At 41.5% G+C, this 219,179-nt stretch overlaps 1 protein-coding gene and 6 pseudogenes across 3 annotated transcripts; 2 read left to right on the top strand and 5 right to left on the bottom strand.

Annotated features, from left to right (window-relative positions):
* Window positions 1-21,661: 21,661 nt before the first annotated feature.
* LOC715943 (complement component 1 Q subcomponent-binding protein, mitochondrial pseudogene) lies at window positions 21,662-22,750 on the bottom strand (annotated as a pseudogene).
* A 5,025-nt stretch (window positions 22,751-27,775) lies between these two features.
* LOC144338017 (uncharacterized) lies at window positions 27,776-172,977 on the bottom strand. Of its 3 annotated transcripts, XM_077986032.1 has the most exons (4): window positions 172,748-172,977; window positions 91,265-91,385; window positions 70,498-70,599; window positions 52,571-54,990 (listed from the first exon to the last, which is right to left on the bottom strand). In XM_077986032.1, exons 1-4 carry the CDS (start codon window positions 172,852-172,854, stop codon window positions 54,970-54,972), a joined length of 351 nt encoding a protein of 116 aa, XP_077842158.1. In that variant the 5' UTR covers window positions 172,855-172,977; the 3' UTR covers window positions 52,571-54,969. The 3 variants fall into 3 exon arrangements, 1 of the variants encoding a protein (XP_077842158.1); XR_013411730.1 differs by lacking the exons at window positions 52,571-54,990; window positions 91,265-91,385 and adding an exon at window positions 27,776-30,017; XR_013411729.1 differs by lacking the exon at window positions 91,265-91,385.
* MACMULV1R-PS1055 (vomeronasal 1 receptor macMulV1R-ps1055 pseudogene) lies at window positions 56,008-56,257 on the top strand (annotated as a pseudogene).
* LOC100428864 (N-lysine methyltransferase KMT5A pseudogene) lies at window positions 77,716-78,655 on the top strand (annotated as a pseudogene).
* MACMULV1R-PS1054 (vomeronasal 1 receptor macMulV1R-ps1054 pseudogene) lies at window positions 175,008-175,902 on the bottom strand (annotated as a pseudogene).
* MACMULV1R-PS1053 (vomeronasal 1 receptor macMulV1R-ps1053 pseudogene) lies at window positions 195,747-196,680 on the bottom strand (annotated as a pseudogene).
* MACMULV1R-PS1052 (vomeronasal 1 receptor macMulV1R-ps1052 pseudogene) lies at window positions 200,815-201,751 on the bottom strand (annotated as a pseudogene).

Below are 219,179 nucleotides of genomic sequence, written 5' to 3'. Positions count from 1 at the left end.
CCCAGGCTGGAGTACAGTGACATGATCTCAGCTCACTGTAACCTCCACCTCCAGCGGTTCAAGCGATTCTCCTACCTCAAATTCCCAAGTAGCTAGGACTACAGGTGCACGCCACCACGCTTGGCGAATTTTTGTAATTTTAGTAGAGGCAGGGTTTCACCATATTGGTCAGGTTGGTCTTGAACTCCTGACCTCAGGTGACCCACCCACCTCGGCCTCCCAAAGTGCTGGGATTACAGGCGTCAGCCACCATGCCCAGCCAGTGTGTTCATTCTTAAAACAGCCTTTGGATTTTAAGCTAAAATATTTACCAAGCTCCAGTCTATAGTAAGTGTCCGCTAAATGAGCAAATAGGACCATGTAAAATTAATGTCTTTTTTTTTAAGTGGAAAGTAAACATTTCTTAAAGTGTAAACTGACTCATTACTATTTGTTTGTATTTTGTATTAATTTTGTTTTTTTTAAAAAAAAAAAAAAAAAAGATTAGGCCGGGCGCGGTGGCTGAAGCCTGTAATCCCAGCACTTTGGGAGGCCGAGACGGGCGGATCACGAGGTCAGGAGATCGAGACCATCCTGGCTAACACGGTGAAACCCCGTCTCTACTAAAAAAAATACAAAATCTAGGCAGGCGCCTGTAGTCCCAGCTACTCCGGAGGCTGAGGCAGCTTAAACCCGGGAGGCGGAGCTTGCAGTGAGCTGAGATCCGGCCACTGCACTCCAGCCTGGGCGACAGAGCGAGTCTCCGTCTCAAAAAAAAGAAAAAAAAAGATTAGACCATCCTAGGCAGAAAACTGTAAACAAAATTACTGGTATGTGAAAGCACAGAGTTTGGAATTAAATCCAGGAAACCAAGGGGCACAGAGCTGAAGACCCAAGGATTCCCCTTTCATTACATGAAGTGCATCTCCATTCATGGCAGGTAAAACTCTGTCTGAAACAAAGATCTGAGGGGTCCTTAGGTGAGTAGCAGTGGAAGCTGCTGCCATTGTTGTCTAGAGGGAAAGGAACCTTTCCTCCTTTTACCTGGACCAATGAGAGAATCGGGAGTGCTGAGCTGTAGAGGAAAAGCCCGTTTGGAAATCCTCGTGCTCTTCCAGATCGCTGGTGAGAACCACCACACTCCACCTTTACATTTAGTTTTAAACTTTTTTTCCACAACAGTAGGAAGTTACCGTAAAGACAAATATCCTATAGATGAGATCATCGGATTTCTAAGGTTTTTCTTCAAAACAATATGAGGGGAAAAAGAAGATGAATCTGGATGAAGCAAAATTATGTTACAGCTGGGTGAAGGGTGCACAGAGATTCATTATAGGTACTATTCTGTCTACTGTTGTACCCTTGGAAACTTTCCATAGTGATTTTAAAATGCAAATATAAATGCTGGGTTGATGTAAATATTTATTTACTAACAATACTTAGAAGGTAAGTTTTACTTATGCTGTAGTTATTCCATCTTACTCTCCTACCCATTGCTGCAACTTTTTTTCTCACCAGGTTCCCCTGCAGTCTGCGTACAGGCTACAGTCTTTTTCTTCTTATTGTTTTTTTAGTTATGCCAATCTCAGCGTTTCTCTATCACCCCAGGACTTTTGCATATGCTATTTTTCCATTCATGCTTTCTATTCCTTACTCACTTATTCCTAAACCCAACAACCACTGACTACTTCAGTAGTACACAAATCTATATTGTTAGGTACTAGACTGATTCTCATTCTGTTCAGTTCCCATTCAGGTCAAGTGGCTCACTCCCTGTTCTCCTGTGATTAAAATAAAGGCACATGCCTTTCTCAGCTTTGGAAGCATCATATGTAGATTGCCACACCCTCTCACTTGCTACTCTAGCCCTTCTCTTCATTTTTTACATATTGCAGAAACTAGTCAAATGAGATTTGGATTAATCTTGAGGGAGGTGAGGGACCATGATAAACTGGAGATTGCCTGTTACCTGTTGGAGAGAAAAATAACTCCAAAATTGTAGACATAATGTGGACCAAACAAAACAGGCTTAGGGACAACACTGAGCCTGTGGGCAGTCCATAAATATGGATAGAAGCATGAGTGATTATAGAGTAAAAAACAAAAAGGAATCTGTTTTTGTTGAACTCTCAGTAACTGATACCTTTATTTTAAATGTGGCTTATTAGCAACATGGACTCTCAGTAACTGATACGTTTATTTGAAATGTGGCTTATTAGCGACAGCCCAAGATATTATTTAAAATGTGAATACTAATACCCTGCTTTAAGGTGTGATCCCAGGGATATCTAAGAAGAACAAACTATTAATGGAAACAAATGATCTGTATCTTTCAGTTCAGTTTCTCATATGAGAAACTGTAATTTAATAAAATGTTCAGGCTATTCATGTCTTTCAAAACATATTATTGTTACAAATTTATTTTGCCTGATTTTTAACATTTTTTATTTCTTCTTCTAATTTATCATATTAACCAATTAAAAGAGAAAACACGAGTCCCGCTTAGTGTAAAGTAACTTCAAGCCCATGCTGTTTAATTATGTAAGGCACTCATAATGAAAAAGAATAATTCAGCTAAGCGAATAACAACTTTCTTTTTCATTACCTATCTTAAGAAATCTGGTCTTCTATAATCACTCCTTCAGCCTAAGAATCTATTCCAAGCTAGACCTGTCAGTAGCAAAATGCATTAATGTGAATGCTTTAGAGCTGGAAAGTTGAGTGCTTGCCTCCTTTGTGTAATCAGCAACAGAACACAGCAACGCGGCATTCTGTGAATTTAAATCTGTCTATGGGAAGAAACTATGGAATATTTTTATGAGGATGAAATCGTTTATGTGGAATGTTTCCTAACAAATTAAGATTACGTCAAAAGTGATAGAACTAAGGCTGGGTGCGGTGGCTCATGCCTGTAATCCCAGCACTTTGGGAGGTCGAGGTGGGCGGATCACCTAAGGTCAGGAGTTTGAGACCAGACTAGCCAACATGGTGAAACCTCATCTCTACTAAAATACAAAAATTAGCCATGGTGGAGGCATGCACCTGTAATTCCAGCTACTCGGGAGGCCGAGGTAGGAGAATCACTTGAACCAGGGAGACGGAGGTTGCAGTGAGCCCAGATAGCACCAGTGCACTCCAGCCTGGGCAACAGAGTGAGACTCCGTCTCAAAAAAAAAAAAAAAAAAAAAAAAAGATAGAGCCAGTATGAAGGCAAATGTGGGATTTTGTGGGGACTTTGCACATAGCAATCATTCTCAAAGGAGTGAACTTTTTTATGCTAATTTTACAACTAATATTGAAGTTTGAATTTTGGCCAGAAGTAGAAAATAACATATTTCTAACATTGAGCATACTCATAGTTAACTCTGAAAAAGGTCTCAGTCTTAATTAGGAGTATGAATCAGAAGTTAAGAATAGGGCCACATGGAACATATAATGGTAATGGAGAACTATTCCAGGTAAAAGGTAGTAATTAGTTTGAAAAAACCGTGTAACGTGAACACAGTCAAATGAAGGCATGGCGAACTGTGACTTCTCTAAGTCAATCCAGTCAATTCCCCAATATTTCACTGAACTAGAAGTTCAGGGATAGGATAGTCAAAAGAACCTACAGCATGCATTTGGGAAGATTCTCATTAAGAGACATGTCCCAAGTCTGGATAGTTGTTTGCCTTCATTTGAGGCTTGAATGTGAGAAATATTAATAGGTAAACCATACTAATGTTTTGATAGCTACAATCTTGGTGTTCTTCCTGATGATTCAAACTGCAAGCTAACTCATGCCTGCAATCACGTAACATTTTCTGAAATGATATACCTCCTAAACTCAAAGCTATATGGTAGTAGCATTGCAGGTAGTTGATTGTACATTATATCTATTTTTACATATGTGAAAAATAGGTTGAATGAAATAATTTGAGAGAAGAAAGGAGGTACTTAGTAGATAAATAAGTTGACCTCTTAAGAAGAAAAGTTTAAAAGCCGGTCAAGTTATTTTGGAAATACTCAGATTGTTTAAATATACATCCATGAGCTTAAAAAATTCTCATAGTAAGAATTTGCAATTGAGAAAATTATTTTTCTCAAGTTTCTACCTAATACTTAGGTCTTATCAAAAAACAGTTTAGCATATGTATGCCAAGGTTGACATAGTAAACAATTCTTTTATTTTGTTTTGGAATGATGCCATGTGTTATAATGAGATAGGACTGTTTGGAAAAATTGTAAGGTTGCTGACCACTCTTGTAGTCACATCATCCAGTGCTGTGAGTTTAAATTTTTATTATAAAAACTGTGAGGTCATGTTTAGGGTACGGGCTCTTAAAATATTGAATCTGTATCAAAAGAAATGCAGAGATGTATCTAATCTCCCCCTTTCTCCCAGGATAGGTCTCGTCAGCTTTTAACTCTGTAAATGCTCCATTTTAAGTGATCCCCACCACAAGCCAGAGCAGGTATTGGGACAGTGGGGACATGGGGACATAATGAAGGATACATAGTCAGAGTTTGATTATCTGTCATACCTCAAGGCTTCCGGCATTAAGTCACCACACGGCCTTTTGGTCTTTTCTGGTTACTGTTTATCCCTCTGGACTGGTTTGTGGTCCCCAAGAAAGGCAAGATCTCAGATCTGTGTGTGGCTCTGTCCAAACACACGGGTATCTCGCCAGAGAGGGTGAGACTGCAGATGGAGGTTGGATGTGATTCAGGGGAAAGTAGGTGGAAGGGCCTGGGGAGGCCTTGCAGACTGACTAGCTCCCTCTCTGTTTTTCATTCCCAGATGATCATAGCTGAGGTCTTCAGTCATCGCTTCTATAAGCTCTACCAGCTGGATAAGCCTCTGAGCAGCATCTTGGACTGTGATGATATTTTCCTGTGAGTGAGGGGATGGAGGGGAGATGGAGTCCCTCAGGAACTTGGTCCACTTTCTTTTATATGGGCCTGCCTTAACCATCTTCTCTCTTCACTCCTCTGCCTTGTTCACTGGGCACCTACGCTGCACAGAGCTTTAGCCACGTGCCTTAGAAGGGGAGGGGGCTTGAAGTTTTCAATGGGGTGGAGCCACAGACCCTTGTACAGGGTGTCTCTGGGTGTTTTCTTCCTCATCACAGGAGGGAGGCTGCTGTTTCTTACTTCTCATTCAGCACTTATGAGGCCTCTCCTAGGTACCAGATTCTGAGCTGAGCTCCATCCTTTATTGTGGGCCTCAAAAACAAAAAATGATTTTTGAAATATGGAACGCTTAAGACACTTTCTAAACATAGGGGCATTCAGGAAAATGTTTAAATCTTTGGATAACTAAAAACTAAAATAGAAAGTGCTCTGTGAATAGGAAAGTTCTTTGTAAACCAAGCGTTGGTGTCCAAAAAGAAAATGTTTTTAAATCCCTTTGTCACTAAAAGTGAACCTCCTCAGCGCACTGATAACACCAAAGACTTTATGAAATAGCACATAAACAGAGTGCTGTGCAAATTATCCAACAGATTGTAAAGCATAAGACATTTAGTAACTCTTCAGCTCTGTTAAAAAGTAACTTCAGACTGCGGGGGATGAGTGGGTGGAGCAACCGGGCAGTCAGGGAGTCTCAGGGAAGGTGGGGGTTGCTGATCAAATGTTCCTGCTGTCCACCCCCCACAGCTATGATGCGTCAGGTCAGATTGAGGCCATCAAGGGATCAACAGGGGACATCGTGGTTCCTGTCTACCTGTGGGAGCGCACCCCTGCCCATGACTGCGACAACTCCTACTACGACCTGATGCTTTTCTGGCACCTTCTTCTAGGGTCGGTGCCCTGGGACCAGCTCTCTTCGGAGGGCCTGTATAACATTCTGATGTATCAGCTTTCATAAGTGTCCTCTTCCCAGGGGCAGGGCCCGGTGGGGTCTGAACTCAGACTTGGGTGTTTAGCTGCTTATTCGACACCTCCCCTGCAACGTGCAAAAGACAGTTCAAACTTAACGTGGCCATGGAATGACTTGTAGGGATTTTTCTTTCTCTAGACCTCTGACCTTGCTACTGTCTCTCTTGAGTGCTGGTGATACAGAGGTGAACAAGACACTCAAAACATAGACAACTTCATCCTGTCTTTCGTTGTCTGCTGGGAGAGTCTTGGTTATTTGTCTTTTTGCTGACAATTTTTCATTGTGCCTAAAATCTAGAGTGTTTTGCACGTTCGCCCTGAACTCCTCCAGCAGGAACAGAGCCAAGAGATCCAGGTCCAGCCTGGCCTTGGGACCTGAACACCTGCTGAGAGCTCCAGGGCCTGAGGTTCCTAACTTCGAAGTCTATGCTTTGACCCACTCGACGTGTCGTGTGTCCCCACCTTCTGACTCCACATTTCTTCACCATTCCTCACAGTCAGCCTCTACATCAGTCTTCACAGCTGGCTTCGGCTCACCCAACCTAGGGCCGTGTAAAGCATGACTATGTTGGGTACATGATGAAGGAGGCTTCTCTGCAGCTGTAGGAGTGCATTCAGCTCTTCACCACTGTGGAGACCCTGGAGAAAGAAAACCCCTGAGAAGGGGCCAGAGCGGGGCCTGTGAGGGCTTTGTTGGGTTGTACCACTATATTTACCTTTCTAAATATACTTCCCTCCAGTCTCCTCCACACTGAAACCCTTCCTGCCACCCTGGCCACCAATACCCTGAGCAGACTCCTACCTCAGTGCCTCGGCTTGGGTTGTGTCTTCTCCAGGAATGTTCTTTCCCCAGTGATCTGCTGGACTTCACTCCTTATTATGCTCAGGTCTTCGACCAAACATGACCTCATCAGACAGCCCTCCTCTGACTACCCTGTTAAAAATCAACCTTCCCGGCCAGGCGCGTTGGCTCATGCCTGTAATCCCAGCACTTTGGGAGGCCGAGGTGGGTGGATCACCTGAGGTCAGGAGTTCAAGACCAGCCTGGCCAACATGGCAAAACCCCGTCGTTTCTACTAAAAATACAAAAATTTACCTGGGTGTGATGGCAGGCACCTGTAATCTCAGCTACTCGGGAGGCTGAGGCAGGAGAATCATTTGAACCTGGGAGGCAGAGGTTGCAGGGAGCTGAGATCATGCCACTGCTCTCCAGCCTGGGCGACAGAGCAAGATTCTGTCTAAAAAAAACAAACAAAAAACCCCACCCTTCCCCACTGTCCCCTCTCCACCCCCTCTCTGTGCTCTTTTCTTCCTAGTCAAGCATTACTTTCTTTCTAGCTCAGGAATGCCACATGATGTGATGTCTTCTATCCCCTTTTGTGTTATTTGTCATCTTTATTAGAGTTAACTCTTTGAGGGTGAAGACTTCAGTTCACTGTGTGTTGCTTCTCCCTGTTTATAATAGTGTTGGGTATTTAGTAGATGCTCAGTAGACACTTGCAGAATAAACAAAAAGAGAGAACCAAGACCATATGGCCAGTCTCAGAAATAAGAGCAGCATCTCTGTGGAGCAGAAATGGAACAGAAATACAAAACAGTACCAAAGGGTTAAATGCCTTGTGAATGAATAAATGATGAAAATATGAAGGGATAGAGGTGGGCTCTAAAATAAGACTAGCATCTCATGGATCAGAAATCAAACAAAAATACAAAACATGGTATGAAAGCATATACAAAAGATAATTAGTAAGCAATTGATGAGTGAGTGAAAGGCTTTTAACAGGAACAGAGTAAATACTAGAATACCATATGGGCTAATAGTAAGGGCAGTGTCTCTGTGGCCTTGAAATGGTACATGAGAGTCAGGCAATACAAACAGCACACAGTAGGTGCTCGGAAAAAGTATGTCTGCTGACTTGGGCTCTGTCTGTAGGCACTGCCCCTCCTGCAAGCAGCACCAGCTGGCCACCAAGAAGCTGGACCTGTGGATGCTGCCTGTGTTCTCGTTATCCACCTGAAATGCTTTCCCTACACCAAGTTCTCCCGAGAGAAGATGGACACCCTCGTGGAGTTTTCTATCCGGTCAAGGGCCAAGGGGAGGATGGCTGGGTGAAGGCAGGGAAAGGAGGGGGTGTACCAGGATTAACCCTCTCCCCACCCACAGGGACCTGGACTTCTCTGAGTTTGTCATCAAACCACAGAATGACTTGAATCCAGAGCTGTACAGGGAGGGTGAGGATAACTGTGCCTCCCTTTCAGACACAACATTTGACTGCAACAAGGACAGTGGCCAGTGGCACTACTTTTATGACAACAGCATCTCACTTGTGCATGAGAATCAGATCAAGGTCCATCAGATCCATCCTCCCTCCTCCCCTTCTTCCCTTTTGACACTGCCGCCCCACCTCGCACCCACCCACACAATCCACACTGACTCCTGTCATCTCCCTGCGGTCCAAGGCAGCCTTTCTTCCCTTCTATCAACACCAGGACATGATGTGAAGCCTACTGTGCCAGCCCAACTCATCTGGCACCCCAGTCTCCCCTGCCTGCAGCTTTCTTCCCAGCTCTTGAGTTCATGGATGTTAATTGAGAGCCCTAGGTCCTGCCACAGAAAAGGAAGCCCTCTCTGCAGTCATTTCTTCTTGGGTCCACCCCTCTTCTCTTATTTATGTTAGGTGCCCCCGCCAGGCATTGCAGGCTTAGTCGTGAGTACTGTTCTCCTCCGTGCTGCATTGCTGTCTCCCAGAGAAGAACAGGTCCTGTCTCCCACCCGCAGTGTGCTCCCCGCCTGTATTTGCCCTTCCAGTAGTAACCCTCTTTCCTAGTCTTTATTTATGTTTTTGCCCTTCCCTCTTCTCTACCCCGTGTTCTGCATGGAGGGTTCACCTGAACAGAGCGTATTTTCTTATTGAGGCTCTGTACCTTCTGCTGTGTGTGTGTTATATAAAGCACCAGTCTGCCCCTCACTCAGCAGCGTGGTCTTCTTCTCCATGTACTTAAGTGAGCACCAGTTTTGTGCCTGTGCTCTGTGTGCTTATTGAACGCCAGCTGTGTGATGGGTGCAGCTCTGAGTGCTTAGTGAACACCAGCAGTGGGCCAGGTGCTGCTGTTCTAAGTGCTTTTAAAAACACCCTCTGTGTGCCAGGCGCTATTCCAAGCACCAACGGTGTACCCGGTTTTTTTCCAAAGCATTTTACAAAGATTGATACATAATCCTCACAACAATCTCATGCACACATTGTCGCCTCCAGTTTTGGACGGGGATACTGAGCGACAGAGGTCATGGAATGGCTCAGGTTCTGTCAGGAGGTCAGTATATGCCATGCGCTACACTGAAGTCCGTTCCTGGAGGTGGTGTTTGACTTGTCTGGACCCAGGACTGCTAACCACTCTTCGGACATGAGCTGCACCACAGCTAATGTGAAAATAGAGCACATGGAACAGATGCATCCATGTAGGCAAATGTGTGATTTGGGGACATAAAAAGGCTGCTCTCAGGCCAGGTGCCACCTGTTACCTCAACAATTTGGGAGGTCAAGGCGGGAGGATCACTTGGGCCCAGGAGATTGAGGTTGCAGTGAGCTATGATCATGCCACTGCACTCCAGCCTAGGCCACAGAGCAAGACCCCAGCTCAAAGAAAAAAAAAAAGGATGCTAGTCTCCAGACCACCTCACAGACCCCCAGTAGTAAGTATCCTTTGAAAAGATTTTATCCCCCTGCGACCTCCTGTGGAGATGATACATGCACTTGGCAGACAGGACAAATGTGCTGTGTCTGTGTGGCCCCTGCAGTCAACCCCCTCTCCCGTCATGACCCCAGCTCCCCCACCAGGCAGCGTCCCTCCAGTCTCACCCCAAACAAGATGGAACACCTACCACAGGAATCTGGACATAAAGGAGCCATGCAACCCTTCACACTGATGGTGGGGGGAATCCTAATTGGTGGCAGCTGAAGGACCACAGCCTCAACACTTCCCCCAGCCTGCTTCCTATGCACTGGGTCTGGCCAGACTCACTGTGAGGGTCACTCGACCCCGGCATCACCACCCACAAATCTCCCAGTCACTCTGCTGGCTTAGGCAGGAATCAAGGCAGTTGCTGTGAGGAGCCCAGCTTAAACTGACAAGCAAAAGTAAGAATGGAAATACTACTTTCAGGTATGACTGGATCCAGGCACTCAGAAGCTATCATTAAAGACTCATGAAGAGACATAAAACAGAAGCATTATCATTACCCCATTTTGCAGATGAGGAAGCAGGCATAAAGAGCTAAGAATGGGCTGTAAGTACAGGAATGCCTCCTTTCTGATAATCAGTCCCAGACCAAGCCCACCTAAAGTAAATTCATTTAAAATTACTTCCCTACCTAACCAAAGATGTCTTGAATCAAGACATGTGTGAGACTCAGGAGAAATAAGAGACAACAGACACAGTTACACAGACTCCTCATTTTAGAAAGATCAGACACCAGTGTGAGACAAGCTTACTATGGTCATGGAGGTAAAAATAATTAAAAGTGAACAAGAAATTTAAAGCTTTTAAAAATGAGGCTGGACTCAGTGGCTCACACGTGTAATTTGGAGACAGAGACAGGCAGATCACTTGAGGTCAGGAGTTCGAGACCAACTGGCCAACATGGTGAAACCCATCACTATTAAACATACAAAAATTAGCCAGTGTGGTGGCAGATGCCTGTAATCCCAGCTACTTGGGAGACTGAGGCAGGAGAAGGAAATGAATCTGGGAGGTGGAGAGTGCAGTGAGCTGAGATTGTGTCACTGCACTCCAGCCTGGGCAGCAACAGTGAGTTTCTGTCTCAAAAAAATAATAATAAATAAAAATTAAAATTAAAAAAACAGAAAAAGAAAAAAGAAAATGAGTTGAAAAAGAACCAACTGTATAGGGACCAGCCCTACAGGGCCTGTGGGTTTTTTTCTCCTTGTGTGTGGAGACAAGAGATCATAGAAATAAAGACACAAGGCAAAGAGATAGAAGAAAAGACAGCTGGGCCCTGGGGGACCACTACCACCAAGACATGGAGACCAGTAGTGGCCGCAAATGCCTGGCTGCACTGTTATTGATTGGATACAAGGCAAGGGGGCAGGGTAAGGAGTGTGAGTCATCTCCAATGATAGGTAAGGTCACACGACTCATGTGTCCACTGGACAGGGGGCCCTTCCCTATTTGGTAGCCAAGGCGGAAAGAGAGAGGGACAGCTTACATCATTATTTCTTCTATGCATTTCAAAGACTTTAGTACTTTCACTAATTCTGCCATTGCTATCTAGAAGGTGGAGCCAGTTGTACAGGGTGGAACATGAAAGCAGACCAGGAACGTGCCTGCTGAAGCACGGCATCACAGGGAGGCGTTTAGGCCTCTGGATGGCTGCGGGTGCACCAGGCCTTCCACAACAGGTGGTGGAGCAGAGTCTTCTCTAACTCCCCCGGGGAAAGGGAGACTCCCTTTCCCGGTCTGCTAAGTAACAGGTGCCTTCCCAGGCACTGGCGCTACCACTAGACCAAGGTCTGCTAAGTAACGGGTGCTTTCCCAGGCACTGGCATTACTGCTAGCGCAAGGAGCCCTCTAGTGGCCCTGTCCGGGCATGACAGAGGGCTCACACTGGCCTTCCGGTCACTTCTCATCATGTCCCTTCAGCTCCTATCTCTGTATGGCCTGGTTTTTCCTAGGTTATAATTATAGAACAGAGATTATTGTAATATTGGAAAAAAGAGTAATGCTACAAACTAATGATTAATAATATTCATATATAATCATACCTATATTCTATTTCTAGTATAACTATTCTTATTCTATATATTTTCTTTATTATACTGGAACAGCTTGTGCCCTCGGTCTCTTGCCTCAGCACCTGGGTGACTTGCCGCCCACACAAGTGGTAGTGATGATAGACCTGAAATAGACAACAACATTTAAGAAGTCAGTGGTTGAGTTTAACAACACATTAGACATAGCTGAAGAGGGAATCTGTGAATTGAAATACAGGTTGAAGTGTATTAAGGTGTGTGATATGGGTTGAATATTTGTTCTCTCCAAATCTCATGTTGACATCTTTGGAGGCTGAGGTGAGTGAATTTCTTGAGCCCAGGAGTTTTGAGACCAACTTAGGCATCATGGCAAAACCCCATCTTTATGGAAAAAAAATAGAAAAATTAGCTGGGTGTGGTGGCACATGCCTGTGGTCTCAGCTACTCTAGAGGCTGAGGTGGGAGCCCAGAAGGTCAAGGCTGCAGTGAGCCATTATCATGCCACTGCCTGAGCAAACAAAGCAAGAACATGCCTGAAAACAAAAATCTCATGTTGAAATGTGACCTCTAATGTTGGAGGTGTTTGGGTCTTGGGTGTGGATCCTTCATGAATGGCTTGGTGCCCTCCCTCGAGTAATGAGTGGTAATGAGTTTACAGGAGAGCTAGTTGTTTAAAACAACCTGGCACCTCCTCTTTCTCTCTTGTTTCCTCTCTCCCCATGTGACCTGCTGGTTCCCCTTCACCTCTGGCTATGATTGGAAGGCACTATGCTTCCTGTATGGCCTGCAGAACTGTTAGCCAAAATAAACCTTTGTTCTTTATAAATTACCCAGCCTTAGGTATTCCTTTATAGCAATACAGAACAGACAAACACACTAAGCATCTTTTTTTTTTTTTTTTTTTTTTGAGGCAGGGTCTGGCTTGGTCACCCAGGCTGGAGTACAGTGGTGCTATCATGGCTCATTGCAGCCTTGACCTCCCAAGGCTCAAGCAATCCTCCCACCTCGGCCTCCTGAGTAGCTAAGACTACAGGTACATGCCACAACAGTCAGCTAATTTTTTGTACTTTTTTAGAGGTAGGGTTTCACCATTTTGCCCAGGCTGGTCTTGATCTCCTGGACTCAAGTGATGCTCCCACCTTGGCCTCCCATAGTGCTAGGATTACAGGTGTGAGCCACAGCATCTAGTCACACTATGCATCCTCTAAAATATTTTACATTAGACTAATATTTTGGTTTTTTCATTTCTCTTTTCTTTCTTTTTTCTCTTTCTTTCCTCTTTCTCTTTCTTTCTTTTTCTTTCTTTCTTTCTTTCCTTCCTTCCTTCTTTGCTTCCTTCTTTCCTTCCTTCTTTTTCTTTTTTTTGAAACAGAGTCTCACTCTGTCCCCCAGCTGGAGTGTTGTGGCACAATCTCGGCTCACTGCAACCTCTGCCTCCTGGGTTCAAGCGATTCTCCTGCCTCAGCCTCCCAAATAGCTGAGATTACAGGTGCCCACCACTATGTCCAGCTAATTTTTTGTATTTTTAGTAGAGATGGGGTTTCTCCATGTTGGCCAGGCTGGTCTCAAACTCCTGACCTCATTATTCACCTGCCTTGGCCTCCCAAAGTGCTGGGATTACAGGTGTGAGCCACTGTGCCCAGCTCTTTTTTTAATTTGAGACAGTCTTGCTTTATTGCTCAGGCTGGAGTGTAGTGGCACGATCTCGACTCACTGCAACCTCTGCCTCCTGGGTTCAAGTGATTCTCCCAGCTCAGCCTTCCAAGTAGCTGGGATTACAGGTGTGTGCTACCACACCTGGCTAATTTTTGTATTTTTAATAGAGATGGGACTTCACCATGTTGGCCCGACTGGTGTCAAACTCCTGGCCTTAAGTGATCACCCACCTCAACCTCCCAAAGTGCTGGGATTATACACGTGGGACACTGTGCCTGGCCTAGACCAATATTTTGATAAATTAATAGTTTGATATCAAACTAAATAACAGAAAATGTATAAGTTTCAGACAAATGGGGAAAGGAGAATGAAGAATTCTAATCCAGAAGAAGGTGAGAATAAAGGAACACAGAACAGATGGACAAATAGAAAGCATGTACACAGGTCAGGTGTGGTGGCTCATGTCTGTAATCCTAGCACTATGGGAGGCTGAGGTGGGTGGATCAGTAGAGGTCAGGAGTTTGAGACCAGGCTGACCAACATGGAGAAACTTTGTCTCAACCAAAAATACAAAAAATTAGCCTGGCGTGGTGGCAGGCACCTGTAATCCCAGCTACTCGGGAGGCTGAGGCAGGAGAATTGCTTGAACCTGGGAGGCAGAGGTTGCAGTGAGCCAAGGTCATGCCATTGCACTCCAGCCTGGGCAACAAGAGTGAAACTCTGTCTTAAAAAACAAAACAAAACAAAACAAAAAAAGAGAAAGAAAGCAGGTACACAGCAATTTGTGAATAAAATCTCTGCTCCCTGCAGTTCAAGGGAGGGGACTGGAAACTAGGTGGCTGCTTTGAGGCAGACCAAGACTGCCACTGTGCCAGGCAGACAGTGGGGGAAGATCAAGCAAAAGTGCCACAATACACCCAGTTTGAAGATGACTTTTTCTTGACTGGGCAATCAGTTCCTATAAACTTTTAACCAGTGTATTAGTCTGTTCTCACACTGATGTAGAGAAATACCTGAGTCTGGGTAATTCATAAAGGAAAGAGATTTAATTAGCTCATAGTTTTGCAGGCTGTACAGAAAGCGTGGCTGGGAAGGCCTTAGGAAACCTACAATCATGGAGGAAAGTGAAGAGGAAGCAGGCACATCTTACATGGCACGTCTTACATTTCCACACACTTCTAAACAACCAGGTCTCATGAGAACTCACTATCAGGAGAACAGCAAGGAAGAAATCTGCCCCCATGATCCAACGACCTTCTACCAGGCCCCTCCTCCAACATCGGGGATTACAATTCGACATAAGAGTTGAGCGAGGACCCAAGTCTAAATCATATCAACTGTTTTCCAGAGCTCTGGCACAGTTTTATTAATTTTTAGAGATAGGGTCCTGCTCTGTTTCCCAGGCTGGAGTCCAGTGGTGCAATCATGGCTCACCGCAGCCTTGACTTCCTGGGCTCAAGTGATCCTTCCACCTCAGCTTCCCAAGTAGCTGGAACTACAGGCATGCATTACCATGCCCAGCTAATTTTTTTGAAGTTTTTGTAGAGATGGTGTTTCGCCATGTTGCCAGGGCTGGTCTCAGACTTCTGGGCTCAAGTGATTCTCTCACCTCAGCCTCCCAATGTGCTGGTATCACAGGCATGAGCCACCGCTCCCAGCCAACTGTTGGTTTTATTTTACTGATTGCTTTAGTGTTTATAGTATTTACCTTTAAGTTATCATAGTCTGCCTTCAAGTGATATATACCACTTTGCATATAGTATAAGACCTTTAGTGTGTTTCCATTGATCCTTGCTCAGCCTTTATGCTATTGTATCATGCATTTTACTTTTTCATGTGTTACAAACTCGAAAATACATTGCGGTTTTTATTCAAATAGCTATCTTTTTTTTTTTTTTTTTTTTTTTTCTGAGAGAGGGTCTCAGTCTGTCACCCAGGCTGGAGTGTTGTGGTGTGATTGTGGCTCACTGAGCCTTGACCTCTCTATGCTCAGGTGATGCCCCCACCTCAGCCTACTGAGTAGCTGGGACTACAGATGCATGGCACCATGCTTGGCTAATTTTTGTGTTTTAGGGGGAGATGGGGTTTTGCCATGTTGCCCAGGCTGGTCTCAACCTTCTGGGCTCAAGTGATCTGACTGCCTCAGCCTCCCAAAGTGCTGAAATTATAGGCATGAACCGCTTCACCTGGCCTGAGCAGTCAATTAGCTTTTAAAGAGACTTAAATAATAAGAAAAATAATAATATGTATTTACTCATGCAGTTATCATTTCCAGCGCTTTTCATTCCTGATTCTATCTGGTATCATTTTCTTTCTGTCTGAAAGACGTCCTTGAACATATCTTGTAGTACAGATCTACTGGTGATTCTTTCTGTTTTTGTATGTCTGAAAATGTCTTTCTTTCATCTTTTTTATTTGTTTGTTTTTAAGAGATAGAGTCTCTCTCTGTCACCCAGACTGGAGTTCAATGGCACAATCATAGCTCACTACAGCCTTGAACTCCTGGGTTCAAACAATCCTTTCACCTCAGCCTCCCAAAGCACTAGGATTATAGGTGTGAGCCACCATGGCCAGACTCACCTTATTTTTTGAAAGATATTGTCATGGGTATAGAATTGTAGGTTGACAGTTTTTTATTTCTTTTTAATACTTTGAAGATATTGCTTCCCAGTCTTCTTGTTTGCATTGTTTCAGGCGAGAAATATGATGTCATCCTTCTCTTTGTTCTGTGTACATAGCATGTTCCATTTTTCCCACCGTCCGCTTTTAAAATTTTATCTTTAGCACTGGTTTTGAGCAATTTGATTATGGTATGCCTTGGTGTAATTTTCTTCATGTGCTTGGGGTCCTTTGAGCCTTCTGGCTCTGTAGGTTTCTGGTGTTCATCAAACATGGAAAAATTTTGGCGGGTATTTCTTCACACGTGCTTTTTTTTTTTTCTGACTCTCTCCTCTGTTTTCCTTCATGGATACAAATTATTCACAAATTAGGCTGCTTGAAGTCCCATGTTTCATTGATGCCGTTTTCATTTTTGTGGAGTTTTTTTTCTCCTTGTGCTTTGTTTTCAATTGTTTCTATTGCTATGTCTTCAAGTTGACTAATATTTTCTTCTGCAATGTCTAATGTGCTATTAATTCCATTCAATGTATTTTTTATATCCTCAAAGTCTCTAACTTTTTTAACATATGGCATACTCTGAACTGTTTCTCATCAGAACACTTCTGACATCAAATGCGTGGGTTTTTTCCACATCAACAACCAGTTCTCCAACTCTCCAGACACCAACTGGGCATCCAACAGTTCAATTCAATTTGGACACTAACTATCTGGCATTGGTGTCAGACCCCACAAGTTAAGGACTTGGTCACACAAAACTGCCTCCACTTGAGACACCAATTGAAAACCCCAGACCTCCCATACTTCTGACTGATAGGCTATCAATCAGGGGTTCCCACAACCCCTTCCTTGGGTTTCATAATTTGTTAGAATGGTTCACAAAACTCTGGAAGACACTTTATTTAGCATTACTGGTTTATGATAAAGGATACAACTCAGGGATAGCTAAATGGAAGAGATGTATAGGACTAGATATGGAAGGGGCACCCTCCTAGCACGCTGATGTGTTTACCAGCCCAGAAGCCCTCCAAACCCTTCATTCAGGGGTTTCTATAGATTTTCATTATGTAGGCATGATTGATTAAGTCATTGACTGGAAATTGATGATTACCTCAATCTCCAAACCCTCTCCCCTTTCCAGAGGCCCAGGGTGGGGCTAGCAAACAGCCCTCATCTGAAGATATCTAGCGGCCCACTGAGCATCATCTCATTAGCGTAAACTCAGGGATGGTTGAAAGAGGCATATTATGAATAACAGGATGATCCTCTGACCTTGTCATTCAGGAAATTACAAGAGTTTTGTGCCAGGAACCAGGAACAAAGACCAAATATATACTTCTTCTATCACAATATCACACATAAAGTTATAATGACAGTGTTAATATCGTTCATTGCTAATTCTAACATCCTTGTCAGTTTTGATTGATTGATTATTCTCCTTATTATGGGTCCTTTTTCCCTGCAAAGGCATTTCTGATAACCTTGGATTGGATCTCAGACATTGTGCATTTTACTTTATTGGTTGGTGGATATTTTTGTATTCCTATAGGTAACCTGGAGCTTTTGTTCTGGGATGCATTTGTTTCTCTATTTCTTGGCTATTGTGAATAGTGCTGTAATAAACGTGGGAGTGCAGATATTGCTTCAACATATTGATTTTATATCATTTAGATACATACCCAGTAGTGGGATTGCTGGATCATATGGTGGTTTTATTGTTAACTTTTTTAGGAACCTCCATATACGTTCTTCCATATGTAGCCTCCATAATGGCTACTCTAGTTTACATTCCCACCAACAGCCTGCAAGGGTTCCCTTTTCAAAACATCTTCACCAACACTTGTTATCTTTTGCCTTTCCAATAATAGCCATTCCATCAGGTGTGAGGTGATATCTCATTGCGGTTTTGATTTGTATTTCGCTGATGATTAGTGATGTTGAGCATTTTTCTCATAGACATATTGGCCATTCATATGTCTTCTTCTGAGCAAAGTCTATTCGGTTCTTTGCTCCCCACCTTTTGAGATAAGGTTTCACTCTGTCACCCAGGCTGGAATGCCAGTGACATGATTACATCATGGCTCACTGAAGTCTTGACCCCCTGGGCTCAAGTGGCCCTTCCACAGCAGCCTCCCAAGTAGCTGGGACTACAGGCATGAACCACTATGCCTAGCTAATTTTTTGTATTGTTTTGTAGAGACAGGATTTCACCATGTTGCCCAGACTGGTCTAGAACTCCTGGGTTCAAGCAATTCTCCTGCCTCTACCTTCCAAAGTGTTTGGATTACAGGCAAGAACCACCATGGCCCCATTTTTGAATTGGATTTGCTATTGAGTCAAGTTCCCTACATATTTGGAATATTAACTCCTCAGAGATGCATGGATTGCAAATATTTTCTCCCAATCTGTAGGTTGTCTCTTCATTCTGTGAATTATTTCCATTGCTGTGCAGAAGCTTTTTAGTTTCATGTCATCCCATTTTATTTTTGCTTTCATTGCTTCTGCCTTTGAGATCCTATCCAAAAATCCAGTGTCCAGAACAGTGTCATGAAGCTTATTCCCTATGTTTTCTTCTAGTAGTTTCATAGTTTCAGGACATTCATGTAAGCCTTTAATCTATTTTGAGTTGACTTTTGTGTCTGATGTGAGATAAAGGTCTGATTTCATTCTTCTTTATGTGAATATCCAGTTTCCCCAAGACCATTTTTTTTGAAGCAACTGTCCTTTCCCTGTTGTGTGTTTTTGGCACCTATGTAGAAAATCAGTTGGCCGTAAATACATGGATGCATTTGTTGGCTGTCTATTCTGTTGCATTTGCCTATGTGTCTGTTTTTATGCCAGTACCATGCTTTTTGGGTTACTATAGATTTATGATAAATTTTGAAGTGGTTTAGTGTGATACCTCCAGCTTTCCTCTTTTTGCTCAAGATTTCTTGGATTTTAGGAGTCTCTTTTTTATTACCTTGTTCCTTAGATCCAGGGACAGACTGGATATTCTGGATCTTTTGTGATTCCATATAAATTTTAGGATCGTTTTTTCTATTTCTGTAAATAATGTAATTTTTTTTTTTTTTTTTTTTTTTTTTTTTGAGGACAGAGTCTTGCTCTGTCGCCCAGGGTAGAGTTCAGTGGCACCATCTCAGCTCACTGCAACCTGCGCCTCACGGGTCCCAGCAATTCTCCTGCCTCAGCCTCTCAAGTAGCTGGGATTACAGGCACGTGCCACCACGCCCAGCTAATTTATTTTTGTATTTTTAGTAGAGACAGGGTTTCACCGTGTTAACCAGGATGATCTCCATCTCCTGACCTCATGATCAACCCGCCTCGGTCTCCCAAAATGCTGGGATTACAGGCATAAGCCACCACCCTCGGCCATATTTTTTTCTTTTTAAAGACAGAGTCTCACTCTGTTGCACAGGTTGGAGCGTGGTGGCACTATCTCGCCTCATTGCAATCTCTGCCTCCTGGGTCGAAGTGATTCTTGTGCCTCAGCCTCTGACAAGCTGGGACTACAGATGTGCACCACAACACCCAGATAACTTTTGTATTTTTAGTAGAGATGGGGTTTAACCATGATGGCCAGGCTGGTCTCAAACTCCTGGCCTCAAGTGATCCACTCACCTCAACCTCCCAAAATGCTGGGATTACAGGCATGAGCCACCTGGCCTCCTTGGTATTTTTTGTTTTTTGAGACACAGTCTAACTCTGTTGCCCAGTTTGGAGTGCAGTGTCATGATCACAGCTCACTGCAGCCTCAATCTCCCTGGCTCAAGTGATCTTCCTGTAAGTGCCTCTCAAGTAGCTGGGACCACAGTTGTGAACCACCACACCTAACTATTTTTTTTATTTTTTCATAGACATAACGTCTTACTATATTGCCCCGGCTGGTCTTGAACTCTTGGATCAAGAGATCATTCCTCCACGGCCTCCCAAAGTGCTGGGATTACAGGCCTGAGCCACTGCACCCAGCCATCACTGGTATTTTGATAGGGATTACACTGAACCTGTAGATTGCTTTGGTTGTATGACACATTTTATTTTCTTAGAAACAGTTTGATCCTTTCAGGTCTTGTTTTCATGATTTGTTGAGTTCTGTATCCAATGACCTGTGAATTATGAGCATTTCTAATTTAGCTGGTGAGATCAGCCACTGTTACCCCCCCTGTGTGAGTGAGTGCTCAGCACCATTTCCTACAATCCTTTCAGATGGCTCTTGCCCCAGCCTCAAGTGGTGTCTTCATACACATGCAGTGATTGATACTCTGCTGAAGACGCTGGGAGGACCCTCTGCCAGTCTCTAGGGTTCTCTGTCAGCAGCGCTCTCATCTCTGATTCTCTGTCTTATGAACTCTAGCTGTGCTGGTCTCTGTGGACTCTCAGCTCTGTCTCCTCAACTTGGGGAGTCTGCCAGACTCTGCCTGGGTTCCCCTCCCTGAGCCGTGGTCTGGAAAATAGGTTAAGGCATGGAACCTGGAAATTCCTAGGACTTCTTATAGTAGGTAGTCAGGCAGACATGAGCAATAGGTAGTCAGGCAGACATGGGAGAGGCTCCCCACCCCCAGGAATGCCAGGTGACCATCAAGTGATGGTCAGGCCATTGTTACATTGTAACAGTTGGGCCAGGTGTGGTGGCTCACTCCTGTAATCCCAGCACTCTGGGAGGCCGAGACAGGCAGATCACCTCAGGTCAGGAGTTCGAGACCAGCCTGGCCAACATGGCGAAACCCCATCCCAAAATATTACAACCCAATATTTTGTAAATATACAAAAATTAGCTGGTTGGGCACACCTATAATCTCAGCTACTCAGGAGGCTGAGGCAGGAGAATCTCTTCAACCTGGGAGACGGAGGTTGCAGTGAGCCGAAATCGTGCCACTGCCCTCCAGCCTGAGTGACAGAGCAAGACTCTGTCTCAAAACAAAAACAAATAAAATAAAATAAAAATAAAGTAACAATTAATGGGTCTCAGTGGGCCCATGGGAAAGGCAGTCTCTTGATAGATAGAAACACGTGAAGGCAGTGATCAGCAGCTTCCCGATAAGATCTCAGGAGTTGGGCAAATGGGCAAAGTATGCACGCAGAGTAACGGAAAATGGCAGAATCAGGGGAGAAGCGATGCAATCCCCCAGAAGCATGCCAATGTATAAAAGCCCAAGTGAAAGGGTGAATGGTGCATTTGATCTCTCAAGTTGCCCAGCTGGCTTTCTTCCCAGTGTACTTTACTTCCTTTCACTCCTAATCTCAAACTTGTCTCAGTTTCTTTCTCTGCCTTATGCCTGTCCGTCAAATTCTTTATTCTGAGGAGGCAAGAATTGAGGTTGCTACAGACCTGGACGGAGTTGCCACTGCTAACAGGCTCACCTCATTTGTATCCACTGCCCTTCATTTTCTGATGTTCACTGTTTTGGAAACTGTCATTGCATGTATTTTTGTCCGGCTCTATTGTTTCAAGCAGGAGGTAAGTCTTGTCCTTGTTGCTGCACCTTGGCCGCAAGCCGAAGTGCTTTCTCCAAACTTATACACATGTACTTTACTCTTCTTTTTCTCATTTCTTGAGATAGAAGCTTAGTTGGCTCAGTAATTATTCAAACTTTTGCCTTAACTTTTTTTGGGGAGGAGATAAACCAATTTTATTTTCTATTATGTTATACAAAAATCTAGAAATAATGGATTTTTACAGAAAAACAAATGATAACAAATGACAGGGCAAAAGAAATTATTTAAATTTGCTATTTTTTCCCCATGATGTTAGGATAATCATTTCAAAGTACATGTATCTGGCTTCAGAGTAGGATTGGTTCACTGGCTAACACCTGCCATAATACTACAGCTTTCAGTGTTTGTCTACTTTCCTGGTTCTTGACAAAACTTTTGAGGTCTTCAAGAAAAGTAATGTACTCCTGTTGCTCCAGGGCTGTGCTGAGCTCCACCAACTCATCTGAAAAGTGTTGTCCATCCCTTGGTCCACAAGGAAATCCACTAGATGGTCGTATAAGGCTCAGTCCAGGGAATCTGTGTTGAGTGTATTATTAACGTCCTTCCATTCAGACTCGCCAGTGGACTGAAAGCTAACTTCTCTGATAGAGAAAATGTCACTCTCAGCCTTCTCTTCTTGTCCAACCTCAGCCTCTGGATAGTGACAGTCCAGCACAAGGGCCTTCTTGCCATCATTCTCTATAACTTCAACCACAAAATTGGGAGTGGATGTCAATTGAGGCTCCTGTTCTTCAACCTTCTGCCCTTGCGAGAGTTCCTTTTCACCATCAAATGTTGGAGGAATGCTGTGTTAATGTTGCAAGTGTCAGTAATCTTTTCCCCGGCAACTTTCCACACTAATTTAGCTTCTGTCCCATTCAATTCCAGCTCCCAACCTCCAAACATCTTAGGGAGGGTCTTATGCTTCTGGATTTCCCTTTCCTTCTTAATTTCATCACTTAGGAAATCAACAAAGGCTTTTTCTCCTTTTGTGCGCAGACATGCTGCGGCCACGCTACAGCCACAGCCTCCAGACCGCAGGAGATGGGACCGCCCTGCACACCCTGCGCACACTCTGAGCAGCCAGGAGTGCCAGGCCCGTGGCCCACGCGCCGCTGCAGGAACTGCGGGAAAGGCGAGTTGGGCGCCGCAGCGCAGAGGCCCGCCGCGGCTGAGCTCAGCATGCTTGCCACGCAGCGCACCAGAGGCGTCGTCACGGAGAGGGCTGCAAACGCGTGCGGAGGCAAACGGCGATCCAGGGCTAAGCTGCCTTGATAAGTTTCTAATCCCAGGAGCGACAGGAACACGGATTGTAAAAAATCCACATACATACATTTATTACTTTTAACACTGTTGGATTTGTATAATTCTTTAAATCCAAAAAAAAGATAATCCATCATGTGAAATCCTTATGATTTTTTGTTGTTGTTGTTGTTTGTTTGCGTGTGTGCCAACATAAACCTCATCATTTAAAAAGTTTCCTTAACTGGGCCGGGCGCAGTGGCTCACGCCTGTAATCCCAGCACTTTGGGAAGCTGAGGCGGGTGGATCATAGGGCAGGAGATCGAGATAATCCTGGCGAACACGGTGAAACCCCGTCTCTAGTAAAACTACAAAAAATTAGCCGAGCATGGTGGCGGGCGCCTGTAGTCCCAGCTACTTGGGAGACTGAGGCGGGAGAATGGCGTGAACCCGGGAGGCGGAGCTTGCAGTGAGCCGAGATCGGGCCACTGCACTCCAGCCTGGGCGACAGAGCGAGACTCCATCTCAAAAAAAAAAAAAAAAAAAAAGTTTCCTTAACTGGACAAAAATGAATGCCACCATGCGTATTTATATGTTTTAAAACTTTTTGTTGTTGCACCTTTTAAAAATTGCTCATTCTTTCAGTGTAATAAGGTGATAGGGGAGAGAGATACAGAAATTATAAAGAGAGGAAAGCAGATGAAAACAAGAAGGGGGAATAGAAAAGCAAGGAAAATGAGTAGCACGTGGGTGACCTTTACAGAAATGGCGTGTAACCCCTCACTATTTCTGGATCTTCAATTAAAGTTTCCATAGGATGCAATGCATGGCTGGTCATGGTCCACATGCATTCACCAGCCACTCCACTGATCTGATCACTGCCTGTGTTAGTTACTCTATAAAATGGTAAAAACAATATGTAACAACACCATAGAAGAAAACTTAAGTGTAAATATAGCTTTTTGGTATTGTTAAAAATGAACAATGTTTGAAACCAGGGTTTCAAGGGACCATCCAGTTTTTCTCCCATTGCCATAGAAAATCTACATCCTAACTTCTCAACAGCTCTGAAATCTTGCTTCTTTTTACCCTAGAACCTGACAACATTTTGGTCTTGGTTTTCTATAGCACTAATCTGGCTGAGGTTATTTTCTGCTTCTCTCTTTCCCAGGCAGTAGGCTTCTCTGTGCCCAGCTGGTAATGGGGCAGAGGTAGAGAGGATTGTTCTCTTTCCAAAAGGAAATTGTTCTGAAGCCAGCAAATTTTGTGTTATTTTGGTAACACTACTGCCTTTCCTGCCCCTCTCTCCAGCTTTAATCTCATTTTTCCCCTTCCTTTCCCTTCCTTTCCTTCCCCTCCCCTCCCCTCCCCTCCCCTCCCCTCCCCTTCCCTTCCCTTGACTTTGACTCTTCTTTTCTGGTAACAGGGTCTCACTCTGTGGTCCAGATTGGAGTGCAGTGGCGTGAGCATGGTTCACTGCAGCTTCAATCTCCCAGGATCAGGTGACCTGAGTAGCTGGGACTACAGGCATCCACCACCATGCCTGGCTAATTTTTGTATTTTTTGTAGAGACAGGGTCTAACCATGTTGCCCAGGCTGGTCTGGAACTCTTGGGCTTAAGCCATCCTCCAACCTTGGTCTCCCAAAGGGCTGAGATTACAAGCCTAAGTCACCAAAATACTTTAATAATTATTAAAAACTGTGCACTGCTCTAATCTCATAAAAGCAATAATGTATATGGGACTTCCCAAATTACAAAGGGCTTTCAGGTAGATTCTCATTTGTCCTCTGTGATAACGCTCTGGGAAGTGGTATTGATCACTCTCATGTCACAGATGATAGAGCAGCTGCTCAGGAGGCTGGACATATTGCCCAGGTTCTTGTAGGAAGTAGGGGTACCTTTAGCTAGATCTTCTCTCCAGAGCCACACCCTTTCTTCTAACATATGCCTAAAAGCAATTTTATCTGTTTACAGAGAAGAAAACTACATTTCACTTTTCAGTTCTAATGAATATGATTATATTCATATTCATAAGCTTTAAAAAAGAGAAAAGGAAATGTGAGCCAGGCCTGGTGGCTCATGTCTAGAATCCCAGGACTTTGGGTGGGGCAGGTGGATTGCTTGAGCCCAGGAGATCAGCCTGGGCAACATAGTGAGAGTTCATCTCTACCAAAATAAAAAAAAAATTAGCTAGGCATGATGGCATGCATCTGTGGTCCCAGCTACTTGGGAGGCTGAGCCAGGAGGATTGCTTGAGCCCAGTAGGTTCTAGGCTGCCATAAGCTAAGATGGTGCCACCACACTCCATTCTGGGTGACTAAGACCCTGTCTCAAAAAATAAAAATAAATTAAAAGTGAAGAAAGGAAATGTATTGCTATCATTCAAGGCAGCGAATTATGTGGGTAGGGTAAACTCTAGAAATCAGTTAGTTATTCTAGATCAGCAGTCCCCAAACTTTTTGGCACCAGGGACCAGTTTTATGAAAGATAATTTTTCCATGGACGGGGACTGGGGAGGATGGTTTCAGGATGATCCAAGCATATTACATTTATTGTATGCTTTATTTTCACTATTATTAATACATTGTAATAAGTAATGAAATAATTATACAACTCAACATAAAGTAAAATCAGTGACAGCCCTGAACTTGTTTTCCTACATCTAGACCGTCCTATCTAGGGGTGATGGGAGACAGTGACGGATCATCAGGCATTAGATTCTCATAAGAAGAACCTGCACAGTTCACAATAGATTTGGTGCTCTTATGAAAATCTAATGCCACCACCGATCTGACAGGAGGCAGAGCCCAGGTGGTAATGCTCGCTTACCCAATGCTAACCTCCTGCTATGTTGCCTGCTTCCTAACAGGCAACAAGTACTGGTCTGCAGACCAGGGGTGGGGACCCCTGCTCTGGATTGTCTCATTCCTTTGCTTTACCTCTTGGTACCCTGCCATGGTGGGATTAATGACATTTTAGTTTGTGAAGGGTTTTCTATCACAGGATGGGCAAGGCAGCAGATATTGCAAATTTGCTGGGATTGCTACTTTATTGGTGGTTCTGGCACGAGGTTTGAAAGCAACCAGTTTAACAAAGCTAACTGACTTCCTCTATGATTTTTTCCAAATTTCAGCTATTTGCGGTAGTTGTCTTTTCTTTTCTTTTTTTTTTTTTTTTTTTTTTTTTTTTTGAGATAGAGTTTTGTTCTTTCACCCAGGCTAGAGTGGCACGATCTCAGCTCACTGCAACCTCCACCCCTCGAGTTCAAGCAATTCTCCTGCCTCAGTCTCCCGAGTAGCTGGGGTTACAGACGCCCACCACCATGCCTGGCTAATTTTTGTATTTTTAGTAGAGACAGGGTCTTGCTATGTTGGCCAGGCTGGTCTCAAACTCCTGACTTTGTGATCCACCCGCCTTGGCCTCCCAAAGTGCTACGATTACAGCCATGAGCCACCATTCCTGGCCAGTCTTCATCCAGAATCAAAAAACTGAAGGTTGTTATTCTGTTGCTGGAGAAAAGAAGGGACATCACCTGCATTGACTGGTACAGTGTACTTCTTCCATTACTCTGTTTCTATCTTCCACAACCGCCAAAGCCAAGGGCTGCCATCCCGTTTTTACAGGACATAGAAACACCAAAAGCCTACGATTGTGCTGTTGTGGAAATAGCCAGCTTTTAGGTGAATCACTTTATTGACAAGAAAAGAAACTAAAAAAGATTATTTTGTGCATTTGAAAAATGAAGAGTTTGTAATAATCATATTCCAAAGCTATATCTCTTCTAATGTTAAAACTCAGCAGAAAGCTGCAACAGAAACTTGGAGATAATAGGCTAGGGAACTGCTCAGTAGCATCAGATCCCAGCAAGTAGGCTACCCTGATGGGATTTACTTTATTAAATAGATAATAAAGAAATGTATTCAGTGCATGTGTTACTTGGCATTGACTACATCTGAAGCCCTAATTGCAGCAAAGGGATCTGAGCATGCGAGAAGAGTGCTCTGAATCCACAGCTATTGTGTTCTCCAGAGAGCTTTTTTCTTTTTTTCTTTTGAGACTCTCTTGCTCTGTTACCCAGGCACGATCATAGCTCACTGCAGCCTTGACCTGCTGGGCTCAAGCGGTTTTCCCACCTCAGTCTCCCGAGTACCTAGGACTACAGGCATGTGCCACCAAACCTGGCTAATTTTTTATTTTTGTAGAGACGAGACCTCCCTCTGTTGCCCAGGCTAGTCTCGAACTCCTGGGCTCACGAAATCCTCCTACCTCTGTCTCCCAAAGTGCTGGGATTACAGGGATGAGCCACCACGCCCAGCTAATGTTTGCATTTTTTGTAGAGATGGGGGTCTTGCTATGTTGCCCAGGCTGTTCTCAAACTCCTGGTCTCAAGTGATCCTCCTGCTTCAGCCTCCCAAAGTGCTGGGATTACAGGGATGAGCCACCACGCCCAGCTAATGTTTGCATTTTTTGTAGAGATGGGGGTCTTGCTATGTTGCCCAGGCTGTTCTCAAACTCCTGGTCTCAAGTGATCCTCCTGCTTCAGCCTCCCAAAGTGCTGGGATTACAGGGATGAGCCACCACGCCCAGCTAATGTTTGCATTTTTTGTAGAGATGGGGGTCTTGCTATGTTGCCCAGGCTGTTCTCAAACTCCTGGTCTCAAGTGATCCTCCTGCCTCAGCCTCCCAAAGTGCTGGGATTACAGGGATGAGCCACTGCACCATGCTCCAGAGAGCTTTTTGAGGAAAGAAGAGACACATCTTTTATTTCTTATTGGAATGCTGTGATGTTTCTCATTTTTCACTCTTCTAACGTTCCTTCTGCTCTCCACCCCCACGTTTCCTCCAACAGTCTATTGTTGTAGGATTTGTGCAAAGTATGTCTGGTTGTTTTTTTTTTTTTAAGTTAGAATTTTATGAGTATTCTCAAGAAATTAGGAGTTACATGTGTATTTTGGAAGCACAATTTGAAAAACTACAGCTGTCACTTAATAATTTCACTGCAAGTATAGCTTCAAAAAGTAATACTTGCACTCTTAAAGCATTTAGATGAACACATTAGAGATAAAAGAACAATTCACATCCCAGAGCTCTGTAATGTCCTAAAAATGGTGCTTTATGTGTGATAGACATCATTCTCAAATGTCACAGAATCCTTCCTTGGTCTGACGATTGCATTTCCCAGGTGTCTTTTTTTTTTTTTTTTTTTTTTTTTTTTGAGACGGAGTTTCGCTCTTGCGTCTCAGGCTGGAGTGTAATGGTGCGATCTTGGCTCACTGGACCTCTGCCTCCTGGGTTCAAGCAATTCTCCTGCCTCAGCCTACCGAGTAGCTGGGATTACAGGCATGCGCCACCACACCCGGCTAATTTTTATATTTTTAGTAGAGACAGGGTTTCACCATATTGGCCGGGCTGGTCTTGAACTCCTGACCTCAGGTGATCCCCCCACCTCGGACTTCCAAAGTGCTGGGATTACAGGCATGACCCACTGCACCCTGTGGCCCGGGGTCTTTTTCATAACATCTTACCCTCAGGAAAAGAGGCTCACTTGGGTTCTGGTCAGAACCCTCCTCCTAGCCTCCATTCTGGCCTTGACCTCATTCTCTACAGCTATAAAAGTAATGAGTTGAATAATACTCTGAACAGAGAGTTCCTGCAGCTCTGAGTTTTCATGGTTCCAAGAGCACAAATGAAATAAGAGCATCACCTAAATGTTATAGGAACGTGACACTTGACTGTTGTCTAGCCTGTGTGTGTGCATGCATGTTTTAGCATTCTGGGAAGATGAGAATTACCGTGAATGTACTTCCAAGCAATGACAAACAATAAAACTGGGTGCAATATAGTTGACCATCTCTACGGCAACCTCTGTTTACCTGTGTATGCATGTTTTACTAATTTGGTACACCCCACTTTAAAATATAAATGATCTTATGTTGATAATCATGCATTTGTGGCCATCAGTTATTTGTGACTATGACAACTCTGCTATTGTTTTTGCTCTGGAATCTTAAAAAAAAAGCTGTGGAGGAGTCTGGGGGAGAAGACACCAGGAGAGAGATGCCTCATTTTAATCTTTTCTGGAACAAACAGGTAATAACTTCTGGAAAAGATGACTTCAGTATCTACTTCCTCCCACCACCCCCATGAGCTCTTCATGGTGATGTAGAAATACCTGAGTTAGCCCTGTCCTTTAAGAACTGACATTAGGCTGGCACTTCTGTTCTGTCACCCAGGTGGGAGCACAGGGGCACAATCACAGCTCACTGCAGCCTCCATCTCCCAGGCTTAAAGGATCCTCCCACCTCAGCCTCCTGAGTTCCATCTCCCAGGCTTAAAGGATCCTCCCACCTCCGCCTCCTGAGTAGCTGGGACTACAAGCATGCACCACCTTCCCTGGGCAATTTTAGAACATTCTGTAGAGACAGAGTCTCACTACTTTGCCCAGGCTGGTCTTGAACTCTTGGGCTCAGTTTTCCCACTTTCACCTCCCAAAACGGTAGGATTGCAGGCATGAGCCACTGCACCCGACCACCTTCTGTATTTGAATGAGTCTGGGGGAATCTTTTTGGTGAGAGGCTCTGTTGTCTTATACTTATTTGGGGCAACTCTTTGAGGGCCTCGATTGCTAATGTCTCATCATGGTAATTTAAGAACTGCTATGAAGCATCTTCAACAGCAGTTTAATCATCATTAAACCAGATGACCATGCAAACTCTGACATGGCAAATCTGAGGCGTCCTGAGGTCACAACTAGGACAGTGATTTTTAGTCTATGGCTGGGTGCCATGACTCATGACTGTAATCCTGACGATTTGGGAGACCAAGGTGGGTGGATCGCTTGAGGCTGGGAGTTCAAGAACAGCCTTGCTATGTTAGCAAGACTCCATCTCTACAAATAATGGTTTTAAAAATTAGCCATGTGTGGTGACACTTGCCTGTGGTCCCAGCTACTCAGGAGGCTGAGGTGGGAGAATTAGTGCTTGAGCCCAGGAGGTTAAGACTGCAGGAGACAAAGTTGCGCCACTGCACTCCAGCCTGGGTGACAGAGCAGGACTCTGTCTCTTAAAAAAACAGATTCAGCCACAACATCTGCAAGGCACTAGCATTTGAGAAGTCGCTTCTCTCCATGGTCTCGTATTGGTTTTCATCCCGGTATTAGAAATGCATCAGTACTCCCTTGGGAAGTAGCAAGCGTCACTGGCAACTACCCCCATGTGCTGTGAAAATGCACATTTTAAGAAAGAGCCAGACAGGGCCCGAGTCACTCCGTGGCCCATGGGCTGTGATAAAGGTGTCATGGTGGCCACAGGAAGCACGATTGTTTTCTCCTTGTTCATTGCAGAGGACTGGAGGTTGAAGGCGTGACTTATGCTGTTGTCCCAGAAGCTGGCGCTTTCTCAGGGGTTCTTTTCTTGTGATACCTGAACAACCACGCAGAAAATGCAAATTGGTTACTCTCCAAAACTATTGTGACAAAACAATGCTTTGGGCTTGAATGCTCTATCACGGTTTTCATGTCATCAAGAAACCCTAGGCCAAGCTCGTGCAACCTTCAGCCGGCAGGCCACATGTGACCCAGGACAGCTTTAAGTGCAGCCCAACACAAATGTGTAAACTTTCTTAAAACATTATGAGATTGTTTGCATTTTTTAAGCTCATCAGCTATCATTAGTGTTAGTGTATTTCATGTGTGGCCCAAGACAATTCTTCCAATGTGGCCCAGGGAAGCCAAACCATCCCTACCTAGGCTTTTCCATTTTAGCCCTTCCACATTTCCCAGAGCAGGACAGTCTGTCACATCAGTCTCAATGGCCAGCAGGACTTTTCCTCACAGACTGAGAGCTGTGATCGCTAAAGTGTTCAAAAGTGATGTTAACATACTCAAGACTCTTTCTTAGGGCTTGAGGGTTACAGCAAGCATCTCTGCCATCTGTCTGCCTGCTTTCCTGCTGTTTCTGTTACTCCTGAAATTCTGACATCATATCCCATGGTCAAAGCAACTGACTTCTGTGGTTACTAGAAGTTTCTTTTTTTTCTTTTCTTTTCTTTCTTTTCTTTTTTCTTCTTTTTTTTTTCTTTTTTTTTTTTTTTCTGGTAAGGCGAGGTTTCATCATGTTGCCCAGGCTTGTCTCAAACTCCTGAACTCCCAAAATCCACCCACCTTGGCCTCCCAAAGTTCTAGGGCTACCAGTGTGGGCCACTGAGCTTGGGCCACTACTAGAACTTTCTTCCTGCTTTTCCCACTCTGCATTTCGTGCTGCTATCGATGAAACTCAGCTTCTTATTTCTAGGCACTCTCAGAGTAAGAATCCATAGGAGGCTTTTATCTTCAGAGCATATAACCCCATTTTTCCTCTGTTTCTGACATATTTTTCTGTGCCATTGTTACTGTGGTTATACCCAGAGATGTAGCATTACGTTTGCATTTGTAAAAATTCCTACTTTTCCCCACAAAGGGATTTCACCATGGTTGGCTATTTTAACAGACAACGTGTAGTACGTACCATACATTTGTTTTCTGAGTCCTTGAAAATAATTTTCTGCTATATTGTTCTTCCCAGCTACAGTTTTTGGAAGTACAGCAGAACAACTTGCTACTCTTTTGAAGGTCATAATAATAAAACAAAACACACCGTTTTCTATCATCACCCAAAAAACTTTCATGCATGCAACAAAGATTGTGACATGGTCAGGGAATAGTTTGTAATACGGAAAGGATGGCTTTGTTTCTTGGCAAAAAGCTGGAACATGAACACCTACAGCACAACAGGATTGTGACCCTCCTTCCCTCCCTCCCTCCTTCCCTTCCTCCCTTCCTTCCCTCCTTCCCTCCTTCCTCTCTCTTTCTCTTTCTGTCTTCTCCCCTCCGCCCCCAGGCTGGAGTGCAGTGGCACGGTCTCAGCTCACTGCAACCTCTGCTCCCGGGTTCAAACAGTTCTCCTGCCTCAGCCTTCAGAGTAGCTGAGACTGAAGGTGTGTGTCACCACAACCAGCTAATTTTTGTGTTTTTAACATAGACAGGGTTTCACCATATTGGCCAGGCAGGTCTTAAACTCCTGACCTCAGGTGATCCACCCATCTAGGTCTCCCAAAGTGCTGGGATTATAGGCGTGAGCCATTGCGCCCTGCCTTGACAGGCTTTCTTAATGTGAAACAGTTTAAATTACTTTCAACTTTAGTGTTAAATGGATTTTTTTGGCTTTCAAATTCTTTGAAAAGTTAATAATCCAAGTGTGGCATGAGTGGTATTATTTTAGCAGTTAGATGAATGAGCTACCGGATCCCAGTATTTCCCACTTTACCAAATAAAAGGGCATCCTGTGGAATTCTGCTAAACCAAGACAGGCCTTTCTATTGAGCAATAGTGACAAAGGTGTCTAAATATGTGAAATAGTGGCATTTAAAATTTTTTTTCTTTTTTTTTCTTTTAATTTATTTATTATTATTATACTTTAAGTTGTAGAGTACATGTGCATAACGTGCAAGTTTGTTACATATGTATACTTGTGCCATGTTGGTGTGCTGCACCCATCAACTCATCATTTACATCAGGTATAACTCCCAATGCAATCCCTCCCCCCTCCCCCCTCCCCATGATAGGCCCCGGTGTGTGATGTTCCCCTTCCTGAGCCCAAGTGTTCTCATTGTTCAGTTCCCACCTATGAGTGAGAACATGCGGTGTTTGGTTTTCTGTTCTTGTGATAGTTTGCTAAGAATGATGGTTTCCAGCTGCATCCATGTCCCTACAAAGGACCCAAACTCATCCTTTTTTATGGCTGCATAGTATTCCATGGTGTATATGTGCCACATTTTCTTAATCCAATCTGTCACTGATGGACATTTGGGTTGATTCCAAGTCTTTGCTATTGTGAATAGTGCTGCAATAAACATACGTGTGCATGTGTCTTTATAGCAGCATAATTTATAATCCTTTGGGTATATACCCAGTAATGGGATGGCTGGGTCATATGGTACATCTAGTTCTAGATCCTTGAGGAATCGCCATACTGTTTTCCACAATGGTTGAACTAGTTTACAATCCCACCAACAGTGTAAAAGTGTTCCTATTTCTCCACATCCTCTCCAGCACCTGTTGTTTCCTGACTTTTTAATGATCGCCATTCTAACTGGTGTGAGATGGTATCTCATTGTGGTTTTGATTTGCATTTCTCTGATGGCCACTGATGATGAGCATTTTTTCATGTGTCTGTTGGCTGTATGAATGTCTTCTTTTGAGAAATGTCTGTTCATATCCTTTGCCCACTTTTTGATGGGGTTGTTTGTTTTTTTCTTGTAAATTTGTTTGAGTTCTTTGTAGGTTCTGGATATTAGCCCTTTGTCAGATGAGTAGATTGCAAAAATTTTCTCCCATTCTGTAGGTTGCCTGTTCACTCTGATGGTAGTTTCTTTTGCAGTGCAGAAGCTCTTTAGTTTAATGAGATCCTATTTGTCAATTTTGGCTTTTGCTGCCATTGCTTTTGGTGTTTTAGACATGAAGTCTTTGCCCATGCCTATGTCCTGAATGATACTACCTAGGTTTTCCTCTAGGATTTTTATGGTATTAGGTCTAACATTTAAGTCTCTAATCCATCTTGAATTAATTTTTGTATAAGGAGTAAGGAAAGGATCCAGTTTCAGCTTTCTACTTATGGCTAGCCAATTTTCCCAGCACCATTTATTAAATAGGGAATCCTTTCCCCATTTCTTGTTTCTCTCAGGTTTGTCAAAGATCAGATGGCTGTAGATGTGTCGTATTATTTCTGAGGACTCTGTTCTGTTCCATTGGTCTATATCTCTGTTTTGGTACCAGTACCATGCTGTTTTGGTTACTGTAGCCTTGTAGTATAGTTTGAAGTCAGGTAGCGTGATGCTTCCAGCTTTGTTCTTTTGACTTAGGATTGTCTTGGAGATGCAGGCTCTTTTTTGGTTCCATATGAACTTTAAAGCAGTTTTTTCCAATTCTGTGAAGAAACCCATTGGTAGCTTGATGGGGATGGCATTGAATCTATAAATTACCTTGGGCAGTATGGCCATTTTCACGATATTGATTCTTCCTATCCATGAGCATGGTATGTTCTTCCATTTGTTTGTGTCCTCTTTTATTTCACTGAGCAGTGGTTTGTAGTTCTCCTTGAAGAGGTCCTTTACATCCCTTGTCAGTTGGATTCCTAGGTATTTTATTCTCCTTGAAGCAATTGTGAATGGAAGTTCATTCCTGATTTGGCTCTCTGTTTGTCTGTTACTGGTGTATAAGAATGCTTGTGATTTTTGCACATTAATTTTGTATCCTGAGACTTTGCTGAAGTTGCTTATCAGCTTAAGGAGATTTTGGGCTGAGACAATGGGGTTTTCTAAATATACAATCATGTCATCTGCAAACAGGGACAATTTGACTTCTTCTTTTCCTAACTGAATACCCTTGATTTCTTTCTCTTGCCTTATTGCCCTAGCCAGAACTTCCAACACTATGTTGAATAGGAGTGGTGAGAGAGGGCATCCCTGTCTTGTGCCAGTTTTCAAAGGGAATTTTTCCAGTTTTTGCCCATTCAGTATGATATTGGCTGTGGGTTTGTCATAAATAGCTCTTATTATTTTGAGGTACGTTCCATCAATACCGAATTTATTGAGCGTTTTTAGCATGAAGGGCTGTTGAATTTTGTCAAAAGCCTTTTCTGCATCTATTGAGATAATCATGTGGTTCTTGTCTTTGGTTCTGTTTATATGTTGGATTATGTTTATTGATTTGCGTATGTTGAACCAGCCTTGCATCCCAGGGATGAAGCCCACTTGATCATGGTGGATAAGCTTTTTGATGTGTTGCTGAATCCGGTTTGCCAGTATTTTATTGAGGATTTTTGCATCGATGTTCATCAGGGATATTGGTCTAAAATTCTCTTTTTTTGTTGTGTCTCTGCCAGGCTTTGGTATCAGGATGATGTTGGCCTCATAAAATGAGTTAGGGAGGATTCCCTCTTTTTCTATTCATTGGAATAGTTTCAGAAGGAATGGTACCAACTCCTCCTTGTACCTCTGGTAGAATTCAGCTGTGAATCCATCTGGTCCTGGACTTTTTTTGGTTGGTAGGCTATTAATTATTGCCTCAATTTCAGAGCCTGCTATTGGTCTATTCAGGGATTCAACTTCTTCCTGGTTTAGTCTTGGAAGAGTGTAAGTGTCCAGGAAATTATCCATTTCTTCTAGATTTTCAAGTTTATTTGCGTAGAGGTGTTTATAGTATTCTCTGATGGTAGTTTGTATTTCTGTGGGGTCAGTGGTGATATCCCCTTTATCATTTTTAATTGCGTCGATTTGATTCTTCTCTCTTTTCTTCTTTATTAGTCTTGCTAGTGGTCTGTCAATTTTGTTAATCTTTTCAAAAAACCAACTCCTGGATTCATTGATTTTTTGGAGGGTTTTTTGTGTCTTTATCTCCTTCAGTTCTGCTCTTATCTTAGTTATTTCTTGCCTTCTGCTAGCTTTCGAATGAGTTTGCTCTTGCTTCTCTAGTTCTTTTAATTGCGATGTTAGAGTGTCAATTTTAGATCTTTCCTGCTTTCTCCTGTGGGCATTTAGTGCTATAAATTTCCCTCTACACACTGCTTTAAATGTGTCCCAGAGATTCTGGTATGTTGTATCTTTGTTCTCATTGGTTTCAAAGAACATCTTTATTTCTGCCTTCATTTCGTTATGTACCCAGTAGTCATTCAGGAGCAGGTTGTTCAGTTTCCACGTAGTTGAGCGGTTTTGATTGAGTTTCTTAGTCCTGAGTTCTAGTTTGATTGCACTGTGGTCTGAGAGACAGTTTGTTATAATTTCTGTTCTTGTACATTTGCTGAGGAGTGCTTTATTTCCAATTACGTGGTCAATTTTGGAGTAAGTACGATGTGGTGCTGAGAAGAATGTATATTCTGTTGATTTGGGGTGGAGAGTTCTATAGATGTCTATTAGGTCTGCTTGCTGCAGAGATGAGTTCAATTCCTGGATATCCTTGTTAACTTTCTGTCTCGTTGATCTGTCTAATGTTGACAGTGGAGTGCTGAAGTCTCCCATTATTATTGTATGGGAGTCTAAGTCTCTTTGTAAGTCTCTAAGGACTTGCTTTATGAATCTGGGTGCTCCTGTATTGGGTGCATATATATTTAGGATAGTTAGCTCTTCCTGTTGAATTGATCCCTTTACCATTATGTAATGGCCTTCTTTGTCTCTTTTGATCTTTGATGGTTTAAAGTCTGTTTTATCAGAGACTAGTATTGCAACCCCCGCTTTTTTTTGTTCTCCATTTGCTTGGTAAATCTTCCTCCATCCCTTTATTTTGAGCCTATGTATGTCTCTGCGTGTGAGATGGGTCTCCTGAATACAGCAGACTGATGGGTCTTGACTCTTTATCCAGTTTGCCAATCTGTGTCTTTTAATTGGAGCATTTAGTCCATTTACATTTAAGGTTAAGATTGTTATGTGTGAACTTGATCCTGCCATTATGATATTAACTGGTTATTTTGCTCGTTAGTTGATGCAGTTTCTTCCTAGCATCGATGGTCTTTACATTTTGGCATGTTTTTGCAATGGCTGGTACCGGTCGTTCCTTTCCATATTTAGTGCTTCCTTCAGGGTCTCTTGTAAGGCAGGCCTAGTGGTGACAAAATCTCTCAGCATTTGCTTATCTGTAAAGGATTTTATTTCTCCTTCACTTATGAAACTTAGTTTGGCTGGATATGAAATTCTGGGTTGAAAATTATTTTCTTTAAGAATGTTGAATATTGGCCCCCACTCTCTTCTGGCTTGTAGAGTTTCTGCCGAGAGATCTGCTGTTAGTCTGATGGGCTTCCCTTTGTGGGTAACCCGACCTTTCTCTCTGGCTGCCCTTCAGATTTTTTCCTTCATTTCAACTTTGGTGAATCTGGCAATTATGTGTCTTGGAGTTGCTCTTCTCGAGGAGTATCTTTGTGGCGTTCTCTGTATTTCCTGGATTTGAATGTTGGCCTGCCCTACTAGGTTGGGGAAGTTCTCCTGGATGATATCCTGAAGAGTGTTTTCCAACTTGGTTCCATTTTCCCCCTCACTTTCAGGCACCCCAATCAGACGCAGATTTGGTCTTTTTACATAATCCCATACTTCTTGCAGGCTTTGTTCATTTCTTTTTCTTCTTTTTTCTTTTGGTTTCTCTTCTCGCTTCATTTCATTCATTTGATCCTCAATCGCTGATACTCTTTCTTCCAGTTGATCGAGTCGGTTACTGAAGCTTGTGCATTTGTCACGTATTTCTCGTGTCATGGTTTTCATCTCTTTCATTTCGTGTATGACCTTCTCTGCATTAATTACTCTAGCCATCAATTCTTCCACTTTTTTTTCAAGATTTTTAGTTTCTTTGCGCTGGGTATGTAATTCCTCCTTTAGCTCTGAGAAATTTGATGGACTGAAGCCTTCTTCTCTCATCTCGTCAAAGTCATTCTCCATCCAGCTTTGATCCGTTGCTGGCGATGAGCTGCGCTCCTTTGCCGGGGGAGATGCGCTCTTATTTTTTGAATTTCCAGCTTTTCTGCCCTGCTTTTTCCCCATCTTTGTGGTTTTATCTGCCTCTGGTCTTTGATGATGGTGATGTACTGACGGGGTTTTGGTGTAGGTGTCCTTCCTGTTTGATAGTTTTCCTTCTAACAGTCAGGACCCTCAGCTGTAGGTCTGTTGGAGATTGCTTGAGGTCCACTCCAGACCCTGTTTGTTGGGTATCAGCAGCAGAGGCTGCAGAAGATAGAATATTTCTGAACAGCGAGTGTACCTGTCTGATTCTTGCTTTGGAAGCTTCCTCTCAGGGGTGTACTCCACCCTGTGAGGTGTGGGGTGTCAGACTGCCCCTAGTGGGGGATGTCTCCCAGTTAGGCTACTCAGGGGTCAGGGACCCACTTGAGCAGGGAGTCTGTCCCTTCTCAGATCTCAACCTCCGTGTTGGGAGATCCACTGCTCTCTTCAAAGCTGTCAGACAGAGTCGTTTGCGTCTGCAGAGGTTTCTGTTCCGTTTGTTATTGTTTACTGTGCCCTGTCCCCAGAGGTGGAGTCTACAGAGACAGGCATGTTTCCTTGAGCTGCTGTGAGCTCCACCCAGGTCGAGCTTCCCAGCAGCTTTGTTTACCTACTTAAGCCTCAGCAATGGCGGGCGCCCCTCCCCCAGCCTCTCTGCTGCCTTGCCGGTAGATCACAGACTGCTGTGCTAGCAAAGAGGGAGGCTCCGTGGGTGTGGGACCCTCCCGGCCAGGTGTGGGATATGATCTCCTGGTGTGCCTGTTTGCTTAAAGCGCAGTATTGGGGTGGGAGTTACCAGATTTTCCAGGTGTTGTGTGTCTCAGTTCCCCTGGCTAGGAAAAGGGATTCCCTTCCCCCTTGCACTTCCCAGGTGAGGCAATGCCTCGCCCTGCTTCAGCTCTGGCTGGTCGGGCTGCAGCAGCTGACCAGCACCGATCGTCCGGCACTCCCCAGTGAGATGAACCCAGTACCTCAGTTGAAAATGCAGAAATCACCGGTCTTCTGTGTCGCTCGCGCTGGGAGTTGGAGACTGGAGCTGTTCCTATTCGGCCATCTTCCTCCGCCCCTCCTAAAATTTTTAATAATATTATACTAGAAACATGGTCCCTCTACATTGCCCAGCCTGGTCTTGAACTCCTGGCCTCAAGTGATCCTTCAGCCTTGGCCTCTCAAAACGCTGGGATTATAAGTGTAAGCCACCATGACTGATGGTGGCATTTTTGTCTTCTTCAAGGAAAACATTAAAAGATGAGTTGGATAACTTTGTGAAAATTTTTGTTTCTTAATGACTATTTTGAAAGTATTTTAGAGAGAGATTGAATGACTTTCTGTGAAATGCCAAGACCGGCTACTCTGAGAGATGTTGAGAGAGAGGCCACTAAGGAAAGTCAGGAAAGTAGACGGACACCTGCGGGATTACAACCCTCATCTTCCGGGCGTTAATCAAATCTGCAGTGAATATGATTTACATTATTAGTGTGTGAGTGCAGTTGCAACATTTTTATAAATGTTTAGGCTGGACTTCTGAACATTTAGATTTCATTACGTAGTACAGTATATTAAAATGATTTGGCCAGGCCTAGAGGCTCACACCTATAATTTCAGCACTTTTCGAGGCCGAGGCTGGTGGATTGCTTGAGCCTAGGAGTTTGAGACCAGCCTGGGCAACATGGTGAAACCCCATCTCTACTAAAAATATAAAAATTAGTCAAGTGTGGTGGTCCATGCCTGTAGTTCCAGCTACTCAGGAGGCTAAGCTGGCAGAATCACTTGAGCCAAGGAGGTTGAGTCTACAGTGAGCCAAGATTGTGCCCCTTCACTGCAGCCATTGAAAAGAGCTAGACCTCATTTTAATATTTCCTTATAAATTGCATTTTTAGGATCAATTCTGCATATTACAATTGCTCCAAACATTTTCTTGGGGAAAATGGTGTGAGGTGTGTTATATGGCTTCTCTACTTCCATGTATAGACCTATATTGCTAAGTGTATATTTTCTGAAAGTCTGTGGTTCCTAGAAATCTTGTGTTAGGAAAGCATTTGTGCTCCATTACTTCTTTATTTTTGCTTATGGAATTAGGATTTTCTCACCACAAGTAACAGAATATTTGACCTGCAGTGTCCAAGATAATAGAAGTTTGTTTTTTTCAACATCAAGAAGTCCAGTGTTGTTTTAACAGCTCAACAATGTCGAGCTTCTGGGCCAATTTTGTAAGGATTTTCTTAGCTTATACCTGGTGCCTGAGAGCTTTGGTACTGGATTCCCAATGACAATGTCCAATGCAGCAACAGTGGAGTGAAGATTTATCCAGAAGAAGAGTTTATCCCAAAAATGCCCTGGCAGACACTTTCCTGTGTGTCTCATTGGCCGTGATTGGGTCACATGCCCATGCCCTAACAGTTACTGGTTGGCTTGCAAAGTGAGTCTCTGTTGCTTAAAACTTCTGTAATAGAAAGACAGCTGCACCAGTAAGGAAGAAAGGAGAGGAAAGGGCTTCATAAGAAACCCACTCTCCCATCTCATACTCTTATTAGACCACGTTATTTTTGGGATTAGGAGAGTGATTATGCACTATTGCATAATCAATGGTTCAAATGCAGATTTCTGTCCATCAAAGAGCATCTTTTTACTCTCACAGAGATAAGAAATGCTGCATATAAGTGATGTACTGAGAGAAAAATGAGAAAAAGCATGTGTCATTTATAAAATGAACACCAGCATGCTAGAAAGCATTTCTAGGAAAGTAGTGGTATAACTTTGTGCCTATGCTTCTGAGAGAGTATGTTCCGTGTTGAGTAAACTCACGTTTGCTTTTCTCCTTTCCTTCCTGTTTACCGGCCCCATACCGTTCTGTCTAGCAGTGGCCTCTGAATAGCTCTGGTAGGACACACTCTCACTTGAGTTGTAGACACGGCCCTTCCTAAAGAGGCTTTCCCCCACTGAGTCCACTGCATACACCCATTACCTTCTGGTAGCATCTGTGGGTGGCAGGGGCACTGGACATTAGTTGAAGCATGTCTCATGTCATTTCCCACAGAGAGATATCCATTTGTGTAGAATAAAACTATTTCACCAATCCTTTCAGAGAAAGGGGTTCTGGGCTGGGAGAGACAGGAAGTCTCTGGGGGCTGCAGTCCTTCTCCTCATTCATGACATCACAGGGAATAAGATTATGCCTGTTATGTTTCCTCCAGAGATGAAGTCTGGTGAGTCTTCGTCAACTAGTCTCTGGATCAGTCTTCAAAATGTTGGAAAACTTCTTTCTTGCTATTAGACTCTACCTTTCTTGCCTCCTATAGCCATAGCTAGTTTCCCAATGAGCAAGTTTGTGCTGAATTATAAATCATTTAGAATAGAAAAATATAGAGTAGTGGAAGATTTTTTTTAAAACGCAAGCTCCACTTAATCACCTTGCAGGCTCAGGTGGCTTGTGCCCCTGCCTGAGGCACCTGGTGGGACAGCACTCACCACTGGGGCTTCTCTCCTGGTATCTCATCTTGCAAGGTTGAATTTCCCAACAGGTGTGCTATGCATTCCTCCTGAGCCAGCTGTTTTTATGTCAAATTTATTTATGGTACTGCCGTTTGTCATGATAATTATGTAGTATAATGAAATATTCTAAAAACGAATGAAATATTTTAAAGGAGTTAGTGTGACTATAGAACAATAGCAAAAAATGAAAATCACTGCCAAATTAGCTGTAAGCAAGACGACTGTAAATAGTATGGGTTTTTGTTTTGTTTTGTTTTGGAGTAGAAGGATCATGCACAAAGATAGCTTTCATGGGTCTTAAGTTCTTGCCTCATTCTATAGTAACCAAAACCTCGAAGTTTTAGATGATCATTAAGAGTTGTTTTTTGCCAAATCTAATAAAAAAGAGACATTATTACAGTGATTTCCACCTAACTGGATGTTATATATACTTGGCCCCTCCAAGCAGTGACATTTGCTTTTCACATCAATAATCAATAATCCAAGTTCAAATCATATTTTCTATGTGACAGCAGTAGGCTGTCATGGGTGAAATGAAACTTGTCAGTTTCAGACACAAGAACAAGTGCTGATTTGTAACACTGACACTGTCAGAATTAAGACTGTCATTTCTGGGAATGAGAATGAAAATAAATATATAATTAAATCTATCAAATATGTGTTGGTTATTAAACTTGTGTGATCAGTTAGAGATACGTTATTTTGGGGACGCTAGTGTGTAACAGCAATGAGAGGTGGCTGATCCTTCACTAGAGTTCTCATTCCTCAAAAGAGCTTCCACAGTGACTGGGACTTAGGCTATAAACAGCTGGCTTTTACCAAGCTTTGTGGTCTAAAGGAGGAATGATTTAGAGTCCTCATAACTTTATTTTTTTCAAGCCATCCCTAACTTATCTACTTGATATATATGAGACAATATAAAAATTTAAAAAACTATAGAAATAACTGTAATTTTAAATAGGTATATTTAATTTATATATTTTAAAATATATGCAACTTTGCAAAATCTGAATTTAGAGGGTTTTCAATTTTTTCTTTACTTTTTTTTTTTTTTTTTTTTGAGATGGAGTCTTGCTCTGTCGCCCAGACTGGAGTGCAATGGTGTGAACTCAGTTCACTGTAACCTCCGCCTGTTGAGTTCAAATGATTCTCCTGCCTCAACCTCCTGCATATCTGGGATTACAGGCATGCACCACCATGCCTGGCTAACTTTTGCATTTTTAGCAGAGATGGGGTTTCACCATGTTGGTCAGATTGGTCTCAAACTCCTGACCTCGTGATCCACCCACCTCAGCCTCCCAAAGTGCTGGGATTACAGGTGTGAGCCACCGCTGTCGGCCAGGGTTTTCAATTAATAAAGTATACGTATGGAGGAGTGAAGCATGACATTGATGACTGAGTCTTTACTGAGTGCTGTTTTCTGATTGAAAACATTTATGTCTTTTATTGGGTTTTAATATAATTTGAGTGTTATTAATAGTCCAAGGATGCTGTGGGGAAAAGAAAGATCAGACTGTTACTGTGTCTATATAGAAAGAAGTAGACATAAGAGACTCCATTTTGTTCTGTATTTGAGATGCTGTTAACCTGTAACCCTGCCCCCAACCCTGTCCTTGCAAGAGACATGTGCTGTGGTGACTCAAGGTTTAATGGATTTGGGGCTGTGCAGAATGTGCTTTGTTAAACAAGTGGCTGAAGGCAGCATGCTTGTTAAAAGTCATCACCATTCTCTTAATCTCAAGTACCCAGGGACACATACACTGCGGAAGGTCGCAGGGACCTCTGCCTAGGAGAGCTAGGTATTGTCCAAGGTTACTCCCCATGTGATAGTCTGAAATATGGCCTCGTGGGAAAGGAAAGACTTGATCGTCCCCCAACCTGACACCCGTGAAGGGTCTGTGCTGAGGAGGATTAGTATAAGAGGAAAGAAGGCCTCTGGGCAGTTGAGATAGATAAAGGCATCTGTCCCCTGCCGGTCCCTGGGCAATGGAACGTCTCCGTGTAAAACCCGATTGTATGTTCTATTTACTGAGATAGGAGAAAACCGCCTTAGGGTTGAAGGTGGGATACCCTAGCTGCAATGCTGCTCTTTATGCACTAAAAAGGTTTATGGAGATGTTTACATACGCATATCAAGGCACAGCACTTTTCCTTAAACTTATTCATGTCACAGAGATCTTTATTCATATGTTTCTGCTGACCTTCTCCCTATGATGATCCTATTGTCCTGCCACTTCCCCTTTTCCGAGATGGTAAAGATAATGATCAATAAATACTGAGGGAACTCAGAGACCGGTGCTGGCGCGGGTCCTCTGTATGCTGAGCGCCAGTCCCCTGGGCCCATTTTTTCTTTCTCGATACTTTGTCTCTGTGTCTCATTTCTTTTCTCAAGTCTCATGTTCCACCTAACGAGAAACGCCCACAGGTGTGCAGGGGCAGGCCACCCCTTCAGATGCTAATTATACTTTCAAGCAGTCACAAAAGGATAGGGGACCTTCAATCTTCAGTGGTTCATTTATTCATCATTAAGTATGTACTGAGTGCCAGCTATGCGCATGCTCTCTCCTAGGTTCCGGGAATACAGTAGTGAGCAAAACAAAGTCTTGCCCTCAGGGCTTTTATATTCCGGTGTGTTTGGCAAGGAGACAGGAACAAACAAGTCAACGTACATGTGATGCTAGTAAATGCTCTGAAGTAAAATAGAGCGGATGAAGAGGACAATGAGTGCCAGGGTAGGAGTGGCCATTCTAGTATTCTATATATGGTGGCCAGCAAAGACCTCATTAATACCATGACATTGGAGGAGAGACCTGGAAAAACTGAGAGGCCAGCTATGCAGATAAGTTGAGGAAGAGTAATCCAGAAAGGGAAGTCAGAACCTGCACAGGCCCTGAGGCATTATGTGCTCAGCAAATTCAAGGTACCCCATGAAGGGCTACAACTTCAGCGTTGTGAATGAAGGGGAGACGGAAGACAGAGGTGAAGTGTGTGGGGTTGGGGACTAGATCTTGTATTGTCTTATGAATGAATGTAAGGATTTGGGCTTTTACTCAAAGTGAAATGGAATCATTTGAGGTGTTTGGAACCAAGGAGTGATATGATCTGTCTTATGTCTTTAAAGGATTATGCTGGCTGTGTTGAGAATACACTCTAGGCAACAGGGACAAGGGGAAAATCTTATAGAAAGACCAGCAAGAAAGCTACTGCTCTAATAAAGGCAGAGAAAGATGGTGATACATGGCTGTTGTATGCACATATCTTGAATGTGGAACTCATGGGATATTGTGATGGGTAAGTTGTAGGATGAAAAGAGCCAAGGTTGACTTCAAGGATTTTGGTCTGAGGAAGAAAAGGACAAACCTGTTTGCTGGAGAGAAATACGGTGGGTGAAGAGTGCTTGCAAGATCAAAGTGGGGGAGACCAGAAGTCTGAGAAGCTGTTAGCTATTCGGAAAGAGATGTTACATAGTCAGTGGGATATAGGAGTTTCACATACAGAGGAGATGTTAGGATTGGGGATGGTATAACTAATATTTGAAGCCATGAGAAAGGAATAATGGGGAGGGACCTCTTTAGAAAAAAATCACATTTATGTGTTAGAAATGACGCAGTCTTCTGAGTCTTTGATGCCCTTTCTATGTAAAGCCAACACTGAGAATTTACCACTTCAAACCGTTCTAGTAGAGTGATGGTAGTGTGCTCTTAACTGTCTGCTGTCAGGAACTCAATCCATTCAAGGCAAGCATCACATGTACTTAGAATAACTAGCAGTATACAATCTGTAATAATGGAACAGAATTGAGGAAAGGGGCCTGAGTAGAGAGTGAAGAGTCATTAGCCCCTGTTCCCACCAGCTAAGCTTGATTTAGTCCAAATGCACAGTCAGTTCTTTGATGAATTTTCCTGTTTATATTTTTTTGTTTGTTCTTTTTGGCATGTCAAAATTTGCCTCAATTAAAGCATGGTAACACTTGTAAATAAAGGTATACTCATATTCCTAATTCAACTTGAAATGTGTTTATTCTTTTTTAACCTTGCTTAGCATTTAAGATTATTTCTTAAAAATAAGAAAATGTGATATTAAGCTACATATGCCATGCACAAAGCGCCTGGCTAGATGGTATTCAACAAAATGTGCATATAGGTTAAAAACTGAGAAAACATCTAGCAAGATATTCCAAAATCTGACAACTTATACAGTGTGTGATAAGAACACAATTTAGTATTAGTGATTTTAATATTATGGATGGTGATATGGTTGGCTCTGTGTCCCCACCCAAATCTCATCTTGAATTCTATTCCCTACCATCCCCACAATCCCCACATGCCAAGGGAGAGACATGTGGAGGTAATTGAACCATGCGGGCGGTTTCCCTCATGCTGTTCTTGTGATAGTGAGTTACTTCTCACGAGATCTGATGGTTTTATAAAAGGCTGTCCCCACTTCATTCAGCATTTCTCCTTTCTGCTGCCTTGTAAAGAAGGTGCCTTGATTCCCCTTCATCTTCTGCCATGACCATAAGTTTCCTGAGGCCTTCCCAACCATGCTGAACTGTGAGTCAATTAAACCTCTTTATAAATTACCCAGTCTCTGACAGTTCTTTATAGCAGTATGAAAATGAACTAATAAAGACGGATTTTAAAATCTGTGTAATAAGTGGACATTTTGATTTTCTCTAATAGTCAATTACATGCAAGTAGATTTGTAAGAGTTTTATGTTTTTTTCTTGGTACTCCAAGATTAAAATTAAGTTCCAGGTTCAGCTTTATGTTGCAGAAGAATATATAACGCAAGGGAAATACTCAAAGACTTATGGTATCGACACAAATATGCCATTGCCCAAAATGTGCTTGTGTAGACTAAAGGTTGCATTGTAAACTGAAAGTTACAGTATTCCTGTTGAATCGCTGAGCAAGGCAGGGTGCTAGAGGGAAACCAGAAAAAAAAACCTGGGTTTTAAAAGTTGTCCTTCCATTGACAAACTCTATGACCCTGGACATCTTACACCTTAAAAGCTGGACATAAAGAAAATCTCAAACATCATGCACAGGGCTGGGTACATAATGGGTTCTATTAAAAAAAAAATAGCTGTTATTGCCGGGCCAGGTGTCTCACGCCTGTAATCCCAGTAACTTGGGAGGCTGAGGCGGGTGGATCACCTAGGCGTTCAAGACAGGCCTGACCAACATGGCGAAACCTTGTCTCTAATAAAAATACAAAAATTAGCCAGGTGTGGTGATGCATGCCTGTAATCTCAGCTACTTAGGAGGTTGAGGCAGGAGAATTGGTTGAATCTGGGAGGCGAAGGTTGTAGTGAGCCAAGATTGTACCATTGCACTCCAGCCTGGGCAATGGAGTGAGACTCCGTCTCACAAAAAAAATAAAATAAAATAAAAAGAAAAGAAAAGAAAAACTGTTATTACAGTTGTTCATTTAAATTGAAAGCACCAGGTAACAGAAACTGCCGAATTGACTCACACATGGTAACAACATGAGACAATAAATAGAAATGTCATGTTCTAAGAGGGGTGTCACATAAAGACAGATTTTAAATATGATGCATACTGGTCACATTATGTCTTGGGTGCACAGACATGAACCATGTAACTTCTATAAATGATCAACCATTTTTTACACCATTTCCCCATAGCATTTGTTATAGCCATATGTTTCTAAGTAAAGTCAGTTTGTCTTAGATCTAAAGAAACTTGTTCTAGGGAAAGTCATTAAAATCTTTTCTAAAATCAAAACAAACTTCCAAAATAATTTTCCATGCTCTGAAACTAAAGGCCAAGTAAATCATACAACAACTTTTCAGTAGCTCCAAACTCTCCGTAGTTACTGCACTGTGTTAAGGCCATCTTTTCCCTCACAATGGTAGGTATTCAGGTATTAAAATCTGAATCTGAGTTGCTTCCTCAGTGCAGAAGGCAGTGCATCAGTGTCATAAAATCTTAATTTGAAAATGTCTTTGTCATACCACAATATCATTTAACATCGCAACAACTATTATTTCAGAAAGGCAATTTGCAGGACACATTTGAAATATATTACTCTAGAGAAAAGAGGAAAATAATTCAGGGGATGGCAAAGTAAAAGTAAAATCATTTCTTTAATACATGGTGAGAAGAGTCATATATACACATACAGGCTTCTAATATATGATGGAGACGTGTCTAATTTAATCTGGGAGCACAGTAAAGTGGCAGGTTCTGTTCTTAGGAGACACCTCCTGCCTGTAGCTGGAATACATCAGTCCATCTGTCCTCCATCTCCAACCATGCAGGTATGCCTGGTTCTTTGATTGACTGCACAACAGATAAGAATTTGATCTGCCTCATCAACAATTCCTGCTGTTTACAGCAGGTGTCAGTGCTTTATGAAGTGACACATGCTTCTTTCAAACAAAACAAACGATAATTTGTTTTGAAGTAATTCCAAACTTATGGAATAGTTACAAGGATAGTTACAAAATGTACAAAGGACCTTTATTAGATTCACCAACATTATACATTTTGCCATATTTACTCTTCCAATCTGCGTGTGTGTCCCTCTTCCTCTCTCTGTCTCACTCTTTCTCTCTCTCACGCTCTCTCTATTCCTTTCTGTCTCCCTCTCTCTGTCTCTCTCAAACCAATACTTTAATGTTATTTTTTCAGAAGAAAATCAATATCTTACGATAACTGTACTACAACTTTCGAATTCACAAAATTTGATTTAATGCCTTAATCACATGGCAGCCTACCACATTTGAAATGTTGCCAGAGGTTCCAACATGCTGAATTTCTCTTCATGCTGCATTCCTCTCTATGCTATATTTTTCTTGATGCTACATTTCTTTTTATGCTGCATTCCTCTCTATGCTATATTTTTCTTGGTGCTACATTTCTTTTTATGCTATATCTCTATGTTATATTTTTCTTTATGCTATATTTCTCTCTATGCTATGTTTCTCTTTATGTGATATTTCTCTCTATGCCATATTTATTTTTCTCCTGGCAAAGGATCCATCCCAGGCTCACACATGACATTGGGTGGTTCTGTCACCCTGGTCTTCTTTGATCTGGGATGTTATTTATTTCTTCTTTATCTTTCGCAGCATGAATATTTGTGAAGAGTGCAGCTATCACATGTGCCTCTTGCACTGAAGTTGCACCCGAGGACAATGTCAGCCCACAACCTTAAATTCCTATGATTCATTCCTTCCTGGGAATTTCATTGCCATAACAAAGGCTGGACTCTCCACTTCCACTTCACAAAAGAAAAGCCGTGTTGACTCTTAAGAAGCACAAAAAGTGGCAGGAGACAGCTGCTGAGATGGTTCAAAAATGCATGTCTGGCCCTTGAATTTGGAGATAGTTATGGAGAGAATGATGCATAATTGTGGAGGTTAAAAATTTTTTTTGCATCAGCCTTACCCAAGCCTATGCATCAGAGCAATGGGCACAAGCATGCATGCCCCAAATTAAGCCAGAGAGGAATTAAGCCAGTCCGTGGGAAGAGGCAGAGGAAGGAAGGCAGGGCTGGATCAGTGAGGGAGGATGGATGTACCTGGTGGTTATCCATGGAAGACATCCCCTCCAGCCTCAGAGGAAGTGCTAATGCCAGGTCGAAAGCACTGTTTAGGAGTGCTGGCCCGGCACAGAGGCTCTGCCTGCTATCCCAGTACTTTGGGAGGCCGAGGAGGGCGGATGACCTGTGGTCGGGAGCTCGAGACTAGCCTGGCCAACATTGTGAAGCCCTGTCTCTACTAAAAACGTAAAAATTAGCCAGGCATGGTGACGGGCGCCTGTAATCCCAGTTACTCAGGAGGCTGAGATAAGAGAATCACTTGAACCCGGGAGGCGGAGGTTACAGTGAGCCGAGATCGCACCACTGCGCTCCTGCCTGGGCAACAGAGCGAGACTCCGTCTAAAAAAAGAAAAAAAAAAGAAGGTACATCTTTGGCGGGAACTAAGAATGTTACTCAGTTTTAGTGGTTCCCTAACTGCTACCTTGGGCCATTCTACTGAGGATCAGGGAAACAAACTCATGCATCATGAACGGTCCTTTCCCTTGGAATGCCAAGGACGAAACCGCCAAATTTTTATTTGCATTTCAAAAGGAAATGATTATTATCTTAATAGGTGCAATGTTTCCTTATTTTCAAACAAGGTTCTTAATGATGAATTAAAATAGATTTTATGGTAATTTCTTATTACAAAGCAATACATGCACAGAAAAAGTTGGAAAGTGCAAATAAAAATATGGACTATAGTTTAACAGCTATATTTTAATATGTTTACTATAGTCTATTTCTACAACTCAAAAAAATTACAGTTAACATCTCAGCATATCACCTTTCTTTTTCTATGTACATGTGAATGTAATTTTATTCAAATATCACAAAATACTATATCACTGTTTTTGTTCGCTTTTTTCATTTTACATATTCTGAAATTCTTTTCTACATTAATAAGCATTCTTCAGAACACTTTTTCCGGCTGAAGAGTTTTCTATTTTGTAACTCTGCCACAATTAACTTAATCTGTCTTTTTTTGTTGGGAATTTAGGATATTTCTGGTTTTTGTTAATGGTACAACAGAAATTGCAATAAATAAAATATAACTAGTGTTTTCTAAATCCCTGTAATTATTTTTATGGTACTTTCGACAATAGAATTTATAAGTCAAGAGTTAAAGGAAAACATTTAGAAGATCATAATATTTATATCTAACTTGACCTATGTATATAAAAACATTTTAAACAATGGAGTTATTCTTCTTGTAGGCCAACATCATTTTAGTAGACATCTTTGTTTTGTTGTGTTTTTGTATTTTTCTTAACTTTTCTTAAAATAACCTAACTTTTGTCTCATGATGCCAGCAACTTCCGTGTGTCTTGCAAAGCCAAATAAAATTCTTTCAAAGGCAATGTCCTCGTCTGTACTGTCTCAATAACTCCCTGTGATTTCTACAAATGCAGAAGGCTGACTCTTTCCATATCTTCTGCTGATGACCACACAGCCTCCCCCATTTCTTCCACTTCCCCACTTCCAGTAAGTAAATGTCCCCTTTGTGATTTGCTGTCTTTCCCCTTCCTCTGAGACCAGAAGGTACACAGATAATTGAAGCTCAGCTTCAACCTCAATTTGGCTAATCACAGTGTTTTTCTCAATTAGGATAGGTCCTTGCTCAGAATGTTTCAATTGCAGCTGCTGAGATAACACAGTTATGGGCCTGAAGGGAAATGAACTGGCAGCATTTCTTTCTTAGAACTGTGTCTCAGGGACCACAATCCACATGCACAGAATCACTCCAAGACTCAGCTGCTGAGTGTCTGTTTCTCCTTCACTACTAGTGAGTGCTCAAGACTCAGGTGAATAGTGGGAAGAGGTAGGATTTTCTTCATTGTGTCTGTGATTCTCTCATAATTTTATTTTTACTTCTTACTGAATTAGTAAGAATTTCCAGGTAAAATATAAATGTTATTAATATTATGAACACACAAATTTACATACTCATGTAATGAAATTTGTGATTTTATAGTATCATATTTGAATTGAAACTTTACTAGACTATTTTTGATTACAATAAACTAGCATGACAAAGTATTTTATGTACTTATGAAGAATTCTTTCAACACACAACAAGTGGAACTAATTTAGAATAATTTAATCATATATCTTTTTTAAAGTTTAGAGATACTTCAATATATTTTAATATGTTAGCACTATTTAAATAATGATGTCATAACATAAAATATTTTCAACATTTCACAATACCAATAATTTAGCAGATGACTATAAAAAACATTATGTCTTATTGGATTACAGTAATTGCTACTAGAAGGATTTTTTTCTTGATAACACAAACTATCTGGCACCATCATTTTTTTGTTATATATTTAAACTCAATAGTGTGAGTGACCAACTTACATGAATAGAGCCTGGTACTATCCAGTACAATTTCAAATATTTCTTTAAATTTAGTTTGATATTTAGATTTTCTAAATGATCTAAAACATATAAGATGTGTGTATTCACTTGTGTAAGATTGTTTCGTTAGGAGAGAATAATAATTTGGGAAGTGAATAATTTAGCATTCTCTTACTAGAAAATCTTCTGAATTTAGTGTCTCTTTTTATTCTTCTGAAAAGTTTAAATTGCAGTTAACCCTATTAGACATATAGTCACAAAAAGTGACAAGTAATTTTTAACTCAATTGTTGAAATTCACAAGTTAACTTTTCTGTATTGAATACGGTTAATGTCTTTTAGTGTCTATGTATCTTTAAAATGAAAGACAGAGAGAATGAAACCAAGACACTGTTGCAAACAGAAGAAACAAAAGGACAATGACGGAAATTGTCCATTTTTTACTCACAAGGGCATGAAAGCCTTAAGAAATTTGATCAGTAGCAAACTTTTCTATATCTGTACCATAAGAGAATTTTAAGTTTTTCTTAAATGTGTTCGTGTTAGAAGCCCTGTGCTCATGTAGAAGAGGGAAGATGTCTGAAAAGATGAGTCTTAATCGATCCTAATTGTTCCTGATCAGGGTACCTGAGCAGAAAGGCATGCCCTCCATTTCCTTCTTAATACAATATTTGACACAGTTAATATGAGTATAATTTTTCTGTTACTCTGATACACAGGGATATGATGGTAAAATACCTTGAAAGCATTTAGGAAAAAAAGTCCTATATTTTGCTCAAAATTTTAGAGTTTGGTAATCAGAAACAAATGCACTGGCACACATAATTTTACGATTTCCAAAAAGTTAAAGTTCAGAATTAGTGATCATGCCCTGCCAGAGTGGTTTTTTTGGTCTGTTTGTTTCCTACCTCTGCAGTGACACTTTCTTTTCCCATGTTTTTTTTCTCAGATGAGGTGAAAATAAAATGTCTTGAGATCGTGAATATCTGCATTTAGTGAGCACTGTGCTACCGTCTGCACTCTTGCTAAGTTAAATTGCAATAGAATAGTAGATGCATTCCAGTTTCATTTCTCAGTGGTATCTGGAACTTGCCAAAATTATTCTTTTGTTATTTGTACATTACACAAATGATTTTTATAAAATTGTTTTAGCCGGAAAAGGTGACTCCCTTTTCTGATGTTGCCAGCTGTGTTTGTCAGTTTACCAACTATTGCCAGTGAATAAAAAGTCCTACTGCCCTACCAACTAGGTCATGTGCAATTCTCATAATTTCTTCATTCTTTATAACCATAGTTGATGGCTAGTAATATGTTCTAGGACACTGTTCATAGAACATGGTGAAATTGATGAGAATATGACGTTTTTGATTATTAAACTAGTAAAAATAAAACAAGGTGTTATTTATTTTCTGATATGGATTTTTATGCATAAATGTATGTCAGGAAGAATGTAAAAAAAACTATTAAAACATATAAAAAATACAATTCTAAATAGTAAATATTATTATAATGATGAAAAAATCAATTTAATAAAACTTTATCTTGTCCAAAATAGCATATTCTGTAATGCAAAATAGTGATAGGTTTGTGAATAACTTCTTTCTCTCATGACAATCTTTTTTTCTGATGTCTGATCAAGCCCATTGACTTTATAATCAACCTTTGATTACTGGTCCATTGAAAGGATGGATGTTTTCCCTAACATCCATGATTGTGCATATCCTTTGGGGCTTACAGTATTAAGAATATCCTGAGATGAAAGTGAGAATAATGAAGATGAACTTTATCTGTATTATCTGTCTTCTGAGAGTGCTCAGGGGCTTCACCCTCAACCCAAAGGCAAGCTGGTTGCCAGATCTCATAGTGAGTGCTGAGATTTGCGTTTGGATTTCTGAGTGTGTACTGTATCAAACAGGACCCAATTCTTACACTCAGATCAACCTATATGACCTCATAGATCGTTTTCTTCTATTTAATTTCTCTCAGTGGTATCCCATGTTTTCAGGTCTCATGATTATTTTATGTTGGAATTGCCAGACTCAGCAAATAAAAATACAGAGCATACAGTTAGGTTTAATATTCAGAAAGAAAACCAATAACTTTTTAATATAACTATAAAATATTTGAACATTTGCATGTAGCATTTCTATGCATAACTATTATTATATATCACATATATATATACTCACTATTTTTACCTATGTGAAATTCATATTTAATACTCTTGTACTTTACCTGTTGATCTCAATCCACAAGAACCATGGCCCTCCTCAGTGTCCAGGCTCAGCACCAATGACCTAGAGTCCCATTGGGTAGAAGGTCACATAATAGTGTGAGTCATTTACAGAGTAGGGGCATGAATGAAAAATGGTGAGATGGATGTCTTTGGGGTAAAAAGAGAACATATTAAAATTATTAGTTATGTTACTTTTTCTATTACATTTATTCTCTCTCTTTGTTAGATAACCTACAATACCTGAAGAATAATAATAAAAAGATTCTGGTACATAGTTATTAAATAATTCCATGTATGTTAGTGATTCATACCCAAATTTTGCTTAACTTGTACTGGATTGTGAACCTTATAATGTGAAGATCATTAAGACTTTCTGTCGATATTCTTCTGGTGTTTCTCCTGAGTGCAATATGGCAACAGATTCCAACTGAGCTGAGGGTACAAATGTATATTGTTGAGAACTATCAATTGGTTGGATCTGTAAGTCGAAATAAATATGTCCCTTTAATAGATTAAGTGCTTGGATAAAAAGTAAAAATTATTTGCTGCAGTTTTTTTTTTTTATAAACTCATATGCACCAAGTGGTCTTAGAGCAATGTCTACCTCAGCCATTATTTTCTGAGTATGAGCCAAAAACACAAACTATCACATAATTTGCATTGCCTTACATATTTACACTTAAGGACTAGTGTAGTTTTAAGTGACTTTGAAAACAATTGAACACTTTTACATCTCAGAAGAAAAATAGAGTGCCTATGGATTTTGTTTTAGTATTAAACAGCTGAATTGTTCTACGCCAGTATTGAATTGATTTAATAAAATCATAATGCCAGCATCCAGAGCAAATAACACGAGAACAATTTTTAAATTATTCAGTAAAGTTTCAGAAAATTACTTTGATAGAGATCTTTCAATTAACATATGAAGAAAATTGCCTTTATTATTGAAGAGCAACGTGTTTTTGAAGGCATGGGAGGGTATTCCTGTATTAAGTGAAGGCTCAAGTAAAAGATCTTCACATAAGCATTTTAATGTGAAATTATGGATGCCATAAACTTTAGAAATGTTTTGTTCATTCTCTTGAAAATTGGAAGCAGGGTTTTTGTAATTCCTTTCTGAGATGATGAGGGTTTAGATAAGGAGTACCATGTTAAAACTAAGCTTCAAGAGAACCAGGACCATTTTGAAAAGACACAGTTAGTACAGCAATGTTCACATCCTAAACCCCAGATCCTGTGAATAACTTAGCTAATAAGACAAAGGAAAATTAAGTACAGATGGTGTCAAGGTTAATAAGCATCTGACTTCATGATAGATTATCTTCATCATTAGCAGAAGCCCTATGCAATTAGAAGGGTATTTAAATATGAAAGAGGGAGGCAATAAGAAAAGCATTAGAGTGATGGGATATTGGATCGATTCAATGCAACATTTTTCAAAAAAATTTTTGGTGATTCTTTTTCCATTAGCATAAAGTTTACGTCAGTTCAGTGGTAAAAGCATCCATGATTTATTTTATATGCATGTTATTATGGCTGGTTAAAATTAAACAAAAAATACAGAAAGTAAAGAAATGCTTTTTGAGGAGTGAGCCACAGGTACTATATGAGTATAGATAATGTGCACCGTACATAGGTGTGATTGTGGATGTGTTGATATTTGATATATATGTGAGTTATTTGTTGTAAAATATAATACTCAGGCTGCATTTAAAAATTTTATATGAGATAGTCAGGGTTAATCAAGATAAACGGGTAAAATTAAAATGATAAGGTTAGTAATAATTTTGACTATACAATAACTCACATTGATGATAAGAGGTCTATTTTTTTTTCCCCAGATATATAAAATATAATTCCTCTTCATCATTAAGATGACCATGTTCCAGTTAAGGTACTACTAACAATTGCCCTTCTTTTTCAAGCTGGTGTTGGACTCACAGCCAACAACTTCCTCCTATTCTTCCAAATCTTCTCCCTCCTTCAGGATCAGAGGCCTAAGCCCACTGACCTCATCACCTGTCACCTGGCCCTTGTCCACTTAGTATTGCTCCTCATTGTGATCTTCTTGGCATCTCCAGACCTGTTTGAGTCACTGTATTTTCAGAGTGACTACAGTGACTTCAAGTGGAAGGCGTTCTTCTACATGCACAGGGTGATGGGGAGCCTCTCCATCTGCACCACCTGCCTCCTGAGCATGCGCCATGCCGTCGCCGTCAGCCCTGGCACCTCCTCATCTGCAAACAGTGAACAGAAGTTCACAGGTTACATCTTTCACTCCTTCTTCTTCCTATGGGTTCTCAGTTTGTCTCTCAGTAGTAACCTGCTCCCCTCCACTGTGGCTTCTTTTTTTTTTTTTTTTTTTTTTGAGACGGAGTCTCGCTCTGTCACCCAGGCTGGAGTGCAGTGGCCGGATCTCAGCTCACTGCAAGCTCCGCCTCCCGGGTTCCCGCCATTCTCCTGCCTCAGCCTCCCGAGTAGCTGGGACTACAGGCGCCCGCCACCTCGCTCGGCTAGTTTTTTGTATTTTTTTTTTTTTTTTTTTTTTTTTTTGAGACGGAGTCTCGCTCTGTCGCCCAGCCCAGGCTGGAGTGCAGTGGCGCGATCTCGGCTCACTGCAAGCTCCGCCTCCCGGGTTCACGCCATTCTCCTGCCTCAGCCTCCCGAGTAGCTGGGACTACAGGCGCCCACAACCGCGCCCGGCTAATTTTTGGTAATTTTTAGTAGAGACGGGGTTTCACCGTGGTCTCGATCTCCTGACCTTGTGATCCGCCCGCCTCGGCCTCCCAAAGTGCTGGGATTACAGGCGTAGAGACGGGGTTTCACCATGTTAGCCAGGATGGTCTCGATCTCCTGACCTCGTGATCTGCCCGTCTCGGCCTCCCAAAGTGCTGGGATTACAGGCGTGAGCCACCACGCCCGGCCCACTGTGGCTTCTTCTAATGGGACCAAGACCGATGTGCTAAGTATGGGTAAATACAGCTCACTTTCTTCCATAAGCTACATTATCAGGAGCCTGTCGTTCATGCTGCCACTGCTTACGAATGTCTTCTTTGTAGCAATCGTGCTGCTCTCAAGTGCATACATGGTAGTTCTCTTGTCCAGGCATCAGAGACGATCCCAGTACCTTCATAGAACCAACCTCTCTCCAAGAACCTCCCCAGAGAAAGGGGCCACCCAGACCTTCCTGGTGCTGGTGAGTTGCTTTGTGGTCACGTAGTGGGTGGACCTGATTATCTCATCCTCCTCATCTCTATTATTGGCTTATGACTCAGTCATTGTGAGTGTCCAGAGGCTTGCGGGCAGTTTCTATTCCACTGTCAGCCCTTTCGCACTTATTAGTTCTGATAAAAGGACAATCAAAATTTTGCATAATGTGCAATATAAATATAAATTTTAAATAAATTAATTATAAAAATAGTCTGAAAAATAGATTATTTTGACATTAGTTAAATTATCCAAGAAGTAGATGATTTGATATATAATTTAATGACACTTTTAATCTATCTAAATTCTTTTGAAACTTATGCTGCCAAAGACTTAGTGGTTTCTTGAATTCAATGTCCACCCCTACAGTCTCCTGTGTCTACAGGTTCTTTATCTTTAATTTTGATTCCCTAATTTTTCTATAAAATAACTTTTCTATCTTCTTGAAGTGTACACTCAAGAAGCTCCTGTTGGTAAATACAATCTCTCTCCCTTTCTCTCTCTCTCTTTTTTACTTTTTAAGATAATTTGGTTTACCCTTAGTTATTAAAAATATGCTAGCTATGTATCCAATTATAGGTTGAACAGTAACTTTTTTTCAGAACTCTTAATATTTATTTCTCAGTTTTCTGGGTCTGCACAGGCTGTGGAGATTTTACTCTCACCTTGTAGGTTCTCTCTCCTTCTCATGGCTTTTAATTGTCTTCATTCTATTTGGTGTTATGCAGTTTGCCTGTTATTTTGTTAAATATCCTTATTTATTGCTCTCTTTTAGACACAGCACACTTCTGAATTTATGAGTTTATATCTGGTTTTTAATTTTCAAAATTTGAAAGTAATTATTTTATTAGTGTGATTTATTATTTGTATGGACTTAAGTAAAATAATTTTGCTTTGTTCCTTCTCATTCTGTTACTTATATATGTATTATTACATTCAGATTGCTACTATTTTGTTTCACTTACTGTATTTGGCTACATTCGTTCTTTTCAATAGTCCAATTCACTAATCCAGTTCATTAATCCTCTCGTCATCAACTCAGTCTAAATTTAATATTTAACTCATACATTGTATATTAATATATATTGAAATTATTCCATTTCTGTTTGACTCTTTTACAAATTTGCTTGTTTAGTTTATAATTTTCTGATTATTTTGTTATCCCCTTTTCCCCATTTGCTTACAAATTTAAACATATTTCCAATATGCCTAGGTTTTGTGATGCCTAATTTCTTCTGACCCCTTTACCTGATGGCTTATTTTTTTCCGTCCTTTACAGTTTTTAATTTGCTTCTCACACAAATAAAGATCTCACATTAAAACAAAATATTGTGGCTTGGCTTGTAATTTTTGTTAAAAGCAGTAGTATATGTTGTATGAAACAGTATAAATAGTTTTTAGGTTATTGATGAGCAGTTTTCCCTCAGATAGGCCTTAGTGTAGGCGTTTGTGGTCATGTAGATGAGAGGTAGGTTGAGATTGAAATTTGTTATGGCAGCAACAACCTTCTGAGCACCAGGGAATTGAAATCCTTTTCAGGATACTTTGCCAATATCTCCCAGGTTTGCTATGCCTTCCCTTGGTGCCTTTTATGAGAGATGGTCTCGTACACAGCTGTATTTTACTCTGATTTTTACTGCTTTTTTTTTTTTTTCTTTCTTTCTTTTGAGATGGAGTCTTGCTCTTGTTATCCAGGCTGGAGTGCAATGGCACAATCTCGGCTCACTGCAACCTCCACCTCCCAGGTTCAAGCGATTCTCCTGCCTCAGCCTCCTGAGTAGCTGGGATTACAGGCACCCACCACCACGCCCGGCTAATTTTTGTATTTTTAGTAGAGATGGAGTTTCACCATGTTGGCCAGGCTGGTCTTGAACTCCTGACCTCAGGTGATTCACCTGCCTCGGCCTACCAAAGTGCTGGGATTACAGGTGTGAATCACTGTGCCCGGCCAACTCCATGTTTTTTAACTTGGTGGCAGGAGGTGAAGGAGTGAGGATATCTCTGATGTTCTGAGGAAGCCTCAGACAGCACTGTCAACTGGGGTGTGTGGTGACTGACATTTAAAGATGTTCCCGCCACTCCTGTAGATGCAATGCAGGGACAAGGGCGCATTACTGTCTCTCCTCTCCTAGTAGAGAGGCTCCTAGTCCATGTTTTTAGATCCCAGTGGAAGTAGGTCTGCAACAGTGCCCTGTAAATTAACAGTTTAGTTTACTTGTTGTTTTTGTTGTTTTGAGACAGGGTCTCACTTTGTCGCCCAGGCTGGAGTGCAGTGGTGCAATCTCCGCTTACTGCAGTCTCGACCTTCTGGGCTCAAGCGATCCTGACGCCTCAGCCCCCCGAGTAGCTGCAACTACAGACATGTGCCACCATGCCCAGTTAGTTTTTGTACTTTTTGTAGAGACAACGTTTCACCATATTGCTGGTCTTGAACTCCTGGGCTCAATTAATCTGCCTGCCTCAGCCTCTCAGAGTGCTAGAATTATAGGCATAAGCCCTGCTCCTGGCTAGGCTTTATGGGAGATGCATCTGTGCAGACGTGGATGTTGGCCTTGTTTCTCCACCATCAGCTGCTGTGAGTTTTTTCACGGTTCCCTCTGGCTCATGTTTAGATGCTCTTACTCTGCACATTGGGCCTTGTATTCTATAGGAGAGACAGGAAAGCTATGTCTCCAGAATTGTAGCAGTGGGTGGGATAGTGGTCCCTCCCCATCAGCACTGTTGGGGAAGCATTCTCAGGATTCTACCCCATCCTCCCTGACAGGCCTTGTAGGGTTGCTAGAAACACTCTTAACAAAGGTGTAAACCTTATGTCTGTAGACTCCAGGGTTTCACCTTCTCCTTCACCCACCTACACACAGCCACCAGGTACTACTTCAAAAGTTTTGGTTTAATTTTACCAGTGTACATGGTCTTTCGGGTGAACATAAAAGCCTGGGGCCTCCATTACCTGCAGGCTTCTCCATCCCCTGTTGTTGGGTTTGTTGTCTTCCCTGTGACTTCAGGTCTCTAAATGGTTCAGAACAAACCATTCATTCATTTGCAGTTTTTCTAGCTTTTTTGTTTGTGTAATGTAGGAGCAAGTCTTTGTCAGGTGTCTACATCTACAAACAACTCAGAAGTGGATATTTTTAAATACATTTCTTTTCTGTCATACTTTTAGTACTTCTCTAAAATTACCTATACTAATTATTCTTCAGTATTTTTTATATTTCTGTGTCTTTATCTTTCTATTTATTTATTTATTTATTTATTTATTGAGATGGAGTCTCACTCTGTTGCCCAGATTGGAGTGCGGTGGCACGATCTTGGCCCATTGCAACCTCTGCCTCCCAGGTTCAAGCGACTTTCCTGCCTTAGCCTTCCCAATAGCTGGGATTACAGGCATGCGCTACCATGTCTGGTTAATTTTTGTATTTTTTTTAGTAGAGATAGGGTTTTACCGTGTTGGCCAGGCTAGTCTCAAACTTCTGAACTCAGGTAATCCACCTGCCTCCTCCTCCCAAAGTGCTGAGATTACAGGTGTGAGCCACCGTGCCTGACCTAGTTAGAAGCAATCTTATTTGTTTATTTTTAGTTTTGTTCCCTGGAATTTTGAGGTTAAATTCAAAATCTCATTGCTCAGATCAATGTCATGGGACTTCTACCCTATTTTTTTTTTTTTTTTTGTAGCAGTTTCAGAGTGTCAGTCTTACATTTAAGTTTTTAATAAATTATGAGTTAATTTTTATATATGGTGTAAAATGAAGGTGTTATTTTATTGTTCTTTGTGTGAATATCTAGTTTTCCCAACACTATTTATTGGAAAGACTATCATTCTTTATTGTGTATTTTTGTTACCCTTATCTAAAATCAATTAGCTGTAAATACATGAATTTCTGAGCTTTTTATTTTGCTCCATTAACCTATGTGTCTGTTTTTATGCCCATACCATACTGTTTTGGTTACTATAGCTTTGTACCATGTTTTGTTGTCAAGTAATGTAATGTTTGCACATTTTTCTTTTTTAGCTGATATTGCCCTGACTCTTCAAGGCCTTTTTTGCCTCATATAAATTATAGAATTTTTATCTTACGTCTGTAAAGGATGTCACTGATATCTTGATAAGAATTGTATTAAATCTGCAGATTATCTTGTGTAATATAGATATTAAAACAATATTGATTCTAGAAATTCATGAATAAGGGACATCTTTCCATTTGTTTTTATTTAATTTTTGACCTCAAATTTTAAAACTTTTTTTAGCTTTTAACATACAGATTTTACCTTTTTGATTCAATTTATTTCTGAGTATACTTTTTATATGTATTATAGATGGAATTATTTTCTTGTTTTCTTTTTCAAATACTTTTACATAGTTTCTTGTTAGTGTGTAAAAACCCTATTGACTTTTGTATGTTGATTTTATCTCTCACAAGTTTACTACATTTCTACATTAGATCTAGCAGTTTTTTTAGTGGAATTTTAAAGGTTTCATATATAAAATTATGTGATCTGCAAACAGTGACAAGTTAAATTCCTTTCCAATCTGTATGCCTTTGATTTTGTTCTCTAATTTCTCTGGCTTAGATATAGAGTATTGTATTGAATAAGATTGATGAAAGTGAGTATTCTCGTTGTGTTCCAGGTCTTATAGAAAAAGCTTGCAACTTTGTGTCATTTAATATATTATTAGCTGTTTATTTGTGATACATGGCCTTTAATTGGTTTAGGTGAATTTATTCGATGCCTAATTTGTTGAGAGTTTTTATCATGAAGGGATGTTACTTTGAAACAAATTTATTCAAATATTTAAATGGTTATACTTGGTCCTGTGGTGTTTCTTTCTGATCAGAAGCTGAGACGTGCATCCATACCTACATACAGGAGGGCATAAGGGAATCATATCTCACATTCTGTCAAAATGACCTGCTTATGAAGTCTACTGTCAGTGTCTGACTCCATAAAATAAACTGAGGCCCAGGAACTGTCATCTGCTTTCTTCATTGAATTATGCCAAGTGTCTGAAAAAGTGCTTAATATATACGTGATGAATACATTAGCCCTAACTCCCACCTCTTTAGATATATCTGACTGTACTTTTCTCAGCACCATGGATATCCATTCTCTCTGGGTCAAGGACAAAGTCCAGCTAAAATGAAGCTCAACTGTCCTTTACAAATGTAAGAACAGGTATGTCTTCTACATGGTTTTCCAATTATAGAAGGACATGAGTCACTGAGACATGAGAAAAAGCTTCTTGGGTGAAAGAACAGAAAAAAATATATAAATATGAACAACCAGAGCATGCCCAGCAGCCTTTCCACCAAGCCAGGCACTAGGGATCCACTTTTCATGTTTTATGTCGTTCATTCTTCACAAAAACTGTATGAGGTTCGTGGTACAATTCTCTTCAGTGATGGAAACTGAGGCTAATAGAGATGCATTGTTATTCTGAAACACAGTAGCTGGCAGAGTCACCACTGTGCCTTGGAGAAAACAGAAGCTTGCCTACTGAACATCTGGTCTGGGAACTGTGGAGTGGTGGTGAAGTCCTGGTATAAGTTCAGGAAAATGGTAAAGAAGAAGATAGTTTGACCCCTGAAGGCTGCGGCCAGGGACTGCATCAGCTTCTCCCTTGTCCCTGGCTGGGAGGTTGGCTTCATTCAAATCTCTAGGTTCAGGATAGACTCATATTTGTACGTGGGCGTGTGTGTGTGGGTGGGGGAAAGAAGGAACACACAGTCAGTGACGAGACCATGAAACACCAGAGGACTGGAATGTGTGGCTCAGATCAGGAGGTCCCCATCCTTTAGAGACCTGTGCATGGGGAGGACATACATGTTCATGGTGAAGAATATTTTAGGCTTCCAATGTCAAATTTGATGTGGAGGTAAAGAATGATTAATCCATTAATAACTTCAAGGCATCTTCATCATACTGTATCAACTGTAGAACAACAGCACTCACCTGTTGTGTTAATCTTTATGAAGAGCACTATCCCAGAGAGTTCCCAAAAATCATTCTCAATGTAGAAATGAGAAAACACAGGGTTTGTGATGTCAAATGGCTGCTCCAAAACACAGGTCAGAATGAGAATCTTCCAGGGTGAGAGTTGCATGACATTTCCTCTAAGCTACCTGGGGCTCAGTCTGTTCATGACATAGAGGGGAAGGGCATGGGGAAGCTGCATTTTCTCTGTTTTAAAGACAGGGCACAGGGCAAGAAACCCTAGCACAACCCTTTTGACTTAAAGCAACATGACTGCGTTTTCTAACCTTAAAGGGAGAGAAACAGCTGCAGCAACCCCACACCTGGCAAAAGTGTCCATGCTGGGAAACTCCAGGGTGGGAGAAAGCCTGTTAGAGGGCCAAGGATCTGAGGAGATAACTCAGTGAACAGAAAACCCAAATAAGCATAAAACAACTGAAAGGTAACTCAAACATACCAGTTGGAAAAGTGGAAATAGAAACATAATTTTCTTTCTTTCTTTTTTTTTTTTTTTTTTTTTTTACTATACTTTAAGTTCTAGGGCACATGTGCACAACGTGCAGGTTTGTTACATATATATACATGTGCCATGTTGGTTTGCTGCACCCATTAACTCATCATTTACATTAGGTATATCTCCTAATGCTATCCCTACGCCCTCCCCATAATAGGACCTGGTATGTGATCATCCCATTCCTGTGTCCAAGTGATCTCATTGTTCAATTCCCACCTATGAGTGATAACATGCGATATTTGGTTTTCTGTTCTTGCGATAGTTTGCTGAGAATGATGGCTTCCAGCTGCATCCATGTCCCTACAAAGGACATGAACTCATCCTTTTTCATGGCTGCATAGTATTCCATGGTGTATATGTGCCCCATTTACTTAATCCAGTCTGTCACTGATGGACATTTGGGTTGATTCCAAGTCTTTGCTATTGTGAATAGTGCCGCAATAAGCATACGTGTGCATGTGTCTTTATAGCAGCATGATTTATAATCCTTTGGGTATACCCCCAGTAATGGGATGGCTGGGTCAAATGGTATTTCTAGTTCTAGATCCTTGAGGAATCGCCACACTGTTTTCCACAATGGTTGAACTAGTTTACAGTCCCACCAACAGTGTAAAAGTGTTCCTATTTCTCCACATCCTCCCCAGCACCTGTTGTTTCCTGATTTTTTAATGATTGCCATTCTAACTGGTGTGAGATGGTATCTCATTATGGTTTTGATTTGCATTTTTCTGATGGTGAGTGATGATGAGCATTTTTTCATGTGTCTGTTGGCTGTATGAATGTCTTCTTTTGAGAAATGTCTGCTCATATCCTTTGCTCACTTTTTGATGGGGTTGTTCATTTTTTTCTTGTAAATTTGATTGAGCTCTTTACAGGTTCAGAGCTTTGTCAGATAAGTAGATTGCAAAAATTTTCTCCCATTCTGTTGCCTGTTCACCCTAATGGTAGTTTCTTTTGCTCTGCAGAAGCTCTTTAGCTTAATTAGATCCCATTTGTCAATTTTGGCTTTTGTTGCCGTTGCTTTTGGTGTTTTAGACATGAAGTCCTTGCCCATGCCTATGTTCTGAAAGGTATTACCTAGATTTTTTTCTAGGGTTTTTATGATTTTAGGTCTAACATTTAAGTCTCTAATCCATCTTGAATTAATTTTCGTATAAGGAGTAAGGAAAGGATCCAGTTTCAGCTTTCTACTTATGGCTAGCCAATTTTCCCAGCACCATTTATTAAATAGGGAATCCTTTCCCCATTTCTTGTTTCTCTCAGGTTTGTCAGAGATCAGATGGCTGTAGATGTGTCGTATTATTTCTGAGGGCGCTGTTTTGTTCCATTGGTCTATATCTCTGTTTTGGTAGCAGTACCATGCTGTTTTGGTTACTGTAGCCTCGTAGTATAGTTTGAAGTCAGGTAGCGTGATGCCTCCAGCTTTGTTCTTTTGGCTTAGGATTGTCTTGGCAATGCGGGGTCTTTTTTGGTTCCATATGAACTTTAAAGCAGTTTTCTCCAATTCTGTGAAGAAAGTCATTGGTAGCTTAATGGGGATGGCATTGAATCTATAAATTACCTTGGACAGTATGGTCATTTTCACAATATTGATTCTTCCTATCCATGAGCATGGTATGTTCTTCTATTTGTTTGTGTCCTCTTTTATTTCACTGAGCAGTGGTTTGCAGTTCTACTTGAAGAGGTCCTTTACATCCCTTGTAAGCTGGATTCCTAGGTATTTTATTCTCTTTGAAGCTACTGTGAATGGGAGTTCATTCATAATTTGACTCTCTGTTTGTCTGTTACTGGTGTATAAGAATGCTTGTAATTTTTGCACATTGATTTTGTATCCTATGACTTTGCTGAAGTTGCTTATCAGCTTAGGGAAATTTTGGGCTCAGACAATGGGGTTTTCTAAATATACAATCATGTCATCTGCAAACAGGGACAGTTTAACTTCTTCTTTTCCTAACTGAATACCCTCTATTTCTTTCTCTTGCCCAATTGCCCTAGCCAGAACTTCCAACACTATGTTGAATAGGAGTGGTGAGAGAGGGCATCCCTGTCTTGTGCCAGTTTTCAAAGGGAATGCTTCCAGTTTTTGCCCATTCAGTATGATATTGGCTGTGGGTTTGTCATAAATAGCTCTTATTATTTTGAGATATGTTCCGTCAATACCAAATTTATTGAGAGTTTTTAGCATGAAGGGCTGTTGAATTTTGTTGAAGGTCTTTTCTGCATCTATTGAGATAATCATGTGGTTCTTGTCTTTGGTTCTGTTTACATGCTGGATTACGTTTATTGATTTGCATATGTTGAACCAGCCTTGCATCCTAGGGATGAAGCCCACTTGATCATGGTGGATAAGCTTTTTGATGTGCTGCTGGATTCAGTTTGCCAGTATTTTATTGAGGATTTTTGCATCGATGTTCATCAGGGAAATTCGTCTAAAATTCTCTTTTTTTGTTGTGTCTCTGTCAGGCTTTGGTATCAGGATGATGTTGGTCTCGTAAAATGAGTTAGGGAGGATTCCCTCTTTTTCTATTCATTGGAATAGTTTCAGAAGGAATGGTACCAACTCCACCTGTTCCTCTGGTAGAATTTGGCTGTGATACCGTGGAGAGTTCTGTAGTGTCTATTAGTTCTGCTTGGTGCAGAGTTGAGTTCAATTCCTGGATATCCTTGTTAATTTTCTGTCTCGTTGATCTGTCTAATGTTGACAGTGGGGTGTTAAAGTCTCCCATTATTATTGTATGGGAGTCTAAGTCTCTTTGTAAGTCTCTAAGGGCTTGCTTTGTGAATCTGGATGCTCCTGAATTGGGTGCATATATATTTAGGATAGTTAGCTCTTCCTGATGAATTGATCCCTTTACCATTATGTAATGGCCTTCTTTGTCTCTTTTGATCTTTGATGGTTTAAATTCTGTTTTATCAGGGACTAGGATTGCAACTCCTGCTTTTGTTTTCCATTTGCTTTGTAGATCTCCCTCCATCCCTTTATTTTGAGCCTATGTGTGTCTCTGCATGTGAGATGGGGCTCCTGAATACAGCAAACTGATGGGTCTTGACTCTTTATCCAATTTGCCAGTCTGTGTTTTTTAATTGGAGCATTTAGTCCATTTACATTTAAGGTTAATATTGTTATGTGTGAACTTCATCCTGTCATTGTGATATTAGCTGGTTATTTTGCTCGTTAGTTGATGCAGTTTCTTCCTAGCATCGATGGACTTTACATTTTGACATGTTTTTGCAATGGCTGGTACCTGTTGTTCCTTTCCATGTTTAGTGCTTCCTTCAGGATCTCTTGTAGGGCAGGCCTGGTGGTGACAAAATCTCTCAGCATTTGCTTGTCTGTAAAGGATTTTATTTCTCCTTCACTTATGAAACTTAGTTTGGCTGGATATGAAATTCTGGGTTGAAAATTCTTTTCTTTAAGAATGTTGAATATTGGCCTCCACTCTCTTCTGGCTTGGAGAGTTTCTGCTGAGAGATCTGCTGTTAGTCTGATGGGCTCCCCTTTGTGTGTAACCCAACCTTTCTCTCTGGTTGCCCTTAACATTTTTTCCTTCATTTCAACTTTGGTGAATCTGACAATTATGTGTCTTAGAGTTGCTCTCCTTGAGGAGTATCTTTGTGGCGTTCTCTGTATTTCCTGAATTTGGATGTTGGCCTGCCTTACTAGGTTGGGGAAGTTCTCCTGGATGATATCCTGCAGTGTTTTCCAACTTGGTTCCATTTTCCCCGTCACTTTCAGGCAAACCAAACAGACCTAGATTTGGTCTTTTCACATAATCCCATACTTCTTGGAGGCTTTGTTCTTTTTCCTCTTTTTTCTCTAGGCTTCTCTTCTCGCTCCATTTCATTCATTTGATCTTCAATCGCTGATACTCTTTCTTCCAGTTGATTGAGTCAGTTACTGAAGCTTGTGCATTTGTCACATATTTCTCGTGTTATGGTGTTCATCTCTATCAGTTCTTTTTAGGTGTTCTCTGCATTGATTATTCTAGGTATCCATTCATCCATTCTTTTTTCAGGGTTTTTAGTTTCTTTGTCCTGGTTCCGTCGTTCCTCCTTTAGCTCTGAGAAGTTTGATCAACTGAAACCTTCTTCTCTCAACTCATCAAAGTCATTTTCCGTCCAGCTTTGTTCTGTTGCTGGTGATGAGCTGCGTTCCTTTGGAAGAGGAGATGTGCTCTGATTTTTTGAATTTCCAGCTTTTCTGCACTGCTTTTTTCCCATCTTTGTGGTTTTATCTGCCTTTGGTCTTTGATGATGGTGACGTACTGATGGGGTTTTGGTGTGGGTGTCCTTTCTGTTTGTTGGTTTTCCTTCTAACAGTCAGGACCCTCAGCTGTAGGTCTGTTGGAGTTTGCTTGAGGTCCACTCCAGACGCTGTTTGCCTGGGTATCAGCAGCGGAGGCTGCAGAAGATAGAATATTGCTGAACAGAGAGTGTTGCTGTCTGATTCTTGCTCTGGAAGCTTCATCTCAGGGGTGTACCCCACCGTGTGAGGTGTGAGGTGTCAGTCTGCACCTAGTGGGGGATGTCTCCCAGTTAGGCTACTCAGGGGTCAGGGACCCACTTGAGCAGGCAGTCTGTCCATTATCAGATCTCAACCTCCATGCTGGGAGATCCACTGCTCTCTTCAAAGCTATCAGACAGGGGCATTTACCTCTGCCGAGGTTTCTGCAGCTTTTTGTTTAGCTATGGCCTGTCCCCAGAGGAGCAGTCTACAGAGGCAGGCCGGCCTCCTTGACCTGCAGTGGGCTCCACCCAATTCAAGCTTCCCGGTGGCTTTGTTTACCCACTTAAGCCTCAGCAATGGGGGGCGCCCCTCCCCCAGCCTTGCTGTCACCTTGCAGTTAGATCTCAGACTGCTGTGCTAGCAATGAGGGAGGCTCCGTGGGCGTGGGACCCTCCGGGCCAGGTGTGGGATATAATCTCTTGGTGTGCCGTTTGCTAAGACCCTTGGTAAAGTGCAGAATTAGGGTGAGGGTTACCCGATTTTCCAGATGTTGTGTGTCTCAGTTTCCCTTGGCTAGGAAAAGGGGTTTCCTTCCCACTTGTGCTTCCCAGGTGAGGCAATACCTCGCCCTGCTTCAGCTCTCGCTGGTTGGGCTGCACCAGCTGACCAGCACCGATTGTCCGGCACTCCCCAGTGAGATGAACCCAGTACCTCAGTTGAAAATGCAGAAATCACCCATCTTCTGTGTCACTCACGCTGGGAGCTGGAGGCTGGAGTTGTTCCTATTCAGCCATCTTGGGCGCGCCCCCTGAAACATAATTTTCTTTGCTACCTTGATACCAGTTTGTCAAATAATTCAAAGAGGGTTAACATCCAGGGAAGTCTGGATCCAAAATGGCAGATACATTCAGAAACTCTTGTTGGTAGTGTACCTGTCACAGCCCTTCTGGAACACAATCTGGCTTTAGCTATTCAACTTTACATATGCCTGTTCTTAAACTGAGTCATTTCTTTCTTGAGAGACTGTCATCTACCAGGGATTAGTACATGTCATGAGCTAAATTGTGTTCCCCTTCCCAAAATTTATGTGTTCATGTTTTAGTACCTGGTGACTCAGAATGTGACTATATTTGAACATATAGTCTCTGCAAAGGTAATTAAGGTTAAGTGAATTCATTGGGATACATCCTGATTCAGCATAACTGGGGCCCTCATTGGAAGAGGCAGTCAGGGCACAGAAAAGCACAAGAGAAGATCTTGTGGACACAGAGATAGAAGATGATCATATGCAAGCCAAGGAGGGACCTCAGAGAAAACATCCAGCCACCATTTTCAGATTGGATTTCTAGCCTCCAGAACTGTGAGAAACTCAATTTTTGTTGTTAGAGACTTTAGCCTGTGTTATTACAGAAGCCATAGCAAAGTGTCATAGCCAATTAGGACACACGTAAGATGTTTCCTGAAGCATGAGTGAAATGGAAATAGAATTTATTATGTCAGGATCCATCAGCATTAAAAGGCTTAATTACTGAGTAAAAGGCTCCCCCTTATGAAATATCATGAAGACATGTGAGGGCACAGCTCCTACCCTGACAGGGCTATAGCGATGAGTTCTGTGAGATGACTAATGACCCTTTCTGTGTAACCCCCACTATTTGGATAAAACCCTTCTCTAGTAAGAGTGTACATTTTTAAATCTTAGAAAAGTTCTGGCAGGGAGGACATTGAAGCTGCCTGTTGCAGGAGGTATCTGGGGTGGGTAGTTAAAGCAATAAACATAGTAGCAACCTGCAAAGACACTCGTGGCCTAGTGTAAAGTAAAAACAGCACAAAAGTGTTTTCTCTGATATTTCTACAAGTATATGACTGGTGACTGTGCACCTAAGTTGCTATTATGGACTAATGGACGCCAGATTCCTTTGGGAAGGGATTTTGGGACACTTAATTGAGGAAATTCTAAAACGTTTTCCAGGGAGTCCTCATATTTGGGTCTGGATCTTGGGCCTTCCTTAGTCTTTTGGGTCTCTTTGGAGACCCCACTGTGCCCACTTCCATCCCAGACCAACCCTGCCCATGGTTGTTGACATGGTGTATCTGCTCTTTGTCCAATGAGACAAAGTAGCTGAACTCATCAAACAGCTCCTCATGGAGCTCTGCAAAGAGAATGCCTGCAAGCCTGGCCAAGAGGTGTCAATGGCATGCCTGGGTTTCACCACACGGGACACCCCCATTAAAAATTCTGCCCCTTAGATCAGGCACAAAGCAACATTCACCTTGACCTCCTCCCAGGGAGAAATTCAGATGACAGCTTGAAGTTTTTGAATAAACATCTGAACAGATAAAGGTAGTCCCCAGCACTTAACTTTCTATCCTACCAGCCATAACCTGGGGTATAAATTTGGCAGATGTGTTAGCTTCTCAACAGCTGAAAACCTGCTCCTGTCAGAAAAGGACCCATTATCTCTTTCTTTCCCATAAGACATGGTGATAAGGAGAGGTGTAGCGTTGCCCAGATGATATCAAAGGTGAGGCCTGGCCTGGATGGGCCTGCCCCACGTGGCCTTCTATTACCTATGGGTGCCCCCTTCCACAAGAGGCAGGGATGAGAAATGAGCCAATGTCTACATCATAAGGAAATGCTCTCAGTTTAAGCCTTCCTGAGGTGAGAGCCTCAGAAATCCAAGATACAGCAGGAAAACATCTTGCTGTCTTCAGAATCTTCTAACTAAACACAGGGCTATCTCTAAAATGAGGGTCCCAGTTTACCAGAGTTCTAAATTCGCTTGGCGTTTGTAACTAAGGAAGTGAGGTCACTTCAAGATTCCATCACCTGGGCTCCTTCCTTTAACAAGACCGACCCACAGGCCCTGCTGGGCTCCTGACTGCTCACCCTCCTTTCCCATGTAAACTCCTCCCTTGTCCACAATCATGAGAACACAGCCCCTAGCCCCTTTCTCAGCTTCCTGAGAAGTGCTGGATATGGTCTAGGACCCAGGCTTGAAACAGATATAGGTCAGAACATCTTGTCTTACTATTTCTGTGACCTTAGACAAGTCAGTGTGTGTTTCAGGACCTTCTCTGTCACCCAACATGCACAATGGCAACAATGCTAGAATCTTCTTCCTGGGAAACTCATCAGGTGTATATGAGGTAAAACTTATAAAACCCAAGGTATGGCATCATAAGTAGATAATGTGCAAACTTAAAGATGCAAAAATTACCATAAGGGGTGGGAGGTGGCATGATATATAATTGAAACAGGCCTGGGGTCCAGCAGTGTGATCTTGGGAGAGTAATTTTCTCTCTGTGCCTTATTTTTAATTTTGTGCCATGAGATGTCAAAATTAAATGAAATTCAAATATTGTCATTTTCTTACATTAAGCCTTCCAGTGTTTTCTCATTATATTTAGAATCAGACCCATGTGCCTCACCTTGATACATAAAGTGAGCAGCTGCATAACCTCTTCCAGCATGAAGAGGTTAGTGACTCACTTCTGACCAACAGAATATAACAAATATGGTAGGGTAACACCTCAAACTTCAGGTTGCCATAGCAAAGAACCATAGATAGTATGGCTGATAAGCAGTGAAATTTTATTTCTTACAGTTGCAGAGTCTGGAAGTTGAATATCAGGATGCCAGTATGGTCGGCCTTTGGTGAGAACTCTTCCGAATTGCCGACTGCAAACTTCAGGTTGTATCCTTACCTGGTGGAGAACAAGAGAAATCTCGCTGAGATTTCTTTTATAAAGCCAGTAAACTTATTCATGAGGACTTCATCCTCAGGACCTAATTATCTTCTACCTCCTAATATCATTACATTAAGGGTTACAACTTCGAGATATAAATTTGGGAGAAAATAGACCATCAGTCTATCATGACTTCCAGGATTATATACGAAAACAGTGTAATTTCCCTTCTACTCAGTCTTGTGTTTGCTCCCTCAATCTCTGTTCCTGTCTCTGTCTCTCTCTGGGTCTCTCTGTTGTATTCTTCACATTGCAGAAGCAAGCTCCAATGTTGATGTTATGAGTTGCTCTGTGTATGGGTCCACGTGGCAGAGAACTGAAGGAGTGACAAGGCCAATAGACCAAGAAAAACTCAGGCTCTCAGTCTACACTGAATTCTGCCAACAGCCACAATAGCTTGAAAACAAATTATCCCTCACTTCAGCTTCAACCTCATGAAAGAACCTGAGTCAGAGACACCCAACCAAGCTACGCCCCTATTCTGGTTCCAACACATTGTGAGATATTAATTACTGGTTGTTTAAAGGTGCTATGTTTTGGGGCACTGTTTTCAGAGAAGACCAGATTACTACCCTCATCTTTCAACCCCCAGGATCCTTCCTCCCTCTGTTTCTCTTTCCCCAAGGCTCCCTCCAGTGAAACTGGCCTTTTGCTATACAAAATGCTTAATTTTGGTATATGGAAGAAAACAGTCAGTTGTTTAGCCCAGATAGTTGAGACAAATGTCCAAAGATACAGAAAAATTAAATCCATTTTATTTGTTTACCTTTATTCATGGTGATCATGATTTCTTCCTGTCCAGGCCCAGTACTGATTCCCTCAAATGCCTCATTGAAGAAATACAAAAGTGATAATCCAGAAAATCTAGTTTTTTCCAGCATGTAATCATCATGTTTAAAGTAAGGAGCATGAATCAGTGAGAATGGGTTCTATATCTGCTTGAGGTGAGACAAGAAAATGCTAAAATTATTATATTATTTTATCAAATTTTTTGAACTATCTGGTTTTGATGTTTAGCTTGTCATGTATGCAGTATATTAATAAGATTAAATAGACATTCCGTTAATAAATGATTGAACATTTTTTTAGTTCCTGCCAAAACACTTTTTTTACTAATACTCTTTACTAATAAAGTTTTTCATACTTTGTGTACATGTGTCTTTTTCATATAATGACTTATTTTCTTTTGGGTAGGTACCCATAGGGGGATTGCTGGATCAAATGGTAGTTCTATTTTTAGCTCTTTAAGAAATTTTCATACCATTTTTCATAGTGGTTGTACCAGTTTACATTCCCACCAGTAGTGTAAAAGTGTTCTCTTTTCATCACATCCATGCCAACATTTATTTTTATTTATTTTTAATTTTTAATTATGGCCATTCTTGCAGGACTAAAGTGATATCTCATTGTGGTTTTAATTTGCATTTCCCGGATAATTAGTAATGCTTAGCTGTTTTTTTATATGTTTGTTGTATATCTTCTTTTGAGAATTGTCTATTCATCCACTTTTTGATGAGATTATTTGTTTTTTTTTCTTGTTAATTTTTGGGGGTTTCTTATAGATTCTGAATATTAGTTCTTTGTCAGATGTAGAGTTTGCAAATATTTTTTGTTTGTTGTCTGTTGACTGCTGGTTTTTTGTTTTGTTTTGTTTTGTTTTGTTTTTGGCTATTCAGAAGGTTTTTAGTTTAATTAGGTTCCATTTACTTATTTTTGTTTTTGTTGTATTTGCTTTTGGGGTCTCAGTCATAAATTATTTGCCTAAACCAATTTCCAAAAGAGCTTTTCTGATGTTATACTCTAGAATTTTTATGATTTCTGGTCTTAGATTTAAGTCTTTGATCCATCTTGAGTTGATTTTTGTATATGGTAGTGGATGAGGGTGCAGTATGGGGCAGTTTGCATCATTGATGACAGGTTGTGGACCTCTAAGGCCAGACCAGCTACAGAAAGTTTTACCTCCTCTGTTTTCTGAAGTTTAGCAATTGCCAGAGCATATAGAACTTGAATGGAAGTCCTCCAATGATACTGGGTCCCCAGGGCTTTGGACATTCATCCCTGACTGAGAAACAGAGAGCCACTTCTTTGTCACTTCAACAACAGCAGGAGCATGGCTATTTCCAAACACTTGCTACAACTCTCCTCTCAACACAATCTATACCCCTTAGCTGCTGGGTACTTGGTATTGCGTGGTTAGTCAGTGACATCCCAGCCCTGAGCCCTAGAGGCCCCAACACATACCCTGAAATGACTGAAGCACTGAGACCCCATCTCCTGACACCCCAAACCAAGAGAAAAAGGCTCTTTATGTCCTAGGCTTCTACCAGCTACCCCAAGGCCACATGATTCACAAGTGCACTTCATGGTTCAAACCACCAGCTCCTGCCCCACCTATGGCAGAGTGGACCTGTTTTTCTCCACACTTGCAGGGCAGTTACTGACCACTGAGAAAGAACAGTCAAAACTTTTGTCTGTACTGTGAAATCTAAGTCTACCCACTAGACCCAAGGAACCATGTACATGTAAAGGGTCAAGCCTTTCTGTTTGCTCATCAGAACTGCTACCAAAAAAAAAAAAAAAAAAAAAAAAAAAAACAAACAAAAAAAAACCAGTGTGGTCCTGTTGGCATTCCATCAGGTAATGCACGTTCTTGCAGAGCCTGGTGTTAACCCTTCAGAGACAAACTGTTCCTGGGTAGAGGTTTCCTACATAGTAGAGCAGCTCCCTCACTCTGATACATTTATTGAAATCATTGTCATGAGCGTTCGTCCCACAGCACACAAGGGTGCTCCTAAGGTTCATACTTTTTTTTTGCGGAGGGGACAGAGTTTCGCTCTTGTTGCCCAGACTGGAGTGCAATGGTGTGATCTCGGCTCACTGCAACCTCCACCTCCCCAGTTCAAGCGATTCTCCTGCCTCAGCCTCCTGAGTAGCTGAGATTACAGGCACACACCACCTTGCCTGGCTAATTTTTTCATTTTTAGTAGAAATGGGGTTTCACCATGTTGGCCAGGCTGGTCTCAAACTCCTGAGCTCAGGTGATCCACCCTCCTGGGCCTCCCAAAGTGCTGAGATTACAGGCATAAGCCACTGCACCCTTCCAAAGTTCATCCTTTCTTTCTTTCTCCACCCTGTGGGGAGCAGTGTTCATCGCTGTCCTGCTGTGAACCCTGCAGTATTGATGCGATAGCTGGTCTTTTGAGCAGTTTTTACCTGTGCCAGTAGAGTGGGCTGGAGGCCCCACCTACCCTGTGGGCTTTTGGAGGTGGCCAATGCACCCCAAGGCTAAGGGACAGGGGTCATCCTGCCTCTACTCCACTTTCCTGGGGCTTGCTTACTAGCTGGGATGGATTTTGGAAGTGGTTGGAGCTGCCTCTCCACCCCTGTTTCAGGGGTTGCCACAGGCCAGGTAATAGTGAGTATGAGTGGGGCTGGAAGGCTTCCACTGTCCATGCTTAGATCCCTCCCATATGATGGAGGAGAGAGGGTCAGACCTGAGCCTCCCTAGAGATGCTCTTCTTTGCCCAGTCCAGGTCAACCAACATGAGGTGTGGTGGGCTACCACTGGCAGGCAGCGGATGTGGCCACTCCAGAAAGTTATCAAATGGATTATATGAGTGCCATGGCTACTATGTGTTCTCAGAAAGTCAACCAGATTTTAGGTCTAGGGGTAGAGGGGAGAGAGGGCCCACACCGGTAGGTGGGCAGCCATAAGGCCATATGTGAAATTCATCCTTAAGGTGGAATGTGGAGGGGTCCAGAGGTTTATGCCGAAAGTAACATGCCATAAAAGTTATTAAAGTAAATTGCAGGACATTATCAATTATAAATATATAAACTAAACATCAACAATTACAATTACTGTTGTTATTCATCATTACTATAGTTATCACCACTATTAGAAGCAGTAGTTGTTGTTGCTGCTGCTGTTGTAGGAATGGTAATAAAAACACTAGTAAAGCTCTGCCACATCCTCGCTGGCTTGCTAGTTTGCTAGTCTGGCACAGACTTAGGACCTTTAAGGAGGGAGGAAGGGAAGGAAAGCAAGGAAGTAAAGAAACAAAACTGAATCCTGAATAGTTTTCCCTCCAATTCCAGCGTCTTGTTTTTTAAGTCAACTTCTTGTTTAAAATGAAAACAAAGAATCAAGTTTTTCTAGCGTCCGTGTGTGTGTTTGACGGAAGACAACAGAAGAGAGGCTTAGGTTCATGAAAAATGCTTAATCCTTCCCAAAGCCCGTGCCTGCTTAAGAGCCCCTTACAGGGAGCCTCACAGGAAATTTTGTGAAGCCGAAGCTTTCAGGCTCCACTGTGGCCAAGGAAAGGTTTGAATCAAGACTGAGGACAATGACCCTGTGTATTTGAAGGTGGCAGGTAGGACGGTGCTGGACTGCAGCAGAAAGGAAGGAGGCACAAATCACTTACTGAGTGAGTGGAAGCCTACATCGAATGGCAGGGTTTGTTCATGAGACAGACCAGATTCCAGTTTTATGGGCAGCAATCGGTAAAACAGACACACCTGCACAGACAGAAATGGGGGACAAAGATAGAATATATGTGTTCCAGCAGCAGAAAAGGTGTCTACTAAGAACACACATGCTACTTTACCTTATAACTCTGTTCCCACAGACCAAGCAGACATTCTCATGTGAAAATCACCATATGGTTCCATCACAACTTGACTGGTAGAGACTGGTAGAGTATCCTTCTCCCTTCTCTCTATCCTTTACTTTCTCCTTCCCCATTTCTCTTTCTTTCTTTCGTTCTTCTAATTTTTTTTTTCAGAGGAGTCTGGCTCTGTTGCCCAGGCTGGAGTACAGTGGCACCATCTTGCTTCACTGCAACCTCCACCTCCTGGGTTCAAGCGATTCTCCTGCCGCAGCCTCTAGAGTAGCTGGGATTACAGGTGTGCACCACCACACCCGGCTGATTTTTGTACTTTTAGTAGAGACAGTGATTCGCCATGTTGGCCAGGTTGGTCTCAAACTCCTGACCTCAGGTGATCCGCCCACCTTGGCCTCCCAAAGTGCTGGGGTTGCAGGCGTGAGCCACCACACTGGGCCCCCATTTCTTTAGTGTACAGAAAGTATCTGGTGTAGGTGTGCAAGCATGCTGCAGTTTCTGTGTGCTTGCTTGTTTTTACTAAATGACCAGTGGCATGGGTTGATTGACATCCAGTGGAGATAGAGTGGGGAAGATACTGTTTCTGTGAAAAGAGTCCCTTTCTTCAGTGGCTCCTCACTCAGCTCTTACGCTCATCTACTAGTAATTACTTTGCCCTCACTGATGTTGGAAACAAGTGCTTGGTGCCACAAAGAAAATCAGTACTTGGACAGAAAACTTCTTAGCAGGACACATTTACTTCTGCAGAAGTGTGCTGCCTGCTTCCTGCCCATCGCAAGAGCACATCTAGCAGGTTAGGGTAGGGGTTTTTATCCCTAAGGCAATTCTTGTTTCTGTGTCCTTTCCCCATTCGCTGGAGTCTGACCGCACAGTCTAAGCTAACCTATTGGCTACTGTTTGAAATTGAATATGGCTAATTAGGCGGGAAGGGAGAAGCTGTACTTTGCTAAGTCGGGAAGTGTTTACAGAAGAAGTACAAGGCATGTCTGGGCACGGGAAAGGTTGTTCACAGAGTAAAAGATTTGCTAGTTACAGATTAAGCAGAGAAACAAGTGCTCCTTACAGATTAAACAGGAAGGGCTGTGTACAGATTAAGCAGAGAAGCAAGTGATCTTTACAGATTAAGCAGGAAGGGCTATGTACAGAGCAAGAAAGACTAAGGAAGCTTTGAAGAGGAATTTATTGGTCTTAACCAAAACAAGCACAAAGAAACAAAAGAACAAAAATCTGCAACAATGTAAAAACCTTTGCAAATACATTTTTAGACTGGACGATTTTAATGCTTTTTATTGTTATAAATTCAAAGAGATTTTGTAACTAATCTTTCTGTACATGTGTTCCATACATCACAGTCTGTCTCCAGGTAGGGATAGGTGTTCCTAAAAAGAAGGAGGAGGAGGAGGAGAAAAGGAAGGAAGGAAAAAGAAAAAAAAATGAAAGAAGAAAGGAAAAGAAAGAGAAAGAAAGAAAAGCAGAAAGGAAAGGAAAGGAAGGAAGGAAAGAAAGAAAGAAAGAAGAAAGAAAGAAAAGAAAAGAAAAGAAAGAAAGAAAGAAAGAAAGAAAGAAAGAAAGAAAGAAAGAAAGAAAGAAAGAAAGAAAGAAAGAAAGAAAAGAGAGAGAGAAAGAAAGAAAGATGGGGAGGGGAAAAGGAGTGAAGAAGGGAAGGGATGTAAGGAAGTAAAGAAAAAAACTGAATCCTGAATAGTTTTCCCTCCACTTCCTGCGACTTGTTTTTTAAGTCAACTTCTTGTTTAAAATGAAAACAAAGTATCAAGTTTTTCTAGACTCTATGCGTGTCCATCTGACGGAAGACAACAGAAGAGAGGCTTAGGTTCATGAAAAATGTTTAATCCTTGTAGAAGCCGGCGCCTGCTTAGGAGCTCCCTACAGGGAGCCTCACAGGAAATTTTCAAGTCTTACTTAGCCCAGAAGGTGCGTGGGAGGTGAGGGGTTTCTGTCCTGTACTCCCATAGACGTCTCTTTATGGTAAGATTTCTATTTCTTTAGTATATACCCAGTAACAGGATTGCTGAGTCTAGCGGTACTTGTGTTTTAAGTTATTTGTGAAATCGCCACGTTGCTTTCCACAGTAGCTGAACTGAGCCCCCTCCCCGGGCCAGGCGCCGGATGGTGGGCAATGGCACTGGAGAGTGGGCGGGGCCGCAGAGGACAGGGCTCTGCGTCTCCCTCCCTGTGTCCTGTGCTCAGGGCCACCCCGGACTGCGGTGGCGCGGATGCCCGGCCCTGCCTCTCCGGCCATGGGGGAGGGGGAGCTGCGGGGGGGCTAGTGACGGCGGCGGCATCAGCGGTGACAGCGCCGGTGGCGGCTCGTGCAGGGTGCGAGGTGTTGCCGAGGGCCAGGCGGGGCTACGGGCAGAAAGAAGCCCAAGCTCCACGCGGTGGAGACGGCGGTGGCAGCGACGGCGAGGGCTGGAGATGGTGGAGTGGAGGGACCCGAGGAGCCCTGCACGGACGGGGAGAATGTATTCACCCGGCGATCAAAGATCTATTCCTACATGAGCCCCAACAGATGCTCTGGAATACGTTCCCCGCTTCCGGAAGAGAACTCAGTTACACATCACGGAGTCAAATGCCAAGGAAACCGTTAGCCATAATCTCCAAGAAACGAGAAGAGAAAGGAAATGCAATACGGAGCACCAGGAAGTCTCAGGAACAGAAGACCAAACATGCCAGGAGAAGTCCCCTGGCACCTTTTCCAAACCAATAATCTGAAGCAGCAGAACCTCCCAAAACTGTAACCTCGTCTTGTGATTCCACCAATGCAGCCATCACCAAGCAAGCTCCGAAGAAGCCCTTCAAGGGCACACAGCACCCCCCGCCGCCCCCTCTGGAAAAAACATCAAGGAAAAACGCAACAGACTGGCAAACTCTCAGGTTTCTACCCTGTCCGAAGCAGCTCCAGGAAGAGCAAAGGTGAGCTGCAGTCCGAAGAAAGGAAAATACCAGATGATTTGATTGAAGATGGGAAGAAAGAAGGAATGAAGAATGACCTCATTGATGGCAAAGGCAGGGATGCCATCGCCATCAAGCATTTCTCCCAGAGTGCCTTTGTGGTGAAATAACCGCGGGGCCTCATCAAGATCGCGACGCCAAGATGCAGGAGGCTGTGTACGCACAGGACCCTCCGGAAGCTGCTACCTCTACTGTTTTCAGTATCTGAGCAAAACCTGCTGGATGCAACTAGAGACACAAATCGCTTAGGAAGACTGATCAATCACAGCAAATGTGGGAATTGCTAAACCAAACTGCAGGACATCGACGGCTACCTCACGGCCATCCTCAACACCTCCGGAGATAGTGAGGCCTGGGAGGTGCTCCTGTATTACTGTGGGGACCGCAGCAAGGCTCCCTGGAAGCCGACGGGTGCCTGAAGCATTAACCCGGGCCGGGCGCCCTCCCTGCCCCACCTTCCCTTCTTCAAAGGACAAAGTACCCTCAAAGGGAATCCATGTTTTTTTACACACTTAATCTTAGCAGATTACTTCAGATGCTTTTAAAAAGTATATTAAGCTGCCTTTTCACTGTAATATTTAAATATATGTTACGGGTTTCCAGGGTGGACTTGAAGAGATGACCTTATATTACCAAAACTTTTCTCTTCTAGTTGTTTTTGGATTTGTTTTGCATGAAGTCAAATGTTTGTGCTTCCCGGCATGCAGTCAAAGACACAGCACAGGTTTTAGAAGAAAGTCAAACATGAACATGAACTCCTCCAGTGGAAGAACCAGGACTGTCCCCCCACACCCCAATGTCCAGGGACAGGGTGTGAGGAAGACGCTGCCTCTCAATTGCCTGGACCTGATGTTTCCAGGCCCATGTTCTTCTAACGTCTGGACAGGCACTCATTGAAGCCTTTGAATATGTTTTTAAAAGGTTTCACAGTAAGCCAAGCTTCCCCTCTGGCTTTCTCAAAAGGTTACTGAGCCTGTGACCCTGAGCACAGGCTGGGCATAGATTTACTCTTCCAAGCTGCCACTTTTCTGAACATCTTGAAGCATCAGGGTGCGTAATGAAACTAGTCGTGGTCAGGGAGACTGTTGCTTACCTTCCCTGCTGCGACAGGGTTTCCTGAAACTGGGTTAATTCTTTATAGAAATGCAAACAGTAAGTTTATTTTAATAAAATAAAAAACAGAAAACAGCTTATAGATGTTTTCAAGTGAGTGAAGTGGCTGTGGGTTTTGAGAGCTTTCTTTTTTACTATAGATTTTTATATATGGTATAAAGAAGGGATCCAGTTTCAATCTTATGTATATGACTAGGCAGTTTTCCCAGTTCCATTACTGAATTGGGAGCTTTCTCCTGAATTACTTACTTTTGTTGAATTTGTCAAAGATCAGATTGTTGTAGGTTTGTGGCTTTATTTCCGGGCTCTCTATTCTGGTCCGTTGGTCTATGGATCTGTTTTTGTATCTGTACCATACTCTTTTGGTTACCATAGCTTTGTAGTATAGTTGGAAGTTGGGTAACATGATGCTTCTATCTTTGTTCTTTTTGCTTGGAATTGCCTTGGCTATTTGGGCTCTGTTTTGATTCCATACAAGTTGTAAAATAGCATTTCTTCTAACTCTGTGAAGAATATCATTGGTAGTTTGATAGGAATAGCTTTAAATCTATAAATTGCTTTGGGCAGTATGGCCATTTAAAATATTGATACTTTCTGTTTATGATGATAGAATTTTTTTCGTTTGTTTTTGTCATATCTGATTTCTTTGAGCAATGTTTTGTAATTCTCATTTTAGAGACCTTTCACCACGTCGGTATACTGTATTTTTCAGTATTTTTTTTTTTGTGGCTATTGTGAATAAGACTGCAATCTTGATTTGGCTCACAGCTTGGATTTTGTTTGTGTGTAAGAATGCTACTGATTTTTGCACATTGATTTTGTATCCTGAAACTTTGCTGAAGTTGTTTATCTTAGGAGCTTTGAGGCAGAGACTATGGGGTTTTCTAGGTATAGAATCATATTGCCTCCAAACAGAGATAGTTTGATTGCCTCTATTTCCATTTGGATGCCTTTTATTTTCATCTCTTTCATGATTTTTCTGGTTAGGATTTTCAGTACTCATTCAGTATGTTGAATAGGAATGGTTAGAGTGAGCACTCTTTTTTTCTGGTTCTCAAGTAAAATGCTTCCAGCTTTTGTCCATTCAGTAGGATGTTGTCTGTAATTTTGTCATTGATGGCTCTTATTAAGTTATGTTTCTTCAATGCCTAGTTTGTTGAGGATTTTTAATGTGAAGGAATGTTGAATTTTATGAAAAACTTTTACTTGTGGCTGGATCATATCTGACAGTCAAAATTTCAACCGTCAGCTGCATTCATGAGAGATTCAGGACCTCAGCAGTGAGCATTGTCCATCTGTGAGGGTGACCAACTTAACTTTTGACTGGATGTACATACGAGTCACAATTTAAATTGTATGCCAAGCCTTGTTTTGACATATTCTGTACCACCTGAGGGAATTATACCATATACTAGAGTTTCGTAGTCCTCTGAGACTTCTGTGCAGGCAGGAAACCCAGGACATTACCCATTGCCCCAAGCCTAGCTATGGTCAATATCGTCTTTTGGCTTGGTCTGGGTACCATAGTCAACACTGTGCTTGTGACATGGATCCAGAAATTAGTCAACATCCAGTCTATTGCCAGATCCACATATGACAGTCACAATTCCAACTGTGGACTGCTCTCATGTGTGAAGGTGATAATCCTAATTGTTGGCTGTATGTGCCTATGAGAGTCACACTCTCGCTTGTCTGCTGGGCCCTGCTGTCACTCTTTATACAACCCAAGGGCTTTATAAAATACATGTGAGTGCTATAATCTTCTGTGACCTTTTTTAAATTAGGAGACCAAGGACCTTACTTGTTGCAGTAAGTCTGCCTATGAAAGTAAAAATTTATCCTATTGGCTAACTCCATGTAAGAAAGTCATTATTATGACTGTCACATGGGCCTAGGTATAGGTCACAATCCCACCTGTGGGCAGGACCAGGGAGGAAAGTCACAACACCTGAATACTGGGCCAGGGAAATGTCAATATTTCTCTGTGAACAGGGCTCATGCAGGAAAGTCACATCACCTTTGTTCTAGGGTCAGTAATATGTCACAATTAGGAAAGAAGGAAGGAAAGAAGGAAGGAAGGGAGGGAGGAAGGGAGGGAGGGAGGGAGGAAGGAAGGAAGGAAAGGAAAAAGAGCAATTTCTAAGATGTTTATCGGGAATATACATTAAAACATATAAGCTACAGATGGGCTACATATTGTTCTTTGTATTAGAGATTCCAGGAACCTGAAGATAATGCATGAGACAGCTAGTCAGGAACAAAATATCTTTAAATTAGGAATGGGCAAGGGTCATGGCTGAAGCCTCATATTCATGCTCTCAGGGCCCGATAAGCTTTGCAGACCTCACAGAGCTCAGACTGCTCTGAGCTTTTCTTCTTTTCTTACCCTTGTGCTCAGAACACAGGAACACTTAACCAGAAGCAAGTTCAAACAAGAAACTTGCTGAACTACAAGGAAAATAGTCTGGCAGTGCCCTCCAAGAAGCTGACCATCACCCTTCTTCCCCACCTTGACCTCAGTTTCCCATACCACATACCATAGAACACAAGACCAGCAAAACCACTCAACAAACTGTGGAGACAGAAGCCACAGAGGGCCCTGGAACCACTGCAGGACCCCTTGGACCACCCTAGGATTCACTCACAGCTGTTCTCAGCGTTCAGGGGCTGTTTATTCCCATCTTCACACAACACCAAAGAATTTTAAACAGTGACAGGGTAGACTAGCTGAAACCTGGAGCTTGGGACAGCTCAGCACTGTAGTCCCTGACACACATCTGCCCACCTGCCACCCAAATGAAGACGCTATTGTCAAGAAATCAGAGTCGCTGCAATGGTGGCCCATCAACCTACAGTGCAATAGCAAGTAGCTAATGAGGACCCAGCTCAGACCCCTTTCATTACCAAGTGATCAGTTTAAACTTCACAGGATAAAATAAGATATTTTTATTAGCAATTAATATGGGTTAATAGAAAACAAACACAGAAATAACTAACTACATTTTTCAGAATAGCCCATCCTAATTGTTTCATATCCCTTCTACTATAATTCAAATAGGCTTTATCCTACAATTTTGCAGTGGATGTTACGATAAAATCATATTTGTTAAATATGTGAAGATAAGCTCATCATGGGGTTCTTCACTCAGTGTGATAACTCAGAGAACACAAAGTTGCAGAGAAAAAAAGCAGATGTTTTTGAAAGAATTATGAGGGACACATTTTTATGGATTGAAATGTATATTCTTACATCAGGAAAGTGTGCATCTTATTTTGGACTTTGGTTCATAGTAGGTGCTACTGTACATCTGCTGATGCTGCTGAACTGGTTCTCCACCCTGTGGGTGCAGTGGCCATAACCTGAGGTTACCACGCTCTCCGTGACTAGGCTCCACTGCTCATGGTATAGCAGTGAGAAGATGTCAGGTGAGAGAACTGGACCACAGGCCCTGCCCTGCAGCCCCCAGGTTCCACCCCCCACCTCCAGGCACACCTTGTTGCCCTGATGTGGTGCAGTCTGAGGAAGTCTTGTAGCTCTTCCTCCCAGAGATGGAAGAAGTGGGGTTGCTGATCGCCAGGCAGCAAAAAGCAAATGGACTGGATGGCTGGCATGGCAGGCAACTTCCTGTCCATTAATTGGGCTGAGTCCAGTAGGGGCACTTCTAGCAAAGCTGCACAGGAAGCCCATGGCAGAGATGGGGAGCAGAGGCCCATCTGACCCAACGCCCTTCCAAGGCTGCCCCTGCCTACCATCCAGCCTCAGTTTACCCTACTATGTAGGGAGAATGTTGGCCTTTCAAGTATCTCTGGACCTGACAAGGCTCCCAGGAGCCTCAACACAAAGTCCCCCAATCCTAACCCTCAGAGCTGGGTTATCTTCTCTCCTCCACCTCTTCTTCCTCCAAATGACTGCTCCTGCTGAGGCCCAGGGTGCTCCAGGTGGGCCTGGAAGCCTTCAGGGCAAAAGGGCATTGTAGGGAGAGGCCCCACCTACTCAGGGAGGCACCCTGTGGCAGGCCCACCAAGTGAGAGACCCAGAACTCATCAGGCAGCCCAGCTGCATGAATGAGCCAGGAGAGGCCTTGAAAGCAGTTACCCAGGAGACACTCCCAGACACCCGCAGAACCAGGAGCCTCAGAGGCAGCCAGGTGGCATCAGTCCACACTGGAATTCGAGTCCCTGCACCACCTTCTGCAGAGCTCCAGGCCCTGGCAGGCACCGGGTAAGGATAGTACCTGAAGCCCTACCTCCTCCTCTTCCTGAAATCCAGGGCTGCCTCCACCTCCACCCTCACAGCCCAACTATTTTCCCCCCTAGGAATTAAGGTGGGACCCACCTTCCTGTTTTGTCTCATGGGGAGGCTGGAGTGCCATGCCCCAGGATGGAGGCATTAGGGCCCCAGGACAGGGGAGAGGTAGCCTCCTCTCAACAATGACCTCATGCCATCCACACTCAGAGATATGCCCACCTTTAAGAGGGGGCTGCCAAGGCACAGGTGCATATAATGTGGACAGACACTAGGAAGCGGCACCTTCCAGAGCTCTGATCTGCCCTCTCAGGACTCCCAGGCTGGAGGTTGGAGGTCCTTGGGGTGAGGGAGAGAGCCCAGCAGGCTCTGGCAGGGGTGTTTCTCAGGACTGGAAGACCACAGTGACTCAATGCCACCCACTGCCAGACACTGCCTTCTGACAGGGGCCCTCCAGTGACCCGCACAGCCTGAGTCCACCAGGACAGAAACACCTAACACCTGCCCGGGATGGCCGCATGGGCAGGGGCAAGCAGGAACCCAGGGCAATGGCACCAGGGCGTGTGGTGGGGTCAGGAGCTGAGCAGGCAGCTGAACTGGACAAATGTTTATCCTAACCCAGATCTATCTGATCCTCTCCTGGGATCGGCTTCTCCTGGGATCTGCCACCCTGGGTTTCCCCCCAGATCTGTCCCTTTGGCTGGTTCCTCTCACCTCCTTGCCTGCTGCACCCCAGAGGGCTCAGGCCATACACCATCTGTCCTCAAGGTGTAACTATCCCCACGCATCTGTCCCACAAGGACCCTCAACAGCACTTGCTTCTCTCTTAGCATTTCCAGTATCAGAACTCCACATTCCAGCTGTCTGCACCATGGCTAGGCAACGTCCACCTGCGACTGTTCCAAGCCAAAATGGCTGGGCATGGTTCCTCTGAGCGCTCTCTCACACCCACAGCCCATTTGCTGAGAAGTGCTGCAGCACCCTTCGTACAGCCCCCACAGCCACCCTCCCCTCCTGCTGGGCTGTGATAATTGCCTCCTGCTTCCCTTAACCATTCACTCTAGCCACCCCATAGCAGCCACCTGAGCTCCCACGCCTGACTGTACTCACTCTGTGGTGGCCCACCTCACCCGGAACCAACACCAAAGTCCCCACAGGCCAGCACTGGCCTCTTCACCACTCTTGGAAGCTTCGGAGCCCTGTGCCTCAGTCTCTTCATCTGCAGCATGGGAGTCCCCTGCCACCCACCCCCAGCCTGCCTTCCAGAGCCCAGGGCCAGGTATCAGAGCCATCCCAGTAGCCCGGGCCCTCCTTCACCCTGAGGAGACCCCTACCCTTGGTGTGACCCCAGGAAGGTTGTCCCCCAGTCCTCAGTCTCTTATTGGCCTGTTGGGAGCAGGGCTTGGTGGGTGGAAGGCAGGCTCTACCCCAGCCAGCCTGTGTGCCTGAAATGTAGCCTCACTGTGGTCTCTTATCTTCCTCATCTCAGGGGATGGTGCATCTGCAATGCAGGAGACGGTGTGAGTGGCTGGTGGCCTCATGACAGCCCATGTCCAGGCGCCTGCTGCTTCTCAGTTAGGGGACAGAGTCTTTCTCTCCTAGGGCTCAGTCTCTGACCTGCCCCAGGAGGATTCCAGGTGCCCCTCACTCAGGCAGTACCTCCTGTGAGTACCCTCCTTTCTACCAATTATTAGAGAAACTCTGGGGTGGGGGTGCTACAGCCACACCTCTTGAGACCCCCTGGCCACTCCTCGGAGTGCTGGGCCAGGCAGCCACTCCCTCCACAAGCAGATGCTGGCAGCACCCTAGGACCACCCCTCCCAGCTGATCTCCATTCAGGTGGTCGGTGGCCAGCCCCTTCCTCCTCTCAGCCAGAATCTTCTTTTCCCACTCGCTCTGCCTCTTTCCACTTTTTCTGTCTGAAGAAGTGGCAAGTTGGAGGAATTAACTAGAATGACCCATATCCCTCCCCAGACTCCCTGTCGGGCGTGGGGTGGAGCGAGGCCTGCAGAAAGCCTAGCTTCTTACGCTCTTGTTGCTGTAACACCTTGCACTGTCAACTACCTGGATTCCCTGGGGAATCTCAGGCAAGGGCACGGAGAGTCCCAGCAGCCCCGCCCTTCTTTGCCTAAACAGTCCATTCTACCTCTCCCCAGTCTCACTCTCCTCACCCAGCCCAATCTCTACACTCCTACCCTCCAGCAAAGTGCCTTCCCCTCCCAAGGGCTTTTCCAAAACTATGGGGAGGAAGAAGGTTTGAGGTTTTGTTGCCCACCTGGGCCTGATAAGCCAGGAAACCATGAGAGAGAGCCCCAGAAAGAAAGACCAAGACTACAAAAGAGACACAGAGAGAAGGCAGAGAACACAAAGGCAAAGAGAGACACAGAACAAAAAAGAAGATAATTCAGACACTTTTGATTGGTGGCCTGGTTACCTAGGACTTGAGTGTGGTAGTTAGGGCTGGGACTATTTTGATAGCTGGGTGATGCCAAAGGCTTGGTTAGTACAGTAACCATAGGGGCAGAGGCAGGGACACTAGTCTCGCTCTAAGCCAGCAATTTTGGATATCTAAGAAAATGTTTTGTTGCTTTCACTAAATAGAGAAAATGAATTTTACATAAACCCTTCTACCTTGAGAATGGAGGATCTAGGAGGAGTGGGGGACAAAAATCAGGATCGAGATGAGTTCCCAGGGACAAATAACCTCACAGCTGTGTAGCACATAGACATGATCCATCTTAGCTCATTTGAGCTTCTTAAAGCAGCAGGGAAGGCAATATTCATCCCAGATGAGGAAACTGAGTCTCAGAGATTGCATAAAGCCACACATCTCTGTGTGGCAAAGCTGGATTTTTAACCAGAGCTCTGACTCTAAACACAGAGACCTTCCAGCTCCACCAGTCCCCTGGGCACCTCCTCAGCACTGCTGGAGGCAGGGATGAGGTGCTGCGGGGATGACCAGATGCTCCAGGCTCTGCCTGCAGCCCCTTATCCAAGCAGGCACCGCCTGCAGCCCTCTACCCCAGCAGGCCCCTCCTAGTGAAACAGAGGCTGAGTACCAGCTTAGGGTTTGGGCATGGGGAGGTCTCAGTCTTAGAACAACAACATCTGGGAATATCTTTCTGGAATCTAACAAAAGTCTGCCTGCTGCAGTGGACACCTAATTCCTCACAATTATACCGGGACTTCCTGGGGATCCCTGCTGCTCCCCTTCCTCCTGAATGTATTCTCCAAAATGCATCATGTTTGACAAAGCCTTCTTTTTAGGGTGTCCTACTCAACTTTCCTCCTGTTCTCCTCCTTTCACTGAACCCTGTCTTTCTGATTTTCAGAAAGGAGAAAGACAGTAAATTAATGACAGGGACAGGAATTCCTGATTCTTGGCTGAAGCTGGTGGTCTTTATGGATGAGTTCACCTTTCACCCCACTGGGCAATGAGCTTCCTGAGTGTACTTACAGCACAAGGCTGGCACACAGGAGTCTATTGAATGAATGAAAAGTGAGCAAATGAATCAGATCCAGATTCTTGAGTGTTAGTTTCCATCATCCCCTCCAGCTCGGAGCTACCGGAGAGGGCCTGTTACTGTGATGTCTTCAATAGCTGCACAAGAAGAAAGCTGCACAGGAAAAGAGCTGGTTTCCGGAAGTCCCCTGAACCGGGAAGAAGCCTGTGGGTATGCAAAGTGCCATCTGCTGGTAGGTTTAGCATGATCAGAAGGAAGTGCTCCTTGTCCCCCACCTCCACAACACCCACCGTCTCTGGGTGGGCTTCACATGAATGTCAACCAGCCGCACTGCCTGCCTCTTTTTGGCTTTCTGAAGCTGCCATGCCCAGGCTGGTGGAGTTTCATTTCTTTTTTTCTTTTTTTTTTTTTTTTTGAGACAGAGTCTCGCTCTGTCGCCCAGGCTGGAGTGCAGTGGCGCAATCTCGGCTCACTGCAAGCTCCGCCTCCCAGGTTCGCACCATTCTCCTGCCTCAGCCTCCCTAGTAGGTGGGACTACAGGCGCCCGCCACCACGCCCGGCTAATTTTTTTTTGTATTTTTAGTAGAGACGGGGTTTCACCATGTTAGCCAGGATGGTCTGGATCTCCTGACCTCATGATCTGCCCGCCTCAGCCTTCCAAAGTGCTGGGATGACAGGCGTGAGCCACCGCACCTGGCCGAGTTTCATTTCTTGACTACCACAAATTTCCTTCCCGTTTTTCCCACTTGCTACATGGTCTCTCTATGTCCCATGAAGCCTAGACTGGGCAAGGGATGAGGGCTGGAGAGTCTCTTAAAATACCAGGTTTGTAGGGGCAGGAGATGGGAGCCTGAGGGGCTCTGTGGGCCTGGGCTTGAGGGTCACTCCCAGCTAGGCAGTTCTGCTGCTCCTTCTTCCACTCATTCCAGATGCACAGCTGCTCGGCCAGCTGGGCCTGCCATTTCGCCTATGGAGAAGAGGCAAAGCCCACCCAGGTGTGCATGGGGAGTAGGTGGCATCGCAGGTGCCGGACCCTGACAGAGCCACAAGAGAACTCATAGGGAATTTTCCTTCCCAGAGTCTTAGGACAGTGGCACTCTTCCTCCAAGTCCTTCCGCTTTCAGCAGGAGACAGCCCCACAGCAGGTGGGCCTCACAGAGAGTGCCCTGGCTAGATAAGGACTGCCCACTGCAGGGCACTTGCAGATAATCCACATCCAACCTTACTCATGGCGAGACTGCCTGCGATGATTTGGGAAATGTCAGGCAGTCTCCGCCTAGCTCTGCCACTGTCCCTTCCGCTTCCCCACCCTGCCCTGCCATCTGCTTTGTGCTCTGTGCTCAGATAGGTGGCTAGGTCATTCACGTCAGAGGAGCGCAGCTGTGGAAAGGCAAGCTTGGTAAAGAGAAAAGGAATCACAGCAACCTTCATGCTCAGCAGAAGAATAATATAAGATTTTGCAGGTCACATTCAAGTTCACCTCATTGGTTGGGGAGGAGGACGCAAGGACAAGAGTGGACAACAGGCATGTGACCAGTCATTCCATTGCCAGGTCCTGAGTTAGGCCCTGTGGTGGCCTGGAAACTGATGAGACTGAGCTCCTGCTGTCAAGGAGCATCCCGTCTGGTGGGGAGAAAAGGCAGAGACCCAAGAAGACCCAGCCAGGGCTGCAGGAGCAGCTCAGAGTACTGCAGGGGCTCCTGAAGGAGAGCCCACCTTGAGCAGGGTTTGGGGCTCCAGGGAAGGCTGCTTGGAGGAGGTGGTGCCAAACAAAAGGGATAGAGAACAGACTGGGACCTGAGGCAGCATTAGATGGGGAGACATAATGCCTACAATCTTGTCTTTAGGAGAACTGAGCTCCCTCTCCTACTTCCTGTTCTCAAAGTGAGCTTCCATTAGCTTCAGCAGGTCACTCAGGTCCTTCTTCATGTGCTTCTGGTGGATGTCCTCTGGGTGGATAGCTGGGGCTCAAAGTCTGCTACCCTGATGAGCCCAGGGGAAAGATGGGTGGGTTAGATACCCACCATCTCAGTGCAAAAGGCCTCTGGAAGGGTTGGCCCTGGCCAAGTATATAAGTCCATTCTCATAATACTTAAAGAAAATATCTGAGACTGGGTAATTTATAAAGAAAAGAGGTTTAATTGGCTCATGGTTCTGCAGGCTATACAGAAACCTTAGCAATTTCTGCTTCTGGGGGAGGCCTCAGAAAGCTCTGATCATGGTGCAAGATGAACAGGAAACAGCAATTTACATGGCCGGAGAAGGAGGAAAACAGAAAGGGGAGGTGCTGCACACTTTTAGACAACCAGATCTATCTCATGAGAACTCACTCACTATATGGTACCAAGTTGAGGGGGTGGGGATTGCTAAACTATTCATGAAAATGCCACCCCATAATTCAATTACGTCCTACTGAGCCCCACCTCCAACACTGGGAATCACAATGCTACATGAGACTTGGTGGGGACACAGATCCAAACCAGATCACAAACGAAAGGGCAACTGCAGCCTGAAACCAGGACCATGCTCGAGAGCTGGCACCAAGCCTGGCCTGCGCTAAATATCATCCCACCTGCAACCTGCCCTAACTTGAGGTCACAAAGTCTCTCACTGTTTGGGAGCCCTTGGGATTAACCCCATCTCAGGCCTGCTGTGCCCACTCACATCAAATTTACTCTCAAATGGGGATCTTGGGTGGCACCAAGTTGGCCAGGAATGGCGTCTTGGAGAGAGGAATAATCAGTGATCATCAACCCCACTCTGCACTGAGAAACTGTAGGTGTAGGGAACAGGCATGGCCCTGCTCCTTCCTGCAGCATTTTCCACCGCTACCTTAACCAGCCACAACCATGATATTGACACTGACATCAACAACAGCAGTCCTCCGCCTTACTCAGCACCTGGGAGCATGCAAAGCTCTTTCACACATGTCATTTCATTTTGTGCCCATCTTATCCTTCATATGCCCATGAAGTAGGTACCATCAGTGGGATTTAGGAAAACTGATGCTCATAGAGGTAGACTGACTTGCTTAAAGACACACAATGAGGAAACAAACAAGCTGTGACAAGATGACACACTTGTCGATCCAATTCCTGCTGGTTGGGCCTGCAGAATCTCCCGATGAACCCAAGAGTCCTGCAGTTTGGTCCTGGTCCTAACACATACGTAGTATGTGACACCAGGCCCAGGGAGGTCACCGGCCCCTGGTTTCCACATCTGCCATCGGGTGCGTGGAGGTGAAATGAGACACTGTAGGGTATAAGCAGCCAGGATATGAATAGTCACAAATATACAGTTTTTTTCTGGAGCCACTCTCTGCCATGTGTGTGCAGGCCTGGAGTAGTTGGAGAGTTCGATTTAATGGGATGGAGGGTCAGGCAATGCAGCAGAGGGAGAATGTGGCAAGGAAGATAAAGGATATTGGCAAGGGAGCAACAATAGAAATGGAACAGGGAACATGGGGAGTGTAGGGTTAAACATAGTGAAAATGAGGTAGAATGAACAGAGTGTAGGTCCTTGTAAAGTTGAAGAAGTATTGTTACATAATACTAGTTATTGAAATGAAGTGACTGAACTGGGAGGCCTGGGCTGCACTGGGCTGCACTGGGCTGGTTTCCGAAGTCCCCACAGACACGGGAAGAAGCCTGTGGGAATGCGCGGCACCATCTGCTGGTAGGTTTAGCATCATCAGAAGGGAAGTGCTCCCTGTTCCCATGTCCACCAAACCCAGTGCCTCTGGGTGGGCTTCACAGGTGTGGCAACCAGCCACCCTGCCCTGCCCCGTTTTGGTTCTCTGAAGCTGTCATGCCTAGGCTAGCGGAGTTTCACTCCTTGACCCCCCAAATTTGCTTCCCTTTTATCCCAGGTCCCAGCTCAACCATAGAGGGTGTTCTGACCATCCTGTGAGATAAGAGTGTCTGTCCAGGGCTGTGAGTCATCCAACCCCTTCCTCTGGATGAATATAGCTCCATCTGCGCTGGGATGCACAAGTAATAATGAAATATAGGGTGGAATTCAGCCTCTCCTTTCCCCGTCAGGAAGAGGCTCCTGTTTAGTGCACAACTTGGACAGCTGTGTATGGTGGTTTGTGCCCAGCACACTCCCAGCCCATGCCCAGTGCTCCACACTGCACTCCTGTTTCACCATCATCCTCCGTCACTGAGCCTCGGCTCCAGGCTTTACCACAGGTGCATCCCACTCACCTGGGCTTGGGCTTGGGCTCCTCCACTGGGCCATTTAGAAGAGAGAGAAGAACACAGCCACTTCCACAGGGTCAGAGGGCTCCCGATCTGGTCGCAGCTCTGCCTCTGATGAGCTGGAACACTGTGGAGTAATTATCAGAAGGAAAGTACTCATCTATCTAACACATGTTTAACTTCCCTAATCTGAAAATCCAAATTCTGATGCTTCAGAATCCAAAACATTTTGAGTGCTGACATGATGCGCTCCAGGTCACAAGTGGAAAATGGGTCACAGTTAAACAAAGTAAAAACTTTGTTGTATGTGCAAAATTTTTTAAAGTATTGTTATAAATTACTTTCTGTATACCTTATGTGTATAAAGTATATATAAAATGTAAATTTTGTGTTTAGACATAAGTCCCATCTCCACGATATCTGATTATGTATTTGCAAATATTTCAAAATCTAAAAAAGTTCTAAATTGGAAACACCTTTGGTCCCAAGAATTTTGAATAAGGGATTTTCAGCCTGTAGTGCATTTCCCAAGTTTCTGTGAGGTAGATTCAGGAAAGAAAGCTGAAATATTTCTTGTAATATAAGTTGGGGTCGTTGCTTCTGAGATGCTTCTGATAAATGAATATTGCTTGAGATCTGAGGCAATCTGTTTGTCATTGCCTTCTTTCCACCTCACCTTTTATTGCTCAAGATTGGTGGCAATTTTAATGGTAGTCAAGGTAACTTTAATTTATATCTTCTAAAATTCCTTCTTACTCAACAATTTCACACATTCCTGCCAAGTGCTGTTTAGAATAGCAGACTGTTTCATAACCCTGACTTAATGTAGGTTTGAGATGGTTTAGAAAATTAGAAAGTTTAAAAGGAGGGATATTTACATCCTCATTCCCTGTCTTTCTGTGTTTTAAGTGAGGAGTTCGAGTACTTCAGATCATAGCGCAAGAAAACCTGCTGAAACTTCACTTCCATTTAATTAATTTTCAGGACAGATTTATATCTCTGGTCCAGAGAAGAAAGGAGGAAAGCAGTAATAAAGAGCAAGAGGAAGGTTAGATGGCTGGGTAGACGATAAGGGGGAAGAAGAGTAAGTGTGTGATTGTTCTCTTTTCTTGTCTCACCAGATGCTACTTGGACTATTTATCATGTGGATGAGCAGGATGAGGTAAGCTATTTTAGGTTTAGAACAGATTCTTCCAGTAGAGTGGATGCAACTTCCAAAGATAAATGAAGGAAGTAAATGTAGCATGGGTTAGAATGCCCTTCCTTTTTAAGGGCAAATAATATTCCATTATATGGATAGACCACATTTTAAAAATTCATTCTCCTGTTGATAAACACTTGGGTTGCTTCTACCTGTTGTGATTATGAATGATGCTGCTAAAAACATTTGTGTATAAATGTGTCTTTGAGACCCTCTTTTCAATGCTTTTGGGAATATACCCGGAAGCAGAATTGCTGGATCCTGTGGTCATTCCATGTTTAATCTTTTGAGGAAGTGCCATGCTGTTTCCTGCAGCAGCTGCACCATCATTCTCTTGGTTTCAGACACTATGTATAGGCTGGTGAATCCCAGCTTTATAGCTACAACTTTACGCCACCCCTGAGTTGTAGACAGATGTATGCAACTTCCTACTTAATTTTATCAATTAGATGTCTCATGGACCTTCTTCAAACTGCACCTTCTCCTTGCCCCTCTCTTACTTTCCCTCATTTTGGTAAATGGTGCTAACTGAACAGTGAGTTGCCCCAGCTGAAAATTTTCTACAGAGCCCAGTGCCGAGGAAAGATGTGGAACCTCAGCCAGGACCCAGGAAGTCAATCTCTTCCCACAAGCCTGTGCCCCCAACCCACAGCAGAAAGGCCACCCCAAAGAGATCCAGGGTGGTCGAGAGTCCTGGATCACTAGGGAAAAGATTGCTTGACTCCACTTGGGGAGGAATTTATCCTGATTGAGTGTGTATCAGGGGCCAGACATCGTCTAGGTGGTGGGGATACAACAGAGAACAGAACAGGTGAAATCCTGTTGTCATGAAACTTTTATTCTGTGATGTTGCACTTACTCTATGTCTATTACTAAGCTCTTGTCAAGAGCCAGGCCCTGACCTTGCACTAAGATACAGCAGTGAGCAAAATGCACAAACATATAATTACATATGGTGATAAATTAATTCATTTAACCAGTAGTCCAGATTGCTATAGGAACACGTAGCAGGCAATTAGATCTGGCTTGAGGAACTGGGGAATTTCTCAAAAATGTAAATTAAGTGAACTTCATTTTCTGAGCCAGAGTCTCTGCTGCCCAGGCTGGAGTGCGGTGGTGCAATCTCAGCTCACTGCAACCTCCACTTCCCGGGTTCAAGCGATTCTCATGCCTCAGCCTCCCGAGTAGCTGAGACTACAAGTGTGCACCACCACGCTGGGCTAATTTTTTGTATTTTTACTAGAGATGGGGTTTCACCATGTTGTCCAGGCTGGTCTTAAACTCCTGACCTCAAATGATCTGCCCACCTCGGCCTCCCAGAGTGCTGGGAATACACGCATGAGCCACCATGCCCAGCCAGGTATTCAGATTTCTGTAGTTTCTATCTGATGTCATTTTTCTGTCCTAGGACCCCATCCAGGTAACCATATTACATTTAGTCATAGTGTCTCCTGATGCTCCTCTTAGCTGTGACAATCTCTCAACCTTTCCTTGCTTTTGATGACCTTGACAATTCTGAAGAGTATTGATCAGTTAAATTTTGTAGGATGCCCTCTATTAGAATTTGTCTAATGTTCTTCTCATGATTAGATTGGGGTTATGGGTTTTGAGAGGAAGCTCACAGAGATAATGTGCCATTTTTGGCAAGGCATGGTTGTGGCTTATGCCTGTAATACTTGCCCTTTGGAACGCCGAGGTGGGAGGACTGCTTGAGGCCAGTAGTTCAGGACCAGCCTGGGTAATATAGCCAGACTCCAAACCTTAAAAAAAAAAAAAAAAAAAGCTCAGCATGGTGACACATGCCTGTGGTGCCATCTACTTGGGAGGTGGAGGCAGGAGGATCACTTGAGCCCTGGTTGTTGAAGCTGCAGTGAGCAGAGATTATGCCACTGCACACTCTAGCCTGAGTGACAGAGGGAGATGCTGTCTCAAAAAAAAAAAAAAACAAAAGAAAAAAAAACAACTCTTTTTAAAGAAAAGGTGGGTTACGGTTATGCATCACCTCCTTGACAGTGTGTTTTGTTTTTAACAGCATTATTGAAGTATAGTTTACATGCCACAAAATTCACCTGTTTTAGGTGAACAGTTAGATGAGTTTCAGTAAATGTATACAGTTGTGCCTGAGGGAGCTGCTCTTTGAGCTGATGACCAAAGGATAGAAATGATGTAATGAGACAAAGGAAGGAAAAAACCGCTCCAGGCAGCGATGATGGCACGAGCCTCTTCAGGAAGCATAGCACATTTAAGGAACTCAGGTGAATCCTGAATCACCATGAAAAGGCAAAATATGTCACCCTACTTCATTCACTATGCTTCCTATTTCATATTTAATATTTCCTTCCAAGCATGTGAGAGTCAACAGCATTTAATGCCTAAATGCATAAACTCTAGTTATGTGAAACACTTGCCTAAAACAACTCAGTCCCTGATGGTTTACTCAAGGTTTTACTATAACAAGAAATAAATATTAGGATCGTAAAATTCAGAATGGTCCTTGAAGGGGAATAAAATTGTAATAAAATTTCCTCCTCTTTCAGGTCTTGTTTCAGTGAGAATGTAAAGTACATGTGCTATGTGCTTTGTGATGATGTCGTTGATTTATTTCTCTTTGGAATAAGCACACCACAACAAAGTGAGAATGAGAAGGTAATTCAGAGGGAGAAGAAGGGAATGGAACTCTACTCAGAACTAGATCCTCATATGAACTTAACATCTGAAATAAATCCAGGTTGTAAAAACACCAAAAGGCTGTTTCCATGAGTGAGGCAACCAAGATGCCCTCTCAGGACTTCTGTGGGACATTGGAATCCCCTGGCATATGTGAAATCCAAATTAGTCAGGATAGGTATGGTAGTGCTGCAGTAACAACGAAACCTTTTATTTTCAATGGCTTCATACTGAAGCAGCATCATTGTCTGGGGTAAATACTGGAGGTTCATCATCTCATGCTAAGGAACTTGAGGATAGAGGCATATGAGAAGTGAGTTTTAAAGCGGAGGCTTAATAGTGAAAGAGATTTTATAGAGAAAAAGAGAAAAGCTCTCTCTCCTGCAGAGAGAGAGAGTGGCTCCCGAGTGCATCTTCCAGTCCCATGGTGAAGTGCACAGGGTTTTATAGACTGGCTTGAAGAGGCGGTGTCCAATTTACCTAGGGCCCAAAGGTTGGTTGGACCAGGTGTGACATTTACATAGCACATGAAGAAGCGGACCACCCCCCACCCTAATCTTTTATTATGCAAATGGGTTTCCTACCTGGTTGACAAAGAAAAGGGAAGATGGAGATGCCATGTTGAACATGCCTGGTGCCCTGGTAGCCTTTTCCTATTGTCACAACTGCTGGCATTCACCTGTGCAAGCTTCCATCTTGCTTATCTATGTCTGCAACCTTATCTATGTCTGCAGCTCGATTTTACAGGCTGCTTTTTGATAGAAAATAAATGATTTGGGGGCTGCTTTTTATTAAAAGGGAAACCTTACTGAGGACTTCCTTACCCTCACTATCTGCCTAAATAATTTCTTTTTAACTCCTATATCAATACAATTATTGTTTGATGTAGGTCAAGTGGCTTTCCTTGGTGGCTTTCCTCCAATAATTGGTTCAAAAATCTAGGCTGCATCCATCTTGTGATGGTGTCATATCCATCATGTGCCCTCAAGAATTTGCCACAGACCAAGTGTGGTGGCTCATGATGCTTCTACTCCCAGCACTTTGAGAGGCCAAGGTGGGAGGATCACTTGAGTCCAGCAGCTTGAGACCAGCCTGGGCAACCTAGCGAGACCCCATCTCTACAAATAAAATTAGCCAGGCGTGGTAGTACACACTTGTGGTCCCAGCTACATGGAAGTCTGAGGTGGGAGGATCGCTCGAGTCCAGGATATCAAGGCTACATTGAGCCATGATCACACCACCTCACTACAGCCTGGGTGACAGAATGAGACCCTGTCACAAAAAACAATTTGCCACAGAAGACGAAGAGAGAGGGTGGATGATGACATGGGAGATTTTATGGCCAGGCTTGGAAGTGGTATACATCCCTTCTGCCCATGTCCCTTTGGTCAGAATCCAGTTATGGTGGCCCAATCTAAGGACAAAAATGGCTGGGAATTGTAGTCTTCTTATGTACATAGGAAGAAGAAAAATAAAATGGGATTTGGTGAATGTATAATATTATCTTTGCCACAAGCTCCTAATTTTGTTGCTAGATGCTTTTCAAGTTATAAAAGAATCCTGCTTGTTGTAGCAAATGTAACATAGGAGTATAAAGGTAAAACTAATGACCTCCCTGCTCTCTGTCTCCTGGCTTCTATGCCCTATGTCGCCTGCCACACCACCCTCCTTGTTGGTGTAATTGTATTCCATATGCATGAATGGTTCAGGAGACATTAACTCTGGAAGGCCCTTCTGAACTGGAAGTTCTCCTGATAAACCTTCTAGAGTTGCTGAAGAATGTCCAAATGAAATGTTTATCCAAGAAGTCCAGCAGGTTGACAGGGGAGCAATAGCGTTTTGTTGGAATTTAAGATCCAGTGCTTTCATTTATGTTTTCCTCCATTGGCTGCAGGTTTTGGCAGGAGCTGTGGCAACAGAAAGACCTGAGTTCAGACCTGCTCTGCCTCCTACCCTCCATGTGACTTTGGACAAGTGGTAAACTCCTCTGAACGTTATTTACCTCAGCTTTGAAACAGAGATCTGGTATCTAACCTATATCCCATGGGTATCAAATACCCATGTGGTATTTGCAATGCTACAAGATAAAGTCTAGTCTTAAATCTGCCAGATTGTTGGGTACCTCTGACATCTCAACATCCACAACTAAAGACCAAGCCAGCTCTCATTTCAAAAGTGTACAGTGGGTCGGGCACAGTGGCTCACACCTGTAATCCCAGCACTTTGGGAGGCCTAGGGGATCGCTTGAGTCCAGGAGTGCTAAACCAGCCTGGGCAACATGGCAAAACTCCGTCTCTATGAAAAATACAAAAATTAGCCAGACGTGGTGGTGCACACCTGTAATCCCAGCTACTCGGGAGGTTAAGGTAGGAGAATTGCTTGAACCCAGGAGGCGGAGGCTGCAGTGAGCCAAGATCACGCCACTGCACTCCAGCCTGGGCGATAGAGTGAGACCCTGTCTTAAAAAAAAAAGAAAAAAAAATCAAGTGTGTACAGTGTGACCGAGAAGCTGGTCCTCTGCAGAGCAAAGTGCCATATGATAGGGAGGAAAGGAAAAGCAAACATGGACTCAAAAATGTCTGGGTTTGAAGGTTTGTAGTAATCAGGAAGAAAAGAAGATCTATAGGGAAATCTAGACTGGAAAAGTTGGAAGTTACTAGAACCATGTTGAGAAGGATCAGGCCATTTTGCTACTAATCTTCCTGTTCGTTCGTTATGTGTAGTTCCCATCAACAGGGGCAGAGCCCCGTTGTGGCAGATCTTAGTGGTTTTTTGTTTTGTTTTGTTTTGTTTTGGAGATGAAGTCTTGCTTTGTCGCCCAGGCTGGAGTGCAATGGCATGATCTCGGCTCACTGCAACCTCCGCCTCCTGGGTTCAAGTGATTCTCCTGTCTCAGCCTCCCAAGCAGCTGGGATTACAGGTGTGTGCCACCATGCTCAGCTAATTTTTTTGTATTTTTGTAGAGACAGGGTTTCACCATGTTGGCCAGGCTGGCCTTGAACTCCTGACCTCAAGTGATACACTGGCCTCAGCCTCCCAAAGTACTGGAATTACAGGCATAAGCCACCGCACCTGGCCTGCAGTTCTTGTTTCTAATGACCTAGTAGAACAAAACCTTCAGCGATGCTCCCAGGTGGCAGTGTCCCAGAGGAAGTGATTGGGTTGTACAGTGCTTTAGCTGCTTTGTAGTTTAATGCAACAGGGATCTAAGAGCAAAGGAGAGCAATAAAAGGCAAGCGTCAACTCTCACCTGTCAATGTTGAGAGGGTGGTGGGAAGAAATGATGATAACCAAAAAATTAAAACCAGAAAGGGTCGGGCGCAGTGGCTCAGGCCTATAATGCCAGCATTTTGGGAGGCCAAGGCAGGCAAATGACCTGAGGTCACGAGTTCGAGACCAGCCTTGTCAATATGGCAAAATCCCATCTCTACTAAAAATACAAAAAAATTAGCTGGGCATGGTGGCTAGTGCCTGTAGTTCCAGCTACTTAGCAGGCTGAGACACGAGAATCCCTTGAACCCTAGAGGCAGAGGTTGCAGTGAGCCGACATCACGCCACTGCACTCCAGCCTGGGTAACAGAGTGAGACTCCATCTCAAATAAATAAATAAATAAATAAATAAATAAATAAATAAAACCAGAAGGGTCACATTGAAGAACTCAGCAAAAAGAAGAAAGGACAGGCACCTGAATGATAAAACCTTGGGTATTTACACAAATCTACAAAGGAAAAGAAATGGAAAAATGGTTTATCAGTAAGTGTTCAGTAGAAAAAGCAGAAATCACCTTAGATATTTCAAACAGAGAGAGCTTGAATACAGGGAATTAAGTTATAAAGCTGGTGGAAGGACTGGGACAGCAAAAATGGGAGAGGTGTGTTACCTGGAGATTAGAAACTACAGGAAGCTGTGAACATACTCCATGTAGTTAAATTCTGGGCATTAAAACTGCTTATCATCTGAAGTTTTATGAACAGCTGTGGGTAGAGTGTGGTGGCTCATGCCAATAATCCCACCACTTTGGGAGTTGAAGGTGGGAGGATTGCTTGAGGCCAGGAGGTCAAAGCTGCAGGAAGACCAACCTGGGCAACATAGCTAGACCCCATTTCTAAAAAAATAAATTTAGCCAGGCATGGTGATGCATGCCTGTAGTTCCAACTACTTGGGAAGCTGAGATAGATAGGTTGCTTGAGCCCAGGCGTTCACAGCTGCATTAAACTATTGATATAGGAGTTAAAAAGAAATTATTTAGGCAGATAGTGAGGGTAAGGAAGTCCTTTATAAAGTTTTGAAAGTTTTCCTTTTACTGAAAAGCAGCCCCCAAATCATTTATTTTCTAACAAAGATCAGCCTGTAATATCAAGCTGCAGAAATATATATCTTGTTGTCAAGTGAAAGACTATGTACATTGGCCGGGCGCGGTGGCTCAAGCCTGTAATCCCAGCACTTTGGGAGGCCGAGACGGGCGGATCACGAGGTCAGGAGATCGAGACCATCCTGGCTAACACGGTGAAACCCCGTCTCTACTAAAAAACACAAAAAACTAGCCGGGCGAGGTGGCGGGCGCCTGTAGTCCCAGCTACTCGGGAGGCTGAGGCAGGAGAATGGTCTAAACCCGGGAGGCGGAGCTTGCAGTGAGCTGAGATCCGGCCACTGCACCCCAGCCTGGGCGACAGAGCAAGACTCTGTCTCAAAAAAAAAAAAAAAAAAAAAAAAAAAAAAGACTATGTACATTGCCTGGCATGTGGTAGGTACTCAGAAATTGGCTGTTATTATTACAAGTCAGCTCACTGTACCTACATTTGAAGCCTGCCCAGTGGTTCCTCAGAAATCAAGCTGGGGTGTAGGAGGATAAACGTCTCATCTGGATCCTGACAGCATGTGAATAAGGAAGAACCTTACCCCACGAACTAGCCTGTGATCTTGGGAAGTCACTTCACCCCCCTGAACATGCTCTCTGTTTTGCAAAGGGGAGATAATATTTCTCTTACAGGGTTGTTGTAAGAATGAAATGAAATCACATGGCCAAACCTGACACACAGAACATGTTCAGTAAATGTTAGCTCTTATTGTTAGACGCACAGTTTTGGCAAAGGAGGCTCTTGGGAATGGTGGAGGTGTCAGAGGCGTTTGAACCAGAGCAATTCCATCCTGAATAGCGGCTGGGTAAAATGAAGCTGAGATTCCCAGATAGTTAAGGCATTCTAAGTCACAGAATGAGATAGGCGGTCAGCTCAAGATACAGGTCATAAAGACCTTGCTAATAAAGCAGGTTGCAATAGAGAAGCTGGCCCAAATCCACCAAAACCAAGATGGCGACGAGACTGTGCTCTGGTGGTCCTCACCACTACACTCCCACCAGCGCCATGACAGTTTACAAATACCATGGCCACATCAGGAAGTTACCCTATATGGTCTAAAAAGGGGAGGCATGAATAATCCACCCGCTGTTTGGCATATGATCCAGAAACAACCATAAAAATGGGAAACCAGCAGCCTCCGGGGACTGCTCTGCCTATAGAGTAGCCATTCTTCATTCCTTTACTTTCTCAATAAAATTTCACTTTACTCTGTGAACTCACCCTGAATTCTTTCTTGGGTGAAATCCAAGAACCCCTCTTGGGGTCTGGATCAGGACCCCTTTCCTGTAACAGAGGGGTGGGTGGCAATGTGAAAACAGATCTTGGTGGTGAAGGACCCCCATTAGGGGGCACTATTTCTGCACATTTTTCCAAGGTAATATCTATCAGTTGAAAAAAAAAAAATTTGAAAAAGCTGATCGGTTCACTACCTTATTAAAAGAAGAGTGGTTTGACTCTAAAACCCCGAAAGGCGGTACCTAGAGGGTTGTGCCGTTTTATGCTAAAGGCTCTCAAGCCAGGCTTGTGCCTCTGATATCTGTAGTCCTAGTGCGTTAGAGGAGAAGGGATCAGGACTGGAGGTGTATTGTGATTTCTTGGCTGCAGCACCCCAGGCCCTACCGTTCAGGTATGTCAGGAACTGCAGATCAAACTGAAATCTCCAGGATTCAGGCCCCATCTTGGTTTGCCTGGAGAGCTGTTGGGGCAGATTCCAGGCCTGGCACCAACCCTGAAAGGCAACTTTTAGCGCAGCAAGGCCACACACATGGTCCTCCCGGACCTTCCTTGGGGATCTTAGGAGTGCCTGAGAACCTACGCCATGCCCCCACGCTGGGGTGCTGGGGATGATTCAGGCTTCTGTCTTCTTTAGGGAGGAATTGCATAGCAAGGGGGCTGGATTGATGTCCTGCTTGGCCACAGGCATGTGTGTAGGTGGCAGGACTGGGGTGAAGCACCTTCCTAGGGCTTCCAGGCTTTCAGAGATTGGGGCAGTGCCTGTCCTTTCGGAAAATCAGTGTTAAAATTGGAGAAAGTAGTGCATACCATGGGGTTGTTGAGAGACTCACAAATATCCATGAAATGTCCCAGAAATGATGGGAAAAGCTTTTGGGTGGCTGGGGAAACCAACAATGGTAGACAGGGTTGGAGCTAGAGAACTGTTTCTTACAATTTTAGTGGGGGATGTTCTGTTTGGGATCTGGTCTCTGCCAGCAGGCAGAGTCTCCACCCTCCTGCTGAGTGACCACCCAGAGGTGAAAGAGCTGAAGGCCACAAGTGAATGTGTGTATTTTTGCTGCAAGCAAGAGGTAACCTCCAGGCTCTGGAAGCTCGTCTTGAGGTCACTGGTTTGGTTTGGCTTGCAACAAGTGCACTCCTTTTGCTCAGTAAAGCCCAGATCAAGGGTTGATCATCAGAGGCACAAGTGACCAAGGTGGCAAGAAATCTCATTTTTATTAGGTTTCTTGGGACAGGGCTATGCCTTGCCCACCTTTTCATTCCCTCCCCCACCTCTAATTGGTACTAATATATGTTTTTGTTTGTTTGTTTGTTTGTTTTTCTGAGATGGAGTCTCGCTCTTGTCATCCAGACTGGAGTGCAGTGGTGCAATCTTGGCTCACTGTAACCTTCGTGTCCCGGGTTCAAGTGATTCTCCTACCTAATCCTCATGAGCAGCTGGAATTACAGATGCCCACCACCATGCCCTGGAAATTTTTGTATTTTTAGAAGAGACGGGGTTTTGCCATGTTGGCCAGGCTGGTCTTGAACTCCTGACCTCAGGTGATCTGCTTGCCTCAGCCTCCCAAAGTGCTGGGATTACAGGCGTGAGCCAAGTGATCATCCTCGTTGATCACTGAGTAGATTCTGGAGTCCAGAAGTAGGTCTACAGCGACGCAGGGCAGCACTTTCTTTTGTGCGCTCGGTCTCCAGGAGCTGGAATGACACCTAGATTTGGACTCTGTGTCCTCTCAGCAGGGCTGGGTTCACAAAGAGCCCATGCTCAGAAGGACCCTGGACTTGGTTAATGCTCTGCTGTTGCCATCTTGGAATTCTTCATTTTTCTTGTTTTACAATTTTAAAAGAATTATTTCATATATATATGCACACACATATATACACATACATATATATATGTATGCGTATATGTGTACATATATATACACATATATACAGTAACTTGCCACAATTAACAAAAAAGCACACACAAACACATAGTTTTATATGTGTATTGCATGCTTTAATTTTAATTGTGAGACATTTTGCTTTAATTGTGAGACTATTTTTTTCTGAGGCAGGATCATATACTCTCACCCAGGCTAGAGTGCAGTGGTGTGATCACAGTTCACTGCAGCCTCGACTTCCTGGGCTCAGGTGATGCTCCCACCTCAGAAATGGCATTCTGACACACCTCCTGGGTAGCTGGGACTACAGGTGTGCACCATCACACTCAGCCAATTTTTTTTTTTTAAATTTTTGTGTAGAGATGAGGTTTCTCCATGTTACCCAGGCTGGTCTCAAACTCCTGGGCTCATGCGATTTGCCTGCCTCAGCCTCCCAAAGTGCTGGGATAACAGGTCACCACATCTGGCCATTTTCACTATGTTTAAGTGTACAATTCAGTAGCATTATTTACACTCACAATGTTGTGGAGCCATCACCACTATCTGTTTCAAAAACTTTTTGTTGCTCCAAATAGAAACTCTATACCCATTAAGCAGTAACAACCCATTTCCCCTCCCCTCAGCTCCTAGTATCCTCTAAGGTACTTTGTCTCTAGGAATTTGCCTATTCTGGATATTTCATAGAAGTGGAATAATGCAACATTTGTCCTTTCATGTTGAGCTTATTTCTCTTGGCATAATGTTTTTGAAGTTCATCCATATTGCAGCGAGTGTCAGAATGCTATTTCTTTTTATGGCTGAATAAGATCCCATCATATGGATATACCATTTAGCCATTTATCTCTTGATAAACAGTAGGGTGATTTCCACCCCTTTGCTGTTGTGAATGGTGCTGCTTTGAATATTGACATACAGGTATGTATCTGAGTCCTTGTTTTCAATTCTTTTCTTTTTTTGTTTTGACATGGAGTTTTGCTCTTGTTGCCCAGGCTGGAGTACAGTGGCACGATCTTGGCTCACTGCAACCTCCACCTACTGGGTTCAAGCGATTCTCCTGCCTCAGTCTCCTGAGTAGCCGGGATTACAGGCTCCCTCTGCCATCCCCAGCTAATTATTGTATTTTTAGTAGAGACGGGGTTTCACCATATTGTTCAGGCTGGTCTCAAACTCCTGACCTCAAGTGACCCACCCACCTCAGCCTCCCAAAGTGCTCGGATTACAGGCATGAGCCTCAGCACCCGGCCTGTTTACACTTTTGGGCACATCCCTAGGAGTGGAATTGCTAGCTCATATGGTGATGCTATGTTTAACTTTTTGAGGAACTACCAAACTGCTTGAAATTCTTAGTTTCCAAACAAGGGGACCTGCATTTTAATTTTTCACTGGGGCCTGCATGTTAGGTAGCTGGTCCTGCCCCTCAAGGCTATTGTTGGAGGATACTGAAGTCTAAGGCACCCGAATCACCTCTCCTTTATATGGCTCAGCCCTCAATGACCAGAAATCAACCATCACCTCTATCTTGGAGCCCACTTAAGGTTTGTTTGCCTTCCTGTGGACAAACATGGTTTACCCTTCTGTATGTGCCACACAGTGGAATGAGAAGAGTTTACTTAAGGCCATTAGCTTAAGGACTGAAACCATCGAAACCCACATAAGCCTCCTCATGTCTGCATTACATGACTACTATAATGTGGTCTTCATAACATGACTTTACTATTCCACTGTCTTTCCCAGTGTATTTGTCTGTTCTAACATTGCTATAAAGAAATGCCTGAGATGGGGCAACTTATAAAGAAAAGAGGTTTAGTTGGTTCATGGTTCCACAGGCTGTACAGAAAGCATAGTGGCTTCTGCTTCTGGGGAGGCCTTAGAAAACTTACAATCATGATGGAAGGTGAAGGAGAAGCAGGCACATCTTACATGACTGGAGCAGGAGGAAATGGTTGGGGAGCTGACAAACACTTTTAAAGAACCAGATCTCATGAGAACTCACTCACCATCATGAGAACAGCACAGAGGGGAAGGTGCTACACCATTCATGAAGGATCAACCCCATGATCCAATCACCTCCCATTGGGCCCCACTTCCAACATTGGGGATTACAATTCGACGTGAGATTTGGGCAGGGACACAGATCCAAACTGTATCAACCAACATGATTTCACTATGGCAGGAAACACTTGCCTAGAAAGATAAAGATTGCAAGTAAATTTAGTGTTTGTTTTAGGAATTTTCCCCAAACTTACTTAGATTGCATCCAATGACTGTTAACTCACCTTGCTGTCTCCATGATCCTGGATGACATCATAATTCTATTCAATCTTAGTCTGCCGCACACTTAAAGAGCTGCCTTAAACCAGATTCTTAAACGTCATAAACACCCTGAATTTACCTATGCCACTCAGACATTGTTATGACTGCCGGGGTAGTGCTCTCTCTTACTGCCATGATCTTTGCTTTATCAACATGCTGTCTTGGTGGTATTTTATGGGAGCTAGCATTCAATAAGCTGCAATTTTCCTTTCCACACCTTGTAGTTGCTCCAATCCTATTTTATCCAATATCTGATCCATCCATCCATCCATCCATTCATCCACTGATTTATTCATTCTACATATATTTATTGAGTGCCTACTGTGTGTTCAGCACCCTTAGATCCTGGTTCAGTGATGATGGATAATGTTATAGCCCTTGTCTTTACAGCGTTCACCCTCTCCTTCATCATTATGTCACGTTTCTCCTCCTAGGTGAAGGGGCCCAGAATATGCCACTTTGGTTTAAGGATTATTATGAGCTGAAAGCAATTGGGAAAATACAGACACAGGAAAAGTTCTCTGTCCTTCTCCTTTCTGCCTAAAAGCAGGCCACGTTTCCCTTTGTAAAGGTAACATAAATTTCCATTTGTAAAGGATTTGTGAAGTGGTGCCACTCTCCAGTACCAGAAGAGGAGAATAACACTTAATAATGGAAATTACTTATCACTGGAGACGATACCAAAGTGAGTCTGCATAACAAATCCTACTATTTATCCCTTATCTACTATACATTTCCTAGTTATTGTTCCACAGTTTACCACTCCTAGAAGCCCAAATGATCTGCTTTCCTTTGTCTAGTCACTTCACAATTTATCACCATTTGTTAAAATGGTATATAAGCCCCTGAGTCTCACCACTTCTTTGGGGTCTTTTTTTTTTTTTTTTTTTTTAATTTTGAGATAGAGTCTCACTCTGTTGCCCAGGCTGGAGTGCAGTGGCACAACTTTGGCTCACTGAAACCTCTGCTTCCCAGGTTCAAGCAATTCTCCTGCCTTAGCCTCCCAAGTCAAGTAGCTGGGACTTAACAGCTGTGTGTTACCACACCCAGCAAATTTTTGTATTTTTAGTACAGACTGGGTTTTGCCATGTTGGCCAGGTTAGTCTTCAACAACTGACCTCAAGTGGTCCACCCTCCTCAGCCTCCCAAAGTGTTGAGATTACAGGCGAAAGCCACTGCACCCAGCCTGGGGTCTTATTTTCTGTGAGGCCTCCTGTGCTAGAAAAAATATTAACATCAAATAAAATTTTTATGCATTTCTCTTGTTAATGGCTTTTATCCCTTTATTTTGAAGGCTTCAGTAACTGAACATAAGAGAGTAGACAAAATGTTTTTCTTCCTCTATGTAGGGAACATAGAGACTAGGAAGTACTTTCTCCTTGAATTGATCTGAAAGTGGAGCTTTCCAACAGCAAAAATGCTGGATCTTTGTGCTTCTAAAATCTGGACTCTGGATCTGGACTTGATCTTCAGAAAGTCAGGAAGCAAGGTGTTTGCAATGAGTTTGTCACGCACAGTAGTGATGAATTGAATTGTCAGTGCTGTGCTTCTTTGCCTCTAAGATCCTTAAGATCCTGCTTTTTTTTTTTTTTTTTTTTTTTGAGGTAGAGTCTTGCTCTGTCACTAGACTGGAGTGCAGCAGCGCTACCTTGGCTCACTGCAACCCCTCCTGGGTTCAAGTGATTCTCCTACCTCAGCCTCTTGAGTAGCTGAGACTAGAGGCATGCACCACCATGCCCAGATAATTTTTGTATTTTTTAGTAAAGACAAGGTTTCACCATGTTGGCCAGGATGGTCTCGATTTCTTCACCTCATGATCCGCCTGCCTCGGCCTCCCAAAGTGGCTGTAATTACACGCCTGTAATCTTTGGGATTACATGCCTGGACGGTCCTGCCTCGTGCTTCTTTTTTCCTGGTGTTATCCCATGCAGCTGGTGCAGAAACAGAACCGAGAACTTGGAAGTCACAAGGTGGCCTCACCCCCAAATAGGACTGTTCTTTTGAAGCCCACTGCCCAGTTGGTAAAATGACCCACCAGCATTGCACAGGAGAGCCCACAGGGGGATATGTCCAGGATATATGATCAGTCTGGTAGGTAAGGGGCCCTATCAGAGGCTTTGCCCAGAGATATGACCTGCCAAGCTGGTTTGTAAAGCAGCTCTAGCTGCTTCACCTCAATCAGTGATTGTGGTGTATCTGGATGAACACAAATCTGGATGCTCAAACAAATCTCTTGATGTTTGGTTTTCTTTCAATTTAGTCCCAGCAGTTTGGGAGGCCGAGGTGGGCAGATCACTTGAGGTCAGGAGGTCAAGACCAGCCTGGGCAACATGGTGAAACTCTGTCTCTACTAGAAATACAAAAATTAGCTGGGCGTGGTCACACATGCCTGTAATCCCAGCTACTCAGGAGCTGAGGCAGGAGAACAGCTTGAGCCCAGGAGGTGGAGGTTGCAGTAAGCAAAGATTGCACCACTGCACTCCAGCCTGGGTGACAGAGCCAGACTTTGTTTCAAAAAAAAAAAAAAAAAAGAAAAGGTGTTTCACTTTTCTTCCCTTTTTATCTTTTTTGTAGCTGGTTCTTAGATATACTCCAGCCCAGTTTATTTATCTTGTAAGCTTCAGGCAGTTTACTCTTCCCCCAACCCTTCCCATCTCTCCTTTCCCATGTGATTTCATCTTTCCTTGGTAATGGGGTTTTGACTGGCCTTTTTTATAACACTAAGTCACCATGAGACAGAAAATTGCTCTCCTTATTTTTATCAGGCGCTTTGGTTTCCTGAGCTGTTTTTGTAAGTGTGTGTATTTCTGGTTTTGCTTCTGGTTGGCAAATAGACCCGGAATTCAGGGAGAAGATTGGATACCATGGTGTGTCAATTGGTCTTTAAAAGAAATAACAAAAGTTGATCACATGCTGAAACCGAGGGCCAGTGCAGAGCTGCCTCCCAAGAGGCCAATGAATTTCATTAAGGAGATTAAAAGTCTCGAGTGCACAAAGGCTCTGTCACGTGTTTCTGGATGCCTGCCTCCTCCAGCAGCCTGAGCAGGCAATGGAGTCCAGAGTGCTGGACTGAGCCCTTTGGGTCAATGTCAAGATGATAACGATAAGGAGAGGATACAAAAGGAAAAGTTAGCTGATGGGACTCAGTGATTCCTCACAAGGCCATACTAGCAGCATGAGCAGACCTTCGTTCTGCAGGACTGACTTGCTCCGTGTAAGATGTTTGGCAGTGCTGTCCTCAACCCCATCAAATATGAGTGGCCCTGGATCCAAGCTACTGTACCGACCAAACCAAACCCAACCCTAAACAAAAGTGACACACCTGCACATTTCCTTGGACAGATGCATCCTTGGTACAAAACAGCCCTGCCTCTGATTTTCTCTCTAGGTGGAGAAGAGGCCTTGTGTGCCTCCCAGGTGGAGAATTGATTTGCTTTGTCCGGGCCCTTCTCGCAGGATTCTAGGGCTCCGTGTTCCCTGACTGCCAAGGGCTTTGTAGAGCCTCAACCACCGAGGGGCAAGGTTGGAGTGGCCGAGAAGGGCGAGGGGTAGACTTGCAAGGCCTGGCTCAGACCGAGGTGGAGGAGAGGTGCTTTGGCATCGTATAGACCCAGGGCTGGACCTATCTCTGACTCTTACGGGCTCTGCATTGGCTCTGAGCTTCAGCACGTGATCAGCTTCTGCTTATTTCTTTGTAAGACGGTTTGGTATACCAGATATCCAGTCTGAGCCCAGACTGAAAATGAGTTTCACTTTTGAAATTTCTATAAAAGAAGTCACCACCCACTTCACAGGAGTTATGCCAAGCTCACAGGAGGTGGTGTGTGTACATAAAGTGCACAATAGTCCCCAGCCTGGGCACCAGAGCGACACTCTGCCTAAAAAAAAAAAAAAAAAAAAAAAAAAAAAAATTAAATGTAAGTCAGATGCTTACGGAAGTCTTGAAATACCTCCTTCAAAGAGGAATATCCCAAAAAAAGTAGTTTAAAAACTGTTTCAGTAGAACACAGGCTAGAGAAGGGAAAATGACTTCTACCTAATTGTAATAATAGTGAACACATACATAGCACTTACTGTATGCCAGGCACTGCTCTGAACGCTCACAAATTAACACATTTATTCCATAGAATAACCCGATGTGGTAGGCACTAGGATTATGATCTCCAGCTTACACATGAGAAAATCAGTGGACAGAGGATTAAATGATTGGCCCAAGGTCACACCACTAAACCAGGGCTATGGCAGGTTGAGGCTGCAGTGAGCCAAGACCGTGCCATTGCACTCCAGCCTGAGTGACAGAGCCACCAGACCTTGTCTCAAAGACAAATAAAAAACCCAAACCCAGGGCTGAAAGCCAAATTCTCAACTTCCAGGCCAGACTATCTGACTATTCCAGAAAACCTCTTACTAAGGGCACAGTTGGTGAGGGGCTCATGTTGAACTTCCTGGTGGCTGGGTATCCCCCATGTGGCTATGGCAGCTGGAGAGAATCCCTGCATTTCCTGGCCTCCAGATTTTTCCATGTCATCTTACCTTCTGTCAGTGACTGAGACCTCTGTCTCAGCAGGGCATCTCAGACTATCAGTGGTAAGGACCCAGGTTTTTATTTGCAACGAGATCTAATATGTGATGAGAAATGGAAATTTTTGTATTAAAAAACATACAAAATACAAGCTCTTTTCTTTTTTATTACTAGATTCTTGCAACATAGCATTGCTCTATTAAATGTGTGTGGATGCTCCTGAACGCTTCCTCTCACTTTCTCTGTTTGCCTCATTATGGAGCCAGAAACAATCTTTTGGGTCTCTAAGAGTGGCATAGTTTCTTTTTCTTTCTTTCTTTCTTCTTTCTTTCTTTCTTTCCTTTCTTTCTTTCCTCCTTCCTTCCTTCTTCTTCCTTTCTTCCTTCCTTCCTTCCTTTCTTCCTTTCTTTCTTTCTTTCTTTTCTCTCTTTCTTTTTTTCTTTTTTTTAGAGATGGGATCATAAAGATGGGATCTTGCTATGTTGCCCAGGCTGGTCTCAAACTCCTGGCCTCTAGCTATCCTCCCACCATGGCCTCCCAAAACACTGGGATTATGGGTATGAGCCACAGTGCCCTATGAAAGGCATGTCCCCTGCCAGCCTCTGTGCGACAGATTCTGAAACTTCCAGAGGCAAAATGTCACAAGCAGTAATCCGGCTAGGTCCTGACTGGGCCTTTCCCCATGGTTACCTTGGAGGGAGAGGAGCTCAAGGCCATCTGGTCACCTCTCTCGCATTGTGCAGCAGCAAAGCACAGGCCTTAGAAACTCAAAAGCAAATCCATTCCCCTCATTCATGAGCTGTGTGAACTCAGACAAGTTCCTAACCCGTTTGTGCTTCAGTTTCTCCATCTGGCAGATGAAGAGGACAATGCCTTCCGCTCAGAGAGGCAGTGAAGGTGAGATGCGATCGTGCCTGGAAAGTGCTTAGCGCAGTGCCTCGATACTCTCTGTTCCTCTTTTTCCACAAAAACACTCGAGTTAGGGCCACTGGGAACATGTGGGACTCTGGGGAGAGGGCGGCGTGACTGTGAGCTTTATAAGAACAACGTGAACAAAATATCAGAATATTTGTTTAATATCAGAATATTTGTTTATTCTTGAACAAAATATCAGAAGAGAGGTTCTGGGTGGGCACAGCCTCCACAAGTCCACACGTGAGTGAGGATTTCCCAGGAAAACCTTACCCTGGCCAGAGAATTGTTGAGAGAAAGGCAGGAGGTCAACTCAACCTCAGACCAGTTGCCCACAAAGGCTCCAGTTGCACACCTTCTACTGAGATTTTCTGGGGTGGAAGCCTGGCACTGTGTCTCCAGGGTATCTAGGACAGACGTGGGGTGTATAAGCACCAAACAACTGGTCAGTTTGGTTTCTGGATTTGGCACTGTTAGCTTCAGAGGCACTGTCTTGGGGTGTAGAGCTCAGCATCAGGACACCTCAGGCCTCTGAATCATCATGGGTAAGGCAGCTGCAATGGCCCAGGTATTAGTATGTTCAGGCTGCAGTCACTTAAAGTAACAGAAATGTGTTTTCTCACAGTTCTGGAGGCTGGAAGTCCACGTCAAGGTGTCCGCAGGGCTGGTCCTTCTGAGCGTGTAGGGGAGGGGTCTGCTCTAGGCCTCTCTCCTGGGCTTGCAGATGGCCATCTTTTCCCCATGGCTTCTCATCTGTGTCAAAATCTTCCTTTTGTAATTGGAACACCAGGTTTTAGAATTAGGATTAGGGCCCACTCTAATGTCTTCATTTTAACTTAATGATTTCTGCAAAGACCCTATCTCCAAACCCGCGTGCATTCTGAGGTACCAGGACTTAGCATTTCAACATATGAATTCTAGGAGATTGAGGGGGGCACATAGTTCAGTCTGTAACAGCCCCTAACCCTACTGGCTTCTGCAGAACCAAGCAAATTAGTCCTTAGGGCAGACCATCCAAAGGCTGATCAACAACAACAACAAACAAGCTTTTAGACCAACAAGAGAAGACAAGATTGCAGTGTCTTCATAATGACATTACTTTACTGATGCAGTGCAAGGAAAACTACGTTAGAATCTATTGATTCTCTCTCTTTTTTTTTTTTTTTTCAGAGGCAGTGCAGGCTTCCTTAAGCGGTAGCCAATTAGCTTGTGGAGTCAGAGTCCTTACCTCATTCCAGGAATGGAGCCAGATATGATAAATGAGTATGAAGTTGTGCAATATCTGTGCAACACTGTTTGTATTATCATTTAGACTGAAAATCATCAAGACAAAAAGCATGACAGCATGTAATATTATTGATCCAGACCTCTTGGTTCCTATCAGCATCGTGGAAGGAGAGAAAATGGCTCTAGTTTGAATTTGCTGGGTCCCCGCTTCTGTGCCCTAGAGGGGAATGATGTGTAACAGGATTTGACAAAATGGGGAGATGAAATGTACTTGGCAGGTCATTGCCGATACACTATTGTTTGCGTCTGCATGTTAGGGTTGGTTTTGTCTTACAGCCATCTTCCACTTCTCAGTTGCTAATAGAACCTGCTAGGAACGCAGAAGAGAAGGGCCAAGGTGCTGATCACAAGCATCGGGGCAGATCATCTAAAGCAGTGGTCAAAAGTTACAATGTTCGATATCAAATATTCTGATGTCTAAGAGGCAGGAGTGGGCAGTCTCCAAGTGAGTGGAGGCTCCTCGAGGAGGGGAGGGGTGGGGAGCAGCCTATGGCTTGGATCTCATCCTGTAGAAATGGGCAAACCTGGGGCGAAAATGGGCATTTGTGATATGAATTATTAATAGAAATGTGAGATGGTTATGGGATGTGTTCCCTGGCCAGTCTGCTTGTGGGAAAGAGAAGAGGGACGTGGCAGCACATCCCTGCTGGGTGCGTGCCTCTTTGCTGGTGGGACAGGGGAAGGGAATAGAGACCAGAACTCATAATAATCACTCTCAGCATCTGACGACAGAAGGAAAATAAGGTGTGTTTATGTCTAAAATATACAGCATGAGGGAGGCACCAGAACAACGTTTAAACTGTGTTTCTTACTCAGTCATGTGACCCACTGCCAGCAAGGTCTTTCTGGGTCCCTGAGAACAGCCTTCTACAGAATTTCCGCACTATTTTTTTTTTTAAGAAACAGTGTCTTGCTTTGTCACCCAGACTGCAGTGTAGTGGCCAATCATAGCTCACTGCAGCCTCAAACTCCTGGGCTCAAGTGATCCTCCCATCTTAACCTCTCAAGTAGGTGAGACAACAGGTGCGTGCCAGCTTGCCTGGCTAATTTTTAAGGTGTGTGTGTGTGTGTGTGTGTGTGTGTATGTGTGTGTGTGTGTAGATAGGGTCTCCATCTCCACAAAACATCTGGAGATGTTGCCCAGGCTAGTCTTGAACTGCTGGACTCAAGCAATCCTGCCTCAACCTCTATTTTTAATTTTTGAGGAAACTCCATACTGCTTTTCACAATGGCTACACTAATTTATATGAAATTTAAAAATAATATCTAGAGATTTGTGGCCTCCTAGAGATAATTATTCTTATTTGATGGGAGAAAGCTGACTACACAGGGATTCTTCACTAGTAAATTGGCCCCCACTGTCACTTTGGGGAAACTGAGACTTCAGTGACCAAATCTGAACAGTCACAATTCAACTGGTGCTACTTCTCCTTGAAGAATAATCCCAGAAGCTCCAAGCCCAGAATTTTAAACCCACACACACAATCTGTGCAAGCACGCGTGCACACCCCCGACCTTAAAATCCCTTTTACTTGATGTGGTGTATGTATGGAAGCTGCTCTTGTGTATGGAAGCTGTTCTTTCTACTGGCTCCACATCCATATGTATGTGCCTTATAAGCAGAGACGAAAATGTTTCCTAAGGGTCTACTGACGTTATGACAAGGTTTAGCAAATGTATTAAAAGACTTCACTTTCTTTGTTGTCAATTCAAAATTGAATGCGAAATTACATGAAAAGATGGTATTTCTCATGGTGATTTCTATTAACTCAATCACCACTCAAATAATAATGCAGTTGGTGTCATGATGAAAGTTCCAGTTCTACTTCAAGTCAACCCCTTGTACATCGCACGAGCTCCCAGGAAAGAACTACCCAATTAAGCACAAAGGGAACTAAGGAGAACCCCATGGCATGACACAAGGGAGGTGGGACAATGATCGTGGGAAGGCTGTGCACACATGTGGCCGCACACGCAGCGCTGGGTTGACATTTCTGCCTCACACTCACTCCTGAGCACTTTAAAACTCATCTTTTCAACTTGTTTTTCATAAGGTCAAGATCTGGTAGGCCATCACATCACGTTGCCTCCTTGGTATTTAAAATATTGGTAATTTCAATGTTTTAAAAGGTTTCTCTTAAAAAACAAAAAGGCAAAAGAAAATGTTGACAGATTCAACTACAGAAAAAAGTAAAATTTCTATTGAATGAAAAATAAGACATTTCATCAGAATGAGAAAAGCTAGTCGTACTAAATGTGACCAAAAAGATTCACTATCTATCATCAGATAAAGAGCTCATTCAAATAAAAGAATAACTTCAAAAGTCCCTATAGATAAATGGGCAAAAAATATTTTATAAAAAATATTAGGAAAAATATTCAATTAATATGTAAACCAAAGAACTGCAAAACACACTTTATACCTACTAAAATTAGAAAAACAATTTAGAAAGCTAATACTTGATACTAATAAAATTGGTACATTCAAACATTACTGTTGGTTCAGACAGGCAAAACCCTTTTGAGAAATGAGTAATATTTAATGGGAGACATAAAACTGTTACACCTTTGGACTGGTAATCTTACTCATGGAAATTTATCCTAAGGAAATAATTTGAAAAAGAAAAGCAGCTATAGGTGATCTCTACTGCCAAATACACGGAAACAATCCAATTGTGCAGTAAGAGATCGATGGCACTAGTGTGGTGGACACATTTCAGGGAACTCAGAGTGAAGCAGGGGTCTCCCCTTCAGGAAGCTACTGTGAAAGTCTGAGCTAGTGAAGCACCTAGGGTCTCTCAGAGAACTGGCATTGTTTGGTTAATCACATGATGTGGTAACAAGAGAAGAAAGAGAAGGTGTGTGAGCTGAAAGAACATCGCAGGCTTGGTTTGGAGCATGCTAAGTTTGGGGTGTTTGTGGAGCACCTACATGGAGATGGCAGATATAGTCTTGGTTCCAGGACCCCCAGAAGATACCAAAATCTGCAGATTTTCAAGTCCCTGATATAGGCCAGGCATGGTGGGTCACACCTGTAATTTCAACACTTTAGGAGGCTAAGGTGGGAGGGTTGCTTGAGGCCAGGAGTTTGAGACCAGACTGGGCAACATAGTGAGACCCTGTCTCAATTAATCAATCAGTCAATCAGTCAATAAACAGATAAATCCGGGAGTGGTGGTACAAGCCTGTGGTTCCAGCTACTCTGGAGGCTGAGGCCGGAGGATCACTTGAGCCTAGGAGTTCGAGGCTGCAGTGAGCTGCCCAGGCTGGAGTGCACACCATTACACTCCAGCCTGGGCAATCAAGCGAGACCTTAAGCAACTTGTACAATTGTGCCCTGAGACACTGGAGCATACAACAGCAGTGGAGGCATGCCCAGCCTATTTGCATTATTTTTTATTGTTGCATTGAATTTTGTTTTTCTGAACATTTTCAATCTGCAGCTGGTTGAATCTGTGGACGCAGAACCTGCAGACAAGGAGGCCAAGTGTATTGAGACAGAGAAATCTACAATTCAGAGAAGGGGCCAAGCTGAACACACTGGTTTAAGAGGCACAGACATACATGTGGTGTTTAAAACAGTGAGAGAGGCTGGGCACGGTGACTCACACCTGTAATCCCAGTACTTTGGGAGGCCGAGGTGGGTGGATCACTTGAGGTCAGGAGTTTGACACCAGCGAGGCCAACATGGTAAATCCCCATCTCAGCTAAAAATACAAAACATTACCCAGGTGTGGTGGCACGCACCTGCAGTCCCAGCTACTCAGGAGGCTGACGTAGGAGAGTCACTTGAACCCAAGAGACGGAGCCTGCAGTGAGCCAAGATTGTACCAGTGCATTCCGGCCTGGGCAACAGAGCAAGGTTCTGACTCAGAAAACAACAACGGCAACAACAAAACAAAATAGTAAGGGAGAGAACACTCACCAGAGAGAACACAGAGAGTGGAAAGGGCATAGGCTGGGTTGGGAGCCCTGGGGCATGCTACGCTGCCCAGGAGAAGGTGGAAGCAGAGGAGTGCATGAAGTGGCCCAAGCACGGCTGGCCAGGCAGGAGCGGTGGGGAGAGTGGTGGGAAGGCCAGTGAGCGGTTCTAATAAAAAGGAGGGACCAGCACGCTGCAGGGCAGAAGAGGGGTAGGAGGGTAAAAGAAACAGCTTGGTGCCCTCTGAAGGTCAGTAAGGGCCAGGAAGTGTGGCCACTCTCGGGACACCTAGCCCAGAGGGGAGGGCAGAAGAAAAGGGGAGACAGGAGGGCCAAGGGATGGGGACTTGGGTGTGGGGTGCAGGCTGAGGGAGCAGTGGTGTAGCAGGAGAGAGCAGGATATAGGGAAAAAGAGGAGATGGTCAAAGGCACCACCCTGGGGGGAGGGCTGGGGCTGATGGATCTGGAATACATATGAAGGGGCTTCCTCTAACAGAAGGAGGGAAACGTCATTTTCTGAACCCACGGGAAGGGAAGATGGTCGATTCAGAAGTGGTTCTAGGCTGGAGCAAACACTCCGGAGGCCTCAGTGGGCTCAGGGGTGAGGGACTCTGGAGGATGGAGGGTGTGGGGGAGGTGAGGGATCCTCTCTGAGAAGAATCGGAGAGGAAGTGGACCACAGACAACTAATACAGCTGCCAAGCTGCAGATGAGCTATGGGGAAGGGCTATGCAGTGTGGCGACAGGCTACAGGCTTTCCACCTCAGTCCCCTGCAGCTCCTTTAGGACAATGGATGATAGGGCTGGTCTAGGCTCAGGATTTTGCTGGACAGTTTTGGCAGAAGAACAAAGATAAAATCCCTTGAAGATGCTGAAGGTGTGACCTGGCATGAATGAACTCACCTCTCCACTCCCTCCCATCTCCTTCACCCCCCAAATCTAGGAAGGACGGAAGGATGTGAAGACAGAAAAAGGCTCATGGGCTTGAAGATATCTATAGAGATCAGGGAATGCAGATGTCAATGGGTTGGCAAGCAGGGGTCACGGAGCTGGAAGAACTGTCCCCTGAGATACCGGGACATGCAGCAGCAGCTGAGGAGCAGATGCATGTGAGGATGATAAGGTGTGGCCAACAGTGCAGGGCTGAAATGTAGCAGAGGTGAATGTCACCATGAATGAGGTCCAGCGACTACATAGGCTAGGCCATCTGTCATGTGGACAGAGAAGTGGTCAGGATGACAGTGGGACTGGGGAGTGAGAGGAAGATGTAGGGCTATGATAAGAGTCTCAGTGGAAAGGTTCCATTGAAGCCCCACCTGCAGAGAGGGGCAGTGATGCTTAGAAAGCAGAATTAATGACTGGGGGGAAAATCAACCAGGCTGCCCAATGTATGATATGGGGGGACCGGGAGAGCAAGGTAGGGATGTGCCAGAGGAAAGGCTATCCCTGGGGGTGCACATGCTTTCAAATCCCTGCCACTAGATTCTAAGTAACTTCAGGGTCTTCATCTCTTTTGTCTCCCTCAAAGCGCCTACTATAGTGCCTTTTTCTGAAGAAGAACTCAAGTATTTGATAAATAAGCAAACGTATTTTCCAGTTTTGTTTCTAATGGAAGCAAATACATTAGCTTACAAATTTAGACTAACTGGGGAAAAATGTTCTATCTGAATTAGCAGGAAGTCTTTAATTAATAGGATCTATTCAAAGAAGCAAGGTCTTATTGCCTTCAAATGTCCACAAGAACATTTACTAATCAGATAATTTCCAAAAGGTTCTTGAAGTCCTGTTTTATTAAACAGAACAAAATATTTGCATTTAGCATCCTATTTATTTATATAAAAATATGTGCTACAAAAATGGCTGAATCCACTGTCTTAGCAGGTAAACATCTCTCCCCTTGTAATATTATTCATACAGTTAATTTCCATAGCAACCCCTCTTTTCTTGGGTTGTGAAATGCATGTGTCCAAATTAGCACACATTAGAAAGTCATGGCTCCAAATTAACAAAATGGATTTGGACTACACCACATTGAATGATTCCCATGTGTGCGGGCAAGAAGTTTAAGATAAGCCAAAGGAGACTGTGGACTCTGCTCCCACGTCATGAGGGGGTTCAGACCAGACCCTTCTAGTCCAACCTTGAGCTCAAATATTCTCTCAGTCACTAAAATGGCAGCTATGTCTTGTTTTTCTTTTTTCTAGTTTCAATGAAAACTTACTTGGTTTCAATAGAAGGAAGCCAAGAAAATCACCGTCTCCTGGGTCTGTGTCTAAGATCTTTGAAGGTGCAGCACTAGGCTTTTCAAAAAATACCTACACAAATAAATATTTCCACCGGACACATTATTGACACTCTAGTTCATGGATTGCATATAAACTTAAAAGAGACTTTTAACTGGAATTTCCCTACTGAAGACAAAATCCTATTCTCTCCATTACGATAGCAGATGAGGCCTCAAGAACAAGGCCAAAAGACTGTCATTGCATTGATCTGCAAACAGTCGATATACTCTGTGAATAGAGGTATCGAGGAGACAGAATGCATTTTTGCTACCTAAATCTATAGCTAAAGGTCAAGCTATTATCCTGGTAACAGTTCCATTAGAAGTAATGATGTGAAAACAGGTATTGCATTAATGTACTGAGTTTTCTACTATGCTCATAGTGGGTCACTAAGAATCATAGTCGAATCATTTGCATTCATCTTTAGCACACAATACATTCTAAAAAGTAATTCCCCTCCTTTCCTGTTTTAATATATGAAGAAGCAGCAAGGGCTAATTTTAAACGAGCCCAGATAATCTGAAAAAGTGGAGTAAGATCAAAAATGAAACTAAATAAAAGATTTAAAGCATCTGCTTAATATAATTTGAGTCTGAAGGCACAGGTAGTGTGTGAAGTCACCAGAGAAATGACGAATATTCAGTCTGATCCATACATGAATAATGGCTTTTCCCAGATGCCAGCATTCATTTGAACCCTGACCTTTAATTGTATATAAAGAATAAATCAGCTGCTGGTGGCTGGGCAGACCCTTCCTTCAGAATGCTGCTCCTCGTGTAATCATCATGAAGTGAACGCAGCAGCATGTGGCGTGTCTGACAGGCTGAATGCACCACTCTGTGAATAGGGCAGACTGGCCATGTTCCCCAAACAGCAATCTATCCACACTGTCGTTCTTCTGAGGGACTTTTAATTTGGGTTTTTCTGGCTGGCTGTGCAGGGAAAAGCAGAATGTGGCATGGACTTTGAAAGGAAGTCACTGTGTCTAGCAGACACTTTAAGAAGGAGGGGTAGTTTGGAAGAGCTTTCACATTGCTGTGAAATCCTCTAAGAACTCTGACCGGCAGTCACAGCCCAGCTTCAGCTTTGATGACTCAGTTTTAACTTGTGGTCAAATCAAGTCACATCATGCAAGGAAATCAAGGTTTACAGCATGCAAAACTGAAAACCAGGTCTTCATTAGATCTGCCAAACTCCTAGAGCTCACAAGGGGCAAGGGACAATAGTCTCTGCTGTCAGGTCCCAGGGGACAAGCAGAGGGACCCAACTGGGGACCACTTGCAGCCAGGGAATAGCGCTCAGGACCCAGAGGCTGGACAGCCCACCCGCCTGCCCCGGCCACTAGCCGCCAGGACCTGACCACCGTCCCCGCCGCCTACGCGGGTCGGCAAAGAACCTGCAGTTCATCAGCAGAGAGGAGGGCCCTCCACAGGCCAGCGTCGGGTCTCCAGCGCCGCGCACACCATGATCACAGGTGGAGCTCAAGGTCACCAGGAGGCCATCAGGCCGGGCAGGGCCGGATGCTGCAGGGGGAGTCCAGGACACCACTGGACTTAAGACAGGGATGGGCCCGGGCTTCACGCCGCTGCTGCCCCCTCTCCTGTCGCGCCGCGGGTGCCCTGCAGCTCCAGGAGGGCACCCACACTGGGGAGAAGCCATTCAGCGGCGCCATCTGGGGCAGGGCCTTCACCACCAAGGGCAACCTCCAGGTACACTTGGCACTCACATGTGGAATAAGGACCCTCACACCCTCCCCCAAGGCGAGCTGCCTCGGTGGAACAGTCCATGACTCTGCTAGGGAGTGATGGCCTGAAGTTCTCTGAAACATTCCAGAAGGATCTGGCAGCCCGAATAATGAATGGCGACCCCAATTTTTGGAAACAGCCTGCTGCAGCTTTCTCCCAGGAGCTTGCCATAAAGAACAATGAGATTTCCATCATTCGGAACAGAGGCTTTTCCCAGATCCCTGGAAGTTTTGGCTGCTGCACCATCCCTCTGGGTACCCTGGGATGCAAAACGCGCAAACCAGCCCTCCCATTGTCAGCTTGGACAAAGCACCTCAGCAGCCTGCACAGCAGGCAGCGTCCATTCACCAGGTCACCCAGGAGAACAAGGAGAGGGTATAAACTAGCTGAACACATGGGACTCGGGTCCTTCCACAGTGAATCTGACTGTTCTTGAGAACTCTGCAATCTTTTAAGTAAAAAAAAAAAAAAAAAAAAAAAAAAAGTGACTGGAAAACGGCCTCAGGAGCAGAAAGCACCCAGGCAATCCTCACTTTTTTTCTCTTAAAACTTAATAGTTCCTAGAGGGAGAAAGGGCGTCCCCTGAAGTATTCCAGTGAAACTCACTTGCTGGTTTTGCTCGAATTAGACACTTGAACTATGTTTTTAGAACTCTTCATCTTAAAAGAAGTGGTTTAGTAGTCCAAATGCTGTGTACCATGACACTGTCTTCCTCTGATGTATTTATAATGTTAAGATTATGTGGGCAACAGGCAATATAATAGCCCCAACCTTAAATAAAGTTTACTTCGGAATACATCTGACTAGGTAAACTTTTTTAAGCAAGATTTGTTTTACTATAAGTAAGTGGATTATCTCAATGCAATGTGAAGTTCTATTGGGAAAGATAGCATGCTTTGCGTGTACAAGTACCTGTCAGTAACAAGCTTTTTCTTAAAATGTAAATGTTTGTAGCCGCTTTGCAGACAGTTATTTTCTAGTGTGGTCTGTAGCCCAATGATTGGAGAACAAGTTACAGACAAAATATCATCATCAATTATTGACAATATTATAAGCAGTTGTGAGTAAATATTTTACATTATTAAAACTGTGCAATAAGAAGATAGTATTTCCGGGCGGGCACAGTAGCTCACACCTATAATCCCAGCACTTTGGGAGGCTGAGGCAGGTGGCTCACCTGAGGTCAGGAGTTGGAGACCAACCTGGCCAACAGGGTGAAACCCTGGCTCTACTAAAAATACAAAAAATTAGCTGGTGTGGTGGCAGGCACCTGTAATCACAGCTACTCCAGAAGCTGAGGCATGAGAATCTCTTAAACCTAAGAGGCGGAGGTTGCAGATCACACCACTGCACTCCAGCCTGGGGGATAAAGTGAGACTTTGTCTCAAAAAAAAAAAAAAAAAAAAAAAAAAAAAAAAAAAAAAAAGATACCGTTTCTGTAATGTGATTGCAAACTTTTAATGTATACTATTGGACTTTTTGTATTTTGTATTAGAAAGGTTTGTTTATAATTTGAACATTTAAAATTATGTAAAGTATTTCATGAATCATGCTCTAAGGAAAATGAAAAAAACAATGTTCTGTTTGTCTTAAGATGAAACAATATTAGAAATCTATGATACTTTACCAGAAGAGCCACCAAAACTTGTTAGCTCCTCAATACAATAGGGGCTGCTGTTTCTTTTTTTTTTTTTTTTTTTTTTGAGTTTTGATATATGCAAGTTTTTTTTTTAATTTATTTATTATTATTATACTTTAAGTTGTACACAATAGCAAAGACTTGGAATCAACCCAAATGTCCATCAGTGACAGATTGGATTAAGAAAATGTGGCACATATACACCATGGAATACTATGCAGCCATAAAAAAGGATGAGTTTGTGTCCTTTGTAGGGACATGGATGCAGCTGGAAACCATCATTCTCAGCAAACTATCACAAGAACAGAAAACCAAACACCGCATGTTCTCACTCATAGGTGGGAACTGAACAATGAGATCACTTGGACTCAGGAAGGGGAATATCACACACCGGGGCCTATCATGGGGAGGGGGGAGGGGGGAGGGATTGCACTGGGAGTTATACCTGATGTAAATGACGGGCTGCTGTTTCTTAAAACGATTTAACTTTTCTACAAAGCCCATTTAAAAACTATGATCATCCCTAATGAAACTTCGATGAATTAATCTTAGGACTGTGACATCAGTACAAGTCAGGAAGGAACTAGGACAACACTGTTACATTTTACTGTAAGCGGGTCTGTCTCTCTCTCCTATTCCACAGACAAGATTGTGGCTGTCTGGTAGCACTGATCATGTGGACAGTTAACCTGAGAAAACAGCCAGTGTCTGGCATGATAATCACTCATAGCTTTTACATTTTCCGGGTTTGTGATTTATTTATTATCTTTTCAGATGAAAGCAAAACACAATGTCCCCTGATTATTCAGAACACAGTCTAATGCTGATGGCCTCTCCATTGCATCCAGTGAGAAAAGAGGCCAGGTCACTGGGGCAGGCTGAATCAAAACTTGAACAGAAGTGTTGTGTGTATCACCTCATTTTCACGCATTTCAAGTGTGCTGGCACCTGACATTATAAACTTTCAACAACAGAATTGTTCAAGAGATGTTCAAGAGATGCTCAAGTAGCTGAGTGACAGTGCCAGGAGGCGCATGGTTCCTGACGAAAGAATCAGACAGTGAAGTCTTCTCAGTTGAGACAGATAAATAGAAAATCTCTTTCTCATATGACTACAGTGATAACAGAAAATATTATAAGAGGATGAGCTATTTCTGCCAGTGCATCATCTTTGAAACTAAAAACTTACAAAGACTCATTAGCTCTTTACTTCTGTTGGAAGTTAACATTGAGCTCTAAAGCTGTTTTTCATGGTTTTGAGATGTAACTCCCCCTTATCATACCACATGTTGTTCCCCATGTTTTCATAAGATGAGCGATTGGGGGTATTGCAAGTATTGGGAAAAGAAAATTGAGGTGGCTTAATGTTGCTGTGTTTCAGAAGTTGAAATGTTTTATTATTTATCTGTGGGGTTTTTTTTTTGTCTGATTTTTTTGGTTGGTATTTGGTACCATGTAGTGCTATGTCTTCTCCCGAAAAAATGCGTATTTAATGTAGCAAAGAAATATAGTGTGGTAAATAAGATGGCTCATGAAGGTGCATCCTATATTCAGAGATAGGCCATCCCTCCCTGACAGTGAAGAGAGACACTATGTTTATACCGTAATACCACGTAGAGCTAGGGCTTCCCTGATCTAGCTGGGAATTGTTACCTAGACCCAATATTGTTTATTATTAAATCTTGTGGCTTGAAACATCTACGGATTGAAATGGATGTCTTAGTCTAGATTACTATTTTTGACATACATAATTGAAAAAAATGCAGGATGTATATTTTAATTTTTTTAATTTACCATTTTATTTCAAGTCATTGTACCAAGCTCATGAAATGTTTTACTATTTGTCAGAAAAGTGAGGTTATGGCACATGCATTCTAAGATTTAATACATTGTTTTTAGGGAGGTTGAAATACAGTATCCTGAATCTTAAATATTATAGAACTTTTAAACAATTTGGCTTAGTTGGAGAAGGCTGGGGTATATTTAAGAATGTCATGTGTTCTACATCACTCCTTAAGAAACAGATTTTCAGGCTGGGTGTCGTGGCTCACGCCCATAATCCCAACACTTTGGGAGATCAAGGCAGGAGGATTGCTTGAGGCCAGGAGTTCGAGACCAGCTTAGGCAACAGAGCAAGACCTGGTCTCTATAACAAAAGAAATTAAAAAAGAAACATGGTTTTGAGATAATAGTGATAACACTTGATTCTGTTACATATCACACTAAGACTAAATGAAGGTAAGGAAAATCAGTTCTGGAGATAACAGAGACAAAGTAGACAGAGCACATTGATTTCTGATGTAACACATAGTGTTTGAGGAAACTGTTTATGGAAAGTGAAGCCAAAGTACTTTATTTTACGGAGGTACCTTTTAATAACCCAACTGTTAGATGAATAAAGCTTTTTGTTTGTTTGTTTGTTTTTTTAGACAGATGCTCGCTCTGTCACTCAGGCTGGAGTGCAGTAGTGTGATCTCGGCTCACTGCAAGCTCTGCCTCCCAGGTTCACGTCATTCTCCCGCCTCAGTCTCCCGAGTAGCTGGGACTACAGGGGCCCGCCACCATGGCCGGCTAATCTTTTGCATTTTTAGTAGAGACAGGGTTTCACCGTGTTAGCCAGGATGGTCTTGATCTCCTGATCTTGTGATCCGCCTGCCTCGGCCTCCCAAAATGCTGGGATTACAGGCGTGATTCAAAGCAAATGGTACTCATCATTTGGAGTCTGAATGTCCCAGTTCACAGGGTTACTTCTAAAATGTAGAGCACATGCAGCCTTCTGATCAAAGGAGCGTGAGGAGACTACCCCTGCCAGGGCTCAGTTCAGCCCCAGGACCCCATGGCAGCCCATGGTCTTGGTCCATGCTGTGGGAGCAGTACAGGATTTATTCACTCAATAAACATTCGCTAGGGGCTTACCATGCCATGGATCCTAGGGGTCTATAGAACACATCCAGCTGACACCTTCTTCTACCGTAGACCTTCAGTTATTCAAAGACTACTCTCATTTTTTCACTGAAATGTTGTCAGTCATTCTCAGGATAAACATCACTTGCTTCTTTAACCAGTCCTCACTCATTGTGGTTTTCAGTTCCTTCATAATCCAGCAGTCATGGAAGGAAATAGGAGAAGGTGGGAGAGGGTTTTCCAGTCACTGAATGGCAGTTGGGCTTCCAGTACCAAGAACTTTGGGAAGCAGGCCATACTCTTTCAAGGAGTGCATTATAAATGCAGTAATTCACACAAGTATTAAACATTACAACATATATGGACTGTAAGTTTTTGTGGCTAGAGGACTCAATGGTATATTCATGGGGAAGTGAATGCTTTTGTGAGTTTCTGATCCTGCTGAAACACTTTGGGACCACATTAGGCTGCATCACATTGACTGTCTCATGTTATTTCTCAAAATGGTCATAGATTCCATGTGGTTAAATCACCCATTTTAAAAGCAAAGCCAAATTTATTTCCTATGACCATATTTGACCATATGGTCATATTTCCTATGACCAATATGACTATATTATTTCCACGTTTCCTGTAACTACAGGAACACCTCAGGGCATCACTAAAGAAGTAAATTATGGTTTTGACAAGTATCCACTAATACAGAATCGTTGAATGCTAGAGCTGGTCAGGGCTTTTAAAAATCATCTATTCCAGTGCTGATAATTTGCAAAGAAAGGGCTGAGAATCATAGTGATTACATAACACACCCAAAGTCACAACAGTAGTTAAGTAACCACACTGGGACTCATAACTCCGTATCTTGAATTCTAGACCAGAGCTCTCTATTCTAAAGCAATGTTAGAGGTACCCTTTTTAATTATAAGAAGAAGAAGTAAATTTTTATGCAGACTGGGTCTCACTGTGTTGGCCAGCCTGGACTCGAACTCCTGGCCTTAAGTGATTCACCCGCTTTGGCCTTCCACATTGCTGGGATTATAGGCAAGAACCACCTCACACCTGGCCTTTGGAGGAACTCTTGCTTTGTGTGTTCGGGCTGGTCTTCCTGTGTAGTCAGTAAGATGTTTCTGCAGTGTACTTTGGGACCTTTCTGTACAAACTCAGTAGATCCTGTGATTTTTTTTATGCAATAAAATGTGTTACAAATAAATTTGCAATAAAAAAGCTAGACAATTAATTCACAGTTAGTAACCTATGGCCTAGAAAATTTCATTAGTTGATCCACACATGTTTATAAAGAGGTGATTGAAGAAGTAGTCTAAATATGCAGAGTCCTAATTAGCCCCAAGAAGAAGGGAACCACTGAAAGGCAACCTGGGAGGGTGTGTGGGGTTGTTCTGAGGCTGTGAAAGCCACTGAAATTCACACATAAGGGGATAGAAAAAGGGAATCCATATCTTTTGAGTACCTTCATGTGCTGAGAATAACTTGGTCTTCGTTAAGATGATGCACCACCTTTGGAGTCAGACAGAATTGGATTGAATCCCAGTTCCATCATTCATTACTATATGATCGTGAACGTGTTTTTAACTCCTCTGAGTCTCAGTTTTCTCACCTATAAAAGATGGGGTTGTTATGAGGCTTATATATGGTACATGTGTAAAAATCTAGACACAATGCCTGTAATTTTGTAAATGTTCAATATATGGAGGGAGGAGTATTATATGTCCCTCATTTAATTTTTAGAGCAAGTTTATAAGATTTGTGTTATTATTCATATTTTTTAGATAAACCAAGCATGAAAAAGATTACATAAATCACTCCAGCCTGGGCGAGAGTGAGGCCCTATCTTTAATATATATATATATCCTATACATAGATTGTTTTAAGATTATAGATAAAATAAAAATGTCTCCAAAATTTAGAAATTTGTTCTGAATTAATCAGTGTCCCTGTTAAATCATTTTAAGTTAAAATTTTGCTTCTGATACTTGCTTTAGTTGTCTAAAAACTCAGGCCCTTGGACTTGATCCTTCTAGATGAGCAGAAGTCTAACTCTAGGCACTGTTCTTTGTCTGGAGCTATGCACCTAGTACATAATGAAAAGTGCTTACTGTCCCACCGCAGTGGGTCATGCCTGTAATCCCAGCACTTTGAGGGGCCGAGGCGGGTGGATCACCTGAGGTCGGGAGTTCCAGACCAGCCTGACCAACATGGAGAAACTCCGTCTGTACTAAAAATACAAAATTAGCTGGGCAAGGTGGCGCATGCCTGTAATCCCAGCTACTCGGGAGGCTGAGGCAGGAGAATTGCTTGAACCCAGGAAGTGGAGTTTATGGTGAGCCCAGATCGCGCTATTGCACTGCAGCCTGGGCAACAAGAGCGACACTCCGTCTAAAAAAAAAAAAAAAAAAAGAAAAAAAAGCAATTACGATCACATTTAAAATCTTATTATGTGTGGTTTTCTCTCCTCTCCTCTCCTCACTTCCCCTCCCTCTCTTCTTTTTTTTTTTTTTTTTTTTTTTTTTTTTTTGAGACGTAGTCTTGCTCTGTCACCCAGGCTTTAGTGCAGCGGTGCGGTCTTGGCTAACTGCAACCTCCGCCTCCCAGGTTCAAGCGATTCTCCTGCCTCAACTCCCGAGTAGCTGGAACTATATGCGCGTGCCACCACACCCGGCTTTTTCTGGTATTTTTACTAGGGACCGGTTTTCACCATGTTAACCAGGATAGTCTCGATCTCCTGACCTCGTGACCTGCCCGCCTCGGCCTCCCAAAGTTTTGGATTACAGATGTGAACCACCGCTCCAGGCCCAGTTTTCTTTTACATAAACCTCTTCCTTTGCTGAAACCATCACATCTTCCTCACAGTGGAGAAACCTGAAAGCTCTCAGCAGCTAGCAATGAATGAAAGGTGGGGGCGGGGCTGCCAGCAGGGCGGGGCCTGGTGAGCCAGGTGCCTAGCCTCCCACCTCACAATGGGGCGGGGGCGCGTGGGGGGTACTCTGGGCCTGATTGGTTCCTGGGAACCAGGAGGGAGCTCTGGCGGTTGGCAGGGCAACCTCCTTCAGTTGGTGGGAAGCAGTGGAAGGAGGAGGAGCTCCGTCTGTGCTCTCTTCTCCGCAATCACAGCTCTCAGGCTTGTTGCATCTAGACCCGTTCTAAATAAACCAAGCAGGTTCCCAAGGGACCCTTGCAGCCAAGTCAGCTCAGGGAAGGCGGCTGAGGCGGGGTGCGGGCTGCTGGTGGGGTGCAGCCCCATAGCCAGGGGCTTGCCCTGCCAGCGTGCCTTTGCTAGGAAGAGGTGGAAGTGCTAAGCTCTGCAGACTTGGAAGCAAGGGAAGGCCCAAGCTGCTGGAGAGGACCCCAGCTACCCCATGGGGAACACGCTGAGCTGTTGCTTCAGCACCAAGGCCAGCCCCAAGCGGGGCCAGCGCAGGAGGTCTGGGGAGCTGTCCTGCAGCGCTGACATCTATGAGACAGCGTCAAGCAATGGTGTAGGCCAAGGCAGAGAGGAGCAGAGGCGCTGCAGATGCAACATGCTGCTCCCTAATGCCAGCCTCAAGCCAAGTCAGCGCAGGGTGCGGTGGGCGGAACCGCCCTGCAGCTATAACCTCTCGGAGGCGGAGGTGGCAGTAGCGCCACACCCTACTGATGTGGAGCCTGCTCAGTCCTATTTGGAAGCCCGCGAGGGCCATGACTTGCAGAACATCAGCGACCAGGAGACACCCAAAGGTAAGGAGGCGACTGATACTGTTTGCCCTCAGGTGCATCTTTGGCCGCTGCTGACCCAAGGTCCCCTCTAGAAGCATCCACAGCCTCGGGCTCCTCCCTCCTGCCCCTAACCAGCTTTCCTAGGCCCAGGCACCAGGCAGGAGGACTGCCCTTGCCTCGTGCCCAGCCCCCCCACCCCCATTTTTTTTTTACCTGCTGCATCTGGTGGTTTCTTTCCTCCTCCCTACCCCAGTGCCCAGTTCTGGCCCCTTTCTCATCCCCCAAGGCTAGGCGAAAACTAAGTTTTCAAAATAGAAAATGTATGCTACAGATTTCATTCCTATAGAGGAAGTGTCTTACAGCTCTTCTGTTTAAACTTTGGTTGGCCTCTTAATTCATTTAAACGTTAGAATTATTAAGCTTCATGATGAATGTGCCTTTGTAGATGGAAAGTACTGTACTCTCGGAATATTCACAAATCGTGAAAGAATGAACAAAGACAGTATGTGAATGAATTGTACCTTTATACACAAAGCATGCAAGTACTTGTGAATGTTGTTCCTTGTTTGGTGGTGTAAGGTAAGCCTCTGAGTGGTTTTACACACTAGGCAGTAGATGGATAGTGCTGGATGAGAGCCCAAAATAGACTCTTTATATCATTCTTTAGGATTTACAACACATTTCCATGTATGTCTCATATATCACCCTGTCTCTACAAAAAAAAAAAAAAAAAAGATTAAACCTTAGCCAGGTATGGTGGCTTGCACCAATAGTCTCAGCTGCAAGAGGATCTCTTGAGCCCAGGAGTTTGGGGCTTCAGTGAGCTATGCTGGCTCCATGGCACCATTGCACCACGCCAGCTGAGGCAACAGAGTGAGACCCTGTCTCTTTAAAAAATTGTTTTTTCACCAAAACAGCTCTTTGTTTTTACATATTTGACATATTGAGCTGGTGTCTGACAGTAATTGACCACAGCATCACTTGCTGCTTGAGACTTTCCCTAAAATGTGCTGGTAATAGCAGCATAGAGGAGGGTGGTTTTATTGGATAAAGAGGAGGGCATGTATACAATTCATCTACAAGTTGCATCAGTTTATTTAGGTGCAAGTTTTAAAAAGAAGTCCCAGACACAGCCTGGTTTTATTCCACATACGTGGAGAACTTCTGTGATTTTTGCATTCTCCAGTAGAATTGGGACATTGTGTCCTTTATTTTCTTTACATTTATCACTAAAAACTTTTCTCAAGACTGTTAAAAGTGATTAAAATGGATGTGTAGCTTTAAAAAGAATCTTTTCTGCTCATCTAAATTATTACATTTTTCCTTCTTCTTCCTCTACAGGTTTTGGTTCTGAGCATCCAAGGGAAAGCACACTCTTCCTGAGAAAATATCAAATGAGTGGTAAGACAATATTGCTTCTTCCTCCAAGCAAAAAACTACAACCTTTCTGTTTCGTGTATTACAGAAAGTATTTAGAGGAACTCAGATATTAGTTAAAATTTTTCAACTTTTCATATATTTACGTGTCTTAAATTAATATGTGACATAATTTCCTTTAGTTGTCACTGTTCATGGAAACATGCAGACTTTATGTTTACACATTTGGTGACATTTTTATCAATGCAATTAATTGGCCACATGATTTAGTTTAGTAGTCATGGATTTATGCCTTTTTCTTCATACATCTTTGCCATTTTTCCCTTGCTCCAAAGAGTACATTTTAATGATGAGTGATAGAATTTAGGCTACAGCTTGGATTTCACTTGAACAAATCAAAAGAATCCGTTGTTCTAGATTGGATCTGTGATTCTGGCCTCCTTTTTACACAGTGCTCTAACCACACGAGCCTATCACATCCATGTTCATGCTACTCAGAACTTTTTCATTCGAATGTAATGGAAAGGTAAACATGGCCTGTGCTGTTTTCCAGGTTAGCCTTAGTGTGTGAAACTTGTGTAAAGTTTCCACATCCTGCTTGTTTTAGGATGACAATAGAACTCTAGGAGTTTTCTGTACTCCTGCTTATTTTTTGTGACATTCTGTTAAATCTCACTTTATTTTCAAAAAAGTCATACACCATGTTTTCAGTTATTTTCAATAGCAAGAATACAAGAAGTGGGGGTTCTATAATAACATCTGAAGTAATGCCACACAATAAAACATGGGTTTCTCCCTTGCATTTTCATAGTTTGTGTCGACTTTGCCTGTCTTGAGCTGGTAACTTCTGGTTAGGATTATTGTATTTCTCAGTTTCTTCCAGAGCCATGGGCTTCTCACACACGGAGTATATGAAAGTAGAAGAAAACCTACCCCATGTCCCTGTCTTTTCAGCAGTGGGAAATGTGTCAGTGAGACCAGTTCAACTTCAAAGCAGGAGGCACTGTAGGGAACAAAGTGTGGCCCAAGTCCTCCTTGTAGCTTTTTTTCTTCGGACCTGTGTTAGAACAAATGATTTTGTGTGCTGAGGATGCCATGTTCAATTATGTTGGCACGCTCATTTTAACACGAGTTTCAGATAGGCTACTTTTCAGTTGTGTAAAGACCCATTTATTTTTTTAGCGACATATTAGTAGATGACCGATAAGTCATTTGGGATGCTTGCAGGGATTCTAGTGCATCTAGAGATTGGCTCCCGGCCAGAAACTGGTTCTTAGAGCTGTCAGCTATCAGATCCTGCTAATGAAAGTAAGCTATGTGTAAATGTAGAATCAGAAAACACTACTGCTTAGGGGTTCGTATATACAATAGGTAAATTTTTTACTAGCTAAATTTCTCATCTGTCCTGTATTTTGGCATTTCTATGAAGGAATACCTGAGACTGGATAATTTAGAAAGAAAAGAGGCTTTATTGGCTCACAGTTCTACAGGCCGTACAGAAAGTGTTGTGCTGGCATCTGCTCCTGGCAAGGGCTTCAAGAACCTAATAATCATGGTGGAAGGTGAAGTCATCTCTCACATATTGAGAGGAGCAAGAGAGAGTGGGAGATGTTGCCTGCTTTTAAACAAGCAGATCAGGCCAGGCGCAGTGGCTCACGCCCATAACCCCAGCGCTTTGGGAGGCTGAGGCAGGCAGATCACTTCAGGCCAGAGTCTGAGACCAGCCTTGGCCAACATAATGAGACCCTGTCTCTACAAAACATTTAAAAATTAGCCAGGTGTGGTGGTGCATGCTTGCAGCCCCAGCTACTCCACAGGCTTAGGTGGGAGGATCACTTGAGCCCAGGAGGTCAAGGTTGCAGTGAACCATAATCACGGCACTGTACTCTAGCCTGGGCATCAGAGTGAGACTCCATCTCAGAACAACAACAACAACAACAAACAACAAACAACAAAAACCCAAGAAGATCATGCATGAACTCAGAGCAGGAACTCACTCATTACCAAGGGGATGGCGCTAAGCCATTCATGAGGAATCTGCCCCCATGATCCAAATACTTCCCAACCTCCAGCATTGGGGACTACATTTCAACATGAGACTTGGAGGGCACACACATTGCCTAATTTGTTTTGCCTTTCCTTGTGTACATGGGGATTCTTTCATTTTTGTGCAACAGAATATCTGTTAGGTCAAAAAGTAAAACTATATTTTTAGATTTTACTTTATGAGATTCATCATGCCAGATTATTTAAATTATAAATTTTGTTGGTAAGAATTTTTAAAAATGGAATTTTATCTCATATAGTGATAATCAGATGATTAGCAACTACTTTTATCCTATGGTATTTATGCCAGAACTGATTAGTTATTTTTTCATTCTTAGTGCAAGAAAAGAGGAGGAGCTCTCACCTATATTATGTAAGTAAGCTTTTGAAAAGTTAAGAAATTAATTGTTTGAATTAAAACTCTGTCATGATTCCTTGAAAATTTAACAGGGAGTCAGTGCTGTTCGCATGATCATTTTTTGGTGGATTTTCTAAATCTCTTCTATTTTCCTAATATCAGATTTATACTTTAAGTAAGTAAGTCTTTAGCTTACTGTGACCATGTTTAAGGGTGTCTGACATTTAAGTTACACAATTTGGTTGTGATAAAAATTCTGCCTTAAATATTTAATCTTTTGTATTTCAGTAAAATTAAAAATAGCTAAATCCACTTTCTTCAACACTTTCTGCTGACTTCCTGTCGTAGCAGGTGAAAGTGTAGCTTCCTCACTCCACTGTGACCTTATTTCCCTCCCCGTTTCTTCCACCTGAAACACATTTTTATTAAATCACTAATTGATATTTACATGATTATGACCATGCACCTATTATTCACTGCTGAGTCATGCAGTATTCTGACTGTGCCTCCTCCTTGTACATCCTTCATTGTTTCTCTGAAATAGTTCTGAAATCTGAACACTTCTGCACTTCTCCCAGATAACCCCCCTTTTCCTAGTCCATGATAGCTCATAAAGCCAAATGCGACCATTAGCCCCCAGCTGGCCTCTTTGTTTTCACATCCGTCATTATTTTGTGTGTGGAATTAATTTTCTGACTACGTTCCTTTGCCTCTTTTTTGACAGCTATTCTTCCCCAAGTGTTGTAACATTTGTCACATGCCTATCAAAAATAGTGTTTTATCTACTAAAACATATGTTCCATGTTTTCTCTGGAAGCAACTTTCCTTGGCCTTTAGTTATCCTCCTCCAGGACAGACTGTGTTTCCCTAGGCTGCCCTGAGCCTGTTTGCCTGGGAGCCCTCTCTGAACTCTTCTGTGACCACTCACGTTGGATCCCTGAGTCCTAGACTGTGCATTGCCCTCTGCCTTGTGTTACTCCCCAGTGGTGCTGGAACACAGTTTCTGAGGAAAAGCCCATGGGCACACATGTATAGAGATCTAGCCTCTCTCAAAACCCCTCCTTTGTTATAGAGTATAAAATCCTACAGTGAAAACTAAATTTCATGGTTCTGAAGACATTTCTGTATTGTGTTTTCATTATACTGTTCTTGAAACTACTGCCATTGTGTGAAACATCATATGTAACACATTTTTACATTTCTCGAGCTTTTTAGGACCTTCGCTATTCCTGGGATTCTGAAATTGTATAATACAGCTTCGTGGGAACCTTTTATTTTATTGTGGCCATTAAGCCTTCAGACTATCTCTTTTAGAGAATTGTCCTATTTTCTCTGTTTTATTATTATTATTTTAATATTCTTACGATTCAGATATTGAGCCTCTTAGATCAGTATTTCTGCATTGATCTTTAATTTCTTCCCCTCCTATTTTCCAATTTGTCTTTTGCTCTGCTTCTTAGAGATTCTTTGACTTTCTGCGCTAACCCTTCTATTGACTTTTTTTTTTTTAATCTCCTGAAGGAGATTATTTTAAGATTTTTTAAAAAGTTTTGCTCCTGAATTTTTACTGGTCCCAGGAATTCCTTTTTCCTGTTATTTTGAACTCTTATTGGAGACTTCCCTCAGATGTGTGGTGGCCTTTGGCTTTCTCTATTTGGAAGCAGGACCTTTGTTCACTGAGGGGTCTCATTGTGGGGATTTGGAGGTCAAGCCAGCTTTTGTTTTGGGGGACCTCAGTGTATCATATGAGGGTATGAGGGTATTTTCTTTGCATTGGTTCAGTTTTCTTCCAAGAAGGGTCTCCCAATTTTCTGCCTGGGCAGTGCAAGCATGGCTGCTGGCTTTCCAGAAGCAGGGTTGGGAAAGAAGGTGGAGTTTCACTTTGTGTGTGCAATTTATTCCCATTTCCCAGGTTTCAGCCCTTGTAGCTCTGAGCCCAGAAACCCTCAGGTATAATATATCCAGAGAATACACATCCAAATTCCTTATAAGATGGGAGGAGAGGTAGACTTTCCAAATTCCTTATAAGATGGGAGGAGAGGTAGACTTGAGGCTCTAAGCACAGATTTACAGTTGAACTTGCTGGTCTTGTATATTTCACGCTACCTTCCCAGGTACCATGTGCCTCTGATTTTGGAGCCTGGGTTGGGTTCTTCAAACAAGATTGCTTGTTTCTGTTCCGGTCACTCCCTGCCAGCTCCAAAGTTGTGCTTCCATGTCAGTTGCCACTCTTCTATCTGCTTTTCAACTTGCAGCATTGACTCAGAATCATCTGCCGTCTATCCTGTCTCCTGGTCCTGTATATAATGTTTATTTTATGACTAATGCTAATGAGATTTCAGAAGGAAGAGAAAATAAATTTCTGGTCAATCCATCATATTTAATCCAAATTTAGAACCCATATATAAGTGTAAATCTAAGTTTAAATTTGATATAATTATACATTAATTCAGACAATTTCTATTTTTACCTACAATAAACATATTACACTTTTCCACTCAGGCCTTGTGTAAGAATTCTATTCAAACTCCATACCTGCCATGTGGTCCTATTGCTGTACAACATAGATGGAACTGTTTTTGTTAGTGCACAAAGTGTTAGAAATTTTTAAGTTAGCTAAAAGTCATTAATTATTTTTAAAATATCTGAAACATGTCTTGTGAAAAAATGGGGAGAAAAAGTGATCTTGAGAGCTGGGCACGTTGGCTCACATCTGTATCCCAGCACTTTGAGAGGTTGAGGCAGGTGGATCACTTGAGGCCAGGAGTTCAAGACCAGCCTGGCCAACATGGTGAAACCCTGTCTCTACTAAAAATACAAAAATTAGCCCGGCATGGTGGCACACACCTGTATTTCCAGCTACACAGGAGGCTGAGGCAGGAGAATTGGTTGAACTTGGGAAGCAGAGATTGCAGTGAGGTGAGTTCAGGCCACTGCACTCCAGGGTGAGAAACAGAGCAAGAATTCAAAACAAAAACAAAAAACAATATATGTTCATTATACGAAATTTTAAATAGAACAAAATGGGGACAGATATCATCTAAAGTTGTACCAACTAGACTGTTTGGGTACTTTTTTTTTCTGTTCTTTTTATTCTCATATATGGATTTTTTCCTCAGAAACAACTTTTGTTATGGTGTAGTATTATGCTGTATTACCCCTAATAGTAGTGACCTTAAGGGATACCTTCTTTCATTTGGAATGAAAGTATCTGAATCAATTTTCATTTTTCATAGTATATTTGTTTTTTGAGGCAATAAAAGTGTGTACATTGACACACATACACTGTTAATGTAAAGTATACATATTAATAGAATAGCTTAAGAAACACAAGAGTTTAGCTAGAGTTAAAACATTTCTACCTTGAAGGAAAATTTGGTCCTTCATATAGTAATATTGTTCAAAAACATCTGGCATTTTTGTTAAGAAGTAAGTGAATTTACAGTAAAAAGCATCTAAAACAAGCAAAATGGTGTTAGACTGTATGGATATTTCTGATTACTGGCTACAGGCAATTTTTAAATACTGTGTACTTTTTTTTTTTTGGAAACGGAGTCTCGCTCTGTTGCCCAGGCTGGAGTGCAGTGGCCGGATCTCAGCTCACTGCAAGCTCCGCCTCCCGGGTTTACGCCATTCTCCTGCCTCAGCCTCCCGAGTAGCTGAGACTACAGGCGCCCGCCACCTCGCCCGGCTAGTTGTTTTGTATTTTTTAGTAGAGACGGGGTTTCACCATGTTATAAACAACCACTAGATCTTCTCCCTTCCCTGTCTTTTATGTACTTGTGGGAGGCCTTGACGGAAGATTGTGATAACATGATGCAGACAAGCATATCCCAACAGAAGGAAGGCAGGCTCATCTGAGTTATTTTTTAAAAGCTAAAATAATTGGTATTTTTTGGTTTTAAATAATACTGTTGATCTCTTCAACTATTTGGTAACTAGGATTTGGTTACTGCCATTATTTTTAAGAAAGAGCTTTTATTTATTTATTTACTTATTTTTTCAGACGGAGTCTTGCTCTGTCACGCAGGCTGGAATGCCTCAGCCTCCTGAGTAGCTGGGATTACACCCACCCGCCACCACACCCAGCTAATTTTTGTATTTTTAGTAGAGACGAGGTTTCACCATCTTGGCCAGGCTGGTCTTGAACTCCGGACCTCATGATCCATCCGCCTCAGCCTCCCAAGCTGCTGAGATTACCGGAGTGAGCCACCGCACCCGGCCAAGAAGAGCATTTTTTTTTAAACATAGATGAGGCAGTTTCCATATTGACTGTTGCGCTCTTGACAAATGAATAGATACTTTTAAAGTGTTTTAGAGATACTTCATTTTCTAGAGGGCTCGAAAGGTTCACTGTAACCTCTCTGATAGCACTGCAGATAGATTTTCACCGATCTGTAACTGTAGGAAGATTTACCTTCTAAATTGTAACTGATTTAAATAACTTGTCAAGCACTTATTGAACACCTTAATTTCTCCAACATTCTGTGCTCAGCAGCTGCAGGTAGGAGAGGAAGGGCCCCCCCTCCCCTGGAGAGGCTTACTTTCTCACCAGAGGGATGCTCTGCAGGCAATTGCTATCATGTAACAAACGGTGAATTAGACTGAGGAGTACACAAAACCGGAAATGTTTTGTGGTGTGGCTGCTGCCAGAGGGATCCCAGAAGGCAGAGGAGGTGCAGCTTGCTGGGACAAGGGGGAAATAGCTATTCCGGGCAGAGAGCAGCATGAATGAGGCAGAAAAATGCCATGATGTGTGTCAAATAACTTACAAGATAAAATCAATCAACTTTTGAAATGAATGCAAAGTATTCTCAGAGGTTCTCATTTGAGTAATGTAATAGCAGTCTTATGCAAACATGAAGTGAAAGTTAAATTCCCGAAGTTGTTTTCATCATCTCATTTTCAGATGTGAGAGAGTCTTAAAGCAGCACTTTTTCTATCTTCCCCCAAGGAAACAGGCCCAGAGAACCCTATGGCCCCTCACTTGTTTGGTCACTGAGCCGCCCTGGCACACAGAGTCTCTGACTCTAAGATGCTGGTTCCATCACACTGTCTCTTGAATGAGCACACTTAGGATTAGCAATTTAGTGAATGTAGTATTAGGTCTTTATTTGCTGCAATAAAAATGGTCTTGTGCCAATATTTTTTAATGTATGACGTTTTGTTGTAGTTAATGAATAATAGAAATAGAAAATCTCAGCTGTTTTTTACTGCACAGTTAAAAGAACATGAAATCTTATTTTAAACTTTTCCCATTATTTATAAAGGGAATTCATAATAGAGCCAGGTTTGATGATTGGTATCATAGCAAGGGCAGCATTTTATAACCCATTCCTTGAACATCACCTGCGGAAGTGAAGCATCCCCAGTAAGTTTCCCATAGAGCTGCTCACGATACCACACTCAGGCAGGTCACAGGGCATAAGAAATATCTTAATGCTTTATTGTTGGACATTTTGACTAAGGAAAACAGCCCACACTTTTGTAAGTTCAGCCTACTGTGACATTTTTCTCTATCTTCTTTCTCCTTCAGATACCTCCATGGCATCTTGATAGAAAATACAGCTCATGTTCCACCATATTGCTAGATAACAGCACAGTCAGCCAGCCTGATCTTAGACACACACTAGAAAGGTGAGTACAATGAGGCTGCCAAGGGCTGAGTGACAGATGCCCGTATGCTAAAAGCATCCCGGCCATCCTCTGTCATCTCAGCCATTTGGTTTCCCTTTTCAGCAAGCAGTTTAAGGAATTAATGTCAATGATATATGGATTGCTGGGACCTAAATATGAATTTTGTTTCTCTTTTAACCTTAGATGCTGTGTGGTAGAAGGGAAAGCCAGAGAGCAAATAAGCAATCCCAGAAATAGTGTAGCTATTTATTTGATGCATTTATGTTATGACAGTGTTGAACCTAATGGGAAGGAGAGGTGCTTTTTATTGGATGTTTCTGTGAAAAATTATTAGGCCTAAGACGCTGAGTATTACTTTGGAAAGTACTCTTGGAAGAAGGAACAGCTTGTCCTCCAGTGGTGCCATAGTGTATCTGCATTTAAATTTTCCCATCATGCATGAGCACTTCACAGGCCACAATCACACATGACTTTTCAAAATACCCTCAAAAGACGGGTTCAAGTTTCTTTAAAAAGTCACAACAGGCCGGGCACAGTGGCTCATGTCAGCACTTTGGGAGGCTGAGGTAGACAGATCAGGAGGTCAGGAGATCGAGACTATCCTGGCTAACACAGTGAAACCCCATCTCTACTAAAAATACAAAAAATTAGCCAGGCGCAGTAGCGGGTGCCTGTAGTCCCAGCTACTCAGGAGGCTGAGGCCGGAGGATGGTGTGAATTCGGGAGGCGGAGCTTGCAGTGAGCAGAGGTCGCGACACTGCACTCTAGCCTGGGCAACAGAGAGAGACTCTGTCTCAAAATAAAATAAAATAAAATAAAATATTTTTTTTAAAAGTCACAACAAAGCTCAGTTCCGCTGCAGATGTCCAGGGAACATTATTAACATCTCCTTAGATTATGAGTGTTGATTTTCAGGAAAACAGTTTGAGAAGTCTACCTTTGAATGTTAATGTCCTTATCCCTAACTTAACTTTCCAGTCTATAAACATGACTAGGTTACAAGCTTAATTTTGTTTCTAATGTACTAGCTTGTTAAGCTAATTTGTCAGTAACCTAGTTTAATTAAAAATGGTAAATTTTTACTCATAATAATGTCACTTTCCTCTCTCAGGTATAACAATTACTGAGATCAAATTCTGTTTCAGTAGGAACTAGACTCCATCTATGTCTAAAGCCCTGAGCTTTGGCCTCTATGGAGTCATCACTTAATGTTTGTATTCAGCCCTGAGTAAAACGGCACTCTGTTTTGGCTCAAGTCCCTGGTTTCTTCTGATTTCAAAAGATTCTGATGTTTCAGTACGCAATTCAAAAGCAGTTGTTAAGCTTCACCTTGCTCAAACAAGTAGAGGTTCTGCTTTTTCTTCCAGCGTCATCTAAGTCTTACAAGTTTTTCTAAAATATATATATTTTTTTCCTTTTTAGAGACGGGGTTTTGCTATGTTGGCCAGGCTGGTTTCAAACTCCTGGGCTCAAGCAATCCACCCAACTCAGCCTCCCAAAGTGCTGTGATTACAGGCATGAGCTGCCATGCCTGGCCTAGAAGTCTATTTTTGAAATACAGTTAGTTTTAATTTGCTCTCAAATTTTAGAAGGGATCATTTGATATATTTACTTTGATTAAAGATTTACTGATCAAATTAATACAGCAAATTGGCTTTTGAAAAATGTTTTTCATGGTTAGTAGTCCATTGTTCTCCAAGGGATGAGTGAACCATACTAGAATCACATATACATGTTTCTTCAAAATATATGTTTACAAACACATGCATCTTCCCAGCTCCACATTCCCTCCATCTCTGGGCACTCACAAGCCTTTTAGAAAAACGGTTAAGTATGTGAGGCATTGTTTTATGGATAAAAGCATCCCAGATGATTCTGACCTTAACCCTAACTCAGTCATTCCCAAACTTTGCTGCACATTGGAATCACCTGGGAAACTTTACCAACAACCCTGATGCCCAAATTACACCCAATGCCAATTAAATCAGAATGTCTCCAGCTGGCGGTGAAGCCATTTTAAAAGCTCCTCGGGTGATCCAGTGTGCATCAAACAAGGGGGCCACTGCTTCCTTTGCGTGGAGGAGTGATGGTTCTAACGTATAAATTACACGTTTTCCCTGTCATTTGCTCTTCTTCCTACCCATAGAGCCTTTCGTCTGTGCAAGTCATTTCTATGTATGTGTACATATGCTTAAATTTAAACCATACCATGGTGTTTTGTGAACACCTGCAGTTCACAAAAGCACTATTTGGGGACCTTGGGCAAATCAGTTTGAAGCCTTGGTTCTCTTATTTGTAAAATGGGTGTCATGTAAGGTTCAGTGGTCCTTTTCAGCATGTAACTTTAAGTTCTGTGATTTTGAAATCAATTTGGAGATGAAACTGTTTGAGGCACTATAGAAATATCCATCTTAGATGCTAATAATGTTGTAAGGCCTACTTTTTACAACCCAAATTTGCCTTCTCAAGTTATTGTGAGCCTCATTTTAAATGCTGAGGGCAAATGGAAGCACAGAACTTATCCAAGAAAAGCCCCTGTTTGCTGACACACAACATCTGAGGATGACTTAGGACCACAGTAACATACATCTGAAGAGTTGCATTTGTTCACTAATATTTTGTTTAAACGAATGTGGAAACACCTGTCATGAGTATTTTATGATGCAGTGTTACACTGTGTGTTTAGTGCTGCTTATTTCAGGATAGCTACAAGTGTCATCAATTTTTGTGTGCATTATGTTTACTAATAAATTTTCCGCTAATAATTATGCATAGGTGATTTTAAGTTACTTTATTTGCTATAAAGCACATTCATTATGTGCTTTTAGGGAAATAATGACAAATGGGTGAGTAGGTGATGGTGAACTAAATCAGCTGAAATTCAGGGCCTAGCCACTAAAAAAGCAAAACACTACTATATGGCCTAAATGTAAACATATGTACACATAGATGTGAGTGACTTGCACGGGATGAAAGGTTCTATGGGTAGAAGAGCAAGTGACAGGGAAAATATGTCATTATTTATATATAATAACCACCAGCAGAAACATCTTCTAACAGCATATTGCCTAGCATTTTGGTTCTCCTATTTTCACTATAAAGCCAGAGAGCTAAAACAAAATAAAAGTGCTCATATAGTACTGTTTTGAACAAGAAGATTTCAGGGCCACTAAAAGAATTCCCTCCTCTCCTTTTAAAAACATATATTCAGGCCTAACAAATGATAAAATCAGTTCTTACAAATATGTTTCTTTCCCCTCCACAGTGTGACTTCGGCAATATATTACAACATAAAGCACAGGTGAGCTCTTTGAAAACCTGCCTTGTTACTCCAGCTCATCACTTTGTATAATGTGACACATGCTGTTAGGTTTTAACTATAGACATTATAAGCTGTAGAGTGCTTATCTTACAGCATTAAAGTGAATCATTTGTGGGGTTTTTGGTCTGCAAGAGTCTTTTAACCCTTAAATTATTGAGGATCTCAAAGTGTATTTGTTTATGTCTTGTTTGCAATTTATTGTAAAGAAGAAAGAAAAAGATGAACTAGCCTCATGCAAATATATAGTAGGAAAACATGTGTATTTTTAAAGCTTTCAAGTAATTGTGGGTATCCTTTAACCACACCAAAACTTCACAAGTGCTGATTTATTAAAACAGTTATAATGGGATTGTACATATCAATGAATTCATTCCACTAATACTCATGGATCTTTCTTGTACAATAAATGGATCTTTCCCCTCATTGGCTTTTATAATATTATGCACTGGCTATTTGGAAAATATTACTTCATATTCATATACAGTGTCAAAAAAACTCACTTTCATAAGTATCACCATGATTATAAAAATGTCTTCAAATATTGAGATGCTGTCAAGCTCCCAGTAGTAGGTATGAGTTTTCCAAGTCCTGATTTTTAGCTTGAAAGCTTTAGCTTTATTATAGACAACAAATTCTTGTTATTTTCCTTGAAATGACAGACTCACTTGACTTCTTTTTTGAGAATTACAGTCAGTCATACTTTCAGATGGAAATGGTGTTCTGTGAAAAATTGGCTTGTTCAGCGCACAATTAAGTCACAAGTGCTTTTCTTTAACATGACTATACTCCAGTATGCAGAAGTGTTTTATGTGAACTTCCTACTTAGAATACCAAAAAGAGAGTTCAGGATTTAATAACACCATTATTTTTTACTGTTTCATCAAGGACATTATCAAGTGAAGCAGGCTACTTTAACAAAAACTGCAAGGGGCAGTGAAAAGTGGAATGAATACTAGTATAATTTGGCACCATGGCCTTTATTCATACTGAGAAGCCAGCAGTTTTACCCACTTTTGCTTTTATGAAATCATTACAAGTGTTGACAGTGAGAAAGCAAGCAATGTCTTAATACCTTCAGAAAGTAATAAATTATTCTTATGTTTTATTTTCAATCAGCTTCTCAGGTTGAATTAGTATTCTTATAAGAACATTTTGGGCCATAGGTGGTGGCTGACACCTGTAATCCCAGCACTTTGGGAGGCCAAGGTGGGAGAATTACTTGGACCAAGAGTTTGAGACTAGCCTGAGTAATGTGGCAAGACCCCATCTATATCAAAAAAGAATTTAAAATTAGCTGGGCATGGTGGTGCACACATTTCATCCCAGCTACTTGGGAGGCTGAGGCAGAAGGAATGCTTGAGCCCAGGGAGTCAAGCCTGTAGTGAGCCATGTTTGTACCACTGTGCTCCATCCTGGGTGAAAGAGCAAAACCCTATCTCAAAAAAAAAAAAAAAAAAAAGTTTTGACATCATGGACCTCCTAGGGAATCTCAGGGGTACACAAACCACGTTTGGAGAACCACTAGTTTCCTAAGTGAGCACACAGTGTGTTAGTTTTTTAAAGTTCATTCAAGACTGACCTGTTTTAAAATAAAAAGGCAATTAAGTTTATAACTCAAACTACTTAAATATGATAAACGTATAATAAAGGAAGATTTGGGAAATCTGAATCTCATTCACATTTATTAAAAGTTCTAAACACTTTATTGGCAACCGCTACTGCTTTATAAAATGGTCTTGTGCTCCAGCATGAGGTCAGAGGAGTGAAAATAGATATAGTTTATTACCATTCCTGTTAGCAGTGGGGGTCAATATTTAAAGGCAAGTCTGGCTCATCAATGTAGACAAGACTTCACAGTTCAGGACATTATGTGCAAAAACTGTTTTGGTGAACGAATTTTACCAAAGCAAACAAGATGTACCCTCCATGTCCTACTCCCAGCAGATACTTCACCAAGATGTTAACAATTCCCGAATTAATTTCTTAAATGCACGTTCTTATTTTATAGATATGCAAATAGATCTCTGGCTATTTTTGAAGAGTCAATACATCCACTTTCAGTAAGTGTCACTTTCTTTGAGGTTCTGTTTTTGTCTCAGAGTTGTATGTAGTTCATGCTGAAGTCAAAATCACCCACCTTTAAGTCTTGCCTCTGTTGTGTTTAATCATCTTATATAAGGAGTGTTGTCAATTGGGCATGCTGGAGCAAGAGCTGACTTGCAGCTTTGTTTAATTAGTGCGCTAAGGGGAGTAAATATACCATCCAGATAACAAAATGTGTCATTTAAAAAAATAATTTTCGATAGCAGTAAACAATATAAGTCTTTGTAAGTAGTCCTAACACATATGCACAATCTCTGTGAATAGAATTAGAAAACAACTTAAATTTAAATCAGTTTAAATGCTATAAAAATTTAAAAACTTCCTTCTTCAGATATATGATAGCCACAGGACCACCTTAGGGCCTATGTTTGCAGAAAACCAAAAATATTTTAAGATCCTGCTGTTTATATTTCTAAAATTAAAAGACATTTGTCCCATCAAAATTGTTGCAAGGGACACGTGGGCACAAATGTGAACACTGCCATCTTAAGAGGTCTAAAAAGTTTTCTTGAGTGGATATTTATATTGTCTTTTTTCTTCTTTCAGCAAGAGAAGGCTCCAGGGAAATCCTTCGAGCATGATCCCACACGCAACTGTATTTTCAGATATTTCTGTACTCTTTTTCAAATCATAAAACTAACAGCTCCATGTGCCATCGTAGCTTTGGTAAGATATTTCTTATCTAAAAAGCATCTTTAACAACTGGTCTCCTACACAGCGTATGGCCATGTTTCTAACCAAAAGTAGATTCCTGAAATTATCATCAGATCTTTTAAGAGAAACCTGTGCAAGCAAAGTAAATACACATATTTGAGTTTAATCATCATTATGGTTTAAAATGATGCCATTACTTTTCTTATCACAGAATAATTGCTATTAAAGGCAGCAGGAGAGATTTCTGGTTTCTCCCTCAACAGATTCCAATGTAGGTCTAAGCTGAGTCCCAGGCCATATTCCCCATGTAGGTCTAAGCTGAGTCCCAGGCCATATTCCCCGGGCACTTCTGATGCATGCTGTGACTGGGAGTCTGAATGCTTTGTTGTTCCTGCTGACCTCTTGTGCCTGCTCCAGAAATAGCTCAGGAATGTGGTACCAGTAAGACTTGGACACAGGCTTTGCTAGATAGCCTGCTAAGCCGTGGCTGTGTTCTCACCTCTACATCATTCTCACACAATTCCTGTGGTGAGACTCATTCTGAATATGAATTCCTCTTCAGATGACTGGGATTGGTTTACCCCTCCCCACACTAACCTGTAGAGGAATGTCAACCACACAGCCAGGAGATAAAAGATACCCTCTCCTTTAGCATCTGGCTAGAGCTCAGAAAAGAAGGCTTCTGCTAGGCACCTGCATAGAAATCCCTCCGTGGGATTGGATCAGACATAGGCCTCTTCATTGAGCTGCAGGCCCTTTGGAATTTCAGCACATGCTGGCGGGAAGCAGGAGTGGAACTTCCAGCTGGAGAGAGAGAGAGCTGAAGCTGGATTGGAAGAAGGGGGAGTTCACTGTAGACAGGCTAAATTTGGTGTGCCTGTAAGACAGCAGAGTGGCCGTGTGCAGTCAGCATTTGGATCTATGGGACTGGAGCATGAATCTGAACTGGAAATAAGGAATGAGGAGTAAGAGTACCTGCTTCTCTTGAGCAGGTACTTGAGCTGGGCACAGTGGCTCACACCTGTAATTCCAGCACTTTGGGAGGCTGAGGCAGATAGATCACCTGAGGTGAGGAGTTCGAGAGCAGCCTGACCAACATGGTGAAATCCTGTCTCTACTAAAAATACAAAAAATTTGCTGGGTGTGGTGGCAGCACCTGTAATCCCAGCTACTCAGGAGGCTGAGGCAGGAGAATCACTTGAACCCAAGAGGCAGAGGTTTCAGTAAGCTGAGATTGTGCCACTGCACTCCAGCCTGGACAATGAGAGTGAAACTCTGTCTCCAAAAAAAGAGAGTAGCTGCTCAAATGCAGAGAAAGTATGTAGAATGAAAGTGGAGAAGCTGGGCATGGTGGGACACACCTATAGTCCCATCTACTCAGGAGGCTGAGGCAGGAGAATCACTTGAGATCAGGAGTTTCTGTCCAGCGTGGGCAGCATAGCAACTCCCCATCTCTAAAAAGGAAAAGAAAGGAAGATGGACAGAAGATAGCTCTGTAAGAACTACCGCATGTAAGGGACAAGCCCCCAGTTAAGTGGCTAGAGTGGGAGGAGGAAAAGCAGGAGAGGATAATAAAAGAAGAACACAGGTTCAAGATAGGAAAGACTGTGGTCACAGTGCTAAATGCTGCAAGAAGTTGTCCGTTCCATAAACACCCGCTGGATGCCGACCCTGTCCCACTCTCCTAAGTGCTGGGGTAGAGAAGAGGACAGGTTGAACACAGTGCTTGTCTTTATCAGCTTATGTTGTAATGAGTAAAGCATTTTTTTAGATTATGGAAAATAGCAAAACAATAAAGCAGGATAAAGAGAGAGTGACGGGAGGGGCTCACTATTTCAGATAGAATGATCAGGAAGAGCCTCTCTAGAGGGTCACATTTGAACAGTGACCTGACTATAAAGCAAGGACAATAAGGAGGGCTGGCATGACAGGCAGTGGGATGAGTGCCAAGACTGAGACAGGAACACATTTCATGTGTGTTCAAGGAACAAACAGCAGGGGCCCATGTGGTGAGAGGAATGAAGGAAAGAATGGAAGAGATGAGGCCACACAGGCAGTGCCACGGCTCACAGAGCCCTTTGGCTTGCAGGCCATGGGAAGAAGTTCAGGTTTTACTCCAGTTTGATGGGGGCACTCATGGCAGATCTTGAGCAGGGGAGTGCAGTGTTCTTAATTTAAGAGGTGATGGCGACTGCTTTGGGGAGAGTAGACCGCAGTTGGGAGGAAGGTTGGGGCAGAGAAGAGGATAAAGAATCAGCTAGGGTGATGTAGATGAGCTGTGACCCATGGCGGCTCAGAATCTGAAGCAGGCAGCCTACCAGTGAAGGTAGGGACAGAGGGATTGCACACAGATTGAAACAGGGTAACTCACATGTAAGTATTAGTCCCCAGGAGCTCGGCCAATGGCAATTCCCTGGACAAGAATAAGGCCAGCTTGGGGAGTGGAGACTTGGGGTGAAGGGCTCTGGTTTGTAGGTGTCAAGACTCTGAGGACCTTGGCAAGAGGAGTCTCAGGTGAGTGATGGGGTTGGGTGAGGTGGGTTAAGGAGAGATGGGAGGTGAGGAGCTGGCAACAGGGCCTGATGCTGTGAGCAAATGAGAGGATGCCTCTGGGGAGCTGCGGGGAGCAGAATGGGAACAGGACACACACTTGTATTAGGGGAAATCTCTGGCAGAGAGGGAGAAAGTCTTCAAGAAGAGGTGATTTGGGGAACAGTGTTCTGCAAAAGTGGGATGGGATCCACCGTGCTGATAGAAGAGTTGGTGTTAAAAAAGGACCTTTCTCACTGACCCAGGAGGGCAAGTGATATTAGCGAGTGTCAGCAAGTACAGCTTACCAGTAAAGGTGACAGGAGGCTGAGGGCTCGCCAATACTGTTTTAAGTGCTCTCTAACGAGTCCCATGGAGTTGAACCCTGGGAGGGAGGGTCATTCCTAAGATACCCAAACGTGCAGAGTTAGGGGGAAAGGGAGCAGAATCTCTCATAAGAACATATCACGTTCAACAGCCATCTGATTTTGAAAACACAGTTGAGTTTGGAGAACATTGCCCGATCTGAGCCGCCAATCTGATAACCTTCAGACAATGAACGAACTCTCTTAAAATGAACTATTTTCCTTTGGTCTTGATACAAAAACATCAAGTAACACAGAGACATACTGTTCTGCAGAGCACCCTCTGGGGTAGCAATGCCTGCCAGCTCACCTCTGTCACCTTCACTCAGCTGGTCCCTCACCCAGTTCTTTATAGGACAGAAATTGGATAAACAGAAAATACTTCCTGAGGTTGTCTCACAAACTGCTTGGCAGGTTGAGAGGAACCCCAGGGAAACAGAGGCCGACAGCTGTCTCTGCCTAAAAGCCAACCGAATTGACTGAATGCAGATACCGTAGGACAAGAAATGAGTTTTCATGAAGTGATTGTGGAGATGTGGAAAATAGGGGCTGTGAGCAGGACCCTCCTTTCATACACATGCGTTCCTTATCAAGCACTGAATATGCGAACTATTTCTCAGCGACAGAGACCTGCGCTTGTCATGCTGTCTGCATGGCAGGCATTGGGAAGTGCTCTTGACCCGCAGTTCCTCAGCTGCTGTCCCAAGAGCCGGTTAGTTATTGTGAAAAGGAGAAGACAGCAGTGTTCTCAGTATCACTTGGGTGTTACATTTTCAAGCATGGCACACCTGTAAAATTCCTATCTACCTGCCAGCCAGCTGTGACACTGCACACGGAAGGCACTGGAGTGTTGCTTGAACAACTTAATCTGCACTGGGCCTGAGTTTGTGCTCCCTTTCATGAGTGTGAAGGGGCTGACGGTGCCTCTCTTCATGCCCACAGGGATGTCCAGTCATCCCTGTGACCGAAATTGGGCTGGAAATGTCTATGGGCAGAGTAGGCTGCAGAGGTATCTGACTATGACTGTGATTTGGCCTCTTGCTTTGTCTGAGCAAAGTCTCTGCAGAACATAAGAATAAAAGGCACTTACTTTCTGGTCAAAACCAGAAGAAATCTTTCATTCTTAAATGTTTGTATCACCACACTTAAACTGAACTGAAATCAAAGAGCAGTGCTCTATTTTGCAGGTGTACATCGAACGACTTTTAACTAGTGCTAACATTGATCTTTGTCCTACTAATTGGAAAAAGATTGTCCTTGGAGCCATGCTTCTTGCCTCCAAAGTTTGGAGAAGTCGTGGTCTGTGCAGTGTGGATGACAGCCAGAATCCCAAGGACATTGCAGCTGAGAACATGTGAGTTTGTAAGATTTTGGCGAAATGTGTAACCAATTTCCCTACCTCATTTGCTCTCCAAGTTAACGTTGTAGAAAATATCTTTATAGGTTTCATTGTGCAGACAAAGGAAATAGGCATAAGGCCACAGACTTCTCTCTATCCAGCTTTAGTATAACAGTTTATATTTTCTGGCATTCATGGGTAGGTCTTGATGTGTTATTGTTGTAATAACCTCCTGGATAAACTGAAAAGTATTTTTCTGATTGTTTTTTGGCAAAACTCATACAAGTGTACTATCAGAATGACACAGTACGGTAAATATCTTTACAGTTTTTTAGAAGCTATCTGCCAGTTTCAGTCCCTTTTTAAGGGGAAAACACCTGGCCTTTGAAATAATTGGCCACTGTCAAGGTCTTAAGGACTCTGGACTATGGAGAAGTTATAGCTTCAACCTAAGACACCCATTGTGAAGTTGCTTTTGCTGGTCCTTTCCTCCTCCTTTTTTCTGAAGATCTGTTTTTATAGGAACCTTGAGATATGAAGTTAAATAGCCACAGATTCCTGTGCCCTGGCCCCTCCCCATTGGGAGTGTTGCATGTGTTTGGAAATCAGCCTGAGTTAGAAGCGCCAACGTTCACCTCCTACAGTGTGAGAAGCATTTCTGGGGCATCTCCCCATGCCCACTACACTCACAAGGCTCCATGAGTACTCAGACATCCGCAGCAGCACACTGGAGTCTGGAGTTGTCCATGAGAGTGCGAGGAGCCTTGCAGAGTCATGGAGTTCCTCCCAGATGCACCAACATGACACTGAAACACAGCTTCACCAGGGCTCCCTTCCAATCCTGCCTCATGACTGCTATGAAGGGACAGGCCCTGGAGCTGACAGGCAGGGTGAGCAGGGAGACGTTTCCAGCAGAGCCTTCCTGGGTGCCCGCTGGACAGTGAGGACAGCTGTGCAGGCTGCATCTGTGCAAGACAAGGGAGCAGCTCTTGTTCACATTAAGCAGCAGCAGCAGCAGATCAAGATCATTCCAGGCAGTGGCTCAAGTTAGTTTTATGACCTTTGTCCATGACTCCAGATAATACTATCATTCTGAATCACCTCAGTGTATGTCTGCAATTGCAAATATAGTGTCTATTGTAGATATACCTCAGTGTATATCTACATTTAAAAATGACCCCTTTGTGGCTGAGCTCGGTGGCTCATGCCTGTTATCCCAGCACTTCAGGAGGCTGAGGTGAGTGGACTGCTTGAGCTCAGGAGTTGAAGACCTGCTGGGTAACACAGTGAACCCTATCTGTACAAATTTTACAAAAAAAAAAAAAAATTTGGCCGGGCATGGTGACAGGCAGCTGTAGTGATCCCAGCTACCTGGGAGTCTGAGGTGGGAGAATTGCCTGAGCCTGGGAAGTTGAGGCTGTAGTGAACTGTGATCACATCACAGCACTCCAGCCCTGGGTGATGGAGCCAGACCCTGTCTCAAAAACAAAACCAAAAACCTATTGTTGACACTACTTTGCTAATAGTGTAAACCAAGTGATCGTGGTGGTATTTCTGGTAGCCATTTTAGCAAAGAGTGTGACAGCAAATGAACTTGAAACTAACAGAAGTACTTTGGACACTGCAAACACTAAAGTGGCCTTGATCATAGTCATCAATTTGCAAACTGGTCCCTCAAAGGAAGCAAGATTTGTGACTGCCTGGGTTCTCCTCGCCTGCTGCCTAGCCAGAGCTGATTTATTAAGACAGGGGAATTGCAATAGAGAAAGAGTTTAGTTCATACAGAGGCAGCTGTACGGGAGATCAGAGTTTTACTATTACTCAAATTAGTCTCTCCAAAAACTCTGGGATGGTTTTTTAAAGAATAATTTGGTGGATAGGGGGGTCAGAAAGTGGGGAGTGCTGATTGGTCACATCAGAGATGGAATCAGAGAGAGGTGAACCTGTCCTCCTGCACTAAGTCAGCACCTGGATGGGGGCCACAAAACCAGATGAGCCAAGTTTATTGATTGGAGTGGTGCCACCTGATCCCAATACAGGGCCTGCAAAATATCTCAAGCTCTGATCTTAGGTTTAACAATAGTGATGTTATTCCCAGGAGCAATATGGGGAGGTTCAGACTCTTGCAGCCTTCAGCCACATGACTCCTAAACCATAATTTCTAATCTTGTGGCTATTTGTTAGTCTTGGAAAGGCAGTCTAGTCCCTAGGCAGGAAACAGGTTTGTTTTGGGAAGGGGCTGCTACCGTCTTTGTTTCAAAGTTAAACCATAAACCAAGTTCATCCCAAAGTTAGTTTGGCCTTTGCCTAGGAATGAACAAGGACAGCTTGGAGGTTAGAAGCAAGATGAAGTCAGTTAGATCAGCTCTCTTTCACTGTCATGATTTTCTCAGTTATAATTTTTGCAAAGGCAGTTTCAAATTTGTAATCATGAACACTTAGTTCTACCATCATGACAGCTGAATTGTTCTCAAAACCTGCAGCTAACCTGGCTGGGGCTCTGAGTTCTAGTCACAGGATCAGAGCGCATGCAGGGATATGTGCAGGTTCCACAGAAGTGAGCTCCAGGAGCAGTGGGGGCAGAGCCCAGCTCCAAGAAGACCAGTTCCAAACAGTGCTGTTGCTGTGTGAACGGAGAAACACCAGGAGCTATGCTCCGAACAGGCTGCTTCTGTTTATGATCTTGGGAAGTTGAAAAGCATTACGTCAAAGTGTTTAATAGACATTTGTCTCAGCCCCCTGCTGTGGACTGTTTGTAATGGTCCCATTTTGAATGTAAATGTAATAGTTAAAAAATTGGTGTCCATCAGATTTTTCTTAAAACTTTCCAACATCTATGTGTCTACCTAGAATATATTTCCTTTCTAAAGAGTAAGTTAAACTAGCCGCTATTTGGAAAATTTGCTGTGTCTGTAAAGGGTATGTATTCAAACACCTAGCCATTTTAAAAAACCACAAAGCCCAGAAGATGCATATTCTATACACAGAATGCTTTTCTTCAGGATTAAATTTCTATTAATATGTTAATGCTGTGAAGTACTGTATTTCTACACAGTTACAATGTACGAGTGAAGAAAATAAAAAGGGATCGTGAAGTGCCTTTAATTCCTGTAATAAGTCTAGTCCTGATTAGCTATCTATTCATGTATTATTTGAATTATACATATAATTCAAATTATATATATATACTTCAAATATATATATTTAAATTTCTATAGACTTATGGACATGTGAACAGAAAATTAATTTTGGAAGTAGGTTCAACTGGGTTTTAAGTTCAGCAAATGAGATCACCACATCTTGGCTCATGATCTAACTGTCCCCCTTACAGGAGAACATCAAGCATTTGTTGACTTAGCCAGTGGGTAAAATATTAAAATTTTCAAACCAAGAAACCAAATGTATTGTTCAGATACTGATCATTTTTAAGCAATTAACTCATTACAGGGATTACTATGAAAACAGCCAGATGTACTCTGTGTACCTATTAATTTAGCCTTGGTGAGGGCGGCTAGATGACCATGTGGCAGAGGATGGCTCCCAGCCCTTTCCTGTTCCACTGCATTCAACTCCCCCACATCCCGTTCTGGCCAGGGGTGACAGATGCTGAGCACTTCAGGGTTGCATTCCCAACTCAGGAGCAACACTGCGTGTGTAAGGTCAGGGCCCTACTAGAAATCACATCATAAAACGGGTTTAGTCTAGCCAAAATGTCTCTCCTTGATTTTTCTGCCTTTGAAATTAAAGAATATCCTTGCCCTGTCATAGTGGCAGTTTCAACTCTTCATAATACTGAGGTGAGCAGCAACTTGAGTTATGCCCCCTTGACATAGCCTTGTGTGCTGGAGCAGAGGGAAGGGGATTCTTTTTGCCATGGAATGTAGCTTGCTCAGGTATTTATTTGGGATGAATCCTTCTTGTAGCCTTAGAGTTTTCCTCCTCTGAGATAATAGGGTGGCTCTCCATGGGTCCATTTGTTGCTGTGGTGATGCGCCCAGTCCTCCTGTTGGTGCTTCTCTACTTCAGTAAGCCCCTTCCTGCTATCATCCTGGTAAAAATGCCTGGAGGTCCTTCAGAGCTAATAAATGGCACCCATCATGCCTGTCATGTGATTGCTATTGCGGGGCTCATGAGTGAGCACGGAGTCTGAGTTGTGCAGCTGCCCTAAGGGAACTCTGAAGAATGAACCCCGAGTCCGCAGCAGGAGTACAGAAGAGGCTTCCACCTTTCCCTCATCCCAAACTTGGGGTGCTGGGATGCAGAAGAGACCCCAAGCAGCTGTGTCTTGTTTGGACATCAGTGTAGGAACCCGACCAGGCAGCCTTTATTTGTTTCAGAACAGAATTTAGAGCATCCTAGTAGCTCAGAATGATATTTTTAAAGATAACCCACTTGACTAGAATTGTCCTACGTTGGTTTTATTGTGTTTCTCCTCCCCCAGGAGCAAGATGGAGAAGTGTTTCTTGGAGCTACTTGAGTTTAATATTCATGTATCTGCCAGTGTCTATGCAAAATATTACTTCGACCTGCGTGCCTTGGCAAATGACTATGACCTGTACTTTCTATTTACTTTTCTTCACAAAGATAAAGCACAGAGACTGGAGGTAAGGATGTGAAGTCACTTATTGGAGTTTTTCATTGGCCACAAAAGCCAACATCTGTTACAAAATCATATTAAGTAGTGATTAGGAAAATGAAAGCCTTAAAATTAACAGACAAAAGAGCTTATTTCTTTGGCATCGTATTGCTTATCTGTTATGGTTTATAGAAGGATCCATATTCTTAATTAATTAATTAATTTTTTTGTTTTTTGAGATGGAGTTTCACTCTTGTTGCCCAGGCTGGAGTGCAGTGGCGCGATCTTGGCCCACCGCAACCTCCGCCTCCCGGGTTCAAGCAATTCTTCTGCCTCAGCCTCCCGAGTAGCTGGGATTACAGGCATGCGCCACCACACCCAGCTAATACTGTATTTTTAGTAGAGATGGGGTTCCACCATGTTGGTCAGGCTGGTGTTGAACTCCTGACCTCAGGTGATCTGCCCACTTTGGACTCCCAAAGTGCTGGAATTACAGGCATGAGCCACCACACCTGGCCAATGATCCATATTCTTAAAAAATTATTGATATTCTTTCTGCTATGACCATAATTCAGAATATTTTTAATTAAATTTAATCTGATTTTAATGGGTTTTGTTTTTAACCTCTATGCATTCACACAATACATGAATAAATGCAATTGTATTCCTAATTATATCTACATACACAATGCACTTACCACTCTTGACTGTCTTTTACTTACACAGTTTGGAAATTTATGCCATTGTCTACTGTATATATCATGATGCAGTCCCAGGAGTTTATTAGACAAAGCAGTAGTGGCTGAGAGACTTGTACTTAGACTGCATAAGGTGCCAGTGTTTCAAGTACTGGCTGTAGGAAGGACATGGGCAACGTAAGATTTATGGCTTATGACCCTCAGTGAGTATACAGGAAAATTACAACTGAAATCGACATATATAAAATTGGCACTTTCTCTGGTATCTTGGTGGTACTTTAGAATAATACATTTTTCCACCACGGTGTGCATATAAGTAGCACCTTATGGTGCTTCAGTCGTTAGACTTCTTGGATGTTCCAAAATAGCCCAGCACACACCTGTCTCATGAAAATTTGCTTTGAATATATAGTAACTAATAAAGATGGCATAGAATTTGAATCACTGAGTAAATTGATTTTTTTGCACAAGTGCATGTTTATTATGTTGAAGGAACAAGTGCACAGGTAACAGATGATATTGTTAGGATCGTGTCACAATACTCTTGAAATCTTTGGGAGGCCTATTTTATTTTTTATGTGACTGTATCATCAAGTGATGAACCCAATTTTAAAATAACTTAATAAAGTAAGTTCCTTTTGGCTCTGGCAATCTATTCATAGCCCTTAAAGGAGATCACCTTAGTGAATGGGCAGGGAGTAGCATCCTCAGAACCTGGCAGTGTAAACCTCAGCCAAAGCAGTTGCAGGGGAACCATCTAAAGGAATCTGTATGTGTGGCTTCTTATCAGTGATGCCTTTTATAAAAATGCCGGAGCCTGGCTGGCCGCGGTGGCTCACTCCTGTAATCTCAGCACTTTGAGAGGCCGAGGCGGGTGGGTCACAAGGTCAGGAGATCGAGACCATCCTGGCTAACACAGTGAAACCCCATCTCTACTAAAAATACAAAAAATTAGCTGAGCGCAGTGGTGGGTGCCTGTAGTCCCAGCTATTCAGGAGGCTGAGGCAGGAAAATGGTGTGAACCTGGGAGGCAGAGCTTGCAGTGAGCCGAGATCGCGCCACTGCACTCCAGCCTGGGCGGCAGAGCAAGACACCATGTCAAAAAAAAAAAAAAAAAAGTTGGAGCCCTTTTTAAAATTGTACCTGTTTTCTCTCTGATTTACTTTCCTAGGCTATGTCACGGCTGTGTGAATACAAAGACTTGCATCGAGATGCAGCTGCAATGAAAAGGGCTATCCGCATGAACTTCATTGGTATTCGGTGCTCTAATGCCATCTTATCTTAAAGAGAGAAATTAGCCTTAAGAGACCCTGAACTTCTCAACTGTAAAGACTAGAAAATATCACTTCTGCTGAAAGAAACAACAAAATTAGGATTTTCTTTTTTTTCTTTGTTTTGTTATTTGTTTTGTTATTTGTTTTTGTTGTTGTTGTTTAGGATTTTCATCCAGAGGAAGCATCTTCAAGTTTGCCACATTGTGGAATTTGGTGATGGTGGTATGAACAGTGGGTGCCAGGTGCTTCCTGCCCTTCCTCCTTCACTGGGTCCAGATGGCATTCCTAGGGCACCACCTTGTTGAACAACTCTTGGGGAGGAGTGTCACATGGACACAGCACATCCCAGCTCAGAGTCCACAGTCACCCACAGTCTCAAGCAGGTGCCAGTGGTGTCCACAGTCACCCACAGTCCCTAGCAGGTGACAATGGTCTGAACTGAGCTGGAGCTCAAAAACCTTTAGAATTGGCTCCAGATTTGTGAGAGCACCTGGGTTTGGTTCTCTGTCCACTGAGGCACTGAATGTGCAATGGCCCCAAAGTCAACAATGGTGGGAAGAGAGAGTGGCATCAGGGCAAGGCTGTCATTACTCCAAGCACCACAGTGGCTCAGGCCTGCTCATCTAGTCTTTGGAGGGAATCTGTGCATGTGAAATGAGGTCCCCACATCATGGTTATAAAGGAAGAGATGAAATCAGCTCATCTTTCCCTAGGCCAATAATGGTCACGCCACCTAGGGAAGCAGTAAAAGACCTGGCCTTGGGATTGTTAGGGGAGCTACAGAAGTGAAAACTGAATTAATCCAGTTCTGGGAAAACAACAAAGGAGGAACATCTGGGTTCAAAACGTTATCAGAAGATCATTTTCCCAGCTAATCTTGCCCTAGTGCATTCTATAGTCTCAGCACTTGTCAACAAAAAAAAGCCTCTCAATAATTCTAACACAGGGACACACCACGACTCACATTTTCCAGTGTACCGCAGTGGTTCAAGAGATTGCTGGTGCTGCCTGCATCTGTCAGTCTGTTCACAGATGGAGAGGAGCAGCGGTTCTCATGGGAGTGGCTTCTGCATCCTGAGGAAGTTTGCCCACACAGTTCTGGTTGTAATAACTGGTGGCACCCACTGAAATGCAGTCAACAACGGGACTCCTATGGTGCACAGGACTGCACCCCTTCTCAATCAAGAAAGAATTTTCTGGCTTCCAAAATAGAAGGCGCTGAGGATCAACTGCCTCAGAACCTACACGGGAAACACTTTCTGAGACTTTGTTTTTCCTTACAAGACCAGATCCCCACCAATGTGAGACGTTAGATCAAGTTTTCATGCAAGGGTGGATGTGGGGGGCAGAATCCTAAGATGCTCCATGATCCCTGCTGTCTTTTGTTACACCCTGAATCCTCATCTTTCCTTGGGTATGGCCAGACCTGTGCCTTGTCCTAGACATTTGAATATGGCAAAGTGAGGGAGTGGCTTTCTGGGAGTTACTTTTCCTTTCCTTTTATCAGAAACAATAGGAATCCCTATTTTCTTTCTTGCTTTTACTTCCACAGTACAGTAGTTTGGAATATCCCACTGTCAATTTGCAATTTCCTCCTCCAACCATAATCTGTGGCCCTTTATATGTAACTGAATTTACATGTATTGATATTTTGTGTCTGAAGATAAAATATTGACTAAAGATGTTAAAACATTTCATGCAAAACCTTCAGTGGTTGTAGAGTCTACTCTTTGGTAAATACACAAATTTAACTATTTTATATATTAAAAATTGTATTAGTTGTGATAATGATATTTTCTTTATCTTCACTTATTAGATATAGTTACTTAAATTTTCCCAAAATTAATGGTATTGTATCTTATATTTGATTTAAAATACTACCAGGATATTTGGATTGAAAGTTGAAAATAAATGGCAAAGTAAGAACTGCTGAAACCTAGTGATAATGTACTTAGGATGAGTTTATTATCTATTATCCCTATCATTGTTAAATGTTTAAATTTCCACGAAAACCTATACATAAGAACTTAAAATTTTGTGTAAAATCCTTCGTGCCCTGCACTTTAGCTCCACTGCATAATGAATAAAAGGAAAATGGATTCTCCTGCGGGAAGTTCTGCTGGACTCTCTGTTTCTTTTCCCTGCAACATGGGGAGAGGGTTTTGAGGTCTCCATGGGATGAGGTGGCCGTGAGTGCCGGGAGGAGTGCGTGTGTGGAGATGAGTTTCGTGGCCGCGATTCTCCCTTGGGTCTTTCTGGTTGTGGTGGTGGCTTTGAGGATGGTTTCTGAGGATCCTCTCCAGGGGAGTCCTCCGCTTGTGAGGTCTCCATCTGGGGAGGGCCGAGGATGTCTGGGGAGGGATTTATAGGGTCGCTCTGTGTGACAGAGGCGCCCTGTGCGGGGTCTCCGGGAAAGCATCTTTTTAGGGGTGGTTGGGGGAAGTCATCGCCTGAATGGAGGGTGGGGCCTAGTCTCCACTGTAGGGTGGGCGGGATGTCTGAGGGAGTGCTGGAGGGTCGTCCTGTGTGTCGGGGTCGCTATGCGGGGTCTCAGTACAGCCTTCGACCTGGGGAAGTCATTGTGGAGACTCCGAGATGGTTGGGACGGGGAAGGGGCAGCCTGGGCAGTCGCCGCGGTGTGTCAGCGTGGCTGATGCCAGGAGACAGGTTTGGGAGGCGTCTTTGGAAGAGAATAATTGTGGGGTCCCCACGTTTCCGGCGGAGAAAACTCGAGGGTGCTCCAAGGCCAGAGGTCAATGCAGGGTGCGCGGGAATAACCTAGGAGGGCTCGCAGGGGAATGATGGCTCCCCCGAGAAGTAAAGGGTGGAAGGGGCCTCATCAGGTTAGGTCTTGCAGGGCCCTTCTGTAGGGCATCTGTGAGATAGATCCGTGGGGCCCCTAGGGTCGCCCCTACCTGGGGCAGGGTATTTTCCTGGCGTCAGACCTTTCTGGGTCCCGGAGGAAGCAAGTGAAACCGGCTTTGCCCTCCGCACCGCCCGGTGGACGCGGCCAGGAGTCCTGGGCTCCTGCCTGCCACACGTGGCGCATGGAAAACTCAGTTCCGGGGAGTCGCGGTGCTCCTGGGCGGGGAACCTCCTGGAGCCTTGGTAGCGGGGCCACCCCTTAAGGGCCGGCAGTAGGAAAGGACGGAGCTAGTAGCGCACCTCTGCATCCTTTTATTAGGGAACTGGAATTGGGTTTACTTGGCTGACGGTGCGGAGTGGAGAGTGAGGTCGGCGCACACCCTGCTCCTTCTCTGCCAGGCGCAGTTTCCAGCGCAGACCTGAGCCCCTGGGGCGCCTGCTGCGCGGAGCACTGCCTGGTGCGGGGGGCGGCCTCGGGATCCCGGGACTGTCAGGGGAAATCGGCGCCGTGTGAGCGCCAAGCCCGCCCCACAGCTCCTGAGCCAGCCAACACTGGCACTCGGTGCCGAACGCGGACCCGCAGCCTGAGCTCCCGAGGTGGACAATTTTGCTCCAGAGAGCGGCGACAGGTAGGGCTACAGAGAATGCGGAGGGCTGGCCGTGAAAAAAAAGGCAAATTATTGAACCTGGTAGTCATGAAATGTGGAGTTTCGTATTAGATTTGAGTGTTACATTGGATTTAGAATGAGTGACTACAATGCAGTTTTAGGACTGGCGGTAGACAACTGTAAAACTCCAGGCAACTGCGGATAGGAGAGTCGCTGATAACCTTTTTGTGAGATGGCTCTTTCGAGCTGTGTTTGATAAGAAATACGCCCAACCCTGCGAGTACAGCTTTCACACTCCTAACAATCTGAGTCACTCTGAGTCAGAGTGGTCCTCAATAAATTATTATCATTTCCTTTGCTTTTCTGACCTGGTTAAACGAATCACGTGGTTCCTGCCCATTAACACTCCTGCATCAGTAACCAAACCTTTGCGTGTTAGCTTGCCGCCTCCCTTTTCTTTATTATGCTTTGAAATGGACAAGAAATAGATTTCATTTTTACAATCCGTGACGTGGGTTTCTGAAAATCTTAACCTTAGTGTATGTTGACATGTTAATTTTTTAAAACGCTTTACTGGGGTATATTTTATATAATATAATCACATATTTTAAGTACAACACCAGGCTATTTAGTATATTTATAGAGCCATGCGAGCTTAATTACCACCTAAGTTTAGAATATTTGTGTCTCTTAGGAGGAAAATGCATCCTATTTGCATTCACCTTTGCCATGTCAGATCTAGACAACAATCAATTTTATGTCTCTATAGATGAGCCTATTATCAGAGTTTCTAATAGCCAGGATCATGAATTATGTGGTCTTTTGGGTCTGATTTCTTTCACTCAGCCTAATGCTTTTGGGTTTCATTTCTGTTGTAGCTTGAATCATTACATCATTCCTCTTGGATGGCGAGTAGCATTCTATTGCATGGACATTACCACATGTTATGAGCATTCATATAAGAGTCTTTGTATGATTATAGGAATTTCATTCCTTTTGCATACTAACTTTGGGTTAGAATTTCTGTGTCCTATAGTGATTTTATGTGCAACATTTTGAGGGATAGCCACATTTTTATTTCGTTTTGTTTTCAAGGTGGTGCAATATTTTACATTCCTATTTGTAGCATATGTGAGTTCCATATTCTCCACTTCTTTTCTAACATTTGTCATTGTATCTTTGGTATAGTCATTCTAGTGGGTGTCAACTAGTATTAATTGTGGTTTGACTTGTATTTTCTTAACAACTAATGAAATTGAGCAAATTGGCAAATTGTGTATCTTCTATGGAAAACGTCTATTCAAATCTTTTGTCAATTTTGGTCAATAGTTGTTTTATTATTGACTGATAAGAGTTTTTTATATATTCTAGATACTAGCTTCTCTGAGTTTGGTTTTTAAGATTCCATAAATAAATGAGATTTTATATATATAATATATGTATGTATGTAGTGTTCTTTATAAACCCTAATAGACCCAAATAATGTATACAATTTAAAATATTTTCTCCCATTAAGCAGCATATTTTTTCATATTCTTTTTGATGTTCTAAAAGCAAAAGTTTCCAATTCAATAAAGTATGATTAATTTTTTTAATAAAATTGTGCCTTTGGTGTAATATCTTAGACATATTTATGTAACCCAAGAATACAAATATTAATTATAGGATTTATCCAAAGAATTTTGTGTTTACCCCCTTACATTTTGATATATTACCCTTTTTGAATATTTTTGGGGGTCTGCGGTTTGAGTTGGGGTCTACTTGTTCCTTTTGCAAAGTGTACATTTAATTTTCCCAGCAAAATTTTTTGAAAAGACATTTATTTTCCTATTACAATTTCTTGGCATATTTGACACAATCAATTTACCATAAATTAATGTGTTTATTAGTGGCCCTTCTAGTCTATTCTGTTGGCCTACGTGAATCTATACTTATGCTAGTACCAGACGATAACATTGCAGTAAAAATTGATACTGGATGGGTGAGCATGGTGGCTCACACTTGTAATCCAAGTCATTCAGTTGGCTGGCAGCAACCCCTGGTAGGATTCTGGATGGAAGCTGATTTTCATCTTAGATTTTAACAGAAACTCAGGGTGAAAACTTTTCAAGACTTAAAAAAGCCCAGGTCTTTTAAATTTTTAGTGTAATTTGGGGTATTAGAAAATCAGTATTTTCAGCATCTCTGAAATCACAATGCAAAAACAGCCCCAGCTTCATAAGGCCAACCCTTGGTATCTCTGTTCTGCAAAGTAGGGTAAGATGATGCCAAAAAAGGCAGGTTGTATGCAACATTATCCTCACTCCAACAACAGAACTATCACACTTTAATCCAGGGTGTCTTTAAATTATAAGACATAAAGAAAAACTTTCTTGAGAGGGAAACTTTTATAAATCAGAGAAAAAGTTTCTAGAACATAACATTTACATCTTATAACAAATAAATTATATGACCTTATTCTTTGCCTATGAATACCTAATTATTAGTTTTTCCATAATACTTTTAATTTTTAGTTTGAAAATACCAGTTGCTTAAACAACACAAAGACACAAAATGAAACTCCAGATTTTTTTTTTTTTTTTTTTTTTTTTTTGTGACAGGGTCTTACTCAGCCTCCTAAGTAGTTGGGACTACAGAGCCATGGCACCACACCTCACTAATTTTTGTTTTGTTTTTTGTAGAGATGGGGTATTGCTGTCTTGCCCAGGCTGGTCTTGAATTCCTGAGCTCAAGCAATCCACCTGCCTTCACCTCCCAAAATGATTGTAAGTGTGGGCCACCATCCCTAGCCTAATTTTTTTAAACTGATAAACAATACATACAATATTTAATATTGTATTGTATGGCCTAATTTTTTTAAGCTGATAAAGGTAACACAGCAGTACCTTCTGGGAGAAAAGCTTTCAAGCAAAGCAGTCATTTTTGGTAGAGATTATAGAAGATGCTATCATGGAGAAGTGGTGTAACTAATCCAGAACAGTTCATAGTCTCTTTCTCAGATCTTCGCTCAAATCAGCCTCATGCATAAACACTCCTGACCCTCACTTAGTAATACACTTTTTCCTCTCTTTTTTAACACTTTCTCCCTGTAGCTGTTTTTTTGTGACTCCCTGGCAGGAAAAGAGAAAACACGCTACTTATTGAACACTATTATGTGTCATAAACTATGGTAAATACCTTCAAGAAGAAAGTCTGGGCTAAAAGGACTTCACCTCAGTCTACAGGATGTACCTCACAGGGTCTTTGAACATTTGGTGACAGGCATTTTGGGCATGTCTTCTAGGCTGAGGTGTAACCCTTATGGGACAGACTCACTCTGGAAGAAGCTCAAGTCTTACCCCAAGATCTCTGTCTCCTCTGTCTGGGGCAGTCAGGGAGAGAGAAGCCCAGAGCACTCTGCACTTGGGGATCAGCCATAGGAGCTGCTCCCCAGGTGGGGAGATGGGAGCTAGCAGCTCAGGATGGGGACACAAGGTGAGTTCCAAACAGCTCTGTCACAGAGACTGTCAGCAGAGCTTTGTGACATCAATTGCAAAGAGAGGGGCATGTGATGGAAGAAGCCCTGAGTGATGAGTCACAGCCCATTCTGAGGAAAGGGAGAAGAAAGTAGCAAGGCTCTCTTGCCTTATTAACCCATTGCATTTCTTCTCAGAGGCTCTTGCCTAAAATAAAGACATTATTCCACCTCCATCTCCTTACATTCTAAGCCAGAAATATGTATGAGTTATCATTCAAGTGCACAAAGGTCTCTATTTTCTTCCTCCTTAAATGATACTTTTAATACTAATAAATACCTCAAAATGTTTACTTCACATACAGGAGACAGAAGAAATAAGGCTTCAACACTGAGTTAATTAAAAATAATTCAAGTTATTTTCCTCCATACCATAAATTTTGAACAGCGTTTTCGTTATTCTTTGGGTGTTATAACACACATGCTTAAGCAGCCAAGCAAGCATCTCATTAATCTTTACTAATGATTTCAAGGAAAGGCAACTGTACTTCCTAAGGATAGTCAAAGTATGTGAAATGTAGAGGGTGAGGGAAGAAAAGGTGGTAGCTGGAGGTTCCAACATTCAATCAGGTTTAATTTATTTATTTTTGTCCTGGTATACAATTCTATTATTTTTATTCTTGTTTGGTGTCTTTTTTGTTTTACTTTATTTTTGATTGACAAATAGTAATTTACGTATTTATGGTATACAATGTAAAATTTCCATACACGCATACATTGTGTAATGATCAAATCAGGGCAACCATCAAATTCACTACCTTAAACACGTATTATTTATGTTATATTAATGGAATTAAAATGAAAATGTTTATCAGTGGTTTCCTTGCCTCAATTTGTTTTACACACACTAGTGTTTAAGGCTTTGTGCTATCCACTTGTCCACATCAGTGGGCTTTTTCAAGCTAACTGTTTGCTCTTGGAAAGAAATATTATTCCTATCATTTTCTTCAGTCTCCAAATCTAAATGCGCAATCAATTTTCTGAACAGTATAGAAAAATTACTAGATGGCAGATTGTGGTAAATTCCAAATCACAATAAATAGCAACAAACGGTATCCACAGGCTCTTCCTTTATTAATGCATAATTACTTGTTAGGTGTGGTCATCAACACTTAGAATTCTCTAATTGACTGACCTTTCTCTTTGTAATAAATGTTAAATATTATCTATATTATATTTTGAATATTCTATTACCAAGAAGATGAATCCTCTTTCATATATGGTAAATTATTTATTTTTACATTGCACATTAATTTTAATATTGTATGTATTGCAGATTTGTGTGTCAGTTTTTTGTCTTTTAATTCTCTAATTTTAATATATTTGAATTTGTTAGTTTCTTGTTTTCTCTTTTCCTTACATCAAAAACGCCTATTCTTTGTCAACAAATAACCCCAAGGTGACGTCTATGAAGGTGAGTAATGTGGCAAAGTATTTGATTTTTCCAGTTTTCTTCTATGACATGAAATGAACCAAACTAGGAGAAAACCCAAAGACTGTAAGAAATGTAATAAAGCCTTCTGGGGTTTTTCATGCTTTTCGAAAATTTAAAAGCACTCATACTGAAGGAAAGCTTTATAAATGTACAAAATGTGGTAAGGCCTTTAGTTTTTCCAGTTGTATTTGGTGGCATAAAATTACCTGCTCTGGAGAATAAAATAACTTTATGAATGTGCCAAATATAGGACTCTCTTTATTTCTTACATATTCATTCAAGGATACAAGGCATATGCCATGGACTGACCTCATAAATATAAAAATACACACTGGATTGAAATTCTGGTAGTGTGGAAAATACATAAAGTTCTAAATTTTAATAACTACTTTAAAAGTCATGTGAAAACTTTTGCTGGAAAAATCTTGTAGATGTAAGTAATATGGAAAGCATGATGCCGCCTAATTATAATACTTGAGAAAATTTATAAAATGAGTGAAATCTTATATGAGTTATAAACAGATTGTGGTTATCACTGGCTCATTTTTAAAGAGGGTCTCTGGACTATGGATTTCCACTTCTTCTGCAAAGAATTATGAAGGTGAGAATTCTGTAGGTACTCTTTAAGCAATAATACATAATTTTAATAGGTAGCATGTGTTTTAAGCCAATAAGTAATTTTTTCATCCAAGTTTGTTTAATGTTATGTGTACATTGAAATGTATTTCCAATATGTATATAGGCTTAATTTTTATGGTTTAATTATTCTGTTATTAATGGGCCACTGAAAACTGAGTTTTTGTTAAACATTGCAATTTTCTTAGTGGCCTAATATGGCAAGATTCAGATATTTTCATCTTTTATTTGTATACCAAGTGCTACTGTTTTTTGATGTAAAAAAGTATATTTTCTTTGCTAATAAAGAGTTGGTGTTAATCTGTAAGTACACAAAATGTATTACAGAATATAGTCTAGTGAATTATTATTTAAATCTGTTACTCTTTACTCTTTGTCATTATTTCTGGCTTTTATTTGCACATATCACTTTGAATTATGAACAGATATCTGTGATAGAACAATGTGTTGTGTCTAATCTGAGAAAGAAAACATTCATTGTTGTATTAATTCATTCTCACACTGCTATAAAAAAATGCCTGAGACTGGCTAATTCATAAAGAAAAGAGGTTTAACTGGCACATGGTTATGTAGGCTGTACAGGAAGCTTGATGCTGGTTATCTGCTCAGTTTCTGGGGAAGCCTCAGGAAACTTACAATCATGTTGCAAGGCAAAGGGGTTGCCAGCACTTCTCACATGGCTGGAGTAGAAGAAAGAGGAAGGGAGTGGGGCCACACACTTTTAAACAACCAGATTTCACGAGAACTCTAACATGAGAAAAGCACTAGAGGGATGGTGCTAAACCATTAGAAACCACCCCCATGATCAATCACCTCCCACAAAGGCCCCACCTCCAACACTGGGGATTACATTTCAACGTGAGCTTTGGGTGGGTACACGGAATCCATATCATATTAAATGTCAACATTAATTATGTTATCTGTGATATTTTCATAAATGCCTTTAAGCAGCTTGAAAAAGTTTTCTGCTCATTATGTATTGTTCTGTTGTCAAGTGTTGAACATTTTCACATGGTTTTTGTGCATCTATTGTGTTGATCTTGTGGTTTTTGAATTTTTTTCTATTAAAATGACAGGTTAAATTAATTGACTTTCACATGTCAAAACAAGATTGCTTTTCTGGGTTATATTTCTCTCAGTAATGAATTATATGTCTTTCTGTATATTGGTAGATTCAGTTTTCTAGCACTTTTCTTGAGACTTTTTTTGCATCTGTATTCAAAAATATCTACCTCAATATAATATATAGTATACACTATTATCTTGTATGCATGTGTGTGTGTATATAGTGCATGTGCATACGGTTATGTGTGCGTATATAAACATATATAGCCATGCATCACATAATGTCAGGGATACATTCTGAGAAATGCATTGTTAGGCAATTTTATCATCGTGCAGTCATTATACTGTACTTACACAAACCTAGATGATACAGCCTACTTCACACTTAGGCTATACCATCACACCTGCAGTCTGTCATTGATCAAAATATTATATAATGTACCTAAAATATGTTGGAATTATTCTCTGGGCTAACAGGCAGCTAAAACACATTACACAATCAACTGTTAAGACTACAATAATATACTATAATACATAATGCTGCAATATATTATATACTATATAATATGCTGCATTATATAGTATACTATAGTATCCTATATACTAACTACAATAAATTATCACTTTATCATCTGCACATTCTTGAAATTGTGACCTTAAGTGAAAGAATGAACTATATAACAAAACCAATTTTGCCACAGCCTAACTGATACAAACAAGAGTTAAATTATCATGTCATATGTTACATTGTTTCATTTCAAGTCATAATTTTTAACAAGCTATTGACACTTTAATCCTCTTAAACTGTAAGTAAATTTCTGTTAAGCCCCCCAGTTTATTGCGTTTTGTTATGGCATCCTGAGCAGAATTATATACCATCTTTACCATCTTAATCACACACTATCTTAATCATTTTCGGCATACAGTTCTTTTGCATTAAGTATATTCACAATGTTGTATAGCCATTACCACCTTCCATTTCCAGAATTTTTTCGTCTTTCAAACCTAAAACACTGTACCCATGAAACAGTAACTCCTCATTCTCCTATACCCCAATCCCTGGAAACGGCCATTCTACTTTTTGTCCCCATGAATTAGATTACTTTAGATACATGATATGAGTAGAATCATGTGCATTTGTCATTCTAAGATGGACTTAGTTCACATAAAGTCCTTAAGGTACACGGATATCATACACATGTCAGAATTTCCATTTTGTATAAGGCTTAATAATGTTCCATTGTATGCATGCACCACTTTTTTCTCTCATTATCCATTGATAGACATATGAATTGCATCTATTCTTTAGTTGTCAAAAATTCTGCTGTAAACACTGGTGTACCAATATCTCCTTAAAACTTTGCTTTTCATTATTTTGGGCATATACCCAAAAGCAAAATTACTGGATAGTGTGGTAATTTTATTTTTAAATTCTTGAATAATTCACATAACTGTGTTCCATGGCTCCTGTACTATTTTACATTCCAAGCAAGAGTACACAATTCTTCTAATTTCTCTGCATTCTCATCAACCCATGTTATTTGCTAGTTTGTTTCTTTTGTTTGGTTTTGCTAGTTTACTTCCAAGATGTTATTTTCTTTATGCCTTTTGTCATACTTTCCTTTAGTTCTATGAACATACTTATGTCTACATGAAAGTTTTTTTTTTTTTTTTTTTTGTTAACTCTGACATCTATTGTTCTTCCAGGCAGATTTTGTTGCTGACTATTCTTTTTTCCCCCAGTTTTTGGGTCATACTTTCATGTTTCCTTGCATTTCTTATAATTTTCATCACAAGCTGGACAGATTACATAATATATTGAAACTTCTCAGTGTATGCTCCCCTTCTTTAGTTTGTGTTGTCATTATTAGCTTGGTTTTCTGGTTAGTGGCTGGATGGATTATCTTGGTGAAGTCTATTTCTGCCTCACAGTGTTAAGCCTCTCATTGATCTTCAACAGGAGGGGGAGTGGCTCAGCTTTGATTCTGTCCACAGTCTTCCAGGAATGACAGTGGTATTGGTGGGATTCTGTTCCCCTCTTGGAAAGCAATCAGATATTAAACTGTACTAATTACTCTCTGAGGGCTATTTGCAACAAAGTCCTGGGATAAATTTGTCCTATAAGGTGATGCAAACATGTTTCTCCTTTATAGGAATACTGTCTAAGGTTAGTGTGTGATGTTGTCTAGAAATCTAATGATTTTCTCCTAGCAATTTTCTGTTTTATTTTTTTTTCTACATACTAGCTGGCTTACAGTCTAGGCTTTATTTTCACTAACTTCATAAATTACTTGCTAACTACTTTTAACCTCTATTTTCTCTCTCTTGAAGATGGGGTGCCCTTTGGCTTGAACTTCTTAAATTCTGTTAAAATTGAAATGAATTTCTTTGGCAAGCAATGAGGTGCTCTCTGCTTTATGACTTGCCTCTTTTCACCTCAAAAAGTCTTTCTGATAGAACCCTGAAGCTTGAGTGGAGAAAATGGCAAGCTGCTTTTTGACTGATCCTCTCTTTTGAAGAAAGTGTTCAATGGAGAAGAGGGACAGCAGCCTGATATCTTCACAGTCTGTCTCCTGGCATGGATCCACCATCTCACAAGCTGGGGCAAGGCTGATCAGTGTCCCAGTATTCTGGGCACACCATGCTTACAGTAGACCTTCTAGTCCATCAGTAAGGCTTGGGTAGGAACCAATGTTCCCACCTTTTAAGCACACCTACACAGGATGTAACCTCAGTAATGGGTAGGAAAATAAATGTTAAAGCCATAATTTTTTCAGAAAAAGACCTCTTGCTGGAAGCTTAGGTGGATAGAGAACCTTGTATTCTTAGGTGCACAGCCTGGAGTGGTGTTCATCTCACTGAGCTGAGATAGAGAGGCAGGCAGTGTTCAGTGTTCAAACACCACAGATTTTTACATTTCTCATAGGATTTGGTGAATTGCTTTGAATAGATGTGCCTCATTTGCTTTTTGCCTTTAGGATATTTCTTAGAGGCTTTAAATGATTGTTTTAAAATAATTATTACATTCCACAGGGCAGTGGGTCAGCAGAGCTCCTCAGGCTGTCATGCCACCCTAATGCAGTTAATATTCTGCCAATTTCAGAAAATGCTCTGAAATATCAGTTATTTTATTTACAAACAAAATTAATAAAAATATTTTTATGATTTACGAAAACATATTGTGCACTTTTTAAAAACCCAATTAGTGGATTAACATCAAACTAGAAATAAATTAGTCATTTAATTGATAAACTATAAAATAAAATGTGGTTTTATGAATTTTTAAGTTTATTATTGTTTATAGTGAATGTGAACATTCAAAAACAGCCTGAGATTTAGAAGTCTGCATGAAGGCTCACCCTTAAAAATTCTTGCAGCATTTAAGTCTATTTTCCTCAATATCCCAAAGGTAACAACATTATTACAGGGGGCCTTCTGTATTCCTGGGTTCCAGATTCATGATTCCAACCAAGCAGATGAAAAATATTTTTGAAAAAGGAATGGTTTGTACTGCACATGTACAGACCTTTTTCTTGTCATTATTTCTTACAAAATACAGTATAACTCCTATCTACATGGCATTACATTGTATTACATGTTATAAGTAATCTAGAGATTACTTGAAGTATATAAGAGAATATATATAATTTATATCCAAATACTATGACATTTGATATTACAGACTTGAACATCCTTAGATTTTCATATCTATGAGACATCCTTGAGCCAATTCCTCAAGGATACAAAGAGACTAGTATACATTTTGCAAGCCTTTTCAGCATTTACGTGAAAAAAGGTAATTTAAGCTATTCATATTTTTCTTCCCTTTGATATAAAAGGCAAGGCAACAAGGTTTACACAAAGAGAAATACTATGCATTTTTTTAATTTAAAAATAAACCAGATGGATTCACAGCCGAATTCTACCAGAGGTACAAGGAGGAGCTGGTACCATTCCTTCTGAAACTATTCCAATCAATAGAAAAAGAGGGAATCCTCCCTAACTCATTTTATGAGGCCAACATCATCCTGATACCAAAGCCTGGCAGAGACACAACAACAAGAAAAAAAGAGAATTTTAGACCAATATCCCTGATGAACATCGATGCAAAAATCCTCAATAAAATACTGGCAAAACAAATCCAGCAGCACATCAAAAAGCTTATCCACCATGATCAAGTGGGCTTCATCCCTGGGATGCGAGGCTGGTTCAACATACGCAAATCAATAAACGAAATCCAGCATATAAATAGAACCAAAGACAACAACCACATGATTATCTCAATAGATGCAGAAAAGGCCTTTCACAAAATTCAACAGCCCTTCATGCTAAAAACTCTCAATAAATTCGGTATTGATGGAACGTATCTCAAAATAATAAGAGCTACTTATGACAAACCCACAGCCAATATCATACTGAATGGGCAAAAACTGGAAGCATTCCTTTTGAAAACTGGCACAAGACAGGGATGCCCTCTCTCACCACTCCTATTCAACATAGTGTTGGAAGTTCTGGCTAGGGCAATCAGGCAAGAGAAAGAAATCAAGGGTATTCAATAAGGAAAAGAAGAAGTTAAACTGTCCCTGTTTGCAGATGACATGATTGTATATTTAGAAAACCCCATCGTCTCAGCCCAAAATCTCCTTAAGCTGATAAGCAACTTCAGCAAAGTCTCAGGATACAAAATCAATGTGCAAAAATTACAAGCATTCTTATACACCAGTAACAGACAAACAGAGAGCCAAATCATGAATGAACTCCCATTCACAATAGCTTCAAAGAGAATAAAATACCTAGGAATCCAACTTAAAAGGGATGTAAAGGACCTCTTCAAGGAGAACTACAAACCACTGTTCAGTGAAATAAAAGAGGACACAAACAAATGGAAGAACATACCATGCTCATGGATAGGAAGAATCAATATCGTGAAAATGGCCATACTGCCCAAAGTAATTTATAGATTCAATGCCATCCTCATTAAGCTACCAATGACTTTCTTCACAGAATTGGAAAAAACTGCTTTAAAGTTCATATAGAACTAAAAAAGAGCCCACGTTGCCAAGACAATCCTAAGTCAAAAGAACAAAGATGGAGGCATCACACTACCTGACTTGACTTCAAACTATACTACGAGGCTACAGTAACCAAAACAGCATGGTACTGGTACCAAAACAGAGATATAGACCAATGGAACAGAACAGAGCCCTCAGAAATAATACCACACATCCACAGTCATCTGATCTTTGACAAACCTGACATAAACAAGAAATGGAGAAAGGATTCCCTACTTAATAAATGGTGCTGGGAAAATTGACTAGCCATAAGTAGAAAGCTGAAACTGGATCCTTTCCTTATTCCTTATATGAAAATTAATTCAAGATGGATTAGAGACTTAAATGTTAGACCTAATACCATAAAAACCCTAGAAGAAAACCTAGGTAATACCATTCAGGACATAGGCATGGGCAAGGACTTCATGTCTAAAACACCAAAAGCAACGGCAACAAAAGCCAAAATTGACAAATGGGATCTAATTAAAGAGCTTCTGTACAGCAAAAGAGACTACCATCAGAGTGAACAGGCAATCTAGAGAATGGGAGAAAATTTTTGCAATCTACTCATCTGACAAAGGGCTAATATCCAGAGCCTACAAAGAACTCAAACAAATTTACAAGAAAAAAACAAACAACCCCATCAAAAAGTGGGCAAAGGATATGAACAGACATTTCTCAAAAGAAGACATTCATACAGCCAACAGACACATGAAAAAATGCTCATCATCGCTGGCCATCAGAGAAATGCAAATCAAAATCACAATGAGATACCATCTCACACCAGTTAGAATGGCGATCATTAAAAAGTCAGGAAACAACAGGTGCTGGAGAGGATGTGGAGGAAACAGGAACATTTTTACACTGTTGGTGGGACTGTAAACTAGTTCAACCATTGTGGAAAACAGTGTGGCGATTCCTCAAGGATCTAGAACTAGAAATACCATTTGATCCAGCCATCCCATTACTGGGGATATACCCAAAGTATTATAAATCATGCTGCTATAAAGACACATGCACACATATGTTTATTGCGGCACTATTCACAATAGCAGAGACTTGGAATCAACCCAAATGTCCATCAGTGACAGACTGGATTAAGAAAATGTGGCACATATACATCATGGAATACACATATACACCATGCAGCCATAAAAAAGGATGAGTTCGTGTCCTTTGTAGGGACAAGGATGCAGCCGGAAACCATCATTCTCAGCAAACTATCGCAAGAACAGAAAACCAAACACCACATGTTCTGACTCACAGGTGGGAATTGAACAAAGAGATCACTTGGACACAAGAAGGGGAACATCACACATCAGGGCCTATTGTGGGGAGTGGGGAGGGGGAAGGGATAGCATTAGGAGATACACCTAATGTAAATGACGAGTTAATGGGTGCAGCACACCAACATGGCACATGTATACATATGTAACAAACCTGCATGTTGTGCACATGTACCCTAGAACTTAAAGTATAATATAAATAAATAAATAAATAAATAAATGTCGTAATTTTAAAAATATATATATATATAGTGGCTGGGCACAGTGGCTCATTCCTGTAATCCCAACACTTTGGGAAGCCAAAGGGAAAAAATTACTTGAGGTCTGGAATTTGTGAACAACCCGGGCAATACAGTGAGGTTCCATCTCCAGAAAATAATTTTAAAAGTACCCAGGCTTGGTGGCATGCACCTGTAGTCCTAGCTAATCGGGAGGCTGAGGTGGAAGGACTGCTTTAGCCCTGGTGTTTGAGGTTATAGTGGGCCATGTCTGCACCACTCCAGCCTGGGTGACAGAATGAGATCCCCTCTCACATTCACATGATTAATTCTACTAATATTATCTTAACATTAAAGAAGAACAGTAATTCTGGTCATAAACACATATTATTTCTTAACATGGAGGATTATATCTTAAACATGTGTGCAAAATATAAATATATATTCAAATATTAATAAAAATTACCCCACGCAAATATTGGTGGTGATGTTCTAAATGAAGAATATTGGAATTTCTTATGAGACATTATTCTGCACATAATATCAATGTGAAATATTTTACTCAGGTATGCAATGTGAAGTTTCGACATTTTAGAAAAATATCTTTACAATTTTTTTTTCTTTTTTTGAGACTGAGTTTCGCTCTTGTTGCCCAGGCTAGAGTTCAACAGCACTATCTCGGCTCACTTCAACCTCTGCCTCCCGGACTCAAGCGATTCTCCTGCCTCAGCCTCCCGAGTAGCTGGGATTACAGGCGCCCGCCACCATGCCCGGCTAATTTTTTGTATTTTTAGTAGAGGCGGGGTTTCGCCATGTTGGCCCGGCTGGTCTGGACTCCTGATGTCAGATGATGTACCCGCCACGGCCTCCCAAAGTGCTGGGATTACAGGTGTGAGCCACCGTGCCCAGCCTGCATATCTTACTTAATGCAGATATCTAAACATATTCAGAAGTTACGAAAATTCATAAAATGACCAACACACTTAGAGGAAAACATGGGAGCTTCCCAGGACCAGAAGTAAATTAACGGAAGGACCCGTAGAAGTATCAAAGTGAGAAGCCAGTGTTCCCTTCAGGTGCCGGGTGAACACACGGACCTCAAGGCTTTGGGGATTATTCAACTGCCTTTGTGGAATAAAGAAAGGAAAGTATTGACTAAAGTTATTCCCTCTATTAAAAAAAAAAAAAGTTATTCCATGTATAATCTCTCAAATAGAAAAACAAAATTATTTTCAAATTACAAGTTTTTATATGCTATGAAGTACACAAAAAAATAAGCTACCAAGATGAAGGTTAGAAGAAATTAAACATCACATAATCGTCAGATATTGGAAATGTGTTTAAGGTGTTTACATGAAGTAAATGAGAAAAAAAAAAAAAAAAAAACCTTAAAAAAACCCATCATTTCATCGTAGACAAACCATGCAGCCATCAGGCGGCACACGGAGACCAAGAGAGCTTCTCTGTCAGATACAGGTATGGAAGCTGAGAGCTCCAGGATCACCACGCAGGCTCCCCACCTCGCTGGGGCCTTCACAAACCCAAAGTGGAACCACTGAAAAAGACCGACAACCGGCGACACCACCCAGGAGGAGACGCAGAAAGATGCCCACCAAAGACAGGCCGACCTTCATCCCAACACACACACGCACACGGGCACACACATGCACAGAGAGGAGAGAGAAACAGACACACAGAGAGAGACAGAGAGAGAAACAGAGAGAGACAGAGAGAGAGAAAAACAGAGAGAGAGACAGAGAGACAGAGGACAGAAAGAGACATACGCACACAGACAGCAGTGGCACAGAAACACCCACCCCAGGCAGTCCCTGAGGCTGCCGGGTTCTGCTGTCAGCGAGAACGACCCTCGGGTAAGAGGGCAGCCCACAAACCCACTATCAGGCCTGTCCTCGAGATCACAGGAGGCACGACTTGCGGGGAGACTCACCCCCACACCTTCCGAGCTGGGATGGCGCGGTGCTTCCCCGGGACTCCTCTGCCTAAGGTTTCTTCATCCCGGTCGGCCCTCCGCGACTCCTGGCCTCCGGAGACCATCCTGTGGATCCCCTGGAGAGGTAAGGCCGGAGCCTCGACACCCACGCACTGCTACGGACGGCTCCTGCTTGGCCCAGCCTCAGGGACCCATCCCCGGGCAACAGTGGGGGGTCACTGTAACGCGAGATCGGCTCTGGTCTCACGCATGCGCATTGGTTAGGCCGACTAGCGCTCAGCCCCTGGAAATCAGGCTACGGCCCCTTTCAAAAATGGCGGCGGCTGCGGGGGCTGCGGGGGCTGCGGGGGCTGCGGGGGCTGCGGGGGCTGCGGGGGCTGCGGGGGCTGCGGGGGCTGCGGGGGCTGCGGGGGCTGCGGGGGCTGCGGGGGCTGCAGCAGCGGTGGCAGAAAAGGGGAGCGAGTAAGGGGAGGTGTGGGAGAGCCGGCTGTGCTGGACCCAGGGCCGGACTCCTAGGAGCCCTGTCTTCAAGAACTCCTTTAGTCCTCTTCTGGTACCATGCCTGGTGGAGGAGGAGCTTCAGGACCCCGGCTTGGATCTCCGGACTCCTCTTCGGATCCGATTTTGGATCCCACCGGGTGAACAGGGATGGGCTTAATCTGGTAAGAGGGCAAGAGCCTCACTGGGGCACAGAAAGATCCCATGGGCCTCAAGGCGTGGTGTCAGCTGAAAATGGACTGACCCATGAGCCCACCACCTCCTACCTCCCTGGGCGGAGCAGTAGTTTGTCCTAGTCTGCTAAGCCTGGGGACTCCTGCATCCCGACACTGCTTTCCGGGACCCCTGCAAACAGGGACAGGGGCGAGTCTCATGTTTAGCAAATCTGACCACATGTGGCACTGGAGTCCCCCAAGAGCAGATGGAGTGAGCCTGTGTCTCTGAGGGTCGTATGGGGCGAAGGAGAGACCCACAGTGATGTCCAGGCATGCGCCCCGTGGGGCATTGGTGACCTCCCCAAGAAAGCCAAGGAAAAGCAAAGCACACCTGGGAACCAGGAGAGGGCCTGTGCCAGAGTGCAAGCCATATTCAGGGATGCCTGCGGGAGGCCAGGTAACCCTGGGGCACCCTCCCCTGCACCCAGCCAAAATCAATCCCTTTGATTTCCTGACATCCATGTAGCCAAAAGATTCAGTTCTGGGAGACAGTCCCACTCAGGAGCAGAGGAAGTGCGTGTCCTTCAAGAATGAGATGGGAAGTGCAGATGAAATGCAACATCACCTTCCCTAGAAGGCAAAGGCCGGAAATGGTCACTTGGCCCTTACTTTAGACAAACCACATAGCCATCAAGTGGGACATGGAGACCAACGGGGCTTCCCTGTACCGGACGGGTATTGAAGCCCAGAGCTCCAGCATCGTCATATCTGCCCAGTCATCCAGAAATAGGGCTGGAGAGGGAAACAACCATGAAACGGATCTCTGCAAAGTTGCTCCCTGATGGACTCCAAAGTGTTCTTAGTTGAAGACATTGAGGCAGACCAAGAAGCATCTAGGCCTCTCAGAAACATGGCACACAGAGCAAGAGGGAGGACAGATGAGAGGCAAGAGCCCAGGCAGGATACAGCACAATGTTACCACCATGAGCATTCAGGAAGAAGGAGTGCCAAACGGGAGACTTGGCCAGAAAGGCCAGCGTTTGAGTGACAGAGGTCCTTTCCACAATGTGTTCCAAGCTTCTTCTCCAAGCTTGTGTGGCAGTGTGGCTCAATTTCTCAATGAGAGGAGAGGGTGGGAGGAGTTAGAACCCTCTTTGACATCAGTCTAGGCCCCTCCAGCAGGAGAACAGTGAGCTCCTGTGAGGCTTTTGTTCTTGGGTGTGGTGTAGCTCTTATTTATGAAAAGTACTTTAGCTAAATATCCAAGAGTAAATTAAAATACTTTCAAAAGTAAAAATATTGGGAAATTTGATAACCAATGGAATGTTGTTAAGGGTATACTTCAAGAAGACAAACATTTTCTGGTACAAAGGTTAAATGAATATAGATATGTAAGAGTCTTGATATGGGAATATTGACTCATGGTGGACCCTGAACAACAGAAATTACATAGTCCTTGGATGCGTACATTTCAAAAGTACTAAATATAATGAAAGTGTGATTCCATATATTTTATTTAAATCAGATACAATAAATTTGGGATTACTTAATTTATAGGAGACTATATTTTTAGAAAAGTTTTTGATCACTGACTTGTTAAAAGTTTATAGCACTCTGAGTGCTATAGCACCTATTCTGTTATCAGAGCTGATTTGTACCAGTGGAGCGACAGTAGCATAGACACTGACCACAAGGTTCTGCACATTTAGGATGACTGGGTTATACGTCCAAAACAAGATTGAAGAGGATAAGATGATAAGTTCCACCGAATACATGACCACAAACAAACTGACCAGCAATAGGATGGTATGGGGGGCCCTTTTCCCTGGGTAGGATCTTGGGAAGGGACTGGTACTATTGCCTCTGATGCCTGGACAAAAGGATCACCATGTGGGCACTTGAGAGCGGTGTAATTCCTACAAGGAAGAAATCTCTGGATATTGTCAGAGTAAAAACACTCCCCTGATGATGAAGTTCATGGGAGAAAATAAGCAGTATTTGCTGACCTGAAGAAGATTGATCTAGGACATGTTGGAAGAAGCCACAGTGAAGAGTATTGTGTTACTACTGAGAAAAATTGAGTGGCCAAAACTAAAAGATGACGCCGACAGTGTTATTTGTGAATTTATGTTTAAATCTTGCCAACCAGCAGTTGCTAGGGCTGATGGTGCTGGCCTGGTGGACACTCAGGAGACAGGTGGTACAGATGCTTAGGCCCCTCATCACTCTGCTTATGTAGAACAATGACTTACATTTGAAGTCATTCCCCAAATGCAGTGACTCAAGCACGTCTGGAGGCAAAACATCTAATACAGTGAGGAACATCACTACATGAATGAAGGCCAAGTGACAGCTGATCAAGTCATGGGGCTTAGGTTTGTGATGCTGAAGGAGTGTGAAGATGTGTAAGAAAAGACATAAAATGTTGGCTGAAGGTCCAATGGCAGCTTGGGAAACAAAGGCATTTTTAAGCACAAGATAAGTGGAAAGTGTGTTCATCTTAAGGCAAAGAAACGTATTTCATAAAATGGGAAAAAATAGATTTCACGTTACCAGTGTTTTTTTCTTTATAGTTCCAAATGATCATCATCATTTTAATTTTACCCGCTTCTTACTGGTTAACTCTATCTCATATAAATTCTGCATAATCCAGCTTCTGCACTATTTTCTACATCAAATAACTTATATATGTAAAACATCGACACATCTATGCCTGTGTAGAGTGCACAATTTCTAAACTTCTATACTACCTATGCCTCCCTTTCTAGAAATGATATCACTTTATATTCCCTTATTTTATATTTAGCACCCAGAATGGTGAGGGATATATAAAATTACTCAGCGGTATTTGTACAGTTGATGTGAATGAACATTTATGCTAGTGTGGAAAGATTAACTAAATAAATAGTTTTTAAATGCTAGTTGAGTCTTTCTCACATCCCATTACTTGGACACATCCTATTCCTCATGACTCTTCTATGGTCTTAGATTGTGGTGACTATGCTGAACCCACTAAAATGGTTCATAATTATCTCCTTTCTTTTAATCAGCAGATTAGCAAAATCTTGATTTCATCTGAAACCTTATATTTCCATTGCCATGAATTGTAATATATTCCCAGTATCTGGAAATTGACATGGACATCTTAGGAGGCAATATTTGCTTACCAAAACTGTACTCACTTTGTCACCTAAAAATGCTTCTGGATTTCTTGACATTTACTTTCCATCCCAGAGATATCTTATGAGACTCTTCCTCTCAGTGCAAGATTGCTACCACTCAATTGTCAAGAAAAAAATCACCACATTAATCATTTTATAACAACATGAGGTTGCATCAAAATAATCTATGTTGATCTTTTTCCTGAGATGTCTTATTAACTTACTACAGGGGTACTCTCGAAAGCCTAGAAAAATACTCTCTCTAATAATAAAGACAATTCCTCTAAGGTTTTCTCAGAATATCTCCCATAGCAGAATATCTTGTAAAATTTCACAAAATAATTTTGCAGTTGCTATCTTATGTTACTTAGCTTGAATTCAGGCATCACTTTTTAGCAACTGAATTTAATCCAGGACTTAGAACACTTTAGCTTCATGACATGAAGAAATAGAGAACCACCATATTCACTTAGATTTCTATGAGATGAAAGTGTGTCTAACTATATATTCCAGGTCACTTATCACTATGCTGTCCCATAAATATACATATGGAGGCAATGCCAAATTTTTGACAATTAACATTTCTGCCTAATAATCAGGAATTAATAGCTGAGGTAAAAATTGCTCTAAAGCTGCCTAATGTATATGATTTTATAGATTGTAGTGTCTATGTGAAGGTATACTTGGTTAAGTGATTTCTTTAAAGGCTTACTCTTGTAAGGAAAAACATTTATTTTAGCTACAAGAACCAAACCCCAGAGAGCTTCTGCCAGCATACATTGGCACCCTTGGCACAGTTTGTTTCTACTAGCAATTTGGAACCAGAAACAGTTGTAGGGTCATATTAAATTAATAGCTTAATGTTCTCCAAATATTAAGCTCACACTCCAGTACTAACAGAATAGTTAGGCATGGACTAATATATATGTACGTTTTATTAACTATCTTTATGTAATTTTATTAGTATATTTTATCAGTTATAAGCCACACATCAGAAAAAGATAGTACAAATAATTAAAGTAAAATTGATAACAACTTTAGTATTTTTTTTCTGTCACTACCAACAGATATTCAGCTCATTTCCTCTGATTCCTGTCCTTCACTCTGTAAGTGACCATCACACACTAAAAGAGACTTGATTTTCTGGATTATCAAATGGTGTGTTTCTCCATGAGAATCTGCATGGCATGGCTACTGAGCCTGGCCAGGAAAGAATCATGGTCCGCACAGATTATGGTGTAAAAATAATTGATTTTGATTACTCATTTTTATTATGCATTTAAAACATTATCTCAAATGCCAGAACAAAGCTTATAGTTGCTTTCTTTTTTCTTTTCTTTTTTTTCTTGTGAGACTTCTCAAAGAAAAGAGTGTATTCTTTTTTTAACTTTTATTTTTAGTTCGGGGGTACGTGTGCAGGTTTGTTATGTAGGTAAACTCGTATCATGGGGGTTTGTTGTACAGATTATTTCATCACCCAAATATTAAGCCTAGTACCCATCAGTTCTTTTTCCTGATCCTCACCCTCCTCCCACCTTCAAGTGGGCCCCAGGGTTTGCTGCACCCTTCTCTGTGACCATGTGTTCTCATCATTTAGCTCCCACTTAAAAGTGAGAATACGCGGTATTTGGTTTTCTGTTCCTACACAAACAAAACAGTATATTCTTTTTATTATTATTATTATTATACTTTAAGTTCTAGGGTACATGTGCATAACGTGCAGGTTTGTTACATATGTATACTTGTGCCATGTTGGTGTGCTGCACCCATCAACTCGTCAGCACCCATCAACTCGTCATTTACATCAGGCATAACTCCCAGGGCAATCCCTCCCCCCTCCCCCCTCCCCATGATAGGCCCCAGTGTGTGATGTTCCCCTTCCTGAGTCCAAGTGATATTGTTCAGTTCCCACCTATGAGTGAGAACACGCGGTGTTTGGTTTTCTGTTCTTGCGATAGTTTGCTGAGAATGATGGTTTCCAGCTGCATCCATGTCCCTACAAAGGACACAAACTTATCCTTCTTTATGGCTGCATAGTATTCCATGGTGTATATGTGCCACATTTTCTTAATCCAGTCTGGTCACTGATGGACATTTGGGTTGATTCCAAGTCTTTGCTATTGTGAATAGTGCCGCAATAAACATACGTGTGCATGTGTCTTTATAGCAGCATGATTTATAATCCTTTGGGTATATCCCCAGTAATGGGATGGCTGGGTCATATGGTACTTCTAGTTCTAGATCCTTGAGGAATCGCCATACTGTTTTCCATAATGGTTGAACTAGTTTACAATCCCACCAGCACTGTAAAAGTGTTCCTATTTCTCTGCATCCTCTCCAGCACCTGTTGTTTCCTGACTTTTTAATGATTGCCATTCTAACTGGTGTGAGATGGTATCTCATTGTGATTTTGATTTGCATTTATCTGATGGCCAGCGATGATGGGCATTTTTTCATGTGTCTGTTGGCTGTATGAATGTCTTCTTTTGAGAAATGTCTGTTCATATCCTTTACCCACTTTTTGATGCGGTTGTTTTTTTTTTCTTGTAAATTTGTTTGAGTTCTTTGTAGGTTCTGGATATTAGCCCTTTGTCAGATGAGTAGATTGCAAAAATTTTCTCCCATTCTGTAGGTTGCCTGTTCACTCTGATGGTAGTTTCTTTTGCTGTGCAGAAGCTCTTTAGTTTAATTAGATCCCATTTGTCAATTTTGGCTTTTGTTACCGTTGCTTTTGGTGTTTTAGACATGAAGTCCTTGCCCATGCCTATGTCCTGAATGGTATTACCTAGGTTTTCTTCTAGGGTTTTTATGGTATTAGGTCTAACATTTAAGTCTCTAATCCATCTTGAATTAATTTTCGTATAAGGAGTAAGGAAAGGATCCACTTTCAGCTTTCTACTTATGGCTAGCCAATTTTCCCAGCACCATTTATTAAATAGGAAATCCTTTCCCCATTTCTTGTTTTTGTCAGGTTTGTCAAAGATCAGATGACTGTGGATGTGTGGTATTATTTCTGAGGACTCTGTTCTGTTCCATTGGTCTATATCTCTGTTTTGGTACCAGTACCATGCTGTTTTGGTCACTGTAGCCTTGTAGTATAGTGTGAAGTCAGGTAGCGTGATGCCTCCAGCTTTGTTCTTTTGGCTTAGGATTATCTTGGCAATGTGGGTTCTTTTTTGGTTCTATATGAACTTTAAAGCAGTTTTTTCCAATTCTGTGAAGAAACTCATTGGTAGCTTGATGAGGATGGCATTGAATCTATAAATTACCTTGGGCAGTATGGCCATTTTCACGATATTGATTCTTCCTATCCATGAGCATGGTATGTTCTTCCATTTGTTTGTGTCCTCTTTTATTTCACTGAGCAGTGGTTTGTAGTTCTCCTTGAAGAGGTCCTTTACATCCCTTTTAAGTTGGATTCCTAGGTATTTTATTCTCTTTGAAGCTATTGTGAATGGAAGTTCATTCATGATTTGGCTTTCTGTCTGTTACTGGTGTATAAGAATGCTTGTGATTTTTGCACATTGATTTTGTACCCTGAGACTTTGCTAAAGTTGCTTATCAGCTTAAGGAGATTTTGGGCTGAGACGATGGGGTTTTCTAAATATACAATCATGTCATCTGCAAACAGGGACAATTTGACTTCTTCTTTTCCTAACTGAATACCCTTGATTTCTTTCTCTTGCCTGATTGCCCTAGCCAGAACTTCCAACACTATGTTGAATAGGAGTGGTGAGAGAGGGCATCCCTGTCTTGTGCCAGTTTTCAAAGGGAATTTTTCCAGTTTTTGCCCATTCAGTATGATATTGGCTGTGGGTTTGTCATAAATAGCTCTTATTATTTTGAGGTACGTTCCATCAATACCGAATTTATTGAGCGTTTTTAGCATGAAGGGCTGTTGAATTTTCTCAAAGGCCTTTTTGGTTCTTATCAACATTTTAAACATTTAGAAACCTTTTACAAAATAATTCTGAGAATTCCATTATGAAAAAATCATGAGATTTGCAAAAATATGTTAACAAAGTGGGAGTCATAAAACAAAAGAAATATCAATGTGAAGTTACTTACATTGTGGTCAGAGTGCAATAAAGAATTGAGTTATACTTGATACATTAAAAAATTAAGTCAGAATGTACATTTTATCTCTTACAGTGAGAATTGACAACTAGAGATGGCCAGGGCTCAGGAGGAAGCCTCCGAGCACTCCCGGGAACAGACAATGTGGATCAAGTTTACTCTCATTACACTGGCTTTTACCTAGGACTATTCTCAATATTGTAAGTCCCAAAGTGTAGCCATAATCATTCATAATGCTAAACAAATAACACCATTAATGCACTAGGAACAAAAGACATCATAAAGTGTGTGAGCTTGGATCAGACATCTGAAGAACAGAGAAGGGGCATAATAAAAGAAAGGAGCCATTTGCAGAAATCCAAGAGCTATTTGCATCGAATGGCGATGTTACTTTGACTAAAAAGTAGTTTGATAAAAGTCTATTTTCTTATCTTTATAACAACGCTTAACTTTTACTATTATAAATAATATAATTTGAATAGTGATCATTTTGGTCTGCCTTTTGTAGATTAAAGAATATAATTATTTTTAAAACCTTTTTATTATTATATTAATCAAAAGTGTTCTTTTAATCACAAATATTTTACATTAGTTAAGTCATCTTTTAAGTCTTGTGATTGGTCCTAATAGCAAAAAGTAATTATGAGTATTTTGGTTGACAACTTGAGAGGGTCGGTTAATATGTGGTAATACATGTGAACCTCAAAAAATCAGCTAGAAAATTCAAAAAGAAAAACTCCTTTTCCACCAAAATTAGTGCCATAAACAGGTTTTTATAAAATATAAAGATGCAAAATAATAACTGTAATAAACATTAGATCCCATTGAATGACTGCAATGTATCAACAATTTTTTAGAAATTAAACTTAGTGTGGGGTGCAGCTGAAAGTACAACTCTTGCTGACAAGCCTATTGCTAATTCCAAGACACATAGTTCTCAGCTGCCCTGGGAGAAAGCATAGGCAGGGAAAGTATCACTGCAGAAGTAGGAGGTATAGAAAACACTGGACAGATGTGGTCCCCAATCATGTGCGGCCAATTTTGAAAAACTCTAAAAATTCTATGAGGACAATTTTAGTTTATATTCTGTTTGTTTGTTGTCTGATCACCCCAACAAAGAAGATATAAGTGAGTATAATACCCTTCTTTCCTAAAGGCTTGCAAGGCAAACAAACAAAAACAAAAAACAAAACAAAAAACCGTGAGATCCCTGTGTATCACAGTAAAGAGATTATAAGTCATACTTATTTATTTATTTATTTATTTTTTGAGACAGAGTCTCAGTCTGTCACCCAGGCTGGAGTGCAGTGGGTGCAGTCTTGGCTCACTGTAGCCTCTGTCTCCAGGGTTCAAGCAATTCTCCTGTCTCAGCCTCTGGAGTGGCTGGGGTTACATGCGTGTGTCACCACGCCTGGCTAATCTTTTGTATTTTTAGTAGAGATGGGGTTTCACCATGTTGGCCAGGCTGGTCTTCAACTCCTGACCTCAGGTGATCCACCCGCCTTGGCCTCCCAAAGGGCTGGGATTACAGGTGCGAGCCACCATGCCCAGCCAAGTCATACTTACTAACTGTGTCAAAAATTAAATTTGGAGGGAAATTTCCACGTGGGAACTGAAATGTGAAGAAATGAATCTTTTCTCTTTATGTACACTGATTAAACACAGTTGAGGTTCTTTCTCTCTGACATTATCCTCCCTGAATGCATAAAATGTAGAAATTCACAGCATTTAAAATGCTTTAATATCTTTGTCTAATGTTCCCAGACATAATGATTTTGTACTGCAAAATTTTCTTGATGGTTTTATGCTCTCATTGATCACCAGTGGACAATTATCATTTATTTTCTTTCTGTTTCGGATTAACCTCATTGCATTGTCTCAGTCTTCATTTTAGGAAACATAGACAATAGAAGACTCTATCCCTACCAAAATCAGATGACGCTAACTTGTAAATTTTTGACAGCAAAAGTGAAATATGGTTGTCGTATTTGTGAATATAAGTTTCAATAAACAGATTACAAATTTGAAACTTTCAGAGACTATGTAGATAAAACATTTAGATGATTTTTTAAATAAAAAAAGAATGCTGTAGCCTTCAAGCTTTGCAAATAATTATTTTCTCATACTAAAAATTGTCACTCTTGGCTAGGCACTGTGGCTTACACCTGTAGTCCTAACACTTTGGGAAGCCAAGGTGGGTGGATCACAAGGTCAGGAGATTGAGACTATCCTGGCCAACATGGTGAAACCCCATCTCTATTAAAAATACAAAAATTAGCCAGGCGCGGTGGTGTGTGCCTGTAGTCCCAGCTACTCAGAAGGCTCAGCCATGAGAATTGTCTCTTACTAATACAGAGAACATTTTATAAAATTTAGTCTATTAATAAAATATTAAATATTAAAACCAAATTTAAGTATTGGCAATCATATTTAATATTATAAGCTCTTATACCTGTAATGTAGACACTATACAAAAATATAATGAATGACAAAATGAAAATTTCCAGACAGATTTTAACAACCAGAAAAGTATCGGTATTAGCATTAATGTAACATAATGAAACAAAATAATTTTTATGGTCATTTGATAAAAATGTAATGTACATGGTGAAAAGGAATCTCATGTTTTATGACATCTTAATTTTAAATTATTATAAATATTATAAATATACTAAGGTATTTTTAAATGTAAAAATATTGTGAATATAAGTTTCAATAAACAGATTACAAATTTGAAACTTTCAGAGACTATGTGGATAAAACATTTAGATGATTTTTTAAATAAAAAGAATGCTATAGCCTTCAAGCTTTGCAAATAATTATTTTCTCATACTAAAAAATGTCACTCTTGGCTAGGCGTAAAAGAACAAAGAATAACTAAATTATTCAGAATTAGTTCAGATTTCTTTTTATGAAATATGAAATTTAATCAAAGAACATAGTAACTAAGAAAAATAAGAAAAAGTAAAATATGATTGCAACTCAAATACAATGCTACAAAATTACCAAAATTCTTTTAAAATTAATACATTGATGACCTCATAAGAATCATAAAATTAATCTTTTTATTTAGAAATATCGACTGTACTTAATTATTATTCACTGAAATATGAATTATGAGAAGATAATTTTTCCAGCTCTTCAACGAAAAAATCCTGCCTCATTCTCTCACCTGTGTCTTGCACTTTCACTGTTAATAAAGCTGACAGATAGACATTTACCCAGATAAGTCCTAGAGTAAGTCCACATATGAAGGATTTAGCTTGCAAGATTTCATTATAAGAAGACAATGCCATCAGCTCATCTCCCTTCAAGTCTATCATTTTTAAGGTAACTGACAAAGGAGGACAAGACCTAGACATATTTTTGTAGAAAAGGAAGTCACCAAAGAAAAAAAGAAACTGATCTAATTTTGGAAGACACAATAGGAACAGCTGTGCTCCAAGCTTTTTCATATGTGAGCTCATCTACTCTGGCCCAGTGGATTCCATGTTCTCAGTACTTTAAACAACACATAGCTCCGAATAGTCCAACCTCCAAAATGAGAAAAATGCAAAGTCAGGTTTTCCACTGTCTCCCTGCTGGTTCCAGTGATTCACAGGGTTCTTCGTATATGTTACTCAGTGGTCTCTAGATTTTAGGATCATACCTAGATCAAAAACGTCTTTGTGGAAATCAGAAAAATATTACTTCTATAAGCTCTACATAGACAAAGTGCTCAGTCCTTCAGAGGACACATCTACAGTCAGAGCAGCAGATATGGGGAGCAAAATGTAGGCGGCTTTTCACCCCTCCCCTCCGGTAATTTGTCCAAATGCACTTACTGAGAACAGAAGGACATCTTCATTTTAACCACTGTGAGTTCTGGAACTTGTAGTGGGTCTGTGTCTCTGTGCTGTTATCTTAAAAAACGCTTCACATTTCCCATTCCCTTAGGTTTAACAGAAAGGCTAGAAGGGATGGGAGTTGCTGGTGTCCCTTCCCTCACATGGAGGGCTCTCGTGGTCCAAACCAATTATGGTGTCAATTAGAAATGAAATTTAAAAAGGAAAAATGAGGTCATCGGCTAAACTTCTGCCCTCTAATTGTACAGAAAGACATACAAATACAGAGAATCACAACTCGCCAGAAGAGAAACCCGTAAGAGAAAACTTCAGTAACAATCATTACTGGAGTAAGAAACCTACACTGTAGTTGAGAATTCTCTGAAGCCTGAGAGTGGACAAGTTTAAGACCTAGAACTCCAAGGGGCCCAGGCTTAGGTCCTCGTTTTCACTTTTGGGAGGTTTTTTGTTGTTGTTGTTGTTGTGTTTATTATTCTTTTTAAAGTGGAATCTGGCTCTGTCGCCCAGGCTGGAGTGCAGTGGAGTGATCCCGGCTCACTGCAACTCCCGCCTCCCAGGTTAAAGCGATACTCGTGCCTTATCTGGGATTACAGGTGCCCATCACCACGCCGAGCTATTTTTCTTTGTATTTTTAGTGTAGACAGGTTATCGCCATGTTTGCCAGGCTAATTTGGAACTCCTGACCTCGAGTGAACCGCCCAGCTCGGCCAACCAAAGTGCTGGAATTACAGGCATGAACCACCGCGCCCGACCCTACTTTTGAGAGTTTTATCTTCAGAAGCCTTACCAGATTCTCACAGTATAGGTGAAAAATCTCATCGTGTTTCCGGCATAGGGAAGGGAAATGTACCCATTTTAAAAGTCACTCAGAGTACTGTGTTCTTACAAAGCTCTGCCATCAGGAAAACTATTTTAGCAGAGACTAACACCTAGTGACCCATCCTCTAGGTTCTCTCCCATCACCTCTCATTCCCCAACAGGCCCCAAAGTGTGTTGTTCACCTCCCTGTGTCCACGTGTTCTCATTGTTCAACTCCCATTTATAAGTGAGAACATGCAGTTTGGTTTTCTGTTCCTGTGTTAGTTTGCAGAGGATAATGGCTTCCAGCTTCATCCATGTCCCTGAAAAGGACATGATCTCATTCCTTTATATGGCTACATAGTATACCACGGTGTATACATACCACATTTTCTTTATCCAGTCTATCACTGATGGGCATTTGGGTTGGTTTCATGTCTTTGCTATTGTAAATAGTGCTGCAATAAACAGATGTGGACATGTGTCTTTATAGAAGAAATATTTATAATTTTTTTTTTTTTTTGAGACCGAGTCTCGCTCTGTCGCCCAGGCTGGAGTGCGGTGTCCGGATCTTGGCTCACTGCAAGCTCTGCCTCCCGGGTTTAGGCCATTCTCCTGCCTCAGCCTCCCAAGTAGCTGGGACTACAGGTGCCCGCCACCTCGCCCGGCTAGTTTTTTTTTTTTTTTTTTTTTTGTATTTTTTTTAGTAGAGACGGGGTTTCACTGTGTTAGCCAGGATGGTCTCGATCTCCTGACCTCGTGATCCGCCCGTCTCGGCCTCCCAAAGTGCTGGGATTACAGGCTTCAGCCACCGCGCTTGGCCGAAAGATTTATAATATTTTGGGTATATACCCAGTAATGGAATTGCTGGGTCAAATGGCATTTCTGGTTCTAGACACTTGAGGAATCGCCACACTGTCTTTCATAATGGTTGAGCTAATTTACATTTCTACCAACACTGTAAAAGTGTTCCTATTTCTCCATGGCCTCACCAGCGTCTATTCTTTCTTCACTTTTTAATAATCACCATTCCAACTGGTGAGAGATGGTATGTCATGGTGGTTTTGATTTGCATTTTTCTAATGATCAGCGATGTTGACCTTTTTTTTTCTCATATGTTTGTTGGCCACATAAATGGCTTCCTTTGAGAAGTGTCTGTTCATATCTTTTGCCAACCTATTGATGGAGTTGTTGTTTTTCTTGTAAATTTGTTGAAGTTTCTTGTAGATTCTAGATATTAGACTTTTGTCAGATGGGTAGATTGCAAAAATTTTCTCCCATTCTTTAGATTGCCTGTTAACTCTGATGAAAGTTTCTTTTGCTGTGCAGAAGCTCTTTAATTAGATCCCATTTGTCAATTTTGGCTTTTGTTGTAATTGCTTTTGGCATTTTGTCATGAAGTCTTTGCCCATGCCTATTTCCTGAATGGTATTGCCTAGGTTTTCTTCTAGGGTTTTTTATGGTTTCAGATTTTACATTAAAATCTTTATCCATCTTGAGTTAATTTTTGTCTATATGTCCATTAATCTATATGTCTGTTTTGTCTTATGTCTTATGTCCATTGGTCTTGTATGTCTGTTTTGGTACCAGTACCATGCTGTTTTTGTTACTGTAGCCTTGTGGTATAGTTTGAAGTCATGTAGTGTGATGCCTCCAGCTTTGTTTTTTTTTTTTGTTTTTTTTTTGTTGTTGTTGTTGTTTTTTTGCCTAGGATTATTTTGGCTATACAGGCCCTTCTTTGGTTCCATATGAAATTTAAAGTGGTTCTTTTCTAAATCTGTGAAGAATATCCATGGCAATTTGATGGGAATAGCGTTTAATCTATAATTTACTTTGGGTATCGTGGCCATTTTCACAATATTGATTCTTCCTATCCTTGAGGATGGAATGTTTTTCCATTTGTTTGTGTCCTCTCTTATTTCCTTAAGTAGTGGTTTATAGTTCTCCTTGAAGAGATCCTTCACATCCTTTGTTAGCTGTAGTCCTATGTATTTTATTCTCTTTGTAGCAATCATGAATGGGCGTTCATTCATGATTTGGCTCTCTTTTTTTCTGTCGTTGGTCATAGGAATGCTTGTGATTTTTCCATATGGATTTTGTATCCTGAGACTTTGCTGAAGTTGCTTATCAGCTTAAGGAGTTTTTGGGCTGAGACAATGGGGTTTTCTAAATATAGAATCATATCATCTGCAAACAGAGACAATTTGACTTCCTCTCTTCCTATTTGAATACACTTTATTTCTTTCTCTTGCCTGATTTCCCTGGCCAGCACTTCCAATACTATGTTGAATAGGAGTGGTGAGAGAGGGCATTCTTGTCTTGTATCGATTTTCAAAACGAATACTTCCAGATTTTGCCCATTAAATATGATACTGGCTATGGGTTTGTCATAAATAGCTCCTATTATTTTGAGATATGCTCCATTAATACCTAGTTTTTTTTAGAGTTTTTAACATGAAGGGATGTTGAATTTTATCAAAGGCCTTTTCTGCATCTATTGAGATAATCAGCTGGTTTTTGTCTTTGGTTCTGTTTATGTGATGGATTACATTTATTGATTTGCATATGTTGAACCAGCCTTGCATCCCAGGGATGAAGCCGACTTGATTGTGGTGGATAAGTTTTTTGATGTGCTGCTGGATTCAGCTTGCCAGTATTTTATTGAGGATTTTCACAACAATGTTCATCAGGGGTATGGGCCTGAAGTTTTCTTTTTATCTTTTGTCTCTGCCAGGTTTTGGTATCAGATGATGCTGACTTCATAAAATGAGTTAGGGAGGAGTCCCTGCTTTACAGTTGTTTGGAATAGTTTCAGAAGGAATGATACCAGCTCCTCTTTATATCTCTGGTAGAATTTGGCTGTAAATTTATCTGGTTCTAGGATTTTTTGTTGGTAGGCTCTGGATTACATCCTCAATTTCAGAACTGGTTAATGGTCAATTTAGGGATTCGACTTCTTCCTGGTTTAGTCTTGGGAGGGTGTATGTGTCCAGGAATTTATCTATTTCTTCTAGATTTTTTAGTTTATTTGCATAGAGGTGTTTATAGTATTCTCTTATGGTAGTTTGTATTTCTGTGGGGTCAGTGGTGACATCCCCTTTATCATTTTTATTGTGTCTGTTGGATTCTTCTATCTTTTCTTCTTTATTAGTCTAACTAGTGCTCTATTTTGTTAATTTTTTCAAAAAGTCAGCTCCTGAATTCATTTATTTTTTGGAGGGTTTTTCATATCTCTATCTCCTTCGATTCTGCTCTGATCTTAGTTATTTCTTGTCTTCTGCCAGCTTTTGGATTTGTTTGCTCTTGCTTCTCTGGTTCTTTTCATTGTGATGTCAGGGTGTCGATTTGAGATCTTTCCTGCTTTCTGATATGGGCATTTAGTACTATAAATTTCCCTCTTAACGCTGGAAAGCCATTTTTATATATTCTCAAATTTTCCATGATCTGCAACTGTAGGTACATAGTAAAAACATGAAACCCAATGTTTGACAGAGCTTACTAAGAACCTCTTTCCTCTAGCATGGTGGTATGCCTCTCAAGATGACAATCTCAGGAAGCAGAAGTGTGAATGAGAAAGCATGTGATCTATTCTCAGTGTAGAGCCAACTGACTCTCCCTCAACTGCACACATTGATCTTAATGTGCATCTTTCTGGAAGGGAGCTATATCCCAGGGGCTGCCAGCCAAGTCATATGAGGCAAGGAAAGGCTTGAGTCTGTTATTCATTTTATCAAATTGTGGTAGTAATGGCTAGAGTTTTCTTGAATGCTATTTGTGCACATTTTATTATATACAGTCCCTTATATTCCTGAAAGATTGATTTCAGGACTCTTTTAGATACCAAAATCCATGGATGCACAATCCCTTATATTAAATAGCATGGTATTTGCATATAACCTGTGCACATTCTCTCATATACTTTAAAATAATCTCTAGATTACTTATAATACCTAATACAATGTAAATGCTACCTTAATGGTTGTTATACTGTATTTCTTACAAAATAATGACAAGAAAAAAGTATGTATACGTTCATTATAGATACATTTTATAAAAAATGTTTTTGATTCACAGTTGTTTGAATCCAGGGATGTGGAACGCATGGATGAGGAGGGCCAACTCCACCCGTGTTTGTGGTTCCTAAATATGTACTCTTCCTATGCTGATAAATAGAAATTCATTTTACAAATTGGCTCAACTATTTCTCCTCTGACATTTTCTAAAAATTTGAAAATATCAGAACATGAACTGAGAGTTAGAAGGTTGCATATTTTCTTTTTTTTTCTTTTTCTTTTTTTTTTATGAAGTCTTGCTCTGTTGCCCAGGCTGGAGTGTGGTGGTGTGATCTCAGCTCACTGCAACCTCTGCCTCTCGGGTTCAAGAGATTCTCCTGCCTCGGCCTCCTGAGTAGCTGGGATTACAGGCACACGCCACCATGCCCAACTAATTTTTGTATTTTCAGTAGAGATGGGGTTTCACCATGTTGGTCAGGCTGGTCTCAAACTCCTGACCTCGTGATCTGCCTGCCTCAGCCTCCCAAAGTGCTGGATTACAGGCCTGAGCCACCGCGCCCGGCCTGAGGTTGCACATTTTCACAGAATAGTAGAATAAAATTATAACAAACACGCTGGTAGAAAATCATAGACTGTTTCCTGCAACTGTCCTCAAACAGAGCAGTAATTAGCAGGCCAGGAAAGAGAAAGGTGAAATAGATTATAAATTAATTGGAGAAGAGGAAAGATAAATCCCATAGTAAACTGGTAACCCATTTCATGCAAGGAAAATGTAGGTATCTTATCCCTAGTCTTTCTGAGTAATTGTATTGCCTTATGCAACAGGAGCTGTTGTTACTGCAGAACCAAGTTCACCTGTGGAAGCTCCTTGCTGAAGCTAGTTTTCTATCAACTCATCCGTCAGGCCTAGCAGGTACTGCTATGGAATAAGAATATAACAATAATCAAAAGATTTACAATATGCTGAGGCAAAGAAACTTTTATGAACTCATCACACAATTAAATATAAATGGGAAGAAACTCAATGTCCAGTAGAAAAATGTTAAACTTATGACATGTTCTCTTGATTTAATATTATGCGGTCGGCTGGGTGCTGTGGCTCACACCTGTAATCCCAGCACTTTGGGAGGCCAAGGTGAGTGGATTGCCTGAGGTCAGGAGTTCAAGACCAGCCTGGCTAACAAGGTGAAGCACCATCTGTACTAAAAATTTAAAAATTAGCCAGGCGTGGTGTTGGGTGCCTGTAATCCCAGCTACTCGGGAGGCTGAGGCAGGAGAATCACTTGAACCCTGGAGGAGGAGGTTGCAGTGAGCCGAGGTCATGCCACTGCACTCCAGCCTGGGCGACAGCAAGACTCCGTCTAAAAAAAAAAAAAAAAAAAAAAAAAAAAGGAGTCACTGAGGTTGTTTTAAATAACCGTAAAATAATCACAATAAAAACAGATTTTTTAAAAGTATAATATAAAAGTACAGATATGTTTATTTTATAAAAATAAATGCATATTTAGCCTCAAATTGTGGCTCAAACTGTTACCAAGCGATAGGGGATGGCTGCCTAATATACTACAAGCCGATTTCATGACACTGGGTTTTTAGAAAAAAGGGTGTTTTTTTTAAAAAAAAAAAATTGGCTCACAGGTGGCAAGAGCCTAGTTTAAATCTCCGCCTGTTGGCTTTAAGGTAGTTAACTTTGTTCGGAAAACAGTCAGGGGGTGGATTCTGAGATGAGTAGGCGATTGGCAGAACGAAATGGGAGGGCGCGGAAGTCCTTGGGCATGCGCAGTTATTTATATTAGCTCTTGGATCCAGTCTGCGTATCTGGGGGTAGTTGGTACAAAAAATGTGGTGGAAATTTAGGCTGTAACAGCAGCTGTCTCATTCTGTTCACATATCTTACAACCGATTTCAATCAGTTTTGTCATCTTACAAGCGGTGGGAATTTCGGCATTTCAGTAAGTCGTTTCTTTTTCATCTAGTATCTTGCAACCTCATAAATGTCTGTTAGTCGTTGGCATTTTAAACTCTTTGGGGTACAAATTCAAAATTAGCTTTATCAACAAGAATTTCTAATCCTCACTTCAATTGTATATTGTTGCCTCTTTCTTTTCTATCATTTCCCACCTGTAGTTATTTATTGTGACCCTCTGGAAGGGAAAATACTATTTTTTGAGCACTATTATGTGCCAGGCCCTGTGGGAAAAATATTCAAGAAGAAAGTCTGTGCCAAAAGGTCTGCGTCTTAGCCTACACAATGCGCTCAAAATGCACCAAATGTGCATTTTATTAGGAAAACATTCGGAGGTGGACTTTGTGCCCTGTCACCAAATGTTCAATCAAGGACCCTTCCAGATCACTGCAGTGACCCCACCCAGCAGACTCACTCTGGGAAACATTCAAGTCCCTCTGTAACTGAGATCGCTGTCCCTTATGGCTGTGGACTGTCAGAGAGGCCAGAAGCCCTAAGGAAACTGCAGCTTGAAGATCTACTGTAGGAGCTGCTCCCTGAGCAGGGAGGTGGGAACCAGCAGCTCACTTCGTGGTGAGTTCTACACATCTCTGTCACAAAACATGCCAGCAGAACTTTTTCACATTATCTGCAAAGAGAGAAAATGTAGGCCGGGAGAGGTGGCTCACACCTGTAATCCCAGCACTTTGGGTAGGCGGATCACTTGAGGTCAGGAGTTCAAGACCAGCCTGGCTAACATTGTGAAACCTTGTTTTTACTAAAAATACCAAAATTAGCCAGGCGTGGTGGCAGGCACCTGTAATCCCAACTACTCGGGAGCCTGAGGCGGGAGAATCGCTTGAACCCAGGAGGTGAAGGTTGTGGTGAGCCGAGATCACATCACTGCACTCCAGTTGGGCGATAGAGCAAGAGACTCTGTCTCAAAAAAGAAAAAAAAAATGTAAAGAAGAAAGTCCTAAATAAGTCATTAGCCCATTATGGAGAAAGAAGGAAGAAAGTATCCTGAAGTTTTACTGCTTTATTAAAACATTGTCCTTATTCTCAGAGGTTCCTGCCTAAAATAAGAGATTATTCCTCTTCCTCCCTCAAATTCTAAGCCAGAAATATATGTGTGAGTTATCACACACTCACATGCAAGGAGGTCTCTGTTTTCTTACTGTAGCCTCGACCTCTTGGGATCAAGCGATTCCATTGCTTCAGCCTCTTGAGTAGATGGGACCTCAGGCATGCATCACCATACGTGGCTAATTTTTAATTTTTTCTTTTTTTGTGAAGACCAGGTCTTGCCACGTTGCCCAGCCTGGTACTTCACTTCCTAAAGATAGTCGAAGTATGTGAGGTATTTGGGAGTAAAAAGGGAGAAGATGATAGCTGGAGAATCCAACAGTCAACCAGATTTTGTTTTATTAATTTTTGTTTCAGTATACCATTTTATTTATTTTTAACAACTTTTGTTGGCACTCCTTTTTGTTGTATTTTATTTTTTGATTGACAAATAATAGTTTACATATTTGTAGAGTATGATGTGATATTTCCACACATGCATACATCATGTAATAATCAAATCAGGGTAACTGGCATATCTGTAACCTTAATTATTTATCATTTCTTTGTGCTGAGAACATTAACATTTCTCTCATCCAGTTATCTTGACCCGTACAATGTGTTACTGCTAATATAGTCACTCTACTGTGTAGTAGAACACCAGAATTTATTTATTCTAACTGTAACACTGTTCCTGTTGACAAATTGTTCCCAAATTCCCTGTCTCCCCTACCCTCCCCAGCCTTTGGTAACCACTATGGTAGTTTAAACTTCTAGGAGACCAACTTTTTTAGATTCCACGTACAAGTGAGATCATGCAGTATTTGCCTGTCTGTGGCTGGCTGATTTTTACTTAACATAATGTACTCCAAGTTTATCCTATTGTTGCAGATGGCCAGATCTCACCCATTTTTCTGGCTGAACAGCATTCCATGTGTACATATACCATATTTTGTATACTTATCCATCTTTTGATGGACATTTGGATTGATTATATTTTGGCTATTGTAAATAGTTCTGCAATCAACATATGCAGATATCACTTTGACATACTGATTTTATTTTCTTTGTGTGTGTACCTAGTAAAGAGATTGCTGATTTATGTGGTAATTCTATTTTTTATGCTTTGAGGAACTTACAGTTTTTCATAATGGCTGTACTAATTTACATTCCCACTAAATGGGGTGTAAGGACACCCTTTTCCCTACATCCTCATTAACACTTATATTTTATCTTTTCAATGATAGTCATTCTAACTACAGTGAGATGATATCTCATTGTAGGTTTGATTTGCATTTCTCTAATTACTAGATAGTGACCCTTTGCAGTTTCAAACCACATGCAGGCTCTGAAGTCTGCTGAAGCTTTTGGAGCATCTCAGCACTCCCAGGGTGGCCGGCCTGCAGGCATCAGGAAGGGAATCTGGGCTACAGAACCCACACAGACCTTTGTGGGCATTCAGGGACCTCCTCATTGGGGTTCTCTTTTTTGTAGTCGTTCCTTGGAATCTTACTGACTACTTCAATTCCTTCACTAGCTCAACGCCGTTACAGTTGCCCCACAAGCAAGAAGAGCAAAGACATTTTCACATAGGACTGTCCCCAAAAAGTTCTTTTTGATGTGATTATAAGTGGAATTGTTTTCTTCATTTTACTTTTATTGTTGATTGCCTTTATTTAAAGTATGATCTAACTTGGTATATGTATTTTATATCTCATGATGCTGATCACATTGTTAACCAACTCTAGTAGTATTTTAGTGAGTTCTTTTCATGCTTTTGTGTAGAAGATTATGTCATTTACAACAAAAGTAGTTTTACTTTATTTACAATCTGGAAAAATTTGTTTATCTCTGTTGTATAGTTTCTCTAGCTAATACCTCCAGTACAGTACTGAATAGAGTATTTAAAGTGGAAATTCTTATCTTCTTCCCAAATTTATGGGTGAAGAAGCACCACTACCACAGGAAAAGTAAATTGTTAAAGCCGTTACAAAAAACAGTATGGAGGTTCATCAAAAAATTTTAAAGACCCTATCATTTGATCCAGCAATCTCACTTCTGTGTATATATTCCAAAACATTAAATCACTATCTTGAAGACATATCTTCACTCCTGTTTATTGCAGCATTATTTACAGTAGGTAAGATATGAAGGCAATCTAAATGTCCATCAACATGTAGGTAAATAAAGAAAATGTTATATAGCTGGGCACGGTGGTTTAAGCCTACAATCCCAGTGCTTTGGGAGGCTGTAATAGGAGGATTTCTTGAGACCAGGAGTCCAAGACCAGTAGGGGTCACATAACAAGACTCCATCTCTACAAGTCAGTTGGGCATGGTTGTACACACCTGTAGTCGTAACTACTTGGGAGGCTGAGATAGGAGAATTACTTGAACCTAGGAGTTTGAGGTTATGGTGAGCTGTAATCAGGTCATTGCACTCTAGCCTGGGCAACAGAGAGAGACTCTGTCTCCAATAATAAAACAATTCTGGCTTTTTTAAAAAAAGAGAAAATCTTGCCATCTGCAAAAACATAGATCAACCTTGAGGATATTACACTGAGCGAAATAAGCCAGACACAGAAAGATGAACACTGAGTTATGTATGTTACACATAGAATTTTTAAAGGTGTTTGAATTATAGTTACACAAAGTAGGATGTTGGTGACCAGGGGCTGGGATTTAGGGTAGCTGGAGACCTAATTACAGCATGGGGACTACAGTTAATAATAAAGTATTATAAAAGTGAATATTGTTAAGAAAGTAAATCTTAAATGTTCTCACCACAGACAAGATGCAATAACTATAGGAAGTGATGAACATGTATTTAGCTTGATTGTGGTAATAATTTCACAATGTACACATATATCAAAACATCTTAATATATGTAATTTTATTTGTCAATCATTCTCCAGTCAAGGTGAGAAAATATTAAGCATGACCAAAATAATATCTAGCCACATGTAAATTTCACTTAAAACCCTTTAAAAATAAATTCTAGATTAAACAAAAAAAATCCAAATTGACATAACTTTTTCAGTCAGAAAAGTTTGAATGAACAAGCATGGCATAAAAGATAGAATTGGATATTTAGCTAGAGCACCTTTGATATAAAAGAGTAGATTAAAATATTTCCAAAAGTAAAAATATCGAGAAATTTGGTTACCATTGGAGGATTGTTAAGGGCCTACTTCAAGAGGGCAGAAACATTTTCTGGTACAAAAGTTAAATGAAATAAATATGTTAGAGTCTTGATAGGGGAATTTTGACTTATGGTGGACACTGAACTAAAGAAATTATACAGTCTTTAGATGCATACATTTCAAAAGTAATTAAACATAATGAAAGCATACATTAATTTAGATAAATTTAGATAAAATAAATTTGGGATTACTTAAACAATTCATAGAAGACTTTATTTTTAGAAATGTTTTTCATCACTAACTTGTGAAAAGTTTATAGCACCCTGATTGCATATTTTGAAGTGTATCACCTATTCTTTTATCAGAGCTGATTTGTACCAATGGAGCGACAGTAGCATAGACACTGACCACAAGGTTCTGCACATTCAGGATGACTGGGTTATACGTCCATAACAAGGTTGAAGAGGATGAGATGATAAGGTCCACAAATACATGACCACAAGCAGACCAGCAGCAGGATGGTCTGGGTGGCCCTTTTCTCTGGGGAGGATCTTGGGAAGAGGCTGGTACTGTGGAGGTGCTGGGATTGCCATTTATGCCTGGACAAAAGGATCACCAAGTACACACTTGAGAGCAGCGTAATTCCTACAAGGAAGAAATCCCTGGATATTGTCAAAATAGAAAACACTGCCCTGATGATGGAGTTCATGGGAGAAAGTGAGCATTATTTGCTGATCTGAAGCAGGTTGATCTGGGACACATTGGAAGAAGCCACAGTGAAGAGTATTATGTTACTACAGAGAGAAAAATTGAGTGGCCAAAACAAAAAGATGACCCTGACAATGTTATTTGTGAATTTATGTTTAAATCTTGCCAACCAGCAGTTGCTAGGGCCGATGGTGCTGGCCTGGCAGACACTCAGGAGACAGGTGGCACAGATACTTAGGCCCCCCATCACTCTGCTTATGTAGAACAATGACTTACATTTGAAGTCATTCCCCAAATGTGGCGACTCAAGCACATCTGGAGGCAAAACATCTGCTAGAGTGAGGAACATCACTACATGAATGAAGGGCAAGTGACAGCTGATCAGGTCATGGGGCTTCGGTTTTTGATCCTGAAGGAGTTTGAAGATATGGAACAAAAGACGTAAGATGTTGGCTGAAATTTCAATAGCAGCTTGGGATAAAAAGGCATTTTTAAGCACAAGATAAGTGGAAAGTGTGTTCATCTTAATGGCAAAGAAACATGATTTATAAGCTGGGAAAAAGTAGATTTCACATTACCAATGTTTTTTTCTTTAGTGAGCCATATGATCATCATCATTTTAATTTTACTCACTTCTTTTTGGTTAGTCTGTCTCATATAAATTCTGCATAATCTACCCTCTGCACTATTTTCTGTATCATATAACTTATGTATATAAAGCATTGACACATCTATGCCTGTGTGGAATGCACAATTTCTAAACTTCTATCGTATCCATGCCTCCCTTTCTAGAAATGATTTCATCACTTTGTATTGCCTCATTTTATATTTAGCACCCAGAATTGTAAGGGACATATAAAATTACTCAGCAGTATTTATGCAGTTGAAGTGAATGGATGTTTATGCTAATGTGGAAAGAATAACTAAAATAAATAGCTTTTAAATTCCAGTTGGCTCTTTCTCACATCCCATCACTTGGACACATCTTATTCTTCATGACCCTTCTACAGTCTTAGACTCTGGTGACTATGCTGAACTCACTAAAATAATTCATGATAATCTCCTCATTTTTAATCAGCATATTAGTAATCTTGATTTCATCTGGAAGCTTATATTTCCATAGCTGTGAATTGTAATATATTCTCAGTATCTGGGAATTAACATAGACATCTTTGGGGACAATATTGTGCTTACCAAAACTCTACTAACTTCAACACCTAAAAATGGTCCTGGCTGTCTTCAAGTTTACCTTCTATCCCAGAGATCTCTTATGAGACTCACTTCCTCTCAATACAAGATCGCCACCACTCAGTTGTCAAGAAAAAAAAAAAAATCATCACGTGAATCACTTCATGACAACCATGAGGTTGTATCAAAATAATCTATGTTGATCTTTTTCCTGAGATGTCACTTACTACAGGGATACTCTCTAATGCCTTGAAAAATACTCTCTCCAATAATAAAGATAATTCCCCTAAGGTTTTCTCAGAATATCACCAATACCAGAATATCTGGTGAAATTTCACACAATAATTTTGCAGTTACTATCTCATGTTTCTTAGCTTGTATTCAGGCATCATTTTTTAGCAATAGAATTTAATCCAGGACTTAGAACAGTTGGGCTTCATAACATAAAGAAATAGAAAACCACCATATTCACTCAGATTCCTATGAGATGAAAGTGTCCGACTATATATTCCAGGTCACTTACCACTATACTGTCCCATAAATATACATATGCAGGTGATGCCGAATTATTGACAATTAGCATTTCTGCCTAATAATCAGGAATTAATGGCTGAGGTAAAAATTGCTCTAAAGCTGCCTAATATATATGATTTTATAGATGTTAGTGTCTATATGATGGCATAGTTGGTTAACTGATTTCTTCAAAGGCTTACTCTAGTAAGGAACTACATTTATTTTAGCAGCAAGAACCAAACCACAGAGAGCTCCTACCAGCCTACATTGGCACCTTTGGCACAGTTTGTTTCTACTAGCAATTTGGAACCAGAAACAGTTGTGGGATCATATTAAATTAATAGCTTAATGTTTTTCAAATATTAAGTCTTTTATTTAGTATCCGCATGTCTGTGTTTCTATATAATTAGTTTGTGGAGATTCGTTTTTCCCTTTCAGTGGATCATGTTTTTCTTTTTCTTTGTATGCTTTGTAACCTTTTGTCAAAAATTTGGTATGAAGTAAAGCAGCCACATCTCCCATTTTTTGTCGACTGGTAAGGAAGACCTTTACTAATTAGCAGGCCTCTAAGCCTTGAGTTTGTCCTATGATGAAGGCATAAGGAATTCTCAGGTATTTTCTAGGCCTGGAACTGTCTGGGCCTGTGTTGTGGTTTTTATTCTTTTCTTCAATATCTCTTTTCTACATTTAACTCTCTTAATTTTTTTTAAGAGTCTCACCCAGGCTTTTTCCCAGGGCCTTAGATTTCCCATTATATTCCTCTCTAATTTCGTTTTCACAGGTGTCTGAGGATCTCACTATCCCTCTGCAGTTTTTGCATTTCAGAGCAGCTCTCTCACCTTCCATTGAATCTAATTTGACATCCAAGCTGTGCCACCATTCTTTGTCTAAACTGTAAGTCAGGGGAGACAGAATCCAATCTTTTGTATAGTGCATTCTCTTTTCTGTAGTAAGTTCCTAAAAATCCTACTGACTACTCCAATTCCTCCTCTAGCTCAACACTGTTAGAGTTGCCCCACAAGCAAGGGCAAGGAAATTTTCACACAGGACTGCCCCCAAACAGTCCTTTTTGATGTGATGATAAGTGGAATTGTTTTCTTCATTTTATTTTTATTGTTGACTGCCTTTATTTAAAGTACAGTCTTCTTTGGTATGCGGATATTATATCTCATGACACTGATAACATTGTTTATTAACTCGAGTGGTATTTTAGTGAGTTCTTTTTGTAATTTTGTGTAGAAGATTATGTCATTTACAACAAAAATAGTTCTACTTTTATTTTTACAATCTGGAAACATTTGTTTATCTCTATCGTATAGTTTTTCTAGCTAATATCTCCAGTACAGTGCTGAATAGAGTATTTAAAGTGGAAATTCTTGTCTTCTTCCCAGATTTATGAGTGAAGAAGCACCACTACCACAGGAAAAGTAAATTGTTAAAGTCATTATGAAAAACAGTATGGAGGTTCATAAAAATATTGAAGATAAAACCATCATTTGATCAGCAATCTCACTTTTGGGTATATAATCAAAAACACAAAATCACCATCTTGAAGACCTATCTTCATTCCTGTTTATTGAAGCATTATTTACAATAGACAAGATATGAAGGCAATCTAAATGTCCATCAACATGTAAGTGAATACAGAAAATGTTATATAGCTGGGGGTTGCGGTTCAAACCTATAATCCCAGTGCTTTGGGAGGCTGTGATGGAAGGATTGCTTGAGGCCAGGAGTCTAAGACCAGCATGGGTAACATAACAAGACTCCATCTCTACAAATAAGCTGGGCATGGTTGTACATGCCTGTAGTCGTAACTACTTGGGAGGCTGAGGTAGGAGGATTTACTTGAACCTAGGAGTTTGAGGTTATGGTGAGCTATAATCATGTCCCTGCACTCCTAGCTGGGAAACAGAGAGAGACTCTGTCTCCAATAATAAAACAATTCAGGCTTTTAAAAGAAGAGAAAATCTTGCCATCTGCAAAATCATAGATCAACCTTGAGGACATTATGCTGAGTGAAGTAAGCCAGACATAGAAAGATGAACACTGAGTTATCTGTGTTACACATAGAATTTTTTAAAAGTGTTTGAATTATACTTACATAAAGTAGGATGTTGGTGACCAGAAGATGGGGTTTGTGGTAATGAGATATGGATCAAATGGCACACACCTGTTTTTGTGATTAAATACTGGAGACCTAATATACAGCATGGAGACTATAGTTAAAAATAAGGTATTAAGGAAGTGAATATTGTTAAGAAAGTAGATCTTAAATGTTGTCACCACACACAGACAAAATACAATAACTATAGGAAGTGACGAACATGTATTTAGCTTGATTGTGGTAATAATTTCACAGTTACACATATATTGGAACATCACATTGAAATCTTAAATGTATATGATTTTGTCAATCGTTCCCCAATAAAGGTGAGAAAATATTAAGCATGACCAAAATAATATCTAGCCACATGTAAATTTCACTTAAAACCCTTGAAAAATAAATTCTAGATTAAACAAAAAATTCAAATTGACATGATTTTTTTCAATCAGAAAAGTTTGAATGAAAAAGCATGGCATAAAACATAGAACTGGATATTTAGCTAGAGTGCCTTTTATATATAAGAGTAGATTAAAATATTTCCGAAAGTAAAAATATTGAGAAATTTGATTACCAATGGAAGATTGTTAAGGACATACTTCAAGACAGAAACATTTCCTCTACTGAGATTAAATGAAGATAAGTGTGTAAGAGTCTTGATAGGGGAATATTGACTCACAGTGGACACTGAACTAAAGAAATTACATAGTCTTTGGATGCATCAATTTCAAAAGTATTTAAATATAATCAAAGTATGATTTCATACATTTTATTTAAATCAGATACATTAAATTTGGGATTACTTAACAATTTATAGGAGAAGACTTTATTTTTTAGAAATATTTTTCATCACTAACTTGTGAAAAGTTTATAGCAACCTGATTGCATATTTTGAAGTGTATCACCTATTCTTTTATCAGAGCTGATTTGTACCAATGGAGCGACAGTAGCATAGACACTGACCACAAGGTTTTGCACATTTAGGATGACTGGGTTATACGTCCATAACAAGATTGAAGAGGATGAGATGATGAGGTCCACCAAATACATGACCACAAACAAACTGACCAGTAGCAGGATGGTCTGAGTTGCTTTTTTCTCTAGGAAGGATCTTGGGGATAGGTTGGTACTGTGGAGGTGCTGGGATCGCCTCTGATGCCTGCACTAAAGGATCACCATGTACACACTTGAGAGCGTGTAATTATTCCTACAAGGAAGAAATCTCTGGATATTGTCAGAGTAAAAAACACGCCCCTGATGATGGAGTTCATGGGAGAAAGTGAGCAGTATTTGCTGACCTGAAGCAGGTTGGTCTGGCACACGTTGGAAGAAGCCACAGTGAAGAGTATTATGCTACTACAGCGAGAAAAATTAAGTGGACAAAACAAAAAGATGACACAATGTTATTTGTGAATTTATATTTAAATCTTGCCAACCAGCAGTTGCTAGGCCTGATGGTGCTGGCCTGATGGACACTCAGGAGACAGATGGTACAGATACTTAGGCCCCCCATCACTCTGTTTATGTAGAACAATGACTTACATTTGAAGTCATTCCCCAAATGTGGTGACTCAAGCACATCTGGAGGCAGAACATCCAATACAGTGGGGAACATCACTACATGAATGAAGGGCAAGTGACGGCTGATCAGGTCATGGGGCTCAGGTTTGTGATGCTGAAGGAGTGTGAAGATGTGGAAGAAAAGACATAAAATGTTGGCTGAAAGTCCAATAGCAGCTTGGGGAAAAAAGGCATTTTTAAGCACAAGATAAATGGAAAGTGTGTTCATCTTAATGGCAAAGAAACATATTTCATAAGCTGGGAAAAAATAGGTTTCACATTATCAATTTTTTTTACAGATCCATATGCTCATGATCATCATTTTAATTGTACCCACTTTTTATTGGTTAGCTCTATCTCATATAAATTCTGCGTAATCCAACCTCTGCACTATTTTCTACATCAAATAACTTGTATATGTAAAACATCGATACATCTACGCCTGTGTAGAGTGCACAGTTTCTAAACTTCTGTCATACCTATGCCTCCCTTTCTAGAAATGATATCATCACTTTATATTCCCTCATTTTATATTTAGCACCCAGAATGGTGAGGGACATATAAAATTACTCAGCGGTATTTGTATAGTTGAAGTGAATGAATATTTATGCTAATGTGGAAAGAATAACTAAAATAAATAGTTTTTAAAATCCAGTTGAGTCTTTCTCACATCCCATAACTTGAAAACATCCTATTCTTCATGTCTCTTCTATGGTCTTAGACTCTGATGACTATGCTGAACCCACTAAAATAATTCATGATAGTCTCATTATTTTTAATCAGCAGATTAGCGATCTTGATTTCATCTGAAACCTTATATTTCCATTGCATTGAATTCTAATATATTCCCAGTCTAAGAATTAACATGGACGTCTTTAGGGGGCAATATTGTGCTTACCAAAACTCTACTAACTTCATCACCTAAAAATGATCCTGGCTTTCTCCAAGCTTACTTTCCATCCTGGAGATCTCTTATGAGACTAACTCTTCCTCTCAGTACAGGATTGCCACCACTCTATTGTCAAGAAAAAAATCACCACATTAATCACTTTATGACGACCATGAGGTTGCATTAAATATCCTATGTTGATCTTTTTCCTGAGATGTCACTTACTGTAGGGACACTCTCAAATGCCTAGAAAAATACTCTCTCCAATAATAAAGATAATTCCCTAAAGTTTTCTCAGAATATCTTCAATACCAGAATATCTTGTAAAATTTCACACAATAATTTTGCAGTTGCTATCTCATGTTACTTAGCTGGTATTCAGGCATCATTTTTGGCAATTGAATTTAATCCAGGACTTAGAACACTTTAGCTTCATGACATGGAGAAATGGAAAGCCACCATATTCACTTAGATTCCTATGAGATGAAAGTGTCCAACTATATTTTCCAGGTCACTTGTCACTATACTGTCCCATAAATATACATATGCAGGCAATGCCACATTTTTGACAATTAGCGTTTCTGCCTAACAATCAGGAATTAATGGCTGAGGTAAAAATTGCTCTAAAGCTGCCTAATGTATATGATTTTATAGATTTTATTGTCTATATGATGGTATAGTTGGCTAAGTGATTTCTTCAAAGGCTTACTCTAGGAAGGGAACACATTTATTTTTTGCTGCAAGAACCATGCAACAGAGAGCTCCTACGAGCCCACATTGGCACCCTTGGCACAGTTTGTTTCTACTAGCAATTTGGAACCAGAAACAGTTGTGGGATCATATTAAATTAGTAGTTTAATGTTCTTCAAATATTAAGCTCACACTCCAGTACTACTAACAGAAGAGTTGGGCATGGGCTAATAATATGTGTGCAATGTTTTATTAACTATCTTTATGTAATTTTATTAGTATATTTTAAAGGTAATAAGCCATACATTGGAAACAGACAGTGCAAATAATTAAAGTAATATCGATAATAATTTTAGTATTTTTTTCTCTCACTACCAACAGATATTTAGCTCATTTCCTCTAATTCTTGTCCTTCACTCTGTAAGTGACCATCACAGACTTAAAAAGACTTGATTTTCTGGATTATCAAATGGTGTGTTTCTCCATGAGAATCTGCATGGCATGGCTGCTGAGCCTGGCCAGGAAACAATCATGGTCCCCACGGATTATGGTGTAAAAATAATTGACTTTAATTACTCATTTTTGTTATGCATTTAAAATGTTATCTCAAATGCCAGAACTAAACTGATAGTTGCTTTCAACATATCAAAAACGTTATTGGTTCTTATCCACATTTTAAAGTTTTAGAAACTTAAAAAAATAATTCTGGCAATTCCATTCTGGAAAAAAACATGGGATTTGCAAAATTATGTTAATAAAGTGGGAGTCATAAAACAGAAGAAATATCAATGTGAAGTTACTTACATGGTGGGTCAGAGCGCAATAAAGAATTGAGTTATATGTGATACATTAAAAAACTTTAAATCAGAATGTACATTTTATCTCTCACTGTGAGAAGTGACAACTAGAGATGGCCAGGGCTGAGGAGGAAGCCTCCGAGCACTACCCGGAACAGACAATGTGGATCAAGTTTACTCTCATTACACTGGCTTTCACCTAGGACCACTCTCAATATTGTAAACCCCAAAATGCAGCCATAATCATCAATAACGCTAGAAAAATAACACCATTAATTCACCAGGAACAAAGAACATCATAAATTGTGTGGGCTTGGATCAGACAAATGAAGAACAGAGACGGGGCATGATGAAAGAAAGGAGCCATTTACAGAAATCTGACAGTGATTTGCATCAAATGACTGTGTTCATTTGAGTTAAAAGTAGTTAGATAAAACTATATTTTTTTATCTTCATGACAACATTTAACTTTTACTATTATAAATACTATCACTTGAATAGTGATCATTTCACTCTGCCTTTTGTAGATTTAAGAATATAATTCATTTGAAGAAAACCTTTTATTGTTATATTAATCAAAAGTGTTCTTATAATCACAAATTTTCCTACATTAGTTGAGTCATCTTTTGTGATTCATCCTAATAGCAAAAAGTGATTCTGAGTATTTTGGGTGCCATCTTGCGAGGGTTGGTTGATAAGTGGCAGTATGTGGCAACCTCAAAACATCAGCTGGATAATTCAGAAAAGAAAAAAACCCTTTATCACCAAAATTAGTGCCATACAGGTCTTTATAAAATATATAAATGCCAAAAGAATAACTGTGATAAACATTAGATATCATTGAAGGACTGCAATGTGTCAACAATTCTTTAGAAATTAAACTTAGTGTGGGGTGCAGCTGAAAGTACAGCTCTTGCTGACAAGCCTATTGCTAATTCCAAGACATTTAATTCTCAGCTGCCCTGGGGGAAAGCATAGGCAGGGAAAGTATCAGTGCAGAAGGAGAAGGCACAAAAATCATTGAACAGATATTGTCCCCAATCATGTGCGGCCAATTCTGAAAAACGCTAAAAATTGTATGGGAATATTTTTAGTTTGTATTTTGTTTGTTTGTTTGTTTGTTTTCTGATCACCCCAACCAAGAGGGTTTAAGTGAGTATGATACCCTTCTTTCCTAAAGGCTTGCAAGGCTTTTTTTAAAAAACCATGATACCCCTGTATATCACAGTAAAGAGATTATAAGTCACAATTATTAACTGTGTCAAGTATTAAATTTGGAGGGAAATTTACAAGTGGGAATGGAAATGTGAAGAAATGCATCTTTTCTCTTTATGTATGCAGATTAAAAGCAATTGAGGTTCTTTCTGACCTTATCCTCCTCCCTAAATGCATAAAATGCAGAACTTTACAGTGTTTAAAATGCTTTAATATCTTTATCTAATGTTCACAGACATAATGATTTTGTACTGTAAAATTTTCTCAATGGTTTTGTGCTCTCATTGATCACAAATGGACAATCTTCATTTTTTTTTCTTTCTGTTTCGAGTTAACCTCACTCTATTCTCTCAGCCTTCATGTAAGAAACACAGACCACAGGAGGGCACTATCCTTGCTGAAATCAGACGAAGCTAACTTGTACATTTTGACAACAAAAGTTAAATACGCTTGTCACATTTGAGAATATAAGTTTCAATAAGCAGATTACAAATTTGAAACTTTCAGAGACTGTATGGATGCATAACTTAGATGTTTTAAAATAAAAAGGAAATGTTTTATCCTTCAAAGTTTGCAAACAATTATTTTCTCATACTAAAATACATTACTCTTACTAATATGGAGAACATTTTATAACATTTAGTCTATTAAAAATTATTAAATATTAAAACTGAATTTAAATACTTGCAACTATGCTTAATATTACAAGCTCCTATACCTGTAATGTAGGCACTAATTATAAAAAAAAGAATAAATGACAAATGAACATTTCCAGACAGATTTTAACAACCAGCAAAGTATGTATATTAGCGTTAATGTAACATAATAGAACAAAATAATTTAATGGTCATTTGCTAAAAGTTAAGTAATGTAAAATGTTAAAAAGTAATCTCATGTTTGATGACATCTTAATTTTAAATGGTTAATAAGTATTATAAATATGCTAAGGTCATTTTAAATTTAGAAGAACAAAGAAGAATGACTGAATTCTTCAGAATTAGTTCAGATTTCTTTTTATGAAATATATTTAACCTAAGAACATAGTAAATTAAACTAAGAAAAATAAGAAAAAGTAAAATATGATTGCAACTCAAATACAATACTACGAAATTACCAAGATTCTGTTAAAATTAACACATTTTTGACCTCATAAGATTCATAAAACTAATCTTTTTATTTGGAAACATCTACTGTACTTAATTACTATTTACTGAAATATGAATTGTGAAAAGACTATTCTTCCAGCTCTTCGATGAAAAAATCCTGCCTCATTCTGTCACTCGCCTGTGTCTTACACTTTCACCATTAATAATGCTGACAGACATTTACCCAGATAAGTCCTGGAGTAAGTCCACATATGAAGAATGAGGCTCGCAACATTTCATTATAAGAAAACAATACCATCAGCTCATCTCCCTCCAGGCCTATAATTTTTATGTCAACGGAAGAAAGAGGAGAAGACCTAGACTTCTTATTATGGAAAAGGAAGTCACCAAAGGGAAAAAGGAACTGATCTAATTTTGGAAGACACAATAGGAACAGCTGTGCTCCAAGCTTTTTCATGTGTGAGCTCATCTACTCCGGCCCAGTGGAGTCCATGTTCTCAGTACTTTAAACAACACATAGCTTCCAATAGTCCAACCTCCAAAATGAGTAAAATGCAAAGTCAGGTTTTCCACTGTCTCCCTGCTGGTTCCAGTGATTCACAGGGTCCTTCATATATGTTACTCAGTGGTCTCTAGATTTTAGGATCATACCTAGATCAAAAACGTCTTTGTGGGAATCAGAAAAATATTACTTCTATAAGCTCTACATAGACAAAGTGCTCAGTCCTTCAGAGGACACATCTATAGACAGAACAGCAGATATTGGGAGCAAAATGGTTGCTTTTCACACCCGCCCCTCCATTAATTTATCCAGGTGCATGTATTGAGAACAGAAGGACATCTTCATTCCAACCGCTGTGAGTTTTGGTTCTTTTAGTGAGTCTGTGTCTCTGTGCTGCTATCTTAAAAAACGCTTCACATTTCCCATCCCGTTAGGTTTAACAGAAAGGCTAGAAGGGTTGGGAGTTGCTGGTGTCCCTTCCCTCTTGTGGTCTAGAGTCGAATATTTCTCTTCTCCCACATTGAAAACTAGAGGAGTCTGAAGACGGGTATTTCCCTTACCTCAGCTTGGTTAACCTCCGACAAAATCCCCAGTAGGTTCAACTCTGCTAAAACAGTTTTACTGATGGCAGAGCTTGGTAAGAACGGAGTATTCTGACTGACTTTTAAAATGGGTACATTTCCCTTCCCTATATCAGAAACGATGAGATTTGTCTATGTATACTGTGAGAATCCGGTAAGGCTTCTGAAGATAAAACTCTCAAAAGTAGGGCAGGGCGCGGTGGCTCACGCCCGTAATTCCAGCACTTTGGTTGGCTGAGGAGGGCGGATCACTTGAGGTCAGGAATTCCAAATTAGCGTGACCAACATGGTAAAACCCTGTCTCTACTAAAAATACAAAAAAATTAGCTGGGTGTGGTGGTGGGCACCTGTAATCCCAGCTACCCGGGAGACTGAGGCAGGAGAATCACTTTAACCTGGGAGGCGGAGGTTGCTGTGAGCGAGGATTAAGCCACTGCACTCCAGCCTGGGCAACAGAGCCAGATTGTGTCTTAAAAAAAAAAAAAAAAAAAGCCGGGCGGGCGGCACACGCCTGTAATCCCAGCACTTTGGAAGGCCAAGGCAGGTGGATCATGAGGTCACGAGATGGAGACCATCCTGGCTAACATGGTGAAACCCTGTCTCTACTAAAAATACAAAAAATTAGCCAGGCTTGGTAGCGGGAGCCTGTAGTCCCAGCTAGTCAGGAGGCTGAGGCCGGAGAATGGCGTGAACCCGGGAGGCGGAGCTTGCAGTGAGCCGCGATCACGCCACTGCACTCCAACCTGTGTGAAAGAGCGAGACTCTGAATCAAAAAAAAACAAAAAAAACAAAAAAAAAACAACCTCAAAAGTGAAAACGAGGACCTAAAGCTGGCCGCCCCAGAGTTTTAGGTCTTAAACTTGTCCACTCTCAGGCTTCAGAGAATCCTCAATTACAGTGTAGATTTCCAACCCCAGTACTGATGGTTACTCAAGTTTCTCTTACGGGTTTCTCTTCTGGCAAGTTGTGATTCTCTGTATTTGTATGTCTTTCTGTACAATTAGAGGGCAGAAGTTTAGCCGATGACCTCATTTTTCTTTTAATTTTGTTTTTAATTGACCCTATAATTGCACATGGGCTACAGTGTGATGTTTTGATATATTTTTTACATTGTGTATAATAGAATTAGGGGACTTATATCCATCACCTCATACATTTATTAATTTGCGGTGAGAACATTCAGAATTCTCTCTTCTAGCTATTTTGAAATACATGATACAAAAATTTTAACCATAGTTACCCTACTGTGCACTGGAATATATTCCTCCTACCTAACGGTAACTTTGTGCTCATCAACCAGTCTCTTCTTGTTCCCCTGTCTCTTGCTCCCTCTAGCCTTTAGTAACCAGCATTCTACTCGTTCTTCCATGAGATCTTTTTCAGATTCCATATATTAGTGAACACTTGCAGTATTATATTTTGATACCTGGCTTATTTCACTTAACACAAGGCCCTTTGCGTTCATTCGTGTTGCTGCAAAGGACGGAATCTCATCCTTTTTATCACTGGACAGTGTTTCATTGCGTATATGTGCCACATTTGTAAGTTCACTTATCCATTGATAGACACTTAGGTTGATTCCATGTCTTAGCTATTGTAAATAGTGCTAGATATGGAAGCGGCTATGTCTCTTCAATATACTGATTACCGTTTTGGGGATATATAGCCAGCACTGGATTTAGTGAATCATTTGGTAGTTCTATTGATAAGTTTTTGGGACACTTTATACTGTTTTTCCTAATGACTGTACTAATTTAAATTTCCACCAATAGTGTATGTTTCTCTTTATCCACATCCATACCAGCATTTGTAATTTTTTTAAATTATAGCCATCCTAAGTGAGATAAGATGATGTCTCATTTTGTTTACGATTCGTGTTTCCCCGATGGTAGGTTATGTATCTTCTAAAACTGCCCTTTCAATATGCATGGATTTCATTTATTTTTCATGCTTAATTTATCTGACTATGACTTCAGTACTATGATGAATAGCAACCATGAATGCAGGCATCCTTACCTTGTTCCTGTTCTCATAGAAAAGACTTTTATTTTTTACCACTGTGTATGATGTTAGCTGTGGGTTTTTAAATAAACATCCTTTCTCATGTTGAAGTAGTTTCTGTCTTTGTTTAGTAATATTAGTAATTTTAACATAAAAATCTGTTGAGTGTTTTCAAATGCTTTTTTATATCAATTGAGATAATCATGTATAGTCTTTTTCTCTTCATTCTGTTAATGTGGTGTATTTCATTGATGACCCAACTTTGCATTATAGTAATAAACTTAATCATGGTGTGTAATCCTATTAATAAGTTGTTCTTGGGTTTGCTAGCATGCTATTGAGAATTTATGAGTCAGTCTTCATAAGGGACTTTGGTCTGTATTTTTTTTTTACTCATAGTGTTTTGTATCAGGGTCATGCCAGCCTCAAAAAAATGAACTGATTCGTTCTACTCAACTTTTTGGAAATATTCAGGAAGATTGTTATTAATTCTTTAAATGATCAGTAGAATTTAGCAGTAAAGTTACCTGGTCCTGTGCTTTACTTTGTCTGAGAAATTTGACTGTGATTCAATCTGCTTACTAGTTAGTTACAGCTTTATTCTGATTTTCTATTTCTCCATAATTGACACTTGGCAGGAAGTATGTTTCTAGGATTGTTCCATTTTATTGAGGTCATCCACCTGGTGTTCAAGGGTTCATAATACTCTCTTACAGTCTTTTTTATTTCTATAAAATCAGCAGTAATATTTCTATTTTTTTTTAGTTATATACTTCCTCTTTCTTTTTTATTTGTTTGTTTTGGTTATTTATGTCAATTTTGTGTATCTTTTATTTTAAGTGTTTTTTTTTTTCTTAAGTTTCACTCTTGCTGCTCAGGCTGGAGTGCAATGGCGTGATCTCAGCTCACCGCAACCTCCGCCTCCCAGGTTCAAGAAATTCTCCTGTCCCAGCCTCCCGAGTAGCTGGGATTACAGGCATGTGCCACCATTCCTGGCTGATTTTGTATTTTTAGTAGAGACAGAGTTTCTCCATGTTGGTGAGGCTGGTTTCGAATTACCGACCTCAGGTGATCCGGCTGCCTCGGGGGCCTCCCAAAGTGCTGGGATTACAGGCCTGAGCCACCCCACCCAGCCAAATTTCGTTTATCTTTTCCACCAACCATTAATATTGTTGATTTTTTTTTATGGTTTTATAATCTCTATTTGGTTTGCCTCAGCTCTAGTCTTTATTATTTTTTCTTACACTAGCCTTGGATTCCGTTCTTTTAAAATACTTTCTTAAGGCATAAAGTTATGCTGTTGATTGAGGACTCTCCTTTCTAATGTAAGCATTTACAGATATAAATTTCTTTTTTAGCATTGGTTTCACAGCATCCATCTCAAACATTCTGTTATGTTTTGCTTTTATGTTCATTTGTATCAAAATAATTGTGTAAATTTTCTTGAAATTTTTTCTAGGACCAATCAGTTATTTAAGTGTGTTATATCATTTTCACATTTGTGAGTTTCCCATTTTTCATTCTGCTGTCGATTTTTGAGATTCCCTCCACTGTATTCAAAAGAAATACTTTATGTAATTTCAATAATATGTAATTTATTATGACTCTTGTAGTCCAGCATGTAATTTATTTGAATAATGTTCTATGTACAATAGAAAACATGTGTATTCTGGTGTATTTTTTGTTCTTTATTTAAAATTTTTATTTTTAATTTTTGTGGGTAAATAGGAGGTTTTCTCTCTGGAGGATCTGTCCCATGCTGAATATTTTCACTAAATATACTATTCTAGATAAAAGTGGTGTTTTTTGTTTTTTTATTTTTTTCAGCAATCTAAGTATGTCATGCTACTCTCTCCTGGCCTGTAAAGTTTCCACTGAAAAGTCTGCTGACAGACATAGTGGAACTCCTTTGTATGTTATTTGTTTCTTTCTCTTGCTGCTTTTTAAATCCTTTCTATATCTTTGACTTTTGGCTGTTTGACTATTAAATGTCTTGATTTTGTCTTCTTTGGGTTAAATCTTTTTAGTGTTCTATAACCTTCATGTACTTGAATATTAATATATTTTCTAGGTTTGGAAAGTTTTCTGTTAATATTCCTTCAAATAAAGTTTCAAGCCTACCTCCTTCTCTACTTCCTTTTTAAGGCCAATAACTGTGAGAGCATCTCTTAAAGACTACTTTCTAGATCTTGGAGGCATGCTTCATTGTTTATTCTTTTTCTTTTGTCTCCTCTGACTGTGTATTTTCAAATAGCCTGTCTTCAAGCTGACTAATTCTTTCTTCTGCTAGATAAATTCTCCTAGATACACTGATGAATTCTTCAGTATGTTAATTGCATTTTCAACTTAGAATTTCTGCTTGATTCTATTTAATAATTTTAATTTCTTCATTGAATTTATCTAATAGAACTCTGAATTTCTTCTCTGTGTTATCTTTAATTTTTTTGAGTTTCCTCCGCAGAGTTATTTTGAATATTCCATCTGAATGGTCACATATCTGTTTTTCCAGGATTTTTTTTTTTTTTTTGGTCCATTGTTTACTTTGTTTGGTGAGGTCATCTCTTCCTGGATGATCTTAATGCTTGTAGATGTTTGTCAGTTTCTAGGTATTGCAGAATTAAGCAATTATCGTAGTCCTCACAGTCTGGGCTGTTTTTCTGCGTGTCCTTGGGAAGGCATTTCAGATATTCATAGGGACTTAGACCCCAAGCCCACTAATGCTGTGGTTGTCTCAAATTCATAGAGGTACCGCTTTGATGGTCTTGGATAAGATCTTAAAGAATTTTATGGATTACCTGGTGGAGGTTTTTGTTCTTTTCCCTTACTGACCCCCAAAGAAATGGAGTCTCTCTCTCTCCATACAATACTAGGCTTGTGGGGATACAAGCACTCCTGTGGCCACCACCATTGGAGATGCACTCGTTCAGACAGACAACCAGCACAGCACTGACTCTTGCCCAAGGCCTGCCGTAATCACTGCCTGGCTACCACCTATGTTCACTCAAGGCCTAGTGTTCTATACTTTTCAGGTGGTGAAGCCAGCCAGGTTTGTGTACCTCTTTTCAGGGCAGTGAGTTTTCCCATGTTCAGGTGAATCCAGAGATGCTGACTGAGGGCCAGGGATTGGAGTTTAAAAACTTATAAATTCACCTGATGTTCAATTCTACTGTGGCTAAGCTGACACTCAAACTACAAGACAAAGCCCTTCTCACACTTTGACCTTTTTTTCTATAGACAGAGGAGCCTATAGAAATAAAAGCCTTGTGTCCACCACCACCACTGCCCGTGGAGGTTTCTGCTAGGTCACTGCCAATGTTCACTTAAAGCCTAAGGGCTCTTGAGTCAGCTTGTTGTGAATGCTGCCAGGCATAGGACTCCCCGCTTCAGGGCAGTGGGCTCCCATCTGGCTCAGGGCAGGTCTAGCAATGCTGTCCAGGAGCCTAGGCCTGGACTTGAGGACCCACGAGCCCACTTGGTTCTCTACCCCATTGTAGCTGAGGTCATTTTACTTTTTCTTTGGCTTTTCTCAAACAGAAAGTCTTGCATCATAGCCACCATAGCTGGGAATGTGCTGGGTCACATCTGAAGCCAGCATGTCTCAAAACCCAGGGGCCATGGTGTACTACCTGGGTATTGCTGTTGGTTATTCAGGGCTTAAGGGTTCTTCGGTCAACATGTGATGAATCTTGCCAGGACTAGGTCCTTCTGTTGAAGGCATGTTCAAACAGAGGCAGGTTTCCTTTTGGCATAAGGTGTTTCCTGAAATGTCATCCAAGAGCTAGGGTCTGGAATGGGAGCCTCACAACTCTGCCTGCTGCCCTAACCTACTGTGGCTGAGCTGGTACAAAGATGCAAGATGATGTCTTCTTTACTTCTCAATCTCCTCTACTCAACCAGAAGGAAGGAATTACTTTTGTTACTGCCAGCTATCCTGGCTGAGTTTGGGGGACAGAGAGCAGAAGCCCTCCCTTAGCCACCCTGTCTAGTGTCTCCCTAGTTCATGTGCCACCCTAGTCCACTGGCTCTAAGACCAACCCAGCACTAGGAGTTGCCTAGGAATTGCAATACTTGTGTTCTAGACAGTCTTTCAAGTTTTCCTAGGAACCCTGAGCACTTTGGCCGGCAGTGGAAAGGCCTGCCAAGAAGCTCAAGTTTTGACTGCTGGGACAGGCTAATCCCTCTGGCTAGAACTGGCCCTAATTCATGAACACTGGCTAAGCCCAACATGGCTTCGCTCTCTGCTGTGACAGGGAAGCACTGAGCTCAATGTAAAGTCCCCCAGTTGCTGCAGTCTCCCTCCCCTAAAGCCACAGCCTTTTGCTCTGCGCTGCAAGGCCACTGCCAGCAAGTTGGTGAGGCCCTTTTCAGTGCCTCTTTCAGCAATATAAAGTTAAAACCAGATACAGTGATTGCTCATTTGTTTTTTGGTCTTGTGATGGTGCTTTTTTGTGTGTAGTTGTTGAAATTGGGTGTTCCTACTGGGGGAAAGTATGATGTAGGCTTCTATTCAGCCGTCTTGCTCCATCTGAGTGGTGTGTTGTGTTTTTATGTCTGTTAGTTCAAATTGGCCTATAGTGTTGTTCAAGTTCTCTATTTTCTTGTTGATTCTCTGTCTAGTTGTACTACTCATTTTTTTCACTTACATAAATTTATGGGATACAAGTGCAATTTTATTATGTGCATAGATCACATAGTGGTCAAGTCAGAGCTTTTAAAGAGCCATCACTCAAGTAACATACAAGGTACCCATTAAGTAACTTCTCATCATTCATTCTCCTTCCACATCCTCACCATTTGGAGTCTTCATTACTGAAAGTGGAATACTTACATTTCCTAGTATTATTGTAGAGCTGTTTATTTCTCCCTTTAATTCTGTCAGTGTTGGCTTCTTGTATTGTGTAGGTTTGATGTTCAGTGCATTTGTGTTTATAATTGTTGTATCTTCTTGATAAAATAATCTTTTTATCATAGGACATCCTTTCTGTCTTTTATAATAGTTTTAGACTGAAATCTGCTTATTTGGATGTGAGTAGAGCCACTTCATCTGTCTTTTGGGCACTGTTTGCATGAGATGTATTTTTCCATTCTTTCACTTTCAATCTATATTTGTCTTTGGATCTAAAGTGAGTCTCTTGCAGACACTGTATAGTTTGACCCTTTTGTAAAATTTATTTTTCTAATTTGGATCCATTGATTTGAGAGTTTACTTTTTACTTAGAGTAACTGCTAATAGAAGGAAAACTTACATTGTATTATTGTTTTTTGTATGTCTTACAACTTTTTCCTCATTTATTCCATATCTGTTTTCATTTTTTGTCTTATTTTGTTGTACACAGATACATTTTTATTTTCTTCTCATTTCCTTTTGTGTATATTCTATAGACATTTTTTGTCATTACCATAGAAATTACATACAACATTCTAAAACTATGAAAATCTGTCTTAAATGTATACCAACTTCAACTGTGTACAAAACTGTAATATTTTAGTGTGTCGCCTCCTCTATTAATGTCACAAATCACATGTTTATTTTTGTGTAGTTGTTAACACAGATTTATGATCATCATTACTCATTATTTTAAAAAAAATTTAGGAAATAAAAATGGTTAGAAACCAAAATTACTATAATAGTTTTAAGAATATTTGTCTATGTGTTTAACTTTACTGGATAACTTCACATTTTCATTTGCCTTAGGGTACTTTTTATGAACCAATCTTCCATTTTAACCTGAGGGACTCCTTTTAGCATTTTTGCAGGGCAGATCTAATGGTAAAAAACAACTGCCCTCCAGGTTTTGTTTGCTTGCAAATGTCTTAATTTCTCCCTCGTTTTTTAAGAACAATTTCACCAGATATAGAAGTCTAGGTTTATGTTTTGTTTTGTTTTGTTTTCTGTTGTTTTTATTTGTTTTTATGGTGTTTTCTTTTATACCTTTAAATATATCATCTCACTACCTTCTTCCTGCAATGTTTCCACTGAGAAATCTGCAAATAATCCTTTCTGTGATTCTTTGCATGTAAAGAATTTTTCTCTTTTCTCTTGTTATTTTCAATATTCTCCCTATTTTGCCTTTTAACAGCTTAATTTAAATGTATTGGTGTGGATCTTAGGGTTTATCCTAATTAATGTATACAAAACTTGTATTTGTTTATTTGTCTTTTCTGAAATTTGGGAAGTTTTCATTCAGTATTTCTTTAAATAAATTTTCTGTCCCTTTCTATCTCTCTACTCATGCTGGGATACTCATAATGCATATATTGGCCCATTTGACGATATCTCTAAAGTCCCTTAAGTTCTCTTCAATCTTTTTCACCATTCCTCTCTAAAATAATTGTGTTCCTCAGATTCAGTAATTCCAACTTACCTATATTCCAGTTTGCTGACTCTTTCTTCTGTTTATTCAAGTCTACAGTTGCACATCTGTAGTAAAGTTTTCTATTTCCTTATTGCATTTTTCAACTCTGATATCTCTCTTTGGTTATTTTTATCATCTCTCTTTATGAACATTCTCATTTTCTTAATATATTGTTTTTCTGATATCTTTTAGTTATTTGTCCATGGTTTCCTTTAGATGTTCAGCATATTTAAGACAGTGATTTTAAAGTCTTTATCTAGTCACCAAATGTCTATGTTTCTATAGGGTTAGTTTGTGGATATTCATTTTTCCCTTTCAATGGATCACGTTTTTCTCTTTCTTTGTATGCCTTGTAATCTTTTGTCAAAAATTTGGTATGAAGCAAAGCAGCCACATCTCCCATTATTTGTCGACTGGTAAGGAAGACTTTTACTAATTAGCAGGCCTCTGGGCCTTGAGTTTATCCTAGGGTGAAGACATAAGGAATTCTCAGGTATTTTCTAGGGAACTGTCTGGGCCTGTGTTGTGGTTTTTATTCTTTTCTTCAATATTTCTTATCTACATTTAACCCTCTTAATTTTTTTAAAGGGTCTCACCCAAGCTTTTTCCCAGGGTCTTAGATTTCCCATTATATTCCTCTCTAATTTCTTTTTCACAGGTATCTGAGGATCTTACTATCCCTCTGCAGTTTTTGCATTTCAGAGCAGCTCTCTCTCCTTCCACGAAATCGAATCTGACATCCATGCTATGCCACCATTCTTTGTCTAAACTTTAAGTCAGCGGAGACAGAATCCAGTCTTTTGGGCAGGTCACACACAAACTCGAACATTTCAACCAAGCTACATGCTATTCCAGCTTTCATGATGGTAGGAACTGGGACTTGGGCCATACTTCCTTTGACTTTTACACCATGCAGGAAGGAGTTGGGGAAAGAATGAGTTAAAAGGACATAAAAATTTCTACCATTTAAAATATTTCTTTTTCTTGACATTGTCTAACTAGCTTTTAGAATGGCTATAAAGGTGTTTTACTCAGCATGTAGTTGTATATTTGATGTTTCCATGGGGGCCAGACTCTGGAGCTTCCTAGTCTTTCATGTTTCTGATGTCACTTTTTACTCTCTTTGCAGTTTTCATCTCAGATGTTAAACTATTGTCTTAGCCTGTTTTTACTGCTACAGAAAAATACTTGAGACTAGGTAATTTGTAAATAATGGAAATTTCTCATTTTTCTGGAGGCAGAGAAGTTCAGGATCAAGGCACTGGTAGGTTCAGTGTCGTGTAAAAATTAATTTCTCCTTCACATGACATCTTACTACTGTGTTCTCAAATGATGGAAGGCAAATGAGCAAAAGGACCAAAAACTGTGTGAAGCCTCTGTTATATTGGCATTCATCCCATTTACAAAAGAGAAACCCTCATAACTTAATCACCTCCTAAAAGTCCAACCTCTCAATACTATTGCATTGGAGTTTAAGCTTAAATATGAATCTTAAAGAGGACGTAAACATTTAAACCATAGCCCCTGTCTATTTTGTCTCTATCATAATCTTTTGTCCCAGGTTACTATGTTGCTGCAGTTGTTTTTGATCTCCTAAGAAATGTTTGAGCAATGATCGCTACTTTTCTCTTCTCATTTCTCAGTTATGCAAAACAGAAATGAGTGCCTTGTGTCAATATTTCAGGTAGCCCCAAGACAAATTTGAATGTGCAAACACATAATTTGTGAGTAGGGTCTTCTCTTCACCTTCCTTGACCATGTACTAGAATGCCACACTGGAAAAACATGTTGCTGTCTTGACAACCGTGGCTAAGGCAGAGAGAAAATAAGGTGATTGCAATTAAAACATACACTACTGTTTTCTATCATTTTAAAGTTGTCTTTTAGTTTATTCAGCATTTGCTTCATTGCTCCAGGCTGATTTGTTCTGCCAGTTTGGCTTGGGTATTTTTTGTTTATTTTGTGATGGTTTTGTGGTGGGAATAAGAGCTTGCAGCTGCCTACCCCATAATTTTGATGATACCTATTTTATTCTTTTTGATGCTATTGTGAATGTAATAGTGTTTATTTTTTCAGGATGATTATGGCTAGTATACAGAAATAAAATGCTGTTATTGTGCTGATACTATTTGCTGAATTTTAAATTAGTTTTAATAGTTATTTTCTAAAAGGTTTTATATATTAGTCTGCTTGCAGATAGATAGTATTACTTTTTGTTTTCCAATTTAGATGCTTTTTAATTTTTTTGACCAATTGTTCTGGATAAAATGAACAGTATGGTGTTCAGTAGAAGTGGCAAAATTGGGCATTTTTGTCTTTCTCCTGATACTAAGAAATAAGAGTTTAGTTTTCAACCATAGAATATGATCTTAGCTGTGTGGTTCTCATAAATTACCTGTATCAGGTTGCAGAACTCCCTTCTATTTCTAATTTGTTGAGTGTTTTTTTATTAATGGCGATTAGATTTTATAAAATGCCTATCATGCATCAATTACAATTGTCTTTTTTTGTTAAGGTGGTATATTTTATATTAAATTGATTTTTTATGTTGAACACCTTTCCATTCCTAGAATAAATCTCATGTGTTTATGATATATAAGATTTTAATTATCCCCTGAATTAAGTTTGCTAGGATTGTACTTACGATTTTTGCTTTTTTTTTTTTTTTTTTTGAGACGGAGTCTCGCTCTGTCACCCAGGCTAGAGTGCAGTGGCCGGATCTCAGCTCACTGCAAGCTCCGCCTCCCGGGTTTACGCCATTCTCCTGCCTCAGCCTCCCGAGTAGCTGGGACTACAGGCGCCCCCTACCTCGCCCGGCTAGTTTTTTTGTTTTTTTTATTAGAGACGGGGTTTCACCAGGTTAGCCAGGATGGTCTCGATCTCCTGACCTTGTGATCCGCCCGTCTCGGCCTCCCAAAGTGCTGGGATTACAGGCTTGAGCCACCGCGCCCGGCCGATTTTTGCGTTTATATTTATAAGGCAGGTTGGTATGATGTTTTCTATTTTCTAGTGTCTTTTTATAGCCTTGATATCAAGGCAGTCATAACCTCGTAAAATGAGTCACGAAGTGTTTTCTCCTCCTCTTTGTGTAGAGGAGATTTAGAAGAGTAGTTGATTCTTTTATAAGTGTTTGGCAGAATTCAGTGAAGCCATCTGGGCCTGGCCTTCTCTTAGTTGAGCATTTCCTGTTTATGGATTTTATTTCTTGCATCAAATTTACCTCTTTATATTTTCTATTTCTAACATCATTTTTTTGTATTTTCTTTGCCTATTTTAATCTAGTTTTTTGGCATACAGTTGTTCATAGTATTCTCTTTTTATCCTCCTTATTTCTATAAGGCCTGTAGTAATGTAACATCCTTTATTAGTCATTTTGTTAATTTAATTCTGCTCTCCCTTCTTTATCTAGCTAAAATTTGTTGACATTACAAATCTTCAAAAATTTTTTGATTAATTTTTTGTCTTTGAATACTATGTTTATCTGATCTCAGCTCTAATTTTATTGTTTTCCTCATATGAA

The sequence above is a fragment of the Macaca mulatta genome, chromosome 20 (assembly GCF_049350105.2).
Source record: "Macaca mulatta isolate MMU2019108-1 chromosome 20, T2T-MMU8v2.0, whole genome shotgun sequence".
NCBI classification, from domain to species: Eukaryota; Metazoa; Chordata; class Mammalia; order Primates; family Cercopithecidae; genus Macaca; species Macaca mulatta.
Note: the sequence above shows the minus strand (reverse complement) of the source record. Positions and strands in the feature narration are given on the sequence as shown.

Excerpts from the sequence above, each read along its gene's own strand:
- LOC144338017 (XM_077986032.1), bottom strand. The coding sequence starts at position 172,854 with ATGGTCTCCGGAGGCCAGGAGTCGCGGAGGGCCGACCGGGATGAAGAA. Across the intron at positions 70,600-91,264 it reads GAGCCCAAGCCCAAGCCCAG|GTAAGGATACAACCTGAAGT; the intron begins GTGAGTGGGATG and ends GTTCTCCACCAG. Across the intron at positions 54,991-70,497 it reads AACTTCCAGACTCTGCAACT|ATGAGGAGGTGCCAGGGCTG; the intron begins GTAAGAAATAAA and ends CACTGTTTGCAG.